The sequence below is a fragment of the Neodiprion virginianus genome, chromosome 6 (assembly GCF_021901495.1).
Source record: "Neodiprion virginianus isolate iyNeoVirg1 chromosome 6, iyNeoVirg1.1, whole genome shotgun sequence".
Taxonomy (NCBI): domain Eukaryota; kingdom Metazoa; phylum Arthropoda; class Insecta; order Hymenoptera; family Diprionidae; genus Neodiprion; species Neodiprion virginianus.
Genome location: NC_060882.1, coordinates 2,511,693 through 2,721,276, shown reverse-complemented (window position 1 = coordinate 2,721,276; position 209,584 = coordinate 2,511,693). Strand labels below are relative to the sequence as shown.

Genomic DNA, 209,584 nt, shown 5'->3' with positions numbered 1-209,584 from the left:
CAGATTTTGGGTTCAGACCGTAACTCTTGACCCGATGATCGCAGCGTATTGGGACTGCGCCCAATCGATTCCTCTCGCAAAATTACGTCGGAGGATTGCATGAAAGAATTTATTCCGGCACTTTTCAAAATCGCGGATATTTTCGCCAAAAACGCAAAGGGGTTAGCCTTACTTTTTTTTCATTTTTGGAGCCGAAAATTTTTGATCTCAGATTCGATTTAAATGACCCTTTCCTGACTAATTGGACCCCGGGAACTCAGAAAACCCAGCGAAAAGAGTGTGAGATGAACAGGAGAGTAATTGCGAAGGAAAAAGCACCTGCTGAAAAATGTCGAAAACACAGGTTCTCGTTTTTTGGCTGTGACTTCTGATGTGTTGATCGCAGCGTATTGGGACTGCGCCCAATCGATTTCTCTGGCAAAATTACGTCCGACCAGTGCTACAATTAATTAATTCCAGCACTTTCAAAAATCGCGAAAATTTTCGCCAAAAACACAAAGGGGTTAGCCTTGCTTTTTTTTTTTTTCCAAAAAACTTTTGGTCTCAGATTCGATTTAATCGACCCGTATCTGACCAACTGGACCCTCAGGAACTCGGAAATCGCAGCGAAAAGAGCGTAGGACCAACAGGAGAGAAATGGCGAGCGAAAGAGCACCTGCTGAAAAATGTCGAAAATTCAGGTTCTGGTTTTTTGGCTGTAACTTCTGATGCGTTGATCGCAGCGTATTGGGACTGCGCCCAATCGAATTCACTCGCAAAATTACGTCCGTTCAGTGCTACAATTAATTGATTTCAGCTTTTTCCAAAATCGCGAAAATTTTCGCCAAAAACACAAAGGGGTTAGCCTTCCTTTTTTTTTGGGCAGAAAACTTTTGGTCTCGGATTCGATTTAAACGACCCTTGTCCGACCAATCGGACCCTGTGAAACTCAGAAATCGCAGCGAAAAGACCGTAGGACCAACAGGAGAGATATGGGGAGCGAAAAAGCACCTGCTGAAAAATGTCGAAAATTCAGGTTCTGGTTTTTTGGCTGTAACTTCTGATGCGTTGATCGCAGCGTATTGGGACTGCGCTCAATCGATTTCTCTGGCAAAATTACGTCCGATCAGTGCTACAATTAATTGACTCCAGCACTTTCCAAAATCGCGGAAATTTTCGCCAAAAATGGTAAGGGGTTAGCCTTGCTTTTTTTTTGGCCAAAAAACTTTTGGTCTCAGATTTGATTTAAACGACCCTTATCCGACCAATCGGACCCTGTGGAACTCAGAAATCGCAGCGAAAAGAGCGTAGGACCAACGGGAGAGAAATGGCGAGCGAAAGAGCACCTGCTGAAAAATGTCGAAAATTCAGGTTCTGGTTTTTTGGCTGTGACTTCTGATGCGTTGATCGCAGCGTATTGGGACTGCGCCCAATCGATTTCACTCGCAAAATTACGTCCGATCAGTGCTACAATTAATTGATTCCAGCTTTTTCCAAAATCGCGAAAATTTTCGCCCAAAACACAAAGGGGTTAGCCTTACTTTTTTTTTGGCCAGAAAACTTTTGGTCTCAGATTCGATTTAAACGACCCTTGTCCGACCAATCGGACCCTGTGGAACTCAGAAATCGCAGCGAAAAGAGCGTAGGACCAACAGGAGAGATATGGCGAGCGAAAAAGCACCTGCTGAAAAATGTCGAAAATTCAGGTTCTGGTTTTTTGGCTGTAATTTTTGATGCGTTAATCGCAGCGTATTGGGACTGCGCCCAATCGATTTCACTCGCAAAATTACGTCCGATCAGTGCTACAATTAATTGATTCCAGCTTTTTCCAAAATCGCGAAAATTTTCGCCAAAAACACAAAGGGGTTAGCCTTCCTTTTTTTTTGGGCAGAAAACTTTTGGTCTCAGATTTGATTTAAACGACCCTTGTCCGACCGATCGGACCCTGTGGAACTCAGAAATCGCAGCGAAAAGAGCGTAGGACCAACAGGAGAGATATGGCGAGCGAAAAAGCACCTGCTCAAAAATGTCGAAAATTCAGGTTCTGGTTTTTTGGCTGTAACTTCTGATGCGTTGATCGCAGCGTATTGAGACTGCGCTCAATCGATTTCTCTCGCAAAATTACGTCCGATCAGTGCTACAATTAATTGATTCCAGCACTTTCCAAAATCGCGAAAATTTTCGCCAAAAACACAAAGGGGTTAGCCTTGCTTTTTTTTTGGCCAAAAAACTTTCGGTCTCAGATTCGATTTGAACGACCCTTATCCGACCAATCGGACCCTGTGGAACTCAGAAATCGCAGCGAAAAGAGCGTAGGACCAACAGGAGAGAAATGGCGAGCGAAAGAGCACCTGCTGAAAAATGTCGAAAATTCAGGTTCTGGTTTTTTGGCTGTAACTTCTGATGCGTTGATCGCAGCGTATTGGGACTGCGCCCAATCGATTTCACTCGCAAAATTACGTCCGATCAGTGCTACAATTAATTGATTCCAGCTGTTTCCAAAATCGCGAAAATTTTCGCCAAAAACACAAAGGGGTTAGCCTTGCTTTTTTTTGGTCAAAAAACTTTCGGTCTCAGATTCGATTTGAACGACCCTTATCCGACCAATCGGACCCTGTGGAACTCAGAAATCGCAGCGAAAAGAGCGTAGGACCAACAGGAGAGAAATGGCGAGCGAAAGAGCACCTGCTGAAAAATGTCGAAAATTCAGGTTCTGGTTTTTTGGCTGTAACTTCTGATGCGTTGATCGCAGCGTATTGGGACTGCGCCCAATCGATTTCACTCGCAAAATTACGTCCGAACAGTGCTACAATTAATTGCTTCCGCCCTTTTCCAAAATCGCGAAAATTTTCGCCAAAAACACAAAGGGGTTAGCCTTACTTTTTTTTTGGGCAGAAAACTTTTGGTCTCAGATTCGATTTCAACGACCTTTATCCGACCAATCGGACCCTGTGGATCTCAGAAATCGCAGCTAAAAAAGCGTAGGACCTACAGGAGAGAAATGGCGAGCGAAAGAGCACCTGCTGAAAAATGTCGGAAATTCAGGTTCTGGTTTTTTGGCTGTAACTTCTGATGCGTTGATCGCAGCGTATTGGGACTGCGCCCAATCGATTTCACTCGCAAAATTACGTCCGATCAGTGCTACAATTAATTGATTCCAGCTGTTTCCAAAATCGCGAAAATTTTCGCCAAAAACACAAAGGGGTTAGCCTTGCTTTTTTTTGGCCAAAAAACTTTCGGTCTCAGATTCGATTTGAACGACCCTTATCCGACCAATCGGACCCTGTGGAACTCAGAAATCGCAGCGAAAAGAGCGTAGGACCAACAGGAGAGATATGGCGAGCAAAAGAGCACCTGCTGAAAAATGTCGAAAATTCAGGTTCTGGTTTTTTGGCTGTAACTTCTGATGCGTTGATCGCAGCGTATTGGGACTGCGCCCAATCGATTTCACTCGCAAAATTACGTCCGATCAGTGCTACAATTAATTGATTCCAGCTGTTTCCAAAATCGCGAAAATTTTCGCCAAAAACACAAAGGGGTTAGCCTTGCTTTTTTTTTGGCCAAAAAACTTTCGGTCTCAGAATCGATTTGAACGACCCTTATCCGACCAATCGGACCCTGTGGAACTCAGAAATCGCAGCGAAAAGAGCGTAGGACCAACAGGAGAGAAATGGCGAGCGAAAGAGCACCTGCTGAAAAATGTCGAAAATTCAGGTTCTGGTTTTTTGGCTGTAACTTCTGATGCGTTGATCGCAGCGTATTGGGACTGCGCCCAATCGATTTCACTCGCAAAATTACGTCCGAACAGTGCTACAATTAATTGCTTCCGCCCTTTTCCAAAATCGCGAAAATTTTCGCCAAAAACACAAAGGGGTTAGCCTTACTTTTTTTTTGGGCAGAAAACTTTTGGTCTCAGATTCGATTTCAACGACCTTTATCCGACCAATCGGACCCTGTGGATCTCAGAAATCGCAGCTAAAAAAGCGTAGGACCTACAGGAGAGAAATGGCGAGCGAAAGAGCACCTGCTGAAAAATGTCGAAAATTCAGGTTCTGGTTTTTTGGCTGTAACTTCTGATGCGTTGATCGCAGCGTATTGGAACTGCGCTCAATCGATTTCCCTCGCAAAATTACGTCCGATCAGTGCTACAATTAATTGATTCCAGCACTTTCCAAAATCGCGAAAATTTTCGCCAAAAACACAACGGGGCCTTGCTTTTTTTTTGGCCAAAAAACTTTCGGTCTCAGATTCGATTTGAACGACCCTTATCCGACCAATCGGACCCTGTGGAACTCAGAAATCGCAGCGAAAAGAGCGTAGGACCAACAGGAGAGAAATGGCGAGCGAAAGAGCACCTGCTGAAAAATGTCGAAAATTCAGGTTCTGGTTTTTTGGCTGTAAATTCTGATGCGTTGATCGCAGCGTATTGGGACTGCGCCCAATCGATTTCACTCGCAAAATTACGTCCGAACAGTGCTACAATTAATTGATTCCGCCCTTCTCCAAAATCGCGAAAATTTTCGCCAAAAACACAAAGGGGTTAGCCTTACTTTTTTTTTGGGCAGAAAACTTTTGGTCTCAGATTCGATTTCAACGACCTTTATCCGACCAATCGGACCCTGTGGATCTCAGAAATCGCAGCTGAAAAAGCGTAGGACCTACAGGAGAGAAATGGCGAGCGAAAGAGCACCTGCTGAAAAATGTCGAAAATTCAGGTTCTGGTTTTTTGGCTGTAACTTCTGATGCGTTGATCGCAGCGTATTGGAACTGCGCTCAATCGATTTCCCTCGCAAAATTACGTCCGATCAGTGCTACAATTAATTGATTCCAGCACTTTCCAAAATCGCGAAAATTTTCGCCAAAAACACAACGGGGCCTTGCTTTTTTTTTGGCCAAAAAACTTTCGGTCTCAGATTCGATTTGAACGACCCTTGTCCGACCAATCGCGCCCTGTGGAACTCAGAAATCGCAGCGAAAAGAGCGTAGGACCAACGGGAGAGAAATGGCGAGCGAAAGAGCACCTGCTGAAAAATGTCGAAAATTCAGGTTCTGGTTTTTTGGCTGTGACTTCTGATGCGTTGATCGCAGCGTATTGGGACTGCGCCCAATCGATTTCACTCGCAAAATTACGTCCGATCAGTGCTACAATTAATTGATTCCAGCTTTTTCCAAAATCGCGAAAATTTTCGCCCAAAACACAAAGGGGTTAGCCTTACTTTTTTTTTGGCCAGAAAACTTTTGGTCTCAGATTCGATTTCAACGACCTTTATCCGACCAATCGGACCCTGTGGATCTCAGAAATCGCAGCTAAAAAAGCGTAGGACCTACAGGAGAGAAATGGCGAGCGAAAGAGCACCTGCTGAAAAATGTCGAAAATTCAGGTTCTGGTTTTTTGGCTGTAACTTCTGATGCGTTGATCGCAGCGTATTGGGACTGCGCCCAATCGATTTCACTCGCAAAATTACGTCCGATCAGTGCTACAATTAATTGATTCCAGCTGTTTCCAAAATCGCGAAAATTTTCGCCAAAAACACAAAGGGGTTAGCCTTGCTTTTTTTTGGCCAAAAAACTTTCGGTCTCAGATTCGATTTGAACGACCCTTATCCGACCAATCGGACCCTGTGGAACTCAGAAATCGCAGCGAAAAGAGCGTAGGACCTACAGGAGAGATATGGCGAGCAAAAGAGCACCTGCTGAAAAATGTCGAAAATTCAGGTTCTGGTTTTTTGGCTGTAACTTCTGATGCGTTGATCGCAGCGTATTGGGACTGCGCCCAATCGATTTCACTCGCAAAATTACGTCCGATCAGTGCTACAACTAATTGATTCCAGCTGTTTCCAAAATCGCGAAAATTTTCGCCAAAAACACAAAGGGGTTAGCCTTGCTTTTTTTTTTTTTCCAAAAAACTTTTGGTCTCAGATTCGATTTAATCGACCCGTATCTGACCAACTGGACCCTCAGGAACTCGGAAATCGCAGCGAAAAGAGCGTAGGACCAACAGGAGAGAAATGGCGAGCGAAAGAGCACCTGCTGAAAAATGTCGAAAATTCAGGTTCTGGTTTTTTGGCTGTAACTTCTGATGCGTTGATCGCAGCGTATTGGGACTGCGCCCAATCGAATTCACCCGCAAAATTACGTCCGTTCAGTGCTACAATTAATTGATTTCAGCTTTTTCCAAAATCGCGAAAATTTTCGCCAAAAACACAAAGGGGTTAGCCTTCCTTTTTTTTTGGGCAGAAAACTTTTGGTCTCGGATTCGATTTAAACGACCCTTGTCCGACCAATCGGACCCTGTGAAACTCAGAAATCGCAGCGAAAAGACCGTAGGACCTACAGGAGAGATATGGGGAGCGAAAAAGCACCTGCTGAAAAATGTCGAAAATTCAGGTTCTGGTTTTTTGGCTGTAACTTCTGATGCGTTGATCGCAGCGTATTGGGACTGCGCTCAATCGATTTCTCTGGCAAAATTACGTCCGATCAGTGCTACAATTAATTGACTCCAGCACTTTCCAAAATCGCGGAAATTTTCGCCAAAAATGGTAAGGGGTTAGCCTTGCTTTTTTTTTGGCCAAAAAACTTTTGGTCTCAGATTTGATTTAAACGACCCTTATCCGACCAATCGGACCCTGTGAAACTCAGAAATCGCAGCGAAAAGAGCGTAGGACCAACAGGAGTGAAATGGCGAGTGAAAAAGCACCTGCTGAAAAGTGTCGAAAATTCAGGTCCAGGTTTTTTGGCTGTAACTTTTGATGCGTTAATCGCAGCGTATTGGGACTGCGACCAATCGATTTCTATCGCAAAATTACGTCCGACCAGTGCTACAATTAATTGATTCCAGCACTTTCCAAAATCGCGAAAATTTTCGCCAAAAACACAAAGGGGTTAGCCTTGCTTTTTTTTTGGCCAAAAAACTTTCGGTCTCAGATTCGATTTGAACGACCCTTATCCGACCAATCGGACCCTGTGAAACTCAGAAATCGCAGCGAAAAGAGCGTAGGACCAACAGGAGAGAAATGGCGAGCGAAAGAGCACCTGCTGAAAAATGTCGAAAATTCAGGTTCTGGTTTTTTGGCTGTAACTTCTGATGCGTTGATCGCAGCGTATTGGGACTGCAATCAATCGATTTCTCTCGCAAAATTACGTCCGATCAGTGCTACAATTAATTGATTCCAGCACTTTCCAAAATCGCGAAAATTTTCGCCATAAATGGTCGGGGGTTAGCCTTGCTTTTTTTTTGGCCAGAAAACTTTTGGTCTCAGATTCGATATCAACGACCCTTATTCGACCAATCGCGCCCTGTGGAACTCAGAAATCGCAGCGAAACGAGCGTAGGACCAACAGGAGAGATATAGCGAGCGAAAAAGCACCTGCTGAAAAATGTCGAAAATTCAGGTTCTGGTTTTCTGGCTGTAATTTTTGATGCGTTAATCGCAGCGTATTGGGACTGCGCCCAATCGATTTCACTCGCCATATTACGTCCGACCAGTGCTACAATTAATTGATTCCAGCACTTTCCAAAATCGCGAAAATTATCGCCAAAAACACAAAGGGGTTAGCCTTACTTTTTTTTAGGGCAAAAAACTTTTGGTCTCAGATTCGATTCAAACGACCCTTATCCGACCAATCGGACCCTGTGGAACTCAGAAATCGCAGCGAAAAGAGCGTAGGACCAACAGGAGAGAAATGGCGAGCGATAGAGCACCTGCTGAAAAATGTCGAAAATTCAGGTTCTGGTTTTTTGGCTGTAACTTCTGATGCGTTGATCGCAGCGTATTGGGACTGCGCCCAATCGATTTCACTCGCAAAATTACGTCCGATCAGTGCCACAATTAATTGATTCCAGCTGTTTCCAAAATCGCGAAAATTTTCGCCAAAAACACAAAGGGGTTAGCCTTGCTTTTTTTTTGGCCAAAAAACTTTCGGTCTCAGATTCGATTTGAACGACCCTCATCCGACCAATCGGACCCTGTGGAACTCAGAAATCGCAGCGAAAAGAGCGTAGGACCAACAGGAGAGAAATGGCGAGCGAAAGAGCACCTGCTGAAAAATGTCGAAAATTCAGGTTCTGGTTTTTTGGCTGTAACTTCTGATGCGTTGATCGCAGCGTATTGAGACTGCGCCCAATCGATTTCACTCGCAAAATTACGTCCGATCAGTGCTACAATTAATTGATTCCAGCTGTTTCCAAAATCGCGAAAATTTTCGCCAAAAACACAAAGGGGTTAGCCTTCCTTTTTTTTGGGCGGAAAACTTTTGGTCTCAGATTCGATTTAAACGACCCTTGTCCGACCAATCGGACCCTGTGGAACTCAGAAATCGCAGCGAAACGAGCGTAGGACCAACAGGAGAGAAATGGCGAGCGAAAGAGCACCTGCTGAAAAATGTCGAAAATTCAGGTTCTGGTTTTTTGGCTGTAACTTCTGATGCGTTGATCGCAGCGTATTGGGACTGCGCTCAATCGATTTCTCTCGCAAAATTACGTCCGATCAGTGCTACAATTAATTGACTCCAGCACTTTCCAAAATCGCGAAAATTTTCGCCAAAAACACAAAGGGGTTAGCCTTGCTTTTTTTCGGCCAAAAAACTTTCGGTCTCAGATTCGATTTGAACGACCCTTATCCGACCTATCGGACCCTGTGGAACTCAGAAATCGCAGCAAAAAGAGCGTAGGACCAACAGGAGAGAAATGGCGAGCGAAAGAGCACCTGCTGAAAAATGTCGAAAATTCAGGTTCTGGTTTTTTGGCTGTAACTTCTGATGCGTTGATCGCAGCGTATTGGGACTTCGATCAATCGATTTCTCTCGCAAAATTACGTCCGATCAGTGCTACAATTAATTGATTCCAGCACTTTCCAAAATCGCGAAAATTTTCGCCATAAATGGCCGGGGGTTAGCCTTGCTTTTTTTTTGGCCAGAAAACTTTTGGTCTCAGATTCGATATCAACGACCCTTATTCGACCAATCGCGCCCTGTGGAACTCAGAAATCGCAGCGAAACGAGCGTAGGACCAACAGGAGAGATATAGCGAGCGAAAAAGCACCTGCTGAAAAATGTCGAAAATTCAGGTTCTGGTTTTCTCGCTGTAATTTTTGATGCGTTAATCGCAGCGTATTAGGACTGCGCCCAATCGATTTCACTCGCCATATTACGTCCGACCAGTGCTACAATTAATTGATTCCAGCACTTTCCAAAATCGCGAAAATTATCGCCAAAAACACAAAGGGGTTAGCCTTACTTTTTTTTAGGGCAAAAAACTTTTGGTCTCAGATTCGATTCAAACGACCCTTATCCGACCAATCGGACCCTGTGGAACTCAGAAATCGCAGCGAAAAGAGCGTAGGACCAACAGGAGAGAAATGGCGAGCGAAAGAGCACCTGCTGAAAAATGTCGAAAATTCAGGTTCTGGTTTTTTGGCTGTAACTTCTGATGCGTTGATCGCAGCGTATTGGGACTGCGCCCAAACGATTTCACTCGCAAAATTACGTCCGATCAGTGCTACAATTAATTGATTCCAGCTGTTTCCAAAATCGCGAAAATTTTCGCCAAAAACACAAAGGGGTTAGCCTTGCTTTTTTTTGGCCAAAAAACTTTCGGTCTCAGATTCGATTTGAACGACCCTTATCCGACCAATCGGACCCTGTGGAACTCAGAAATCGCAGCGAAAAGAGCGTAGGACCAACAGGAGAGATATGGCGAGCAAAAGAGCACCTGCTGAAAAATGTCGAAAATTCAGGTTCTGGTTTTTTGGCTGTAACTTCTGATGCGTTGATCGCAGCGTATTGGGACTGCGCCCAATCGATTTCACTCGCAAAATTACGTCCGATCAGTGCTACAATTAATTGATTCCAGCTGTTTCCAAAATCGCGAAAATTTTCGCCAAAAACACAAAGGGGTTAGCCTTGCTTTTTTTTTGGCCAAAAAACTTTCGGTCTCAGAATCGATTTGAACGACCCTTATCCGACCAATCGGACCCTGTGGAACTCAGAAATCGCAGCGAAAAGAGCGTAGGACCAACAGGAGAGAAATGGCGAGCGAAAGAGCACCTGCTGAAAAATGTCGAAAATTCAGGTTCTGGTTTTTTGGCTGTAACTTCTGATGCGTTGATCGCAGCGTATTGGGACTGCGCCCAATCGATTTCACTCGCAAAATTACGTCCGATCAGTGCCACAATTAATTGATTCCAGCTGTTTCCAAAATCGCGAAAATTTTCGCCAAAAACACAAAGGGGTTAGCCTTGCTTTTTTTTTGGCCAAAAAACTTTCGGTCTCAGATTCGATTTGAACGACCCTTATCCGACCAATCGGACCCTGTGGAACTCAGAAATCGCAGCGAAAAGAGCGTAGGACCAACAGGAGAGATATGGCGAGCGAAAAAGCACCTGCTCAAAAATGTCGAAAATTCAGGTTCTGGTTTTTTGGCTGTAACTTCTGATGCGTTGATCGCAGCGTATTGAGACTGCGCTCAATCGATTTCTCTCGCAAAATTACGTCCGATCAGTGCTACAATTAATTGATTCCAGCACTTTCCAAAATCGCGAAAATTTTCGCCAAAAACACAAAGGGGTTAGCCTTGCTTTTTTTTTGGCCAAAAAACTTTCGGTCTCAGAATCGATTTGAACGACCCTTATCCGACCAATCGGACCCTGTGGAACTCAGAAATCGCAGCGAAAAGAGCGTAGGACCAACAGGAGAGAAATGGCGAGCGAAAGAGCACCTGCTGAAAAATGTCGAAAATTCAGGTTCTGGTTTTTTGGCTGTAACTTCTGATGCGTTGATCGCAGCGTATTGGGACTGCGCCCAATCGATTTCACTCGCAAAATTACGTCCGAACAGTGCTACAATTAATTGCTTCCGCCCTTTTCCAAAATCGCGAAAATTTTCGCCAAAAACACAAAGGGGTTAGCCTTACTTTTTTTTTGGGCAGAAAACTTTTGGTCTCAGATTCGATTCCAACGACCTTTATCCGACCAATCGGACCCCGTGGATCTCAGAAATCGCAGCTAAAAAAGCGTAGGACCTACAGGAGAGAAATGGCGAGCGAAAGAGCACCTGCTGAAAAATGTCGAAAATTCAGGTTCTGGTTTTTTGGCTGTAACTTCTGATGCGTTGATCGCAGCGTATTGGAACTGCGCTCAATCGATTTCCCTCGCAAAATTACGTCCGATCAGTGCTACAATTAATTGATTCCAGCACTTTCCAAAATCGCGAAAATTTTCGCCAAAAACACAACGGGGCCTTGCTTTTTTTTTGGCCAAAAAACTTTCGGTCTCAGATTCGATTTGAACGACCCTTATCCGACCAATCGGACCCTGTGGAACTCAGAAATCGCAGCGAAAAGAGCGTAGGACCAACAGGAGAGAAATGGCGAGCGAAAGAGCACCTGCTGAAAAATGTCGAAAATTCAGGTTCTGGTTTTTTGGCTGTAAATTCTGATGCGTTGATCGCAGCGTATAGGGACTGCGCCCAATCGATTTCACTCGCCATATTACGTCCGACCAGTGCTACAATTAATTGATTCCAGCACTTTCCAAAATCGCGAAAATTATCGCCAAAAACACAAAGGGGTTAGCCTTACTTTTTTTTAGGGCAAAAAACTTTTGGTCTCAGATTCGATTCAAACGACCCTTATCCGACCAATCGGACCCTGTGGAACTCAGAAATCGCAGCGAAAAGAGCGTAGGACCAACAGGAGAGAAATGGCGAGCGAAAGAGCACCTGCTGAAAAATGTCGAAAATTCAGGTTCTGGTTTTTTGGCTGTAACTTCTGATGCGTTGATCGCAGCGTATTGGGACTGCGCCCAATCGATTTCACTCGCAAAATTACGTCCGATCAGTGCCACAATTAATTGATTCCAGCTGTTTCCAAAATCGCGAAAATTTTCGCCAAAAACACAAAGGGGTTAGCCTTGCTTTTTTTTTGGCCAAAAAACTTTCGGTCTCGGATTCGATTTGAACGACCCTTATCCGACCAATCGGACCCTGTGGAACTCAGAAATCGCAGCGAAAAGAGCGTAGGACCAACAGGAGAGATATGGCGAGCGAAAAAGCACCTGCTCAAAAATGTCGAAAATTCAGGTTCTGGTTTTTTGGCTGTAACTTCTGATGCGTTGATCGCAGCGTATTGAGACTGCGCTCAATCGATTTCCCTCGCAAAATTACGTCCGATCAGTGCTACAATTAATTGATTCCAGCACTTTCCAAAATCGCGAAAATTTTCGCCAAAAACACAAAGGGGTTAGCCTTGCTTTTTTTTTGGCCAAAAAACTTTCGGTCTCAGATTCGATTTGAACGACCCTTATCCGACCAATCGGACCCTGTGGAACTCAGAAATCGCAGCGAAAAGAGAGTAGGACCAACAGGAGAGAAATGGCGAGCGAAAGAGCACCTGCTGAAAAATGTCGAAAATTCAGGTTCTGGTTTTTTGGCTGTAACTTCTGATGCGTTGATCGCAGCGTATTGGGACTGCGCCCAAACGATTTCACTCGCAAAATTACGTCCGATCAGTGCTACAATTAATTGATTCCAGCTGTTTCCAAAATCGCGAAAATTTTCGCCAAAAACACAAAGGGGTTAGCCTTGCTTTTTTTTGGCCAAAAAACTTTCGGTCTCAGATTCGATTTGAACGACCCTTATCCGACCAATCGGACCCTGTGGAACTCAGAAATCGCAGCGAAAAGAGCGTAGGACCAACAGGAGAGATATGGCGAGCAAAAGAGCACCTGCTGAAAAATGTCGAAAATTCAGGTTCTGGTTTTTTGGCTGTAACTTCTGATGCGTTGATCGCAGCGTATTGGGACTGCGCCCAATCGATTTCACTCGCAAAATTACGTCCGATCAGTGCTACAATTAAATGATTCCAGCTGTTTCCAAAATCGCGAAAATTTTCGCCAAAAACACAAAGGGGTTAGCCTTGCTTTTTTTTTGGCCAAAAAACTTTCGGTCCCAGAATCGATTTGAACGACCCTTATCCGACCAATCGGACCCTGTGGAACTCAGAAATCGCAGCGAAAAGAGCGTAGGACCAACAGGAGAGAAATGGCGAGCGAAAGAGCACCTGCTGAAAAATGTCGAAAATTCAGGTTCTGGTTTTTTGGCTGTAACTTCTGATGCGTTGATCGCAGCGTATTGGGACTGCGCCCAATCGATTTCACTCGCAAAATCACGTCCGAACAGTGCTACAAATAATTGCTTCCGCCCTTTTCCAAAATCGCGAAAATTTTCGCCAAAAACACAAAGGGGTTAGCCTTACTTTTTTTTTGGGCAGAAAACTTTTGGTCTCAGATTCGATTTCAACGACCTTTATCCGACCAATCGGACCCTGTGGATCTCAGAAATCGCAGCTAAAAAAGCGTAGGACCTACAGGAGAGAAATGGCGAGCGAAAGAGCACCTGCTGAAAAATGTCGAAAATTCAGGTTCTGGTTTTTTGGCTGTAACTTCTGATGCGTTGATCGCAGCGTATTGGGACTGCAATCAATCGATTTCTCTCGCAAAATTACGTCCGATCAGTGCTACAATTAATTGATTCCAGCACTTTCCAAAATCGCGAAAATTTTCGCCATAAATGGTCGGGGGTTAGCCTTGCTTTTTTTTTGGCCAGAAAACTTTTGGTCTCAGATTCGATATCAACGACCCTTATTCGACCAATCGCGCCCTGTGGAACTCAGAAATCGCAGCGAAACGAGCGTAGGACCAACAGGAGAGATATAGCGAGCGAAAAAGCACCTGCTGAAAAATGTCGAAAATTCAGGTTCTGGTTTTCTGGCTGTAATTTTTGATGCGTTAATCGCAGCGTATTGGGACTGCGCCCAATCGATTTCACTCGCCATATTACGTCCGACCAGTGCTACAAATAATTGATTCCAGCACTTTCCAAAATCGCGAAAATTATCGCCAAAAACACAAAGGGGTTAGCCTTACTTTTTTTTAGGGCAAAAAACTTTTGGTCTCAGATTCGATTCAAACGACCCTTATCCGACCAATCGGACCCTGTGGAACTCAGAAATCGCAGCGAAAAGAGCGTAGGACCAACAGGAGAGAAATGGCGAGCGAAAGAGCACCTGCTGAAAAATGTCGAAAATTCAGGTTCTGGTTTTTTGGCTGTAACTTCTGATGCGTTGATCGCAGCGTATTGGGACTGCGCCCAATCGATTTCACTCGCAAAATTACGTCCGATCAGTGCCACAATTAATTGATTCCAGCTGTTTCCAAAATCGCGAAAATTTTCGCCAAAAACACAAAGGGGTTAGCCTTGCTTTTTTTTTGGCCAAAAAACTTTCGGTCCCAGATTCGATTTGAACGACCCTTATCCGACCAATCGGACCCTGTGGAACTCAGAAATCGCAGCGAAAAGAGCGTAGGACCAACAGGAGAGAAATGGCGAGCGAAAGAGCACCTGCTGAAAAATGTCGAAAATTCAGGTTCTGGTTTTTTGGCTGTAACTTCTGATGCGTTGATCGCAGCGTATTGAGACTGCGCCCAATCGATTTCACTCGCAAAATTACGTCCGATCAGTGCTACAATTAATTGATTCCAGCTTTTTCCAAAATCGCGAAAATTTTCGCCAAAAACACAAAGGGGTTAGCCTTCCTTTTTTTTTGGGCGGAAAACTTTTGGTCTTAGATTCGATTTAAACGACCCTTGTCCGACCAATCGGACCCTGTGGAACTCAAAAATCGCAGCGAAACGAGCGTAGGACCAACAGGAGAGAAATGGCGAGCGAAAGAGCACCTGCTGAAAAATGTCGAAAATTCAGGTTCTGGTTTTTTGGCCGTAACTTCTGATGCGTTGATCGCAGCGTATTGGGACTGCGCTCAATCGATTTCTCTCGCAAAATTACGTCCGATCAGTGCTACAATTAATTGATTCCAGCACTTTCCAAAATCGCGAAAATTTTCGCCAAAAACACAAAGGGGTTAGCCTTGCTTTTTTTCGGCCAAAAAACTTTCGGTCTCAGATTCGATTTGAACGACCCTTATCCGACCAATCGGACCCTGTGGAACTCAGAAATCGCAGCGAAAAGAGCGTAGGACCAACAGGAGAGAAATGGCGAGCGAAAGAGCACCTGCTGAAAAATGTCGAAAATTCAGGTTCTGGTTTTTTGGCTGTAACTTCTGATGCGTTGATCGCAGCGTATCGGGACTTCGATCAATCGATTTCTCTCGCAAAATTACGTCCGATCAGTGCTACAATTAATTGATTCCAGCACTTTCCAAAATCGCGAAAATTTTCGCCATAAATGGTCGGGGGTTAGCCTTGCTTTTTTTTTGGCCAGAAAACTTTTGGTCTCAGATTCGATTTCAACGACCCTTATTCGACCAATCGCGCCCTGTGGAACTCAGAAATCGCAGCGAAAAGAGCGTAGGACCAACAGGAGAGATATAGCGAGCGAAAAAGCACCTGCTGAAAAATGTCGAAAATTCAGGTTCTGGTTTTTTGGCTGTAATTTTTGATGCGTTAATCGCAGCGTATTGGGACTGCGCCCAATCGATTTCACTCGCCAATTTACGTCCGATCAGTGCTACAATTAATTGATTCCAGCTTTTTCCAAAATCGCGAAAATTTTCGCCAAAAACACAAAGGGGTTAGCCTTACTTTTTTTTTGGGCAAAAAACTTTTGGTCTCAGATTCGATTCAAACGACCCTTATCTGACCAACTGGACCCTCAGGAACTCAGAAATCGCAGCGAAAAGAGCGTAGGACCAACAGGAGAGATATGGCGAGCGAAAAAGCACCTGCTGAAAAATGTCGAAAATTCAGGTTCAGGTTTTTTGGCTGTGACTTCTGATGCGTTGATCGCAGCGTATTGGGACTGCGCCCAATCGATTTCACTCGCAAAATTACGTCCGATCAGTGCTACAATTAATTGATTCCAGCTCTTTCCAAAATCGCGAAAATTTTCGCCAAAAACACAAAGGGGTTAGCCTTACTTTTTTTTTGGGCAAAAAACTTTTGGTCTCAGATTCGATTCAAACGACCCTTATCTGACCAACTGGACCCTCAGGAACTCAGAAATCGCAGCGAAAAGAGCGTAGGACCAACAGGAGAGATATGGCGAGCGAAAAAGCACCTGCTGAAAAATGTCGAAAATTCAGGTTCTGGTTTTTGGGCTGTAACTTCTGATGCGTTGATCGCAGCGTATTGGGACTGCGATCAATCGATTTCCCTCGCAAAATTACGTCCGATCAGTGCTACAAGTAATTGATTCCAGCACTTTCCAAAATCGCGAAAATTTTCGCCATAAATGGTCAGGGGTTAGCCTTGCTTTTTTTTTTGCCAGAAAACTTTTGGTCTCAGATTCGATTTAAACGACCCTTATCCGACCAATCGCGCCCTGTGGAACTCAGAAATCGCAGCGAAAAGAGCGTAGGACCAACAGGAGAGATATAGCGAGCGAAAAAGCACCTGCTGAAAAATGTCGAAAATTCAGGTTCTGGTTTTTTGGCTGTAATTTTTGATGCGTTAATCGCAGCGTATTGGGACTGCGCCCAATCGATTTCACTCGCCAAATTACGTCCGATCAGTGCCACAATTAATTGATTCCAGCTTTTTCCAAAATCGCGAAAATTTTCGCCAAAAACACAAAGGGGTTAGCCTTACTTTTTTTTGGGCAGAAAACTTTTGGTCTCAGATTCGATTCAAACGACTCTTGTCCGACCAATCGGACCCTGTGGAACTCAGAAATCGCAGCGAAAACAGCGTAGGACCAACGGGAGAGAAATGGCGAGCGAAAAAGCACCTGCTGAAAAATGTCGAAAATTCAGGTTCTGGTTTTATGGCTGTAACTTCTGATGCGTTGATCGCAGCGTATTGGGACTACGCCTAATCGATTTCTCTCTTAAAATTACGTCGGAATAGTGCCAGAAAGAATTTATTCCAGCACTTTTTAAAATCGCGAAAATTTGCGACAAAAACGCCAAAGGGTCAGTCATACGTTTCCATTGGTAATAACTTTTTTCGGAGCCATAACTATTTCTCACCAAGTTGGTTATCAATTTTCTGTCACAACTCATCCGACCCTCAGAAATGCGAAATAGCCAAGTAGAACATATTAAGTTCAACCGCCGAAAAAATGTAACACAAGTTCAGGTATTGATTTCAACTTTTGAACCATCGATTGCAGTGACCACTGACTAATCACCACCGATTTTCGTTAAATCAACCCGCTATTTGATACCAGCGCTTACCAATCGTAAGTCAGTCTTGTCCACATCGTATACGTGAACAATGGCCCTGCTGTTTTCGCTTTGTCGACCTTACCAATTTTCGGGTTTCTTTATTTTTCGAAATTTTCCAGAAATAGTTACAGTACATTGTGAAGTGAAAATTGTTTTTAATTAGTTTCATCTGACAAGATTGAACGAGGACAATCTATAAATTCAAATTCGGAGTCAAATTAATTACCAACAGTAATAGAAAATAACATCAAATTATATGGATAATATATTTCATAACAAACTTGCACAATAATTGATAATACGCATCCATGAGGTAGAAATATTCAGTGATCCATGTGAGACAAATATTATTATATATATATCTTCGCTGTAATATCTATCATAGTCTAAAAAATCAGTCTTACAAATAATACAACAGCTGTTGTTAAGGCAGTATCATTCACTTATAACTATTTACTTTTGTTTCATAATTTATTTATCGTAAGCAAATTAAGTAAATATGGTAGTGTCTCATAAGGCATCGTTGTTCTTGCAAGTAACGATATTGTGGCCAACCCCATTTTCGATACAACCTTAACGTTTATATGAGAATATAATAAAAACATACAATGCTATTTCAATCTAAGGCTTTGTCTGTTCCAAATCTGGTGTGATATTCACAAATTTTTTTTTTCTAATAAAATATATATAGATACCTATACATACGGTGCGATGGCTGGGCCACATCAACACTTAAAGCACTCATTTATTTTAATAGCGAAAAATGATTAGACATAAATTTGTCGAAATTATCATAAAATAAAGAAAAAAAATATAACAATATGGAAACAATATTTCTACAGCCGATCCTTCTTATGTGTCCTCCAAAACAGTTCTACAATTATTGTTATGCACTATTATGAACAAAAGATGTCACTACGATTACTGGCAAAGTAATACATTTTTATTTCTTTTTGCTTTTTTCAATCGACAAACTATTTTTGTTTTCCATTCCTACAAATCTGATTGAATATTCTGTAACTGGTAAGTGAGAAAGTACAAAAATGAGAAGCACAGTATCATGTGAAGACGAGAGACAAATCACATTTCCAGGTACTTTAACAATAGCTTGATTGTAAATCAATATTCTATGGGTTAAAACTATTTTGCACATGAGTATATGGAATGCCCAATAATCGTGTAAAACATTACAGTGTAGGCTTGTACGTCATTGTAATCTATATAGGTGTATTAGTTATTATTGGAAAACTAAGATTTTAATGAAATAGAGGGCCATTTATGATATCCTCCATGCAGTTGTGGCCAATATTTTACGAGTGAACACTGTGTCTGTATAATTTTACGCCAAATTTTGGGTACGTATAATAAATTTTTTTGTTACATGTAAAGGTAGGACTTAATATATGAATTGTACAAAGCGGCTGTGTAATTACTAATTCAGACTTTTAAAGAACTATGCACGCGTCTTTACGCGTATAAATGTTTCTCAGTATATTTCTAGATATCTACCTGTGTATACGCCTATGTATAATTTATATACATACACATGCTTATTACATTTATTTATTTGCGTATGTGTGTATATATTTATATATATATCGGTAGATATCTATACTAAAATGAATTAGATTCGATTTTATATTTCTGTATATATATATATATATATATATATTCTATATATATATATATACCCGTAGATATCCGTACATGTATGAATTAGATTCGATTTTATGGCATTAGTCTCCTAAGGCATTTCCTCATGATTAAATACAACATGCTTCGCTGTGTCGACACGCAGCTTCAGCACAGTATCAGGTACTAGTGCCGAATTTTATGAAAACACACAATGTATCTTTTGTCATAAGCCGTTGGACGGCTATGATAAGGCAACTACAGTGATATACTGTGTATATTATTATTATAATTAATAATATTAAAAAAAAAAATTAATAATAATAATAATAATAATCGTAGTAGTAATAATAAAAATAATAATAATAACAATCATAGTAGCAATAATAATAGAATAAAAAGAGTGATAATAATAATAATAATAATAATAATAATATTAATGAAAGTTAGCGTACAATATAATAATATAGTATTTATAACTTATAATATAATATATATGTATAATAATATATGATGTAATTAGCGTGTTTAACATGAGGATTGTCGAGTTGGTATCATGTATTCGGTAGATCAGTCTTATGTTAAAGTACAACATATCCGTATTGTACAATGAGGTAGGTCGTTCTATTATATTATGTAGATATGTTTGAGCAATATTGCAGCTGTTTCCCAGGGCCAAGGTCTGTAGAGATAATAATCTATTCTTATTTATATAACAAATTAACAGCGGTATCTCAGTCATCAACGAAATTGTTCAATGTATAGTGTATATAATAAATTCACGTCCTATGGCTAGCATTTAATGCCAAGTAAGGATATTTTGAAAATGTGAAAATAATATACATCTTCCCCAATATACCATAACGTAACTCAATTCTACTATGCTCGTTTAAGAATTTATTCTTATCTTAAATTACTACTATATGTTAATCGATTGCAAATAAAAATGGATCACAACAATATAAAATAAGTGTAAATATGGTCGCTGGTCCAAAAATTTACAGAGCATGGCACGATAATGAGGGATTAATTTTTTCGTAATATTAATATCGGCTGAATACTCATACAAATTTTGGACAAGCATATTATATTTTCAGTCTCATGAAATTGCGACGCATAGTCAGTCTTATTGAAGCTACTACCAGGAATAATCACCACGTTTCATTGATTCTCTTTTTTTTTTCTCTTCGTAACGTTCACATTATATAGTACGGATCGGTGAATACGAATGCTTATAGCATTAGTTACATGCGTCGCATGACTATTGGTATGCAGCTAACGATTAATCCCTGAATTTATCTTTGTAACTAAATGAAACAAAAATTGACAACAACGACAACGTTAGTAATTAGTTACGATCAGAGTTATTTGGAGTATCCTGTTCTTCCTCCTTGACTATTAACGGTGGTACTATTACTCGAATCTCTGGCTTTCGGTTCACCGACAAATCTTCTACTTGATCTTCTGTAGTCGGCTGTTGCTGCTGCTGCTGTTGTTGGTGCTGTTGAGACATTGAGTGAACGGCTGGGCTCGGACTGCGAAGTGTCATTTCTATCATAGTTTCTCGTTCAACGGTGTCTCGACCCTCTATGAAACTTGGATCGAGCATCGACCCAGGATTATTCCCTATTCCTGCGCTACTGTTTTCATTTTCACTTTCTGACAATCCACCGCTGTAAATGGTTCCATTTGCATTACCACCTATACCATATGGAAAACAAGCCCCGCTTCCATTAGAGCCACGTTTGAAAGGTCTTGATGTGGTTATTCCCAATTTTTTGACTTTGTCGTACAGGGTGCGCGATGGTACACCATATTTTCGAGCCGCTTGCAGGGCACTCATTCCCGATCTGACCGCTTCTATCGCCGACATTATGTCGTTCCTTGTGTATTGTTTGTAACGTTTCCATTCAGGTTTTTGTGTCGGAACGTAATTGACTATTCCTAAAATGATTACACAAAACAAAATTACAATCTTGATAACAAAAAATATAAACACGTGATAAATATCTATCAACCTTCCGGCTATTTACTAGCTGTAACAGCAACTCTCAAGTGCATTCAGCACTCTTGCAAAATCGTTGAGTTATCTTCTGACATAATCTCTAGTACAGCTTACAATTATTTCAAAATCATCAATACCATTGTAAAATCCACCCCCTGAAGCTAATCGTGTTTGTACAATCATATTCGACAGATCCTAATCCCATTCCAACGCAGAAGCTCCATGATCATATTTCTCAATCTCACCTCGGTTTGTTTCTCCTGCAAAGGATTGTGGCGAAGGCTTTTCATCTTCATCCATTAGCGATATGTCTGTGTAAGGACTGTGAACAGCCTCGCTCTGTGAAAGATCGTTACTGTTGCGCCTGTCCATGTCGTTGGCCGAGCCGTTGCTATGGGTGCGAGAGTGGCTTTCGTGACTGTCTGGATGTAACAGGGGTACACCCCCTTGGGAGCTGTCCGCATGCCCTTGTCCAAGTACGGTTCTCAGGATCGGTGTATCACGGTTAATAAGCATATTTGACATTTTTTTTCGTTTTAGAGGTGACGAGTCTGACCCGTTGTCGTACGAGCCACCCAACATGGACGAATGCTGGGCATGGGGGGGTGGCGGATGGCCGGATGACGGATGTTGGGCCAGCGGCAGCCCTGACAATGCCCACATCGGCATAGACAGCCTTCCCTGTCCTCTATCTACGGGCGATTTGCCGTACTGACTGTAAGGGGTGCCGGTAGAGTGAGGTGGCGAGATCTGGCCACTACTGTGAGCCGCGCTGCTTGTAGTGCTAGTCGTTATTGCAGGAGGCGACGGGGCTGTGGTTTCACCTTCCTCCCTTCTACCCTGTGAGCCATTTTCTTCTACCAGTCCTTTAACCTTGAGTGCTTCGGCAACCTTCAGCAAGCCGCCGAGCTGTTCCTGAGCAACGTTTACTTCGCCACGATACATGTACTCCAGAATTGCTTTTATCTCGATATATTTAACATCTTTTAGCACGACTACAGGATGTTTACACGGTAGATCAATGAAGAGAGTTTGGAAGTACGAGGAGCACGCCGCCAAAACCATTCTGTGACATTTGACCGATGCACCGCCATCCACTGCTAACGTGACATCGGTGAAAGCCTCGTTTTGCAACAGCTCGTCGAACACTGTCAGTAAGTTTGATCTGTGATTGTTCCAGCGCAGGCAGTACTGTTGAGTTGCAGTCCCCATTACAGTATTTTTTTTTAATCCTAGACAAAGAAAAATAGACAAATGTTTATTTTGGACCGTTGATATTTTTGGCTATTTGAATAAACATGAATCGTAACTACAAAATTAGAATTTCATCTACAATAATTTTATATCTTCAGGAGTTGCACATTAATATTTTCCATGCGTGCATTTACACATACATGGTACATGGCATCTGTATACCCAAAGATATGTAATGAATGTAATATGAATATATCGAATTTACCCCAAGCAATATCAATGAAAATATATTCTAAATTAAAGCGAAAAAACGTATCGCATGGAGCGACTTGAGCACGAATACAAAATTCGCGTGCAGTTATAATTCTCAGTTTATGACCTACGTGTATATACATATTATATATATATATATATAATATATATAATATATAATATATATAAACGTATAATATGTAACATATATATATATAAGAGTATAATATGTAACCGTCCATAGTACCGCAGTTTTACAATTTAACTTGTGACGTATAAGTTCAAGTCAAATGAAAATATCTACATATTTGTATTTCTACATGCGGCATATCGATTTCTACACGATATGAGAAGGCGAAAATATTTGCTCGACACCGACAAAACGAATTGTATAAAAGTATAATGCAGTGCATAATTCCAGTACCGCGCAAATTTAAATCAAAATTAAACATTTATTGTTAGTTAAATTGTCATATATATAGCTTTCAGTAACAGGCGTGACATATTTGGATTAGAAACGAATCCCGCAGTAACCGCATCGACCAAGAATATAAGAATCTGCGTCATTGTGCAGGCATTCTCTTAGCGTACGATTCAAAGTCCTGACATATACGTGACTCGAATAAACCATTTTTGTCGCGATTTCCCGGACCGTCGTTTATGTTCAATAACAGTATTTCTTGTTTCTGTTTATTAAACACATATGTCAATGTATAAGTACACATGTTAACCGTCAATTATCCGATTAGTCGTATGATAAGGTATAAGCTGATACAACGAAAACTGCATCAGTCGTTATACGTACTCTGAGCACACTGTGCGTGAAAAACACAACTGCATATTGTACAGGAATGATTAATTATACCGAGAGCAGACGATTTATTAACTGAAATTGATGTGCAGACCGATGATTATCACGAGTTTGTAAAATAAAAGGCCAATGTACATATATACTTTTCGCAGCTGTAGAGCATGCGCATGGCGACTCGTGCGCGCATATCCTGTATATACGCCATACTTGACACAAAACGCAAATTTTTATCCTTCGTTAATTAATTACTATCGTGTCCGATAATTCATCAATTTCATCGATTTAACACGATATTTGTCATTCGACATTAATCAAAGTTGAACGAAATTTCGACGAATACTTTGTTGCTAACGAATATTGTAATACCGCGTAAGTATACAATGCGCGCAAATTACCCGCGGATTACAAATTAATAGTATACGTGACTTTCTTGAGGACGAAGCGAATGTAAAAAAAAAAAACAATACTAGAAAAGGCAATGTAACGTGTAAATTTAAGTAATGAAACATTTTTCGTTGACTAATGTCTACCGAAGCAGCGCAATAATAGATTAAAAATTAATTACGGCTCGAGTGATTAGCCGTGAATATTGTACGCCAAATATTATAAGAACTACACGATATCCGTTGTATGTTAAAAGTACACAGACGAGAAGTAAAAAATTTAACACTATCACAAAGTGCGTGAATGTTATTTGAAAAAGTCACTTACTTGTTGTGATAAGTGCGGAATGTATGCAGTTTTTCAAATATAGCTGTATTTACGACATGCACACTATAAAGTATACGCATATATATATACGTATAAATGAATATGTATATGCATACGTATAATAAGTATATATATATATAGATACGAAGGCGCGCGCGCGCTCGTGTGTTTGTAATCGTGTGTGTATATGTATATAAAAAAAAAAAAAAAAAAGATAACAATTAATATAACCGATATTAACAATAACCGGATATCACTTGTAAATTCGCGATGGATGCATGTTTGTTTAATTTCGAGTGTTTTGTCGATGAGCGCGAACGGAACGATCACTTAAATGCCACATTTAGAGACTGAAGCCTGCGTTGCGTTCAGGATGCGATAGAGGAAGGCACGGCTCTCGCTCGACGCACTCATGCGCACTTTTTTCACGCACGCACTCTCGGCTGCACGGCACGCACTGTCTCTATAAAACACCCGCACGAATTCTGAAAAGAGGTTGGACGAAAACGGAACCCTCTCTCTAGCCGGTGCCCTATGCCTAGGCTATCGTGCCTATGGTGTTTGGCCCGAGAGCTCGCTAGAGTGGCGCGGAGCGGAGCGGAATGAACCAAACCAAAGTGGAATGAGTGAGGACGGACGTCGTGGTCGTGGTCGTGGTCGTGATCGTGGTCGTGGTCGCGGTCGTCGTCCCCGTCCCCGTCGTCCACGTCCTCTTCATCCTCGTCCTCCTCCTCCGCCTCCTCCTCCTCCTCCTCCTCCTCCTCCTCCTCCTCCGCCTCCTCCTCCTCCTCCTCCTCCTCCTCCTCCTCCTCCTCCTCCTCCTCCTCCTCCTCCTCCTCCTCCTCCTCCTCCTCCTCCTCCTCTTCGTCGTTACTGCAGTTGTATCGTCGCGCGTACGTCGCGCGTACGTCGTCCTTCGTCCTTCGTCCTTGGTCCTTGGTCCTTCGTCCTGCCAGAAGTTCCTCCTCCAGCTCCTGCAGACCGTACTGCCCCAAGTCGGCGGGTATACTCTCGTAATATAGGGGTGGCCCGCGCGGTCTGCCGTCGCTCGCACGCCCGCAGACGTAGACGTAGACGTAGCCGTAGACGTGGAGAATCCAGCCATACATGCAGCGGCAGTCTCGTCTATCGGCGGACCCTCGAGCTCCCCCTCACGCATTAGAGCCAAGGTGCAGCCTCACTACTACCATCAACGCCGCTTTCCTGCCGGTGCCCCATCCCGTCGTAACAAGGGTGATGCCCTCCCGGGCTGTCGGGCGGGCGGCAGGAAGGGGGGGGGAGGGTTGCAACTTGCGAGTCAACTCGATAAACTTTCGTATACGAACGGAGGAGACAGACAGAGAGAGAGAGAGAGAGAGAGAGACGGAGTATAGGCTAGATGTGGATAGGTCGTCACCACGCCCAGGTTCATATTATAAGCTTCGCGCGGTTGTCGCGGTACCGGATTCTTCGATTTTCGAACTTTATAGGCGTTAGTTGCGTCTGGGAAGAAAGGATTGAAGAGATGGAAGAAAAACAAAAAAAACACAACACGAAGATTCAAACTTTTAAATGTTTCCCGCCAATTTTCTTGCCCAATAGCTACATTCTTAACACAAAATTTACACACCCGGGTGTGAAATAAAATTGTAATTTACAGACTTGTATTCACTGCTGGGTAAGATACTTCTATCGATTAATTTAAATTGAAAAATGGATTATACTTTCAAAAATATAATTTAAACGGGTAAATGTGAACGGTTGCTTTGAGAACGTTTAAAATGTTGCATGCAAAACGCCATTTACATTTTGAATGTCTATTTTCAATTAAACGAATTTCAAATATTACCCAGCAACGGTTGTATTCCCTGCATTTGTTCGCGGTTAACTGCATTCGCTAAGAATATAATACTATTTTTATTCGCCGAATTTATATCGGTCAGATATTACAAACGTGCGCCAAAAGCATACGTCGTGTTCGATCGTGCTGGTTGAATCGAACATCACCGGTATATTTATTATACGAAGATGGAAAATACATGCATAAGCGCTAATATGAAATCCAAATATCAATTACGCAATATTTGCACTTGTCGTTTAAGCCCTGGTTACACTTTTTGCCTTCTATTATGACACTAACAATGTGTCAGCAGGTAGCTCGTAATCGATTTAGGGCGAAAGCGGTCAATGGCCTTGCAATGCGGTAAATAGATGTATAGTATATATATATATAGTATATACTATGTATATATGTATATATATATAGGTATAGGAGGTATACGTGCAAGAATACCCAACAGCCAGGCACCCTCGGTGCCTTAGAAATAGGGCTTACCGTGTTTATTCCATCAGGGGCTTCTTCTTCTCGGGTCTTATACCTACAACCGATCTTGTAAGATTATTTCGGATATCTATCGCGTTGCTGCAATTTATTATCGAGATTCAAATGCATAAACATACCTCCGTCAAAAGTAAAACAATTATTCAAATAAATATAAGGTACTGAAACGAATGTCGCACCGATAGAAAATTCGACCGTCATTCCGTATTTTAGGATATAACTATACAAGTGAGGACAAATAATTATTGTTTGGCCGTTGCTGTTCAAGCGTTGAAATATGATGAAATATAAATTCGTACCAAGTACAAACATAAACTATATACGTTACGAAGCCCGTATTATATACTTTTCTACCATGGGTATGCACTATAAACAGTATCGCGGATGATGGCCGCGTGTGCTTGTGAACACGCATGAGAACGACATCGACGTTCATCGAAATGATACGCATAATCGAGACGCATACGATGCTATCGCGATGAGCAAACATCAGTTTCCCTGCTCTACTTCGTCTCTTTGTGATACATGTATATATATATATATATACACCTAACTATAGATAGTGCAGAACACCGCGACACTCGTGCACACTGTTGATATACCAGACACGGAGTATCTGACATACAGGTATACACTGTATAGTGTATAATAAGTAAAATACGTGTTCGTGGAACATCAATTTTCAATTTTCAGTTGCTGTAGGCACCTTTCGAGCTACCGACGCACGATGAAACACGATTGTGTTTGCGCACGCATATTTCTAGCCTCGTTCTCTGTCTATCCTTATAGTCGTAATCACGATTATATATATATATATCTCTCTCTCTCTTTCTGGGTGTAATTCAAACTTTCCCTAAAACTTGCTCTGCCATTCTGAACGGTTAAATTCGTTTTCCGCGTGCATTTGCTTGTCATTCTCACACGCTGGTAAAATTTCATAGATATCTTTCGGTAAATACGTATGTGAATGTCATGTGTAAGAGATATTTTGTTCGGTCGAATACTAATCGGCACAGTACATGTCCGCAGGCGGTAGATAAGATCAAGCCGAGTTCGAACGCGGGTTCCGTCTAAGCAAATTTCCTTCGAAGAAAAATGCGGTCTATGTCAATCATGTTGCGCACGTAGTACAACTACATAAATATAAGGATATAATTATTAAGCACAACGTACGTTATTCGCATCGGTAATTATATCGCGTCGTTTAAACAGAAATTGCGAACGCCCAAAAAAAAAAAAAAAAAACACGACAGTTGCGCGTAATTCTTACCGTAACGATCGATGCAACCACGATTCACCATCGTTTGATCCATTCCCACATTGCACTTATAATAATAATTCACGCTCACATAATCGCATCAATGTACATACAATACGGGCGTCTCGTATGTATATATAATAAGGGCCACTGTAGCGTTGATCTCGCTTATGCGACTAAAGCGAGTGTCTGCCACGCAGTGTCTTTGATCCCTTGACATTACTGCCCTACGGCATATCTTTATACGATGATACAGTATGTGAACCCACTCTCCGTAACGCAAGGCAGCCTTTCAATTGTCCTCCGCATGTATAAAAATGAAAGTATATAAGTATACATTGTAGTGTTGATCTCGCGTAATTTGTTGCACCGGAAATGCAGGCTAGAGATAGTGGTTTGCATTCTAACCGCGCTGATAATTCAAATGGACGGTAGACAAAGATAGATAAAGAGAGACAGAGATATATGGAAAGAGAGAGATGGAGAGAGAGCGAGAGAGAGAGAAATTGTCGGCAAAAATTTCGCAACACTTTCCGTTAGATACGTTCGTAAGGCGAGTGTTGCATTTCCTGGCAGAAAGTTGACGGTTCTATTATTATAATTAGCGGGTTGTGAAACATCGTTCAAATTTCGACTACTCGAACGTTACATGTGCGGGCTACAGGCTGCATTAGTGATTGCAGCTTGCGGCTCTGTTGAGTCGCCCACCATTCCGAATGATTCCGCGTATATTTCTCGATAAACGAGGTGGTCAATTAGGCGAACGTGATTCCTGTTCACATCCTCGTACTTAAACTCAAGGCAAAATGGCATGTACGACAAAAGTTTTAATTACGCCATCTAAATGGGCCGCGAATGAGAATATACCTATGAGCAAGAAAAAAATAACCAAGAAACTCGTACATCATACGGACGTATAATGCGCATCGTTGCCTGTACGAAATACGTTCGTACAATTGTCAATTCAATCGTGTAACATAACATACATATACGTATATGGTTAACCGCCTATATGTAATATACGAATAGAATTATATTATACGAGTAAAAATCAACCAGCTAGATGACTATTGAATTTTGTATTCCGGACGTGGGGAATGAAACAACAGCTGTTCTTGCCATGAATTTTCTAATTCGCCTCGCTGCTTCTGCAATATTACATAACGGTGTTTTAGGCGTGTGAAGGTTGTTGGGTAAGCGCATATGCCGGCAGACCAAGCAAACGAAACACCTCGTCGCACCGCCGTACCGTAAAAAACACACACACATAGGTTGCATAATATAGGTGCAGTTTTCGAGAGGGTGTGCGTCTGTCTGGTTCGTTCGCTTAACAAAGAAACGACAGGTATTCCGTTATCTGGACCGAGAAAAGGAGCCCAAATTCTATAGAAAGATTTCGCATCTATTATGTCCGTCGAGCCTTTTTTTTTTTTTTTTTTTCATCCAACCCTCGATGAATTTAGCAGAGAACCGAACTATAATATTAGATGTATGTATATACGTATATACATCTACGCTACTGCAGCGGTACAATGCCCGCAGCACAATTTATCACACCGTTTTTAATGGACACAACTGCCCAAATGTTAAAAACCATAATAAAGATACAAGATTCCACTAAAAAGTTTCGCCGACGTGGAGGTCAGGTTACGAAACGTCATTCAACACATCGGCTCCGTATTATTTATATTTCGGTTCTGACTTCCGATATATGCGAATTAATACTTTTCATTCGCAGCTTCGGAGAGGGGGGGGGGGGGAGCCGTTGAATTTTTTTCAACAACCATAAGAGACGGACTTGAAAGACATATGTGTACAACTATAAACAAGTCCCGTAAAAAAATTCACGATACATAACACGACACATATACGTCATAATACGCGCGTATAAATGTAGAATCTTGTACGAACTACCAAAATTTTTCCGTAGCGAGTCAAACCGCTATAACGTATATACGTATAAAATCTATGTGCATGTATTTTTTCTCATTCTTTTTTTTCATTCAGGCAAGATAGTTGTAATCAAAGAATTTGGTGTGTCGACTTCAAGCAGTTACGTATGCAGGAGTGCATATATGTATATACACATATATAGCTATACACAGCACGGCTGGCAGACATCGCTGGCATATAGGAACGAATGGATCATGGCTAGGCGAAGCAAACGAACGAGCAAGCAGCCATGCAGCTAGTGAGCCAGCCAGCCAGCCAAAGCAGCAGAAGCAGCAGCGTCGGCCGGTTGCAATAAAAAATAAGCGACAAATCCCCCCCCCCCCCCTCCTCCCCCCTTCCCCACCTCCAGACTGACTCGCCGGCCCTAGTCGCCCTCTTACCTCCCTATGGCGCGGGCGGAAGGGAGGGAGGGAGGGTGGGAGGTTTATCTGCATTAGACTCGTGTTAGAAGGCCGGCAACCGCAAACCGGTCCTGATCATGTGGAATGTTAGCCCTAGCACTGTTGCCACATGTATGCGCATGATTTTCTGAAACTGCATCACCCGGTCTACGTAGATTTTCTCCACGTCAACGAAATACAGAAATATGTATATACATACATACAGTATATATGTATATAATCGAGTACGTGTCGTGTAATGTATACTCGCCATTTCTATAACGCGATCACCCGGTGAAACTCCACACGTGTGTACCAGTTATATTCATTCAGCGGTGATCGCAAGAAGATACGGGGCTTATAGTCACTTGGCAACTTTGAGAAGCTGCATGCAATTTTCCAACCAGCCCCCAACCATTTACAACTTATCCGCTACTCGCTACTGGGTGTAATTGACCGCCGTACGCACCGCCGTAACCATACCGGTTTCTATTCGCAACGGTTCCCGGTTCAACGACTTTTGCAAAGTAGAAAAACTCTAGCACGTATTTCGAGTTCCATTGATCGAGATTTAAAGAAAATGAAAAACACGTACTCGTTTCGTTATACATCACTTTTCGTTAAGCCTCGCAGTGTATGATTTCATTCTCTCACCGTTAAAACGGAGGCTGGGACATTTAAACGGACAGTCATTCACATTTCGTGAGGCGACGACGCCATTCAAAATAGCACATTTTTCTACTATCGATACTTATTGACAGAATATTTCCTCTATTTTTCGTCGGAGATACTTGTTCGATATACATGCCATATATATATATATATATATATAAAATAATAATAATAATAGTAAAACGAAAGAATATACGCAACTCCTCGAAACACGTATATATATATATATTTACATATATATATATTCTTTCGTTTTACTATTATTATTATTTTTTTTTTTGTTCAGCGTGCGACTCAACCCCATGCAGTTTCTTTTTCCTATCACGATGTCAACTTCCGAGTGTACCGACTTGACCGCAAAGAATCACACTTTATCATCTATCAAAGACGCGAACGAAAATGGAAATATTGACATTGCGGATGAAACTTTCTTACTGTTTTAATTATTTTCATCGGCCGACGTACTCACCGCGGTACACGGATGCAGACGTTGCACGGTCCGCAGGTCTGCGTGTCGTGGCCGTGGGTCGATACGGATAAATTAAATGTAGGAGAATTATTGGCGAGGCTTAGCGATCAGGCGAGTATTGTAGTATATTTAACGGTAAGAAGAAATTGTACATCGCGAGACCAGTTGGTATAAATACAGAAAGAGCGCGGTAACAGGTGCTGCACAGGAAACACGCCGGCATTGTTGGTCTCAAGGCCACGCAGCTATAAAACCCTTCTATCGCATAAGAGCGTAAAAAAAGAGTGAGAAAAGAGGGAGGGTGACCTTGGCAAGTAGGGTTGTCCATAACTAGCCTAGCTATAGCCCTGCACCGCAGCGTACAATCGTCTAGCTCCGATAGACGCCCGCCATACCTAACAGACGAAATGCGCTTGCCCTGGGCACAGCTACTCCTCACCTCCTCCTCCTACTTTGCCACCTTGGCCTCCTCCCTCTCCCTCTCCACCGATACCATGTTCCTCCCGTCTAGCCAGTCTAGGGCTCGCGCTCCGTGCTGGTCCTAGATCAAGTTAGCAGCAGCAGCTAGTCCGCGCCCTATACTCGCATGCCATGCGTATACTGACATACATAGTACCACACATCCAGGGTCGTCCAGCGAATAAATGTACAGGGCCGAGAAACGCGATTGCGTCGAAAGTCATTTAAAAGTGTGCGTGTCATTTTTCTCCTAGGTATATGTGTGTACATATATATTTATATATATACACATATGAGAAACACGTATAGAGTAACTTTTATGTGTGTAGGTACGATGCATGTGTACCTAAAGGTACGCACGTACACTCGTAGGCGTCATGTTGGCGTGCCCGATTTCAAACTGACCCCAAAAAACACCGTCGACGCGACGAAGTACCTACATTATACGCTTCGTGCGCATAATCATCGTCACTGTTCGAGACTTTTTAGCAAAATTTGTGTAGAGTACGTTTATTATTACGTTACACCATGCAACGGAGTACGACACCGTCTGTTTATGTGCACAACATCTATTCACGGTTTTCTTGTCTAGTTGCTGCTCCGCGTGTATATCAGTAGTGTGTACATGTACAATTAGGTAGCTGGATGCACGTAAATGCACGCGTCGCGATTATACGTATAAGCGCAAAGTGCGCGCGTGCACATGTCGCGATGTACTCGGCGAAGAAGGGCCTGAATTTCGTAATAACGCGCGATTAATTATTCGTCAGTATTATGCACACATTGCGCAGGTGTATGCGTACAACGCATGGCACATTTTGTGGCTAACTTTGCCTATCGCGTGCGCCCGTGTAATGTATGTATGGATGTGCGAGGTCGACGCCATTTTATATTCACAGTGGAGAACCACATCGCCTTTGATAGGCGTTCTTGCACGCGCGAGGGCCCGGCAGTTGCTTATCGCGCGAATTTTAGGTCAGAATATTATAACGTAATCGATATATTGCACGGTTGCGCAAAGCCCTTCGATCAATGACAGCCGTATAATTCTCATTCCGAGACTTTGAGGTAGCGTTAAAATCAACCAAATATACGAAGGACCGAGACTACGATGTAATAAACCTCTGTCTGTATTGAAATTCGATGATTTATCCGAAAACTTTACATACATAAACTGCAACGGCGAGCCTTTGGTTCATCATAATGCTAGTTTAAAGAATTTTAAATTTATAGTATACGTGCAACTGCGTGCAGTGTAGCCCTTGGATATCGTCTCGAACAAAAATCTATGTACATATTATAAGAGAAATTCATGATTTAAGTTGTGCAGTTTTCATTAAAAAACTGCAATAGATTTCCGCATATCTATGTTTTAGATCTTTAATTTACAACGACGCTCATAAATCATACTAATAGCTGTTCAAGTATACAGTCTAATATCGGCTATAAATATGCGTACGCGGAATATAATAAACCATTCGTACTTGAAAGCTAATTATGTCCGACCGGCGAAAAATTAAAGCCAAAGCGATATCGTGGCTCATATATGGCTGGCTATTGAAAAATTGTACGCCCCTGCAAGCGTATAAACATAAGCACACGTAAAATTTATACAGCGCATCGGTTGTGCAGTCGCGCCAGTCGCGCTAGACGTATCCAAAAACTTCTACAATCGCCCGCGAACCTTAACGAACAAGAATAAGCCACCGCGCGCGGCGCATACATGCGTGCATCGTGCGGCCACGAGATTTTCCCTCCTTATTTTTCTCCCTCCCTCTCTGTCTCTCTCTCTCTTTCTGCGGCGACGTATCTACTGCACTATTTGGCGCTCGCTCGCACAGCAGCAGCAGCAACGGCAACAGCAGCAGCAACAGCAGCAACGGCGGCAACAGCAGCGACGACGACAGCAGCGGGCTCGTTTAACTTCGCCCATCTAACCGCCCTTTACTCGGTGCAGGACTGACTGTTCCCACACTATAGCTGACTGCCCGCTGGTACATTATGATGGGTCTTATTGCGGCGAAACCCTCCACCATCCACAGCTCTACCTGCATAACAGGTTATTCCGTATGTGTGTACTTGTCTGTGTTTTTAAAGGATTTATAAAAAGGATTAGACGCTCGAACCCGGCAGTATTTTTATTTGCAAGTCCGCAACCCTGTCACGGTAATTCGCATTCGTCCTCCACCTAACCCTTCACAGCCCGTGAGATTTTTACAACACTTATTTGTTGCATGTCTATTCGCGCCAAATATTATAGTCACTAAAACCGACCCTTGTCAACTACTACTGGAAACGTCAAACTGTGCATTTATATCTCGTTTCAGATATTACTTTACTGCCTCGAACTTACAAAGAGCGGAAATTGCAAGCGGCTTAAGGATTTTTTATCTTTACAGGCCTCGTGAGGAAAATATATATATATTTTTTTATGTTGCCGGTGGATTCTCTAATTGTTCTTTTATCTCTAATTGGCCGTAGAGATATATATCGTAGTCAAGGTTTGCGACCGTTTTAATCTTGGATAGCTAAATTTCCTCATGGAAGTTGACCGTTTTCTCAACGTTTATACCACGACAAAAATTCCGTACATTCGTTAATTTGAGAGAAAACTTGTGTGCCCGCCAAAATACCCGATTCGTTGCATCGACGATCAGTTATGGAACAGGGCGTTAAATTTTCGGAAAGAAATATTTCAGGTAGTACATATCGTATGTCATTCCACGAACACTGCTTTAGCATCTATATATTATATGGTGTACACCTATAGGTTTACATGCAGGCATATACAAGGGGTACGGGACTTCGGAACATCCGTAGGGAGTGGCTACGCCCTATAATAAATGAACATTTTAAAAGTGCTGCCGCTCTATGAGTTCTATCTTATTGAAAACATGGCGATTATACGGTTACGCGTAAAATACCTGTATACATGTAAATGCAGCGAAGGTGTAAGCACTGTAAGTATTACACATATGATATGTACAGACTTTTTATGTGCATGCAGCCATTTTTCGAGGCACAGCGGTCATTTGCGCGTTTTTTCGTTTTCCGTTTATTTGATTAAACCTAATTCTGACATTATAAATCGCTAATTATAACTAATATTGACCAAAGATTTTTCCAGCAGTCTCACCGTCGGTGTTCAAGCACTCTGACGATTTCGGGTTGCGATATTTCTGCTCGACATATAATTTGATTGCAAAGCCTCCGTTATGCCGGAGTAACGCACCAGAGGCATACAATTCTATTTTATCGGAAGCTATTTTAAAGCGCCGCGCTACCAGAAATGAGTTCGAACTTTTTCCAAAATTCTGCTCAACGCGTACATACGTTAGACATAGAATATTTAACTTCATATACCGCTTCTGCTGCTGAGACATGCGAATATCAAAGATCGTGAATTGTGGTGAAATTTTTTTCCGGAATTTTATTTGTTATCCCCATAGTTAACACTAAAGGAATGCGTATACGGTCATCATGGGTCGAAAAATAGAAAATTGATTGATTAAAAATTATGCACAATATACGAATTGCACATTTTATGGAATATGCATTTGTTACTTCCATATGGCACAACAATTATTACATAACAGTTGTCACCCGCCCTGATCTCTATTCTGACGCAATGCGCGTTCTAATTTGTAGTCCGTTAAACGCCGAATGAGATTAATCAGTTTTCAGAAATATAGCTGATCATTAAAATATTTCGACATAGCTTTTTTCATATTCGTAATCATCCCTTTTAGGAGTGAAAGCCATGTAGACTGGATACGAAAATCAAATCCACTTTTAGAATAGTGAAAAATTTGAATCAACTTGTGTAATTCCGCCTAAAGGGACGTAACCCGCAATACACGAATGCATCGCATTTGCAGTAGCGTAATACATTAAATATTTTAATTTCAAAAGTTGTTTAATAATGTATAAATATTTTGTTACCTTGTTTACGATCATAAGTACGAAGTGTTTTCATCTAAAATTAATTGTTACATACCTATATTGTTTTAATGTTGTGTTGAAATTTTTACCTTCGAAATAGGGACAGGGCCTGGTATTTGTTAATTTATAATTATATCGATATTTGACAGGTTAAAAAGAGATTAAAATAATAACGGATGATAGCTGAACATACGATAAACTTATGGTTAAATATAACTGACATGTGTACAATAACGTTGACTAGTTGAGTTATACCAAATTATGTTCAACACGAGGACGTTAACCATTAAACTTGTCTGCGTAATTAGAATGATGCATGAATTTATTTTGGCAACCAGATAATAATATACGATGCTAAAAGCAGACGTGGGATGGTAAAGAATTTGAAATCTAGTAGTGATTCACTTCAGCGGGCCTGTTCTTACTGCACGGATAACCTTTCTCCGATCAATCGTCAAGGGAAGAAAAAAGCAAGGATCTCACGTTTTCAAAATAAAATTACATACTTCAACTTTCTCACAGTCTAATTCAAAAATACTAGCTTTCAAATTGTATAAGGAAGTTGAACAAAGCTATCCAAACCAGTGACATTGCCAATTCACAGACGTAACTGAAATGAATATTTTTCCGGGTGTAAACGGTACCTGAACTACGTTTTACCATGCAGCTACAAAGTATTTTCCAGCAATCGATTGACAGTTGGCCGTAACCCTCTTAGCATGGCTGGTACATCTATGCACGCATACCACTGCACTTGGTCTTCCCTGCCACCGACATCCAAATTAGCTCAGAAGTGACCTGTGTCCTTGATTCGTTATATCTCCATTGTGTTAAAGTTTCAAGCTACCACATAAATTACATACACATTGCGCAATCATCTTTGAAATTTGCCGTTTATCATAGATAACCAATGCAAGTGATGTTATTCAGAACACATTTAGAATGCTATCTCATACTTTTCTTATGCTGGCTCTGTCTGAACAGTTTTATCATCCATCGTTGGATCTTTATCCAGAGAACCATACTTATTAGCTATATCGAGTATTTCTCGCAAAACAGTATTCTCTTCCTTAAGCCGAGAATAAACTTCCTTCCCTCTTATATCATTCTCTTCATCGATCGCAGCTGCAGTTTTCATCACTGCCGCCATCTCGTTGATCTTTTCCGCTTGGCTGGTGATTAACTGTTGGAACAACGTCAGATATTTAAATAATATTATATGGAAATTGCATTGTTTATTAACCAATGCAGATTCATCAGTGAGTTTTTTCTTTTATATCAAACTTACCTGAGTATACTTTGAATTGTGGAAAGATGTAAAATCCACCTTGCAACGGCGAATCAAAGACGAAGTCTGTTCTCTGTATTTTGACATTATTAATTCAAGAGCATTCTGATGATCCTCTAAAGCATTTTTTAATTCTTTATTCTCTGCTTGAATTTCACGCAGATACTTATTCTCTTGTTGAATTCCAGCAATCAATTGTAAGTGAGGTCTATGGTGTGCTTCTGAGTTAAGGATTTCAACTTCCTCTTGATACTAAATGTCGAAAAAAAGATATTACAGTAAAAAGAATGTGCTTCATAAGTAAATGTAAAAGTGTACTATCTTCACCGTTGAGTTTTAAATTGTAATTTACTAACTTGTTTCATACTGTCGATTTGGCTGCATACTGATTGTATATCTGATATTAAATTATCCGTATTATTTTCTTGATCCGAAATACGTCCCACTAGCTTTTCAGCATCCAACATAATTTGTTGAAAAGTTATCGACATCTATAACACATATATAACAAAAACTTAACAGAGAAAGCGAATTACAATTCGTACATTTAACACAATAGCAATTTGATTGTTACGAATGACTTTCATGTAGATATTGTCGAAAAATTTTCAGCTTATAATTTGAGGCCCCACAAAGTACGATTTGATTGAAACATAGCTGTAATTCTCTTGCCGAGTTCACATATGATTGCTATACCTACACCAGTACGTAAACTAAAACCGTATGACGCGATATTTTGACGTATAGGTTAAGTTAGGTTAAGTTACATTAATACGGGTAAGATGTGTTTCTCTCACTCTTCTAAACTATTAGTCGCCGAAGTTGACAGCAAGAACAGTTGAATTAGAAGATTTATTAGGTTTCGTTATAGTTTCAACCATTTGTTGAAAATAAGTTATTGAACAAATTCAGAGATACGTGAATAATGGTGCGACAAGAAGAAAAAACTCCAAAAACTGCCAGCAACATCGACATGGAACATGAATTAGACAATAGTCATAGAGTTAGAAACTCCGTCCCGTCCGTGAAAAATATTTCTCTATAATGCTGGCATTGCGGAATGCATATTTATTCGCTATTCTTTGAAATATCGATAACTTACCACACAATTATTGTCACACACTGCACGCGACCGTTATACGGCTGGCTCCCTTTGAAGCAGAGACTCTAGTACAGAGTGGTTACCCAATGGTTCAGTTTGCCCATTCGCTTTAGGCAGGCGCCGAAAGTTGAAACTAACGCAGAATGTTCCGTTAACGATATCCTAGTGAACACCAATTTTTAAAACTTGCCTTTTAAGATGTCTCTCTTCAGAAAATTTACCGACACGATTAATTATCAGTGTTAATTATACCTCAAGATAACTTTGTTAAGATATCTCTACAAGTTGTCTTAAAAGTCAACCGATCAAGACAACTGCTACGACGTCCCTGTGTTTCGCGATGCGAAGCTAGCGCCAAACTGTCGACATCGCCAGCAGGGCGATCATTTATTCACCAATCTCCAGTTATTTGTACATCCTTGAATGGCCATCGCGTGAGTCCAGTACCTTTGAGAATCGAATTTTTGCGATTCAGTTTGATTTGATCAACGGTTGTAGGCAACTTCGTGAACTTGATGTATTAAAGATTCGAGCACGTGTATAGTGAACGCGAATAAGGGGACACAGAGTAAAAACAATAAAAAAACCTGCCTTCTATTGCAATCTCGCACGTGTAAATTTATCGCGTTTTAACCTATAGCTTTCCCACGCGATAAACATTGCACTGACGGAAAGTAACGTCTACCTCAGAATCAGTTACCGCGTAATTCCGGATCGTTTTTGAACATTATGAGCCCATTAAATAGGGGGCCAATGCTCGGCCCTCGAATGCCTCCGGTCGGGATGCGTCCCATGCCTCCTCCACGGTTCGGTGGCCGTCTACCGCCTCCTGGTATGCCGCTCAGAATGCCGCCGCATCCGATGTTCGGCCCCATGAGGCAACGTATGCCATTACCTGGTCCCGGCATGCCAATGTTTGGCCCCAGGATACGCGGCATGCCACCGATGATGATGGGGCCAATGATGGGTCCCAGGGGAATGGGACCCTGTGGTCCACCTCCCATGAGACCCACGTCTCGAGGCATGCTGCCATCCCAAGCTTTGCCGCACATGCGTGCCCGTCTACCGCTGTGCGGAATTAACATGAAGGGAAAAGGAATGAATAATTCGAAAAAAGTCAGCAAACTTGAGGTAAATGTTACTTCATATAAAGTCTGGGTATTCGATTGATGTCTTTTACTTAATTATCATACAGCACTGATTCGTATGCATCGAGGACAAATTGTCGAGCAATGTCATGTGCTGAGACAGAATATTCTGAATAATTCATCAACTAATTTCTTATCAATTTTGCACATTACAAAAGCCAATCAAAACAGGCATAAGTATGAAGTTTGGCCTTTATTGTGAACCACTTGCTATAAGTTGTCCATTGCTTGTTAGTTTTACCGCAGTTTCTCTATCATCTTAATTATTCATCCAAGTGGTTATTCGCATGCACCTGTGGCTCTTTCCATGTCTAAACGTGACATGGACACTAATGCATGGCTTTAGTTTGTATGCGCGATTAACTAAAATTTGGCCTGCGATTGCAGATGCTAATGTTTTTTTGAAATGTATTTCATTGCTATCCAAAACTATATCACATCTGTGAGATACGAAGCAGTCATGCTGTCTATTGTCTGGTGAGAGACATGGAAAGAAAGAAGACGATTAATTATCATCATGTCAGACGTACATATATCAAAGTAACCTTTAGAGGGCCAGCCTGGCTCCTCTAGGATTTGGCAGATAACTCGGGAACTTCATCGAACGTGTTAAATATTTATTTACATAAATCATACTTCTAAAAAATTTCAGTTTCAAAGGGAAAATGCCGGCCCTCTAAAAGGTTCATCTTACCAGTTATCATTTGTTAGTTACCTATCAAGACCGTCTGTATAACTTCTGCTGAACCAAAATTTTCACCTATATATTCATTTATTTGTATATTTATCGATCTTCTTCTATCTGCGGTACATAGGAATTAGAATTAAAGAAGCCATGGATGACTGATGAGATTCGTAGCGAAATACAAAAAAAAAATAAGCTATACGCCAAAGCTAAAAAAAACAAAGATGCAATGGAATGGGAAGAGTTTAAAGATTTGCGGAATAAAGTAACCAGAATGATTCGTGACGCTAAAACGGAATATTTGGCCAAGAATCCGGAACAGGTATTCATTGATAATAAGTTTCTAGAATATTTTAATTCAGCATGGGTTAACTTCGCATTGAATTTTAAGACGCTTTTACATACTGATTATCGTACACAGAGTGCTCCGAATAGAAACTGAGCAAATTTGGAACACCTGCAGGAGTCAGAAATCTTAATGGGAAATTTGCCGCAGATATGGCCATTAACTTTTCAATTGTGTTATGATGTTTAAAGAAATTTTCGGACAGATAAATAGAGCACAACAGTTTACAGATTACTTTGGTTACAGGGTGGTCAAAAAACAAGTGATAAGAATTCAATTGAATCCAAGGGTGTTCAGATAACTGTCGATTCAACTGAGCAAACAGAGCAAATGAAGCTAGCGGAGGAGACGCAGCCTTCCAGCGAAAAGGCTCAGTCCTAAGCTTTAGGCTACTCCTCTTTCTTCTAACCATTAATAAGTTAATCCATTGTCAAACTTATATTTTTAGTATTCAATATTCATTGTCTCAATGAAGTAACGAACTATTTCTGAAAGCTCGAAAAATTTACTTTACTATAGAAACTACTATTATAGTTCGTTTTGTTTATTACGTGAAAATTATTGATGCACAAGAGCACACATAGCACATACCAATCTAAAAAGAGGTATAGGCAAACTACCTTCTCAAATCCAACTTAAGACTTGAATGACGTTTTTTGTTCCTAATATTTGATTAGCATCTAGTGTATTGGTTAAAACCCTGTTTACGTTTTTCTTACACCTCTTGCTTAAAGGAAATGCATAAGACTTTACTAAGATATCTATATATGTAACGATCAAAGTTACACTGGCCTTTAGACAATTTTTCTTTTGAATTAATATGCTCCTAAATTGCTCTGCGGCCAGTATACAGTGCTCCAAGCTATATTTATTGATATTACATAGTAAAATTAATTTCTGAGGGGATTCTGTTTTTGTGATTTAATTATTTAGATTTTTGGGTATTACTCTAGATTAAATGAATTGCCTGCAGTCATTTCATTTAGATAGCTTTTAGCACTGTAATGTATGTAAATTTATTTCATGTAGCTTTTATTTGAATGTAGTATTTAATTTATCAATTGCAGTTGGAAAGTGTTTCGAATTCACTGTTTGTACTGGCCCAATATTATTCAAGCAAATGATAAATAGCGAAAGGAAATTTGTATTAAAAAAACATAATGTAAGAATAAATATTTCTATAACTTGTAATCATGTTGTTCCTTTTGACTCTGTATTATCCACAAATTGAAAGTGCTGCACAAGAAGTTTCTCTTCGGCACATCTAACAAGTAGTACACTTATTGTTGTTAAATGAAACAATTTACTTTAATGACAATCAACATTGTATGTAGACACTACTATAAAACTTGGATAATTTTTACATACACATTGCCCAAGTAGGAGCATTCTGTTTCTGAAATACCAAATATATAATTTACCACAGTATAATATTGGGTAGCCAATCTTTTGCTTATAATATTCTGAGGTTTCAAAAGATATCATAGTTTTTTGAACAACACGTATTGTAAATTTACCTGATCTGATATAATAATCCACTAATATAATCGTATTTTAAGTTTCTTGCAAAACATACTGTGTTCAACATTATTAATACAACAGTAAGAATCAGTTATGCATGTCTAATCTCTGCAAGAATAATAACCTTCGCTGTGCTGAAGATAAAGTACTTTTTGGTACAATAAAAAAAAAAGATTCCTTAAAAGTGTGACAAACACTTTGTTGTTTTTGTAATTCTCTTTTTAATCGCAGTATTTGATTGCTGGTAAAATATTGAATTTCTATTGTAACTACTGTATACTGACCGCTCAACTTATTGGTATTGCTCCTCTAAGCATTATACGTAACTTATTTTATGAAGTTTTGCATCATTCAGAAACAAATAATATGAGCCTACCAGATAAAAGAATTAAATGAGTCATTCAATGGTAAGCATATTGTTACAGTTAATACATACTGTAGACAATTATCTGAGCTCAAATAAAGAACACAAATTTTAACTTTGAAGCAATGAATACAGTCCTGTGTAAATAAAAAAAAATAAATTAGGTATGCTTTTCGAATCACTTAAAGTTCATGTAGATATTTGTACCTCTGAAGCTCTTAGAAATACGTACTGAAATATAGTGCGATTACAGAACTGCTAGATCTTTTCATTTTTTTATAACTGAGTCATCTGCCATTACATCAAAGAGAAGTTACTTGAGCCTGTTTACTCTAAGGCAATTTCACATTTCGGGGGATTCTGTCAGTACTATACTCCAAGTGCACTTTAATTCGCCTAAGGATTTACTAAATGAGAATAATTTTTTCAAGTTATGAATTTTAGGCAGCCCTCTACTCAGCTGACACATCTGCTTATGATGAAAGAGATGAAAATTATCAGAGCTCTGAAGAAGAACACGAGTATTACTGTGAGGTATGTGACAGGGAGTTCCCATCAGAGGAATCCCTTGCTCGGCACATAGGGGAACATCGAGTTTGTGGAATAGACGATTGTGTCTTTTCAGCGCATCCAAAGCTCGTTGAAAAACACATCAGCATGCAACACACTACAGGCCTTTATCATAGAATGAAGAATCTATCGACACCAGAAGATATCCAAAACTGGATAGCAGAACGCAAACGGTAGCTACATTGAATATTTATTGTTCAAATATTGAATGATACATAATCTCTTAATCTTGATACTATCAAATTTCATAAACATAATTATGATTTCAGGCGATACCCAACAAAAGCAAACATAAAACATCTAGCAGCTGAAGCGTTGGAGAAACAAAAGCGGTATGAAGTAATTAGAGAGAAGAAATCAATAACAGAAATCAATAGAATTCATAAGAATGAAACAAAGAAAGTTACAAGACGCAAAACTCGTAGACGACCACGTGCCTTACCTGTACCTGCAAAGGCTATGGAATCACAGCTTTATAGAGGCTTGCAAATGTTTCCAGGCACTTGTAAGTCACAGTTTTGATGAAGATATTAAAGTTTTCAAGGAAAATGCGTATAATTTCAATTTTAGAAAATCATACACTGAATTATGAACATACTGTGAATCTTGATGTTTAAGTAAACTTACGGCAATCGACGAGTGATGAAGAGTATTCTCTGATTGAGGATTCAGACAATGAAGTGGACATAAGAAGTACAGGGCACATTTCTGGTGGTGATGAAGTGGATCTAACCATGAACCTCGAGGCAAATAAAAATTTTTCGTTGAGTCTGGTAGCAGATTATGGCACAGATTCTGACGAAGGTAAGTTTACGTAATACAGTATGCTGTAATGTTTATATTTTATCTTATTAGATAACTCTAGAATTTTCACGATATTTTAAAAATCTTTTATCTAATGTTACCTTGCCATTGTTCTTACAGTAGCTATTTTGCTTCCACAGATGATGGACCTGAGGAAGTTCCTTTTAAAAAAATAAAAGTTGATACTAACATTCCTGTAAGCGTTCCAGCCTTAACAAACCCAGATGATGACTGTCACATTAATGATAAATCTACAACGAGAAATAATGACAGCAGACATAGGTTCGAACATTTTGAAAAGACAAAGCAAAACAATAACAAATATAAAAATGAACGTAACAATCAAAGGTTTCATCAAAACAAAAATCACACTGCACAAGGGATATTGAACACAAACAAAAATCGATTACTCAACAAGCTTTTGTCCCGATCAATACAACATGAAAGAAACTTGATTTGCCAATGTATAAAGTACATTGTTGATAATAATTATTTTGAATAGTTACATTCTGCTATCTATGTTATGATATTGTTAATACGTATTGGCGCAATAAAGAATTTGAAAAAGGTTGAGGGAGTGTCTTTATGTTCATCAATATACATGCACTGCACATCTGTAATTTCTTATAATTCGCGAAGTATTACTTAGAGAAGCGTTTCTTCTTTTTCTTCTGCCCGCTTTTTGCAAAATCCTTGGAATCATCGTCAACTATTCTTTTGTCTGCAGTTTTAACAGAAATGAGACTTGCACGACTACTTTTCCCAGAAAGAGCACTTTCCCAATCCGTTTCTGAACCTTTTATAGCATACTGACTTAGATTCTCTCTTTTCAACCTGTCTAGTTCAGCTTTTTGTTTAACTTTCAGTTCCTGCAAAAAAAAATTCGTGTACCGCTGTTATGAAATATCTAGAATCATTAGAGAATCTGTAGTGGAAGACGGGAGTAGCAAAAGAATTGTAAAACCATGTACTAAGTACCATGGAATTAATAACATAAAATCCAAACCTTAGCTGCATCCTCCAGTTCATCGTGCATACTTTTTCCACCCATTGGGTTCATATTTACTCCAGTATTAGTTGTTATTTTATTCATCATTTTATTTTCAATAAAGTTTTCCACCACACTGTTCAAGTACTGTACCGATCTCCGAATGACACGATTGAACAAACCCAATAGCTGAGACGAAGGAAGGCCCAGCTCTTCTACCAATTTGTCAACGGTTTTATGCTGCAAGCCTAATCCAAGTAGAATTGCCTGAAATTAAAGATCAACAAGTCGTATAAAACTATCTGTTTTAAATAATTTAGATAACAGATGCAAGTATATAACACGGCAATGCTTACAGACTGAACTGGTGAGAAATGAACGTCACCCATCAAGTGGAGAAAATAGAGTCTGGCTAGAGATGGTAACAAATCCATGACTAGATGATAATCAGCCATATTATTACTGTACATTTCTAGGCGCTTCACGTCGTATGTTGTGAAATACATGTCCAATGTATCTTTTTCTAGGGCTGAAGCAAAACATTAGATTATCAAATGAAAATACTTGAGGATACAGTTCGAACGTTCAACGTTCATTCAAAGATGAGCAAATACTCACTAATTTGAGAAACTGGAATAGCCTTATTTATGAGAACACTAAGTGCAAGAGATGGGGAGAATGAGCTGAACGAGAATGAGAGAAGTGTTATAAATCGACGACGGAAATCCTTAGAATATGCCTCTATCCAATTACTGGTTTCTTCCTGATCACTTCCCAGTTTGCACAACAAAATACAAGAATGCTCTCCAGTCAAGTCGTTTGTTGTTTGCCTAAATTATAAGTAAACAAGAATTAGTAACCAAAATCCTTGAGCATGTTCACTATTTGAATGAATGCATACCGTAAGTAAACGGGAACAAAATTGGCTCTCTTCCAGAATTTGAGAAGTGGTTCAGTGAGGCCAAATGATACACCGATGTAATCCAGAGGCTCAGGGCGTCTCTCGCTCAATTTCAGCAGCAAAGGTGGTAACGAGTTGCGAGGTTCTACGAAATATTAATTAATCAATTAACAAGTATATGACTATGTAGGTATTGATTGTGGAAAAACGTACCAACAGTTTCTTTGAGTAAAGATACTTCATCATCCTGGACGTGTGAGATTTCTGTAATTGGTTCTTCGACCTTTTCATCAATGTTCGGTATTTTCATTTCATAATATTGTTTCAAAAGTTGCAATGCTCGGGTGCCATATCCCATCTGCAACAGGAAATAAATTATCTTGTTACTATTTTTGAAAAGAAAAAGAAGAAATGTATGATCGTCTTACCGCTTGATAATCAGGGTGTGTTGCAATTCTGACAATTCGCGCTCCTGCAAGTGTAGGAAAGTCCTGATCTTGATACTGCTGAGCAATAGTCCACGGAATAAGATCACCAGCAGCTCTCCGTCCTCTTCCAAGACCATCTGCAACCGTAGATTTGCTGACTTGACCTTCTAAGCATAACTGCAGGAAAAGATTGTTGTCAGACATTGTGTACAGGTATCATGTATACTAAATAAGACAATGGATACAAACCTGAATTACTACTAATATTTCAGGCAATGCTTTTTTATTTGGGTCAACAGGTCCCAACAAGCAGAACAAATGGTGTGCTGGAGCATCCGACATCATTTGCAGGTCATTTGGGCTATTCTGTGAGGGGTTGTTATGCGTTTGTAAAATGGTGTAATAATCACGATATACATATATAGATATACATATAATACCGGCGATTCATGCAATATGACAAAATATATCACATAGCCATATACTTACTTTATAATGTGAAGCGACGTACAATGCAACCAACCTTTGCAAAAACATTTCCGAAGCTTTGTGGTAGCAGAATAAAGTGTCCCTGAAGGTCGAAATATGTTCATAATTCAATGTAAAATTTTTAATGCTTATATTCTGCATTATTAAATGAAAATCCAGAGATAAAATAGGGATTACCTGTTGATGTAATACAATTGACAAGTATCAGGAGGTGGACAGCCAGAAAGAATAGGAGCTTGCGTCATTGCATCAAGACAAAGTAGTTCAGTGAGCCACTGCTCAACAGAATCACCAGACTTGTATCTGATAGATTCTTCAAGTGTAAGTTCATGCAACTGCCTTCCAACTGTCTGAGTATCTTTACTAGACTGGAAACTCTTGTCATGTTTATTTGATCCCGACGTTTGGCTTCTCAATTGTTGCAACAGTTTCAAGGATAAAGATCGTCCAGTACCTTCGTACCTGTCAATGTGTATATTATGTAATTTACTAGCTTCTTGAGTTAAGTGAAAGAATTTATAAGTTAGATTATCCAATTTACCCATTTATTGTGGAAGCAAGAAATACCAAGTAAGGCCCTAGCATGGCCTTGACATAAGGCAACGGTATCGCTGCTGCTTCATCAATTACAAGCAACTCTGCTTGACTTAGTTTCTGTACATCGGTTGGATAAATATACTGCAATCATCAATTGATATCGTCAAGGTGGATATGTGCTATGAATTATCCTATATTAAGTAATTTCAGACAAAGTTACCATACCTGAATGGTTTGCCGATGGTCTCTGAAAATGTTTACCCGAACAGTTGCTTTATTGAATTCTGGATTAGTTGACTGTACAAGTCCATAATCTAAATGTTCCTGATATGCCAAAGCGTCAAATCCTGTAAATATACACTAGTACATGTAAAAGTTTACTGTTCAATGATCAGTCAACTGATAACTATTTATTCACGGGGGTAATGGATACTTGCCTTTAAAAACAAAATCAAAGAATGTATTCAAATTCTCTGGGCTCGGACTAGAAACATATATGTTAGAGTAGCCAAATGCTACAGCTGCAGCAACAGCAAGACCCATTGTTGCGGATTTTCCACGTCCTCTGGCAGCGGTTAGAGAAACAGTAGATCGAAGTGTTTTTTCAGATATTGTTTCAATAAATGTGAGCAAAGCCTTAGCCTACAAAAAAATTTGATGTTATTTTGTTCCTAACGTGAATGAGTAGCAACTATGGATTGAAAAAAAAAAATTGCTGAGTTTTACCAAGTATTTTGCCGATGATTTGATAGAAAAATTATTAGAGCAAGATTCGTTACCAACTCCAGTGAAAACTTGTAGATATTATAGTCACACTATATTCACCTGGTCAACAGTCTTACAGCAATTAACAAGTGCAGAGACAGGCTGAGTGTCACGAAGGCTATCTTTCAATATGTCTAGTTCACTTTGCTCTTCAGATTCTCTGGTGGTTTCTACTGTTTCAATTTTCAAATTTTGCGAGGATATCGGAAGCACCCTCAGCTGATCATCTACAACAAGACAACGGTTGCAAGATGCAAGAGAAAGTAGAAATCTCTCGTTAAACCTGCACACCACATCCTGAAATATGTTTTACGATAATTATAAAAGATATTGCTAGTTGTGAGAATGAATATCAGAGTTATTTTTTAATTTCACCTGATGAGCCTCGGTGCGAAAACGTTGATGAACATCCATAGTCATTGTATATAACTGTTTCAAAGAGTTCAGAGATTGTAGGAGTAAAACAATTATTCCACCTCCCTCCACAGTTTCAATCGTACGAGCCAACAGATTTGGAGTTAGTGCTTCAAAGTCCTGAAAATGCATTGAAGTCACTTATATTAAGTATAAAAAAATACATAGAGCTATTTTCAATAAGATCAAGATCCACTTAGAGCAAGAACAGTAATTTACTCATGATGATAATCAGACTTACCTGGAGAACACACATGCCAAATGTGTTGCCCAAAATCTTATGTGTTTCGGAATAGTAGCAGTAGCGGATGTCAGTTGAAACGACAAATAATTCAAAAGGATCATCCTCATTGACGTTCAGCTTCCCAGATTTTATCTTTTGTTGTAATGACTTCATACGCTTCTTACGGTGGCTGCTGAAACCCAGTTCTTTTTTATAGCACCACAGCACAGACGGTCGTGCTTTGATCACCGACTTTGACAGCATATGATGTAGTATGACCACCTAATCAATTTCGATGAATCCAGGAAGTTTATATTAGTGACACTGAGTTGTATTAAAACGTCAATTGTTAGTAAAAACTTGACTATTGTTAGAGTTTAAATTCTGTTACCTAGTGACAGTGCTTACCTGATCACGCGCTTTATCACCGACAACAACGAACATTGTTCTGTGACCCAACTTGACTCCATTCTCGATTAAGATGCGAATCCTGTTATCTATCTTTTTTCGCACCATACTTATACAGATTTTTCACAAAATCAAGTTATATTGTAAAATCAAAACCTTACGTATCACACTTTCTAAATTCAAGTAGAAGTTTGAGGTTAAGTTGACAAACCACGCGGAGCGGCACAAGCAGCGCACACCGCAGGCACGAGTCGAAAATAAAACTGAGCAGCAGCATTGAGCAGCATCAGGGATCAGCGTTGCCAGCCCTCTGGTAGCAAATGGTCGTACTGAAAGTGAAGATGGACTTTACTTTAAAATTTCAGAACTGTACAAAGATTTCACGATATATATTTTCAGTCAACGGAAGTACATTTTTGTTCTTTTTTTTCTACGGTCGTATAATTATTTATTTATTTTCGAATAAATAATTAAAAACATATAACCCGAAATGTGAATTACTGGGACAGTTCCTTCATACGTCTATACCTGATTCTTTTGCAATATCGGAGGCTGAATCGCGGTTACGATCAAGCAACTGAACCGTATGTCCGTACAGGAGGTAAAATTACTGTACCAATCGATCCTGATCATACGATTGGAAAAACTGGCAGGGATGGTGATGATCATACGATACGAAAGCAACTCAACATACAGAAAAGCCAATTGGGTTGCCTGTGATAAGGCGAATAATCGAAGTATTGAATAACATTTCTCAATAAACATAAAATGTTGTTTTTTGACTTTGCACCCGAATGAGCATCGAGAATTGAGTATTCTACTGATATTATTTGCCCGGAGATTTTCATCAATAAACACGACCTGATCATCATACCAGCTGGAAGCTCGTGGTCCGCGGTGAGCAAGGTGCTCATTACATCCGCTGAGGGTATCGATGAATTATTGAGTAGGCAGGATATTTCTTCGGCAGGAAAAATTGCAGCCCAGAGAACCCCATATTTTACAAGATGATAGAATGCACGAATATTTGAAGAGTTCCGCTCCTTGTTGACATATGTTAACTCCTCAATTATGCTATGTTCTAGAATGAAATGATGCGTTCGCTATGTACATGTACACACGAAATTATCGAATTGTAAAAGATGTATAGTGACAAGGAAATGGAACAAGCTTTAATACTTATTTCATAATGAATGAGTAAACGTCCTTTGAGTATGACGTGAAACGGCGGTTGTTTGACATTTAAGAAGTTAGATTCAGAAAGTCATTTGTAGAGTGAAGATTCGTTAAATAGTCGCCAGTAGAGATCTTTAATACTTGCCAAATGAGCTCTTTATATCTATTTTTTTTCATTGCTATCTTGGTTCGTGTACACGCCAACAATTATGAAATTCAAAAGCTCACAATTGACTTTTTCGAAAGAAAATTCATACGTCAGGTCACAGTTTTCGCTTGTTGGGATAACCATGGTAGGACTAATGAGTATTACTTTTTCGTCGAGTTATTCTGAATAGAATTTGTTCACGAAATGAATCTTCATAATTAGATTATAACACTATAAGCAAATTGCCTGAGAGAATGTCAAACTGTTCTAACCCAAACCATTTGAGACCTTATTTTAAAAATTCATGTTCATTCCCATAATTTCAAGTTTGAGAAACGTGTATGGAATGTTAATTCATTTTCTATAGGATTCCTACGTATGAAACAGATGTCAATATTGGTATCTGTTATTATAGGCAAAATAAAATTCCTTGTGGACACTTGTCTCAAATTTTATTATGAAAATTCAGATGGATTGTTTTAGGTAGGGAAAGAACGATTACATTATCACTAATTTTACCTTGGTTGCATTGGTCAACAGAGCAGGTAAATTTTTATCACCACTCCACGGTATCTAAGCTGAAACTTACGTACATTCCCATACCATCCGATGCTTTGGACATGAGAAGATTGTTAACTGTTAATTATTACACTCTTGGTATAATCCTCAACTTGGACTGCCGATACAGCGACTCTGTTCTGTCAGAAGTGAGCTTGAGTTACAAATCTTTTTCAACCTATATTATACATGTATTTATACTTGAAATGCACTTTCATACCTCTGGATACTAATTAATCGATATTTTTCAGTTTTCAAGGCAGCAACTTCCATATAATCAAAGTTATCACTGGTTATTGGTAACCAAACTAGATACACCTCCTATCACAATGCTCCATGACCTGCCACTGACCATAGATACGGAAATGTCAGTAGCTGTAAAAAGTGGATTGGATTACATCTTGTATGATGTCTACAACCCAAGTTACAGACACGGCGGAATATTAAATGTAACATACATGGGAAAATGGAATCAGTACAGTGGTCTGGACATTAAACTTACTCAGTACAAGTATCAACGGCGTGCGAACTTGGAGGGTCTCAGTATTAATGTGTCACTTGTTGTTCGTACAATGAATAATTTAAAAAAAAAATATTTCCAGTATCTCCGCATTTTTCTCTTCCTCTGTCAGCATTACTTGTTCATAGGATGCCTAGCTGATCAGAAAATTCTTTTGTTCTCAGCTTCTACATGAGCCAACTCCAGATGTCACAACTTACATGACAAATCCAATTAATCGACACCTTGACACAATGCATCGCTATAACTACGCACTGATCCGAAATTTACAAGATTATTACAATTTCACGCAAGTATTTTCAACTGTTTGAATTCTCGACAAGATTCACACAAAGATCTTGACGTAACAGTCGCTCGTTTTTTACATGCACAACAAATAAAAATACGTTGTTTTTCCACATAAATAGAATTCACTTGAAACTAACGAATAGCTGGGGCTACTTGATAAACGGATCGTATAATGGTATGGTAGGAGATCTGATTGCCGGAATTGCTGACATTGGAGGAAGTCCGATAATGTTCAAAAATGAACGTCTCAAAGTGTCGGAGTTTACAGTACAAACATACATGGCAAAGTTGTTCAACCTGGCAATATGACCTCATAATTAAACATTTATCGCCCCTTAATATAATTTCTATTCCTTACAGAGGCTGTTTCATATTTCGCCATCCAAAAAAGCGTACAGTTCACAATGGATTTTTAAAACCATTTAAGAAGGAGGTCTGGTATTTCACTATTATCATGGCTGTACTAAGTTGGATTCTACTCTGGCTCACAGCAAGAGTTGAAATCCATTTTCGAGATCACCCACCGCTTAACACTCTATACTCGCATACAGGATCTGAAACAGCTTTGATTACATTGGCTGCTGCATGCCAACAGGGTAAAAATAAATTTACTGCAGTTGACCAATATACTGCTTATGTCCAGTTTATTCATCAAAGTTGTTGGAGATGAGATGGGATAAGTCTGACTTGATAATCTAGGTTTATCGGGCGGTCCTCAGCTTTACTCTGGGCGTTTGGTATTCCTCTCACTATTTTTGTGGACTCTCTTACTCTACCAGTATTATTCAGCAAGTATTGTTGGTTCTCTATTGGCAGAACCGCCACGATACATTAAAACACTGCAAGATCTATTGGATAGTGATATGCCTGTAGGGCTTGAAGACATCGCCTACACTCGCAACCATTTTGCGGTAAGGGAATTCTCATTCGCTTGCATACTATCCATGGAACGATAACGGTGCAACTATTTTTTGGCAGACTACAACAGATCCGATTGCCCTGGAACTTTATAGGCGCAAAGTTGCACCTGGAAAAGGTCGAAAATATGCCGCCTACTTCAATGTAACCGAAGGGCTCCGTAGAGTGCAAAAGGGCAATTTTGCTTATCACACGGATGTTGATTCTGCGTATAAATTTATAACGGCAAGAGACCAGCTCAATATATCATAACATATAACAACATATGCATATATGAATGTAATGAATAATTATCTACTATCTAATTTGATTTTATCTAATAATTATTTCTAGGATGAATTTACTGAAGATGAAATTTGTGATCTAGTTGAAATTACATTATTTCCTGCTCCGCATCTTGGCACTGTTACTAGTAAACATTCCCCGTTCAAAAAAATGGTCACCTATGGGTCTGTACATTCAATCATATTTAACAGAAATACTTTTGATACATGGCATATGCCCTGTGTTTTCGAGTACCCACTGCATTTAGGTAACTTGGTCTACTTCCTTTTGTCTCGAGCTATTGCTTCTACATGGGCCTGTGTTAAATATCCTATGGTGTGCATCCTCGAAAACATGAGATAAAAATGACAAAAATTTATTGGTTCAATAACTCGAACTGTAAACGTCCTTTACAGACTGCGTCAAATTATTGAACATGGAATAGGAGAGAGGATAAAACATGTATGGCGGTACAGACAGCCACTCTGTCCTGCAAGCTACAAGTTGAAACCTGTTCAAATTCCAGTTGAAGAATTTATACCGGCATTGTTTTTACTGTTATTCGGAGCTATCGGGGCAGCTACAGTATTCTTTATAGAATACTTTGTTAAACAGGGTATTCCATGTAGTTGGATTATTGGATAATTTATGCGAAAATCACAATGAACTACTAGTTGAAAATTTTATAAATATTATATGCAGTCGACCGAGAAATATAATGTTGTGTTTGTAGAAAGTAGAGATTGATTTAATGTGACAAATTCATCAAATACTGATGTTATCTCAATAATTTAATTTAACCAACCATTACTCTATACTGTTCCACATAGGATTAGTTTTGTTGTCTGGTATTTAATGGCAATGGTGAATCATACATAGTGATGTTTGGGAGTTGGTCTTTTCCAGTCCTTTCCCCGCCACTCCTCAACTTCCACACATCACTATGCACTACGCATTAGTTTTGTAATTCAATAATTTAAATTTAAAAAAGACCTTAATGCCATCACTATGGCATAGTTACCACTTCAATTCTTCCACTAGTTATATCAGCACTAATTGGTTCAATTTTAAATTGCGAGTACTGGTAAATGAATAAATAGGTACGTGGGAAGTATAGGTCTTTTTTGAATCAACAAATTGAATTGAATTCTGGTGAATGAACCATAAACAAAATGATGATATGCATGCAAAATAAACTATAGGTATTTATACGTCACAATATCACTTAATATATTTCTCTCAATATATCTTGCACAGCTAATAAAATTTGTGTAACTAATGTTAATTTGTCACTTTTATGATTTTTAAAGTGGAGGTAGAGGATTGTTATTAGATATACTTCAGTAGAATAACCACCTGGTATATTTTCGGATTTGATATCTGAACAAAAAATGTAACGTACATATATTCTTTTGCAAATCCATGTTTAACAAACGGTCTTGTGTACAGCAAAAGCGTTTGTATGTACATTTTAATAGATAGTTAGTAGCAATAGGTACTATTGCTCTCAACATTTTGCTGCAATTTTCGATACATATCTTACAATGTAATATGAAACGTAAATTCTAAACAGTTACATAAGCTTGAATTACGTTTCAATGCAATTCATTAGCTGATAAAAATTGTATGAAGTACAATATTTGATCCTATAATTATTTATTTACAAATAGTATTAAAAACTGCGATTGGATATGAGTGCGATTTACGCTTTTTCATAACTTCCGGCACTTTTAAAAATTTTTCATCAATTATGATTATTCTATATTAGGTATATAAGATTTGTTTGATATCTTTGTACAGTTTACATATAAACAATAAACTGTGCATCAACATTTCACATATATTAAACGAATTACCCTACAATTCCGATAAAACAAAATATATCATTATAATTACTACGTCACAAAAATACATTAAATCTTTTCCACTTGTGCAACGATAGTTTTTTTCAACATGGATATATTGTGTGAAAGGGTAAAAATATTAACGTAAAAACATAAATATTGTAAACAATTCACGTATTTGTCATTTGTAAATACATGTTCTCAAGGGTAATTAATTTGTAATTTTGACAGGTAAATCGAATGGCTATCGGTATATATTTTACAAGTTTGGGAGTACTGACCTAGTTATGCATAAAAATATACATGCATAATATATTGTACACTAGATGTGCACTGAAAAGATAAACGTAAAAATGACATAAATAACTGAATTCAAATAGTTTTTGACTCAACTCCGCTTTTGGTTACACCAATGAATGTGTATTGAAAATAACGTAAATAATAGGAAAGTATGCTTTGAATACGATTCTGTCAATAGAGAGTTGCCTCACAATAATGTCTAATGAGTAAATCAAATGATTGTGCAATTAAATATCTCACCCTTGTGCTTACCCCTCAAATTTTTTAATGTACAAAGTTAAAATTCAGTACATAAAATTGATAGATGGTTATAATGCTTTTAACTTCTTCCAATTTGTGGATGCATTAATGTTCACATTGAAAATACTTTTATAACCAGGCTTTTGTAAATAAAAATTGTAATAAATACCTTTCATTCAATCACTTATTATACGACGGTATTTTCTATTTGGAGGAAATACTTCCTCCTCTTCTTCACCTTCAGCTGTTAGGAATGGATCGTCATAAGCATATATTGGTGCCCACTTCAGCAATAATTTCTCAAAGAATTCCTCCAAATTTCGAGCTTCCTGATAAACTTGCGATTCCACCTAATCAATTCAATAATTTAAATCCTTCAGGAATTAAGACATGATGCATATTGTCTAAAAACATTTCACTGAATCGTCAACTGACCGGATTGTAAGTAAACGCATTCTTGAACATTAATCTGATGTCTGACATAACTTGGCGTAGGTTGGTATAATGATTTGGATGATCAGGTTTTAGTTTGTTCCGAATAACATCCAGAGCCATCGGTTTCTTAATTATACGATGGTACTCCACAATCTGACAACATATCAACATAAGTCGCATGTTTCAGTTTCATAAACAAAATGTATGTACATTTGATTTTCATTAGAAGTTTGTGCACAGATAAGTTAAAGGCAAAAGGAAAACAAAAATTAATAACCAATAAATAGAATGACATACCTCTGATGAAACAACTTCTCTGAAGGGTAAACTATGCTCATATTGGCAATAAAGCTCCAATACAATGCGTTGCGCTACCCTCAAATCACGAGCACTCATACTAGACGGTCTTTTCTCTCCTGGCGGATCTTCCGAACAATCTAGCACATTAGTGCACAGCATACATTGCCACGTTTCACTTTCACTGCAAGAAAAATTTATAAAAATAATAAATTAACTTGAAAAGAATCATACAAATTGGAACATTTCTGATCATTATTATGCAAAGTATCATATTGCTTTTGCTAGAATTCAGGAGCATACTTAGCTCATAATAGATGCTTTACTGACTTTATATACTTACTCAGGGAACATTTTCAGGCTCGGTATATGACAATAAAGATGAAAAACCTTGGGACATTTGTCACAGCACAAAACAGCGTCTCCTCCATCCATACAGACAGCGCACCAATCTTCATTGGGATCATCTTTAGTCATGCAAGCCGTAGAATTTTTGGAATTATCTATCACATGAGAAATCTTATGTTATTGATTTTCAAGTATTACAAAGTAATACAATTCAGAAATTGTTGACTTAGTGTCGTATTATTTGTAAAATACAAACGAGAAATATGATACGTTTACAGAGCGGTGAGAATAAATGTTATAACTACTGTGCAATATATATATTACCTGAAGCATTATCGGCAAGAGAATGTATGCCTTCGTCAGTAGAACTGTCAACTTGAGTGGAATCTAACTGCCCTCTTTGAGCCTCTGGGATTACGACTATTCCGTTACTGTCAAGTTTAGCAATAGTAAGCATTAAATCATTGACAGATTCTTGACAAAACTTGTCCAAACTTTTTTCGGTTTCGTCAGTTTTTGCATGCGCAGGTACAGGGCTGGGAGTTTTTGGAACAGAGGAGCTTACCGCTTGACCAACAGAGGAATTTTGTGACTGCGGTAAAGTCTCTGAATTCGTATTTGTGTTGAGATTAAATTTTTGATTATTGGCAGATTGATTTTTCAGAGTTATTTTATATGTATCATTTGCAGCGACTGATACAGGTGGTGTGGAATGTCTGGTAGGATAAGATTGATGACGGGGATTCAAATTTTGAGGTATGTGCCAACGAGCAGCAGGTTGCTGATGAACAGGGTAGTTAAAATGTTGTGCTGAAGGAGAAGTTGGGCTACATTGTTGCATTCGAACGCCAGATCCCAAAGCTGTGTTTGTTTGTGCATACATTGTGTGAGGTGGGAGTGGACGGTGAGGATTGTTTGAAGGATAGCGGTAACTTGGGGGCAAACGATAATTTACGTTACTGGAAGCTCTATAGGGCGGAGGATTGTGGGCAAGAAGTCCTCGAAGGCTGGGATTTTGACCCAGCTGATCCAAATGCATCTGTTGATGTGGATGCGTCGATGAAGTTACTTGCTGATGACAGCTACCTGGACGTTGCGATATGAGCAGCGGTTGCTGCAACCGTATATTGGGACTTAATCCATAAGGTTGCCGAGGCAGTGGCAATTGTGTTTGCGGTGATGATCGCGGGGGCAGATTGTGTGGGGGATAATGCTGTGAGTAATTTTGCAGTGGTTGCTGCTGTGTTAAAGGATGAGGCATTTGCTGGAAGGGATTTTGAAGAATATTGGTGTGTTGGGTCGGGGAAGGTATATGCACAGGAACAGCAGATAGCTCCAAAGGTCCTGAGTTGTTAGATTGTTGAGATTTTTGCTCTGCATTCGGCTCACTAAATTGATTGGATAAAAGGCTTGGCCCGGTAGTGGGCGAAATCGATGGGTACACTCTGCCATCGACAACTATAGCCCCGATTGACGAAACTACTGTAATGAGAAAAAATTTTAATTGAAATAAAATTCTCTCAAGTGTCAAAACCAACAAAGTAGTTAATAATCTGTCTCAACAAACCTTTAATTAAATCTGGAACTTTATCCAAAGACAAATGAATTCTCACTGGTATCTCTGGATTCGGAATATCGGCTCGCCGGCTCTTTATTCTTTGTAAATGGTTTATTACGGACCTATAAAAACCGTCAAAAAGTGCAATGATTTAAGCATATTATCATTCTTAATATTATTATTCAGTTAAGTTGGTCGAATAGAAAAAATAAGTACCTTTTACTGTAGAGTAGTGCCATGTCTGACCCCTTGTCAAGAGCATGATTAACAAATTGAATGCAATGATCCGTTAGTTTGGAGAGCTGATCCAGGGCAACTTTCTTTTCATTCAAAGTGTTTTGTTTCTGATCGCACACCTCGTTCAGACGCATCACCAATTGTTTGCCTCTTGTGTTAATTGCATTTGTCAGTCTATAAATATGAAGACATAAGATAAGAAATACATTTATCCGCAAATGCAACCAATGATGCCGAAACTAGCAGGTAATACAGGCGGATATGTTCCAGGGGATGACCAAACGATAGAATTTGTCAGGATTATTCAAGGAACTCATTCGAATATATTCCTTGATATTTTATCGTTTGCTCACTCTCTGAAAACCTTTCAGACGTATCATCTGCTGAATATTACCTGCTAGTTTCAGCGTGATATGCAGCCACAAAATATAATACAAACTTACTGTACAACCATGTGGGTAATATCTTGTACCAAGTTTTTTTTTTTCTCAATTATCAGAGTTTGCCGATCTTCAATTACTTTCATAGCACTTTTCAGCAGAACTCTTTTGTAACTATAAGAATGGTATTTTCTTATTAATTACTGGTAGCAAAAACGTTACGCTATATGATTAAATTGGTAATACAAAATATGCAGCGATTGCTCATTTAGTATAGCGTACCTAACTTCTTTCAGCAATGTCGATACAGTCGTGCGAGTTTCAGCTGCTATTTCATGGATGAATTTATATTTGTGATCACGATGGTCACTAAGTTGGCAATCTCTACACGTAAGCCTATCGCAAGTCTGACAAAATAGAGACAACTGTTCGTGTGAGTGGACTGTGCAAAATAAATATCCAGGTATTTTTTTGCCTCCTTTCTTTGTACATTCTTCATCATTTGTAAGTTCCCCTTTTGGTTTTATTGTATGATCCTTTGTTATCTTCAATCTTTGATGAGCCTTTGAAAAATTATATACATGCATTAATAATCAAATGCAAGCTGAAGGTATGCACAGAATATCAATAGTAACATTTTAATTCATCATTCCATGAAATTTAAGAATGGATACAGAGTGACTCTATTTGTAACTTGAAAAATGTTAGCAGTGGATTGCAACATTTACTCAATCGCAATACATACATGACCGCTAAATAAGTACATTCATCAGATTAAATCTGGTTGATACTCTGACTGACAACACCAGCAATCATTGGAAAAATCATATTGTGTAAATTATTTAAAAAGGGTACATCAATTGTTAGCAGGCTCTGTACAGCTTGACAATAACTTAATATATGAAAAATGATGTGAAATGAATGTTCAGTTTTTATATAGTAATATGACAATAAAGAATACTTCTCACCAAAACACAATTTTCACAGATAAACTCTTCGCAGTCTACACACCAACTAGTGGCTGTTGCATTATCACGACAACTCGTACACTTTTTCTCTTCTTCACCACTTTCCTTAACATTTTCAGGCAGATCTTCAACCAAGCAGCCATTTTCTTCATCCATTAATTTTAAGAAAAATCTATTTTCTATCAGGTTTTCCATTCTACAGGCGACATTGCAGATTTGGCAAACGATAACGTTGCTTTCAACTGGAATGTAAAAATTGCAGATAATTGAGGGCTTCTTTATAAACATACAAGGATGAAGTTAATAGCCAGAGTTAGCAGCCAATCGTTCTAATGTTCATTCGAATAAGGTAGTGAAGTCCGAATATCAAAATTTTCTGAAATACATTGAATCTCTAATTCTTCTACAAAATTATGATTATAAATCTGAACTGCATTTTTCTATTTCCAAAACGTTCAACAGGTTTGGCTGCTAACTCTGGGTGCTAGCTTCAGCTTCATTATAAAAATATCTACACTCGATGTAATCATGCTCATAGACTTCTCAAAAAAAAATTTCTGTCTGATCACAGTCTTTCAATATCTAAGGCAAGTTCAATTCCAGATTTGTTAGGTTTGCTATCCAAGTGATACACTTGCTAGTGAAAAAGAAAGATGCTCAAATTATAAAAGCTCAGCACGATATTCAACAGGCTGTAGTTACTGATCTTGACATTCACAATTTTAGATATCTGAGTACAAAGAGTTAATGCAAGTTGCCTGCAAATTGTGGCAATCCTGCATACTAAATAACATTATTCTTACGAAAATCTGATTATTCTTGGATTTGCTACACAGTATCCTATGCAACCAAAATACTCACGGACGACTTCTACGTCAGCCAAACTGTGCTCATTGGGTTTGCTGGTAACGCAGGCTGCACATGCAGCGTGGAGACATTCCAATAGTTTCGAATTGTCAGCTGGAGTGAATGTCTTTGCGCAAAATATACACTTTGATAACAACGTTCGGAATTCACTCTCATGAGTTTCAGTAGTACATTCAATCCTTGGCTCGACATATTCCTCATTGTAAGTCGGCTGGGCCACGACAGGTTGAAGCTCTTGACCGTTCGCGTTTTGTTCTACTGGTTCCCCTTTGATAAGGACCATAGGGGCAGATATTGCGTCTGTGACGAGAATTTCGCTAGCTTGTTGCTCCATTGCGTTTATCAATAAAATTAAACGACCGACAAGATGATCAGAACAAAATCAACAGGGGTATATAAAACAAGTTGCGCATCGCCATGATGAAATTTTTTGGTACTCTTTATTGAAAATAGACACCTAAACTTTCACTAACTTACAAACTATTCCCGAGTCTCGCAGGTGTTTAATACAGATTTCGTCAATTAATGCTAAATCACCAATAGCCCAACTTGAATTACGACATTACGCTAAGATGCACACGATCGACACGCGAACGTTCCGTGCATGTACGCACATGAAAGTTTACTCGATTGACGCGACTGGTGCGACCATTTTGGAAGTTCCTTGATTTGGCGAGAACAGCCTTATTTCGGTGACGCAACCATAGACCTGAACCCCGTCGTTGCCGGATGAATTTAAAGACGGTTACCCGGGGCAAATTTTCGTGAATTTTACTCGGCAGGTAAGTGGGCCTGGGGCTAAAGTAGACTTGTGTGAAGTCGGCCTGCGACCTTCGAATTTAAAAAAAAATGTATGCTCCCAATTAGCTCTTAATTGCTCTCCATTTTTTTATTATTTGCTCCCATGCGGTTTTCGAGAAAATCGAAAAAAAAGAATGCGTATCCGGCAGCGGCCGTGTGTATCGTGAATTTTCGAAAATCATCGAATTTCCATGAAATTCATATACCGTATAATTGTTCCTTAATTGTTCTTAATTGCACCGTAATTTTTATTATTTGCACCCTCATGGTTTTTGGAAAGATCCAAAAACACGCATCAGGTACCGTGAGTCGGCAACGTTTCCAATAAAATGGCACCATATTCAAACCAATGTTAGTGACAAAACGTTCGTTATTCCACCGAAACAGGATAAGCTCTATATTGCTCCTTAATTACTCCTTGTTACTCTTTTACTTTAATAAATTGCTTCTGCATTGTTTGCGAATAAATCAGAAAAAAATGAAAAAAGGGTCTTCAATACGCGAAGTATAATCGAATATAGGTATATCCTCAGTCAACGCATCCCGTCAACCTCGCGAAAACCGTGCGAAAATTGCAGTCGAAGTGATGAGAAATCCAAATATATATCGGGGCTACTCCGTCTCTCTCACTCTGCATTTGATTCGCTGAGAGGAAACGTTTCAGCAATCTGAGCGTACGAGATTATAACAGGCATATATCACTTTTTTTCCGTGTGTCAATCAGCTGTGCCGGTACTAAGAATCGCATACTGATTTACTGATCTGCTTAATTTTTGTGACAGACAAATCCCCACATGACATTATGGTGTGCGTTCCAAAATTAGCTCCAAGTGCTGTCAACAATCATTTGTCTCTTTTGCGCTGCTGATTTCTTGGATAGCTCTGCCTCTATCCTAGGGAATTTTTAGTGCTGCCAGCAATGCACCCACGGCTGCTCAATCACGATCACGTGTCGATACATTGAAAAACGGGGCCAAATTTACAAGAGTTGCGAGGTGTGAGAACCTAGAATTTGACATATGCGTCCCTTTAATTTATCATTTACATATTTATTCATTTAAACTGTTATTTTAGTTCACCTCTGCATTACTACGCGATGTCAATTACAAATGATGAACAAATTCTAAACTTATTAACTCTTAATTGCTGGTATGTATGTGTTGATAACCGAAGTATAACGTGTATTTCAATTTAGCCAACTATAATATCACGTATAAGGATAGAAAATAGTTTGTTTCATACATCCATTGTTTAGCTTCAACACTCAAAACCATGTTCTTAACAAAAGAGACAAATTACACAATGTAACAGTTGTCATCTAAAATTGAACATAAACCGTTTGATATACTGTGGATAATACCTTGAACTTTTTTAACTGAAGTTTCAAAATACATTATTTTCTTTAGGGGCATTCCACTTGTATCAAAAAATAGGTTGTATCGAATGGAGGCGATTGCTGAGAAATGTGTGACAGATGATTATGATGTCGTTTGCCTGCAGGAAATTTGGTCAGTTAGTGACTTCAAAATGATGAGAGCCAAAGTTTGCGAGAAGCTACCATATTCACATTATTTCTACAGGTACAGAAAAAATCATACATGCTGCATTCGAATAAGTCTACGTTATTTTCTGAATAACACAACTAACAGTAGCACCATGATCGTAATTAATCAAACAGTAAAATATTTTTAAACATTTTCTAAGTATTTTGTAGATTCGCTAGGCAAAACGCTATTAGTAGAAGAACAACCTCAAGAAAATTATCAATTTTTTCACAGCGGTGTTGTGGGATCGGGCATCTGTATGTTTTCTCGTTTCCCTATCCAAGACGTAATGTTTCATAAATGGCCATTGAACGGATATGTGCATAAAATTCACCATGGTGACTGGTTCGGTGGAAAGGGTGTCGGTCTTTGCAAAATAAAGCTCAAAAATTTTATTATCAATGTTTATGTGGCGCATGTAAGTGGAATATTGCATGTATCTTCAATCTGATCTATCTATCCTTGTTACTAGAATTTTCTGACCTTGACCTACACATTTGTCCGTATGCACGAGTCCCTACTTGTTCGGTATTACTCAGATAGTGAATCTGAATAATTGACTCATCCATTTGTAATATCACTTTTGCCCTTAAAGAACTTTACAAGAAACAAAAATTTCTGCGCTTACTCACATATTTATTCCAGCTACATGCTGAATACAACAGGGATAATGATGAGTACAAGGCTCACAGAGTGCTGCAGGCATTTGATACTGCACAGTTTATTAGGATGACTATGGAAGGATCAGATGCGGTAGTTCTTGGAGGAGATTTGAATACGGAGCCAAAAGATATAGCTTATCGCATCATACGCGGTGTCGCTGGCCTTGAAGATGCCTGCTCAATTAGTAATAGTAAGTTAGGGACCAATGAGTGTGCCAACAACAGTTACACACCTAAAAAACTAGCTAAGAAAGAACCAGATGGAAAACGCATTGATCATATCCTATATCTCGGCTCAAAGAACTCTAAGGTACACAATTGAATGTTATCTTTAACATTGTCTATAATCATCAATGACAATTACCTTTATTTACTTCTTTACCCACAGATTGAAGTAGCTAACTATAAACATCCTTTTCCTAAAAGAGTTCCAAACAAAGATTTTAGTTATTCAGACCACGAAGCAATCATGGCAAGCTTCAAGTTAAGAAAAGGTAGAATTTTACCGTATTATCTCGAAAATTAGATGCCTCTTTGCATTTGATACTTACATACAGTTACTGTCTTCCTAAAATTGAGAATAATTGCTAAGAATTTTTCGTTGCAGGAGAATTTGACAAAATTGTGGGGCCTGATGTGAAGGAATCATTAAAAGAGGCTCTTGCTATCTGCCAGCTCGCTCTGAAATCAATAAAGCGTGAACGTATCTGGTACTTGATAGCAAGTTGTATATTAGTTGTACCATTAATTTGGTCAATGGGACTTGAGTACAAAACACCGTACATCGGAATAAGCATCGGTATTAATGTAGGTCGCCTTTTCTTGACAGCAGTATTGTGTTATGTAATTTTTATGAGCACATTATGGAACAGTGTAGAAAAAAATGCTCTAAAAGCTGGATATCGGGCAATGGAGCTTCACTTGAACCAATTGAATAACCAGCTAAGTTCAACATGACACACTTTGCAAGTTTACGTATATCAAACATGCATGTAATTGTACTATATTGCAAGCATCTTGATACCACAAATATCTATTGGTCTATACTGAACATTTAATACTACCTAAAGCTTTAGAATATTTTTCATTATCTGCTAAGATATAGACATCCTAGGGAAATTTTAATAATATTTTTTGGGAGTAGGTACTCCCGACTATAAACAGTGATCGAGGGCATCTAAATTTTGTAAGTATTATGGTTCAAGCTCGAGTTTTCATTTTCAGTAATTCTAGAGATCCTGTTCCACAGAGCGCATAACTAGCCATTAATTTGATCTGTAATTGTCAAATGTAACAAACAGAGTATACATTTACGAAACGAAAAATTACGCTCACGAGAGAAGCTGTCAAAAGCACTGTGATATTTTAAGTCGATAATTCGATGAATCATATTTTGCAAAAAAATCACGAAAAATTTTACTGTAAAAAGCAGTTTATAATGCACTTCTAGAATGCTTAATTGGAAAAATAGATATAAATTTGATACAATACGTCGCTTGGTTAATATTGATCTCAACATGGCTTAGTTCTTGCAAGAAAAATCTCATGATAAAATACTTGGCCTCATTAACTGCTGTTCAAATACTTTGTTTATTATCACTTTAGTCTATCACAATTATCATGTATGAAAGTTTCCACTACAAGTTACATGCTACTTATTATTTTTAATATATGTACTACTCAAGACGTTCTCTTATAATAGGGATTTTTGTTTATTATTGATTATTTTCATACAGAGTATTGAACTGTGGCCCAATAGAACATTTGATGCTCAAATAGACAATAAAATGAATGTAACATGTTTTACGGTAGGAAATATCGTTAAAGGGCAAGTGGCTGAATACTTGATGTATTTAGAGAAATTACCCATTTATAAATGCAAGGGATAGTTGTAAGCTATTCCAGCAAATGTTGCATATTCATTTTGTATTTACAATTGCTGTCCCGGTGATATGTTTAATAAACGAAATGGACTACATTAGTAACATTGTTAACAATTCACCTATTCCGCACTTTTGCATCCTACTATAATTAATGATTAATTAGTATAGAAATAGTAAGTAATGTATACAAGCTAATGTTATACTGTAATACTTCAACATTAAACCTACCACAAGCAGTCAAATGACCGTTATTAAGGTTTCGTGTAAATTACCTATGTACAACGTTATTATATCGCAATTTAACTTACGAGTTCTCTTCAATTACACTTGCAATGAAATACAATGCGATTTTCAATACATACTCACATCTCTTTGTAACCTGTCCCATTTGCTACGGCTGTTGATTTAACCAGTCACGGTAGGAATAGGTTAATACGTAAATTGTCGATAGGTTTAATGTTAATATTAAAATTTATGGTAATTTACTAATATTTGAAGTTGAATAATGAGGCCATTGGTCAATTCTTCAAGCTACTAATGCCTTTTATCAGTGATAAAAAGAAAAACTAGTGTCATTTTAGATTTACCGATAATGTTTACTTTTTGGAGGCTCGTATTTTCCAATTCAATAATTGGGAATCATTCATTTAATCAGTAATCAAAACTCCTGGCTTTTAGTGACAGCAAAGTACTGTCAAAAACAAATTTTATTACCTGTACCTTAACACTACAATACTAGAACGGCTTATTGCAAGCATAAATCGCATACTATAAAATATTGAGCCTGAACGCATTCTAAGAATAAATATATAAATAGGCGAAAAGTTTAAAAGAACCAAGAATATGGCACAGCTTACACTAATCGCTTTATAATAGCAGTGAATAAAAATTTATATTTAAAATTTCCATAGCACTACGTGTATAAGACGTTATATATAGGTAGTGTATCTTTACCTTATATTTACAAGTAATATTGCCTCAGGGGCTTCGAGGTATTGCCAACAATGAATTTTTTCTAAATATGAATAAATATGACATATATTAACCGTATAATACATATTGTAATTCATTTGTGAATTATGTACAAAGTAAACATTTTTGAGCGAGACAACTCTTATTAACTAAAATACATACATAATTGACTGCCCATATGGTTCTCAAACTTCGTTTCAGCTTTGAACTTCATTTGCGTGTGAATTTTCACCTGTAGTTTATTTCTCGGAAATAAATATTTAGGAAGTATATGTATGGCGTTTCAGGAATGTGCAAGTAGGAATGTATTTAGAAATATTGGTATACTTCACGATTTTTCAGTAACTATTAGGCACTCTTTGGTTCAAAAATCTTCAAGGTAACTGCTCCACATAATTCCTGGGCACCAACCCTGTCTTTCCATTCAATGTTCCCTCCAACCATCCAGGTTCCAATGAATTTTTCACTGTAAAATCAGAAATCCCAACTTTATTTGAGTTTTTGAACTTAGATGTCAACTGTTTTTGGGGATCCCAAAACCTTTGACTCACCATTCGTTATTATTTGATTCGGCTCAAATGACAATTCTCCATCATTTTCCGCCATGCAAGCATACAACGTTCTCACCCTCCTGTAGAATTGCAGAGTGAATCATATATTTATTTAAATAATAAATCAGAGTATGAGCATAATGTGGTAATCAAGTCACATCACAGATCAAAATAAGTAATTCTTGGCGGTTAAACAGACAAAAACATACCAAATACCACCCATTTGTCCCGGACTTGAACGACCACTTCCAGCAGATGCGTTCACCCTTCAGAAAAAAAATTAAGGCAAAATATGAATTAAAATAGATAACTCGTCCTGCTGATAGCAAAAATTGATTATTGTAATTACAGAGGTAGCGGCGGGTTTCCTCGCTGCTGATAACTCGTAGTATAATGTACTCCCATCATTGATCCTCGTTTTTGTTTCACTGGCAAATCAGAGGGAAATGGATTTGGATCTGAGGCTACCGACTCGTTTGAACTACTCGTGTTTCCACTTCCTGTAACTATACAAATGCATGTTAACTGCAAGCATCGCCAAGACCTTCTTGCCTAATGAATTTCCAATATCAGAATATAGCAAATGGGTCTAGTCCATTGAAAATTATTACCCTTATCTGTTGAATGGTAAATGAAATTTGCATTGCTCAATTTCATACGTCCTGTTCTACTTTCTGGATACGACATTCGCTGAGTACTTTGATCGATTTCTTCATAGTCTCCATTTTTTCTATCATCTATGGAGGATCCAGAAGCCACAGACATAGGTCCATCATAATACGATCTTGTGATCAGCTGCAGAGCATAATGAGATAATAAGTCAATATTTTCCTCAGGTCAAGTACCATGTTACACGATACTGGGTGGATGAGAAATTATTTTCATACATGAGCATGCGTTGTTGGTACAGCTATGTGCGGAGAGTATCTTGATAATATCGTAGTGCCATTTCCTGTAGAGTTGTGACTTTCTTTAACATCAGGCTGCATTGGGTTCAGAGTTTGTGACTGAATTAACTGCCCAGGAGGATTCTCTTTTGGAGGACCGCTACCTATTCTCTGACAGTTCTCAATTAGTATTTCGACCACTATATTGTGAAATTTTATATCCATTATCGATGCAACCGTTTCTTCTTCTGGTCTGAGCAAAGTGGGGCCAAAACAGACAGCCAAATTTCCAGTCGTCATCAAGTTCTTATCGCTTTTTTTAGCCACACTGTAATGCAAAAGTTTCACACCTCTCTCACATGTACTTTGATATACGATTACCTTGATACGAAAATTTATGAAAGCTCTGCTTACCTACTCAGATGATTTATTAGAAGAAGAAGCATGTTGAAGTTTGCTTTTGGCAACTTGTATACGAGTGTATGAACATCGTTAATCCGTGTTTCCTTGTTTTCTTGTTCTGAAAACAGTCATCAGGTATACAATTAGTTGGTTATAAAATTCTGTCAGATTCCTGCGTTTACGTTGGTTATTAAAAAACATGACAAATGTTGGTAGGGATCAATTAAAATTCACGGAAATGTCAACATGTATCATAAAACAATGCTTAGTTCAAGTAATCGTGAAGAGTGAGATGCCATTACTGCTGGAAGAATGATAGAAGTAGTCACTGCTTGCCAAAGGTTCTTGCTCATAAAAATGGCAACATAAAAAATACCTATACGCACTCGCAGCTGCTATGAAGCTGTGGTAATATCGGAATGTCATCAGTGGTTCAGACAATGTTCGTAAGTAGGTTTTCAAGGCGCTTGTAATCGTTTTGCTTTCCCATTCAAAACGATCATCTAAATTGAATTTTTCCAATTTCCTTCTATCAAGGCCCATTGCCAGAAGTTTATTTACTTTCGAAGATACTCCTACAACTCTGTAGAGCCCCTGCTCGTTTAGTCCTGAAGAAAGTATGAAGCAGTTTCTAAATCAGAACTATTCACATTCGAAGCACATTTACTATATAAATTAATCGAGAGATTGCTATCTTACCTCTGTCCTCTAAGGCTGCTATGCATTTTGATACAAATGCAAAGCCAGTCTCATCAAGACCTGTTTCCTCCACCATTACAGATGGGCCTTGCAGGGCGTATGTCTGTACACATAAAAAATGATGGTAACCAACATCCATTTGAAAGTACAAATAAATTACTTTATGGTAGATAATGATTGCTTGAAGGAAAATGTATTACTTACAGGCTCTTTACCATCCATCGCATCCATCCACAGCTTTCTATCAGATTCAGAAAGAGCTTGGAATGTATATATTACTCCTGGTCTAAAAAGTAATTAAAAACAGGCACTCAACGGTTTGTCATATTTGTAAGGCTGGGTTCAACGAATGTAAACAAAGAATGCATTTTAATGAGGCAAAACTCGTTATAGTTATGCATTATTCAGAGTTCTATACAAATTCAAAACTTACTTATCGACAGCAGTGATGTCGAAGCAAAATCGTTTTTCTATAGAATCGGACATACGCCGTACACAGGTTGCAAGGGTGAATTTTTCTCTACTGCTCTGTTAGAAAAATATTTTGATGAAGCATAACAGAGTGTACAAAATAAATCCAGAAGATTTTTCGAATATTTGACACTGTAACGTCGCAGTAATACTTACAAATTTTCCAGTAAGTTGGTTGTAAGGTATCATAGTGAATTCTTTTTTGTCTTTCTGATATGTACAGTATTGTTTTGTCCATGTTGTACCAAAGGCCTCTGTAATGAAACGAACACGAGTTAGTTTTTCTGTTTTCTGTACAACTTAGTAGAAATATATTTCCCATGAAACTGTATTACCCACTTTTTTCCATCAAAAATAAATAGCCTTCACGCGAATTTAATTTGCAGAGGGCTGCTTCGGCAGAAGACTGAAAATTTAAAATAAAACAATTGTCAGAGAGGATTACAAAAGCCACAAAGACTATACTGTGGAGTAAAAAATTAATACATACTGAATTATTTTTACTTTACCTTTTTCATCTCCTTCATTTTATTCATGAGTGACTCAGTTTTATCCCTGGTGGCGAGGAAATTCTCCCTTGTCTTATAAAACACACACACACACAAAAATCAGCAATTAATAAGCTAAATATTGCATGCAAGTTGTTATCTTGTTACAACTAAAACCAAAACATCAAAACTGTTATACTTGAATACCTCTAGTTTCAGATTCAACATCATAGACAGTAATGAGCAAAATTGAATTAATTTGCCAGCTCCAGATTGGGACAAAACGGAGAATAAAAATCGAAGCTACATTTAATTACATTGTCGTAAAAGTTACTATGTTATTAACAAAAATGGTAAGCCATTACTAAGTTAGAGGTGGTGGTGTGTGTGTGAAGGAGAGGAGATCAAATATTGAAAAATTATTACCATCATTACTGTTTTACAGTGAATAATTACAGTGACTTGATTTACTTTGATTAGTTGCTTACACACTGAATGAAGGAAACTTATAATTTTTTTGCCTTCGAAAGTTCATCAAGAAATATTTGTACTTCAGATAACAAGAAAATTCATTTCACCTTTTGTATTTTCAACTGCAACTCTGTCATGTAAGGTTTAAAGTCCTTTGCCACTTCGTGCCCTTGATGATAGAAAGTTAGCCATCCAAACATGAATCCTAGCAGCTATAAAATCAATGCGACACGTTACATTGCTGTAGCATCAAATGATTGTCAAATGGGGTGCTTCTAAGTTGTTATAAATATTCAAATTTGAACGTGTACTTACTGTTTCGACAAATTCAAATTTCTTGCGTTCTTGAACCTCTTGGAGCAGAAATACATATTCCAAACTGGCTTGACAAAAATGTCTTTCAGCCATATCCAATGTAGCGTCTGCCTGAAATTAACAAGATTTTCATTAAACAAACGTACACGATACATATTTGAACATTGATAATAAAAATTCAACATATATGGTCACATGAGTAAATATATGAGTCTGTCAGAAATTATTTACCTCCTGTAGTACATTATCCTGTTTTTTTGTGGACAAATTTAAATAGCGCTCTTGACTCTGGCAAAATTTAATGGTTTGCTTTTCAAACTTCTTTTTCCCTTCCTGAAAAGCACATTTATTCTAGTAAGTTAAGAGAGTCCTGAGCAGAAAGTATTTCATCATTTAATGGGTTACCTTAACGCCACCAATGTGATCCTTTCTAAAGTTTTCCAGTGGCAATATTATTTGATCATACGCACGCTCCAGCTGAAAGGATTGAAACAAATGTCTTACAGATGACAAGTAATTAGAAAAATGACAGATAATTTCATATCGCAACAACTTAGTAATAGCTAAGAAAAAACACAAATGCAGAGTGAACAATTATTGAGACAACACTACACATTAATGGGTATGTGATTATGGTTACAATTGATCTTATTCAATGACATACAGTACGACCCCGATCAACCGGGCTGCTCGGGACCAACGAATCCATGGATAAGTGAAATCATTATATGTTTTATTTGTCGAAGATGTAAATATTAGATTGAATTACTGCCAGTTTGTTGTTCGAAAGAATTCAGTATAACCGTACCCTGTTTCTCGTGCGAAGCACGAAGGCACTCGAGAGGATGACGTTTAAACCACACCCCGATTGATCGGGGTTCTACTGTACGTATAACAGGCATGTAATTACATATGCAATGATCCATGATATGCACATAAATCAATGCTCGTCAATTATTTTACATTCAAATAGACCAGCCATGTCAAAGGTACATCTATTTTTTCTTCATTTTCTTGAATTTGGAAACTGATTACTTCAATACATCAGATATTGATGTATGATATTGTTTGATATGAGGATATTGCTGACTTACTTTACCAAATCAGTTTCATTTCCAAACCATATATAATTGATAAAAGATGCTGCAGAAAGTCTTTTTTATGTATATATATCGTTATAAACTAATGTCAAAGTATTTGCCAACACTGGATGTATCTTTGTTTTTAACATTGTTGAATGAGTGTTGTAATGAAAAAAGGTTTGCAATGATTAATTAACAGTGATTCAAAAGACACGCTTAACAAATATAAACGCATTGCTGTACAAAGCTGTACAATGTTGAATAAATTATTAATACTAGCATAAGAATGAAAAAGTGGTTCTGCGCTATCTCCGTCAACAACTCGACTATTTTGTATTTTTTATGCGCACTAGTGCTTATAAAAACTACACATTATTCTCGTTTTTGACTGGAGGTAATACAGAAAATAGGATTTGTGGCATGTGCTTGTATAGGTATATATATTCGCACTTTACACTCGTCAAGGAATTCCCAATTTATGCGCATTGGCAATAAAAATAACTATTAATGTAACTTTATGTACAGAGCCTTAATAAGTATCATTGGTTATACTCTATCACACCGTTTCTACAGGAATATTAGAAAACCGGCTACATTTGATGGTTAGTTAAATAATACACGATAGTTATGTAATTAGATAAGACATATTTATGAAGAGAAATGAATTTTGCGCTGACAGCAAAGTTAATACTTCAAGATGAAAGGATGTCGCACATTTTGATAACTTTGTTATAAAAAGTATGTTCCTTCGAATATAATATTGCGTATTTTAATTGTCACTGTTGTTCAAATCAAAATATATATACGTAAATAATATTACTAATTTTGGTCTATAAACTATAAACTGTGAATGAAATGAGTCAACTATAGAATAGCTATGAATATTGGGTAAATGTATATTAAAAACGTTCATGCAACGTAATATAATACTTGCGTGTCTTAATTTGTCCACTAGGTATAAAAACAAAAGACTTGGTTAGAAAGTTAATTGATTTATAATTTGAATAACACATTAAAATGTTTAGCTTATACTTTGAGTATAAGGTCAAACTTTTATTGAATTAACAATTAATAGCATTTTTCACTGGCTGTACTTGGTAAACAGTGAGTGCAATTTTTGCAGTATTCAACCAATAGCAGAAGCAGAATCCTAGGAAAATCGCACAGCGTGTAGCCAGTGAAAACTTCTATAATTGTATGTAAATTATACTAAATTTCATAAAATATTTTTGATCAACTCAATTTAAGTAAAACATAGATCAAAATATGCAAACGTTTCAGGATAAATTTTTTCAACATTAACTGGGTCATACCATGCGATCACGCTCGTCCTCAATCGATGCGATAAGTCTACCAAATTCTTTCAAACTCTGTGATATGTGTGTTTCGTCCTCGGTTTGTGTTTCGCCAATACATTCAAAACTGAAGTTCTGAAGTGTTTTCGAGAATGTTCTTTGAGCTCGTGATAAATCTGCAAATCAAGATCACGGTAATAAACCTCATTAGCTAATCATGCATCTAAAAATTAGTATTACGTAATTTATTAGCTGTGACTGAAGACTCGATTCAATTTTCTAACGCTTTAAATGAAATTGGTATAACTTCTTTAAATAAGATTTGGTAGCTAATGCCTTAGGTGATGTATCAATTTAAAAAATTCAAGAATTATCGAAGAGCTAGCAAGTTGCCTCAGTATGAGCCTGACTGAATTTTCTTTCAACAAATAAGTTTATGTTGCGTCAAGGATACAAGCTCTATACAAATGATATTGAAAATCGTTTTTTTACTTCTGTTTAGAATCAGAGAGTAATATATATATGTCAATTTATATAATTCTTGGAATAGATTACTCTTCTTTACACGACTTGTTTAACATATAGCAGAAAAATTCAACCAGTTATGTTTTAAGTGGATTTTCGCCCTTTTAAGGCCCTGAAGTTTGTAGGACTGCTGCATTGTCCTAATGTTCAGACGGCAATAAGGATAGTAAAATGCAGCGATAAAATTTTTTTGTCAAACCTACTTTATGGAGTCGTAAATGTGAAAAAAACTTACTTCTGGCAGCTATAAGCAAATCCTTGACCTCCTTTATCAAGCGTTTTATCTGTTGACTGGTTTTGTCTAATTCGCGTTCATGGGAATGAAGATTATCACGAAAATAGGGACTGTCCGTCAAACAGTCGGTAAATTCCAGCGGTTCCAGACCAACACCCATTATTATTAATTATCTTTCAAAGGATCGTATAATCATTCACAACTGAGTTAAATCAACGGCAAGCACAAATCTTGTAACGCTAAAATACGTAGGTGCGTTACCACAGAGAACGCGAAAGCTTTGCGGCACAGTTCAACTGCATTTATAATTTTCTTCGACAATTAATCCACAATCTGGAAGATGTCAATCAAGATTGCCAATGGAAGTATCAACACAGCCAATGGCTTAATTGTCCCAGTTATCACTAATCACGGAACAAAAATACGTCGTCTCCACTCCACCACGGCTCCACCGCTTTCCGTTGAAAATTATTGAAAAAAAAACTTCAGAGATGAGACACTCGAAAGCATAATTCATGAATAGAATAACAATACAGCAAACGTCAATTTAGCTTTTAATGATCAATTTTAGGAACGCGTCCTCGGGGATAATCATGAGATAACCGATGACGACAGATGTCCAAGCTTTACCACGGTTCAACAATACATACATGTGTATCCTCTTCCTCTTTGTAAAAGATGGAACTGATTGTAAAATTGGCTGACGGCCATTGACCAATGAACGCATGGCGTAACATTGGGTGACAACCACTCACGAGATAGCTCGGAGCAAATCGGAGCGCAGGCTTGTTCGGAGTGCTGTTCGGTAAAACATAACCGTAATTTAATCACCGAATCCGGGTCAATACCATCGATACCGAAAAAATATACAATAGTTTTCGGCTTTTCTTGGGTGTATTTTGATTTGCAAGTTATAAGCCAGTAAGCGATTATGCCGAAAAAAAAGACAGGTCAAAGGAAAAAGGCTGAGAAACAAAAGTTAAGACAAAAGGAAATTCGCACTGCCAAAGGTCAGATAGACCTTGCAAAATTTCCTAGCAATGCAATAATGGCAAGTATCATTGATGAGCAATACTTTGTTTTCGATCAAATAACCAAGTGACCTGTTTATTCATTTTTAACAAATATCCAAGCTAACTTCGGACCCTCTCTGTAAGTTTCGATAGTTATTAGGATTTTACTGCAGGAATGCGACAAGTGCAATAGAAAGCAGAAGAGTCGGGCATTTTGTTATTTCTGTCAGAGTGTTCAGCGTTTGCCAATATGTGCTCAATGTGGCAAAGTCAAATGCATGTTGAAGACTGGAGATTGTGTCGTTCGACATGTCGGAGTTTTTACAACTGGCCTTGGTATGGTGGTGCGTAAAATTTCAATTTTTGTCTAGAGTAATTTGACAATTTTTCCACAGTGATTTGCAGTTACATTCAAAACAAATTTTATAATTTAGGGAGCAATATGTGACCACTGCGAGGCATGGGTATGCCATGGTAGACGATGTCTGACTTCCCATGCTTGTACTTGTCCGTTGATGGATGCAGTTTGTCAGGAGTGTGAACGAGGGGTATGGGATCACGGCGGCAGAATATTTCGATGCTCTTTCTGTGACTGCTTTCTGTGTGAAGATGATCAATTTGAGCATCAGGCATCTTGCCAAGTATTGGAGTCTGAAAGTTTCAAATGTAATTATGAAATATATTTTCACATGTTTTTATTATTCAAATATTTGGCACCACTAGTACAGTCAAGTAACACACTGAATGACAAATCTGAAACCGCGATATTCAAGAGAATTGTTTTAAAAAAATTGCAGGTCAGTCCTGCAATAAGCTTGGACAATATTCTTGTCTGAGATGTAAAACGTGCTACTGTGAAGATCATGTTCGAAGGAAAGGTTTCAAGTACGAGAAGAACAAGCCAATTCCATGCCCCAAGTGCAGTTACGAAACCTCTCAAACAAAGGATCTTAGTATGTCAAGTAAGTTACAAAATTGGTACCATACTTCTTATATTAACAGCGATGTAACATCTATGAATCATATAATCTTCACTCTTACAGCAAGGAGCCATAAATTTGGTCGGCAAAATCAAGCAGGAACCTATGATTCTGATGAAGAAGATGGAGGATACGGATATTATGGTAAGATTTATTCAGATTGTTTGCTACGATTCAGAAAAACTTCGTACTAAATTTTTAAAAACGTTTTCTTAACAAAGATGTTCAATACTTTTGCACAGGTAATAGTACTCATAGCTATGGGGATTATGCAGATGACGCTGAAGACGCCGATGACGACGAAGATGACGAAGGTGAAAGTTCAGGTGAAGATGAAGAGGATGAGGAAGAAGAAAGTTCGTGTGATGAGGAGGAAAATACTAATCATTCTGATTCTAAATGCGACAAGACATCTAAAATGGACAAAGGGACATCTGCTAGCTGAAATTGGGATAGCTAATTAATTGAGTATAGAGATTATTTCTATTTAAGAGGAGAGACCGTAAGGGGGACCATTTTATAAACTATCTGATAGTGAATAACATTTCACTTGCATTAGTTTTGCTCTGAAAAAAAAAAAATTTATTTATGATACAAAATTCACTAATTGATCTATGATGAAAAGCCATTTAAATTATTCGTATAAAGATCAGTCCATGTGGATACAGTTTCTGTGAATTAATCCCACCTCTCCAAGTTATACTTACACATAACATCGAAATTGTACAATTTTTGTAATGCTCTGTAAAGGAATCAAGACTAAAAATATTCTGATCGTTGTTACTATAATCCTAGAAATATGAAAAAATCTGTGTATTCATTACATTAAAGAAAATCAATTGTATTATTCTCCTTCACAATTGAATTATCTACTTTTTACCTGTCCAATAATTTACAACATTGACGTGATTTTCGTTTCAAATTACTTCGTTTAATTCCAAATAACTTACAATGGTTCGAAATTAAAAAATCACGTGTATAAATTTATACATTGCCTCATTGTGCCACATATAATATCGTGGTTGTTGACCGTAGAGATGTTGAAAAAAGTTTATTCATAAGGCGTCTAGTATATTCGAAAATTAATTTCTGCCGTCAAATATAGTGAAATATCAACTTATATTTGAAATGATTTGATAATTGGCATGTGTTACAGATCAGACTTGCGAATTATAGAAATTCTAGGAATTTTAAGCCTATAAAACGTGGTCTAAAAGTAATGAATCCTTTGATATTGTGATAAGCCAATGCTTGTTTCCAGAGGATATTGTATCATTCATGAGTCGTAATAATTCTGAAAACATCAATTTTATTCTGTGACAAATCATTGCATGCACTCGATCGCTCCCATTATTATTTTGTAAGATAAAAAATTGCCTACAGTAATTTATAATAACCTCGACCAACCTCAGACTCGAGAGGTCGTATATTCGGATGGAAAAGCAAAAGAGTGAGATCCAAGAGCAGCTACACTTGGTAGCAATCCAGCATTTGGTATAATATTCCACGACAATGTCAGAGTTACGTTCTTGTTGCCCCTAGAATAAAATTCTTGTATTGTTGTGGTTGAAAATTCTTTTGTAGTGAGTACATGTATATATGAAAAGAGGGACAATTTTAGCTCACCTAAGACCAATACCGTCATCCCAGAAGTAATACTTAGTATTTGTATTTTTGAAGTCAAGAACTGCATTATCGCCACGTAATACTATTTTATCCCAAAGTACGACCTGAAATATTGCTAGTTAGAAAGAATTCAAATGGTAACAAAATATTTGCTATGCCCATAATAATAACTTTTAAAAAACTTGCCTGATTTATTTTATTGTTTGCTGTTTCATATTCAGCGGTCAAGTATAAGAACAATTGCTTGACGTTCCAGTTAAACAGCGGGGTGAGATGTGTGTTACGTTAAGGAAAATGAAAATATCCTAATAGTTCTAATGTATAAGACATGAAATATTATACATACAAATATCGAAAATTATCTTATTGCTATACAGGTAAAAGTAGTAAAGGATATCTGTTTGTAAATCAAAAGTTAAGAACCCGAGGTCATTTTTTTCTCTCGAAGCACTGTAGTCTGGCACATTTTTCCTGCAACATAAACAATTGACTGAATAAGCGACGCAGAATTGGTTAAATCGAATGTTAACTAGAGGCTATTGGTAATTCTACAACAGCTGGCAGAGCAAATTATCGAAGTAAGGTATAACCTACATATACCGTGTATAAAGCAAATCAATTCAGAGAACATAGGTTTAGAGAAAGGACAATTGGTCTTTCAAAAAATTATATATTATTCTAACATGTTAAAACGTAACACTTACACAACAACTTTAACCGTATTTAGGTTCGCATGAGTTCGATAGTCAATGAATACGGTGGACAGGAAGCAGCAAAACGTTAGACAGGCCGATACGCTTAAAGTATAAGCCAGAATGGCATTTCCACGGGTCAACACTGAATGCATGTCTATTTATTTATCTACGTTTACGTTTTATTTTTTCAATACAAACTATCTTGCAATTACAACGGAGTTATTACACGAAAAATTATAACCTATATCAGTGACTGAATGACGACAGGTTATGCTATTTTCTTTCGACGTCATCAAAAAGACGTGACCACGAGCATCAAAGCCACGAATTCGCTGATCGCTTACGAAGTGTTCAAAAACTCATCGGTATTCAATGGCTGCAATTATTTACTCTAGGTTTATCGGATATCCTTGGCCGCTTTCCTTTTACGTCAATTTTCGGACACCTAACTAAGTCTACCAGTAAAATACTCACTGATATATACTACCCGTGATACAAACTGGTGCTGAAAGGCGGGAGAGACAATTGCAGTGTTCTGCAATGCTGACTCGATTCTATATAAGAGTCCCATAAGACGGGTCGGTAAGTACAGAGTTAACGAATTTTAGTCCCAAATCTACCCAAGCCCGGCAAACCGTTACGAAAGATAACCAGGACTAGCAGTCATGACTTCAGCTTTAGTCAACATAGCCGCATGTGTTCCATTCGGATGTATTCTTGCAATACTATAAATAATGGCATCTCAATATAAGTTAGTATACCTGAGTAATTTTCAACTTTCGAAACGTCAAATAAAACGCATATTCGCACTTTATACGCCACACATTGCAGATAAACCACTTGACACACAAATTCAAAAAAAATGTCACGTGTTATTTAGATTTTAGTGATAAAATTCTCTCGCGATAACCTTAATCACTATGTTCTTAAATTTTATTCAAGGACTATTCACCCGGTGAAATATCTGCGAGATTACCTTGTAAGTTTTACAATATATTTTACGACTTTATAATTTCTGACCATTGAAAAAGCTGTATGAATGATTTACAGAAAGTAGATCAATGAGAGAAGATCGATTACTTTTATTCATCGAGCCATTGGAGCATATGACACTGGCTCGTGCCACTAATAAACTCTTTCCAAATCTCAATAGTGAAGCTTTAATTAATAATTTTCAAATTGTCCGTCACAGGCACAAGACATAAGACCCGATGGTCGTGAATTTCTTCGATTCAGGTCTGCAAGTGTCAACGTAGGAGCTATTAGTCAGGCCGATAGTTCAGCCATATTCAAGATCGGCAGTACAACTGTTGTTTGCGGGATCAAAGCTGTAAGCATCCTTGATAGTTTAATTGTCTACATGATCCAAGCTGGTACTTCTCATTGTAGGAATTAGCAGCTCCAAAAGCCGATACTCCAAATTGTGGATATTTAATACCCAACGTCGAACTCTCGCCATTGTGTTCTCCAAAATTTCGTCCTGGACCACCCAGCGACCAGGCTCAGGTTGCTTCTAAGACAATAGATGACATCTTAATAAATTCTTCTGCCCTGGACTTGACAGATCTATGTGTTTGCATTGATAAACTAGTGTGGGTGCTTTACTGCGATTTGATTTGCATTGATTATGATGGATCAGTTACAGATGCATGCCTTGGCGCACTTGTAGCTGCACTTAAAAGTTGTAAGTCTACAATTGTTTCATTGTTATATATTAGCCTGATGGATTTGCTTTAACAATGATCCACTGTTTATTGCACAGTAACTTTACCAGAAGTCCAACATAATCCTGAAACAGGTGCCATCGTTGTAGACACTTCTGACAGAAAACCATTTCCTCTCAAGTCACTTCCTGTATCTACCACGTTTGCAATTTTTGATGAGTAAGTATCTTCCATCAGTATACATTTTGCTTGGATTACGTGAAAATATTATTGAAATACTGTAAGTTCAAATCGTATACAAAACAATATTATATGTCTGTGTTTAGACAACTTCTACTTGCTGATCCAACCGATGAAGAGGAATCTCTGGCCAAAGGGAAACTATGTCTCGTAATTGACGGACCAGAATTATGTGGCCTTTACAAGCCTGGTTAGCAATTTTCCTTATTCTTTGCAACATCTAGTAACTGAGTTCTTTATCTCTGTAGTACCGGATGCAAATCAAACTCAATGGGTTTACCTGATTCGATGGATAAAATGATAACAAGTTAAATCAAATGAAATGAAATTATTTTATTTATAATACTGCAAAAATTGATTCAACCATTTAGAGGTCTAATTATTTGTCATCAGGAGGAATTCCAATATCTCAAGAACTATTGTCAAAAAGTTTGGAAAAGTCTAAGAAGAGAGCAGATCTTATCAGAAAAGTTATCGAGGCTGCAGTGACAAACTGAGAAAGCACTATATCAATAAAAACAGTATCTGTACTTTGAATCGAATTGATAAAATAAACATTGTTTCTTTATTGACTACTTTTACTTTGTGCAGTGCCTTCAAAATCAGAAAAACGATCATAGGATTTAGTCATATGTTGATAGGTAGATGTTAAATACTGTTTAGTTTTATTGATCATTTAAAATATTATTGATAAGCAGTATTTACCAAAGTAGAGATTACAATTTAACGTTTTTTGAGAGCCACATTAAAATAATAGTTTTCAAACAAAAATGGAGATAGATTGTACTAAATACAAGTGATCGTAAAATTTGACTGATTTTGGCAAATATACAGCGTAGTGTCAGTCCTTGGTTAGTAAAAATCTTGCTGACTTATATTGATAAAAGTTGAAACTGAAATTAGCATTGCCGATCTGTTTTAATACAAACAAGTCTTTTTCATAATGCGCAAAAACTCTTCTTGTGAAATTTCTCCATCCCCATCTCTATCAGCCTCGTCGATCATTTCTTGTAGTTCCTCGTCAGTCAAATTTTCCCCCAGCTCACGAGCTACTCTTTTCAAGTTTCTAAATGATATTTTCCCTGTATCGTCGTCGTCAAATAGACGGAAAGCTTTCAAAATTTCTTCCTTAGAATCTTTTTCTGCCATCTTCACCGACATAAGATTCAAAAATTCCTCAAATGACAATTTACCAAGACCATCCGGATCGACATCGGCTATTAATTTTTTAATCTCTTCCTTTTTTGGTTCAAAACCCAGAGCTCTGATCGCTACTTTCAGCTCTTTGGTAGCAATTTTTCCCGTGCCATCAGGATCAAATAAATCAAATGCTTCTTTAATGTCAGCTTTTTGTTCTTCTGTCAGTTCAAACTTTGGTGTGCTTTTCTTCCTTGTTCCACCATTGATTTGTTTCTTGTATGCTGACGTCTATGATCAACAAATTAGTTACATTATTCAATTTAATCTACCTTATCTATTAGTCATTTTTTGTCACAGATGCATTCAACGATTCCAAATATTTGAGATCCCGCGAGCAAATGAATAAATGTTTACTACAGATAATTACCATATCTTGCTTAAGGTGCTGATTCAAGTGGAAATACACCACACGATATTAAATAAACACTTTTTATGATAAACAAACTGCGATCAAACAGCGTTGTTTAATAGACACTATGAATCTATGAATTGGTTGTCACATTGAAAAGTCATACGGTTGCTAAGGTACGTACACGTCGTGACATCGCTAAACACCACATTCTTGTTTTCCGTTCAATGGCTATCTACGTACTGAACAGTGCTGAAAATTTTCGTTATCAGCCGAAACTTTAGCAGCTAGGTGCGCTGCGATCGTCTCCCTGGATACTCTACCCGAATTTTTTTTCATCCGATTTCAGAACACAGACACATACAGGATTTCCTAAGCTTGGTATTCTCGTCTGCGTTAACACTATCATTCGGGGTCTCATTCATGGACGCTTGATGACAGTTTACTTTGCGGCACATTATTTCTTTTTACTTTGATTGAAGGAATAGTGAATTTACCGGGTCCCATACTATTGTGGATTATTAAGTGAAAATGGTTGGTATTATCCGATCTATTATGAAATAAAAATTCTAATACATCAATTTTTAGGTTCAGCACTTTTTGCTTCGTCATTTGCCTCGATTTTAAGAATTTACAGATTTGCAGTCGCTTTTAAAACTCCGATCATACAACGATGTGGAATGAAAATCATATGGCGGTGGTTTTGAGTTAATAATCAATGTTAAAATACTCAATTTTTCAGTTTTTTTCATTAATTTTGCGAGGTTAGGTGACTCGAACCCCCATACACAAAATTCGAACCCGGCCGTAGTTATATTTAAATGGCAAACTGAAGTCATTTTATCTGATTTCCAATATATTCTGTAATATTATTTCTCTTTCCAATTACCCTCAGTTCCGAAATCAATACGACAGCGACGTGACGGTATGGAGTCCTCAAGGCAGGTTACATCAGGTAGAATATGCCATGGAAGCAGTCAAACAGGGTTCGGCAACAGTTGGGCTTAAGAATAGAACTCATGCTGTACTGATTGCTTTAAAGAGAGCTTCTTCCGAACTCTCTGCTTATCAGGAGAAGATTATCCCGATTGACAATCACATGGGCATCACTCTTGCTGGTCTCACTGCAGATGCTAGAATGCTAAGGTTTGTCTTTTACATCAACATTTGTCTTGCTGATCAGTTTAAATGACAATTAATTAATGCTGCTACTGTTAAATTTTACATTGATATAGGGTCCAAAAAATGCAAATATTGTCAATAAATATAATAAACTGCATTGTGAACTTTGCCAAAATATCCACAATTTTCCAAGTAGTTTGTCATCTCTGTTAAATTTACACTATTTACTCTGATTTTTGATATCACCTATAATATCAATTCTTATAGTCGATACATGCGAACTGAATGTTTAAACTACAAATACTCGCATGACTCGGTCTTACCTGTGAGTCGGCTCATCACTACCCTTGGTAATAAGATGCAAACGTGTACTCAAAGGTACGATCGACGCCCGTATGGAGTAGGACTTCTTGTTGCTGGATACGACGTAAGCAGTTCTACTATGCTGAAAGTTTATCACTTTTCTAACGAGATTAATACATTTTTGTTTTGAAATGAAGCACTGATTCAGACTAAAATCACCTTTCAGGATCAAGGACCACACATTTTTCAAACATGTCCATCGGCCAACTATTTCAATTGCAAAGCTATGGCACTGGGGTCACGTTCTCAGAGTGCTCGTACATATCTTGAGAAACATCTGAACGAATTCCCAAGTTGCGATCTTGACGAGATTGTCAAACATGGACTTAGAGCTTTGCGCGACACGTTACCCAATGAAGTAGATCTCACAGTCAAGGTACTTTTACCATTACATTAGAATTGCGCCGTATTCCAAATGTATTGACTGTAATATATGACCATTTTCAGAATGTATCGATTGGAATCGTGGGAAAGGATGTGCCGTTTACAATTCTTGACGAATCTGCTACAGCAATTTATTTGTCAGAAATTGAAGGGGATGAGAAACGGTCTAGAGGTCCTGGTGGTGCTGCAGAACAGGATAGTCAACCACCTCAGCCTCCACCTGCCGACCAAGGGCCACAAGATCCCCAGCCGGCTGTTGCGATGGACACAGAGTGAATTACGTTGCTATGTGAATGCTTTCTTTTTTCAGTTGCAATAAAAAAATGTTATTAATCACACCGGAATAAAGTCGTTTTCTCCGTTGGCAGCAAGGATTTTCATCTTTATGATAACTTGATATCAGTCTTGTTGGTAAACTGAAAATTGTATTGAAAATATAGCAACATTTATTTGAATAAGCTTTTGTAATAACATAATTAGGAAATAAAATGGTATATTTCCAGAGTTTGTGCACTTTAATTAATCAAGATAATTCAACTTTTCATGGTATGTGATTATAAGATTATCAGTAAAAATAGAAATGTGTAATTCCTCGCGTGAATAATTATTAAGAACTGACTAAAAAAGATTCGGCTATGCAATACATGATGGTTACTAATCCATTCCTACCCTACCCTGCTCAAGCTACCTATTCGCTTGTGGGAACGTAACCGAAAGAGTATGGCAGGTTCGGAAATAATTATTGCTATGATTATTAAAAGTAGAAGTTAGAAAATGTTGCGTGTCACCCTTTTGGAATAAATTTAATTTACAATGATTATTAATGGCTTTCAACTTGTATAAATAACTTCCTTCTATATACATTACTATGTAATCATTGCACCAGCTATAAAATTCAGGATATAATTAGTTAGGTAGCTGAATCTTGTGTAATAGATTCAGCTTGACGTGACTTCAATATGTTTGTCAAGAAAAATTCACCAGCTTTATAAGAAGACCTCACCAATGGGCCACTTGCTGTGTACAGAAAGCCTAAATCATTTCCTACACTCTCCCATGCTTTAAATTGCTCTGGTGTTACATATTCGATGACTTTTAAGTGTCGTTTTGTTGGCTGCATGTATTGTCCCAGAGTTAAAGCATCCACTCCAGCTATTCGCATATCTTGCATGGCTTGTTTAATTTCTTGTTCAGTTTCCCCCAATCCTAACATTATCGATGACTTGGTTATCAAATTTGTATTCTTATTCTTCGCACCTTCTAAAACGCTCAGCGACTGTCTGACAAATGTTGATATCAATTAAAGATGTTACTCAGCAAATGAACAGCATTAATAGTTATTTACTATGCTCATTTCGCTGGAACTCACCTATAGTGTGCACGCCTGTCACGAACAAAAGGTGTTAGACGTTCCACAGTCTCAATATTGTGGGCAAAAACATCAAGTTTCGATTCAACTATTTTTGCTACGCATTCCTGATTACCTCTGAAGTCTGGTACTAAACATTCGACCAACATATCTTGTCTCCTAAGAAAATAAGGTAAATTTGAGAAACAGCATTGAAAACGTAGCAAATGAAATGCATGATACAAAATTTACCGCTTTTTAATTTCTACAACCGTAGCTGCTATGTGGTTTGCTCCCCCATCTGGTAAATCTGCAATGAGCAATGAATATCACGTATGAGTTCTGAAAGCTGCTTTTTTTAAACTAGTTTCTATAACAGTAATGTTACATAAGAAAAAAATATTTCACCATCACGGTCAACTGATGTTAAGACAACGTAGTCTAAACCCCAGTCTGCGATTGCTACTGCCGTGTTGACTGGTTCGTCAGGATTAGGGGGTTGTGGAGTCCGTGCAGTTTTAACCGAACAAAAGCGACATCCGCGAGTACACGTGTCTCCCATGAGCTAAGGATTTATCACACATCACCAGTTCATTTCACCAAAGAACAAATTATATTAGATGATACTGATATATACATAAAGTTCGAACCATGATAGTGGCTGTTGCAGTTCCATGTTCGCCACCACCCCAGCATTCTCCGATATTGGGACAACGTGCCTCTTCGCATACAGTGCTCAGGTTTAATTGACGAAGTTGAGATTTTAGCTTGCTGTAATTAGCCCCCATAGGTATTTCGGTTTTCAACCATGGTGGTAGTCGGAGTCGGTTTTTTTCCCCTTTTTCCAGTTTCAGCTTTCCTTCATAATTACTCGTAGTATCTGAAACAAAGTCGTGGAGCGTCGGCCCGGTTGCCAATTTGACAGTGAACTCGTTTTTGGTGCTCTCCTTGCATTTCGCACACTGCAAAATTATGGAATTAAGGTTTAGGTACAGACTGCTGGCAGTTAAGTAGGAAACTCAGCACACAGCCGTGGTGCAGTATCAACATCTACTTACGCTTGTGTGGAGATTGAGAGCCCCGGGATTTCCCAAGTATAAAATACGCACTGATCTCAACATTTTGACTGTCAGACTGTCTTCGGGTTGTGTTACATATTTTTGCGAATCGTCTAATCGAGAGTATTGCGATGAAATTATAAATAACCTTGAATGACACTACGCACTTGATTCTATGTATCTATGTATGCAGCTCTAACCCCTAATACCTATTTGACAGCAATTGAACGGCAATGCTTTCGTAACTGATCGTAATAGTGTCTGCTATTTGAACATTGATAATATAAAATAGGAATACCACCGTAGATTGAAAAGTAGATGACTGAAACATTGCTCGGATATCCGTCGAGTTGTTTAGTAATTTTTCCAGTGTTTCAGGAACACGGGATAATCAAATCTACATGTAGTCGCATGTAATACATACATAATAATACGTACAATTCATACACACATTAATGGATACCTATGGGCATGCATACACGCGAGCTTTATCCTGCATGTTGCAATGAAGTAGTAAAATTTTTTCTTTTAAATTAGTATAAAAGTGTAATTAATTTATTTAAACAATTGAGGTGAAAGCGTTGATCCATTAATCCTCCTCCCTGTATCACACCGTACGAAAGTTTTTACTACGTTAAAACTCACTCTCCTGTTGTGATTGACAATGGTTCGGTCGGTCGTTTAATTGATATAAACGTGCAAATTGTTATACGATGGGGCTTAAGCTAACGGTGGAAGCTGTACTTAGCTCTTGTCAACATCCAGTTGATACTATCAAATCATAAAATGGTACGTTCTCCACAGAAAACCGTGTTCATACGATAAATCGCCGAAGATAACCTCGTCTTATGTTGTCTTTAGCTAACCAAAGCTAGTTTTTAATTCTATTCTTTCCATTATTTGATACTGCTAATTTGTACACAATAATCTTAACTGTTGTATGGAATTTTAATACAATAGTCCGTTAACAATAGAAGAAATATGTTACTAAGAATGAGTCTCCGCCTTGTTTTCAATCTTCACATCCAATTCCAGGGTGCAAATATATCGCAGCTAGAAAGAGACATCGGCTCTGATCAGTTCCCTCCCAATGAGCATTACTTTGGATTAGTAAACGTGAGTATATCTCCAATAAGAAGGAATTGCTGAAATTTTTCTACTGGCTAAGTTTATCTATTTTCCACGGGTTGTATTATACTAGCTACTTCACCATGGTTAATTTTTTCTTTCTACCTGTTACAATCCATTTACAATCTATATATGGACTAAAGGATGGACTTTTTGTGTTGGACAGTTTGGTAACACGTGCTACAGCAATTCTGTATTACAAGCTTTGTACTTCTGTCGTCCATTCAGAGAGAAAGTCTTGGAATACAAAGCAAGAAATAAAAGAACCAAAGAAACCTTATTAACATGCTTGGCAGATCTTTTCTACAGTATTGCGACACAGAAGAAAAAAGTTGGCTCCATTGCCCCAAAAAAATTTATCGCTAGACTAAGAAAAGAAAAAGGTAGGTCGTTTTTTTTTTTTTGGCAAGTTTTCATGGATGTGGTCGTGAATGTATAGACGGTTGCATGTCTGAATCCAATTTTTTTTCCCTCGTTTCAGAGGAATTCGACAACTATATGCAACAAGATGCTCATGAGTTTCTCAATTTTCTCATTAATCACATTAACGAAATCATACTCGGTGGGTTTAATTCTGTAGAAGTATTGAAGCTACTTGTTCTAATTTAGGAATTAAAACCATAAGCAATATTTACCATTCACTCACAGCTGAAAGAAACCAAAGCAGACCTGCAGGCGGAAAAGGTGGGGCAGGAGATGCAGGATCTCCGCCAGAGCCGACATGGGTTCACGAAATTTTCCAGGGCATTTTGACTTCAGAAACTCGTTGTCTCAATTGTGAAACTGTTTCCAGTAAAGATGAAGACTTTTTTGATCTACAAGTTGATGTAGATCAGAACACTTCTATCACACATTGTCTGAAATGCTTCTCTAATACAGAAACATTATGCAGTGACAACAAATTCAAATGTGATCATTGCAGTAGCTACCAGGAGGCTCAGGTAAAAAAAAAAGTTACGCTGTATGTAAGCTTTAAGAACTTACGTGGAATAATAAACTCATTTTATAATGATACCACTTTTTTCAAACTGTTTTTTTTACAGAAACGTATGAGGGTGAAGAAGCTGCCAATGATATTAGCGTTGCATTTAAAAAGGTTCAAATACGTAGAACAATACAACAGACACATCAAAGTTTCTCATAGAGTGGTCTTCCCATTAGAGTTGAGACTCTTCAACACTGTAAGTCGATTTATCTTTTACTTAAGACTTCCTTGCAATGCAATTGTTGGTGTCTGATCATCATTTTCAGAGTGATGATGCTGTGAATCCAGATCGATTGTACGACCTGGTAGCGGTTGTTATACATTGTGGTAGCGGTCCTAATAGAGGTCATTACATTTCTATTGTAAAAAGTCATGGATTTTGGCTACTTTTTGATGATGACATGGTTGATGTAAGTTCAAGGAATAATAACAAAACATCTCTTAGAGCCATATTGAGTTGAAGTAAATGAACCTATTGTTTGTCCCAGAAAATAGATGCAGCGACAATAGAAGATTTTTACGGCTTGACGTCAGATATTCAAAAGAGTTCCGAAACTGGCTACATTTTATTCTATCAATCAAGGGACTGTAGCTAGAAGTTGAGTTATACTTTAGCAATTTAACATTTTAATACGAGTGATGATAATGATGATCCATGGGACTTTGCGAATGTTTAAATAGCATGCTGACGAATCGGTCGTTTACCTTAATATGCTATCAGATTTTTCAATTATTTTCTTGAACGTGTTCTACGCGCATTGGTATTTAAACAGTCGAAAAGAAGATATACTAGATGCGTGCAAGCTATGATCACGTATGTGAAGTCGATATGAGTATTCATCTATGGCAGACAAGCAATCAGAAAATGTTAATGTAAAGTTTATTTATTTTAATTACCTATGTTGTACTACGTAGAACTAGTCGAAACTGAAAATATGTAAGAGCTAAATGGAATCTTTTATTTAAAATACTCTTACCTTGGTTCTTATTATGTCAGTGATATTTAAAATTAACATGTTACAGGCACTATTATAGTACATTATTATTATTATTATTCGAATGTAAAAATATATGACTGATAATAAAAAATATTGCTATAGGCTTAGATAATTTTATTACACACCTTAACTTCACAAGGTTTGTTTTCATGCCCAAACAAGTCATATTTTCCTTTAGTCAAATACTGAGAATCTCAAAATAGACATTCCCACATATTTTGACAGATTGCCTTGATCAACTTGTCTGCAAAAATTGGGTGCGGATCGAATGAGTTGCAAGAAATCTTCAATGTCATATCAAGATGTTTATTACTTTTTAAGCTATAAATTCATAGGGGATCGGAGCGAGTAAGATAGGTGCTTCACGGCCAGAGACAATGTGGGCAGCAGATGGCTGGGCAGGCTGTCTCTTAAGCTGGACTTGGACGTTCTTGTCCTTTGCTTCTTTCCTCAGCCTTTCATTTTCCTTTACACGCTTGAGGAAATCCTCACGGCACTTGGAATGAGTGACATGTTCGATGCGGAGGTTGATGCGTTTGGCAATGATGCGCCCACGCACCCGCTTGTTGACGATGACTCCAAGAGCATGTGGAGTTACGTTGAACACGCGTCCAGTCTTTCCGTGATAAACCTTGTACGGCATACCCTTCTGCACGGCCCCATTACCTTTCACGTCTACGATGTCCCCAACTTTGTACACTTTCATGTACGTCGACAATGGAATTGTTCCATGTTTCCGGAATTTGCGAGAAAATAAGTCCCTCGTACCACGACGATAACCCTTTGAATTGGTCATATTGACAGTCTAGTCTGCAAGTATATTAACAATTTGTCACTTTTCTATGTAATAAATAATTAATTAAATAATATCCAGCGATGGATCGTGGGCTTGTATTGTTCGATTGATATTGATGGGGAAAAAGATTACGGCGGACTTAAATACCAACGGTACAATGAAAGCATGGAAATGTTGGCTAGCGTATACACAAGTAAGCGTCATATGCGGGTTATGATCGTGGAGATGCACGGTGCATCGACAGTTACCAACTAACGTAACCGTCAAAGTGATTATGAGAATGAGTAAGAGATACTGAAAAAGTAATCGGAAAGAGAAATTTTGTGATATCGTAGAGGAGAACGTTAGGGTTAATAAATGGAAGAATAGAGAGAGATTCGGGTTCCGCACCATCTGCACGTGGTCGGTCATGATAGTGAATTTGTTTCGACTAGTAAAGTGTAAATTACTTGTCATTCAAAGCTTTGCGCAATAGATTTGCTTGGTGTACGAATTTCTACATCGGTATGGACCGGACGATCCAGTTAATAATAGCTGAGTAAAGGGAAAATACCGATAATGTTTTGGAAAGTCAAGAAATGAACTTACGTGCTGTGTTTCCGTCGCAGAAAGGAGAAGCCAAAAGCGATACGACAGCAAAATAACTCGATGTATCGAAACTCTCGCAGATGGTCGACTGAAATGTGGTATTCATCCAATTACAGCTCCCGTCCAATGAACGGTCAAATCAGATTTCATCTGAGAATTTCCGCCGCTATATCCCACGAATCGTACAGCTTTGGAACGCCTGCCGCAAATATTCAAATTGTGGAATTTGCCGGCCATTGTAGACGATTAAATAATAACTCAGTGCAACTCAAATGTTCGAATTTTTCTATTTCAGAGTATTTGATTGTATACAAAAAAAGGTCACTATTGAGGTCACATAATATCAACTAATTTTGATCATAAATTTATCCGCCGATCGGTTATGGCGGGTATTGAAAGTGATTATTACTATTATAACTGTGATTTTTTCATGTTTGTAATGATCAATTGATTTTGAATGAAATAGTGACTGAATAGGTTTCACCTGCACCAGATATTGTGAATAAGAATACGAAATGTATTCGCACATTTTTTATTATTATCCATACAGATCAGCTTTGTTAGATTTGTCAATTTGCTCGAAGTTACTCCGAGTTGTCAAATCAAACTAAAGATAAAATTTCTTTGTTCCATCGACAATTATCAAATTTTAATGATTAATTAAAAGGCTGAAGAAATCATTCTTTCTCGAAGAAAACCAGCTATTGAAAGGATGCCTTTAGCTTTGGAAATGGGTTCATTTTGTATTTGCCTCAAAATAATGAAACTTGCTGCGTCTTGTTGCGGCATAGACAATTGGGTCCTCACTAAATGTGTTGCTTGTTTGGAATTTCTGAAACAAGACACTAGTCCTGTCACTTAATTTAGTATTTCGAAGCATTAATAAGCAACTTATTCAAAAAAAAAGAAACCTGTACCTCTATCGGTGACAAAATATATTTCAACACAAAGTAAAAATTTGTTTCTCCGATTTGCAAGGTTACTATCCAGCTTGAAATGCATGTAAGCACATTAGCGAATAGGTATCGAAAATTCACCTAACTGAACAAACAAATAAAAAAACATACTGCATCCTTAGACCATATTAGTAAGCCCGATTGAAGTTAAAGTTCTGTATTGTGTTCAGAAAACCCAGCATCTAGCATCACCCACTCCAAATTTCCGATTCTGATTCTGAATCTGAGATGTTTTCATCTTCTGAAAGTATTTTTTCACTTAACACATGCGTTAACAGTGCTTTAAGTATGGATAAACGTTTTTCAAGTAGCCTATTTTTCTGTTTTACAATTTTTAGCTCTTTCCGCTGTGCTGCTATACGGCTCAATGCCGAGTTTAAATTCTTAAGAATTCTTCTTCTTGATTTAAACTCAAATACATCGTCACTATCATCACAATTCTTTTGTTCTTCAGCGAACGATGGAGGATTGGACTCTCTGAAAAAAAAACACGCAAAACATAAAACCAATATTTACTTACAATTTATCGGAGTTATGTACTTTACCTATTGTATTGTGTGATGGAGTCGTTACTTCGTTCACAATGCTGAACCCAGTCTATAGAGGCACTCTGTTCATTGACGTGTGCCGGTGAGCTATTGCTTTGGTCAAAATGTTCAACCCAGTCTATGGAGCTACCTTGCTCTTTTAGGAACTCCATGTCCAATACGTTTTCTGCTGATTCTATCGACATACCAGCCTCACTGACATTGGTATCGGTATACGCTTGCGCTTCCAACTTCACATATTCCTCAGGATTGCTCGATTGACTCGCAAGAAATCCATTCTCAGAACATTCTGTTTTGCTTGGAGGTGGAAGTATCGATCGCATTAAGGATCTCCTGGAAAGTAATATTTCTTGTCCGCAGTTCCCTCTAGATCACTCACTATTCATATACAGGTACATACAATAACATGGTAGATGCGAGAGTAAAATATGAAGCATACCTGGATTGTGTTATCGGTGGAAATAGCGTAGGAACTGCGTTCGGTTTTATAAATACCCTTTTTTGGCTGCCAGACTTTCCATATGTAAAACATTCAGCGGTGAAATGTCTGCTGCATAGAACACTTGTATTGCTTGGCATAAAGTTTTTACGTTGAATTGCATTCACCCATTGTCGCCGAACAAATTGATCTCTAGGAAATCTGCATTGTAAATTTGCATAGCTCATTACTTTTTATTCGTTGATTACTGTAAAAAAAAACTCGAATCTGACGGTAACGTACATACGTCTAGCATTTCGAAGATCAATTATACATACGTACTTGTGTAAGGTTATCTTTTCCCCCTTGCCGCAACCTTTGAAACAAGCGCAACACTTTCGGACCATTTTTTACCATTGAACAGTCATTACCTGTTGAAAACTTTTATAAACATAATTGAACATCGTAAAATATTTAAATTACTAATAAGTATTAGTCACACATCACTTGTAGGTCCCTGGCTCTTATTTCAAACAAAATATGTATAAGAAAACAACGCGTCGAAACACCATATTGGATTTATGAAATCTGACAGTTTGATACAGCCAATTAAAATCCTTTCCTGTATTTCTTAAAAAATGTCGACTATTCGCCATCTTGGCGACACACTCAACGCGGGAGTACGAAACCACGCGGTTAGTCCGTCATCAGCTAATCGCACACATTACATGAAGATTTATCTATTTGTTTATTACACGTTGAAGAGGAAGCGGACCGGACTTGCCAAGACTCCAATGCTGTTTTATTAAAATACATTATCTAGACAAAAATTCTGTTTGTTACTTATCAAAACATATACAGCCTTACGTAATACATACGTATACATACAATACATAATACATATGATGAGCGCCTTAGGCCATGAATGGGAAAAATGAAATAAACTGTATTGTAGAAAAGGAAAAGAATGATATCGAAAATGAAAAGGGTTATTCTCAGCTATTCAATTCACAGAAATCGCTGGTCCCAATTGTCGCATAAGTTCATAGCATTCTTGAAGACGTTTTTGGTCCCCAATTCTTTCCAGTGTTTTGGCAGCTTCTGCAAGCATTCCAGCGCGTTCACCAGGTGAAGCTAGTAGCAAGGTGGGCAAATGACGACAAGCGAGGTACAAAGCAGCGGCGTGTTCTCTTTCGCCGCTCCCCTGTTCTTGGGAACGATCTTTGCCGCATATTACAGACGGACGCAAATTCCGATGCCGTAAGCTGCGATCCAACAAAATCTGAGTTCGGACAGGTGCAGCACCTGCCATAAGCCGAGCTGTGGCTTCGTATAAAAATACCCTCGTTAAGACAGACTGTAACAGATAGACATAAGAAAATTGTTAGCATTGTTATGGAACAGAATTGAAACTTCTACTAAAGATTGCAATAGTCACCGGTATGTGCTGACACAGTTGACGCAGGCACGCCAGATCTCGTTGAAAGCCTACAAGAGCTTGACCTGATACCGGTCTGCTTAATTCACCTTCTATTTCTTGCCATAAACTAGTGCGTACCTCGAGGAGCCCGTCACATACCAATAGTTGCGTAAGCTGAAATATTGACCCTCAAGTTATAACATAAACGTGAATGACTAAATGTTTTCGTCATTTGAATTTTTATGATAACACATTTACCAAAACTGATGTTGGCATAATCTGCCACAGAGGTTGCACTGCAGAAGTATTGCACAGTTATATTTCGTGCAATGCAACTACAATGCACCCTTGTAACACACAGGTGCTTGATAGATAAATGTACAGGATGTTAGTTTTGCATTTCAAGTTAATCAAAATATGAACACAGTCAAGAAACTAACCAGAGTATTCTGTGAAGACTGCTGTTTGCAATGATAGTAGGCCATTGAATGTTCAAGCAGCACCCCCGCCTGATCTACCAGTCTCATTGCCGTTCTTCTAGTTGAACGACGTGCCTGAAGTGCGAAGAGAACAGCATGAGGCAGTGGATTGGTACTGTTGTTCGGAGAGCTTGCATTCGGTTGCTGACGATTCTTATCAAAAGGAAACCGGCTCTCTAAAATACTCCACGCTATTTGGTCATCTTCGCCTAATCTCCAGCTTGCAGCAACGTAGATCACTGCACCCCACCACAGTCCCACTTCATCTTCACATTCTGCAATGTATTTTAAACGAAACGGCTTATTCGAGTTTTACCATATGTTAATGTTGTAAACAGTGCTGTAGCATGTAATACCAGAAGACGCATGATAATGATAATCTTGAAAGTGCAAATGAAACAGATAATCTTTATTAGAGCAATAAAAAAAAAAACTTCGGACTCACTCTTTATGGTCAGCTTGTCATCACTAATGAAGTAGGGCTCAACTTCGGCAGAAGCCATTATATTTCGAGCAAGTTCGAGGACTGTTGATGCATGACTGTCCTCTGCAGTGCCAGTCAGAAGGCGGAGGCTTTGGTTGATCAAATGTTCTCGGTAAGCCCGAGCTGCGAAGGACAAGGGGTCAGCTTTGCTACACTGAGAAGTAAAGTCACAGACGAATTGTTCACCGTACTGCCATTTCTGTGATGCAAGAAAACGGGCTCCCTCCACACTCATAATCCATTTCAGTTTTGCTGGCACAGTGCATGTATTTAATAAAATTCGTGCCTTGCCGAGATAGTATTTACGGATGAAAGGAAAGAGAGCTTGTTTCAAGCACAGTGCTGCATTTACATAAAACTCAGCCATCAAAGATTTTGGAACCGCATCTTCAGCAGCTTCGCCATAGTTGACTGCCGACAGCGCAAGGAATAAGGTGGCTTCGGCCGATCCTTGAGAAAGTCTAAGACAGAGCATGTGCTGGTAGACAATTGCTAGCTCTAAAGAAGATATTTGTGCCTGCTGCCTTTCGGACTTGTCCTGAAACCACTTTGCAACTTGAGCCACCCATCGACCCAGCCACAATTTATGCAAAACTTGTCGCACGATTTGCCAAGCTGTAGCAAAGAATGTCTCCATACGGTTAGATGGTAGCGAACGTCCGAAACATCTCAAACATTGGCATAAGTCTCGATAAGCTTGCTCATAATTTTGTTTTGATATATTGAACTCTGCCTGGCGCTTCCATCTACGTAATTCTAATGTCGTTTTATTGTCAAAAGGCAGCATAGGGTCACCATAAAGAAGAAGCCGACTCAGACCACAAATCAAAAGAATGACGTTTGTCAACCACAAGAATATATTCGTCCATATTCCTGTATCCAAATCTGACGGATCTGTAAAAAATGTGAGAATTGAATACACCTTCAACCTTTTCGACTGAAAATGTTTACCTTGATATTGAAGTATTGTTCTCCCATCTATTCGTGCGTCAGTATAATCAAGATTCAATCTTCGCATGTTATTCATAACAAGACCGAGTGGATTGAAAGCTAATACAACAAATAAGAAAGCACACAAAGTGAGACGGGTATGATCCCTCATTCCTTTGGTCTGTGGCACCATTGAATGATGTAGACTATGCAGAGACTCTGTATCATCCTTCAAAGAAGATGGCGATGGTGGGGATGGGGATGCTGGAGCAGGGGACAGAGACGGCTCACTGCTGTCAGAGCGTGGAGGTGTCAGTTCTCCACAAGCTAATAGATCACGCAGATTTTGTCGTTGTTCAGCCATTTTCAACGCCATGTTCTCAGCTTTCAATTTAGCATTGGTGTTTTGAAGGAACCTGGAGATAATCTTATAAAGTTCGAGTTTTTAGAAACCAGCTTGACTAGAATACAAATTTTTCATCAATAATGAGAAAATTAAGATATCAATAAAAATTTCTTCTCCGGTTCGAGAAACCTTCTATGAAATTTGGAATGCAGGTTTTCCTCTGAAAGATAATTAAAAATTTCCTAACATTGCAATATGTTTGTGCTACTCCAAAAAACAATGCTCACCTGATGTAATCGATCGTTTTCCGTAAAATTGCAGATTTGTTAAGTTTTGCTTCTACTCCAACAATAATGTTTTTCAGCTCAATGATTTTATCATTGATAGAAGTTCTGTAGCGGCGTTCAATTGCATTGTGAGCACTGCGCTTCACCTCTCTGACTCTAGGCACTCCGACGTGAGATCCAGAATTGATTCTGTTAATTTGTACTTTCTCGGTATCCAAAACGACTGGAATACCTACGTATGAATGAAAAACATAAATAAGTTGAAAAAATAAATCAAGACAACTTGTATCTCGAAACATATCGTTGATTGAAATCTTATCACATATAGTCACCTGTAGCAAGCACAGTCCCATTTGCTGTATTGACCAGTGTATGAATCTGATGCGGTACAGATGTTGAAGTAATTGCCTGAGACCCTGTGGAGTAAACAAGTGACTCCGACTTGATCAGTTTAGCGGGAAATAGGAGTTGCCTTTGCTGGGTAGCAACTGGGGCTAAGGTCACAACTGGGGATTGAACGTTGAAATTCATATTTTGAGGAAGGGTGTACTGAGAGCTAAACACTGTAGGAGTCTGAGGAATGCTAATTCTTTGCGCTCTTGATTGCACTTGAATTGAGTCAGGTACACAGGGAGTTGATTGTTGAGCAGGAGTCGAAGATGGTAAAGTTAGAGTGACATCTTTTTTAGCATTGCTGGCCTCAAGTATGGATGGATCTTTGAAATCCCTGCGATTGTTCACACCAAGGAATTCTAAGGTGTCATCGTCCATCGGTATTGGTTCTTCCAATTGAGACAACAGGGTTTCGTCACTGAAGAGATTTTCATTTTTCAATAACTCGTTCTCGCAGTTTGTCAGTAATTCTGCAATTGATTCATCGATCGGATCAGTGATTTGTTACAAATATATATTAGTTGCATAGCTTGACTTGCAAAAGTGCAATTGTTTACAATTACGCAAAATATAGGCAAACGCGGCTAAATACCATTTCTAAAGAGTAGAGAAACGGTATTAATATCAGAATGGATCAAGTATTTGTGAAATTATATAAGCTACTTCATTGTCATTCAAATAAATTTTTTTATATTAGGAAAAGACTTAAGCCATACCATCGAAGCCAGTCATTTCGTTTAAATTGAAGCTGTCATTGGCAGGAAAATTTGGGAATTCATTTTCCTGAGGTATGTTGGGCCAATTTACCGTAGGATCAGCCATTATCGTATATTATATATTTATTTCCGAATCAATGTAACAGTATTTTATTAAATTACTCTGGAGTCTTTGGAGTCAACACGATTCACAATTGCACGCGTCTGTCAAACAGTGTGACCAAAAATCACAAATGATGGTCTGACCTGCGGCTCAACCAATCAGCAAGGCTTCAAGGATCGGATGATTTTACGTCACTCAGAGTTGGCAAACACATCGGAAACAAGCCGACATGCGTTCTGTGGATGGGATGATAAGACCTACTACTAGTAGATGCCTTTTTTATCGGTTGACCTTACGGGACTTTTGACGCGCCACAAAATCCGATCGTCGAGTCGCTAGTGCAGTATTGAAAATATTAACGGCGAATAGTTACACAGTCTACAGCAATATGCTTTATATCCCAGTCCGTGCCTGTGTGGTGTTTGTATAATAGGTTACACTATGCTCTAGAATGACATTTGTAGTTTGTAGTTATTATTTATTTTAAATGAAATAATCTCGCTTAGCTAGTTCTGCTTATTAATAAATCCGCTGATACTGCCTCGTAAAGTTGTGAATTATTTATTGATCGGTATGAGGTTATGATAGGCGAGTTCACCTGGCTTACATTCTGTGTCCAATGTTTACTATTAGATCTCTTTTTTATATCTATAATGAAGGTAAATAGTTCATTATCAAAACATCAGCTTGTAATCGATAATTTATGTTACTCACCATTTAATTTTTTCACACATTTGACATAACCTCGATTCAATGTGTTTTCTTGTTTTGACATTTCACTTTTGATGCAATACCGTACATACACGAATACCCGTAATACTGTTCAAACATTATACCGCGAATCTGTTGGAACTCTCGTTAATTCTCACGCTTTCTCCCATTTATATTATTATACTGGCGAGTAAAGGTCACCCAAAAGATTACTCCATTTTTTTTTTTCAATTTTCATTTCATTCACAATTGTCACAAGCGAGACAGGACAAGCATTGGCCTCGAATCTCTGGCAATTCTTTATGTTTCTTTTTCACCTACGTTCGCATATTCTCTAAAGAAGAAGTAATTAGAGTCTTTCAAGTATTTGGGTCTCGCATCATAATAAATTGACCCGTTCCTTATAGCACAACATTGAAAAGTGTAAATAACCCAGCTTATTAGTATTTTCTTCGGTTTTCAAGTCAAACCTAATGATAATTATGCTGAATTTAAATCTATGCACTATATTTTTATATTATGACTACATAGTGTTGATAAAAAAATATTTCATTGTGAATGTGAAAATATCACGGACAAGACCGATATATTACATTTATTCTTCCTGTTACATAACAAATATATGCTTAACACCGTTATTCAACTCACTCTTGATTGATATAAAAAATCATAGAATTGAATTATTCAATTTCAACAGTGACATTGTACCATCATTATCATTATTATTACGATTATTATAGTCAATTTTAAATTTAGCTCATTCAAAATTTATATTTAATCTCCATGTAAACTTGGTGTGGCTGGTTTTTCTATAATTGCTACATAGTTACAAATAGCATACTTGTTATTCCACATATTTTTAAAATTCACGTTTATAAAGACCAGAAGTAAGTTCGGCTCTGTAGGAATAACGATGTGTTCCCATTTTGTATAATAACATAAAAACAGTGACAATTTTAAATTTACCAAAGCCTTTACAGTTACCCATTTCACTCATAGTTGTACATTTTACAGAATATAGCGGATCGGCGGTACATGAACTATGACACTGAATGCTAGTAAAAACATCCAGCCAAAATGATTGGCACAGTGTCCAGTTTGGAAGATGCTTGTCGTCAAGCTCAGGTAAGCAATCATGATGCAATATTACACAAAGAACACAGGGCATTATTTTTCACAAATGCACCCTACATCTATGTACTTACGTATGGAGGCAGTTGAATGGAAGGGAAAGAAATATCCTTCAGCTGAAGCTGTAACATATTTTTAAGGACAGTTGATCAACTAATATAAAATGATATCAACTCTGCATAGATGTAGTCATGCTTATCTTATACTTCCAACAGGATATGATTGACCAAGTGCCTGGGTGCTGGAAAGAGTTTCAGACTCAGAATTGTCTAAATTCACCCTTAAATCCAATTCAATGTGGCAATAAAAAGGAACAAAATCACTCTAAGCGTAGCATTCAGTCAAAATTGACAAGACTATATTTTGAGGAGTTGTCAAAAGTTCCACACGCAACACCTGACTCTGTTCTGGTATGTATCGTCAACTCTATGTTGTGACAACTGATGCTTTATATTAAAATGAGTATACAAATTTGTACGGCATTCAACAAAAATTTCTCTAATTGACTTACATACTTTGAATAGAACAATCTCGAAAATGAGTGCGACCTTCTGGGTAGATTGGTACAAAGAGAAGGCCTCCATACGTTAATTGTAAATCTCTATGCTGGCAATAAAGGATACTCATTAGGGATAAGAAACAGGTAATGTTGTTATGAGTCCTCCAGTTTTTAAGTCTAGTTTTCTCAAAGAGATGGGATTCTGAAGGATGAATTTCCTAGTAATTTTACTTTACATCTGTTTGTTTTGACCAGCAGTGAAACAGGACATACATTCGATAAAAACACATTATTATCTGAGACTCAGTTAATGGGGTATGAGCAAGGGGAACTATTATCCTCAATAGACAATGGACAATTGCCTGCGATCCTAGCTGAACAATTAGAAGGAAGTCATTCGCATTTATTTTACGATGGATGTATTATTGCCGAAGTACGAGATTACCGTAAAGCCTTTCCTCACGCCAAGCCTGAAGTACATCATGTTCTTCTCAAGCCTACAACACAAGTAAACACTTTAAAAACATAGTGGACAAACTTAAAACTAGATACTGTAATCTCTAAATCACGTATGCCATTTTGTAAATACGTTTATTGCAAATGAATAAATTTTGGGCAGTTTTTAACAACAACTAATGATTATTAGAGTGTACTCTCGGATGTCTCGACACTAACAAGCGATGGAGATTGGAGCCATGAAGAACGACTCGTCTTGGAGTCTCATCTGGTGGCTGCTACACAGGGACCGCTTTGCCTGGATCCCAGTCCAGCGCCTAGTTTGGCAACTACTCGGATACGTCAGTCGAAGGCCCTAATTACTGATCATCAGTTAATGCGGCAGGCTAAAAAGTTTTCTCAGGTATTGCTGATTTATCGGCTTACGCTGCGAGAGATTCGTCCAATGGTACTGACGACACAAGTTCATTGTAAATGAATGAATGCATTTCACAGGTTACAGTAAATCGAAAGAGAAAATTAGAACAGCTTGCACAGCCTGAGGGCTTGACAATTCAAGACTTGATGCAGAAATTACGTACAAAAAGGGGACTATCAACAACCACTGCCTGCCCGTCACCGTCTCTTATTAATCCTCCACTTCTTCCACCGAGCACACCGATTGATGTTCTAAGGTATTCATACTATGTCACTGATTAAATCGTATAAGGTAAATTAAAGTTAATGTATAATCAATATACTGATGGAGTTTTGTGGTATCAGGTATGCGAAGGCGTACGAGCGACCACGGGAAACACGAGACTGTCTACCACAACTTATAGAAGAATATATATTAGAGACTGAAAGGGGCCAAGGTCGAATATATCATATAAAGCTTTCGATTCTACAGAGACCTTCGAATTCTGAGTACCTTGGTGAGCTTTATGTAGATCGAGATCATCGAGAAGGAGAAAAAAATGGATCGGCTTGTCGGTATGTGTAAAATGGATGCTTCTGAAATAATGTAAAAAAGTTGATGTGATATAGATTTATTGTAAATTCTTCAGCTTATCAAATTCAATATTTACGCAGAGATTTTAAATAAGAATATCCTTCAAACAGGTTCAGTCTTGGTACTAGAGCACAGGCAAATCATTATATACAGCAATTTACGGAAATATTTACAGAGGAAGGTAGGAAAAATGTGCGAATAAAACATGTTGTACCAGGGCAGCCCCCTCGTGTTACCTGTACTCCTGGAATGCAGCGTGCGCATCAACAGGTAACTTTTGATCAATTATAGTATCATTGAAATTATATTTAGAATGAGATACTTTTATTCAAGAATATTAATTAACTATCAAAGTTTTGATTACTCAAAAAGTCAAAATAAATCCTCCGTATTGATTTTTTATCTATAGGCACAAGCACAAGCAGCTCAGATTGTAGCCCAGCAACTGCAACAAGCCCAATCGCAGCACGTCGCCCAGCAGGTTTGTAGCAATTGGCTACTCTGTTGACTTTTTTGTAGCTTAGAAAAAGTTTAATTGTATCTTGTAATCTTCTTTATACTTTATAGATCCTTACAAGAGCTCAAGGACAATTGAATACGTTAACAAGCCAAGTAGCTTCCATGAAAACTGCATCGGATGCATCGAGTTCCTGTCAAGCTAATTTGGCAAGCTTGGATCTATCGGTTGTTCCATCTACGGCAGAAGCAACAACATCTAATTCAATTCCAGCGATGAGTAACGGCATGCTACATAATACAGCTACTGTTCAAGTAGATGCTTCACCGATGCCGGGAGCCGACGTTAATTCCTGTAACGGTTCAGGAATCTTAGTGTTTCAGCAAAAGCCTGCCCCTTGTGTAAACAATATATCAGCTACGAATGTTCCTGTTCTGGTACGAATTTTAAAGAAATCTGTAAAACGTATGAAAAACGTGCGACTTTAATCAATTGTCCAGAAATCCGTGCGGCAACATGCTAAAAAAAAGAGACAACGATTTAAAAATTTTTCTCATGTTAGTAGTTTATAATTTTTAACCTTTGTTTGTAGCAAGCCCAACTGCAAGCTGGTACCCAGGGTAACATTAGAGAGACTTCGAGTCAGAGTCAGGGAGAGACATCTTTCAAAAAGCACTCTACGAATCCTGCAATAAGTGCTCTTGTTACTTCTCTCATGAATTCAGCACAACAATTTCAGCAGCAAGCTGCAGGTCTGTTTCAGTTGGAAAATTTTTCTCATTTATATATATCAGCGTATTTGGTTTTCAAATTTGACCACCACTTTTGTGACTCATAAATTTAACATAATGGGCTGCCTGGCGAATTCCAAAACTTTTTCCAATCCTTTACAGCTAATGCAGCTGCTGCAGCCATGAACAATAGCGCGCAGGCTAGTACAAAATCGAATAACACTGCTATTCTTAGCTTACTGAACAGCAGTCCTGCCAATTTAACTCAGCAGAAGACTCAACCTCGAAGGATCTCCTTAAATGCTACTATACCACCTAGGGTGATCGGGCATGGCAATGTGATCACCGTTCCTAATACTACAGGCCAGGTGATTGTCTCTGTTTATCATAAATCGTTATTGATCATCTTATCACTGAACATATAGCATTAATATTAAGTAATAATCATCTTTAATTACTAGATAGCAAAACCTGTTACATTCCAGGTGAGGGTAAGTTTTGCCCCTGCTTTGACGGGGCAGCTAGCAGGAAAACAGGCTGTGCGATTGGCTAGGGTACAAGATCCTGCTTCCACGCTCGGACTTTCAATGCCCGGATTGTCTGCTTTGCTCGCTGGTAAGATTTAAACAATTAACATAAACAGTAAATTGATTAGCGTGAATAATTTTGATTTTTTTCTTATTGGTAATAGGTACACCTTCGGCTGACAACCCGATTCCTGGAATTAATACAACTTCCTCTTTATTGGAGAGGCTAACAGCCTCCTCGAGTCAAAGTAGCCAACCATCTAGCCCTATGACTAGTCCACCAGCAACGAATGTGAATTTACAGGGAGTCAATCTCACTAGTCTACCCAATTCAATAAATGGTCTACAAAATGTTCAGGTTAAATAGCTCTACTGATCGTATGTAAATGAATGTGATATTTCAGCTCCACATGGCTAGCTGACGATGTTTAGCTCTCTGATTTTCTGTTTCATTCTGAGAGAAAAGCATAATGTAAAATTTGGTCAACCTATTTGTGTTAACTAGAGTTGAACTAGAAAGTCTCTTGCATAAATAACACAACATAAACATTCAAAGTGAATATTCCTATCTGTTGGCAGGTCTCTTTTCCTGGCTTATCTCAACCAATAACGATGTCACTCAATGTTTCGGCAGCTACAGGATCAGTTACCCCGAGTGGAGTAATCGTATCTGTTCCAATATCATCTGGTACCAATACGTGCACGACTGTTTCCAGTGTGAGTTACTGTCACAATGGCAATAATACATTCGCAGTCTGCTGTAGATTATTTCATTACAAATGCTATTGTATAACTTTCGTTTTAGATGGTATCTGCAACTGTTGTAACTACTGCAGTGTCTGGGAGTAGTCCGACAGTAGTAATTGCTAACCCTGCCAATACTCATTTGTCATTACCAATTGGTAAGAAATTTTGGATTTAAATTCAAATATGATCTCATTATGTAGCACCTCAAACACCGTCTATTTCATTTCAGCTCAAATCATACCATCAGGAGTAAAAGGCTTATCACAACAAAACATGCATAGTACTAATTCAGTTACTCTTTCACAGGTATTGTAATAATAATGTTGCATGATATACAATATCATTTCTTGAAATGCACGTAGTGGCTTTCATGTACATCCATCTAATCACCATTTTTCCGGCAAAGGGAGGACCGGCGATACAGCTTGTTGGATCTCAGAGGCAGCGGCTTAATCAAATCGCCCGTCACGTACAGCCAAATCAAGCTAAACCAACTATTATGCCGAGCCAGTTAGTAACTGTTGCAAAACCTGTACCAGCAAATCATCTGATTTTGTCTGGTAATAAACAGGTGTTAACTCCAATTGGAGGTAAGATATTTCTTTTCTTTTTTTTTTTTTTACAGTCACAACGCTGAAGATAATCGAAGAAACATTTTAAAGAATAACGGAATATTATTACTATTTGACAAATGTTCTGTTTGAAAACGGCCGAATGTGCTGAAATAATTGTGTATTCCAGGTAGCAAACCAGTGCTGATGGCGACTCAAGCTCCATCTTCCGCTAGGGTAGTATCTGCAAATAAGCAAACGTTGCTTACAAAGTCTTTGCACACACGACTATCTACAGGATCCACCAACCTGCAGTCTCAGAGCCTTGGCATTACAGGCTTATCGCAGCAACAGGTATACTGTATATGTATATGTGATGTTACAAATTCATTAACATCTTCAATAATACTTATAATTCACAGTTGCAGAGGACCCTTGTGAAGCCGGTCCAGCTGCAACAATTACAATGTTTAGCTGCTCAACATAAGGCAGTTGTAGTAGCTGGAAACTCGCCAAATAGGACGCAATTGCAACAACAGCGAAATAAATCTACTCCCGGGGAAGACTCTCTCTGAATACGTTCAAATACCTTAAAATAAGTCACTTTGAATTAAAATAATAAAAGCCTCTTTGCGAATGACATTGTCAAGTACATTATTATACATATTATAGTATATATTTTACGTAAGTAAAAAATTAAATTTACACGCCGTTCAAGCAATATACCATCATATTGGGTACTGTTTATTCATTGATTTTCGTGTAAATAATAGATTTCTTTTCAATGTATTGCCCTGAAATACATGATTTATTTATAAAAAAAATTAAGCAGCAGTCAGGAAAACGGTGAAAATATTAAATAACACGTGCATGTACAATAGCGCACCTGCACCAAAGCGAAACAAAAGTCTTGCAAAACCATTCGATAACGCAGGGGGGCTGGGGAAGGGGGCTTCAATTATTGTACATATTATATATACATATGATATATGATTTGTTTTATATAAAAAAAAAAAAAAAGAAAAAAAAGTAATAAATATTCCATTTTTATTGATTTTTTTCATCCTACTAATTTCTTAACTACAATTGATTTCAGTTTCCAGAAGGTTGCAATTATTTCGTCTTGAAAATTATCACATTCGTATGCTGTGTCGCGGAAGAACGTTCACGTTTTTTTTTCTCTTAGAAGAGAGTGCACAAAATTGGAAAGGTTAAAAATCAACTTTTCACTGGATATTTAACTCTATCATTACAAGATGGGTAGAAATTTGATTGTATCAAACAATTCAAATTTTTTCTATAAGTAGTTCGGTTAATCGAGTTTTCCAAAGGGGAAGTTTACAACTTTGAAGTTTTATCAAATATCTTATTATGTATGTATAATGTACCTGAACAATCAGCAATGATATGTTATGTGTTATATAACATTGAAATGATAGGAGCTTACCTACTATTGAATAAAGCACTGTTACAAGTATTCTGCAACTGAACTTTAGTAAAATGTTTGTCCTGAATATTTCAGCCACTTCTCAATTAGTCGCGCAATAAAACGAGAACATTATTACGAGCATCGATGAACACAGTAGATATATAAATAGATAATGTTATTTGTAAATTATAAGGAAGTTATAACATATCTGTAATAATGTTCCTAAATATCTGACAGAAAGCTACTCGTAAAAACAATTTCAACCATATTTTTGTCATACAATTCATGATGTGTATTTGAGAAAGACATTTCTTTGTAATACAACACAATAGCTTAACTGACAATATGCAACAAAAATTTATAGAATCCTTCAGAATATTTTAATATCATTCGACAAGTACAAACTTTTCTGGTAGAATGTAAATACGTAAATGAAACATACCTTAGTACGTCATTTGATTGAATGATTAATTTCTCAATTTAATCCCCTTATACACATGGTTTGAATATGAACTATCAAATTATTATGTAGTATAATTCTTTTTTCGGTGTAATAAGGTGTATTGGAAAAAGCAACTAATTGCTAAAAATATTTACTTACATAATAGCTAACATTTTGAACAAAATTATTATAATACGTTTCATTTTTTTTCGATTCCAAATTAACTCTAAGTAGAGAAAAAACGAGTGCAGCATTATGATTTGCTGTATGAAAAAAAAAAAATAAAAAAAATACTTATAAATGCAAATAAATTATGTTCCAACAGCTGCTGAAAACCAGGTAATTGTTCACGTTTTCAAAGTATTAAGTTACTGTCATTTACGTAACCTCGTAGTGGGTGTAATGTATTGGGGAGTAAAAAAAAAAAAACAATTTTAACCACGTTTAAGACATTATTGAAACTTTTTTTTTAACTGTATTAAGGTACGTACGCGAAAGCGAAGTATGATTTATTTTATAGAGTAAAGCTATTATAATACTTTGATAAGATACTTAAGACTACTGGCTAACTTCTGTAGCTTCTGGATCTAGAATCTATCGAGTCCAAGCAAATCACAAATTTGACACACCGACTGCATTGTTAAGTATGGATAATAACCACCAGTGCAGTTAAACAATTGAAATGGAAAGAAAATATAGCATAAAGACAAAAGAACTTACAAAATTCATAAAACATGTCTAATAACCATAATATAGTATATGTATACATATAATTAGAGAATTACTTGTAGGAATATGAATATCTACAAAGTAATACATTCAAACAACAGCTTTGTAGATTTCATTTTTTCGTTCTATTAATCCGAATGAGTCGTTTATAAAAAAAAAAAAAATATTTACAGGTCCTTCAGGTCACTTCGACTGGTCGAACAATATGAGCTTCATTTGTTCTTTAGCAAAGAATAAGCATATCGCATCATTGTTTTACTATCTCCTTGAGCCTCACACTATATCACACACGTCTCTCGTCATTTCAGTTCCAAAGTTCTTGAAATCCACTCATATTACCCTCTTTAATTAATTTAAAAACTCTCTTCCTCTATGTTTCTTAACATATATTTATAAAAAATAAATCTGTTTCTCTTTTAAAAAGTGACACGATTCAATTGTTCAGATTGGCAAGGTAATTCGAATTACCATCTGCACCGTTCTACATGTATACAATGTTACAGTTTACTGTAACAGTTTCAGACTTAAAATATTGATTTATACAATTTACCTCGGCATCTATTCTCCAACTCTAACTCAATGCCACAGAGTGGTATAAAGCTAGAATATTGAGGTAAATTAATACGACGTCAATATAAATAAGTTATGTATGACTGGAGAAACATTGCTTTTTGGTTTTCTATTATAATTTAATAATCGTTAACTTAAAATTATAGATTAGAGGTCGATGGCTGGTCAACCTCTGGTCTGCTGTCTGGCGGACTGGATGTTTGCTCTATTTGCACAACTGCACTTCTGCCCATTCCCCACTCACTCTCTGGGTCTGAGAAAATGTTTGAGCCTTCTTTATCCAAGAAATCATCTTCCAATGAAATGTCAGACAAATCTTCCAAACTATGTTGATCTTCGTCTGTGTATAGCGACTCCGTCACAACTATATATCCGGAAATTCAAGTGTCATTAGAAGTACAGAACAGATATTATATTGTGGATACAATTTTAAAAATGTATGACTGTACCTTCTGCTAGAGTGTGATCGGAAAGCCAGGTGGGTTCATCCCACTCGTCGAATTGCAATTTTGTATTTGCCTCAACTTCATCCGGGCTAAGAATCGCTTGCCTTTCTGTATCAGTGACGTCATAGATCTCTGTAACCTGTACTTTGTTGTTGTCATCCATGTAATACCAAACCATAACAGCTTCTTGATCTGACGTTACCTGGATGGAAGGTATGATTAATAGTTAAAACCATTGATGGTATTAGTTTCAAATGTGAGTGACTCCAAAGATATACAAGAAAATTCGTCCATGGTAGATGTTTGATATTTTTTCACCAATGAAGCCATAGGAATGGAAAATTCTCGGAAATGGCAGGACAATAAATGGCTCTACCAAGCATATTAGCTCGGAGGTCCACAGGCACCAAGTGTAGGTATAGTATGATAGAGAATCTGCCTTAGAAGTTATCACGGTATCACATTTCCGCTGTACTTCGGTATTTGAAGACTGCCAGAGTAAAAGACAAGGTACTTACTTGAAGAATATTTTCAAAAGTGTCATCAAACGTCGTTGAATCTGCTATGTTGACTACACAGTTCGATTGCCGTTTATAATCCTTCCAAGGCTGCCTATAAGAAAACGAAACGTGAGATATTCGGGATTTTTAATTTTAAGTCTGTATTTAAACAAAAACATCGTACCGTTCATCGTAGTGAAGCCTCAAATTGAGATTTGTTTTCGATTTTTTGCATAATTCATTAGGATGTGCAGCCTCGATGTCATATATACCTGAAGATTTGTGTGTTTGATTAAAGGGGTGAACTTATGTTAAAAAACGGTTACTCCGTTGTTTTAAAAAATATTTCTCTAATGTCAAACTCACTGGATCCATATTCGGTGATAGCAAGCTGACAATTGATAGTTTGTGGCATTGGTTGATAGTAGACATTGACACCAGGGAATATACTGCTGATTTGTTCCATGAAGTACTTGATCATTTTCACCAGATTTTTTGTCAACTTTGGAGCGTTTAGAACAAATCTATGCAAGACAACAATAAGTAATCATGTTAGTGGAAATGTGATCATTTTAAAGTCAGGCAGTAACAAACACTTTTACGTCACTACCGGTTGTTGTCTAATTGCTATTTGCAATATTTCTGTATTGTCGAACCATATCCAACTTGATTTATCAATTCTTATAAGTACTGATGTTTCAATATTAAATACTGTACAACAGTATTTCTCTGGAATACCTTACACAGGTTACTTTTAGCGAGAATTTACTCTTACATACTATGCTCGACATACACCCCAGCAGAGACTTATGACCTTCGAAATACCAATGAAAATGACCAGCGATTGTAACAAAGTCAAAAAGATAGTTATTAAAGAAATGTCATGTGAGAAATTGTGGATATATTTATGGACTTATCGTGGAGATATAGCAGGAGGACTATACAGGTAAGCAAACACAGAAAAGCGACAGTGTTGTGCTTACCGTGAAGGGCATGTAAGGTGGTTAGCACAAACAATCGCCTGCTGGGGGGTACGCAGAATGTTCCCGATTACTCTGTACTCTAAGGTACGAGTCTCGACCTTGTTACCGACCAGGCTAACAAGAACCACATGCACATCATTAGAGTTAGTAGCTATAACCAAAATGTATGAATGGTATTTGCAATGAAAAAATCGTCTTTCGAGATTTACACCTCAAACGGAGGAGAGATATCAGAAAATCAAATTGAATATATGAAGAAATTGATTCAGAAGAAGTCGTATACTACACACAGCAGGCAAACCGGTGATAAGTTAGTATTTTCCAGTTAGATAAATGAATATGTAAATAGGCGTATCGTATGACTGTCGTTAAATTCTGAGAAAGGAGAAGATCGACTGTAATTAAACTGTTGAGAAGCACAAAATGAAGTACAAGCAATATAAACTTACTTTGTAAATGTAGCGTACACCACGTCAGCTGGTAGTATGTAGGGCAAACTTAGCAAAGATAACAATTTGACACTCCTATGTTTGAACAGCCAGTTGACGAGTCCCTTATTTGCAGAATCTATAGCATCTTGGAATATTGTCATCACAGTTTCTGGAAGATTGGCAACTAATGCTTCCTGAAATCAATTAATTACAAAAAATCATCTCCCAAAATGATGAGGTCGATTTTAGTACTGTAAAAATTAAGGAAATGAAACAAACATTCGTACTTAGCATTCGATAAACAATCAAATCACAAACCTGTCTATGCATTTTACACTCTGAGCATTCTGGATCATATTCCATGCCTTCGTCTATGGTTTCAGAGACAACAAAAGTTGACTGCACAGCTAAGCAACGTGTGCAGTTTATCAAATTGTTTCGATGTAAAAATCTCAGTGCGTCATCGAATCCTTGTTTACACATGTTTGATAGTATCTGTACATATTTTGAGTTAAATTACGATATGCCAAATTTTGGATATGAAATTAATTAAAAAATAATGCAAATAAATTAATGTTTACCTCAGGATTTGGGGGAAAAAGTATTCTCGCGAACCTATATATGTTTTGTTTAGACAGTTCTATACTTGTGTTTGCGAAATTAATCTGAAAATTTAGAAACATAACTCATTCATATTATCCGTATTTCAGTAAAAATAAATAAATTCATCTAAGGCTGTATCATCTCACATGAAATAATTGCGAAGATACATCCCTAGGGCAGATATCACTTTCTCCGCAAAATGGACTAACAGTGATTGTATTTTCGTCAAGAGTAGGCAGATTGTCACTGAAACCACCGTCCATGTATCTGATTCCATGAAATCTCGGTGGTAGTAGTCCAGAGAAAAGTGGTATGAAAGAGCTGGCCAGCAGCGCCTAGAAATAAAGAAATAACAAAAAAAAAACACGTTCTTCAAACAAGTAATTCCCAAGCTACTCAAATTGCTGAGTCAATTCCATATTATAATCTAGAAGCTTAGTACGATAAAGAAAATGTAGATTAGAAATTGACATTGACAGATAATTTTCTGGTCATTCAAGGTTGAAATCATTTCTATTAATATGGTATCTATAAAGTGTATTATTTGTCATTCTCACCTGTAATAAATCATCTTTTGAGTTATACTGTGAAACAATTACATTTTTCCCATCGTAGACTCTGGTCAATGAAATGTGCAGCTTTCCACTAACTATTAGATGCGCATCATCGGGTAGGAACTAGAATGGAAAGCAAATGAAATTAGTGTAGTGGGAAAATTATCTTGTAAATCAAGTGATCTTCACGATTAATAGTTCACACTACCTTAGTCAAACCCTCCAATAAAATGTCTTGCACATTGAACGAAGGGCTGAAAGGCCCCAAAGTTCGCTGCCTGGCTTCGCGAGCAAGCCGCAAAACATTACTTGTGATCTCCCCTGGAAAATGAAATGTATATCAAAAAATAAAAATAAATAAATACCAGTATATATGATGAATGTTGTTTCACTATTGCAAAAAAAAAAAAAAGTTGTTCAACTTTTGTCTAAGTTAAATTTTATCTATGTATGATACACAAAGAAATTTCATTCATCGATTGGTAAACAAATCTCTCTGATAAAGCTTAGCTATCATCTCTGTTAAATAACATGTTGAGAATACGAAATATTTAGTGTGTGTAAATTTACTTGTGTATCAAAAATAGTTATCCCCATTTTATTATTATAACTTTCATTCTGAAAGTCAATAACAGTGTAGATTATTTTATGGGTGAAATCAAGTTCACACCAATCTCACAATCACAATTAACATTCAATCACTTTGCCAAATTTTCAGATATAAGTGACAACTAGATTATAATCCATAACCAGATAACACCGACAGTTGTGACAAACTGCAACGTTTTATGAGTACAATATTTTAATTATTGAGAGATTATAAAGATTAAATGTTGACAAGTGTACCTGTATTCTTCTCTACTACGCAACATGATACGTTCATAAATAAAATGGTTATTGATCTTTGGACTTTAAACATTAATCTTCCGATAAGTCGATGTTTAGCAAAAAAGAAAGAGAGTTAGAGAAAAAAAAATGAAATTTATCCATAAAATATTTCTGGATTCTTTCAACGTACCAGAAACAGCAGAAAAGTATTTCCCGTGCAGTCCACACATAATTATACTATAATAAAGCAACTGCAGTAGTTACTCTATTGTGTCCATTGTTTATTCCCTGAGAAAATATTTGCTTTGTCCACATTGCTTTCACAATTATAAATAGTTAAAAATAAAGTATTTAATGAACCCATACTTTCTATACAGCAGAAACTGATCAAATTTGTTGTTATACAATCATTAGCGGTATTCAGTTATGGTGTTTTCTTTTCTCTTTTTGAATGGAAAAAATCATCAAGGTCAATGACCTGCTTTCAGAACTCAAGAGATTCCAAAAAGTTGTCAAAGCTCTTCAACAACCATTTAAATGTAATTAAGGTCATTGAATAAATATCTAAATATAATTGAAATATATCAATAAATAAGTTCAAAAGTAGAAAATTAAAAACAGATCTATAATACTGACACAGCAGTGCTAGAATGACTCAACTTAGAATGCATATTATTATTGGTCAACCGAACATAAAGAAGTTACACAAGTGAGACAACCCACTTCCATAGCTGTATTTACTTGCTTGCACGAGGCATCTCACTGATTGCGAGTAAAAAACTATTTCCAACAAGAGTGTGTGTGTGTGTGTGTGTGTACACACATTACGAGTTAGTTTCTTCAGATACATATCAGCTGCCCAAGTTCTGACGTCAGCTGATATAATTCTACCATCAAAACATAGTTTGTGTTTCATAATTTTATTAACGTTTGATTGATCTTTCCCATAATCAGCTCCAGATACTATTAGCGGGGTAAAATAGTGAGAAGCACAGCAAGAAGGAGGTACTATTGATACCGAATGTATTTAAAATATTATACAATGGGTCAATTGTCATAAATGATCGACATATATCAATATAGAAGCAATAAACGTTTTTTGTGCAAGATCAGCACATCTTCCTATATAATAATTAAAGAAAATTAACAGATTTACTCTTGATGCATATTACATGAAACTAGAAAGCTCAATCAATATTTATTTGTCACCAGTATCATTCGTAAAAGAATCGAAATTTGAATTCTGAACAGCATTGGTAAAGCTAGTGGATGACGGATGTTTATTCTATCGGGTGCTACTTATAAGATAAGAAAGGACCTTGGCAATTTAGCAGATGGCAGTGAATACTGCAACTTCAGTTTATTCTAATGGATTATATCTAATCAGTATGCACGTTTTAGCACTCTATAATTACGTTATTATTTGACTAACAAGAAAGATATTTTCAATATGGTTGATTAAAACAGCAATTTAATCTTACCAATAACAAAAATTCTGTAATTCTCGGGGCGAGGTGAAAATATGACTTAAAAAAACTGAAATAAATGGGCTTTTCACAGATGTTTGTTTTTCACTGACTACTGGAAATAAATTTTTGCTAGTTTCGGGTTATACGCAAGCTGGATCTCAATTTTCTTCGATGTTTTGTCAATTGCGAAATAACTATGTCGCTTGGTCAGAGTGGTGACAATTTTGCCCAAGTGAAATTCCCTGATTTTTCCCTAACTTTTCTTGTCAAAAAATTCAGAATTCACCTACCTTTTTTCATCAAACTTAACTGTACACCTTCAATATATGAATTTAGATTAACAACTACATAGTATTGCTTCGTTTCACACAATTATTTACAAACACAACATGAAATTTATTTCAACATCACCTCAGATAATATATAAAATTCAACAAAATCATAGTTGAAGCTTAAAAAAAATTTATAAAAACGTAAGTTTTTCCGCGTGGACAATCATAATTCCCTGACTTTTCCCAATAGACAAAATTTCGTGACTAATCCCGGTTTTTCCCTGTCACTTTTACCTCAAACAATGCATTGTTGATTCAACACTTGTTTCTTTCCGATCAATAACACAGGTTATACTACAATTTGCCGACAAAATTCCCTGACAATTTGCTATATGCTTTACAGATTTTTCTCCAAAATATAGACACCTAAAATAGTACAGTAAAGAGTCTTGAATAGACGTCTTATTTACAAATGCATTGTGATTGTTTTGATCAGAATGATGTGCATGGTGAATGAACTAGATTGCATATAAGATGTGTGCAACTCATGGTCAGTTGACAAGCTGTAGGTGTACAGAGTTGGAACAGGTTATAAGACGGCGCGAGCGCAACTGAAGTTTTTGGGGTTTAGCATAAAGTAAATAAATGCTTGAGCATACCGAGTGGTAGATCTAAGAGAAGGGCGCATGCTGCGATAGCTCCGGCTGATGCTCCGCTTATTTTGTCAAGGAGTAGATGAGGTGCATATTTTTTAAAACAAACCGCAACTCCGACGTGGTAAATGCCGAGGAAGCCACATCCAGCAAATGATAAATTCATTTTTCACAATCCGGTTAACCGAAATGAAGTGTCTCGTTGTCAACTCTGGTTGCAGACCGACTCAAAACTGTTATTTACTGTATTTATATCAAGCAGAAGTAAATCTTACGAGCGTAAGACTCGGTTACTCGAGTCTCTGATTGTCAAACAACGACTGGTTAACCTTACGCGACCGTCGCGTGACGGAACGAAAGACCGACTGATTGTGATATTACTCTAATCGGTTAAGCGGGCTATCGCCGAGGAAGTGATCGCAAACACTTCCGTGCCTCCAGCTGTATTTTGATACACTACTAAATGAGAGCTGGGACAGCTGGCTGCTCTCAAAATGCGACTGAAGGACTGCAGCAAGTACAATTAAAAACAAAGAATAGATAACGTGCTACGCAACTGACGTCTTCCTTGCAGATACTTGACTTTGGCTTCTGATTGGTTGTCTTGAATGGTGTGGTTCAGGCTCCGCCCATTTGCGTGCGTTCCGTAATATATCTCAAGAAACCTACTGGCATTTTTGCAGGCCGCAGCTCGGTAGGTTAATAAGTCTAATATAAAATTATTTGAGTTGTGTCGAGTACAGTTTACAGAGTTGTAAAGTCTCTGGCACTATCGCGGCAACGCGACTGCATTTGACAACGCGACTGGCATTACTTCCCGTCCTCTTTGACTGGTACTTGCCTTACCCCCTCTGCTTTTATCTCTGCTTGCCCTATAACGGCATATAGCCACGAAGAAAGACGAAGAAAAAATGATCATACAATATGGGTGTAGAACCACCTTGCAACGGTTGAGTTGAAAACGCGATCATATAAATACTGAGGATAAATCTCATCGTGAATTTGCCGCGGTTCTTTCTGTACCGCACGATTGGCTGAAACGTTTGGAAAGAACACAACGTCTCTGATTGGTAGGCTGAAAGTTTTAGGCTTCCTCAATTCCGGACCATGAGACGCTGCGCTGACAGTTCAAATTTGCTGTCAAATGGTTTATGTAATTTTGATTCTTGAGATTCGCCCGCTTTGCCGGTCTACGGTTAATGATATTTCTGTAATATTACGTGTGACTACCTCCAGGATTACGCTCGACGATCGCGTAGATATTGCCTTGTAATTTCTACCTTGATATATCAATCAACATGGATACGGACCACGGTAACCTCAACTCTTCCGGACTTGACATTGTTTATTACGGGGTTTACGTACCACAGGAGGACTCTAACTGGTTCGAATCTAAAGGTATATTGCCGCCCATTTCATCTTGAATTAGTTCCCATTGCGAGAATAATTATCGCTTGTGATTATTTAGATCTGTAGGTCATACACCGTGGTGTAAACAAACAATGCGTCCGCGTGTTATCACCATCTTTTACCCAACTGCCCGTAATTCAAGGCTACATCTATAATGATATAAGACTAATTAAAATATTGTTCAGATAACCAAAGTTTTGTTTGTTTACCAAATTTATAATTCATCGTCATGTACATATTCATGAAATACGATAAAAATAGCATAATACATTTCAAACTTTTAGCTATTCAATATCGTTTGTATTCGTTGTTTTATCTCTTGATAGTATTATCCTACGTTTGCAAAAAAGGAGCAAAATACTTGCCTAATGGCATGACGTTAATGCTATGTGATAGCGTAAGTATTTTAAAACACAGCCACCCATGGAGTTGGAATTCAAATGGATAAGATAAATCTGGCCTACGTAAATCTCTTGTGATTTCCTTGTTATTTCTTTTAGTTTTTGTCCGGCAATTTGTTTTTTTTTTTCTTTTTAGACCAGCTATATGTCTACACGGTCAAGACTGATGCTCTCAATATAATCAAGAAATATAAAAAAGGTCGCTTCAAAAGTTTTAAAACTTATAATGAAGCAAAAAACTTTGCTGAACACGGCAATGAACAGTTTTTTACATTGACAACTGAGAGTCAGTCTATTTCAAATAAACGCACTGGCCAAGTCGAAGAGAAATCTGGTAATTTTAAGGCTCCCAAACAGCAAGAAACCGTGCAGTTTAGAAAGTTTATTGAAAATGGGGACTTGGCTAGAGTCAAGCAAATAGTTTGGGAAAATCCAAGATACTTGATCAGTAGTGGTGACACCCCTGCTATTTTGAAAGTATGCACGCAATTTTTTTTGCTGTTACAAACTGTATAAAAAAGTGTAAAAAGATTGAACAAAAAGTAATAGTGATTATGACTTTAGACTTTTGTGTAAATGAACATAAACTTGTTTTGTATAGGAAGGTTCTCGATACAATGCTTTGCACATAGCAGTGAGAGTCGCTTGTAGAGCAGATATGTGCGAACTGATATTGAATACAGTGGGAAATCCTGACTTTATAAAATTATTGGATGGGGAAGATGATTATTCAAACTACCTTAATCGAGCTCAAATATTAGTCGATTTATATTTAAACACTCCTGACAAGGGTCTCAATGAGACTCCGCTACATTTTGCTGTGAAATTTGGACTTAAAGAAGTTGTTCAAGTTCTTGTTTCTTATCCTCAATGTTTAAAGACACCTCGGAATAAGTATAAACAAATTCCTGCTGATGTAAGTCTAATAATAACTTTACTTATTTTTTTGGCTTCAACTTTTTTGTTGATATCTCATTCCAGGAAGACAAATTTTCTTTAGTAAACGTCGTAATTGATTAATATTTAAACACTGATATGATATTGCATCATTTTAGATAATATGCAGCAGAAAGTGTCAGGAAGACGAGGTATTGAAGAGGGAAATACTTTCGTTGCTAGATGAATTATATTATGTGCCTGTGATAAGATCTGAGGATAATACAACTCAACCATTAATTGGCGAGCTCTTTTCTCCTACTAGTCCGCTTGTAAGTGGTAACGAAAATGTACATTATCACTCACAAGTAAACGGGATAATTACAATACAAGTTATATTGATTAAATAATTATCAATTCATCTTTCAGAAATTAAACACTGATCCGATAAGTCCACGGGTAGAGGTTTCTGCATTTGCCGGACCAATGAGTAAAAACCAAGCTGTTGAGTTTAGGAGAAAGTGGAAAACTCCACCTAGAATACGTAACACTCCGACTAAAAAATTGAACCTTTCATTCGATGATTCTTACAGTCAGAATAGCCCTGCATCAAACACTATATATCGGCTACAAGATACAGAAAAAGGACTTGAACGTGTCGGTAGGTCAGTATTTTACCTTCTGTAATTAATCTGTAATCTAAATTTTATCTAGCTGTTAAAGTCCAGTACGTCTTGTAATTGATATTTGACTTGTTCATCGTCTATTCCAGAGACCTTGCCAAAGAATATCGTGTTGCATGGAAAGAGTATTGGCCTTTCTTGAATACCTTTGCCGATCTGACCAGTAAGGAGGGACTTGCAAAACTTGAGGAGTTTTTTCAGCAAAAGTTTAACAATTCATCAAAGCAGAGTATAGAAGTAAGTAACCTGTGTGTGTATATATTTTTAATACAACACAAACATGTCTTAATCCTTACAGAAAATGGACATTGAAGCATGTCCAATTAATGGTAATGATCAAGGGTCAGATTACGAAATAAATGCTCTGTGTACCCAGCTAAGCTTTTCCACGTTGAATATGCTGGATAATCAGGGATCAAATAAATTTGGTAAGACTCTACAGATTTTAAAATCTGTGCACAATTTACAGAATGTGTAAACAATGCATTAACGTGTTGACTCGTTGCAAAATAAAATTATTGTTTAAAATCATTTCTCTATCATTATTTTGTAATGAATCTATAAGGAATCAGTTTTGGTTAAAAAATTCGCCAGCATTGATTACGTTCAATGTTTCGTTTTTAGATTCACTGCAGAGCCAGTTATTATGTGACCTGTCTGGTAGCGGTAAGTACATCAGTGGTAAAACAATGAACAATGAAATGTAATGGAAAATGTAATACCAAGTAGAAAAGTGATTGTTTTTCATTTTCTGCAATACACATTTGAATGCGTGTATTTAAACATTGTTTGTCTTCGCACAGATGAAGAATTCGAATTTTTCACACCTCCATCATCCCCACAATCTATATCCAGCGATTCGGACGACGACATGTATGCTGCTGAACAAGGGGACATGACGTTTATTCATGGGTAAGTACTGCTTGCAATTCATCCCATTTACAGATTCTGATAAGAAAAAATTTCTTTAGAAACACAGCATCAAAATTAGATTATGCGGTTTATCATGCCATCTCGGACATGGATATGAACCCAAATTTGTATCCAAACATTTATCGTTGGCGTCACCAGCTCCAGTTGATTACGGAGAACGAACCTTCAAGGTCAAGGTATGCTTAAAATTTAATAGAAAAAATTGTTGACCTTGATACTATTTTCTGACATAATATGTAATTTCATTGTTTTTAGGTTGAATACCCCATTTGCACTGACACGAAAGCTACCATGGAGTCTATCTCAAAATTGTGTTAAAACTCTGGAATACAATTGATGGAAATGGATGATCTCAGTTTTTCATTCATTAAACACATTAAACGGTAAATAATAATTATAATGAGTGTGATGAGTCTTTGAAAGAGAAGAAGATGATTTGTGTGGAAGACAAATATAGTATGTAAGACAACATGCAAAGATGAAATATCACAAGAGGTTTATTGGATTCTTGTGAATTATGCTTTTAGAAGTACAAAACTGAATCCTTAAAAGATTGGTACAGCATATTTCCCTAAAGGGTATTGCTACAAATCCCCCATGTGAATAAAAAGTGATTTATAGATTTTTAAAATTTCCTATAAATACTATATTATTCTTGGTGCTCATAAAGCTTGTTACCTGGTTCAATCAAAAATTGAAGAGCAGTGGACCCTGAGTAAGTTCGTTTGACTTAACCAAAAATTTGCGGCAAACTAAAAGTACTGAAGTTATTGTCACTTGTGACTTCCTTTTTGACATGCAACATAATTTTGTATCAGCTGATTCGGTAGCCTGGAGCAATGCGTCAAATACATCCACCCAGGGACTAGAAAAAGTCGATTCTATACTTCCAATTTTCACGCAAATCTGATAAAACACAAATTGATGGTAAATTTAACTGCTTTTGTGTAAATCAAACTTGATCTTTATTACTGATATTTTTTCACATGTGATATTCTATATTATTCAGTGGTAAATAATTCAAAGCAATTGATTTCAGCACAATTGTTACGAAAAACATGACTTACAAAAATTCGTTCTATGCCTCTTCAATTACAAGTCTTTCTGATTTTAATGTATGAATACATAACAAATATTCTAAGTACGGAACTTTTTTATTTAAAAAAAAAAAAAAAAAAAAATTAAAAAAAAAAAAACAATAAAAACCTCAGGAAAGAATAATGTAGGGTACCTAATAATTAGTTCATACATTTCAAGGTATTATGTACTTTTAGCAAGATGATTTCATCTATAATACACTATGTATCTGGTTTTGGCAAGTATTGGATTACCTTTTTTTCACAAAGTTGTCAATGTGAGTTTTTGATAAATGTTCAATTCAGTTTAGTACGTACACTTGCAGAAATACATTTTATCATACATATGTGTAGATATAGAGTATATATTAATATCAAGAGATGTATTTTCATATAATTTTATATTGATTAAAGATAACAAATCACACAACATGTCAGATACATACTATTTATTTTTCCTCCTCGTCGTCGGAACAAGCCGGAGTAAATCTATTATTTGATTATCAGATAATTTTATTGACAATACGATCACACTCGCGTGAATCAAACATGTTCAACGTGTTTTTATTTATGTTAACTTTATATTATATCAATTGTGATTTGTTAGAGAATTTATGTAGTGTTCATAATTATCAATATTACCGATAAGATTATAATGGAACGTGTATAGTACAACATTAGATGCTTAGGCATTGACAGGCGCCGGTGGAGTTTGCTTTAATTGTAAAATAATTGACCGCATTCGAGATACGTCCTTGGATGTTCGAGATGATTTTGGATTGAAATCACATAGTTTAGCAATTCGTTCCCACTCCGTTCCAGGTTCCACTTCATCCGCTTCTGCGACGAACTGTTTTTCCGCATTTCTATTGCAAATCGAAAAATTATTTATCATTTACGTTGTACAGACAAGCTAATATAGATTATAACAAAGAAAGGCGGCGAAGTAACGTGTTCAAGGTTGTGAAATGTAGTGACGAGTATAGTAAACTGTATAGGCCATTCTGTACAGTCCAGATTATATGAAATCCGTTTTCTCAAAAGTAAGTTTTCATTGAATAGTGGAAAAACATACACAGTACGATCATGATTTGAGTGAAAAGAATTAAATAATATAATACGCTACGTAGAGTACTTAAAAATTGCAACGCTAAAAAAGTAGTAGTGCAGATTTTTTGCAACACTGAACAGAGCGTATTCTACAATTTGAAATATTTTCAGCAGTATTGCACAAAGCAGTAATAAAACGTGGGTTAAAAACTTAACACATCTAATGAAGAGCACAATATTTAAGATTCGATTGGAGATATTCTTTTTAGCAAATAAAACAGTCACTCAGACTCTAGGAAATTTTAATACTTCAATCAATTTGTCCATGTAATCAGGATTTCGTATGAATGTCTTATTGAAATAGCCAGGCTGGTGAGTGTCATCAGGGTAAGTTATGTGATGATGATTTACTTACTTGGCAGATTCCCTAAGAAGCATAAAAAAAGCAGGGCACTATGATAGATTATATAAGAATATCAGGTAGGTATTTGATAATATTGAGAATACAGCCAAGTGAAGGTTCTAGATATTGGAAAAAATTGATGGGATAGCAGCAGTTTATATGAGTTAGTTAGTGACAATGACCAGGTCATGGTAACTGCACTGCTAATTATTTCAAGTTATATGTCAATTAATTGAATTGCAGATAGAAGCCACTTTCAACTAATTTGTGAAACTCACATTCAAATATTAAGTAATAAAAAACTGGTTTAGGCTGTTTAAAGTACAAATGTCACAAAAAGTCTTTATTGGCTGATGCTAATCACAGCGCACATAAGTCAGCTAATTATAAGGCATAAGCAAAGCATAGGCAGTTTAAATTCATCGATTGTTAATACTATGTAATATGGAATAAAAATAAGCCATACCTATTTGTAGCTTTAGTCTTACTGATAGCTTCGGAATGATGCTTGTACCACTCTTCAAGTTCTTTTTTTGCCGCTTCCCGCCAATCTTCTTTTTTCTTCTCTTCTTCTAAATCTGTTGAAAATTAAAATGAAGAATGTAGAAATTACCATGAAAAAACATATAATATAATCAATCTACAAAACTTCAGAATCTTTTCTACATTAACTTCAATTTGCACGAAATAATTACCCTTCTCTTCCAGCCTCTGTTTTTGCTCTTCTCTCCATTTTCGGATTTTCTCCGGCTCTTCATACACTGGAGGAATAACAGCAGCTGGTTCTTGATAGAAAAAGTAGACGAAAGTAAATGTCAATTGAACATGTCGTTTGTCACAGGACTACTTTTTCCACGGAATACTTGTTTATTGAATACAAGGATAACCAGATAGTGTTTAGCATAGTCTAACATATATGGTATAATGCATAAGCGTACCTGGTAATTCTGGAGCAGGTGTCTCTGCAGGCTGTTCAACAGCATTGATCATAACAAAACTGCCGTCCGCATCTCCGCCAGGACCACCTTTCAAATCTCCAAAGTTAGCTGAGAAGTCATCTATAATGTATGGTAAGTGTTGTGTCAATAGCACAATACAAATTATAAGGTGAAATTCGTGACATAAGCTTGTATCCCACCTTCGGCAGGGGGTGCTGCAGCAGAGGTGGATAAGGTGGCGGGTGGAATTTCATCCTCGAGGCCAGCGAGTTGATCCTGTTCACGAGCCAAAAATTCTGCTGCTGGATCAACCTCAGGTTCATCCTTGAAAAATTTGTCACCGAAAGCATCCATAGTTGAACACTGGAATGAGTGATCACGGATTCACATTAGAAAAATATAATCGAGGAAGATGTACTGAGTGACATTGGAGTGTTAACGGAATTCGTTGGTTTGCTTAGGCAGAACAATTACGATACTTGAAGTCGTTATCCAAAGTATGTTTGCAAGTTAGGCTAACTGTTATTGAAATAATACAATATGAGTGACTGACCCTTTTATCAATACGTTAGCGTTCTAAGCGATTAGTAGATTTGGTCAAATTTAGTTAATACACATGGCTAGCCGTTATAGTATTGAATTGATGGTAAAACCGAGAAGAATATCCTACTCACGTTTTATTGCACAGTAATAATAACGAAACACCTGAGTGTAAGAAATAATTCCGTTGAACGTCAAATGTCAAAATCCCAAACTTTCCACTAAATCACAAACGTTCACGTTCAATAATGATGAATGAACAGTTGTGGGAGGTGGATCAAGTGTGAAAAAATGTCGGAAGAGACGCAAAACTCACGCCCGAACAATCGCTCTGGAGCGTCGCCCTCTGGAATCTGAGCAATGACTCACAAATAATGCGGAACGCAATTTGAAGGCTACGCCGGGCGTATTAAACAGGTCCACTCACCCGTCGGTACTGATGGCTAAAATTTGTCCGTTGACGGATCTGCAAATAAAGAAATGTAAAAAGTAAAGAACTGCAGTCACTCACGAGACCATGCAAAGGATGAAGTTAAATATAAGAATGACTGAATTTTATCACTTTCATCCAATTGCACGTTGAAATCGCATTTATCATTCGTATTCCGTTGTTAGGAATGTACTGAGATATCCGCCATTTTAAAAACACTTGGTTCGTTAAATTTGTCCGACCTCTTTACACATTGAATTTTTACAAATGACGTTGCATTAGTAACGCTATCAGCTCATACCAATTACAACGAAGGCTTTTGCGTGACGAAAGAACTTGAAAAAATTACATGCGGATTCAGCATATTTTATTGTATAAAATAATAATTTATTACATTGGTCTAGAATTGTGTAATGTTTATTAATAAATGCAGCCGTATGGGTTTTTTGCCAGTTTGCATATATATTTTTTTTTTAGTACGGCACAACTGCTTAAGTTCTATGTAGACACTGTGTCATAACCATTTTTGACAGTAGCGCGCTTTATGTAAAAATAATTTAGTACGTAGTTGCAATGCCAGGAGGTATTTAAACACTGACGAGTTCGAAATTATAAGTAAAATATCCAGCAGATCGTTTGTAAATAAATAAACTGTACAAGACATGAAGGGCTGGTTAAAAAGCACAGTAATAAATTTTACAAGTAATAATTAAATGAAATGCTGTTATCACAATAGTATAAAGTGTATCTAATAGTAAAGTATTGGTAATAAATAGAGATTATTACTATCATCTATTGTTCACACTTCACTGGCAACAAAATTTAGGATTCTATTTATTTTATTAATTAGTAATATTATTTTATGTTTGTTGGCTGGTTTGTTTTATTCTCTCCGTAAAAGTGGCAAAAATTTAATTAAAAATCGCTTAAAAAAATATTTATAGCTAGTATAAAAATACTAAGAAATTTCAATGAACCGCAATCCAGGTACCCGCGCGTTAATATAACGACGGAAACCTCCGAATGGTTACTGAAAATTCACTTTTGACCAAAGTCAGTAAGTATAAGTAGGTACTTCAGTACATGAATTCATGCCGTACGATTACTAATTATTGTTATTATTCGCAGGCAGTGTGCATACTGGCGAATAGACTAAATTGATAATAATGCATGCACTTTTCTGTACGCAGAAGAGTCAATCAGTCTTGCCCTGATCCCCCCCTAGATACTTTCCTAATCCTGGGATTCGTTGCCGGAGGTTCGTTAATTAGCATTCATATTTATAACATGGCCTGTCTCAGATTACTCGATGTTATTCAGTTATCAGCTAAGCGCTTTCGCCGTCATCTTCACTGCCCAGAACGTCAGAACTACGGGGAAGTAGAAGAGCCACGTGTCCGTACCTGTAAATTTAGTCAATGCTCACATCCATGTACATATGAATACTTGCATAAAAAGATGCCAAAGAAAAAAATTATGTAATTCGATCACTGTAATTCTGAGTGTACTGCCAGATACTGACTTGCTGCTTTTGTACTTCTCCTGAATGGCTTGCTGTTGTATGTTACACGCATTGCTGAATGTTTTTGTAAGACAACTTATGCACCCCTTCAGTTCTTTGAAGTTGTAGCCAGTCGAAAGAGCCAATTCCTCAGGCCATGCTTCTTCGTTCAAAGTGTGTCGTGCCAAGGCTATGGCTGATGCTGCTAAGTGACTTGGCAGGAATGCAAGGTAGGGATCTGCCTCCAGCATCGACAGTTCGCACAAATACTAAACGACATCAAATGAAGGGGTTATTTTCGTTCTTTTAATATCATGTTCAGAAGTGAAATGTATTGAGGTGTATTTGTACTTCGATTATAACAGAGTAGATTTTCTGTATATGTGAGTAGTAATAGCAATCAAAACTTACCATAGCCAAATACTGGATCTTCTCTGAAAGGTTGTTACTGATACAAAAATCGGTGAGAAAAGCTAAGGGCGTTGGGACCGTTAAGTCAAAGGATAAGACACGAAGTATGAGATGTTCCATCCGTAATACTTGCTTCTTTGTGTACGTATCATCCGTAATGTATACAAATTCACCAACATCAGGAGGATAAATCTCTTCATATTTGCTGTTGGATAAACAGTAGTATTATAATATGCTATTTAACTCTGACTGTACCAATGACAAGTTGAAGCTGAATAACACAAATTGGACTCTTATTCTCAGTCTGTAGAACTAATACAAAAAATGAGTTAAATAAAAAGTATACGTACCTAATGTACACTGTCGGCTTTTAGTTTTTCAGATAAATCAACGAATAGTACTTACGCCGCGATGAACATGGCAGCAGTACCAACAAGCTGCAGTTTGGCTCGTACCACGCTCATGTAGGAGAGGAAACGGTCGATGTAAGACACAGCCAAATACAAGGTTTCACTGTGCAACCGATACTCTTCAGCTACTTCCACCAACCAATCAACAAGTATTGATCGCATTGAGTATGTTATGTCTGGCTGCTTTTTCATATACCCTGGCTTCGGTCTATGCTGAGTCTGCGCAAGATGAAAGAGAGTTTTTTGTACAATTTCTATCAGCAGAATTAGTATCGAGTTTTTTGTACACGTAGAACTCATAACTAGAAAATCTCCTAATTCAAAAACATATATATTTGGAGTAAATGCAAGAAATTGCATGCACAAAGACAAACCTCTGCGGATCGAAGGTAGTTGTATATGTCTGCCCTGTACTCATCGACATCGAAGAAGTTAAGCCTGAGTGCTTTGCTCGCTTCACGTTTAGCTGCAATATCTTTTCTCGAAGAATCTAACAGGCAAATTGATTTTTCCAAGGACATGGGGCTCTCTTGGGGGAAGAACGGTTCGTCCCGTTTTTTTTTATTTATTTCTTGCAAAGCTGCTCGAAGTGATGGTAAAATGGGAGGCACTACATCAAGAACCGGCATTTCTCTTTCAACTTTTGTCATGTCTGCAATTTGTTTCCCCTTTGTTTCCTTGGACTCTTTAGTTTCTCTGAGGGCAACGGATGTCTCCTTTTCAAGTTTATCTTCATATATATTAAACGTCCCATCATCTTTCTTATCCTCGTATATCTTGAAAGTCTCATATTGACTGGATACGAATGCTTTTGCCTTCGGATACTTCTCGTCTTTATTACCAATCTCCTGATAAGAACAATGCTATATCAATGTATTGTTTTGAGGTTATGTGAAGCGGTCCTGAGCTGATCATTGATTTTTGGTTAATAAAAATGCTTTGGAAGGAAAACTTTACGATGATTTTCTCTTAAGGATAACTTTTGTATAAATGGAGTACAGAATGTTCAAATAAATATCACACTTCATAGGTACAATAAAACACCATGTATCAGACATGGTGAAGCTGGCTGCAAATAACCATACGTCTTTCAAAAGCCTCGCAATCAACTGCCATAAGTCAAGAAAATATGGAAATAGCTTAATCGATTCACACAGGGTCATTTACACGACTTAAGCATTGTTTATTTACCAACAAGTAAGAATAAAAAAAATTACCAACGTGAGTAGTAACGAGGCAGATTGAAGCTACGAGGTGAAACGAACGATTTCAGATTGGCATAATTTTGCAGATGTAGAATGGATGAAGGTTTGACAGGTGGAGAAACAGAAATATATGACAAATTGTATGAGATAAGAGGAAAATTGAGGTGAACCTAAAAAAAAATTTATTTATATTTCATTATTATAATTACCGGTTTTGAAGTTCTCAGGCAGTTGTTGTTAATAACTCCAAGGACCGCCCGTTTGCTTTGTTGTAGTCCTTGGCTTGGATTCGGTATCGAAATATTCTCTTTGCCGCGTAGGATATCGGTTATCCGATTCTCCTGGTCCTCGTGCACCCGAATTGTAGCCATTATTTCTTCGATCAATATTACTTCCTCGTCAAATAAATATTTACAAGTGCGAGCAGCTTATTTTTGTTGAGTGGTTACTTGATACAGACACGTTGATACGTGCCCGTTACCTGTCGATATTTAGGATACGTTGCTTCAAAACTGCCCGAGCATTGCAGAGAATATCGGAGCTGGACGTAACACCAACAAACTTTTCTCTCGCCGTTTGATTTTAAACAAACGCAACTCCAACAGCTGGCGATACGTTACAAGCGTTGCTTGAATTCACCAATCGAAACAATGTTTGCACTCTGGATATTTTATCTACCAATCGCGTTTCCCTACGTTCCAAAAACCATCATTCTTCTTCCTGATTATTCCCTCCGATTTCACTCGGAATCCTTGCGGTTTTTATGGAGTGAGATTTTCTTTTTGCGTAAATCTCAACAAATGACATTAATTTTACATGATAGTTTTTAAGAATCAGCACCTTATATTTTACAATTCGTCTTGGCTAATTCGGCAGCATTTTCCTGTGGCAGGATCTATGTGTGTTTGTGGAAATTTAATATATGGCCAAGGATTGAATTCAGCCTAGAGATGGTGCAGCGTATGCGGAAGCATGACCATTGTTGATTCATTGTTGAAGGGGGATTTATTTAAATTTCAATAAATGGCTAGAAAATTGCAATCAATCACACGATATAGGTATACACCGTATACACTTCTGACTGAGAAAAATCATCATGGGGTATTTTAGAAGGTTTCAATAGATTCAGGTATATTAGCATAGAGATTATGTATTAGAAGGTCTAGCTCGGACACGAATATCCAATCACAGCTAGTGTCGAGTAGAAAGGACCAACAGAATTCGGAACGCAATTTAGTAGCAGCCTCTGTGGTCTTTCTCGTCTGCTTCGCGATACCCTACCTAACCTCACAGTTGTCACAGTACCGTATGCTGTTTGTATTTGACAGACAGTAGCGCGCACCGATTTGTATATTTCCACGACGTATGGCATATTGTGAATCTTAGATTTAAATTACTTTCTGCCCAGTCGTTAAATTCACATACATAGAATGGCACCACAATTGAAGATATCATCAAACGTAATCGAGGTGATCATAAATTTGCCACTTAACGGTGGTTCATGAGTGCCATACGTCACTTATATTCACTATTCAAAAATCATTATCGTTCTAAGATAGAAAAAAAATACGTTCTAGATTTAGGATTTTATTTTTTTAATTCTCAGCAATTATTTGCAGCGATTAAACAATGTGGACTATGCTTGTACTGGCCGGCTATATGGAGTTGTTTACGAAAATACTCTAATGGTTTTAACATTTACCCTGGATTCTAAGAATGGCAGTGACGAGACTAATACAAGTCACGTATATCTACAGTTGAATATGCCCGCTGAAATTGATCTCTGTGGCGTACTTTCCATTGGGGGCAGTGAACAAGCCATACTCTATGCTTTGAAGGTGACATAACGTCTAAATCGACTTGAGTAGAACATAAATTCATGTTGAATAATATTGGGAAAAAATATAGATTATATTTTATTTCCCGTTTTATTACCTATTCACAGGACATCGATGTCACCGACAACCCCCTGCTCTTGAACTGTGGAATCAGAGGCACAGAACTGCAATCGTACTTTTATATTCACCAGAAATTAGAGAAGGCTGGGAGTCTGGAAGTCCTTAATGAACTTGATATTTGGCAACGATTTGCATACATTAGACTAGAAACTAGTTTCCCAATTGTAACAAGGAAAGATGGCCTTTTAGACGCTATTCAACAAGCCAGGAAAAATGTATTCCCTTTGAACCTACCAAATCCTGTAATGTCATATTTCTAAAATCTTCAACATTTAAAATTATTTTGCAGATTGCATCAGGTAAGGTGGGCTTTTGTTTACCAAAAAACAACGTCTACCTCTTGGGTGGAGAAATTGACGCCAAGGATTCATCGCTTGAATTTTTGCAAGCGCCAACTGCTTCCCTGTACGAAGGTATTGGCAACACCAAGGACATCCTGAAGCGTGTTCCTGAAATAGTTGTGAGTCTTGTTAATGATTTCCGAGTCGACAACAAAACGTTATAAATTTGAATAGTGCTATGGAATGACTACAACTTTTTTTGTATACATGTACTGTAATTTTGAATATAGGACGCCATTTCTGCAGATATGTTCATAATATCAACAAAAGATGGAGTACTAGAGGGAGGTATCAAGTGCGCCCCTGTGTTGCAACATGTTAAACGTGAGTAATTCGAGTATGTATCGTGTTATGGTATTGGATGTTACCAGTTCTTTTACATTTTTATAATTAGATTATTAATTTATTTTTCAGAATCGTTTGAATGTCTCGATTTTCACCTGAAAATAGATGCATTGTCTTTAGTCAGTCTTAATATAGGAATGGCCCAGCTTTATGCAGTCCTGGTCGAATCTGTGTGTCGTAATTTAAAGCTGACTGAGCAAACTCTGAGTAAGCAGTTTGCCAAGGATGGGGCTGTCTTCAAATTGCCTGGATCAATACATTTCAAACCACGGGGGTGTGGGCATCTTTTTACAATTAACTATCCAGCTGGGTTTTCTGATGCTGACATGTGTAAGAGATTTCAAGTTATATGTATGTATATAATATAATTCGTAGTTGAACATATTTGTTATAAATATTTCAGCCTGGTACCGTAAGAGTTTACACACAGCCCTTGCCCTAGACATGACCAAGCCATCTTTCCGTAAAGGAAATGCCCTCAAGTTCCGAAATGATATAGACTTGAACGCACCTCTTCTGAATCCACATGAAGCAATTCAAAACTCAGGAGGTTTCTTGTTTGCTTTACCAATTCTATTTTTGCATACAACGCACAGGTGTATAAAATGATAAAATTATTTTTAGTCGCAGGTGGAAAGCCTAGCTTAGTTGACGGCCTTTACTCCTATCATCACTATATGCAAGATCATTTTGATGACAATGGCTGGGGATGTGCGTACAGATCTCTTCAAACTATCATTTCCTGGTACATGTAAGTCATTGACCTGTGTTTTACTGATTTTTTAAGTTGGTTTCTGACGAACTCTTTAACTTTGCAGATTAAATGGCTACACTGAAAAGTCAATACCAAGTCACCGAGAGGTACAAAGAATTTTAGTAGATATCGGTGATAAGCCATCCAGTTTTATCGGAAGTAAACAATGGATTGGCTCGACAGAAGTTGGATTTGTGCTGGAGACCCTATTAGGTGTCACCATAAAAGTACTATGTGCCTCAACTGGTCAGGAAATGTCCAGTCTTGCCTCTTCTTTAGCATATCATTTTCAAACACAAGGAACTCCTGTTATGATCGGTAAGAAAATTATTTACAGTTGATTAACCGGCAAATTTTTTTATTACATATAGCAAGCTTCATACATTATCGAAGGTCAGTTTCAAAATATTCTAATATATTTCTGATTAGGTGGTGGTGTGTTGGCTCACACAATCTTGGGCATAGACTACAATGAGAATTCGGGAGATGTGAAGTTTTTGATTCTCGATCCTCACTATACGGGCGGAGAAAATTTAACAACAATTATTACCAAAGGCTGGTGTGGATGGAAGAATCAAGATTTCTGGAAAAAAGATGCATTTTACAACATGTGTTTACCACAACGACCGATATGTATATAATGTTCTTATGTGAAAGAGGCGTATAAATATTCGTTATATTTTTTCACGACTATATATAACTTATTGTTACAATAATCATAATTGAACGTTGTTTAAAATATTTTACATTTATTTCCAGTAGATCAGAACTTGAAGTATTCCCCCCTGTTACCACTTTCGACTCTGCAAATTTGTAGTCTCAATAACTACTCAGATTCTTACACTAATAATGATAAGCACTGCCATTTCTCGACATACCCAGTAGATTATTGGAATCTTGTGCAGAGCAAGGGAAGAGATGAATTAGAGATCATCATCATACGACTGTAGTCATCTAAAGATGTTTAGCAGAAACACTCACATTTGCACAAGGGACACGGAATACTACAGAAATCTTACTGCAGAAAAGCTGCTGCTCAAGTTCTCCTTGACAGGCTGGGGATTTGAACTCAGGTCTTACCGTTCCTCAGTTTTTCACGCTAAGCTAGTATGGTCAGTAAATTATTTGGTGAGACAATTTAGTTGCTGATATTGTAGCATTGCTGCAATATTGGAGGAAACGAATCAGTGTTGTGACTTGTCAATTTGTTAAAAGAAATTTGAACATTTTTATTCTGGGACTATTTTTTTAACAATATCGAGCCGCATTAACAAGTGTAAGTTGTAAAAATTTGTGGCACATATAACTAATCAGCTAATATTCACATTCCACCTGCACTTTTCTGGAGTAGCTGAGCAAATCTATTCGTTATTAAAAGAGACACATCTATGAATCTATCCACGCAGTTGTTTAGACACGTTTCTGTCCGGCTGTCCAGCTTGCTACCTGGTTTGTCCATACACTTGTCCCAACAGAAGTCGTTGAACTCGTGTATCTGGAAGAGGAGAAATTTGCGCCTAATATTGTGCAAAATATAATTGTTAAGGTAAGTACACGTTTTACAGATATTTTAGTACGAAATTAGTTTCAAAAAAGGTAAATGTGGCGCTATAGCAAAATCAATCGGGTATTAGATAAAATAACGTGGGAGCAATGTCAGGTAAATTTATTTCGCGTCTGTATAAACAGATATTGGCTGTAGCTAATCAAAAGGGCATGTCGCAACTGTAAATAGGATATTTATTCCGAATTTTTATGCAGGGAAGATCTGAACTAACATAACCTCACCTGCGCATTGAATTGAGCTTTCTGCTTTTCGACCATCAGAAATTCCTGTAATTCAGCCTCGCCACTTTTCGGCTTTCGACTATCGTCAAACGTAGATGTGTTACTGAATAAATCTGCCATGTTTTGTTTGTTTTTGCTATATTTTTTACTCTGGTATCGATTAATTTATCATCAATTTATATTCTTTTATCTGTAGCAGTAGGTCGGCGAAATTTTGTCTACAAAGTGTTCCGAAAACCACAATTTTTGCATAATCATATAGCGGGTGTAGTGTGTATACCTAGGATGCGTTCCGAAATTAGCTCCCAGTGCTATCTCTGGTGTTATGTGATTACAACTACGATGTTCTGCTTGTTGTACCGTTGGATAGCAATTTTACCAAAAGGAAGAAGAAGTTCGTGATTTCGCTGTGTGCATTCGTGGTGCTTTTTACGGCCGGGTTAACCTCACTTTGGAAAAAATGTTCAAAAAGTATGTATTGAATTTTAAAAGGGAATTACAACCTTAATTTGTCATTATTGTAGAAAAACTGTCCGTCTTTTATTTCTTAAAAAAACATTATTTTTCTCTACTTTGCAGATTCGATGAAAAGGATAGTATATCAGGTGTACAGCAACTAAAATCGTCGGTTCAGAAAGGAATTAGATCCAAACTTTTAGAGCTTTATCCACATTTGGAGTCTTACATCGATCAGATAATACCGAAGAAGGACTCTTTTCGGATTGTCAAATGGTAAGATCACATAAAAAGAATTAAAAAAAAAAAGTATCATTTTAAGGTAACACCTAATGCTTCAGATAATTGTGTAAAATTATGTCAAAATGATACAAGTCCTAATTACCGTATTGTTCCGAATATGAGCTGAGGTTTTTAGTCGTTGCCAGCACCCACTAAAATCATCCTCATCTAATATGTGGACCCAGTTTATGTTCGGGTAACTAAGAAAAGCACCCTGAAATATTGTCTCGAAATTGGGCGTCATCTTATACTCGGAACAATACGGTAATTGTCATTCTATCAATGTTGAATGTATTTGGGATACTAGTTAATATGCATTTGATGTTCGAAGTGGTTCTTTAGGCGGTAAGTAAGCTATTTGAATTATTATTAAATTAATTTCTATTTTTTGTACATCATCGTTTATACATGTATCTTATTGTCATACAATGTTAACTAATAAAATTGTAGCCACGACCACATCGAAATCATGGTAAACAGTGCAGGAGAGTTACTTTTTTTTCATCAACGGGAGGGACCATGGATGCCTACATTGAAGTTGTTACATAAGTGTATGTGAATGACATTATCAAGTCGTAATCTCTGGTAATTCTGGATTAATCAATCAGTTTTCACAATTTGAAAGTTGTCTAAGATCTATATTTTTGCAGATCCATTTTTTCTACCGATACAACAAGTAGATAAAGGGGCAATTCGCTTTGTCCTTAGTGGTGCTAACATCATGTGTCCAGGCTTGACATCTCCGGGTGCACAAATGACGACTGCTGCAAAGGGAACAGTAGTTGTATCCTTTTTCATTGCTGACTATATTCAATGAAATGTGAAGAAATTTTGTTAAATTGTAACATTTGATAGGAAATTATCTTTTAGCATCACATTGATGGCTACTAATAAGAAAGACTTATATTCAGCTCAACCGCGTGAAAAAAAACCTTTTATTCTCCAGTATAGGAGGTACGTTAGGTTTTCATATTGTCACTCTGGAGATGGATTTTTCTTATTGGCAGTGATCGACATGTGATGGGTTTATTTCTTCTTCGTTTTTATTATCACACGATTCTTCAAAAATATTATTCTATATCCAAGTAACTCGTTCATTTAGGCAGTTATGGCCGAGGGCAAACAACATGCTTTAGCAGTTGGAATGACATCGTTGTCAACTGATGATATGTAAGTCGAAAGATTGATGAATACAATTTTGGCTACAATTGTATCATAATTGTAACTTACATTTATAAATTTCAGCGCAAAAATAAACAAAGGCGTTGGTGTTGAAAACTGTCATTACCTCAATGATGGACTTTGGCAAATGAAGGCTGTGAAATGAGTTGTTACTTTATTACCTACTGGAATGCCTGTAAAATAAGATTATTCTATTCCCAACTCAACCATGATTGTTCACTTTATTGACCTGAAATGTGGGACAAAAGTAGCAGATTCCTTCTTTATTTCTTTCCCTCGTTTGTAAGAGAAATGTAGCACGTTTCTCCTACATTTGCGGGAATAATGATTAGTTTTGAAATGGGTTTTTCAGTTTTTCTCACTATTTTCAAATTTTAACTATTTCGTACGGTATTATTGTGAATTTTCAACAATATCCTAGTCTTTAGACTAATAAAATGATCACACTTGCACATAAAAAGTTAAGACTATCAAGTCAATAATGTGATCAGAGTTGAGCCTGGAATAAAGTTTTACATGCAACAGAAATACAAGTCGATTATTCCTTCAGGTGATTACTGCCCTCGTTTCGCTCAGGTAGCAAACCCACCCGCAGGAATAATCTTTGACTTTATTGTTGCATAATATACTATTCTTGTCTCTTTCTACAAGGAAAAAACAATAGAATTATCAAATTATTTCGATTAATCTCCTGTGACTGGTATTGAATGTACTACTACGCATTCAGCCGTTTTTTTAACATGTCAATAAACTTGATATCACTGTAGCTGGATACTAAGAATTTATTACATTTATACTCACGAGTTATGCAAATTGATGTGTTGCAACGTTTTCTGTACAGTCGCTTAAATTACTGCATCCGAAATGATAAAATAAATGTCCAGTTTTATAGAGTAAGCTTTATTTCTATTACCATATTGATCAGTTCCAATGATAATCAGCAATTGTTAAGAAATCGTTCTAAACGCTCTACGAAAAGATCAGCTAGGTCATACGTGTTTTTAAAAGCATTACCTAGTCTTCCATTATGGTGTGAATGATGATGAAATACTAGATTACTTCAACCTATATTAATCAGTGTGTAGCCAACATTATATAACCATAAATCAGAATAACCTAGTATAATGACAAAAATGGAACATGAATACTTACAGTTATAGGTTTTTCGAAACTAAACACTACTCCAATACAATTATTAATAAAAAGGTTGTTTTGTTTGAAAATAGCTTACAAACTAAATTCGACACTTCGTGGATTTATCCTGATCCAGATGTATCCATTTTTTGATTGTCCGCCTGGTTTTCGGGAGGTCGATCTCTGTCGCCGTGAATAGGTGTCGAAGCATACGAAGCTCCTGAATCAGAGCCAACATTAGAACCTGAATTGCCATCTCCCACATTGTGCGGTGATTGAGGATGATAATGAGGACTATGAGGGCTGTGTGGGCCGTGAGAGTGCGGTCTACCCATAGAATGGGGAGCATACTGGGAATAAGATTGATAATAGGGATGAGCATATTGAGGATAAGGTTGATGATACGGCTGCTGTTGAGAATACGCATAAGAAGGATGTGGCGGTCTTGGAGCCAACGGAACATTTTGCGCTTGTTGACCTCCGGCCGGTTGATACTGCTGATTGTAACTCTGACCGGTGGGTATCATTGAGTTCACGTGAGGGTTTGGTGGCATTGCATTTTGGGAAGGCATTGTTTGGGGCGGCATGTTTTGATTGTGCGGAGGTGTCGCTTGAGAGGGTAGAGTGTGATTCTGATGGGGAGGAATCGAATGATTGGGAAGAACGTTTTGTTGATGGGGGGTATGCGATGGAGGAGGTTGAGGTTGCTGTTGCTGTTGCTGTTGCTGAGGTTGAGTTTGAGGTTGCGGCTGAGGTGGTGGTGGTGGTAGTTGCTGCTGCTGCTGTTGTTGCTGCTGCTGCTGCTGCTGTTGTTGCTGTTGCTGCTGCTGCTGCTGTTGTTGCTGCTGCTGCTGTTGTTGTTGTTGTTGTTGTTGGTGATGTTGCTGTTGTAGTAGCAGTGGTGGAGGCTGTGCTGGTACAAGTACAGGAGCAATGGCTGGTGGAGTAGAAGGCTGGGGTGGGGGTACGCTTGTAGCGGTAGTAACGGTTGTTTGCTGGATGGGGCTCACTGCTCCCGGATATGTCACAGGTGAAGACCTCTGCGGAGAGTGATTATTTGTTTGCATTGTTGTTTCAGTTTTTACTTCTGTATATGGCGGTGAAAGTGTCTCCTTTTTCGTTTCGATAGGCTGATCCACATCCATTTTCTTATCTGATGGTTCGCTGTCTGTAATCTATAGAAATATACACACGTCAATTGATTATAAGCTTCGAATGTGAGAATGTCTTTGTTCTCCGTTCATCTAATAATCTGCTCTTACTCAGAATCCATTTTTACATAGTATATTTATAACAAATTATTAATACCTCAGGTTGTGATTCTTCGCTAACTGGGGCCGGAGTTGGCGTTGGAGTGGAATTCGGTGTTGATTCGCTTGAAGCCGGGCCATCAGATCGATTTTCTTCGGTACCTTTTTGTCTGTCTCTTCGTAATAACTCGTATTGACGCTCAACCATTTTATTGAATGCATCTTCGTCTACTGCAGGCTTACAATGCTGATGGGATAAAACGTATATCAGCAACAATTTATTACTATGCTAAAATTGTCAACTACAAGTTTTTACTTACTTTCTTCAATTCATCTTGAAACACTTCGCTAGCTTCAACGAATTTACGTTTTTTTGCGTCAAACTTTTCTTCAATCTGCTGCAGCTCAGCTTCTAATTTTTTCTACAGAAGTATTTTATTATATTTATAAGTTAAAGCAATTCTTGCTTTACAATAGAAGACATATTTATTTTACTAACAACGTGTGGTTTAGACTACCTGATGCATGGTGAGTGACTGTACTTGGCGTCGAAGAACTTGCATTCTTTGAGTAGTAACTACAGAACGCACATCTGGTACAACGGTGTCGCTAAAGATCTCATTTATCAGTCTGTGATTGCGGGCGAATCGAGAATATGCAACGTGTTTGACTGAATATCCATCGTCTTGATCTAGGGATAAATAGAAATAGAACATAACTCGGTGCTCAACGACGTTTGCTAAGTTTGTACAGATCCAATCAACTTTATACGATTAGTCTTTCAAAACCTAACACAGATTAGGAAATCCCAATTGTGCTTACCTCTTATTTCGGGATAGCAAATTATGAACTTCTCAGGCCAAAACTTACAGTTTAACAAAAGAAGGAATAGATAGTTAATGGATAAATTGTATACCATCGTCATCTTCCGCCGGTTGAATGTCTATCCTTCGGTCTTGGGCTGCCTGACTTTTACTGCTTCCAGAGGAACGCTCATGAGTTTCTCGATCATCGCTATTTTGCTGAGCTGCACATAACACTGCATTAGACACAAGTTTGTAAACATCCTACACTCAGTGTTTGGATATGCACAAGCTGACAAAACACATCTAAATATACCAGATCATTTTCTTATCTGACACAGAAAAGTGCAGTTAGAGCTATATATGTCTTGTTATACAATAATGCAACGAATATCAGATAGAGTAAAAAATTAGCTGAAACCTACCAGATTTTCCCCTATTTTTTGCAGCGATATACGCAAGGTATGCAGGCGAATTATGGTAAGTTTTTAAGCTCTTTTCATATTCGACCTGAAACCAAACATTACTAGTTGTTTAGAATTTTCAAAGAGAGAAACATTTGAAAACTTTAGATGTAGCTGTAGTGGGTAGCAATGAGGAAGAACGGTTTTCGATATTTGAAATTCAGTATACTCACCTTTTCTGCTTCATATTCTTCAATGAATTCAGTTTTCTCTTCTTCCGGTAGGTCTCTCCACATCTGCCCGATGATTTTTCCTATTTCCCATAGTTTTAACTCGGGATTTTGAGCTTTCACTTGGTCCCAGACTTTTCTGCTGTATCTCATGTATGGCATCAATGGTTTCTCTGGAGGCTTGGGTGGTTTTGGCAACCTGGAATCCGCCTGAAACATATAGCATAATTGTGGATCCTGTAAGCAGCCAACGGCAGAACAACATTTTATGTGAACAAACGCATGTCTACCGGTGTGCTTTTTCCAACTTTCTGTGGGGTAAATCCAGGATGTCCATGAGGTGTTTGAATGAAAGGGGTCTGCGCATCTTTCTGCAAATAATGTCATGATTAAATTTGTGGATCAGACAGATGTTTGACTGATGCGTATGAGAAAGATTGCTTGATAACATACCCCTGTACTAGAACTACCGCTGGCGCCGGAAGCCCGTAATCGTTCTGTTAAAAATATCCAACAGTTATAATTTCAGCATTCAATTTTGTCTATGCGCATGATGTTCACTTTAGGTTTATTATACATACGATTGCTAGAAACAACATTTGACGACGCCATCGCCACTTGTTTGTAATTCTGCGGTAACGCCATCCTTTACCTGTACATTTGAAAATTAATGAATGAATCGTTGAAAGACGGTATTCTTGAAAACAATTAACTTGGGTTCTACTGCAATCAAAGATTTGTGATGATATATGAAATTGTGGGAAAATATCAGAAGCCCCAGTTTCTGAGTAAATATCATTTCCGCCGCTTGCAAAATAGTTAACAGAAGGTTACAACTCCGTTCGAATTGTCTGCAAATTAATCCAATCGAGTTCCTGGAAATCCGACTTTGGGAAATGAACATTATGTATGAAAACTGTGCTAAGCTGTTGCTGGCAATGAGCTAAATTCCGTACACGTAAGCCTCTGCTGTCCAATTCGAAGGAAAGGAAAAATCGAATAAAGCATTACGAATAAATGAAAGTACTTACTTTGTAAGTAAGAAACCACCGTCAATCGTTTCAGGAGTAAACCCTCATACTGAATCAAAGTTAGATATTACAACAGTAGCACTGATCCCGCGGTTTTTTTATAGTAATAAGAGTAACGAAAATTTACAATTCACGGTACAAAACGCCGAAGCGTCGGGCGAGGTTTCAGAATTTCATAGATTGCTCGTACATGCCCACATTAAAAAAGCATAGTTGTCAGCACGCATCTCGTAGATGGCGTCTAGCTTTTGAACTTACAAAAATCATCAAGAGATGGCGGATCACGCTTACAACATGATCGGTGTGACGTTGGCAACGGACCGGAGTCTCATCTGCTTTTAATGCCGATCGGGTCTACTTTTAGGACTTTAGTCGACAATACTCATGTAAATATTTGTTTTTATTGATTATCTTTGTTATTTATTAACATAAAAACTGAGCTAATATAATTGAACTTTGGTGAATAGCGTTATTCGAGTTTTAGGTCAACGGTTTTTTGTCCAGGTCCGCGACGTTAGAATAAACAATTGATAGACGATCGGGAAGCCATGTTGTTGATCAGTTCCAAGTCCGAATTCTTTCTCGCGCTGTAAAGAATAAAGTTTTGACGGTAAGTTTGTTAGTTTTGAATTAAAAAGATTAACAAATTTGTAATACATTTGTGATACTGTCCGCGGCGGTATTTACGTAGTGTATTATCCAAACGGTATAAAAAATAAACGAGTCTATTCCGCCCTCGAAATGAAAAAAATTTTCCAGTTTGATTTTCGTTTCGTGTATCTGCAAACGTAGAGTTCAGATGTTTACAGGTGAAAAGTCATCGTTTATAGTTAGGATATCCTCGGACTCGAGTGCGCGTAGTGAAAACGAATTGTTCAATTCTCCCGAAGAAAAGATGAACGTACATCGAACTGTTCTTTCTTCATTACATGGACATCCAGGTATAATATGAACATTTGCACATACATATATACTTCTGTTCGAAAATATGATATACTGCATTTATCATCTGTGTACACGTATGAACGTAATTTATTTGCTATCTTCTCATTCAAGCTTGAGCTTCACGTGCGCAAGCTTTGCCATACACCTAATTATTATTTATTCATATCATTGTTGGTATGCATATGCTCCAAGTTGGTAAGCAACGTAAAGAGATATGATGTCTCAATTCAGCAACGTTGTAATAATTTTCCCGGATTTAAATTACACGCTGGAAATGGTGTCGTCGAGTTATTTTACTCGCATGCGGAACGCAAATCCGAAGATTGGTAATGTGTTACGGAACACGTGCCAGATTGGGTTTTAGTGTCAACAAGCCGCAATATTTGAAATCAGATCGGCTTGAAAACATGTGATTGCTGTGTTTACTGTGGGATCAAAATTGCGAAGATTAATAATAATTTGATTGTCTTCATTGAAACTTACTTCCACGATAGAAACCAGACCACTGCAGGCAAGTATTACTTTTAGGTGTGTATTTATCATCATCATCATCATTATCAGTTATAATCACGAATGCTATTTTTAACACTCGTTGACTTTCATTTAGAGGTTATGATGCCGCATCCGAGAAACAGTTTTTCCTGGCATGACTGAGAATATTAACTTTTTATTTGCTCATTTTTTTACTGAATATATTTCGATCCTAGCTACTCATATTCTCGCACTAGTCACTCCATTGAGGTTATGCTGGTCCTACAAGAATCACTAAAAAATACATAAGATATTGGCAGGTTTCATTATTTTGAGCCTACTTCGGTGACGGGTACAAGCAGCATTATTTTTTGGGTCCCTGAAAAACATGGTATCATTTGCAACCATGTAATTCAGAATATTAACTCATTTCATCCCCTTCTCGAAGGTTCTCACATGACTATGGTGTGATCCAGAGGAAAAAATGTGGCGCGACATAGAAGAATGTTATCATTATTGTGGATGATTAAAAGCTATTGCGGTATTGAAAATTCAGGGATAATGAATATTGGTCGGCAGTGTACTGTACCTAAGTATGGTATACTCCACGCAGCATTTGACATGTCTCGCGCTAATAGCAATGTTCTTTTGTGACGCTTTATATTCTCGATCAGCGGAGGTTTTTTGTTGTGCGAATCGGCACGTAATTCATTTCTCATCCATCAGCTTATTCAAACTATTTATAATTTTTCACAAGCAGATAAGCATCTGGACAAGATGAGCAGCTTGAGCGAGATGATCATAACAAGCGATGGATCAGGACTAATGTTCAGTGCGGCGGCATGGGATCCTCAGACGGGCACTCAGTTGGCAACGTACAAAAACGGAACCAGTCTAGGCTACAACACAACAAATATATTAGCGGACTCTTATTTGATAGGAGCAGATGCCACCAAGCCGCGTCTGTACTTTTGGCCTTTAAACAAGCAAACTCCGGTGGAAAACATGCGTTTTGTAGCCCCAGGAACCGTCACGGCGTTGACGTGCTCCCCAGATGGATTATTTATCGCTGCTGCAGTAGGAGAGAAGCTTTGTATCTGGCAAACGAGTACTGGGGTTTTACTAGCTGTTGTCTCAAGGCATTACCAGACTGTAACTTCTCTGAAATTCACCTCCGACGGATCGACATTAATCAGCGGTGGCGACGACGGTCTCGTATTTGTCTGGTCTGTATCCAGTGTTGTCAGCAGGACCGAGAACAACACGGGGACTCGGCAGGCAGCGTCACTTTACAGCTTTTCCGATCACTCGCTGGCTGTGAAAGACTTATTTATTGGCAGATTTGGTATTCAGGCTAGACTTGTCACCGTGTCTCTCGACTGTACCGCTAAGATATACGATCTGGATAGTGGTACACTCTTGCTTAGCCTTGTTTTCGGCGTACCTCTGACATCCGCAAGCATGGATCTGCGAGAGAGTTACCTCTTTGTCGGATGCACAACTGGGGAGATTTTTCAGTTTAACTTACACTCGCCTCCCAGAGGCAGAGAACATCACGTCAATCAGACCGAGGAAGCTTTGACTTTCAAGGGTCACATCAAGGCTGTTACTTGTCTGTCCGTGTCCACTGATTGCACGTCTCTGCTTTCCGGATCCGCGGACGGATTCGTGAACATTTGGCACATTCCGAGCCGCCAAATCCTCAGAACGATACCTCACAAGGGGCCCGTTACCGCTGCATTTTTTACGAGGGCAGTAAACAACTTTTTCACCAACGATTTGAGGCCTAAGCTTGTACTGCACAGTCTGCAGAGGAATGCTGACGCGGATTCCGAAAACGACGTTATCGAGGTTGTGAACAGCTGTCGAGAGCAGGATCTTCTGAATGCCGAAACCTTCTTTAATAGCAATGACGTTCCTTCGGACGGGAGTGACGCTTACGCCGAGTTGCAAAAGGCTCAGGACGAAATTAAGGCGCTCAAAGCTACCAACGCGCAATTGTATAAGTATGGTGTGAAGTTGTTAATGAAATAAATGTTGAAATTTAATTTCCAATTGTTTTCAAGTTCGGCGACTAGCAAACATTTCCTCATCAGTTATCGATTTAATTTACAAGGTTGAAGTTACTAACGTTAACGTGACGAAACCTCGGTAAAAGAATCCCTGTTTTTCAATTTCAGAACAGTTTTAAAATGTGATAGTTAAGTTTTAAAAAAATTAAAATTAGCGTGCAGGTTTGCTTGATCGTGATTTATTGAATATCAGATAATTCTAAGTTGTGGAACAGTGATTATTTTCATGGAAACGTATCGTTGCAGTAACGTTACTAACTTCAACCTTATTTTAATTTTGCGAATAGGACGTGCTCCGTGAGAATTCGGCATAGTCCCCCATAATCAGTATGAGGTTTTGGTTTTATGAAGTTGTCAGGATACCAAGGCCAGAAAAAGAGTGCAAAGTAACGTAAAACACGCGATAGAAATTAATTTATGTGAAATCTTAGGCAAGTTCGAGAGTTGTTGCATACCTGACCAGGGTATTAAAGACAGTGAAGGGTCGGCTAGACTTTTCATTCGCACTGAAAGTGGAAACCCTCGAGTGTGTTTGATGCAACACAGTGATATATACAACTTGTCGGGAGTTCGGGAATTTGAATTAAAGTCTCGGAGCTCATCAATCAGACGAGATAATTTTCCACGGCTTTGCATGGGTATTAGCTCGGAGCTATACCAGAGGCGTACCGTTCTCGGTGCGGATTTCTATTTGGCGATGAAAATTTTCCCCACCGACGTTTCTAATGCGAACCATTTGTTAGACTCGTTTCTCGCGAGCGAAACACTTTGCGGTTTTCGCGGTTGAATCGCGCCCAAGGCTCGATGCGGAACGTCGTAAGTCATATTGTACAACCATGGCTCGTGACAATTAACCGAGGCAATTAAGGCACGGTGACGTTGAGTTAGCGTCGTGTCAACCACCAAACCGTTCTACGTATACATACATAATAATATATTATTGCCGTTGTAACTGCCCCCTATGCGCCTATCCATATTACGATCAAGTATATATATATATGTACATATGTATGCATGTATGTGCCACGTATGCGTAAATCTGACCCGCGATATTGAATGGATAGATTTTATGCAGGTATGCGTCTATTAGGAAATCATTCGAAGGCCCGCCACATGGTGGAAATCTGTTTTTTTCCGTTCCCTTTCCCTCCATTCTCTATACGAATTTAGTTTTGTTTCGTACACTTATTTGGAATCCATGTGTGCATGTGCGAAAAATTGTGCAGCTTCGTTTCTTTCGTATTGCCAGTGCTATTTTTTTATCATCCTGAATTATACTTGCAACACCACGCGGGTATCCCGCAACTGTGTTATGTGTAATCCACAGCGGGCGTGACAATATCATTCTGCAATAGCTTAATATCGTTACCCCGATCGTGTTAAATCCGCTGGCATCGGTCGTATCGAAAGTTATACAAGGGTGCACGCGACGTATAACGTGTAACTCTGACGTCCGTGACGAAGATATTTTTCTCGTCGTATAAACTCAAGGACTGTGCTGGTTATATTGACGTCGCAAAATTTCGTATAAAAATAAGGCGGCTTTCCTTCATGGTGATTTGTGAAAAATAAACATTCTAATCTCCGCGTGTATGTACGCGTATTTTAGGTGGTTAAACGAAACGCTGTGTAGGCTTGTTAAGGATACTCTATTTGCATGCACGGATTCCGGGCTCCGTGAGGTCGTTCATTTGAATGGAAAAGACGTAAACTGAGCGATAACAGGGCACTATCTACCGTTTAAAAAACGCCCACGCTCCAATGCCTGTTTAATTAAGCAATAGTTCACGGAAACTTCCCCTGCGTCTTTGGGGTTTACTATTTCCCGACACTACACGTCATTCTTTAAATTTAAATCAATGAAAATTATAATTCACTGATTCACAGTTATAAGTATACCACTGGAAAAAATCAGTGCACGTGTATACATATACCAGGGTGGTTCTGATTTTGGTCATGTCGGAACCCCCAAAAAGTAATCAACAATCAAAAATCTGGCTAAATCCTCGAATTTTGTCGGTAACTATAACTTAAGATAACTGTTAATTACTTTAAAACTATATATTATAAAAAAATTTCATGCGTCTATTTTTTAGGAATTCAGGGATCTAACCAGATTTTTTTCTATACATGTCTATTACTTTTGCGAGGTGAGCGTGAAGAAATTCCGACATGACCAAAATAAGAACCATCCTAATACATACACGTACGATTCAGTGAATTTTCATTCTATACACACTGTCGATTTTGTTCCTCGATGGATTTTTATCCATGCTACCGACGTTGAGGCACTTTTTCTTCGATAATTGTTAATTTTTTCGAAGACAATTCCGCCCTGACTCCCTCCCTATTCGTCAAAGTTAACTCGGCTTCGGTATCTCTTAAATTAGATCATATCGCTGAGACGAGTTTATACATATATGTATGGTTATACCATATACGTAGGTACGTATGCGGTGCGAAAACGTGCCGCGGCTACAGATGAAAGATTTCGACCAATAGTTTTGATACAGAATCGCGTGCCGTAAACACCGATATGAGTGAACCTGGGAAAAGAAGTAAGGTCGGAACGTAACGTAACGGAACAGAACGGAACGGGGAGGGAAGAGAACTCTACGGATAATGATAAGGAATGACTGTACCGGGGATCTGAGGAATTTACTTTTCCCATTGCATTAGCCCCGAACGGGGTCGCAGCTACTGCCTGGTGTCTAAACACGGTCACGCACACTTTGCCTCCCGTTTGATCGAGTTTTCGAAAAGGATCCCTACAACGGTACGTTGCGTAACAAAAAGGCAAACTCGGTCTTTTCGGGCCGAGCCTAAGGTTGCAATACGCGTCGTTGGTGAGACGAAAACAAATATCGAAAATACGCGAGGCGAAAATACCGCTGCCTCCTTATTGCACAGGATTCTTTATATAACAAGAGCATGTTGCGCGTTTCTTCACGAAACATGAAATTGAGGTTAGGGTCGCGTAATGTCAAATTTGTTCGCGTTGGCGCATGCGCGCAGTACAGAAAAGACCACTTTTAAGTTCCAGGAGTTGAAAGTCGTATTTTCTGTACACCGTGCAGGCGCATTCACAGACATGCTCTATCGTTCGACGGGCTGCTCACTTAAGAAATCATTGAACCATTTCATCCGAAATCAGACAGGCAATCGCTAAAAGTCGCTGGAAATCGCTCGAATTATATGATTTCTGATATCTCAAAATGTATAGGAAATCATGGGAAATCACATAAACATGTGATTTCGGGAATCGCTGCGAATCACTCATCCCCATTCTAAGCAAGCAAGCATTTATCCAACGTGTATGTTATGTATATAGATACATTTTCGATGTCCTCTCCTATTATAATGTAGTGAAAAAAGTTCAAGTGTTCGCGAAAATGTTTCTGAGAGATTAAAAAATTTATTCTAATTTCTTTAATAATCTATGTTATTGATTGAGTACCCACGTATTCCTGATCGTAAATTAATTATTGTTAATCTAAAATAATTAACCAATCTTCATTTCTTGACAATCTAGAAATCAGGGATTTCTGAAATTTAGAAATCACTCGTAATCGTCGAAAATCAGTTGAAATCACAAGAAATCGATTTCTTTTGGATATCGTCGTGCCACCGAAATTGCGAGTGAGTAACCGTCACAGAAACGGCTACTTTGTGTACGGAAAATACGTATGGAAAAACGCTTACAACATGAACGCGTTATATAAATGATATTTTCTCTTACAATCAAAGCTTCACAATCAAATTAGAAGCGATGAAGTACATTTAGGCCGGGCAAACAGCCAGAATTCTCGGATTCGCGCCGCGTTTAAGGTATAAACCAAATATTTTCACAGCGAGACAAAAACCGAAAGCAATTATTTCAACGATCTCAGATTGTATAACGAACGTTTATCTATATACCTGTACACCCACTCCGCAGCTTTGCAGCTTCTTCGTATTTACTCGGGACAATTATCGCCATGAATTCTAATGATTTTTATCACGTTAATTCAACTGCATTTAGTGTATCCGTGATGCGACTCTTGCCGCGAGGAAATGGAGAAAATCGAGATTGTCACACGCAGGGAAGCTCGAAAATTTTTAACACCTCGTTTTCAATCGAACCTAGACGAGCATTGGCACATTTGAAACAGAGTCTTTAATTTGCTGTTCCGAAATCATTGCAGCTTGGTATGAATGTTTTTTTTTAAGTTTTTCTCGATCTAATTAACAGCGCGCGAACGTTTTTTCGCATAATTTGCCGAAAAATGATCTGAAACGTTCAGACTTGAGAAGGGGTAGAAAAAAAGTGGCAAAACTCTTCAGAATCGATAGCGTGTAATTTAAAGAACGATACTATATTTCAGTATCGAATTTGTAATTCGCCCTTCAGCCCATGGCGTATAATATACCACACGTCGATACGGTCAGCTTACGTCAGGTATTACATACTCATAAAATTGGCTGAAGTAATGATTGGTGATCGTGTTTAATTGCCAGAGGATATAGGTATATATTGTAAATAAATTGGTAGGTTAATTAAATCCGAGCAGCGTAAGGTACTGCCGCGTGATGAAAATCTTGGTGTCTCGGAGCGGGGCGGGGGAGGGATGAAGATTTAAAAATGAGCGTAGAACAAGTTTTTGGCGAAAAAGAAGTGCCGTTGGCAAGGAAACGGATAAATATAACTCGACATAGCGCGTAAACTTACATATTTATTTATATGTAATGTACGCATTCATATATGTACACGTATATGAAGGAAATTTTATTTTCGAGCACGAACCAATCTGGTTTTGCTTTGTAAATTCGTTTTTAATTAGTTGGTGGGAGACCCAAGAGGAGGTGGTAGAGCGGCGCCAAGAAGAAGCTTCGCACCGGCACGTGGGGGTGGCTTAGGGGTGTCGGGCGTCGGTGGGATCCGGGTGTGCAGGGGTGGGTCACCAGGTATAAAGTTCACCGAAGCCAGGGCACAGCATCCAGTGCCACGGTAGTAGCGAAGTTCGCAGCACAAACTCCATTTTTTACTTTCGCTTTCTATTTTACAATATTTCATCCGCACTCCTCGCCAAGTCGAGTATATATAATACAACACACGCCAACTTGCATCCGAGTCACGTATTCCGCACACTTCGGAGATGAAAGATACTCTGTCTTTCGTACTGGTTTTATTAATCGCTACCACCTCGCTCAATCGTAAGTGAAAGCACTAAATTTCTTTGCCGTTCAAGCCCGAGGTTACTCTGCGAGAAACAAAAAAATTTTCGGAATTCGGCATGTAAGAGAAGCCAAGGCAAGAGGGAGTCGTATTCGACTTTGATCATTGTTTTCTATCCCATGTTTCAACAAGCCAATCTTGCACTATTTGCACTAAAAATCTGACAGCTTGCACGAAGCTTTCCGGCCCTTTACACGTCTACCTACATAGTTAGTCCAAAACGATCGGTTGACGATGATTTAACTTTGTTGAAATTGTTGTTTCTGTCTGTGTCGCTTGATTTCGAAAAGAAATTCCTTCCAGTTTTTTTTCTTTCCTTCGTTAGAGAGAAATTACGCAGTTTCGATTAAGGCAGCCATGATTTCTGCAAGCTTCGCGAGTGGCTTCGGGGCTTAAGCCATCAGACAGAGAGCTTTCGTCAATGCCGAAAGAACTGTCGACTTTGAATCCTGATAAACCAGAACGATGTCGTATCGTGGCGGTCGTGACAGTTTTGAGATTCCCTCTCAAGCATTTTGATGAGATTAGGGTGGATACCAGCCGCCAATAGCGGCAGGACTCGGGTTTGTGGTAATTGGTACGTAGCCCCATCCTCGCGAGATTGCGAACTGTTGAGAAATCGTTTCGGATACGTCAGTGTTTTACCTTCTCATTGTGCACCACGGCCTCACGTACAAGTTCCAAATTGAACCGTGGCTATAAATTCATTCTTCCTTCAGAGGAAGCGAAAGGAATTTTTCTCCCTCTCTCTCGCAATGTTTCGTTTTGCTGAAAAATATCTTTTTATACTCGTCTCGATATTCTTTATTCTTCTTTATTACACAGCGGGATAAAATCCCGTTTTGCATTGTTTCATATAACCTCTTAGTTTCGTTATTTCGATCATAACACTAGTCAATGTTTCAATATCATTTTTCAATATCAAAGATCTATCAAACCAAAGACGAAGGAATGCGAATCAAAAGAATTTTTCCAAGAAATAACAGTTGAACATTTTTTGAAGCCTCACAAAAAATAATCAATCATATCCAGACTGTCGGTCGAAGGTGTTAATTCGCGTCGAGCTAGTTCAGGCTAAGTACCGTGATCAAATTATCCGAACATTGAGTACCAATTCCGAAATTCGATCCCTGCTTGCATGTGCTGAAAATTACCAGCAACCCGGTATTTCGGAGTAAATTGAGATCTACTTCGGTGGTTAGTATCCATTTGGACATAAAAATTGAGAATACAAATTGCATTTTCAACTTTTAAGCGTCAATATGGTAATTTGGCAAGGGGTAAAGAGGAGGGAGAATAAAAGACGTCGTAAAGCTGGCGAAATATCCGCCCGACGCACGGAGACCTCGATGCCGAGCTTTTCGGCTTCAGAGTCAGCAAAGACGTGATTACTACACTGGACCTTGTTTCCAGGTGGGGAGGAAATCAAACTAAAGAAGCAATGCAGGAGTCTTTTCGATTATCCACGCGTCGGCAGGTCCCCAAAGATGACGGAGCTCACTAGGACGGGTCGAGCTTTTGGCATGATAAACGTCCCGCGAGTTGGACGCTCGGACTCGTCCGATTACGACGCCGCTTTTGATCTCAATTATGACGGTGAGAGTCTCTAATTCACTTTGCATTTTTTTCTTTGTTGGTTTCTACACTTTTCGCCCTGTATAATGACGAGAGGCGAGAACTGCGACGATGAAATTGAGCATCAAGTGAACTTGTCTCAAGTTCACGGGGTGATGGAAGTAAATTTATACGGTTCGGACTTTGCATCGAGTATTACAACTTTCGACCGTTACGGGGGATGAATTTATTCGTGGTTCAGGGGGCTTGAAGGGTCCTCGGGAGGGCTGGGCTTGACCGATCCTTTGGGGACATGGGTAAAAGACCCTTTGACGCCCCCCAAACTCCCCACGGGATGTTGATAGTTGGCCTGGTAATTTCAGATCGTTAATTAGGAGACTGCACACGCCAAGGTGTATTATAGGTACATAGGTATAATACAGGTTGGCTATACGACTATACGTAAAATCGGCACGACGTAGAAAGTCGGTGAAAAAAATAGTGTTCTCAGATTTTTCGTCTTATTCTGAAGCGTTTTTGCTCCACTCTTGTAAAGGCTTGCATAAGTATAAAAAAATCATTCAGGAAAGAAGTTTATCTGTACGTAGAATGGGGCCCTTGTGGTTAGTACCAAAAGTTCGAAACTTTGACGATTACATGTTTGTGGTTATAACCAGTGGCAATTCATACATTTCCAAGCACATAAGCTTAGCGGATTCAACGGCAAAGGTTACCTACCTTCATGTTTGATACTAATTAAACAGCCTTGCTACCAAGCCAATTTGTCGAGGACTAGGGACACTCGTCCCTTGGAGATACAGGTACACGTATACCTGTAGAGCGGGAAAGAGAGAGAGACAACAGACAGGGAAAGACACGGGTGTAATGATTATAAATAGCGAATTCGCGTTTGCCAGTCGACAGGCGAGTGTCTGTAGACCCACTCGATGAATCCGAAATGCATTTAATTATGTCTGGAAGACCGCACCTACAGCCCTCAGAAATTCCACGACGCTTTTAGATATGTCCCATGAGGTGAAACGGCAGGGTTTGATACCTTTCCCACGTGTAGGCCGGTCTCGCGACGCCCCTTCGTTGTCCTACGCGAACGATGCCCTCAAAGTAGCGAAGGCCAAGCGTACGGGCGACGCCGTGTCGAGCGGCGGGATGTGGTTCGGTCCTCGTTTGGGACGCCTCCACAGACGTGGTGAGGAGCCACAAGCGGAGGATCAGCAGTGGGCCATTTTGCCGATACGAGGTAATTCCGATCCCCGATGCAGTTTTAATATGCTTGTTACCCAAGGTGAGCGTACCAGTTATTGACACGTTTGGACCAGACCCAATTATTGACGCTTTCATTTTCCAAAGTTATAAATTTACGGCACTAAAACCAATTGCTAGATTTATTTTTTGGTAACTTTAGAACCAATGCTCAAACAGATACAACAAAAAAAGGTTAATCATTGGGATAGGGTAAATAACTGATACACTTACTTTGAATCTCCTGGTGTGATCTCCCTTATTTTGCTCGATGAATGTGCATGCTAAGGAATTACGCGCGCGTTCGTTGTCGATACTCGAGAACGGCGAGATATTTTCCGAGTCTAGCGTATCTGAGATGGAATTGAGAATGCCGGTACGAATGGAGAAGTGAGACGATTTTTTAGCACGGGCTGCACTCGTTAATTAACAGTGTAAACGTTGAACCTCGGTGAAGAAAAGCAGAGATTTGGAGATGTCTCGTCTGGTTTCATCGCGTCTCGTCTCGTTTTCCTCCTCTACCAGCCGAGGTTCAATTAAGGTTAGGTCTGGATAATCCCGGCTTCGTTCGTTCCGTCGTTCGTTCATTCCTTCCTGCCTTCGTCCGAACGTTCTCTTCCTTTTATATTAATCTTAAATGAAATTGTTTCATTCCCCAATTACTTCTCAGGTCACCACCTAACTTGATCACCCTTATATACAGAGGTACCTAACTTTATCCACAATATCAATAAATCCCTCTCCTGGTAACCGCGAAAAATCTTCTGGGTAGCAGCGCACCGCTTTCTTCCCTGTTTCGTCACTTAATTTGCATTTATAGTTGACCACGATACCTGGTTTATTTTAGTATTTTTCCACTCTATTGTATACTGATTTGTTTTACTTTAATTGTGTATATTATATACATATGTACATATATCGTTTTTCCTCGCACAGTCTGCGTCAGCTTAAGTACACCTGATAATTTGTCGGCTGAATTAACCATTGCAAACGACCAGCAACAACTTTTGTATTCTTTTTCCCTGCTGATGTAATTAATGACGCTTCGTCTTCGCTCGGAGTATGCGTACGTCGTACTCCACCTACTTTCACTCCATCAACACACTCACACATTTGCAAACACATGAATGCATTAAGAAAGCGTAAGCAAAGAGCGTGATTATCACTGAAAGAAGACGTAAGCAGGAATTAGCCATACCTGCGGTATGGTTTAGATGTAACGCTAAACGCGCGGTCGATTATTTAATTGGATCTTCAGACCACCGACGCACGGTGTATCAATTGTCCTCGTGACCTACCGAAAGAGATTAAAGGTATTCCGTTGTTAATATAGAAAAATCCATACGCTTCTGTGCCTAATACCCGCTTAGGGAAAAAGTCTGGCTCACCTGATTCAGGAAATCCTTCATCATCTATTTCCGAAATGAATATTGAATCGCTGGTATTTTTCTATTTTCAAAATTCCAATCATTCGGACACGAACGATTCCCTTGAGGTCGTAAATCACGCGTCGCATCAATACCTGAACTTGACTAATTACTTATTCCCGCATTTATATTTTCATCCCAACTCAACCCATCAAGTGATCAAGTCCGTAAACCGTAGTAGTAACTGCCGTTGATAATCAGACGTAATGCTGCAGTAGTAACAATGCTCCCGAGTCAAACTGTCGTTAACGTGCAGTAAGTAGTAACGGTCACCGATCCGTCCGTACGTGGCAGTGAAAATGGTTCTTCGATCAGACGCGGTGCGGTGGTTGTGAGTGGAAAATGCCGGGTAACCAAACACGGTGCAGCAGTAGTAACGGTCATAAAGGATCGGACCGAGCGCTGCAGTGGTAACAACGTTTGCGTCAGACTGAACGCCGAATCGATGTCGGGCGTTCGATCGCACGCTAGCCTTTAAATTCTGTTGCAGTATATTTATAAATTTCGGTATTTGCGCTTTTGGTCGTAAGCTGCGTTTGTCAAATCTTATCACCGTCTTGAAATGCAGATTATACGCGTGGAAAATAGTATGCGAAAATCAAAGGCGAACTCTCGTGTAACGTGAAACTTTCCTGTTACGCTCTCGCGTTGTTTGAATTTGTTTAATGTCGCTAATTTGATTGTTATAAATTTACGAATTTAATTTATGTATACAAGCAAGTATTCGGACAGCCGTACGCTATTACGTAGATTGAATTATCATTTGCGATGCTGGTAGATACATGTATAAAATGTTTTTATCCCCGACCCTAGATTGGAGCGAAAAAAAATATATCCTTGTTTTATTACCGGGGATTAGAAGAGGATGAGAAAAAAGCGAGGGAAAACGGGGAAGAGAGGAGTATACGCGGTAGAAAGTAGCTGATTAATTTATCACGACTAAAGGCGTCTGCTTTGTTCAAGGGTGAAGGTATCTGTTTTTTTTTTCTTTCTTTTTGCATATTCCCAGTACGGATAAATAAGGACGAACGAATGAATAGATAAATAAACGAATGTAAGCGAATAGGTGAATGTATAAAATTGCGAGAGAAATAAGCTCTCTGGTATAATTTAATAAAATCTGAAAAATTGACAGAGCGAAAGGAATGGAATGGGAATTTTTCGCTACTTTCGTATGTGATAAACACGATATAATTAGTAAATACGGAGCATCTTGGGTGAAGTTCGGCGTCCCTATCCGGGGGATAATGATCCAACCCACCATTAATTTACGTTACTTACGGACCCGAGGATCGGGGGGCTTTATAATAATTATACACGAAAGATAAACCGAGCCATCCACAACCTGTCGACCCTCAAATGAGTAACGGGACCGGGCGATATGCTACCGGGGACTAAACAATAGAGCGTACCGGGTTCAACGACGTCGTCGTTGTCGTAGTCGTAGTTCCGCTGCCTCCGCAGGGTTCGGCTTATCGGAATTCCGGGCAACAAGAAGGCGGGTAAAAAATCCCGGAAATTGTTTCTCCGAGTAAAGTCGAGGGCGGTCATCGATTTTATATATATATTTTTTTTATGCACTCTTCGGTAATCCGAATTCCAGGAATGTCAGTTCGGACCGCTTGAACTTCAAAGGGCGACTCGAGCCGTTCGATGCGATATTTTATTTGACTTGAAGAATCATATAAGCGATTTTTCCTTCAACATCAAAGTCAAATTCAGCTTTTCAGTAGACTTTAAAGACCCGCTGTTGCACCCACCCTGACAATTAATGTTCTCTCCAACTCTCGACGACGGGACTGAAACGCCAAGTATTGCAGTAAATTAAGGAAAGCGAAGTTGCTCGGGTTGGATAATTTCCGGGAGGGTGTAACAACGCTGCATGGTATAATACTAGACGGATACGTTAGACTGTCTGTTTTTTCCCTTTTTACGCCTCGCCTTATTTTCATCCGTGCTTTTTTGCGGCTTTTTTCGCGCAAACGAATTACCGGTGGCTCGTAAAGGTAAATAATTAGTTGGACCCGTTGCCGGTTTCGGTGGTAAGGCAAGGGATAACGGCTGGCGTACGGGGAGGCTGCCAGGCCGATAGACGTTTCACTCTTTCATGATTCCGATCCCCTGTTTGCCCCGGGATTAATGAATTGCGGACCATTCCACCTAATGCATGAGATCTCGCCATTCCAAGGATAATTGAAGAAGACGGGAGGAAGGAATCGTTTCATCCCTTGACCGGAAGTATCTGGCTCGCTATCATTTTCAATATTCTTTTTTTTTTTTTACCGAACCTGCTTATTGGCCGATAAAGTAAACGGAAGTAAATAATCTGGCACTTGCCTTTTTTCCCCCGCAGAGTTTCAGGGCACCGGGGAGCAACAATCGGAGAACCTTACGCCCAGATTAGTTCGGGAATCGGACGGTGAGGAAGCTCAAAGATTCTCGAACACTGCAGGTGTCTACTAACTCAGCCTAATTTGACCTAATCTAATCTGTGTTAACTTAACTTAACGTAATCTAATTTTGGGGTGTACCTAACGTAACGTGCCATGTATACCTGTATGAGATGTACGCTGTTTTTGCCCGATAATTGTTGTCTATCGAAAAGAATGTTAAACCTCGGCGCTATCGATGTACGATAAAATATTATACACCAAACGTGGTAAATAAACTGGCAGAAAAAACAGCAATTAATAGAAAAATCAACGTTATCGGATATATATTACGCTGTTACTCCGTTTAACAAAATGTCGTTCATATTGTAATCTAATACCTACTTGTTACACCACATTGCGAATTTTATTCATTAAAATATCCTCGGCATGCGTTGCAATTTATTTGTATATACAATATATATACATATATATACCCGTATGTATACCCGCTATTTTTCTTACCAATTTTCGGCCGGCCGTTGACTTTGAATTTACTTGCGTAAAATTCAGAAAAATCATTGACTTTCGTCTCCTGTAGCAGATTTGCGATTTTTCCTACGTGCGCAAAATTTTCCGCAAACCTCAAATCATTCCATTTCTATTTATGTTGGAAATTACAGTCAAACGATTTATGCCCGCACTTTTAATTGTACGACGAATCGCGTAAAGTTTACTGTCGAATAATTGACTTGAATTCATTTTTTTTTTTTTAACGAATCACTGTTTGAAGAAAACGAAGAAAGTTTCAAGTACACGATGGACGGGGTGAATTTCATTGCGAAATATCGCCCGGATGCGTCATGATTCGTGTTCTACAGAATCATGATTAGATAAAATTCAATCATTTTTTTATTAATTGACAAAGCGTTCATAGTAAATACTGATGTATGTATAGTAACAAATATTTACATATAATATAATATACATAATATATATATATATATGTTGTTATTATAATGTTTTTAACAAACTAGTGATACAGTTTCAAATGAATGATAAAGATAATTTTTCCGATCGTAATATATATATTATATATATATTATATACTCTCTATTACTCCTAGTCATTAGTTCCATCTTTATTTTTTTTTTGGATTTTTTATTTTTTTTTGTATGGAAAGGGGTGGGGGGGGGGAGATATTTATCTTACGATTTTCTTATTTCTATAATTTTCTCTTTCTTTCACAAGGAATTATGAAATATTTACAATGACGGTTCACGTTTATTTGATTAAATTTTTATTCTGTCTTTTTTTTTCCCGTCTTCTCGTCTTACCTCCGTTTAAACTAACAAATATATATCATGTGAAACAATACTGAAATAATTTTTTTTTTTTTCTCTCCACTCGACCGTACATACCTATACGTATATTATACGAAACGTATATAATATAACGTACACGCATATACCTACGTAGACACAGTATCCGCGCACACGTACATCCATGCGACGGGCGTACTCCCTCACAGTCGGCCTCGCGTAAAAAAACACGTTATAGAATCCCGTTGATCCTGAATCGCGCGCCAAGATTTGTTACAGGGAAACGAATTCTATGGGAGGTTGAATGACCAGCGTGGGCGGCGGGGGCGACAATCGAAGATCCGGGTCCGTGAGGGAGAAAGTCGAACTTCCGGTGGCCGTTACTCTCGGCCCCATATTGTCGTAGGGCGAGCTGAGGTCGGAGACGCGGAGGGGCCTTCGGGGCAGGGTCGCGAATCCCGACAAAATCGAGGTCGTCGGTATCGGCGCCGGTTGGCCCGCGGACTTGTCCGAGATGCTGGCGTGTACCGGGATGTCGAGGAGGTCGGGGTATCGCCTCTCACCGTCCTGGGCGAGCGACACCGAGATAAATATGTTGCCGAATACCCCCGCGGGCAAGATACTCGTTGTGAATTCGGGCGGGGGTGGGAAGACCGTCGGCAGGTGGCTGTGCATCTCCCTGCAGTGTCTCTCCACCGTCACGTTCACCGGCGGATCGCAGAGCGACGAACTCCTTTCCGCCAGTTCTATGTCACCCGGGCTGCTCTGTTGGTTAAAATACATCCTAGCCGTTAATTGCCGTGCAATATTGGCGACAAACTGGTCGTTGTTACAGATAGCTGCGAGTTATTTTTTTTATGTATGTACGGCATGTATAATTAACCCTTTTAGTCACAGTGAAACGCTCAGCGTTCCGTCTAAAAAGTCTCCGTGTCCTGGCCTTATCACGGTTTATTTACAACTTGAGATGAATCTTTGTTACTTCGTGTAACATCGAGAATACACGAGTAACAAGTTTCGGTCAGAATCATCGAATTTTCATAGTTTTTTCGATTTTACATCCGCCATGTTAGAACCGCAATCTTGGATTTAGGAATTATCAAATTTTGACTTCAGATTCGTGATCAGCGACCCCGAAAACTCTCGTGTAGAGAAAATTCAAGGCAAAATATTTGAAACATAGTCGAAACATATGCGATTGAAAGGTGTAATCGTGGCAAAGGCCTTCCAAATTCTGAAGAGTACGTATTTCTACTCGTAAATTAAAACGTCGAGGATGATTTTCGTTCCGGTAATCAGAGATAAGCCTGATTAAGGTAAGTGTACCAGTTACTGACCCTGTCCCAATTATTGACCTTCTTTGGTTGTATCCGTTCGATCCCTAGTTCTAAAATGACGAAAAAATAAATTCCCAGTGTTTAACTCTCTGAGAATTGGTTTCAGTCATAGAAAAATTCACAACTTGCGCCGTCAATTTATAATCGTGGAAAATAAAAGGGTCAATTATTGGTTCTAAGCGTGTCATTAACTGGTAAACTTACCTTGATGCGAAACGTGATACTTACAGCCTCGAGGCTCGGTCTTCCGCTGATTCTCTCGTTGGTAGTGGTGGTCAAGGAAAGGTCCAGCAGTTTCTTTTCCTGGTCCCCGAAGCTGGCGCTTCCCTGGAGCTTGACCTTCTTCCGTTTGCTCTTCTGCCTGGAGCCGCAGAGGCAGACGGCGAGGATGACGGCGATGAGGGACGCGCAGAGGGCGGCTGCGCCACCGCCGGCCAGGCTAACCCATAGCAGCCAGGTGTCGGTCTGGGAAAGAGTCGGGGCGGTGTAGACGCGGGGAATGACGATGCTGACGGTGTCCTTGCCGAGCCCCGCGAGGTTGCTGCCGACGCAGCTGTACTCCCCGGCGTCGCTCTCGCTGGCGTTGTAGAGGGTGACGTTGTTCCACTTCCGGAATCCGTTGTAGGTCTCCTCGGTCACGAACACCTGATCACCCCGCGTCACGTTTAGCGGACTCCCGTTGAAGAGCCACCAGATCTCCGGCTCCGGATCGCCCGTAACGACGCAGGCCAAGCTCAAGTTTCCGCTCATCTCCTCCTGGAAGGAGTTCGCGGTGAGCGTCACTTCCGGGCTGCAGGCGAACTCCTGAGGCTTGACCTCCTCCCATCGGCGCCCCTCCAGTCTCGGAGGCGCCTCGCACTTCTGGGGAACCGAGTAGAGCCGGTTCGGTGCGAGCCAGACTCGCAGCTTTCGCAGACGGCAGTCGCAGCTCCAGGGGTTGCCGTCCAGGCTGAGGGTCTTGAGGTGCGTCAGCGGCAGGAAAGCCAACGCCTCGACGTACTCGAGCTGGTTTCCCTCCAGCCGTAGCGTCTCGAGCCCGGTGACCCGGGCGAAGGCCAGGCTGTGGATCTCGGTGAGGGAGCACCGTTGCAGTTCAAGGTTCCTGAGGTGGGGCAGCGACGGGAACTGAGGTCCCGTCAGCTTGACGAGCTTGTTGCCGCTCAGGATCAATATCCTGAGTCTCTCGTTGCCGAGAAAGGTTTCCGGGTCGAGAGTCTCGATCTGGTTGTCGGAGAGGTCGACCTCGACGAGGATCCTGAGCTCCCTGAAGGCGTCCTTGTCGATCCTCGATATCCCCGCGTTCCTCAGGAACACCCGCTGCAGGTTCAGCAGACCGGCTCGGTTGAACATGTCCGCGTACAGCGATATTATCTTGTTTCCTGAGAGGTCGAGGACCTGCATGTCCGGGTCGAGGGAGGCCGGCAGCGTCGTTAGCCCGGCGTCCGGACACAGCGCCGACTTCTTACCGGATGTCCATTTGCACCTACAAACCGCCGGGCAGTCCGTCCAGTCGGGAAAAGCCACCGCCGACGAGAGTAGGGTGAAACTCGTTATCAGGAGGAAGAGGGCGAGCAGTATCCGCCCTCGTAGAGGGTGTGTATGCGTCGCGCACATAACACGCGCTTTCTCTTTCGCCAAAGTTCAGTATCAAGTTCTACCTCGAGGGCTTCCTGGCCATCCAGTCCTCCCCACGGCTCGCCACTATCGCCAAACTGGAAGTAAAACAGGATCCCTTTTATCCACGACATACGTACATTATATCGTAACTTTCGGGGGAGTTGCGCGATGAAATATGGGTTTCCTGAGCTTACGAAGCAAACAAGTGGTGAAAATTAAAGTGCTGAGAAAAATGTTTTAATTGCAAAACGAGTATTATTCGTTTGAAATATGAAACAGAACTCTTTTTACAATAATCCACGTTGACGCAGCAACCTTATTGATTTTAATACATGTGAAAGCTTGTACGTGAGTTTCATTTATGATGACTGCTACGTAGACCATTAGAAAATGGATCATCGAAACGGGTGATTTTGTCCTTTGTAACAATCTGTACGCACATACTTCGTTCTGCTGATTCAGCAGTTCAAAATTTATCTCGAATTACACCGCTTTACTTCAACAAAATTACCATGACTCGTGTTATTCAAATGCTACCGATGTCATTCTACGTGCAAATCGATGCTTCGAAACTGGATGTATGATCAAAGCGACCGTTTTTACGTCTATATGCATTTTAGGGAATTGGTTCAGGTTATATTATCTATCAGCGCTGTCGTTTCTAGTAGAATCGTACGTTTCTAGTACATTTTAACCGTTTTCAGTACACTGGTACGCTTTATGATTTTTTCGATACATTTTAGACATATTGTAGTCAATTTACATTTGTGAATTTGAGTTCTGAATTTTATCCAACCAATGATCAGATACATTACTCCACGATCAAGAATATCTAGGATGAAAGAGATCGAAGTCTTGAAACTGTATTAATCCAAAGACCATTTTCGATAAATCGCTTGTTCCGTACAAGTTTTTGCGTTAAAATTTAAACTGCTTTGAATCTTGTACACTTTTGTGTAGGCTACGGATGCGCACGAGCCTGCGGAAAGAGACATTTCGGTATCCCGCCTCACCGACAAGCGCAAAACAAGAAAGCACTACCCGATGGCAAAAACCATAACCTCACAATAGTTGAATTCCATTCTGTCCATTCTATTACCTATCTAGCACCTAGAACAAGTTTCTCACAGAGCTGCTACATGCTCAATTACCAAAGTGGCAACGCCGTTATATCGATACCTTGAAATTTCTCTTCCGGAAATCGCTTGTCGAATGACAAAATGATCGATCATCCAGCTAACAATAAGAATGAGAAACGCCTTATACGCTGATAAAACGAGAGCGTAACAATTTCCCTTTTGCGGGAGGCACACAGTTGGACAGATACGGAGATAGATACGTTAGAATTAATTGAGGAAGGCAAGAGGTCCGTCTGTTTGTGAGTCGAGCTCACGGGGTGGGCGATAATTAATTGAATCCGACCGAGTCGAGTTCCCGGGGTTGACCGGGATTAATTTTATTTCGTCGACGGTTGCATTCCGCTTTAGGTCCGCGATAGGGAGGGAGGGAGGACGTGCGGTTTGCAGCCCCGTCACGCGCGGTGTAAACTTAGTTTAAATTGGTGCGGAGATTCGGGGTTTTGCTCCGCCGGGAACTGGCAGGCATGCCGAAGAGAAACGAAAAAGTTTTCCATCCCTTGTCCCGCGGGGCGGTGAGTCAAGGGGCTTTCTCCCAACTGCCTTTTGTTTCGCCTTTTTCAACCTTCTTCTAATTCGTTATTGTCGAAGCGCGGCTTTCGTATCACGCGTAAGACTCTCGCTCGGCCTCCCTTCCCTTCGTCTCCGACTCGGGGGGCATAACGGGACGGCAATAATACAATTATCTTTCGAATCACGCGCGCCGAGAACACGGCCAAGGATTTCTGCAGGGGAGGATAAAGTTAATTCGCGAGCGTCGCCGAGCATAAATCTTTCCCTCAGCTGCCATCCGAGTCCCGTTCCTCGTGCAAGGTGCAAACCCTGCGGAACGCGATCCGAGGCGAAGCCGAGCTGATGCCTGATCTTTTTGCTCGATTGAACAAAAGTTGCGCGGGCTAAGCGCTTAATCGGGAGGCTTGACAACGGTTACGATACTCTCTGATACCGGTGTCCGATGCTGGCTTTGTACGTTTATACCCACAGGGACAGAGTTTTATTCCATGAAAGACTCGGGTCGCAGCGGGATTTTTTTCGGTCTGAGAGAGAAACCGTGCAACGCACCGCGATGATGTTTCGGGGTTTAAAACCCGCCGTGGGATAACGTATGAGGGTCTTAACGGCGGGTTGTTACGCGGAATCTGAATCATCCGTGAGGGGTTGAAAGAGAGAAGTGCGGTAGGAGAAAAACATGTACGTAGGTACGTTACAGCTACGTTTTAAGGAAACGCGGAATGGGAGGAAGTAAAATCGTTGCGGAAGCGGTCGGGGAATTTTTTTCTTTTTTTTTTTTTTTTTTTTTTTTTCTCTATACGAGCTATACGCTTCGCTCATGGCGCATATTTGCATGTTTATTCATATTTCCACGACATATGGAGATGCCCAGGGTTTATATCCCATCCGGTTTACATTCGAATATACATATGTATATATTTCACGGAATACGGAGTAGAGAGCTGCGGGTTATCACCGTTATTACGGTATATCGAGGTATGAATAATACGAAGGAAAATTCTAGTCGTCATAAGGGTGAAAAAGTTTCTTTGAATATACGAATTGAAATTGGTTTCCATTTTTTTCACTCGCTATATGCGTACAAACTTCGTTTCAACATATTTCCGTCTAATCATTTTCTTCTAACGCAACGTTCGCACAACAAGTGATTGAGAAAAAGATAGAAATAAAATGAAGAAAATCACGTGATCTCGGCCGGATCTTCTGCAACCTAGTAATTCAATCCGTACAGCCATTATTGCGGTGGTTTTTATTTGTTTTTTTCTTTTTCACGTTACTTCTGTACAAGCAATGGAAATACGAACGACACGCGGTATTACTCGAAGGAAATCTGGGCTCCTCTCCGCAACTTAGGTATATAATATACCTGCAATATACAGGAGGTGTTCTGACATCGGGGTTGAGACTTTTTCAATTTAAATTCACCCTTGACGATCCCCGCACGATTGTTGCTGCGCCGACATTTTTATTTCGTGTCGTGCCCCAGCACGCCAAACGTTTCACGCTTCCGAAAGCAAAGCTCTTATCTCGATCGGATCTGATCCCCTTGTTCTACACTCACCTTCGGATCGATTCTCTCCTCGCCCCTCTTCCCTCGTCCCTCTCGGGAACAACCCGAACAACTTTCCGATTATTGTAATGGAAGGAAGACAAATTTCGTCTCGACACCTGCTAATGATGACTTCGATTAAACGGCGGTTAGAAGTTTCTCCTTGTTCCATGTCTACCAGGGTGTATCTTAATTTCGTCATTTTTGAATTCGCTAAATCCAAATGTGGAAGCAGAATTGAAAAATTCAATATCAGGGATTCAAAATGGCGGCTTCAAATACACGTAATTACGACTAAGCTTCAGCACCCTTGTAAAAAATTGGAGAATAATAGAAAAGAAAAATACGCATTAATTAATAAAAACCCACCTAGGGTCTAAATAAAACTGGATACCAAAATCTACAACCGATACTAAAATTAGCCAACTAACCAGCCATTTCACCAACGCCTTCGCAATGGCATCGAAGACCCCAAAAACCCCTTCAGGTACACCAAATTTCAAATTTGAATGCAACAACGAAATTGAAAATTTACCCGAACTCACCCCTATTTTCATTCGTAAACGAAACGAAATCAGGGACCGGAAAGAACCCCGGGTACCAATTTTGGTTCAATTTCGTCGATTGTACGCGGCTCCCGCTTTTGGCCCGAAAATTGGAAAAATTCAAACCAGTCAACCGGTTAGCAAAATTTCTGCAGAGCTGGAAAAGCGAGCCCCTTAACTCTTTCCCCGACGGGGTGGTTCAGCACCGGGAGCTTTCCCAAGATGATATCCTCCTCGAACTTGTCCGACTTTTATTATTATATCCCTGGTATATTTCACCCCATGCCTCAGGTCGGCATATACGTGTACCAAGCACCCGGGTTTTAACCGGCTAGTCCGCATATTTTTTTTTTATAGGGTCACGTACCGCCGGTTCGTGCATACCGTTCTTATTTTACTGTATTTTATTTTCTCCCTCTCTTTCCCTCCCTCCCACCCGCCCTCATTTTTTTCTTTACTACTCGAAACACTCGCCCTTACGCCAAGCATCTCGCTTTCTCTCTATGCCGATTTTATTTCTCCCTCACTTTCCTTCCGCAACCACCAAACTTCCGGCATGTACGGCGTTGTCCCCTCGTGTGCGATGTCCGGGTAATTCAATTTCCACACACGGATCAATCAGGTTTCACCTCACCGCAGTCTACTTAACGCTTCGTCAATGCTTACAGCGCGTTCTCGGTCAGCCACCACCTCAGGCTGAAGGTATTTCACAGCACGCGAATCGTAATTCGATACCGCTCCTCGTCGAAGAACCATAAATACATATTCTTCCGTTTGACGTTATACTTTTGCTCAGATTTTCGACGAACCTCCCTAAATGTACGTACATATGTGTGTGTATGTAAGAGCCACGTGAAAATAACGAAGTTTGCGTACCAATGTTCATTCGGAGGCCAACGAAGGTCGCTTTCTGTACTAATCGTAATAATATAATTAAAAAATAAATAATAATATAATCGTATAACGTCGAGCAAACGTAACGCGTTCACAAAATCGTACGCAAACCGATACTTCGGATTTCCAATCTACAGGGGTACGAAATTTTCACGAAGCGTCCAAGTGGAATTGCGTGCGTACAAAATCTGCGATCGTTGTCCAACATAGCAAATTGTAGCCCTGTCAACTGAAACTAGGATAATCATGAAGAGTAATAATTAAAACATTACGTAGTCCTGTGAAAAATTATCCAAAAACTAATCCAAATTAATATTGTTGCAGAGGTTGAAATCACCTGTTTTGACCCTTTTTCTGATGATTTAACAGTCATCATAGATAAAAAAAAAAATACCTGAGAGCTCTCATATGTTATAAAATGAATAAGGTTGCTGGGTCAATCAATATTATTGCAAAAACAGTTCTGTTTTAGACCTTCGACCGATAACACGTATCGTTATTAAACGAATTTTTCCCATCTCTTAATTTCTGATCGCCTCTTTATCGCTCAATGATATATCGTGTAATAGTTGTAAGAAAAAAAAATCGTCTCTGCAAAGGCGGGATGCAATAACGTTAACGATGACAATAGCCGTAATAATGATAACAATAATGGTAAGAAGAACGCGAAACGCGAGAAAAAGAGAGAGAGAGAGAGAGAGAGAGAGAAATGGAAAGTGCTTCACGGTGACAATTTCAGGTCTGGAAACTAATGCGCGAGGACGTTAAATGATACGCGAGCCGTTTCACCTTTAGAGTCGGAAGGCATGGCAGGCAACGAGAGACAGAGAGAGAGAGAGAGAGAGAGAGCCGGAAGAGAGTATGAAGCAGGTTTCTGAACTTTTCGGTCTACCGCACATGTGGGTGGCTTGCTGGCGTGTCATAAGCTGGAGTTGAAAAGTCGACGGCGAAGAGCTGCAGCAAAGCGCCGAACTATTGAGCGTGGCAATTGCGGATAATAGTGTAAATGACAAAGGCGCCATGGACGATACGAGGCTGAAGCTGGTAACGTTATCGCAGCGAACGATTGGGGAAAAAATACGATTTTCTTATTTTTGAAATGATTTTGAGGAAACTAGGATTGCAAAATATGGGTATGGCTTGTTTTATTACGGTTTACTGAATTCTAAACAGTTGCAAAATCGCGTTATAACAATATTTCGTCAGCACGATTCGTCACGACAACGTTACTAACTTCAATATGACTGTACGATAATCCCGATAATTAATTTCCTCTCATAAAGTACCAACGCAGACTCATCCCCGCGTGATATTCATGATCGGAATGCAAATTCTCTAGTCATAAAATCGTCTTCGACCCTGAATTCGATTCATTCCATAGAAATTAACTATCGATGATTCCCCGTTTTTGTTCCCTCGATGCATCGTGAAATGCCTGTGAGAAAAACCCGACGTTTCAATTACAACGAACCGTTCAACCCGTTCTTTAAACGCAGGGTTTTCGCAGCTTTGACCTGGTCGATTATCGATGCTAATAGCCGTCCTCTTCCCGCATCGTTTCGCGTTGTTAAAATTTGGGCACAGCGGTGAATGTGTATTGACGCGTATTTCTCAAACACGGATAGAATTTTTCGAGGGTTCGATCGGGGAGGATATCGGACGCAGGCATAATGCGCGCGTATTTGTAAGCGTGTGTGTGCGAATGCGCGTATAATAACGGTGGGTTTTTTGCCCGGGATAACAGCTCGTTTCTGCTGGGGGTGTAAACGCGCCGCCTACCGTCGTGCGGGTGTCGTTGCGTCGTGACGGGTCGGGGTGATTAATTGCCGGGGGACATTCGACGCGACACCTTTGACTCCTGCAGCTGACGGAGATTTTTGACGCGTTATTACAAGGCCCAACCCCGGCTCTGCGGCTCGCCGGCTTGTCCCCGTGTGCCGCTGCCGTGAGCTACCAGCTATGACTATAATTTCAGCCCATAAAGTCAAACGTGGGACTGACGTCCACCCTACTCTACTTCCGTAAGCTGCCTGGGTCGGGGTGAGGGTGGCGAAAAATAAAACGGAGCAAAGGACGGGCGTGCAAAATTTTTTTATTGCAAAAAAAAGAAAAAAGAAAAATAAAAAAAAAAAAAAAAAAAAAGAACAAGTAACCTCCAAACCGTCTCGTAAATTTCTTCCCTCGGGTCCTATTATATCCTTATGCCTTCGTACCGTATATTGTATGCTAATGCTGTAACACACCCCTCCAGATGTCATAAACACTTCGCTGGATCGACTTCAACTCCGGAGGTTTTTTCACGTTTTTACTTTCCGAACGTTGAACGGACATCGATTTACTTATTTTTTTATTTAACAATGTGTCGAGTGGTCCAAGAAATGTCCTTGAATTTTGTTTGTCCTTCAAAAGTCCTGGAAACTGTCTTTGAATTTTTCTCGCGTCCTGGAAATATACTATTTTTAATGTCATTGAATAATCTGAAAATGTCCTGGAAAGCTTCTTTAATTTGTCACGGATTTTTTACCGGACACCACGAATTTAAACCCTTTTCTAATCTCGGCCGAATGTCGTTGTCCATTCTGAATACCGAAAGTGTTCCAGAATCAACCAACCGTGTATGTAAAAATTGGAAAAAAAGCTTGATCCTACAACTAGCCGTAATTGTTAGAATATCGCGTACTCGATGCGTTTTATTTACCTTTTTCTTTCCTCTCGCTTCACTTCGGTACCTATACCGATAAAACGTTGAAGTTGGGAAGCGCTGTGCGACGTGGCGGATTTTCCTCCCCTCCTTACATTTTCTCCGCGCCATCGCAACCGCGGACTTAATCCGTTCGATTCGCGTCATTCAACGTTCGCGGTTCGCGCGCCAAGTCTGGAGCAGCTGGATGATCGGATAAGCCGGGACGAGGAGTTCGTCGATCAATTTTAGGACACGTCGTTTGTGGAACTCGAGAAAACACGGCTCGCCGTCGAAAGAACACGTCGCTTTTTCATACGATGCACAGCATCGTGACACGGAGAGAAACCGAATCCTCTCAGGATTTATGAGGGGAATTAAAAAGTCGCAATTTTTCTTCCAGTCGGTGTTGAAAATATATTTCTGCAAATAATTTGTCGCGAACCTTAAAGTTGTAATAACTACTCTTTTTTTTTAACGAAATTTTTTTTTTATCATTGTTCAAACATAATCATACGCAAGTCGCATTTTTACAGATCAAATGTAACGTCAAATTATATCTATACGTGTGTTACGAAACAGGATAACGAAATCTGTTTAAACTACCGTATAATGTGATAACGTCAGGTTTTATTCAACGACGTTCAAGCTCGCATGTTGAATTTTTGAATGGACCTCCTGGGAGGGCGTGAAGACAAAATGTTTAAATTTGCACATTTTTCAGCCGCGAAAGTGATAAAATTTGTTTTTTAAATATTGCCCATTATGTATGGATGAGGAGTCGGGGATGGTATATTATAGGTAAATGGGGTATAAATCGATTCGTAAACAGGCGATAATAAGGACGCACCCTAGCGATAATTTATTACACCCTACGCGACTACGGCGTCTGTTTCCTTAAACAATAAATTAGGGAATATAATAAGCCGAACGACTGTGGGAAAGGGGCTAGGATATAAATTCGGGTGACACCGTGGAAATGAATGAATGAACGAACGAACGAATGAATAAATGAACGCGCGTTCATGTCCGAGCAATAGATATTCCGCAGGTAGGGTGGTATGGTAGCGGAATTCGAGAAATCTTCCGATTTTACGATCTTTAATTATCGCAGAACGTCGCGGCAGCTGAAAGGGAGAGGATCGAAGGAAGGAAGGGAGGAAGGTAGGAAAGGAAAGAGAGAAACGGAGAAACGGAGGTAGGAAGGGAGGGAGAGGTGGGGCTGGTTAGTTATTCTCGGAATTTCCCGGGAAAATTTGGCTCTCTGCAGTTAGAGCCGAGGATCAGGGAGCCGGGTGATCCTTGAAGGGATTATATTCTCTGGGAACGAAGAGGAGCGGGCAGCTCGGTTCCCGGGGCGTCGAAAGAGCGTAAAACGCATTACGACCGCCGCGCCGCCGACGAACCAACAACGTTATTTATCGAGAAATTTTTGCGGCAAATTTATAACGCGATATCCGCGTCCGTCTCGTAATCGCATTCAACGTATGCACGTCGCGCCGTTATACATTTATGCGAACGAGCAGAGGCCGTGCGGAATGTTACAACAGCGTGGCTGGAGGGAGATGGAGACAAAGAGACAAAGAGAGAGAGGGGGGCTCAGTCGCGGTTGAGCGTGTCTCGAAAAGCCTCCAGAATTCCATTTTTTATTTATAACTGTAAAACGCCCGAATGTCGTCGACGGCCCGTGACGTAATAGGACAACGGGCCTGAAAGAAGGGAAATTTTGTTCTCGTATCTAGAGAATCGAAGGAACCTCCGTGCCGGTATAGCCGAGTGATACATCGATCGGATAAAACGAGATCCGTTATGCGTGCGCTCGTGCGAGGTGAAATAAAAATTTTTACGTCCCGAACGACATGCTTCTTCCGCTTCGAGATAATTTTTTCTAGGCACGCGTTGAGTTTTCGCAACGATAAAAACAACAAGAACAATAATAATAATAATTAGGACTCGGATTAATATGTAAATACACATGATTTTCATTCCTTGTTTGGTTTTTTACATAATATGCTGGTTCTGTTTTCCATATTTTTACCATATTTTAATTTTTAACGTTTTTCCGTACCGTATAATGTAGATATTTTATCATTTTCTAATACATATTTATCCGGTCTCTGATAATAATAAACGCGTGTGGAGTAAACGATACGTTTATACGAGAGAATGTTTAAAATTCTGCTACCTCCGACATTTCGGCAGATCAGCGATAAATTTGTGAAAAGGATTATAAAAGACACGGGTTAAAAAACTCGGCACAATGCAGAAATTCCCCCTGAAGATATCCCGTCAAGTTATAAGCGCCCTCAACGTCAAGTCAATCGAAGAGTTCGCTCCGTGCGGCAGTTCCGCACTCCGCAGTGTAAGAACGTCACGGCAGCGACGAAATCTGAAGAACCGTCGAATCGATCCGCAGGCTATGAACCTCGAAGGGTTTTTGATTATCGCTATTATCTCGAGTGTCGCCGACCGCGGAGATGCGAATCTGATACCCCGTTTCCGTTCCAACGGCGCCGAGAAGTGAATGAGAACTTTTTCATCCCATCGAGTAACGTTTCATCCTTCGTCTGAAATACTCTTCTATCTCGTACTTCTTTGTATCTTTGACATTTTTTCTGTTTCCCGTGAAAAAAAAACAACATGTACGCCTACGCACATGCGCCATTTTTCTTTTTTCTTACTTAGAATAAATATGCGGGAGAGATTTTCCACCTGCGTAACTGACTTTAAAAGGAAACGAGTATACGAAATTAAATAAATTATTACGCTCCCCTGCGGCGTATATATGTATATATATATATACACGTGCTGCATACGCTAGTGACGTGTACGAATCTCGAAATACGTTCTCGACTTTCCACCGCTGCAGTCAGAGGAGTATGATTGATATATGAAATCGCGGGGTAAAACGAACGGCACCGGCAGCGCGCTGCTTTCAAATCATGGCTAAAACGCGGTCTAGATTTACGTACGAACGAAGATAAAAGAATAAAAAAATCGAGAGGAAAAAAAGAAACAAACAAACAAAACAGGTCGCTGCAGCTCCGGTTTCGCTCACATCTTGCCACTTTACTCACGCGTCACCGCGATATGATGAAGAATGACAACGGTTATAGCCGAGGGACGTTTGTTTTCATAAATGAAAATTAAATGTTAAATCTGTAAATTGACACGCCCAACTATTTTCCGGTAAATTATTATCCCAGCTGAAAAATCTCCGCGGAATATTTTTCAGCCGTGCGAAAAACGAGCTGAAATGTAACTAGAGCCGCACCGTTGAACAACGTAATCGTTTGAAACCGAAAAATAACGCTGAAAGTCGAAAACTTTCGCAAACGATTTTTTGCCCGCGTTCATCCGCGCTTCGCGTCAGGGGCGAGGAATAAAAACTAATATTTGCTCGGGACGAACTCTTTGTCCAACGTACCAGCCCCCCGATTATGTACCAACATCGGACACAGCTCGCTGCCATTTTTTAACTACGGTGTGCAAGTTTATCCTTGACGCTTTATTGTCCACCCTGATGCACATCCCGGTCGCAGTTCGGCTAAACGTGTAACTAACTATAACCTTTGTACCGCACAGATAGCTACACGTATAACCTTCGACATGAAAGCCAACTAGGCGCGACTCTTGCGGATCCTTCTTTGGTAATTGGGTTAGTTAAGCTCTAAGTAAGAAATATCGTCGAGTTTATCAGCCGCCCGACGGGAATCTCCCCGAATGCCAATTTTTCTTTCCCTACTAGCACTTTTCAACCCAAGCTCTCCTCTCCCCCTGCACGTTACGCTTAATTCCGCTTTTTCCGAGACCTTTTCATCAATTTCTCTGTATTTCTTGCTCTGTTCACTCTCCCTCTCTCTCTCTTTCTCGCTGAGTAACGAGGGTAGTCGGTTCGGTGAGCTGGACGTGCGAACTCACGTATCTGTGCTTCCTTTAACTCGACACTCTCGATTTTCAATCTCAACCCCGAAGTTGCAGACCATCGCATACACATGCTGCAGAAAAATTTTCAACCGTGTATTGACATTATCAACGAAGCTTCGCGACTCGACGGTAAGAAAAAGAAAAAACAAAAAAAAAAAACAGTGCAGGACCACAAGCTTAACAGGGTTGAAAAAAAAAAAAAAAGATCAATAATGCCGAAATATTCAATGGAAGTGTGTGTAAAATGGATTATTCGAGCGGCTAGCCGATATCGCGGATCCGACGCGAGGGATGAAAAGGCGATGCTGAAATAGATTGATGGAATTTGGAAAACGCCGGGGGTCGGACGGCTTCGCTCTCGCGTAAATGACGGAGGCTTGGAAGGGCAGTGGATCGTATGACAGGTGGCTAAATCTTGAAGCCACGGCGATAGTTTGCTACCGGATAAGGTGCGTGTCTACCTAATTACACCCAGCTGCACCCACACTTTATCCACAAATCGTTCTCTCCCCCTCGACAAAGGGAGATGCGTTCAACGCGACGCTGCATGGACACTCGGTAAAACTTTCACTGTCACGCTGTTACTACCCGGCAAATATCACCGATCATCCTCCCGCTCAATCTTAGGGGCGAAGAACCCCTGAGTTATAACGCGACACGTTTCCCGACCATCAAACAAACTGCCGCGTTGTCATTATTATTGTTACTGTTGTTGTTGTTATTATTGTTATCATCATTATACTTGTGCTTGTACGCCTGACAATGCTTGGTAGACGCGAGTGTACTAAATGGGAATATTCTTCCCGTATTGTAGTCTCGAAATCACCCGAATTTATTGTATTTTCATTACGTGTCACGAGTCGTCCTTCCGCTACTCTGGTTATAAGGTAATCTGGAGAATGATGGAAGGATGCGATTTATTGTTTGACTAGAGACAAGATCGTATTATAGTGTGAAAAAATGAGAACCGATTTGTTCGAAACAATCGAAGCAGCAAGCGATTTTGTTGGGGTGAAAAATCGTTTATTGACTCCTTTTGTTTAATGAAAATCGGACGGTCGGATTTTGTGAGTGGGAATGGAAAAGTTTTTTTTTTTTTTTTTTTTTTGCGACAAATCTTCACCCCGAATTGGCAATTTTTCATCGCAATAACGGAAAGAATTAGAGCGAATGACGGTAAACCTTGGATACTTCCAAGTCGTATAAAAGAATCGACATTTATCTTGGTAAAAGTTGTATATTGTTTTTTTTTTTTTCAAAGACTAACGTGAAGATATCGATGAAATATAATACATAATAACGAGTCACAGTCGTCGCAAGGAAGCGAGAAGACTGGCTGTTATTTCGTTGTCGAGAAATTCTTCGGATAGCTGTTCGGAAATTCCGGAAGGGAATTGGGAGGAAAATAAATGAGAAAGAAAAATAAGACGGATAGTACAGACGGTTGGCTTTCGGTTTCACACGTGTGTACGCGTGGCTTTGGTGTTGGACCTGCACGAGTGGCGTGGCAGAGCAGCGTTACGGGGCTTCAGATACGCGGTTGTTGTAGCAGCAACATCAGCAACAGCAACAGCAGCAGCAGCAGCAGCAGCAGCAGCACCGATTCGTTACCTACGTCAAATGATATTTACTTACAGAGCCAGCGCCTAACTCACAAGCAGGAGTTTCGGAGTTGGGATGGCTGTGTCTCTCACGACTCTACCGTTTGTTTAAACGCCCCCACCTCCCCCCCCTGCCCCACGCCGATGCTCATAACTCGTACAAACTATGGGGGCTTGCTTGCTTTACAATTCCACCCGGGAATGTATAACCCCACGCGTACCGGTAACAGACGTTCGTTGTTTTGTTCCAACGTGGAGCGAAGCGAGGCAAACCAAAGCGACGCAAGGCAAAGCTTACCAAAGGAAAGCAACGAAACGCAACAAAAGTAAACTGCCGCTGATGACGAGGAGGAGGAAGATGGTGAAACGCCAGACGAGCCAGCGTGATAAAAGACAGCTGACTGCCGACTGTTCCACCGGAATGTCTTGCCGTTAACGAAACGGTCGACGACATCTTGAAAGACGCGACGCCGTCCCCTGTTCGCTCTTTATCAACCTCCTCCTCCTCCTGCCCCCCGACCAACCGGTTCTTCCGCAGTCGGGGAATCCGGAGATTTTTTCCACGCACGATTCATCGAGCGTATCGGCTTTGGTTTCGGGGAAGAAAATTGGCTCTAGGGTTTATTTGGAAGCGGATCAGTCAATTTGACATCCGCAGGTGGTTAGTGCAGCGCGTCCTCGGCTTACGGTCGGAAACTCTTTTGACCGTTATTCCTCGTCAAGGTCGTTACTCGGACGTCTTTAGCCGGCAGTTAAACGGGAAGCTGTTTCAGTAGACGAGTTCGTTACCGGATCTTCCCACTTTACCGTTAGTGCCACTTACCTTGGCGCTACGCTCCCTCCCTGCCGGTGTAAATTAACGAGCTTTTTAGAGCACTTTTTACGAGGCGTCATCGGATAGCGCTGGGAACGGTTGGAAAATAATTCTAGAACGCGTATATATACCTATGAGCCTGGCTCTGCACATGCCGGAGATGCATTTTCACGAAACTAATGAACCTTCGTTCCTGCAAATGCGCGATCCGTTGAAACGAAGGTTCTAATAAGTATAGCGAGCTTGCTTTCCAAGAGGGTTCCCAGCTAAAGCCGTTCAAGTTTATTGCTATTATATGTATTATCGTAATTTAGAAAATCCTCCGGCATAATCGGGTGATAAGGTCGTAACCGTAACCGTACAGCGAGATGACAATCACCGCTGCCGGTTTCTTTCAAAATGGCGAAGTGGCAAATTTTTTTCCTACCTTGGCGCCTTTTTTTTTTTAATTTCTTTTCTTATTCCACCTCGCCTACCGGAAAGTGCGACACCGTCTACGACCACCTTACCGACGGGGTAATGAGATTCGGGTACACCAACGCGAACGCATACCTGCTCGTATAAATGTACACATGCGTAACCTTCTGCCTATTTGAAAAGTAGAGAAACCGCGGCGGAGGGAAATCGGAGGGTCGGCGGCCCCTGCTGTACGGCTTTTTCGAACATAATATCGAATCTTTTGGAATGGAAAACCGCTCAATATCGGGGAGTTTCATGCATATCATGGCGCGGAGGAGTGTGGTGCGTTTGACACTCGACCGCACTACAGAGAGAGAGAGAGAGAGAGAGAGAGAGAGAATAAGTTGGATGGATGGATAGAGAGAAGGAGAGACGGCCAGCGAGAGCAGACGCATCTCTTTGACCCATTAAACATCCTCGATGTAGCAATGGACTCGATTTAATCACTCGCGTGTACGAGAGAATTTGTGGGGAATATACAAAAGTATGGCGCTTATTTTACTTACCAATCGCCGAGGGGAATCACATAGAGATTTTCTTCTTCGTCTTCTTCTTCTTCTTCTTCTTCTCCTTCTTCTTCTTCTTCCTCCGCTTCTGCTTCTGTTTCGACGTCGTTAAACATTTAACAGCGCAGAGAATCGTTCGAGCGATATCCTCCGCTCGTGGAGAAGGAAGCAGCCTCGGTCAGCCCTTTCCTCGACATTATGGTATTTCTTGAATTTGACATCCCTCATTTGTGCAGGATTCTGTGCACCTCGGGGCTTTCGCTCTCCCTCTCTCTCCCCCTTCCCCCCCCCCCCCCACCCTCTCTCTCTCTCTCTCTCGTTCACCGTTACAACACGGGGATATCGATTTCTCGCGATTTATTTTTCGCCGGGTCGAGTTTCACACGAGGAATGTGGAGAGGTTGATGCAGGTAATTAATCAAACGAATCACCGCACCGTCGAAACGTCGATGATCATGAATGATAAAACCTCTTTGTCTCGTCGCTGCGTCCGCTGTTTGGACGGATTTGTTAGCGTAGATTCTTCAACGACGCGGCGCTTAGCAGTTTCTCATGAAACTAGGCTGCTGTAGCAATCCTCGGTGTGTATGAAAATTGGCAAATAATCGCCGAATGTGAAAAATAAAGCAACGACCAATTACCGGGCTCCACTCGATACCGCTTCAGTCACGCACCGCACGTTCACCAAGCGATCGGATATTCCAGAGTAAAGTCTGCGTCTTTGGTTGACGAGAAGCGGGACGTTTTTTCACCAGAAACAGCAACCGCACGTTGTCGAGACGAGGAAGACGATACTCTTCTGTATGAAAACTGTTTTCACAAATAATGACGCACTCTTCCTTCTCCTCGTCCTCCTCCTCCTCCTCCTCCTCCTGGTCCTCCTTCTTCTCCTCCTCCTCTTCCTCCTCCTTTCTCCTCCTCCAGCGATGATAGAAACGTGCAGAAGGTGAGAAACGAGAGCGCGTTTAGACCGACTGCAACCCTAATCCAGGCCGGGTGCAGAGCTTTGAGCATCCCGATCCGGTGGTGGACATCGCCGAGCGCGACAGCGTAGCCACTTCCACATCCACTTCCACTTCCACCGGCACTGCGACTGCAGAACTGTCGTCCCTCTGTTGTGTACTTATTGAAATTCCAAGGTACGTGCGATATTTTCCGCGACGTCGAGAGGCACTCCGACACAGGTTCGGCACGGCAGCAGCAGCAGTGAATCCCGCGGGCTCCCTGTCTCCCTCTCCTTGTCTCTCCTCTCGACGCTTTCCGCTTCGCGATGAGGGGCGCCGAGGGGGATGACGCAGCGTTGCCGCCCGCTGCCGCACAGCTAAGAGGGCACCACCAACGAATTCTGGGGGCGTTCAATGAAATCCTCCTCTCTTTCTCCTTCTCTCGCTCTAGCTTCCACCCCGACCTACCCTGCACCCACCTATAACCCTCTTCCTTCCAGCCATCCAGCCATCCAGCCGCGATACCGACCCTTCGTCTCTCCTCTTCTCTCCTCTCCTCTCCTCATCCCCCCTCGGTTTTTTAGCTTTCTTTTAAAACACTTATCTGCGTTTCTAATTCCGCGAATCTTCGCAGGGAGCTGTATAAGGGTAGAGGCGAGACGGTAGGATGGCATAACCGCGAAAGATCTCTTCTCCCTCCACCCCCCGCGTCACTCACTCACTCACTCACTCACTCTCTCTCTCTCTCTCTCTCTCTCTCTCTCCATCTCTTTCGCGACTCTGCTGACTTGGCCGTTTCACCTTCTCTCGTCTGCACCGCGGACTCCGCTGAGACCCGGACCGACGGGTGTCCGTTATACCCTTAGCTACTAATCTGAATACGCGCGCGGCGAAGAAGCTGAGACGTTTTCCCCACCCTCGCTAAGGGTACGTGTGCCGGCTTTGGAGGTATGGATCCTCGGTCTTCTGGGCAGGAGTTCAGGCTTAGGGAAAAACGAGGATTCATCGTACGTGGTGGTCATCCTGTTCCGACAGCAACTGCCAGAGTTTCAAAGATGAAACGATCCCGATGATTCATGTACGCAGCTTGGCTTGTTTCGGATTCCGACCACTTCTCTTCCTCGCGGTGCCTGACGAGGCACGGTTACGATGGTTGGAATCCCACGAGCTAATTGTGCGCAGCATATTTATAAGTATCTTGCGTATTGAAATTTTTCTATAAACCGTTTTTTGCACCCTCTTCTTTTTACTTAACCGCTTCGTGCCTCCTTTTCGTTTTATGACGCCGTTAGCAATCCGGTAACAACAACAACAACAACAAAAAAAAAACAACTTTTTTACTTCGGCGTTCAAGTGGATCTCCGGATTTTCTCACAACGTCCCAAAGTAGCACACATAACTAAGCATATCGTATACGCACCCGTGGCTTAAGTTTATTGGCCTAATAAAAACTTTTGATGAAGTGTACTTTCCTTATAAAAAAAATAAATAAAGAAAAAAAAACATAAATGAAAGTATGGCGTTAACTGTACAAGCGGAGATCAAAATGTTTCAAACTGAAAATTTACCATTCTTTCCGTTTTGTTTACGAAATGAAATCGCGTCTCTTTATCAGTTCAAAATTAATTTCTACTTGTAATTGACATTTCGTAGATGTAGATACCGGCAACCGCCATTCCAGGAAACTGCACCTACGATTAAGAAAACAAAACGAAACGTGGTTGCATGCTGGTGTAATGTATACCTCGTACCTACGCTACATTTATATGTTATTACAGGAAGTTGGGTGAAAATATACGTGACGTGCCCGTATAGATACATATATACACAATGTATATACAGTTTATATGTACATACATACATACATATATATATATGTGTATAACGTATGCCGTGTGACGGTAGCAGAGTTTAATTGAATAATATTAATAATTTGGTTTAACCCTTCCTCCCTTCACGTCACGTTACACCCACACGTGAGATCGATGTACGTATGTACATATTGTACGCGAATGCGATGGCATCTGAAGAGCTTTCTCCCACCCTCTCTCTCTCTCTCTCTCTCTCTCTCTCTCTCTCATTCTATCCATTGCTCGACTTCTCGGTAGTGAGGAGAAGTTAATGGATTCCATCCCAATAATTTAACTCTCTGATTAATGCTTTGAAAACGATCCCTTCGTCGCGCAACTTGCACCTTCTCCCTCCTCCTCCCCCTCTCTTACTCTCTCTCTCTCTCTCTCTCCTCGCGTGGCCTATACGTTTTACCAACATAGGTATACGCACAGAGAGCAACCCTCCGCCGACGCCGCCGTCGCCGCCGCCGCTGCCGCACAGTAGCCATATCGATCACGCGCGGCTCCCATCACTTGTACCTTCATCAAGTGTCCCTATAAATACGGGTGTAGAGGAGCACAGCTATAGACCTAAAAAAGTATCTCGTATACATGCGTACCTATAAATCTGTATCGCGTGCTCACTTCGAGATTCCGCATCCTTCCTCCTACCTCTCGTCTCAAGTTAGAAAAAGTAGAAGCTCGATGCTTTGTTAATGCCCATTTTGTCGACCTATATCGATGTACTCCGCGGCGTATCATCAATCGCACGAAAGACAGCGATACGGTGGATGTAGTCGTCAGAACCGTAACCGAGGTGGAAGAAACCGGTTTCAATGATTGCTTTTCGAAAAATTTGTAGGCTATTTCACAGATGATAACTCATTATCACGTATGATGAATATTCCGTCCGACTATCCATTGTGGAAAACGACGTTACGGTTATCGTTGCAAGATTATCTCAAAAATCTTCTCTCCTCATTCTCGATGTCCTGCGTGTCTGGTTATAAGTGGTAGCGGAACGTGTTTGGTCAGACGCGGAGAGCTGGCGCGCTCCTCGACGCTGGACAAACGCTCATAGCCCTGTCTGTCTGTCTGTCTCTTGGCGATTTACTTAGTCTCTCAAAGCACGAACGACCCTCAGGGGCTGAGTCACCTGACCGAAGTGCGGGTCAGGATTTTTCGAATCTGTATTTCGACCTCGAAGGGTCACAGCGTGTCTCTCGATGTGGAATAATTCGGCCCCAATCCGAACCGCGATTTGGTCGTAACCTGAGTTTGATGAAAAAGTATGGGTACCGATTTACTACTTTATACATTTGTCCGTATATCTAATGCGTGTAACGTACGCGCACGGGCCGCAAGTTATCTTCTCCATATGCATTATGGATACCGGGGTTAAATTTTACCCAAGTCGACTAACTACGATACTAAACTCGAGTAGGTGGGTAATTCATTCGAGACGAATGAGTTAATCCAATCCTTCATTGTAATTGATGCTAGACTACTCCCGGCAGTTGAAACGTTTAAAACTAATTTACATGTCGTTTACGTAACTAACTTCGCGCCAGCTGTGTTAGCATGTAACGTTCTACGTTCGAAGAATTACCGTCGAAAATATTGGACACTCAAACTAAACATCACTTGTCCAGGTACCCACCATCGGTTCTGAGAAATTGAACATCGTGTTCAATATATAGATCGACGAACCAACGGCTGGCTGAATAAATAAATAAATTAGATTGATCGAGAGTGCGAGCGGTTAACAGACGTTGAATCAACAAACACGGAATCTCCTTCACCCGCATCTAATGACTCGGATTCGTGCACGCGAGGAACAAAGTGTCGCGTCTCTGGGGTCCGAAAGTTCTTCCTCGTGGCTTATCGTTAGACGAGGGGCTGGATTCATGGGATCCACCTGCGTGGCGGTAAATGTATCCCCTTCCTCCTCGGGGCGATTCGCGAGGGGATAAAACGGGACTGGAGCGTCCAGCCAAGAAGTCCTCACGCCTTCTCCGACTGTTGAGAGAAACGAGCTGTTTGTGCTTAGCGAGAGTTGGGAAGGAGCTCATTCTTGGAGTCCTAGACTACGGGCGGAGTACTATTCGTGTCGTCAACCCCGTCTAGACGTCCCGCGCGTCTTTCTGCAAGAAAGCTCATTGTGCCGAGGCGTATGCCCGAGCAGGGATGATAAGATTCGGGCATTTTAGCGGCGCATTGTTGTAAAATCGCGACCGCCGGCTGGGTTTCGAAGGATTTCCCTCAAAATTGGGGGCGTCAGAATTTTCGTTCAATTTCTTCACCGCCATTGTCCCTAGAACCGGGAGAAAGAAAATTGCTACGGCTTCTATCGTCGCGGTACAGACCAACTCGCCTACGAAATGTATTACGTAGGTTTTATCGCGATGTGGATACAGGCGGGCGCGTAATGCACGCATCGCGTGCCAGGGAAATGTACTCTTAGGTATTCCTTCCTCGTGTAGATGAACATTTTTTATAGGGATTAAATTGTATGCCAAGGGGCGCGGGGGTAATTCGCTCGTGACTCGAATGACGCGTGAAACCTTCAAAGAAACAGGGATCGCGGACGGCCGGAGAGGCGGAGGGGGGGAAAAAAGGAGGCTGGAATCTCGGACCTTATTGACCAATTACTAATTCGCTCTGAATCGTGAGTGACGATAATAAAAACAATCATAATCCAGGGTCGCCACAGAACTGGAAAACCTGGAATTGTTGGGGGATTTTTAATTTGGTCGTGAAAAAAACTAAAAATATCAGTTTTGCTGTCAGTTTACTTTTTTACGTCGAGTAAACAAATTAGCTTAAGCTGACCTTTTTTCCACACAATATTTTCCTTAAATTCGAATTGAACTTTAACCGAATACAGAGTTAATAAGCTAAACGATTTGGGTTTTACCAACTTACTTGAACTGGGAAAATGTGAGAGAAAACTAGATTGTACAGGTGCTGGAAAAGCTGCAAATGGCATGAAATTTTTTTTTCATAAATTCGTTGCTACCCTTTAATGGAATCGCAAGGGTTACACTAGTTACACTTTACCCAATTACCTTGGGCAAGGTCATTTGTTACAGTTGTTGGACGTCGACCCTTTAGCAACGTTCAGCAACGAATAAACAACCCCGTAAACGGATTCGTACATCTTTTACGCATTTTACGCACGTGTTAAGAAGATGCGAAGTGTCGAGTCCGAAGTTTCATTTTAATTCAGACTTTTCCTCGCAGTTTTGATTGCAAGCGAGTTAGCGCTGAAGTTTTTAATCGTGCAATAGGGTCTCCAGCTCCCCCCCCTCATCTCCTCGACATTTCACCTGAAAGAGTTTTATAACACGAAACCGTTGCTCCTCTTTCGGGGCGAAGGAAGCGGGCGGAAAGAAGCGGAGTCGAGTTGAAAGGGGGTGCAGAAGTTCTTTAATTGTGTAATCACCTCTTGCTTTTAAATGGGAAACTGTAATCGGGCGAAACCCACGGACTGGTCCTTTCTTTTTCCTCGCTTCCGTTAGCTCTCCTCCTCCTCATCCTCCCGCTCCTCACCTTTAACAAAATCAAAAGTTTCCTTTCCCATTCATATTCATTCCCGTTACACTTATACCTACGTATAACCGATGGTAGGGTAAAATCCAAGACACGGTATATTTTCCTCGCGCTTTAAGAATACGCAATGAAATTCAATTCACCGCCCGCCTTTTTCTCCTGTGATAAAAAATATTCCACAACGCCCGTCGCCGTTTTTTCTGATCGGTTTTTTTTTCGACGAACAATTTATGCGCGTTCGATCTCATCTCGGAATATGAATCGGCCACCTCGGCCTCGCCGGCTGTCGTCCTCGTGTTATATCAACGTCCTGTTTATGCCGCGTAGAGGGTAGACGTCAGCCTTTGCTGCGGTCTCACGGACCGAAACTGAATGCTTAACGAAATCCCCTCACCGGCTCGGCATGCATGCGCGTGTATACCGCTGTACGTTCTCCGCACTCTCCGCACTCTCCGCACATACACCCGTGGCGCCTGGGCGTCTGATGCCTTGCCTCGACAAAATTACTTCTCGAAAACTTTGAATATTACAGTGTGCGAAAACCCGGCTCCGCGGAACGAAAACGGGCACGCGTTTCTACGCACGGGGTGGATAGATTAACCCTCGGAGAAACCCTTCCTCCGTCATCTACGCCTGATAGAAAAGCGCTCGGTTCGATTTCCCTGTCTATCGCCGTTAAAAATTTATTTATGGAACATCCGACACTGTATTGTAAGTTTTATTCGGATACGGCGCGGTGAATTTACAAACACAGTAAAGTTACTACACATTTTAGTAAATTCAAATTACTTTGTTGTATTTTTTTCATATAAATTTTCATGGTAAATTTGAGACAAATACATAGTAACTTACGTCGCTGCATCGTATTTGTAAATCGGTAGTAAATTTACAATAATTTTCAACCGTGTATATATGTATATATAACTTGTCGTTAGTACCTGGTCTGTCCGTCGGTTTCACCCTCAGCGTTCAACCTCGTCCGTTGCCGCCATGTTGATATTCGCATTGCTGAAAGACGAGTATTTCTGCAGAACGAAGCTTTTTGCAGTAGACGTTTAGAACGAATCGATGTGCGGAAACGCCGTTCGACCTTTCGACGTCGTTCGCTTTTCAGTTTGTGCGACGGTGTTTCCGCAGGTACGAATAAAAATCTTGCCACTGCGCAGAGCGAAAGAGAGCTCACCAAAAAGTTCACGACACTCGGACGAGCTATAAAGAAACAATAATACTCGAAGAGAAAGAACAGCTTGTTTCTTTTCCGGCTGGCGTTCGTGATGCAGCTTCAGCTTTGAACGCTGATTAATAAACACCGTGGCAGACACGCGGCACGCGATCAATTACGCTCTGATAATAATTCTAATCGTACACGATCCGAGGCTCTGGAGTCCCTTTCGAACTCAAACGAAGTTTAAACGGATGTGGAACTTTTTTTTGTACCAACCTACGAAAAAAAGAAAACGGTGCAGCGAACGACTAGACTGCTCTGGTTTATCTGTCTGATTTGAACACTGATTTGTCGCATTAGAGATCGGTGCCGATTTCGAAGTTGGGTACAATTAAGCTGCAAGTTAACTCGGCTTGTTGGGTACATGACAGATTTCACTAGTTGGATGGAATCGATACGAACTCTCATCGTTCGGAAGCGGATATTTCTGAAGCGAACTTTTGGAAAATGAAAAGTCGAGTTTTTACTGGATCTCGACGTTTCGTATGCGATCAATTTTTTGGTTTTGATCATACCTTGAGAACGAGATACCGGTTTTCAATGATTTCGGTGTCAATCGACGCGGCTTTTCCAAAAGGGAACTGTATAGATTTTGCTACTTTTTCAATTATTGAAATAACAATATTCCAAAGAATTAAATAAAAATGATGACATGTTGAGAATGGATGAATGGATTTGAACGAAAATTGGTACCGTGAGGATTTTTGGGTTGCTAATTACGAATCTAAGGTCAGATTTGCGAAATCTAATATGGTAGTGAAATATATAAAAATATTTCGATTTTGGTACAAGTTGGTAGGCGGAGGTTTTTTGGGTCACCGACAACGAATCCAAGGACAGACTTCCAAAATGTGTAATAGTGGATATCCGTTACAGTGGTTGAAAGTAAAAAAAATCGTCATATCTTCGTGTAATATGCTATCCGAGGGCTTTAAAATCGTTAATCACCAATCCGAATTTGCAGATCGAAATTCGATTTCGATATTATTCTTTTTTTTCCGTGTGAGAACGGCAAGTTCGATGTCTGGCTGACGGCCAGTCGAAAGCCTCTCGTTTTCCACCACATACGCAGGAGTCGTGACATTGAAAATTCACCCCAAGTTCACTAATTTTTCCTCGTACTTTTCACACCAGAGAGACGGCGGGATAACTCCGCACTGCGTATATCCCCGGTAAATTTTTAAACTCTAAAAAACTTTCGGATACTGTAAAAAATTCTCACAAGGGAGGCACGCGCTACTTACAATTAATGACGGGCGTCGGTATATCGTCACGTGCACTTTTCCAGACACTCTGTCACAGCCCCGTCCACGTGTATATTTTATATGAGAGAAGGTGAGAGGAGCGGACGAAGCGTAGCTACGCGTATACATGCACACTGTACCACACGTCTACGCCGGTGTGTAAAGCAGGGAATAGTTCATTAGCCGCACGCACACGTGTGTGTACTTTCCGCAAGTTATTGCCGCTGACGACGTCCGGAATGCGACAGATCGAGGGGAGCGTTTCATTTGCTTGTTTGCGATGGGAAAAGCAAACTGCGTCGAACAAGCAGGAATAAAAGTCCGTCACGCGAAACTACGACGGCAATGGACGTGGATCGTCCGATGGATGGTAGCGGGTAACGAGGCTTGTGCGACGTTAAGCTTCGATCGGAATTTGCCCCTCCTCCTCGTCCCAAACGAGCTTATTACACTATTACACACGTGAATTGCCGCTGCTGCTATTATACTGCTGCGATCTCACACGATCGCGTCTGTCTTACCTTACGTCAATTTTATCCCAATTTCGAGCCTGCGTAACTGATAAATTCGTATTAGAATCGTGAAAGACCCGAATTTATCAGTTTCTGTATTTTCATTTTTAAGCAGGTGATGTTAACCATCTTACTGCTCCTCGAGGTCATATATCAAATAATCGAGTAATTTATATGCTAATGTATTTCTCCATCTCTTTCGGAACGGATTTTCGCACATCCGTTTCGTTACATCCAGTGCCCTCAACAATTTAGAATACAGTATATTCGGATAATTCTAATTTCAGATAAGAATTTTTACGCACTTCTTTTTTTACGTTCACTCTTTCTGAGGTGGAATAATTTTTCTACAAACTGTAGCTAGATTTAGGCCTGAATACGAAGTATCGTTATTGGTATTGCACATAACCGTGTTGTAATTAATTGAAATGAAAGACTACCACGTTTTCACAATTTTATTACAAGAATAGAGTATAAATTTTCCATCCATGATTATGTTTTTTTTTTCTTTCTTTTTTTGCTTTTTTTTTTTGTCCATCGTATTAGTTTTATTCTTCTTCTTCTTCTTCTTATTATTATTATTATTACTAATGTTATTAATATTAATATTATTTTACATAGTTGCATCTTACCCTCACAGGCCCCGATAGTCATAGCTTTTTTGTTGTTGTTTGGATTCTTATTATTTTCGCATTTACTTCCAACATCCTATTCTGTTTCTGTTTCAGTTTTTTTTTTTTTTTTTTTTTGTTTTTGCTTCATCTTCTTTTTTTTAAATATATTTTCTTCGAGTAGGTAATCGATACTTATTAATGTTATTTTTATTCACGTTATTCGACCTTCTAAGCTACTTATTATTGATATTATTATTCATATTAGTTCTCCTTAATTTTTTTTCTCTTCACTGCTTTAAATGGAAACATACTTGGCAAGTCACGTCTAATAATTTATATAAGTAACGAAGCATATTTTTTGCCGCGGCCGTTATATTACACAAATCAGCGGCTCTGCGCTTTTCGTAGTGCGATGCGTAAAGACGGAGAGACCGTATAATTATTAATATTTTATACATATTATATATATGCGTATATATATTGTACAGTCTGTAACAAAATGTTTTGTCTCTGTTGCTTTTTCGTTATTATTTTTTTCAATATTCGCGGCATACACACACACACACACACACATGCGCCGATGATATGTGAAGTTTTCTTATTCTTTTTTTGTTTTTGTTTTTTCGTCTCCCGTTGAATTTCCTTACATGTCTATGATTGATATATGTACGAAGTAACGCAATTCCGGCTTACTGCATGCCCTCTTCAATCTTCATGCGAATATCAAGAAATTGCAGATCTGTCGATGCTCGTCGGCTTGACTGAAGAGCGGAAATCCGTACTGTTCAGGGCTGCTTCCAACTGTTGGCTTTTTAAAAACAATATTCACGTCGTCAGTATAATATGTTATACATATATATATATATATATATATATATATATATATATATATATATATATATATATATATATATATATATATATATATATATATATATATATATATATATATATATATATATATATATATATATATATATATATATATATATATATATATATATATATATATATATATATATATATATATATATATATTCGAACAGTATAAGAGGCATGCCCATGGGATAATTTTTTGTTTACCCAATTCCTTGAAACGAATTTGTATACGAAGAGCAGAACGCGCCGAGCCTTCGGAAAAGCGTTTGGCCTTTTATGTTTATTAATTATTCGTCTATCATGCGTGTTAATTAATTAGATAAATAGGTGCGACGCAACGTATAATTTACTATAATACATGTACGTTGCTCTTATGTAAATAAGGCGCGTCTAATGTTACACCTTTTAACGCGAATGTCACCTTTGTATACGCGACAGTATTTTAATTAATTTATTTCTCAACTTGATTGTGAATTTAAGAAGTCGAAAAAAACTGGCAATGACAGTCGATGAATTATTCAGTTTTGACCTAGTAAAATGTCCGGCTGTACATACGTACCTTTGTAGTAAATATCTCTGTACATCGTCGGGCAGTTTTTGGCACCCTGTTGAAAGGAGAGAAAAAAAGAAGGAAAGAAGAAATTGCAAATGTATAAACTCGTAGAGCGTAACTCGTCCCCGCTGCTTGTGTACCAGGTACCTACATCTATAGTTATCATCCCATCCCGACCCAGTTGCGAACTGTGACTAATAAGCTGATTTAACCACTTAACCGCGCGACGAAGAGACAAGTGAGCGCGTGTATATAGCCTGAGGGGGTGGTGGAGGGGCGGGGGTCGGGGGCGATAACTTTCCCCTGGAAGCTACACGATTTAATGACAAATTAGGTATCGGGTTGTTGGTATGTAGCAAGGCTCAAAAGCCACTTGGAACTGCCTCTCGATGTTTTAACTCCCGTCTCGCGACGTGTATTAATAATTTATCAAATTAGCCGCGTATCGAACTTGTGACATCAGTCTAATCATCCCCGCGGTGTTCCATTACCCGTCAGTTCAACGTCACGGCTCGTAACTGCATCGTGACTTTGCTATTCAATCACCCATTATTAATTATCGTAAGATGTAGACGATATGCCGGTGTAGGTGCTAATCGTGGGGCGGGATTGAAGCTCCGAAAGCGAGTGATTCCGAATTATTTCTGGCGAAACTTGACGTAAAGAAATGATAATTTTACGAAACGAGAGAGTTTTGTATGGTCGGAAAGCCGACGATTCAAAGTTCAAGTTACGATAGCGCAAAATTACGGACAGTCAAGTTTCGCATGGAGTAGAATTCCGAACGTTGAAATTTACTCACACGGCGTAGTTTACTCGACGAGTGGGTGCAAAGAATTAGACAAACCGAAAATCTGAATTACCAGGATTCCGAACGTGAAAATATCGACAATCCAAAACAAAGAACGATGAAAGTGGTGCAATTTCAACGAGCCAGAAATTCACATAACCAAAAATTTTGTCCTTTCGGAACTTTGATGTATCGTGAGAGTTTGATTTCTTCACTTCAAGTTTCGCCATAAAAAAATTCGGAATTCGGCGCTTCCGTATCTTCTCAAATACGGAATTTCACCCTCGCCCCCTAATCGTTACTCGGTACATCGCGCGGGTACGAGCTTAAAGTGAATTATACCACATGTCAAGTGAGAGATCCAACTTGCCTGGACGTTAAAGTCGATGTTCGTTCGTACGGGACGGTGATGCAGAGGCTGAGGAGGTCGAAAGTTGTTTCCCAGTGGCGCCTTCGGGCGTTTCTGGTCCCCTTGCATCAATTTCCTGAGCGCGTGCAGCTGGGGAAAAGTTTTCATCCTTAAGTATGGCTCGATTGAGTCGACTCAACAGTTTCGTCCTAACCGAATATAAATACGAGAAAGAATTTCTCAACAAGTTTTGCAGCCGTTTGTTCAACCGATCGTAGGTCGGAGGATCTCCGATAAATCGTTTCTCATTTTTATCGACAGCTCGAAGATCCTGCATAGATCTACGCATCGCACGGTACAAGGGATGAGTTAAAAAGCTTACCTGTTGCTTCGTGATGTATATTGGCTTGTTTAATATAATCCAAGTCGTAGTCTCGTGACAGGCTGGCATGGTGGTCGATCCATCGTAGGTCATGTAGTGTTCGGTGCCTGGCAGAAGCCCCCGTACAGCCAGCCGTTTAATTTCCGTCGCTTCGCCTGTAATTAATAGTCGTCGCATTACATGTACGTTCGTACCGAGAATCCACAATTAGCCACCTGCGATATTTTCCTTTCCTCTCTTCTCGCTCTCTCTCTCTACCCTCATCCCCAGATTCGAGAAACAGAAAAATTCTAGCATAGCAGGTAGTTTCAAGCATCTACGATGAAACTAGTTTCGACGACTACCGAATGAACCGAACGCCTCACGAACATCAAACATCGACGGACAGTACGTGACGTGACGTGATGCGATTCACCTTACCTCCGTATTTAATTTTGTCGAGCTGCTCCGTGAATATTCTTAACTCGGGGTTCGAGAGATCGCCAAGCTGGAAATAATTGACACACGATATCAGACAATTTGAATACATGCAGCAGGACGAGAATAACAACCACCGAGCAATGAGATATGAATTACCTTTTCTGGAGAATCAAGGCGCACGAATCGAATATAGAATAGACGAACCGAATACAGCCTGATTCACGGGATAATAATGACACACCTAGCGGCTTATCCGCGACAGATAGTTCGCGTCTCACGGATACAATGAACTCTGTGACAATTATTGTATACAATGAGGCTGCATGTCTGCGCGTGCTAAATTTCTCGAATTGTCATTTCGCGAACAACTGAAGCGGCGCTGTTCGGCGCAGGTTCATTATCAAAACCATTGTTCGATAGTTGCTGGGAAACGGTTGCAGTTAACGCGTCTAAAAAGTTGCAAAACCGTGTACAGCACACGCGAAACAATCGCGGTTCATTGACGTACCCCTCAAAGTTTTCATCAACGTTTCTAGACTGCCGCAGAATGCCCGCTGGTTAGGTTTTTATATTTTGTTCTCGTTCTTACCTGGAGTAGCAAAGAAACGGCTACGATCCCCTGAGCCCTGTGAAGTGCGTCGGAGAAGTTGTTGTAAAGCTGCGAGTTGAATCCGAAAATCTGAATCTGTAACGGAGGTAAAATACGGTCAATACACCCTTTGAATTCGTTAAATTATGACAATTTTGCTATTCTCTCTCTCTCTCTCTCTCTCTCTCTTTTCGAGGGTACACCCCGCACACTTTGTTGATTAAATATCGTGACCATAGGTTGTAAATTGCCAGCGGAATCTCGTATATTATCTCCATATCAGCTGGAATCGTTAATTATCAAAGTATCTGCGAGGTGAATTATAATCCCTGCACGGTACTCGCCTTTGCTTTGCGATAGCGGAATCAGAAAAATTGACTTTAATGACAATGCCGAGTTTTGTCAGCTTTCGAGAACCTCGGGATCGTATGTCTCATTTGCTTTAGACGCCAAAAAAGTACGGTGTATCGGACACCTTTGATCCGTGCTGGAAGCTAGGCTATTACAAAAATTGAAGGAAACAATCTTTGACGGTCACATTGTCATAACATAATGGTGCTCAGCATATTTTTAATACAAGACACGAATCGTTACAGAAATCTACAGTAATTACCGAAGTTTTTATATATAAACGATGAGTGATATTCGATGTCTTGAATAATTCTGTGGTTTTAGAAACCATTGGTTTATCGAAACAATCTGTAATTTCTTTGAATATTAGATTACGTCTCTGTTCCATTTCTTGACACCATAATATCGAACCGCGCATTTGTAGGTACATATTCTTTACCATACACGTGTAAAGGACTAATATTTTGAGTCCTGATTAATCATCGTCGTCAGCTAGATCAAGCATAGAACTTTAGATCCGTTACAGCCGAGGTAAAATGAGCAATCGACAACAAATATGACGTGAGATAATTGACATTTACAAACACGTATCAAAACGTGATTCAACGTTTAATTACGTTTTTTAAGACCTCCGTTTTTCTCGCAGTCGTTTATTTTACGAACGAGCCGGGGAACCTCAACATCTCGATACCAACTCGCAGTCAGCGTCGCGGCGTCGTTAGGACAGCGACTCGAAACAGGCTCGAATGCCTTCTGCCTCAGGGTTGTGTGCGAGGCTCACGGACTTTTAGCCGGGGGTTCGCTGTACCCACAGCCCGTGGCAGTTTACGTGTCCCAAATACCTAATTCATTCACAAAATGGTGGTGGGTGGATCTTATCTGGATTTATCACGAACAGAGCTCCGAAGGCAGGCGCCGTTTGTGTGTACCGAGTAACTCACGCAGCCGTAGCCCCAGGTGTTCGCCTCGGCCCATCCGAAAAGTTCGCCCTTTACCGGGTTGCGGGACGACGTTGTGGTGGGTATGGATGGAAGGCGCAGCCAAGAGCCAAGAGCCAACGGCCGAGAGCCGAGAGCCGAGAGCCACGTGTTTCAGGCTATCGCAATTTGCTAAGAACTTCCTGCAGGACGTTGCCTACTTTGTCAAGCATTATCTAAGCCGTGGCCGCGGCGCTGCCACCCTGCCGCCCCTCGCGGCACAATAAATATTAATCAGTTAGTCGGGCAGGGAAACGCCACAGAGATATAGATATATACCTGTTGTATACCTCGGGGAGGGCTACCTCCTAATTCGATGCCAAGCCATTTCACTCCGCGCGCCGGTTCGTGCGCCAGATACTCGACTCCTTATTAGCCAGAGACGCCGTGCCGACGCTGTTTTCACTGCCCGTTCTTGGGCCTCGATAATTTCAACAATTTACTCGTACATTTTTCATTTCATTTTAACGGACGGACAATCTCCAAACCCTTTTCCCCACCCACGCATGTACGAGGGTTTAATCGAATCACGGCCTATTGGATGCGAATTTCATTGAAACGGAACAAAGATTTCCCCCCTTAGCTAGGTCTGCGTGGGATTTAATTTTTCACTTTTGTTGCGCCTGTTAGTTCTCCGAGTAGGCACGCGTGTAACTGATTTTTTTAATCGTTACCGGGAGTTTTTCGATACTTTTGATGTGAATGTGAAAAACGCTTCGATTATTTTCGGTGGAATAATAAGGAAGTAGCGCGAAGACAATTGTGCTTGCATCGAGGGCGGAAGAAGAGTTTTACGTAAGATTCGAGGGATGGAAAAATTTCGATACCAACTTGACTCGACCTTCCCGGCGTCCCTCTTGGAATCATCGAACCAAACAAACCACTACTGGCCTGTTGAGGATTTACTGGCTATACATTCTCAACCAAAAGTGAGTCTCGTCGATGATATTGAATGCTTTGTGACGAGATAAATATTGGAAAAAAATCAAGCACAATAAAGGCGGGGTGGAAATTGCGTATGAATAATAATAATGCTCAAAAGTTATCGAGAAATTGTTTAAACGAAACATTGTTCAAGAAATTTTGAGGGAATGTTTTTTTTTCGTCGTGTAAAATGAATTCGTCGATTATTCTGAATACGCATGAATTTTTAAAGAACTTTGTCATTGTTTTGAAATCAGTTAAATTTTGAAAAATGGACGAAATATCGTGAATTTTTGATACGTTATCATAAAAACGTTGTACATTACAGTCAAGAAATTTCCGGAGCATTGAACGAACAGTTTCGTAAATACAGACTTTACAAATTTTCGAAAACGGAAATTCCAAAATAATGAGAAGATTCTTTAAAAATTCACGCGTATCCAGAAAAATTAACGAATTCATTTTACATGACAAAAAAAAAACATTCCCCAAAAATTTCTTGAACAATGTTTTGTTCAAACGATATGTCGATAACTCTTGGCCATTATTATTACTAAAATTTAACTTTCTTACCGCCTTTATTGCGAGTGATTTTTGTTTTCCAGCTTTTATCTCGCCACAAAGCATTCAACATCGTCGACGGGACTCACTTTTGGTTGAGAATGTCCAACCAGTACAACCTTAACTTCCCCCATCGAAGCCAGCGCGGTATCCATACCCCGGAATTATCGCACGAAACCGTCTACCTATTTCACCCTCCGGCATCCGTTTCCGCATCCGTTTCGAGGCGGGTCATTGGCGGTTTTTGGCAAGGCATATATCGTAACGAACCTAACGAGTAACTATCGCCCTCGGACGATACGCTGTTTGCTAACCTCGGCTGGAAAGGCGTATCCATCGACGGTGTGCTCGCTGCCGGTTCGATCGTGGAGCCCGTAGTGCAGGTGAATCTCGTGGAATTGGTAGCGGTAGCTGAGCGGACCGCCGGAAATGTTTACCGGGTGACGAGTGTCGTTATCGACCGCGAACACGACGCTGTGACCCGTGTTCGCCAGGATCCCGCCGATCCTGTGCTTGTCCAAATGCAGGGACCGCAGGTTCGGGTCGAAAAGCAGCCTCGCAGGCTCGAGGTTCACCGGTGATTGTCTTCGCCCCTTGTTGCAGAGAGACCACTCGGGGTTTATCAGACCCCAGAACGCCGGACCTGCGGGGAAAAAGTTTCACTTTGCCTCATTTCTTCCTTTTGTTTTTTTTTTTTTTTTTTTTCTTTTCGGCACACTACAGGTTACATACAAGATAAAGTCTACAATGCGGAATAAGAGAAGACAAAGCGGAGCGCGTTTTTGTTCAATTAATTAACTTGAGCGGAATAAATTATCACCTGAAATCCCGTCGTAAGTCCACCACTCCTCCCAGCTGACGGGTTTCGATTCTGAAAATTAAAATCAGCCTCATCGAATCGATGTGTACATACATGATGCGATACGGTGTATAAGCGGAGGGGATTATAAACGTGTGTTATAAAAAATCTCATCTCGTTGCGCCCCCTCCGTCCCGAGATGTATTTTTTTTTTTTATTTTCTTTCTTCTCTTCGTGCCGAGGATAAAAAATTGAATCCTGTTTCAATCTCCCGCCTTTGAATTATTTTCGCGTCAGTATTTTCACGCGTGCTCTTACACACATTATATCCAGCTGTGGGGTTAATCGAAAATCTACTTTCGTTCCTTACACCGTACGATGTGGATACGACCTTAGCAAGCTTTAGCGAAAACAAACATTCGACTCGATCGAATTTTCACGGCGAAAATTTGTGTACGGTGTTTGCTTCTTTTTTACGTATGAACAAAGAAAAATGTTTAAAAATATGATTTCCGCAAGTATGCATTAACGGGATCCCGATGACGGTATACTGCTATTCGTTTTTTTTTTTTTGTTACACGGAGAGGATTGCGGAAATACGTAAATCTTTTGTCACGAAGGGTTCCGGATGTGTTCGACGTGGCGGCGGCGCGTCTGTGCGAGGAAATCGAAACGGGAAGCTGGGAGAACGTCGGGTGATCCACTTGTCATTATATCCGAGCGCGCGTTACATTTTCCGAATGGAAAAAATTCACTCGGATATTCAATGGCCTAGGAAATCGTTTCAATCGGATTTTATCGTCGCTGAAATATCGCCGCGATGAACGCGTATTAGGATATTACGCGGTTCGAATATCTGCTAAATACGCAAATAACAAACACAGATATACGTAAGCTCCTCTGTCTCCCCATCGTATTATCTAACAATAAGCCGTTACCGCGAGGGATGAAAATTCCTCCAAAATCAAACAAGCCTTCGCATTATACTCTACGGGTATAATTCCGTGTACCTACACACTGGTGCATGAATTTGTGACTAAAACCCACTCGAGACTTCGATTCGACCCTTGTCACCAACGTTTGGCATTGAATGGCTGATTTTTTTTTTCTTTTTTATCCAAGGGGTTGTTCGCCGCACGAGCAATGTTCAATTTTTATCGTTACTTCTTTTCGGAAAAATCATTTTCCATCTAGTTCAGGTTTAGATCCGTAATTATGCATGATAATGAAAAATATTCTTCTTTTTCTCAGGAATCAAGGACGTTGGAAGGTCAGGTGAGCGTTCGCGTGGATTCACCGGTAAGCGATTTGACACAATTATACATATCTACGCAATACGCAATATGCGTAAAAGTACATGGCCGAACGGGTGTACTTTGTCCGTGTCGATATCGGTTGGAATTATGTTTCGGCCAATGCGTCACGATCAAATTAATTCCAGTATCTCCTCCGACGTAATTTACGTCCGTCACTGTGGAATTACGGCACCTGAGTTCATGCACGTGTTAAAGTCATTATCGTCGCAGTCACTTTGCAATTTGAATTGTCAATTCGGTGTGAAAAATTTATCGCGAACTTGGACTCATTGCGGATATGACATAATTTTCTAATTTTCGGTTATGATTGACGCGAGAACTACACGTAGAATCAGTTTTCGCGTGCAAAGGTGATGGGATAGAACGAAGTATATCGCGGATGGTATATACCCGATGTACGGTCTATGTATGGAACTTTCTATACGCGATTAAACAGGATAAAACTTTTCAAACTATCGCACCGTATAAGGATAATTTTCGATTTCCCGGCGGTTGATTCGATTACTTGGTGTATATACCGAGTTTTAGTGGACGGAAGATTACCCCCGGGATTTAAACACGGGGTGAACATTGTTCAGCCGGACTTGCGAGGTGCGGTAAGGATGCTTCTTAATTGCTTGAATAGCTGCTCTACCGTGTTGCTATACGTAATTACGGTTCACTTACCTCTGATCAAAGTGAGGACAAAAACGCCCGAGGTAAGTAAGAATATCGAACTGATTCGTGTCATTTTCTTCTTTCTTTATGAAAAATTTCTTTCACGTCAATTAATCATGTTTATCGTCACTCGTCCGGGTTTCCTGAAACAGACGAAACAAGACAAGTAAATACCCACGCGTGTCACACAAGCTTGACATAAAGCTTCTTGGAAAACTATTATTACGAGGGAGGTATAATCCTTGGGTAATTGGAATTCCGAGTAACGGGAAAATGCGGAAGGTATAAAACGGGAACTGGGAAAGAAGGGCAAGAAAAAGACCTCCTCCATTCGTCCGAGCGTTACAGCCCTCCAATTTCACGGCTTAGTGCATCCGCTATTAATTGACGTAGGATCACATTCGCATCTCTTACAATGCCGGAGAGACAATTGAACCAGCTTCAGCTGCAGTATTGCCTCTTACGCCGAATAGCCGAAGATTCCAAGAGTCGATTTACCCTCGGCTCGGTGTCGCGACGTAATGTGTTTCCTAGGATATCCTCGACACCAGGACGCGCCCCGGGATCCTTCCTTGTACCCGCCGTAGGTAAAACTCGCATCGCGTTATCGCCGAGAGTCCGCCGCTGCAGCTGCAGCCTCTCCACAGTCATCAGCATTAGCTCAGCTCGAGCTTGAGGAAGATATTAGGTACGGACGTGTAGAGGTGCGGGAGGTCTACGTATGCCGCGTCACTAGGTAGACACTATAGCGATCTAGTTATCTTTTTCAGATTTCCCAAAGGCACTTTAAGATCACCGAGGGTGACTGCAGGGCTCCCTTCTCCAGAAGTGACCGGCGTATTTATGGCTCCCCTAATTCCGTTCCTTACAAACCAACTTTTCCTCTCTCGTCGTTTTACTTTATGTAGTAGTATCGCAATATCGCGACCCCCGGTCCGGTACGTGGGTTAATTTCGAAATCATGTTTTCCGGTCGTATAACACGCAAGGACTCTCGTGATGCACCTTGGCGCCCTCTATCTCTTCGGCGCAATTATCGACACTAGCGACACCTGCGTACCTTGCGGATCGTAGGTCGGGTCCCGTTCGAGATGTATTAGTTATACGCTACGTCTACCCCAACGAGGACCCCAACACTCCAAATATATACCCCGGAGCAGCAGCCGCGCGGAGGATTACCTTAGTAAGAGCATATCACGCTCCCACGACCCCCATATCTCGGCATACCATCATCTTATTTATACTTATACACCCCGGAGTCTTTGCGACCCGACGGGTTGCCGGGGTATTCATTCCCGCGTACCCACCTACGCGCGGAAGGTACCTCGTATTTTCTTATCCGAATGCACCGAGTCTGGGAGAAGTTGCGAGTAATCGTAATACCAACGGAGTAGGTGCAGGTGTAGCTGACGTCGAGCTCGTTTCACTCCCTGGGGCTTGTTGAAGGAGCGAGAGGTATAAGGGTGTAAGGGTGTAAGGGTGTTCGGCCGGCTGCTGAGAGATGGAGAGCGAGGAGCTTGACTATCTGCAACCTCCGCAGCTCTCCCTCTCTCTCTCTCTCTCTCTCTCTTCGGGTATTTTCAGTGTCATTTATTTCTTGTTTGTCCATGCAGACGGGAGGCGAATTGGCATGGCTCGCTGCACGCTCCGCGGATGGCTTCGTAATAACAAATCTACGCGGTATTGTTCTTATATTATTCCCGTCCCACTTCTCCCGCACCATCCCGTATTATTGCAGGGATCCCGGGATCTGTTATTACGCGATATTATATGCATATACCGCGGCTTCGCCACGTGGTGTGGAGGCGTTCGGGCACCGGCGGACAATCTGATGCATAAAAGATTCGGGCAACGTTATTTTAACCAGAGGAGTTCGACTATCTTTTATGCATTAGGGCGCAAGCCGTTCTTATAGTTTCGATGACGTACTACGAAGACATGCTCGGGAACAAGCGCTGGGTGTTACCTGGCAAGGATCGTCTCGCTCCTTCCTTCCCTTCCCTCTCCTCTCCTCTTTAAACGGTTAATATATTGGTAGTCGACGTTGCGTGCTCGTTCTCTTATTTCAATCCGGCAAAAATCACCCCAGGTTGAAATACCGAGGCGCAAACATCCTTCCTTTCCGCATCCTTCGCCGTAACGGCTCGCGGAAATTGAAGCTTCGGAGGCGCAGATGCGCGAAGCGAAAGGCTTTCCAAATTCTGGGTTATCAGTCAAACCCTTCTCGGGATGAGGTGTTGCTCGCTGGACAGCCGCGTTAATGATCGCAGTGGAACTAGCCAGACGATCCCGGGGACAATAATGGACACCGTGGGCCGATAAACTCGTGCAGTGGTTATTCCCGTGAACTAACCACGACGGTGCAGGGTGGAAAGCCTCTTGGCGGTGGTAGCGGGAAGGTATTATCGCGGTCACGACTCAAAATACCGCCATGTTCACCACTCGACGTCCCGTGTATGTGTTTACGGACTTAGGGCGGAGGAGGATGTTGCCTTAGCTCCATTATAAACCGCGAAGGGGTGAATTTCGGGTGACTTAGCAGCCGTGCAGTTAATTCTGACCGTCGTCGTCGCGTAGGAGTCGCGAGTCGGAGAGTTCGGCGAAGGATATCGCGTTGCCTCCGCTCGTCTTCTGACAGGCTGGCAAAGTGATCCGGGGTCGCGGGTCACCGTGGCGAATCACCGCGATCCTTGGCCCGAGCTCACAGCGGCGCCTTATCCTCGACCCGGAGATGCTATACCTCCGTTCTTCCGTTCCGGACCCGGTGGACCGAGCCGCGCCGAGGCACGAAGACGAACTGCCCAAACCTGGGCGCAATAAAGATCGCCTGTCTCTAATGGAGATTTGTGATACGCGGACTGTTTTCTACCCCGCCAAAATGGAAAGGAAGCGACACGCTCCGCGGACGCGGATGTCGCAAATCTTCTTTAAGCCAACCCGAATACCGGATACACCATCGTTATTTACCACCCACCCTGCATGCCGCAGCTCTTGTCCCAGCCTCCTTTTCTTTACGCGCTCCGCGTGCTCTCTCACCCCCCTATGAAATGCCTTTCTGCTTCCGAATGTTGAAACATTGAAACGCTGCTGCGGCGGAAGAATATCAACCCTAACAGGTGCTGCCGGTGACGCCGAAACATCGCCTAAGCGTTAAAGTTTTTCGAATTAGGATCAGCCTGTTTCAAGTGTACGCCTAATGGTCGTACATCTGCAGGAGAGTATCGACGTACGGTTGATTCCGAACATAGATTCTGATACTGTCATTTCTACCGATACTTAGCCAAGTGGGATATCCCCACCGTTGGAAGATTCTAGAAAAAGGTTTGAGTGTCGGCTAAGCGTCGGTAACAACGTCGATGTAGGAATCTCTTCCCAGGATCAGCCGTGTACGCCTACCCAGGTGAAACAATTTGTTGCTTCAATTGTTACATTTGCGTGTGACCGCGACCGCATTGATGCGGAAAAGATTGAATGAAATTTTAACAAGTCTGGTGTTGCGGGATGGTGCTTGGGAAACTTTTACCCTAATTATCACCTCCCCCATCTTTCCTGGGAACGACCGACCGTTGGATTATGTCCTTGGTGTAGGTAGGGATGTATGTATACATGTATGTGTACAAGTCCCGCGCGTGTGTGTTTTCCCTGCACGAATCGTCGTCCAATCTCGACGGAGAGTAGACGCGCGGTGGTGGGAACTCTCTAAGCCCGGAATGGCGATAAGAACAACAATAATACCAACACGAAGGGATAACACCCCCCCTCTTCAATTAAAGTTAAGACGATCCCGGGGCATTCGTGACCTAGGCTTATTATTTCGGTGCAGCTGGTGATGTGCCGACGCTTTCTCTCGTCCCCAGGCCTGCACCGTCACGCGAGCAAATTACAAGGACTTTCGACAAATCTCCTTATTTATGGACGATCTTAACAAGTGGGATCAACGTGTCCGTAGATCTTTTCTTTCGCTTCGCTACTCGCCTTTTTCTAGCTATGGCAATTATTCCGGACTTGTCATTGCGAAAAAACGCGCATACGAATCGGTGCCCGAAACACGCGACGAATCGTACACGACTAGCGGAGGGTTTCGATGATTCCTACGCAGTCATCCCCCGCGAATCTCTTTGCCGAAGTATCACACGTCCACAATTTCGCGACCCCCGCTGAGAATTTTTACGACAGCTGCAAGGGCGGGCTCAGGGCGAAGTGTAGGTAAACAGACGCGTAAAGGTTGACGCGGTAACGGGTCGTAGCCTTCTAATTTATCCTCTCTTTTTCCGTACCTTTAGCGAGTATGGCATGATAAACTAGATGGCGCAGCAATTCCGGGGCCACTCGAAGGAGCGATCGAAGCTTATTGACGTCGAAGCGCGCAGCCATTCCTCGGCATCAGCCGGGGTGTTCTCCACGCTGATCGCTTTATCCCGAAATTTCGCCGCTCCCTGAAGCTTACCCATGAATTTCGAGGTGGGTACACACACCCGGAACCCCGGGGTACGCGGATGTTCGTAGTTAAATTCCCACTTAAAATTTCCCCCTTATCCGGCGGCGCCTTATCGCCGATTGGAGGGCTGATCCCGCCGCTCACGCAGCCCGGAGCCGAGACTGGGATAACGCGAATCGGCGAATCGGGCATAAAGATATCCTTCCCTTCCTTCCCTCCTTCCCCTTCTTGTTTTCCTTGACATTTGAAATCCGTACATGGTGACAGCCCGCGTAACCGTTGAATTGCAACCGCATATTCCTCTCCCTGTCAGTTTGAACTTTGATGCGGTCAAGTCGCCGTCCTCCCGTTTTTTGCATGATACGCGATGGACATTTCTCACGCTCCGGATCCACCGCTGATCGGGTGGAAAACGTGAAATAGATAACGGCCCAGGGGGTTCGATCTGCCCGAGTAATCCTCCCTCAACGTGTATCGGAAAAGTTAAGTTGAGACGATATTTGCGCATCTGTTTCCGTATGAGTACAAGGAGGAAACCTTTCATTACCCAAAATTTTAGTGATCTATAATTGCGCAAGTTCTCGATCCCCCGTATTATAACGTCAAGTATATAGCTGTATAAGCAACGAGAATCGCGAGCCTAATTACGTGCCTCGTAGTATCCCGTACCTATATTAGGTCCAACCGTGAGGCGGGCGGGAAAGTTGGCCACGTTATCATTACTATTATCATTATCATAACCGTTATTGTTATCATTATTATTACCATTATCATCATCGCATAGTTCCCGGGCGGTATCCTCTCCACCATCTGCCAGAGTTCCGCGGTAGGCGAAACTTGACGACTACAGCGGGGGTGGATCCCGGATGAAGAGAAAAATGTAGACCCTTGGACTGCGATCTAAACACCCTCCACGCGTGTCGTATGCATGATTGTGCACGCAACCCGTTGCTGCAAGATTATCGGGACGATGGTAGAAAAGAGCCGGCCGCGATCGAATCGTCGAGGTCGAGGCGGAAACAGAGCGGAGAAAACGATAACTGGAACGGAAATAAGTTTGTCAAGAGTTCCTTGGATGTTTGCGATTGTAACGTCGAGTGAAATTTGGCTTGTTAAAAATTTCTTAACAACTTTATCTTCGGATCGAGTTAACTCCGCGGCGGTTCAAGAACATACGTAGGTACAACGGACGTACCTACTTGTGCCGATTTCTGCTCTATACCTACTTCGGATTTACATCGACCGGCGGCTGCACTCAAGTCCAATAAAAAGTTGGACGGGCGTGTGGGAAAATTTTTACTTCGAGGAAGATTTTTCGGTTCGCTCGAAGAGCTGCTTACTTGATCGGGGCTTATACATTAGCCCCGAACGCGTATCAAAAGCGAATCATCTCGGTTGAAGAGATTCCGGAGTTTTCTCTTCTTATTTTATACTTTTTCATATTCCTCTTCTTCTTCTTCTTCTTCTTCTCTTACATCTGGTGGTGGCAAATCACTATAGATGTTATATAACAAGCATTCAGGCTCGAAAAATATTAAAGGAAAAAAAGTGGAGAAGGCGAAAGATACTAAACTCGTATCTGAGTATAGCTTCGGTGTGTTTTCTAGCCTCCTCCTGTTTTCCTCTCTTCCTTTCGCTTTTTTTTATTTTCAATTCGTTTCTTCGCCGTTTGACGTGCCATCACTCACCTCTGCTCGCGTATTTTTCGCCTCCAGGCTATTAAACATTTCCACGAGGCGATTTCGAGCTGGGAAAATTGGAAAAAAAAATCAAGGTTCGTACCGGGCATTTTGAAAATCTCAAAAGATATTCCATGTATTTGATAAATTCAACGATTCTAGAACGTCGATCCTTTTGTAACGGGCTTGCTGCGACAGAATTTCGGACGGATAAATAATTTATGGAAGAAAGTATCTAGCCTCAAGTTTTGCTGTGAAAATTTCTAAACTTTTTCGATCCAATTTCAGCTTCCAAATATGTAACGAACCCCTTATTTAAAGGGTTTTCACGATTTACGGCCGTATAGCCCGTACCTTCAGTCGAATATCCGCGAACGTCTTTTCGCGTTTTCAATCCCGCCACAATTTTTCAAATGTTCCGTAAAATCTCCCATTTGTTTCAGTAAATCGAGACGTGCAGGTTTATAAATTACATAACGATAAAAACGGACAAATCTGCGCAACAGCCGTGTTCGACAACTGAAACGACATCAGAAGGCTCGTGTAGTGATATAATTTTCTAAAAGTCGCCGACTCACGCTTCTGTGGAATTTTCGGTGCAGAGCAAACGTCCCGTTATTAATTATTATACGTATCTGTATCCGTTGATTAAGTTCACTGGGTAAACTCACGTTACTATATATCCTCGTATATAACGCGAAGCCAAGTTACGAAACGGGGAAAATCTCTTTCGAAATATCCGAGAACGTTATACGTACGGCTGCTCGGTATTACGGTCGTCTTCAATAAGGCATGCACACCGACTTCTGCACCTTGTATTTATACACACACACACACGTACACGCAACATATAAGCGGGCGAGCAAAGTCGATTCCTTAATCAACCCGCCTTAGTAAACACTCGGCGTCCCTCGTTGCTCCCTCCGTTTCGTTCCTTTCCATTCCTTTCCTTTCCCTTCCGTTCCTGCATCCTTTCCATTCCTCCCCCTCGCTTCCTTTCGTATTTCTTAATTTCCGCGCGGTAGATATGTGCAGTCGCATCCACAGCAGCGTTTATTCGCGTCGCGGAGCGGAGGGGCAAAAAAGCTCAGCCACGTGGTCCGCGAGACCTTAGACACTCCGATGCTTCCTGGGAGGCCCTGGCAAATTATCATACTGTTTGAATATTTAACACTCGACCGTTTCTCCGTCGACGGTTGACACCGCGATGCGTCTTGTTGCGAGGCGGAATTCCCCGCCACCTCCCCTACCGTTTTACATTTTGATTTATCGAACGCTCTCGCATGCCTATTAGAACCCCCTGCAGCACGTCATCCCCTTGCACATGCAGCCCCGATCCATGCACGCCGCTTCGCCTCGACGCAGTCTACAATTTAATCGGTATCCTCGCTTTTTCCCCAACTCGGATTCTCCAAAATGTGCCTTATGCAGCTGGGTTACACACCGCTCGCAGTAAAATCCGACTATCCGTCCATCCGAAAAGTTTCGACGAGTAGGTTTTATAAGCCTACGTCGCCTAATCTCTGCTTAAGGTTGACCTTTAGATATCTCGACTAGGCACGGTTGCCTGTATACCCATACACACACCCATTCGTCCATATACACGCGTACACGAATCGCTCTATCGTACATATCCCGCGGAGTTGGATGGATACATGCCCATCCGACTAACCCTACTCAGCGGAAATGACAGTGAATTGACTTTGCCGCGGTCTTTTACCGCGTTCTGTATACGCGTGGTGTACTCGTACGATACCTAATACTCTACATAACTATATGCATGCGTACGTACACGTATACCAGCGACGTCTCGCGGATGCCGCGGGATTGAAAAATCTGGGGGTTCTTTACATTTACTCTTCGTTTTTTTCCTCCGATTCTCCGCAACGACGACGAATAAAACGTACAACCACCGTGTACATGTATACATGTACATATAGATATACCTTATGTACCAACAGGGAAACGAGGGACGCGATCAAAGTGATCAAAGGTTCTCGGGTAAATGCGTGTCGCGAGCTGAATAAATATTCGGGAATTTCACTGAATTGGTTGTACTTATTTTTTCTCTTACGCTTTTTCCCCTTCATTTATTTATTTATTTATTTATTCATTTATTTATTTACTACTGCATCTATCCGTCGGCCCCATCGCCTCTGTGCAGTTTCTGTCAAAGAGAGCGGGAGTAACCTGCGAAGAATCCGTAAGAAATTATACTCGAACCCAAAATACATCCACGGTCGTTATTACATCAGGACAGGCTCACGTAAATTGTGACTATAAACGTAATTGGCTCACGGTTTCTTCTCCTTCACCTCGGAAAAAGAAGATGAAAAAAAAGAAACACGTACCAGGATGCTTTCACCCGCCCACACTTTCACCGAATATTATTTAAGCGGATTTATTACGCAAGCTGCGAGAAGTCGCAGATATTTTTTCAATCCTCAATCGCCGGAAAGGTATTAATTATAGCCACTTTTGAGACGAATAGAACGGCGCAAGCTCGCCTTTCTCGCTTTTTCATGTACTGGGTGTATAATAAGAAGAGATTTCCGATTAAGTTCAATTAGCGCGTAAAATGCAAATATACGAAAACCCAAACGTCTTCAAAGACAAGTCTCCTTCCCCTCCCCCAACTATTCAGAATTCTCCTACTCGCAATTAGCCGTCCGCACCGTCGAGTTGTACCTACTACAAGCAGACGTTGAGTTCGAGCGTCTAGCTTATATTTGTAAACCTAAAAGTTGAAATTTTCATGCGGCGGGAGTATTATGCAAAGGGTGGCACGGTACTCGACGCCACTTAAGCTCTGGCTGGTCCGTTTTCAGAAAGAAGTAGGTATTTTAGTGCCACCGGCGACGTTTATACTCGGGCATGCAGGTGCCCAGGGAAAAAATAAAGAAGAAGAAGAAGATGAAGAAGGAGCAAAGAGAAAGAAAAAAAAAGGACAGCTTCTAAACTGTTGCTGCTTGTTGCAGTTTTCTACTTGTTATTTTGTATCCATTTTTAACTCGTGGCTGGAATTACGAGGCTTGATGAATTTTCGAATGCACGGCACAGCTTCCGGATTAAACAACAACGACGTTGCGTCGAATATAAACTTGTTCGCATGACGACAGTCGATACGGGGGTCGAGTTTCTACCGCGGCGGGATCGATTACGGTATAGACGGAGTAAGAATGCCGGGTGTAAAGCTCTGCGAACACATCCATAGCCTGGCTTTTAATTGTAACTGACACCGTCGGCGAAACTAGGTTTGAAATTACGCCGTTGAAAGGTGGACAGAAGTTATTACCCTTGATCCCAGCCTGCTAAGTACGGGTATGCATACCGGGGTGTTTCCGCACACGTGCCTACGTTCGAACGTGTAACGCGAGGTGTATCAAGCTTCAAGAAACTAGTCGAGCCTAGTTCAAAATAGGTCTGAATTAAGAATATTCGGGATACGGGGTTGCATTTTTGGGTATCTTACCACCCTCGGGAACTCTGATCCGAAGTCATTTTTGAGCTGCAATATTTGACGCTTTTTACGTTTTTCTCAAAAAATGCTATCGATAGATGAAAAATGACGAGAACAGAGCGAAGAGTGGAAAATTCTACATCGAATCATGTCCACATATGTCGGAAACGGAGTCGGATTGACGAATTAAGAAAATAGAAATTCTACTTATCGACGGCATCTGAGGAATTTTAGTGAAATAATTTCTTTTTTAGCAATTTTTTAATCCGACTCTATTTACGATATTTCAGGACTGATTCGATGTGGAATTTTCCTAAGGGTCGAAAACCCCTGAACATAAAAATTCAGCTATATTCCGAATACTTTTAATTCCGATCTATTTTGAGAGGAGTATTATACCTACCGGCATTGTCATCTTACACTTCTTCTCGCAAGATCAATATTTTATGGGACGAAGAGAAAGAGGAAAAAGAAGAAGAATACGAAGCAGAGCCGTGCAGGGTACACGATTGGCGTGGTGTTACGGTACTGCAGGGAAATGTTTAGGGAATTTTCGTCGTTTCCACTGCAGGGATAAGAGTACAACAGGATGCGAGGAACGGATTAGTTGAACTCGACAAACATGTACGAGAATAGCGATCCGAAGTGTGTATATCGCGAAAACAGCCACGACTGTACAACAGACAAAAATTTACTTTGCGAAATGATTTTTCTTCTTTCATCGGCGGGAAAGAATTGCAGTGTCGTGCTTTTCGGACGATACAATTTTCGAAATGGTTCAGTAAATCCATGCACGTTTCCCTCGACCGCAGAGATGTGTGGTGACGATTAAACTCTGCGAGGAAAAATTAGCAACGGTGTTTGCCGAGTTTCGCGTTTCTGGAATAGAAAAAATAAAAATAAAAAATCCGGTACGCGCGTCCACATTTTATTTTTTTTCCATCCTCGCTGACCACGCGTGCAATCTGGAGTATCGCTGGTTTATCGATGTAATTTAATTTAATGGATCTCGCGCTACCGAATGATGACAACAAAGCGTTTGTTTTCCGTACAAGTATTACGTGTATAATTTTCTGAACGTAATATTGAAATCTAGTGAAAATTTGGTCTGCCTTTAATTATTGCCACAGACAGGAGGTGAATTAATCGTAAAAAATTGGATTTGTTTCGATTTAAAACAATACTTTTTCTCTCATTCCTATGGTCGTTGATTCGTCACCTTTTGGGCTAGGCTCCAAGGGAGGTAAACGCCTCTGAAATTTCGGAGTGACGAAAGTCTTGAATTTTTTTATCTCGCAAACATTTTCAGAGCTCTCGGGTTTGAAGGTGACCTCCTCCCCCAGCTCGCGTTATAAGAACGGGCGACGGAAATCTCAAGACTGGAAGGCGGGTAGCTTCTACACTGCGTATATTATGTACCTAAGTATGTATACGTATCCGCGTGCACGAAAGAGCTTCGAGAAATCAAGGCGAAAACCCGGCGATTTAATCATGAAAATTTTTCTCGTTACTTCGCTCGATCTTGTTTCATGTAACGTGAATTAGCCGAGATCCTTTCCGCAATTCAATTAACCGTGAAAAAGAAAAACAAACGATTCAGAAGAAGAGGCGAGAGGGGATGAAGAAAGACGCTTTGCCTTCGGTCTCATTTTTAATTCAAAAAATTTTCGTACGACTCGCTGGTAAAGAGACGAAAAGTAACGAAAAATGAAATTCGTTCCGACAAAATAATCCGGCATCGTTCCTTAGCGCGTACAGACGCGGAGAAAAACAGGGCGCAAAACGTGATCAAAGTACCGACGTGCGGACGGACGGTGGATCAGGTTCATCATTCGGATAAAAATGCCCTTGTTGACCTCCATCGAGCGAAGAGAGCGCCGGATGGGAAAAGGTGGCGAACGAGTCGCGGGTGTGATATTTTAGCGCTAATAACAGCGACCCGGTAGTTACGAGAGCCGCTCGAAGGTGGTCGAAGGGGCGATACAAGGAGTCGAGTTCCCTCGCGATGACGAAGTGTACGTGTGAATTCAGGCCCGATAAGAATCAAGCTGTTGAAGCGGCCCGCGGAATCATGAATACAAATCAAAATCGACTGAATGGCGGACCGCCGGTTGGCCAGGCCTCGAGTAAAAGGGGGCATTGTGCGAACACCTAGCCGGGGAATAAAGGAACAAAGACGAGGACGACGGTCGTCCAGGTGCTCGTGCCCTCCGGTCGATCCTGCCGGGTATTACCATTTGCTCCTCGTCAAAACTGCAGAGAGACTCGCCCGCTATCGCGCGATCTATCGGTCACCCTTTTTCGCCTGGTCCTTCGGGTGTTCCAGAACCTTCGCCACCCGATCCCAGTTTTACAAACATATCGGAACGTAAACATGTGCGGAGCTATCAAAGGCGCGGGAATGATCCAAGTTCTCCGAGTGGAGGGGGGAAAGATTAAAGAACAAATGCCGGGTTTTTCAGCTCCGAGGCGAGGAAAGCTTGGGCTGGAGCTTTAGCCGGGTAACCATGCCCTACGGGGGTTGGGAGACTCGCGTCGCAGGCCAGGTGTACCTGCATGGGGTAATAATTTTCTCTCCGGCGCTTTGCGTCGCGGTCTGTATAAAATATTGTTATAAAATACGTCTTATTTTAATGCCCCCTTTTGTTTACGGGCTCCGCGGCGCGAGACGGTGCCGACATTTCGAACTACCCTAACAATGTGTCGACACGCGTCTGCCCTGCACCCTGCTTTTGTAGCCTACTTACTTAACGTCGTGACGTGTTAGAGTTGCAGGGCGAAGATATCGGATCTTGAGGGGGGAAATCAGGAGAACGGAGATGATCGTGCGTGCACTTCACTGTGTTTGCGAATTAGAGCCGGATCGGCGAATAAACTAGAGGGAAGGAAGAAGGGCGAACGGAGAGTCCTGGTTTTTTCCCTCCACCCTCAGATCCTTAGATCCGTTGCATCAATAGAGTTCGAGATCAGATTTAATGTCTTTACGATCTGCGATTCTGTTTTTCCGAAATGTGTTTTGTCGAATTCAACCGCGGTACGCGTGTTTTTCACGAACCAAACGATCGTGCAAGTGCTTCCGATCAATCCTCGACATTTCTCGAATATATTCACGATCAGCGCATCTTTCGTCAACTTACTTGTAACGTTACATAAGACGGAAGGGATGGAGCTCTTTTTCGTTTTATTTATCTTCGGAATGGGAATGGCTTTATTCTTTCGACTCGAGCGTTCAGGTTTATCGTGTCTCGACGTATTATTTACCTCTATAAATCAACCCCGTTCAGCGTCTCATCCGAGCTGTTTAACCCTTTGCGCCACAGCCTCTCGTTATATACGAGACACATTTTGAATCGGTTATCCAGGATTTGTGTTGAATTTTTGGAATATCGCTGTCATTTTTTTTTTGCATAGTTGGAATTCTGAGATGTCTATGTCGATTCCGCGATTATAGTAAACGCTGTAAATAAACAATGCGTTGAAAATGCCTGTTTTTACAGAATGAACGTACTCGGTAATCTTCGATTTTCGGGGTCACTAAAAACGAATCCGAAGCCAAAATTTCAAAGTTCCAAACACTGGATCTAATATGGCGGACTGAGAATATAAAAATCGATCCGATTCGCTTGAAATTTGTTACTCGAAGGATTCCGGGGTCGCTGAAAACAAATCCGGCATCAGAAATTTATAATTCAAGATGTCGGATCCAAGATGGTGGAGTGAAAATACAAAACTTGATCCTATTCGCTCATATTGAATCCTGCGTACAGAATTTTAAAAATTTCTCAGATCTGACCCCATTTTTCAAATCAATCACCTCGCGAACATATGTATATCCAGTTTCAACAAATTTCACTGCGAGGAAAAACGCCTGCTTGAAAGGGTTAATCGAGGCGATGATTTTCCGAAAACGAGCCGAAACCGCGAATCTAAATTCCACCCTCTTGCCGCGTTGACGTGGCAGTAGATGTACGTCTCCGTTTCTGCATGCGTGCCGTTACGCCGACGTGTGACGACGCCGTCAGCTGTATGAGGTATGTACGTACATACGTGCATTACGCCACCCGGACTCCTTTCCACCATTCGTAGGGGAAAGACGGGCGCCTCCCGGACGGGCAAACAGACGCGGAAAATTCGTGTCAAGCGGCGGAGGCAGGTCGTGTGGTTGATTTCCATTGTGCCAATTTTCGTGCCAATCCTCCTCTACACCACCGCGGCCACCACCGAGTCATGTGCCGGCGATACCTGCTCTCTTCTTCTCTCCTTCCCTCTCACTCTCTCTCTCTCTCTCTCTCTCTCTCGGTCTCTTTATTTTTCGCTGTGCAAACGGGTATATAGGAACGAGCGCAAGGGGCGCGGCCAATGTCGACATCCACTCTGTTTCCCTCTTGTCATTTTATTCTTCCATTGTTTTTTTTTCCTTTTTCTTTTCGGGGGTTTTTTTTTTTTTCTCCCTTCCACCAGCCAATTTCTGCTGCTGGCCTTACGTACAATCTTGACACCCCGCTCGCAGAAAAATTATCACGCGGTAAGAAACAAGAAGAGAAAGGATCAAGATTCTCGATCCATCGCGCGTTGGACCCGCTAGTTGAGAAGCGGCTGCAATCGTGTTGGGTTAAAATTCATGATTTTATGGGAGGAATAAGAGTATCTTTGCAGCGGTAAAGTTTTTTTTTTTCCTTTTTCTGCCGTATTCAGCATCGTTTGTCCATTATTTTTCTTCCATTTTGATTTGTTTTCTTTCGTTTCTTTTGCTTGTTACATTTTTCGCCCACGTTACTAACGCACCGACAAGAGACACTCCCGGTGAAACTCGTGCGGGATATCATCGCACGTTGCACGTTGTTAATTTCAAGCGCAATAATTTCATAAATAGAGTCGTTAGTTTGCGGTGATTCGTGCGGGCGGCGTATCCGCGTGTAGGTACGTACGTATATTTATACGTGTCTGGATAACAGAGGTAATTATTTTTCCACGCAGTGATGAAAATTCAAGTGTAAAGCAGGTATAGAAGGTAACAGGTATGCACGTATGTTACGGACACGTTGCTTGTGGGGGTGCAGCATCGAGAAACGGGGCGGCAAGTGCTGCGGCAGCAGCGGCAGGAATTACTCAATTTGTTCGCCGAGCAAAGTGGCACTAATTCCTTTATCTTTTAGTGAATAGGTAAATTAAGCCGAAAACAAGTCTTCATTAGAGGAGCGCATTGTGGGACGACCGTACAAAGGGAAATGCGGTGGAAAGCTGCGTGCCTAGGTGCAGAACTGATGGCGCACAGCTTCAACCTGCAGCCGCGCACGTAACTATCGAATTCGGGAACCTCGGATTCATTCAACCATACACATACGTGCATTCGTATATACTATATGTATATATGTATGTATGTATATATGTATGTGTGTGAATGTATGCATGCATACACGCGCGTGCACGATTGCTTTGAAACTCGAATTTATCTCACTCTCTCGTTCCGTAGCGCCTGAGGGATATTTCAGCATGTGAAAATTGTTTGCATGTGCACGAGCATGCACGATATAACAATTTATACCGTACACACGGTTTCTACGACGAGTCGAGGAAAACTTTTTGTAACGACACTGTTTGTAACGGCGTAACTCATCGACGTATCTCCTTTGCTAAAGCAGTCGCGGAATATTCGGGAAAAATATTGGCGTTACAATGTGTCGCTTTCGGTGTTTGGGTGCGAATGCTGGGTAAATATAATGAAAATGGAAATAAGGAAGCCCTAGAAATTTTGATAAATTACTATACTCCGGGTCGTGAGAGACGAGAAAAATATAAAAACATTTTAATCCCCCTCCCCCCTTACCCTCCACGGCGCCTCCTCGCAACCCGCAACCCCCTGACGTCTTGGTGGACGAATTTTATGCTTCGCGAAAAATTATAATTAGTCATGAAAATGAATGAGACTTACTTTATCGATGGAAAAAAGAGCGTGTCTCTTATCTTAACGTGCATATCAAACGCGTTTACTTTGGTCTAGGATTTCCAAGCATTTCGTCCGCTCAAATCACCTCGGTGAAATAAAGTAGCGTACGTAAGAAAATATGCTATGATATGCGGGTCGCGATTTCCCGCGTAACGCGATTCGTAACGTTTGAATACGAAAGAGCGAGTTTTCGTGAGGCGACTGGAGGCTTCGAGGGTTGCGCAGCACTGCACTTTACAGTTTCGTTCCAGAGAGAAAACGGAAAGAGAAATCTCACGCGAATATAGGGGGGAAAAAAAGCTGCATTTTCAGGGCACAAAACCAGAACGTGGGTGAGAAATTTTTCCGAGCTATTCCGAGACAGCGGCGCTGATAGACGGCATTGAATTCGGGGAACGGACGGATGCACAATGCACTGCTCGGGGTGACGTGAGGGCGGGAGGGAGGTGAAGGGAGGAAAAACTTTTGGTGGAAATAGTTTCGTCGATGGAAATCGATATAGGCGCGAAGAAGGAAGGAGGACAGTCCGCGGGTCGTACGCGGGTCTGGAGAATCACCATCGAGTAAAAAGAGGTTCGAGGGCTGATCCGAAACCGGGCGTGCAAAAAGAGTCGTCGTCTACCGTGCGTGGCATGCAGGGGTGTTTTATTTACCTTGGATAAATTGCGCGTGTCTCGCCGCCTCCGCGCACGTCGTCGACGTTTTACAAGTAGTGCGTCATAGCCCCGCGTACAGGGGATGAAATCCGAGGTGAATTCGGGCGAACTCTTCCCTGGCCGAAGGGTTGTCGGGTAACGAAACTCCGGCCTCCGTCGGATTCGGAAAAACGGCACTGAGGGCTCGGCCTGAATAATATTGTTAAATCGCAGTAGCGGCAGGCCGATGACTGCCCCCATGAAACAACCACCGAAGGAGGACTGCTGCGCGGGCGCAGATCCGAAACCGAGCGAGGCCGCCGGAGCGCTACTCATCGATGTGCTCTGCACAGGAGAAATCTTTCCCGTATATATGCCGTCTGCGCATCTTGAAAAGAAAATTTCAACCCCCGGCGCCCCTCCGTCTCCCCACCCCTCGGCCATTGTCGACCGACGTTACTCCGCGGATTAATTTTTATATTCCATGTATCGCGAGGGTTGATTGTTTCGTACACCGTTAACGAAATCCTCCGATACCAATCCTCGCTGAGATTATGCAAAACGTCGCGTATCCTGAAACGTTTCTTAATTTTACCGTGCGATTTGCTGCTTCTCTCTTTGCCGTTGGTAAGCCGGGTGCACAGGCGTGCGTACGTTTGCACGAGAGTGACACGAGGAAAATTTTTTGGTGGAAAAAAATTATTCCGATGCGACGATAAGGGTGGAGAAAAAGGAAAGGGTCGTTCTTCTTTTACAATAATTTCCTATTTACTTGAAGTATATATATGTATACAAACTTTGCGTGGAATGTTTTTAAACGAACGCGCAACGACGTTGAGAACCGATTATGGAATATACACTGTTCGTATCTAAGCTTCTGCTAAAAATTACCCAGGGAACAGATATTTTCGAATCGACGAAGACGATTTGCGACTTTGGGGAGTGAAACTGTTTAAAATAGATACCTTGCACGGGTCATGATACCGCTGGAATTAGAAGCAGCTCACCCTTTCGCCTCTAGACAGCTGCATCCCCTCCAGTCGTTGATTAATTAGAAAATATAGATCGCGGGGTGATTAGAAATTTGTTGATGAAGCTATAACTCCGGCACACGTTCGATAATGCACCCTGCGCCGAGGTCACCCTGTCTATCCTCCACCTATCCGCCTACGATCTAGCCGCCGGTGCACGGTTAAGATATTTTAACGCGATAGTTCCGGTGCAGCGGAGCTATCATTCATCAGCCACGAGAGAGGCCTCCGAGTCCGCACATTACGTCCATCCCGTCCGTTGCACGGAACGTTCACGATTTTCTCCATCACCTTTCTCGACTCGTTGCACCAAGCCTGTAAGACTCGATCCTTTGACCGAGCTTAGCGGAACCAGGGTGTCAAAGTCTGTGATAAAATCGCTCAACAAATCGGCAAGTTATTTCCGACGGCTCTACTTTCCTTCCTTTGGGACCTGGTAGTAGTGGATCGGACGAGGCTGAAGTTAGTAACGGAAGAAGAAAAATAAAATTATTATCGGACAATTTTGGAATTACTTACCAAGGACTTGGCTTTTTTCAGAATTATAGTGTACGTTTTTTTTTGTATAACGGTTTGCTAAATTTCGAAAATTAGCCATTTTTTCTTCAACCTGCATCGTTACGGTAACGCTACTAACTTCATCCTCTTCGATGTACAGCTTTAATTAACGTTACGCGAAATTGACATTTTTACTTAGCTCAACTGCCGGTTATAGGTGAAAGGCAGGGCGGTACACGCCCTCTGCCAACTCGTAAACATCGCAACTTTTTCCTCGACTCGATTACAAAGTGAACGCGCAAAAGAGGGGGGCGGGAGCTAAACAAACGCGGCGGAAGTAAGTCAGGAATTGTATTTTATTTCACTCTTCGAGTCGGGGTGATTTTTGAGAAAGAAAAAAAAGTCCGCAAGTATAATTTTTCCTCGGCGTGATCGAATCGCAAAGAATTCGCAAGAGACTCGCGGAAGTTCGAGGGACCCGTATAACAATCGGAATACGCATATTGCATCCCGGCTACCATGCGGGGACGCTGTCGGTTCTACAAGCTCGATATTTCATCGAAATATTTGCGATCCGTCCAATTGGAAGAAAATTATTTGTAACTGGGTCACGATGGCGGGAATTGAATGCCGTTTGCGGTGTGCAGGTGGACACGGTGGAGAATTTTCTCTCCATTTTTTTTCTATTCACTTTATTTTTATCCTTTCCTCCGTTTTTTTTTCTTTTTTTTTTTTTTATCCTCCACGCTTATTTCTCTTTTTTCGATTAGTTATTAAGCTTTTCTTTCACCTCGCAGAATCCGCGCGCCGCCGCGCCGCCCCCATTATCGAGAGACCTT

At 39.9% G+C, this 209,584-nt stretch overlaps 30 protein-coding genes across 72 annotated transcripts; 12 read left to right on the top strand and 18 right to left on the bottom strand.

The window, feature by feature from the left end:
• Positions 1–19,902: 19,902 nt before the first annotated feature.
• LOC124307717 (uncharacterized) lies at positions 19,903–23,751 on the bottom strand. Its single transcript, XM_046769701.1, has 3 exons — positions 22,252–23,751; positions 21,038–22,024; positions 19,903–20,731 (listed from the first exon to the last, which is right to left on the bottom strand). Exons 1-3 carry the CDS (start codon positions 22,478–22,480, stop codon positions 20,136–20,138), a joined length of 1,812 nt encoding a protein of 603 aa, XP_046625657.1. The 5' UTR covers positions 22,481–23,751; the 3' UTR covers positions 19,903–20,135.
• A 10,382-nt stretch (positions 23,752–34,133) lies between these two features.
• Positions 34,134–37,742, bottom strand: LOC124307731 (FGFR1 oncogene partner 2 homolog). 4 transcript variants are annotated; one of them, XM_046769740.1, is made up of 5 exons: positions 37,604–37,742; positions 36,858–36,992; positions 36,502–36,753; positions 36,170–36,396; positions 34,134–36,056 (listed from the first exon to the last, which is right to left on the bottom strand). In XM_046769740.1, the coding sequence occupies exons 2-4, from the start codon at positions 36,990–36,992 to the stop codon at positions 36,175–36,177; spliced, it is 609 nt and encodes a 202-aa protein (XP_046625696.1). In that variant the 5' UTR covers positions 37,604–37,742; the 3' UTR covers positions 34,134–36,056; positions 36,170–36,174. The 4 variants fall into 4 exon arrangements, with proteins under 4 accessions (XP_046625696.1, XP_046625695.1, XP_046625697.1 ...); XM_046769739.1 differs by lacking the exon at positions 37,604–37,742 and adding an exon at positions 37,299–37,447; XM_046769741.1 differs by lacking the exon at positions 37,604–37,742 and adding an exon at positions 37,202–37,431.
• A 259-nt stretch (positions 37,743–38,001) lies between these two features.
• LOC124307719 (nuclear fragile X mental retardation-interacting protein 1-like) lies at positions 38,002–43,612 on the top strand. Its single transcript, XM_046769703.1, has 6 exons — positions 38,002–38,734; positions 39,567–39,758; positions 42,112–42,410; positions 42,507–42,742; positions 42,856–43,041; positions 43,182–43,612. The coding sequence occupies exons 1-6, from the start codon at positions 38,333–38,335 to the stop codon at positions 43,541–43,543; spliced, it is 1,677 nt and encodes a 558-aa protein (XP_046625659.1). The 5' UTR covers positions 38,002–38,332; the 3' UTR covers positions 43,544–43,612.
• Positions 43,606–50,200, bottom strand: LOC124307708 (RNA cytidine acetyltransferase). Of its 3 annotated transcripts, none has more exons than XM_046769684.1 (19): positions 50,108–50,200; positions 49,069–49,275; positions 48,195–48,523; positions 47,805–48,068; positions 47,525–47,683; positions 47,210–47,446; positions 46,822–47,026; positions 46,610–46,731; positions 46,389–46,525; positions 46,025–46,309; positions 45,848–45,929; positions 45,608–45,724; positions 45,359–45,535; positions 45,144–45,288; positions 44,931–45,075; positions 44,648–44,859; positions 44,386–44,558; positions 44,048–44,296; positions 43,606–43,910 (listed from the first exon to the last, which is right to left on the bottom strand). In XM_046769684.1, the coding sequence occupies exons 3-19, from the start codon at positions 48,300–48,302 to the stop codon at positions 43,683–43,685; spliced, it is 3,045 nt and encodes a 1,014-aa protein (XP_046625640.1). In that variant the 5' UTR covers positions 48,303–48,523; positions 49,069–49,275; positions 50,108–50,200; the 3' UTR covers positions 43,606–43,682. The 3 variants fall into 3 exon arrangements, with proteins under 3 accessions (XP_046625640.1, XP_046625641.1, XP_046625639.1); XM_046769685.1 differs by having other exon boundaries at positions 50,112–50,182; XM_046769683.1 differs by having other exon boundaries at positions 50,038–50,175.
• On the top strand, positions 49,453–52,802 carry LOC124307715 (ionotropic receptor 75a-like). 2 transcript variants are annotated; one of them, XM_046769696.1, is made up of 10 exons: positions 49,453–49,663; positions 50,059–50,225; positions 50,328–50,639; positions 50,761–50,885; positions 51,004–51,171; positions 51,245–51,480; positions 51,584–51,795; positions 51,863–52,027; positions 52,136–52,251; positions 52,483–52,802. In XM_046769696.1, the coding sequence occupies exons 1-10, from the start codon at positions 49,519–49,521 to the stop codon at positions 52,709–52,711; spliced, it is 1,875 nt and encodes a 624-aa protein (XP_046625652.1). In that variant the 5' UTR covers positions 49,453–49,518; the 3' UTR covers positions 52,712–52,802. The 2 variants fall into 2 exon arrangements, with proteins under 2 accessions (XP_046625652.1, XP_046625653.1); XM_046769697.1 differs by having other exon boundaries at positions 49,604–49,676.
• A 608-nt stretch (positions 52,803–53,410) lies between these two features.
• LOC124307707 (E3 ubiquitin-protein ligase TRIM33) lies at positions 53,411–60,339 on the bottom strand. Its single transcript, XM_046769682.1, has 11 exons — positions 59,535–60,339; positions 58,674–58,915; positions 57,988–58,268; positions 57,769–57,879; positions 57,305–57,499; positions 57,098–57,210; positions 55,855–57,012; positions 55,526–55,685; positions 55,183–55,366; positions 54,886–55,038; positions 53,411–54,800 (listed from the first exon to the last, which is right to left on the bottom strand). The coding sequence occupies exons 1-11, from the start codon at positions 59,872–59,874 to the stop codon at positions 54,627–54,629; spliced, it is 3,111 nt and encodes a 1,036-aa protein (XP_046625638.1). The 5' UTR covers positions 59,875–60,339; the 3' UTR covers positions 53,411–54,626.
• An 857-nt stretch (positions 60,340–61,196) lies between these two features.
• On the top strand, positions 61,197–64,789 carry LOC124307722 (putative neutral sphingomyelinase). Its single transcript, XM_046769712.1, has 7 exons — positions 61,197–61,336; positions 61,416–61,490; positions 61,748–61,921; positions 62,120–62,303; positions 62,531–62,857; positions 62,936–63,041; positions 63,155–64,789. Exons 2-7 carry the CDS (start codon positions 61,438–61,440, stop codon positions 63,502–63,504), a joined length of 1,194 nt encoding a protein of 397 aa, XP_046625668.1. The 5' UTR covers positions 61,197–61,336; positions 61,416–61,437; the 3' UTR covers positions 63,505–64,789.
• On the bottom strand, positions 63,693–73,510 carry LOC124307710 (rho GTPase-activating protein Graf). Its single transcript, XM_046769688.1, has 20 exons — positions 72,824–73,510; positions 72,082–72,239; positions 70,092–70,163; positions 69,918–70,019; positions 69,687–69,797; positions 69,479–69,583; positions 68,922–68,993; positions 68,752–68,818; positions 68,569–68,666; positions 68,375–68,469; positions 68,146–68,227; positions 67,942–68,044; positions 67,629–67,850; positions 67,255–67,360; positions 66,841–67,168; positions 66,565–66,748; positions 66,303–66,459; positions 66,163–66,219; positions 65,954–66,033; positions 63,693–65,868 (listed from the first exon to the last, which is right to left on the bottom strand). Exons 1-20 carry the CDS (start codon positions 72,981–72,983, stop codon positions 65,777–65,779), a joined length of 2,451 nt encoding a protein of 816 aa, XP_046625644.1. The 5' UTR covers positions 72,984–73,510; the 3' UTR covers positions 63,693–65,776.
• Positions 73,511–73,610: 100 nt separating this feature from the next.
• LOC124307726 (zinc finger protein 330 homolog) lies at positions 73,611–75,858 on the top strand. The gene is made up of 6 exons (XM_046769720.1): positions 73,611–73,874; positions 74,010–74,180; positions 74,271–74,502; positions 74,634–74,798; positions 74,880–74,960; positions 75,059–75,858. The coding sequence occupies exons 1-6, from the start codon at positions 73,755–73,757 to the stop codon at positions 75,259–75,261; spliced, it is 972 nt and encodes a 323-aa protein (XP_046625676.1). The 5' UTR covers positions 73,611–73,754; the 3' UTR covers positions 75,262–75,858.
• On the bottom strand, positions 73,699–77,439 carry LOC124307733 (signal peptidase complex subunit 3). Of its 3 annotated transcripts, none has more exons than XM_046769745.1 (6): positions 77,147–77,439; positions 76,840–76,913; positions 76,629–76,717; positions 76,443–76,546; positions 76,214–76,354; positions 73,699–74,487 (listed from the first exon to the last, which is right to left on the bottom strand). In XM_046769745.1, the coding sequence occupies exons 1-5, from the start codon at positions 77,287–77,289 to the stop codon at positions 76,225–76,227; spliced, it is 540 nt and encodes a 179-aa protein (XP_046625701.1). In that variant the 5' UTR covers positions 77,290–77,439; the 3' UTR covers positions 73,699–74,487; positions 76,214–76,224. The 3 variants fall into 3 exon arrangements, with proteins under 3 accessions (XP_046625701.1, XP_046625703.1, XP_046625700.1); XM_046769747.1 differs by lacking the exon at positions 73,699–74,487 and adding an exon at positions 75,726–76,110; XM_046769744.1 differs by lacking the exon at positions 73,699–74,487 and having other exon boundaries at positions 76,109–76,354.
• Positions 77,440–77,749: 310 nt separating this feature from the next.
• LOC124307729 (exosome complex component RRP43-like) lies at positions 77,750–79,635 on the top strand. Its single transcript, XM_046769730.1, has 7 exons — positions 77,750–77,888; positions 78,080–78,116; positions 78,330–78,467; positions 78,527–78,821; positions 78,900–79,020; positions 79,128–79,231; positions 79,435–79,635. Exons 1-7 carry the CDS (start codon positions 77,872–77,874, stop codon positions 79,536–79,538), a joined length of 816 nt encoding a protein of 271 aa, XP_046625686.1. The 5' UTR covers positions 77,750–77,871; the 3' UTR covers positions 79,539–79,635.
• On the bottom strand, positions 79,355–80,842 carry LOC124307734 (caltractin). The gene is made up of 2 exons (XM_046769748.1): positions 80,609–80,842; positions 79,355–80,469 (listed from the first exon to the last, which is right to left on the bottom strand). Exons 1-2 carry the CDS (start codon positions 80,609–80,611, stop codon positions 79,960–79,962), a joined length of 513 nt encoding a protein of 170 aa, XP_046625704.1. The 5' UTR covers positions 80,612–80,842; the 3' UTR covers positions 79,355–79,959.
• Positions 80,843–80,965: 123 nt separating this feature from the next.
• On the top strand, positions 80,966–82,963 carry LOC124307728 (proteasome subunit alpha type-1). Its single transcript, XM_046769729.1, has 5 exons — positions 80,966–81,124; positions 81,486–81,736; positions 81,980–82,139; positions 82,242–82,451; positions 82,523–82,963. The coding sequence occupies exons 1-5, from the start codon at positions 81,122–81,124 to the stop codon at positions 82,733–82,735; spliced, it is 837 nt and encodes a 278-aa protein (XP_046625685.1). The 5' UTR covers positions 80,966–81,121; the 3' UTR covers positions 82,736–82,963.
• On the bottom strand, positions 82,776–85,099 carry LOC124307724 (lipoyl synthase, mitochondrial). Of its 2 annotated transcripts, none has more exons than XM_046769715.1 (6): positions 84,866–85,093; positions 84,458–84,769; positions 84,216–84,372; positions 84,060–84,117; positions 83,829–83,987; positions 82,776–83,739 (listed from the first exon to the last, which is right to left on the bottom strand). In XM_046769715.1, the coding sequence occupies exons 1-6, from the start codon at positions 84,926–84,928 to the stop codon at positions 83,370–83,372; spliced, it is 1,119 nt and encodes a 372-aa protein (XP_046625671.1). In that variant the 5' UTR covers positions 84,929–85,093; the 3' UTR covers positions 82,776–83,369. The 2 variants fall into 2 exon arrangements, with proteins under 2 accessions (XP_046625671.1, XP_046625672.1); XM_046769716.1 differs by having other exon boundaries at positions 83,649–83,735; positions 84,866–85,099.
• A 232-nt stretch (positions 85,100–85,331) lies between these two features.
• On the top strand, positions 85,332–88,215 carry LOC124307723 (ubiquitin carboxyl-terminal hydrolase 46). 2 transcript variants are annotated; one of them, XM_046769713.1, is made up of 8 exons: positions 85,332–85,654; positions 85,826–85,981; positions 86,160–86,376; positions 86,475–86,555; positions 86,642–86,934; positions 87,037–87,174; positions 87,245–87,388; positions 87,467–88,215. In XM_046769713.1, exons 1-8 carry the CDS (start codon positions 85,652–85,654, stop codon positions 87,572–87,574), a joined length of 1,140 nt encoding a protein of 379 aa, XP_046625669.1. In that variant the 5' UTR covers positions 85,332–85,651; the 3' UTR covers positions 87,575–88,215. The 2 variants fall into 2 exon arrangements, with proteins under 2 accessions (XP_046625669.1, XP_046625670.1); XM_046769714.1 differs by lacking the exon at positions 86,475–86,555.
• Positions 88,216–88,261: 46 nt separating this feature from the next.
• Positions 88,262–89,502, bottom strand: LOC124307735 (60S ribosomal protein L21). 2 transcript variants are annotated; one of them, XM_046769749.1, is made up of 2 exons: positions 89,361–89,502; positions 88,262–88,786 (listed from the first exon to the last, which is right to left on the bottom strand). In XM_046769749.1, the coding sequence occupies exon 2, from the start codon at positions 88,770–88,772 to the stop codon at positions 88,293–88,295; it is 480 nt and encodes a 159-aa protein (XP_046625705.1). In that variant the 5' UTR covers positions 88,773–88,786; positions 89,361–89,502; the 3' UTR covers positions 88,262–88,292. The 2 variants fall into 2 exon arrangements, with proteins under 2 accessions (XP_046625705.1, XP_046625706.1); XM_046769750.1 differs by lacking the exon at positions 89,361–89,502 and adding an exon at positions 89,326–89,353.
• Positions 89,448–91,886, bottom strand: LOC124307727 (THAP domain-containing protein 2-like). Of its 7 annotated transcripts, none has more exons than XM_046769727.1 (5): positions 91,625–91,886; positions 91,304–91,504; positions 90,862–91,197; positions 90,646–90,793; positions 89,448–89,559 (listed from the first exon to the last, which is right to left on the bottom strand). In XM_046769727.1, the coding sequence occupies exons 1-5, from the start codon at positions 91,687–91,689 to the stop codon at positions 89,527–89,529; spliced, it is 783 nt and encodes a 260-aa protein (XP_046625683.1). In that variant the 5' UTR covers positions 91,690–91,886; the 3' UTR covers positions 89,448–89,526. The 7 variants fall into 7 exon arrangements, with proteins under 7 accessions (XP_046625683.1, XP_046625681.1, XP_046625678.1 ...); XM_046769725.1 differs by lacking the exon at positions 89,448–89,559 and adding an exon at positions 89,879–90,557; XM_046769722.1 differs by lacking the exon at positions 89,448–89,559 and having other exon boundaries at positions 89,879–90,793; positions 91,625–91,713; positions 91,785–91,886.
• A 127-nt stretch (positions 91,887–92,013) lies between these two features.
• LOC124307709 (sterol regulatory element-binding protein 1) lies at positions 92,014–96,573 on the bottom strand. The gene is made up of 8 exons (XM_046769687.1): positions 96,338–96,573; positions 95,561–96,091; positions 95,229–95,460; positions 94,617–95,011; positions 93,627–94,559; positions 93,143–93,456; positions 92,721–92,876; positions 92,014–92,639 (listed from the first exon to the last, which is right to left on the bottom strand). Exons 1-8 carry the CDS (start codon positions 96,441–96,443, stop codon positions 92,286–92,288), a joined length of 3,021 nt encoding a protein of 1,006 aa, XP_046625643.1. The 5' UTR covers positions 96,444–96,573; the 3' UTR covers positions 92,014–92,285.
• A 231-nt stretch (positions 96,574–96,804) lies between these two features.
• LOC124307705 (transcription factor SPT20 homolog) lies at positions 96,805–105,984 on the top strand. Of its 10 annotated transcripts, none has more exons than XM_046769673.1 (21): positions 96,805–96,873; positions 98,166–98,276; positions 98,498–98,692; positions 98,807–98,925; positions 99,037–99,289; positions 99,428–99,640; positions 99,733–99,911; positions 100,000–100,209; positions 100,339–100,498; positions 100,638–100,709; positions 100,796–101,122; positions 101,278–101,437; positions 101,579–101,784; positions 101,878–102,031; positions 102,108–102,301; positions 102,523–102,660; positions 102,749–102,845; positions 102,920–102,996; positions 103,097–103,280; positions 103,432–103,595; positions 103,664–105,984. In XM_046769673.1, exons 2-21 carry the CDS (start codon positions 98,229–98,231, stop codon positions 103,814–103,816), a joined length of 3,303 nt encoding a protein of 1,100 aa, XP_046625629.1. In that variant the 5' UTR covers positions 96,805–96,873; positions 98,166–98,228; the 3' UTR covers positions 103,817–105,984. The 10 variants fall into 10 exon arrangements, with proteins under 10 accessions (XP_046625629.1, XP_046625634.1, XP_046625637.1 ...); XM_046769674.1 differs by having other exon boundaries at positions 96,837–97,099; positions 99,040–99,289; XM_046769672.1 differs by having other exon boundaries at positions 96,837–97,099.
• On the bottom strand, positions 105,552–113,839 carry LOC124307713 (1-acylglycerol-3-phosphate O-acyltransferase Pnpla3-like). 2 transcript variants are annotated; one of them, XM_046769694.1, is made up of 13 exons: positions 113,157–113,839; positions 110,137–110,249; positions 109,932–110,051; positions 109,521–109,709; positions 109,353–109,436; positions 109,090–109,266; positions 108,790–108,965; positions 108,341–108,454; positions 107,724–107,881; positions 107,542–107,629; positions 107,376–107,469; positions 106,861–107,059; positions 105,552–106,775 (listed from the first exon to the last, which is right to left on the bottom strand). In XM_046769694.1, exons 1-13 carry the CDS (start codon positions 113,314–113,316, stop codon positions 106,552–106,554), a joined length of 1,896 nt encoding a protein of 631 aa, XP_046625650.1. In that variant the 5' UTR covers positions 113,317–113,839; the 3' UTR covers positions 105,552–106,551. The 2 variants fall into 2 exon arrangements, with proteins under 2 accessions (XP_046625650.1, XP_046625651.1); XM_046769695.1 differs by lacking the exon at positions 108,341–108,454.
• Positions 113,840–114,053: 214 nt separating this feature from the next.
• LOC124307716 (ankyrin repeat and LEM domain-containing protein 2 homolog) lies at positions 114,054–118,560 on the top strand. Of its 2 annotated transcripts, none has more exons than XM_046769700.1 (11): positions 114,054–114,548; positions 115,098–115,438; positions 115,563–115,877; positions 116,017–116,169; positions 116,267–116,502; positions 116,610–116,757; positions 116,819–116,948; positions 117,145–117,186; positions 117,324–117,432; positions 117,492–117,629; positions 117,709–118,560. In XM_046769700.1, the coding sequence occupies exons 1-11, from the start codon at positions 114,449–114,451 to the stop codon at positions 117,788–117,790; spliced, it is 1,794 nt and encodes a 597-aa protein (XP_046625656.1). In that variant the 5' UTR covers positions 114,054–114,448; the 3' UTR covers positions 117,791–118,560. The 2 variants fall into 2 exon arrangements, with proteins under 2 accessions (XP_046625656.1, XP_046625654.1); XM_046769698.1 differs by having other exon boundaries at positions 116,017–116,187.
• Positions 118,561–118,897: 337 nt separating this feature from the next.
• On the bottom strand, positions 118,898–122,154 carry LOC124307730 (clathrin light chain). Of its 6 annotated transcripts, none has more exons than XM_046769732.1 (8): positions 122,023–122,154; positions 121,888–121,926; positions 121,121–121,283; positions 120,921–121,040; positions 120,678–120,767; positions 120,449–120,560; positions 119,995–120,006; positions 118,898–119,395 (listed from the first exon to the last, which is right to left on the bottom strand). In XM_046769732.1, exons 1-8 carry the CDS (start codon positions 122,056–122,058, stop codon positions 119,215–119,217), a joined length of 753 nt encoding a protein of 250 aa, XP_046625688.1. In that variant the 5' UTR covers positions 122,059–122,154; the 3' UTR covers positions 118,898–119,214. The 6 variants fall into 6 exon arrangements, with proteins under 6 accessions (XP_046625688.1, XP_046625692.1, XP_046625689.1 ...); XM_046769736.1 differs by having other exon boundaries at positions 122,027–122,104; XM_046769733.1 differs by lacking the exon at positions 119,995–120,006 and having other exon boundaries at positions 122,023–122,148.
• A 426-nt stretch (positions 122,155–122,580) lies between these two features.
• On the bottom strand, positions 122,581–126,014 carry LOC124307720 (cyclin-A2). Its single transcript, XM_046769704.1, has 6 exons — positions 125,627–126,014; positions 124,587–125,060; positions 124,208–124,431; positions 123,803–124,007; positions 123,413–123,660; positions 122,581–123,293 (listed from the first exon to the last, which is right to left on the bottom strand). Exons 1-6 carry the CDS (start codon positions 125,786–125,788, stop codon positions 123,218–123,220), a joined length of 1,389 nt encoding a protein of 462 aa, XP_046625660.1. The 5' UTR covers positions 125,789–126,014; the 3' UTR covers positions 122,581–123,217.
• A 647-nt stretch (positions 126,015–126,661) lies between these two features.
• LOC124307718 (ufm1-specific protease 2) lies at positions 126,662–129,498 on the top strand. Its single transcript, XM_046769702.1, has 10 exons — positions 126,662–126,886; positions 127,037–127,255; positions 127,363–127,590; positions 127,665–127,835; positions 127,947–128,040; positions 128,131–128,391; positions 128,465–128,611; positions 128,686–128,812; positions 128,880–129,133; positions 129,245–129,498. The coding sequence occupies exons 1-10, from the start codon at positions 126,848–126,850 to the stop codon at positions 129,454–129,456; spliced, it is 1,752 nt and encodes a 583-aa protein (XP_046625658.1). The 5' UTR covers positions 126,662–126,847; the 3' UTR covers positions 129,457–129,498.
• On the bottom strand, positions 129,157–130,830 carry LOC124307736 (mitochondrial import inner membrane translocase subunit Tim8). The gene is made up of 2 exons (XM_046769751.1): positions 130,604–130,830; positions 129,157–130,310 (listed from the first exon to the last, which is right to left on the bottom strand). The coding sequence occupies exons 1-2, from the start codon at positions 130,721–130,723 to the stop codon at positions 130,137–130,139; spliced, it is 294 nt and encodes a 97-aa protein (XP_046625707.1). The 5' UTR covers positions 130,724–130,830; the 3' UTR covers positions 129,157–130,136.
• A 110-nt stretch (positions 130,831–130,940) lies between these two features.
• Positions 130,941–132,729, top strand: LOC124307732 (malignant T-cell-amplified sequence 1 homolog). The gene is made up of 6 exons (XM_046769743.1): positions 130,941–131,074; positions 131,183–131,335; positions 131,792–131,892; positions 131,992–132,125; positions 132,444–132,511; positions 132,587–132,729. Exons 1-6 carry the CDS (start codon positions 131,064–131,066, stop codon positions 132,666–132,668), a joined length of 549 nt encoding a protein of 182 aa, XP_046625699.1. The 5' UTR covers positions 130,941–131,063; the 3' UTR covers positions 132,669–132,729.
• Positions 132,730–133,402: 673 nt separating this feature from the next.
• On the bottom strand, positions 133,403–137,550 carry LOC124307711 (SWI/SNF-related matrix-associated actin-dependent regulator of chromatin subfamily E member 1). 3 transcript variants are annotated; one of them, XM_046769689.1, is made up of 12 exons: positions 137,486–137,549; positions 137,376–137,440; positions 136,926–136,996; positions 136,798–136,841; positions 136,635–136,715; positions 136,348–136,554; positions 136,136–136,220; positions 135,824–135,946; positions 135,426–135,598; positions 135,228–135,329; positions 134,966–135,154; positions 133,403–134,832 (listed from the first exon to the last, which is right to left on the bottom strand). In XM_046769689.1, the coding sequence occupies exons 3-12, from the start codon at positions 136,987–136,989 to the stop codon at positions 133,780–133,782; spliced, it is 2,121 nt and encodes a 706-aa protein (XP_046625645.1). In that variant the 5' UTR covers positions 136,990–136,996; positions 137,376–137,440; positions 137,486–137,549; the 3' UTR covers positions 133,403–133,779. The 3 variants fall into 3 exon arrangements, with proteins under 3 accessions (XP_046625645.1, XP_046625646.1, XP_046625647.1); XM_046769690.1 differs by having other exon boundaries at positions 136,926–137,037; positions 137,371–137,550; XM_046769691.1 differs by having other exon boundaries at positions 135,824–135,934; positions 137,376–137,550.
• Positions 137,551–137,657: 107 nt separating this feature from the next.
• Positions 137,658–153,691, top strand: LOC124307721 (WD repeat-containing protein 18-like). Of its 6 annotated transcripts, XM_046769710.1 has the most exons (6): positions 137,658–137,761; positions 137,880–137,985; positions 138,185–138,316; positions 147,492–147,674; positions 148,654–148,890; positions 152,673–153,691. In XM_046769710.1, the coding sequence occupies exons 3-6, from the start codon at positions 138,271–138,273 to the stop codon at positions 152,780–152,782; spliced, it is 576 nt and encodes a 191-aa protein (XP_046625666.1). In that variant the 5' UTR covers positions 137,658–137,761; positions 137,880–137,985; positions 138,185–138,270; the 3' UTR covers positions 152,783–153,691. The 6 variants fall into 6 exon arrangements, with proteins under 6 accessions (XP_046625666.1, XP_046625662.1, XP_046625664.1 ...); XM_046769706.1 differs by lacking the exons at positions 137,658–137,761; positions 137,880–137,985 and having other exon boundaries at positions 138,110–138,316; XM_046769708.1 differs by lacking the exons at positions 137,658–137,761; positions 137,880–137,985 and having other exon boundaries at positions 138,116–138,316; positions 148,705–148,890; positions 152,673–153,688.
• A 195-nt stretch (positions 153,692–153,886) lies between these two features.
• Positions 153,887–172,844, bottom strand: LOC124307712 (leucine-rich repeat-containing protein 24-like). Of its 2 annotated transcripts, none has more exons than XM_046769692.1 (3): positions 171,589–172,844; positions 155,552–157,059; positions 153,887–154,775 (listed from the first exon to the last, which is right to left on the bottom strand). In XM_046769692.1, exons 2-3 carry the CDS (start codon positions 156,959–156,961, stop codon positions 154,284–154,286), a joined length of 1,902 nt encoding a protein of 633 aa, XP_046625648.1. In that variant the 5' UTR covers positions 156,962–157,059; positions 171,589–172,844; the 3' UTR covers positions 153,887–154,283. The 2 variants fall into 2 exon arrangements, with proteins under 2 accessions (XP_046625648.1, XP_046625649.1); XM_046769693.1 differs by having other exon boundaries at positions 155,576–157,059.
• Positions 172,845–181,582: 8,738 nt separating this feature from the next.
• On the bottom strand, positions 181,583–207,529 carry LOC124307725 (carbonic anhydrase-related protein 10). 2 transcript variants are annotated; one of them, XM_046769719.1, is made up of 10 exons: positions 207,235–207,527; positions 191,068–191,201; positions 189,107–189,157; positions 188,601–188,929; positions 185,474–185,569; positions 184,885–184,951; positions 184,465–184,619; positions 184,104–184,232; positions 182,950–182,995; positions 181,583–182,319 (listed from the first exon to the last, which is right to left on the bottom strand). In XM_046769719.1, the coding sequence occupies exons 2-10, from the start codon at positions 191,129–191,131 to the stop codon at positions 182,297–182,299; spliced, it is 960 nt and encodes a 319-aa protein (XP_046625675.1). In that variant the 5' UTR covers positions 191,132–191,201; positions 207,235–207,527; the 3' UTR covers positions 181,583–182,296. The 2 variants fall into 2 exon arrangements, with proteins under 2 accessions (XP_046625675.1, XP_046625674.1); XM_046769718.1 differs by lacking the exon at positions 182,950–182,995 and having other exon boundaries at positions 207,235–207,529.
• Positions 207,530–209,584: the final 2,055 nt, after the last annotated feature.

Excerpts from the sequence above, each read along its gene's own strand:
- LOC124307728 (XM_046769729.1), top strand. Across the intron at positions 81,737-81,979 it reads GCAGATGCTAGAATGCTAAG|TCGATACATGCGAACTGAAT; the intron begins GTTTGTCTTTTA and ends CAATTCTTATAG. Across the intron at positions 82,140-82,241 it reads TTCTTGTTGCTGGATACGAC|GATCAAGGACCACACATTTT; the intron begins GTAAGCAGTTCT and ends ATCACCTTTCAG.
- LOC124307705 (XM_046769673.1), top strand. The coding sequence starts at position 98,229 with ATGATTGGCACAGTGTCCAGTTTGGAAGATGCTTGTCGTCAAGCTCAG. Across the intron at positions 98,693-98,806 it reads CAACACCTGACTCTGTTCTG|AACAATCTCGAAAATGAGTG; the intron begins GTATGTATCGTC and ends TACTTTGAATAG. Across the intron at positions 100,210-100,338 it reads AAAAATGGATCGGCTTGTCG|GTTCAGTCTTGGTACTAGAG; the intron begins GTATGTGTAAAA and ends TCCTTCAAACAG.
- LOC124307713 (XM_046769694.1), bottom strand. The coding sequence starts at position 113,316 with ATGAATTTATCATTTGCTGGATGTGGCTTCCTCGGCATTTACCACGTC. Across the intron at positions 110,052-110,136 it reads TATTGGAGGGTTTGACTAAG|TTCCTACCCGATGATGCGCA; the intron begins GTAGTGTGAACT and ends TTTCCATTCTAG. Across the intron at positions 109,437-109,520 it reads TATCTTCGCAATTATTTCAT|ATTAATTTCGCAAACACAAG; the intron begins GTGAGATGATAC and ends CTAAATTTTCAG.
- LOC124307719 (XM_046769703.1), top strand. The coding sequence starts at position 38,333 with ATGAGCCCATTAAATAGGGGGCCAATGCTCGGCCCTCGAATGCCTCCG. Across the intron at positions 38,735-39,566 it reads AAAAAGTCAGCAAACTTGAG|GAATTAGAATTAAAGAAGCC; the intron begins GTAAATGTTACT and ends TGCGGTACATAG. Across the intron at positions 43,042-43,181 it reads TGGCACAGATTCTGACGAAG|ATGATGGACCTGAGGAAGTT; the intron begins GTAAGTTTACGT and ends TTGCTTCCACAG.
- LOC124307718 (XM_046769702.1), top strand. The coding sequence starts at position 126,848 with ATGGCACCACAATTGAAGATATCATCAAACGTAATCGAG. Across the intron at positions 127,836-127,946 it reads AGCGTGTTCCTGAAATAGTT|GACGCCATTTCTGCAGATAT; the intron begins GTGAGTCTTGTT and ends TTTTGAATATAG. Across the intron at positions 129,134-129,244 it reads AGGAACTCCTGTTATGATCG|GTGGTGGTGTGTTGGCTCAC; the intron begins GTAAGAAAATTA and ends ATTTCTGATTAG.
- LOC124307711 (XM_046769690.1), bottom strand. The coding sequence starts at position 136,989 with ATGGCGTTACCGCAGAATTACAAACAAGTGGCGATGGCGTCGTCAAAT. Across the intron at positions 135,155-135,227 it reads TTCAAGATGAATTGAAGAAA|CATTGTAAGCCTGCAGTAGA; the intron begins GTAAGTAAAAAC and ends TTATCCCATCAG. Across the intron at positions 134,833-134,965 it reads GCGAAGAATCACAACCTGAG|ATTACAGACAGCGAACCATC; the intron begins GTATTAATAATT and ends ATATTTCTATAG.
- LOC124307730 (XM_046769732.1), bottom strand. The coding sequence starts at position 122,058 with ATGATAAATGCGATTTCAACGTGCAATTGGATGAAA. Across the intron at positions 121,927-122,022 it reads CAACGTGCAATTGGATGAAA|ATCCGTCAACGGACAAATTT; the intron begins GTGATAAAATTC and ends CTTTATTTGCAG. Across the intron at positions 121,284-121,887 it reads TTAGCCATCAGTACCGACGG|TGTTCAACTATGGATGCTTT; the intron begins GTGAGTGGACCT and ends CACTCATTCCAG.
- LOC124307726 (XM_046769720.1), top strand. The coding sequence starts at position 73,755 with ATGCCGAAAAAAAAGACAGGTCAAAGGAAAAAGGCTGAGAAACAAAAG. Across the intron at positions 74,181-74,270 it reads CAACTGGCCTTGGTATGGTG|GGAGCAATATGTGACCACTG; the intron begins GTGCGTAAAATT and ends TTTATAATTTAG. Across the intron at positions 74,503-74,633 it reads GGAGTCTGAAAGTTTCAAAT|GTCAGTCCTGCAATAAGCTT; the intron begins GTAATTATGAAA and ends AAAAAATTGCAG.
- LOC124307707 (XM_046769682.1), bottom strand. The coding sequence starts at position 59,874 with ATGGAGCAACAAGCTAGCGAAATTCTCGTCACAGACGCAATATCTGCC. Across the intron at positions 58,916-59,534 it reads GGCTGACGTAGAAGTCGTCC|TTGAAAGCAACGTTATCGTT; the intron begins GTGAGTATTTTG and ends TTTACATTCCAG. Across the intron at positions 57,500-57,768 it reads ATTACCCACATGGTTGTACA|ACTGACAAATGCAATTAACA; the intron begins GTAAGTTTGTAT and ends TCATATTTATAG.
- LOC124307735 (XM_046769749.1), bottom strand. The coding sequence starts at position 88,772 with ATGACCAATTCAAAGGGTTATCGTCGTGGTACGAGGGACTTATTTTCT.
- LOC124307717 (XM_046769701.1), bottom strand. The coding sequence starts at position 22,480 with ATGGACGGTTACATATTATACTCTTATATATATATATGTTACATATTA. Across the intron at positions 22,025-22,251 it reads TTTCATTGATATTGCTTGGG|GATTAAAAAAAAATACTGTA; the intron begins GTAAATTCGATA and ends TTCTTTGTCTAG. Across the intron at positions 20,732-21,037 it reads TGCAGGAGAAACAAACCGAG|GAATAGTCAATTACGTTCCG; the intron begins GTGAGATTGAGA and ends TAATCATTTTAG.
- LOC124307731 (XM_046769740.1), bottom strand. The coding sequence starts at position 36,992 with ATGTCGATAACTTTTCAACAAATTATGTTGGATGCTGAAAAGCTAGTG. Across the intron at positions 36,754-36,857 it reads AAATCGACAGTATGAAACAA|TATCAAGAGGAAGTTGAAAT; the intron begins GTTAGTAAATTA and ends TTCGACATTTAG. Across the intron at positions 36,397-36,501 it reads ACAATTCAAAGTATACTCAG|TTAATCACCAGCCAAGCGGA; the intron begins GTAAGTTTGATA and ends TTGTTCCAACAG.
- LOC124307709 (XM_046769687.1), bottom strand. The coding sequence starts at position 96,443 with ATGGCTGATCCTACGGTAAATTGGCCCAACATACCTCAGGAAAATGAA. Across the intron at positions 94,560-94,616 it reads AACAATACTTCAATATCAAG|ATCCGTCAGATTTGGATACA; the intron begins GTAAACATTTTC and ends CATTTTTTACAG. Across the intron at positions 92,640-92,720 it reads AACTGTGTCAGCACATACCG|TCTGTCTTAACGAGGGTATT; the intron begins GTGACTATTGCA and ends TATCTGTTACAG.
- LOC124307727 (XM_046769721.1), bottom strand. The coding sequence starts at position 91,689 with ATGGTCCGAAAGTGTTGCGCTTGTTTCAAAGGTTGCGGCAAGGGGGAA. Across the intron at positions 91,198-91,303 it reads CCACCGATAACACAATCCAG|GAGATCCTTAATGCGATCGA; the intron begins GTATGCTTCATA and ends ATTACTTTCCAG. Across the intron at positions 90,794-90,861 it reads TCCATCACACAATACAATAG|AGAGTCCAATCCTCCATCGT; the intron begins GTAAAGTACATA and ends TTTTTTTTTCAG.
- LOC124307715 (XM_046769696.1), top strand. The coding sequence starts at position 49,519 with ATGAGCTCTTTATATCTATTTTTTTTCATTGCTATCTTGGTTCGTGTA. Across the intron at positions 50,226-50,327 it reads GCGACTCTGTTCTGTCAGAA|TTTTCAAGGCAGCAACTTCC; the intron begins GTGAGCTTGAGT and ends GATATTTTTCAG. Across the intron at positions 50,640-50,760 it reads GTATTAATGTGTCACTTGTT|CTTCTACATGAGCCAACTCC; the intron begins GTTCGTACAATG and ends TTTTGTTCTCAG.
- LOC124307724 (XM_046769715.1), bottom strand. The coding sequence starts at position 84,928 with ATGTTGAGATCAGTGCGTATTTTATACTTGGGAAATCCCGGGGCTCTC. Across the intron at positions 84,770-84,865 it reads CTCTCAATCTCCACACAAGC|TGTGCGAAATGCAAGGAGAG; the intron begins GTAAGTAGATGT and ends ATAATTTTGCAG. Across the intron at positions 84,118-84,215 it reads AACATCAGTTGACCGTGATG|ATTTACCAGATGGGGGAGCA; the intron begins GTGAAATATTTT and ends TGCTCATTGCAG.
- LOC124307712 (XM_046769692.1), bottom strand. The coding sequence starts at position 156,961 with ATGTGCGCGACGCATACACACCCTCTACGAGGGCGGATACTGCTCGCC. Across the intron at positions 154,776-155,551 it reads GTATCACGTTTCGCATCAAG|AGCAGCCCGGGTGACATAGA; the intron begins GTAAGTTTACCA and ends TTTAACCAACAG.
- LOC124307733 (XM_046769745.1), bottom strand. The coding sequence starts at position 77,289 with ATGCATTCAGTGTTGACCCGTGGAAATGCCATTCTGGCTTATACTTTA. Across the intron at positions 76,547-76,628 it reads CAAACAATAAAATAAATCAG|GTCGTACTTTGGGATAAAAT; the intron begins GCAAGTTTTTTA and ends GCAATATTTCAG. Across the intron at positions 76,355-76,442 it reads GATGACGGTATTGGTCTTAG|GGGCAACAAGAACGTAACTC; the intron begins GTGAGCTAAAAT and ends ATTTTATTCTAG.
- LOC124307708 (XM_046769684.1), bottom strand. The coding sequence starts at position 48,302 with ATGGTGCGAAAAAAGATAGATAACAGGATTCGCATCTTAATCGAGAAT. Across the intron at positions 46,526-46,609 it reads ACCATCGGCAAACCATTCAG|TATATTTATCCAACCGATGT; the intron begins GTATGGTAACTT and ends TGATGATTGCAG. Across the intron at positions 46,310-46,388 it reads CTTGCTTCCACAATAAATGG|GTACGAAGGTACTGGACGAT; the intron begins GTAAATTGGATA and ends ACACATTGACAG.
- LOC124307732 (XM_046769743.1), top strand. Across the intron at positions 131,893-131,991 it reads ATTGAAGTTGTTACATAAGT|ATCCATTTTTTCTACCGATA; the intron begins GTATGTGAATGA and ends ATATTTTTGCAG. Across the intron at positions 132,512-132,586 it reads TCGTTGTCAACTGATGATAT|CGCAAAAATAAACAAAGGCG; the intron begins GTAAGTCGAAAG and ends TATAAATTTCAG.
- LOC124307721 (XM_046769705.1), top strand. The coding sequence starts at position 139,569 with ATGAGCAGCTTGAGCGAGATGATCATAACAAGCGATGGATCAGGACTA.
- LOC124307736 (XM_046769751.1), bottom strand. The coding sequence starts at position 130,723 with ATGGCAGATTTATTCAGTAACACATCTACGTTTGACGATAGTCGAAAG. Across the intron at positions 130,311-130,603 it reads AAGCTCAATTCAATGCGCAG|ATACACGAGTTCAACGACTT; the intron begins GTGAGGTTATGT and ends CTCCTCTTCCAG.
- LOC124307729 (XM_046769730.1), top strand. Across the intron at positions 78,117-78,329 it reads AATATCTGCGAGATTACCTT|GCACAAGACATAAGACCCGA; the intron begins GTAAGTTTTACA and ends TGTCCGTCACAG. Across the intron at positions 78,468-78,526 it reads TTGTTTGCGGGATCAAAGCT|GAATTAGCAGCTCCAAAAGC; the intron begins GTAAGCATCCTT and ends TTCTCATTGTAG.
- LOC124307720 (XM_046769704.1), bottom strand. The coding sequence starts at position 125,788 with ATGGCTACAATTCGGGTGCACGAGGACCAGGAGAATCGGATAACCGAT. Across the intron at positions 123,661-123,802 it reads AGATCCAGTATTTGGCTATG|TATTTGTGCGAACTGTCGAT; the intron begins GTAAGTTTTGAT and ends GATGTCGTTTAG. Across the intron at positions 123,294-123,412 it reads GAGAAGTACAAAAGCAGCAA|GTACGGACACGTGGCTCTTC; the intron begins GTCAGTATCTGG and ends CTAAATTTACAG.
- LOC124307716 (XM_046769698.1), top strand. The coding sequence starts at position 114,449 with ATGGATACGGACCACGGTAACCTCAACTCTTCCGGACTTGACATTGTT. Across the intron at positions 115,878-116,016 it reads ATAAACAAATTCCTGCTGAT|ATAATATGCAGCAGAAAGTG; the intron begins GTAAGTCTAATA and ends GCATCATTTTAG. Across the intron at positions 116,503-116,609 it reads GGACTTGAACGTGTCGGTAG|AGACCTTGCCAAAGAATATC; the intron begins GTCAGTATTTTA and ends CGTCTATTCCAG.
- LOC124307722 (XM_046769712.1), top strand. The coding sequence starts at position 61,438 with ATGTCAATTACAAATGATGAACAAATTCTAAACTTATTAACTCTTAAT. Across the intron at positions 61,922-62,119 it reads TATTCACATTATTTCTACAG|CGGTGTTGTGGGATCGGGCA; the intron begins GTACAGAAAAAA and ends ATTTTTTCACAG. Across the intron at positions 63,042-63,154 it reads AAGCTTCAAGTTAAGAAAAG|GAGAATTTGACAAAATTGTG; the intron begins GTAGAATTTTAC and ends TTTTCGTTGCAG.
- LOC124307710 (XM_046769688.1), bottom strand. The coding sequence starts at position 72,983 with ATGGGTGTTGGTCTGGAACCGCTGGAATTTACCGACTGTTTGACGGAC. Across the intron at positions 69,584-69,686 it reads AATTTGAATTTGTCGAAACA|CTGCTAGGATTCATGTTTGG; the intron begins GTAAGTACACGT and ends TTGATTTTATAG. Across the intron at positions 68,045-68,145 it reads CGATGGATGGTAAAGAGCCT|ACATACGCCCTGCAAGGCCC; the intron begins GTAAGTAATACA and ends TTATGTGTACAG.
- LOC124307725 (XM_046769718.1), bottom strand. The coding sequence starts at position 191,131 with ATGACACGAATCAGTTCGATATTCTTACTTACCTCGGGCGTTTTTGTC. Across the intron at positions 184,233-184,464 it reads TATACATCACGAAGCAACAG|CTGCACGCGCTCAGGAAATT; the intron begins GTAAGCTTTTTA and ends ACTTTTCCCCAG. Across the intron at positions 182,320-184,103 it reads ACATCGACTTTAACGTCCAG|CCAACAGTTGGAAGCAGCCC; the intron begins GCAAGTTGGATC and ends GTTTTTAAAAAG.
- LOC124307723 (XM_046769713.1), top strand. Across the intron at positions 86,935-87,036 it reads GTAGCTACCAGGAGGCTCAG|AAACGTATGAGGGTGAAGAA; the intron begins GTAAAAAAAAAA and ends TTTTTTTTACAG. Across the intron at positions 87,389-87,466 it reads TTGATGATGACATGGTTGAT|AAAATAGATGCAGCGACAAT; the intron begins GTAAGTTCAAGG and ends TGTTTGTCCCAG.